This window comes from Erythrolamprus reginae, chromosome 3, assembly GCF_031021105.1.
Source record: "Erythrolamprus reginae isolate rEryReg1 chromosome 3, rEryReg1.hap1, whole genome shotgun sequence".
Classification (NCBI taxonomy): domain Eukaryota; kingdom Metazoa; phylum Chordata; class Lepidosauria; order Squamata; family Dipsadidae; genus Erythrolamprus; species Erythrolamprus reginae.
In genome coordinates this window covers 47,764,743-48,053,100 of record NC_091952.1, presented here as the reverse complement: position 1 = coordinate 48,053,100, position 288,358 = coordinate 47,764,743, and the positions used below count along the sequence as shown (strand labels likewise).

Sequence of the window (288,358 nt, the reverse complement as noted above, 5' to 3'; positions counted from 1 at the left end):
AATTCAACGTAAAACACTTAATAGTTTACTACCCCTTTAATAAAACAGTCAGTGCCTCAGCCACTTTTTTTTTTTTAAAAAAATTGGCTTTCAATACCATCTTAAGCAACAATTTTGTGACACCACTCTTCTATGAAGTCAGTTGCCATGGCAGTACTGCATCCTTATTTGGTTGCCTGTCAGTTCCTCCCGAATCCTGCTGGGTAAAACAATGTTGATAAAAGGGGCACATTTCTTTTTTGTTTTTCAAGGAGCCTTCACTGCGCAGCTTTATTCTCTTAGCAAAGAAGTGAAGATGCTGAAAGTGAGATAGGGATCAAGGAAATGAGGGCAACCTAAAAAGAAAAGAGGCGAGAGAGCAATTGAGGGCGTCTGTCAAATGGTCTTCAAAGAAAGGAATATGAATTGCTGCTGTCTGGCTGATGAAGTAGGAAAATACTAGAGCCTTGAGTGCTTCTAAACATTCCTGAAACTGCTTTCACAAAAGTGATCGCTATCTAGGGAACCTCCGGATTTCATATTGTTCCTAAAACTTTGCCCCACAATAATGGGCCGAAGACAAAAAACTCACTTGGAAGTTTCAACTGTTCCATAATGCAGCAGCAGAGGCAGTGAGGGCCTTTCTCGGTATGCACTACTCTTTCACGAGTTGCACAGGTCTCCTATTTGCTTCTGAGTGTGATTCAGAGTGCTGGTCATTATTGATAAAGTTGACCATGGCTTTGGGCAGTGATGGCGAACCTATGGCACAGGTGCTACAGGTGGTGTGCAGAGCCATATCTGCTGGCACACAAGACATTGCCCTAGCTCAGCTCCAACGTGCATGTATGTATCAGCCAGCTGATTGTTTACTCACACAGAGGCTCTGGGAGGGCGTTTTGGGCTTACAGAGAGCCTCCGGGGGAATGGGGGAGATCATTTTTGCCCTATCCAGGCTCCAGGGAAGCCTCTAGAGCAGTGATGGCGAACCCATGGCATGGGTGTCACAGGTGGCACACAGAGCCTTATCTGCTGGCACGCGAGCTGTTGACCTAGCTCAGCTCCAACATGCATGTGTGTGCTGGCCAATGATTTTTGGCTCACACAGAGGCTTTGGTGGACATTTTTGGCAGAGAGCCTCCAGGGGGGTGGGGGAAGCCTTTGGAGCCTGGGAATGGCAAAACATGAGCCTATTGCAGTGTTTTCCAACCTTGGCAACTTGAAGATATTTGGACTTCAACTCCCAGAATTCCCCAGCCAGCGCTGGCTGGGGAATTCTGGGAGTTGAAGTCCAATTATATTCAAGTTGCTAAGTTTGGGAAACACTGGCGTATTGGGCCCACCAGAAGTTGGGAAAGAGGCCATTTCTGGCCCCCAGTTGGTAACCGGGGGGGGGGAATCCTCCCCAGGCATTGAATTATGGGTGTGGGAATTCACACATGTGCAATAGCACACATCTACACTCTTTCAGCACCCGAGGGGAAAAAGGTTCACCATCACTGCTTGAGAGCCTGGGGAGAGCAAAAAACGGACCTACAGGGTCCACCAGAATTTGGGAAATGGGTCTACCAGGCAAACCAGAAGTTGTAAAATGGGCCATTTTTGGCCTCCAGAGGGAGCGGGAGGCCATCTTCACCCTCCCCAGGCATTGAATTATGGGTGAGGGCACAACAGCACATGCGCACACACTTTCAGCACCCATGGGAAAAAAGGTTCACCATCACTGGCTTAGGGCCTGATTACTTGTGGTACTGGCAGTCTCTCATATTATCTGCCTGGACAATTTGACCCAGAAGAGGTGGTGTGCTCTGGATTCTTTCAAATGAACAGTATCATCTATTGCAGTGTTTCCCAACCTTGGGAACTTGAAGATATTTGGACTTCAACTCCCAGATGCTGGCTGGGGAATTCTGGGAGTTGAAGTCCAGATATCTTCAAGTTCCCAAGGTTGGGAAAAAGTGATCTATTGGGACTTTAAGTGTGGCAATGCCTTCCCTCCAGAATGAGATTAAGCTGCCTTTTGGCTGTGTGCACTTTGTCTTTTGACATATCTGGGTTTTGTCATCCATGTCATCTTGTATTCTTTCATTTTTGTCTCTCATTGTATTCTTTTTTAAAAAAAATGCATTTATGTGTAGGTTGCCCAAAGTTGGAAATCAGGCAACATAGAATGGCAATAGTCAGTAAATGTAATAAAAACAATACAAAATGTGGGCTAAAGAATTGGAATTTTTAATAATGCCACACCATGTCCCAAAAATGTTAATTATGAAATTCAAAGAACATCCCAGAAAAAAAATGCACGCTTCATTATTGTTACCATCTGTCTGATGGCAAGCTTGATTTGAAGGAGACTACAAAATAGGAGCAGAGAAACAACTGGGCCCTGAATTACTAGAAAGACCATCTTCTTACCCTCAGCTGGACATAAAGAGAATTGTTTCCCTATTGCTAACCATAAAAAAGATCAGGTCAAAATTGACTTTTTGTATATAGAAATTAAGTTACTACATTAGATAGAAAATAACAATAGTACTTAGACTTATAGGCTTCATGGTACTTTAGAATAGAATAGAATAGAATAGAATAGAATTCTTTATTGGCCAAGTGTGATTGGACACACTATGAATTTGTCTTTGGTGCATATGCTCTCAGTGTACATAAAAGAAAATATACATTTTGCAGATCTCTTTAAATGGTTTTACAGTCAGCATATTGCCCCCAACAATCTGGGTCCACATTTTACCGACCTCGGAAGGATAGAAGGCAGAATCAACCTTGAGCCAGTCAGAAACAAACTGCTGACAGTTGCCAGAATTAGCCTGCAATACTGCATTCTAACCACTGCGTCACCATAGCTCAACATGCACTGACAAAAATACCAAGCTGAACCAATTTATGAGAAAGGGAGAACCTACACAATGGAGGCTACAAAGTTTAATTAATGAGTCACATTAATCATTTAAAAGTTAATGAAGTACTTTGTTTCACTGATAGCAGATTAAAATTGGTTTTCTTTTCCTTTATAAAACCACACTCATCATGCTGATTGGGGACAACAGAATTTATACTCTAATCCATCTGTAGTTTGGAAATGCTGCCTTAGTTCATGGCTATAAGATTGAATCAGCCAGAGATAAGCAGCACCAAAACATCTATCGTAGTTTGTCTAAATGCTATGATTTTCTCAAAGAGACTAAACAAAGCAAGCATTTCAGATGCAGACAAAAAAGTATATGTGAATACTCTTTTTGAGCTTTCTTGAAAGCTCAAGTAAAGGTCAAACCCTCAAAGTTTGAATGTGATGGCATGGACACAAGACCTTGGTCCATTCCTCTTAAACCTGGTGTCCTCTACTCTAGAACTTCGACTCCTGTAATTCTAATTACTCTGTTATCCATCTCCAAATGGTTAACAAGCCTATGATTTTTATTTTTATTTTTTGCTTTCAAGCTGGAATTTATCTACCTGCCACTGCATATTATCTAACCCATAAATCACACATGATTCCTCTTATTTCCTGTAAAAATATTTTCCTTGTGGTGTACAATCCCTCTGCCCCTTTCCAAAGACAATACTTTCTGACATTTAAGAAACCTCCCAATTTAACTATTATTGGTGCTGCATCGCATCAGCCATGGAGGCAGATGTGGCACAGTAGATTTTCCAGGATAAAAGTTAGTCCTTTTGGTGCCCCAAAGCCCCTCTTCCCCTCCTTCCCTATGCTGCTCCTGAGTCTGAGGAATAGGGCAACATAGAAATCTAATAAATAAATAAATAAAAGTTGGGGTGAGAAGTGGGAGAGAGCAGTTGCTGGTTCTCTGATCCATGATGGTAAGAGAACTGTCAACAGAGGATCAACATCTCCCTCATCTTTTAAACCAGGGGTCTCCAAACTCGGTCACTTTTAGACTTGTAGACTTCCACTTCCCTAATTCCAGTCCACAAGTCTTAAAAGTGGGTGAGTTTGGAGATCCCTGTTTTAAACATTTCCTAGGGATTTTGGGCTACAACAATGCAATAAGGGTTGGTCTCAGTAATGGGCAGCCAAAATTTTTACTGCCGCACTGTGGGTGTGGCTTATTTTGTGGGTGTGGCTTAATGGTCATGTGACTGGGTAGGAGTGGCTTGCTGGCCATGTAACCAGGTGGGAGTGGCTTGAACGATCATCCTCGTTCAAGTGAACTGTTAAGTCCTCGACTTACAATCTTACCAGTGTCGCTCGCTGGAGTGACAATTTGCTTTGCGTTTCTCACGTTCTCCTTCCTGGGTCGCCCCCCTCGCTTCAGGCTTGATAGCTAGGCGAACAGGTGCTGCCAGAAGCATAAATGCTGCCAGCACCACTTCCACCCACACCTTCTGCTTGCATCTCAGGCAGGAGATGGCCATGTGAGGCTGGAGGGGAGCCAGGCAGGAGAAAGGGAAGCTCGTCGAGGCCAGAAAGGAAGAAAGAGGAAAAAAGCAAAGATCGCAGACACAGCAGTAGCAGCAGTAGCAGCAGGGGAAAAAAGGAGACTATAGTTCCTAACATCATGGGAAATTTGTCTTCTCACATGGTCTTAGGCAACCCCTGTGAAACAGCGGTTTGACTCCCAAAGGTGTCCCGACCCCCAGGTTAAGAATCACTGTATTAATTAATGGTAATACTGTATACACTGCTCAAAAAAAATAAAGGGAACACTTAAACAACACAATATAACTCCAAGAAAATCAAAGGTCTGTGAAATCAAACTGTCCATTTAGGAAGCAACACTGATTGACAATCAATTTCACATGTTGTCAGCACATTCAACTTTGTACAGAACAAAGTATTCAAGGAGAATATTTCATTCCTTCAGATCTGAGCATTCCGTTTAGTTTTTTGAGCAGTGTAGACATATCACTATAGCAAATAAGAAATGGGACTGCCACCCCTCGTCCAATATTTTTATCATGTATTGTTTATGTTTATGTGTTTATAATAAAATAAAAATAAAAATTAAGAACAACAACAACAACAACAACAACAACAATAATAATAATAATAATAATAATAATAATAATAATTTATTAGATTTGCATGCTGCCCCTCTCCAAAGACTTGGGGCAGCTCACAACAATACGTTTTGTATATATATAAAAAGATTTAAATAAGTGGCTTCATTAGGTACAAGACAAGCCACCCGTTTTGCCCTTAAAATCTCCCGCCCGCCCAAAAAAATGTCCCAGTGTTTTAGTCCCATCAGGGAGCAAAGGACCACTTTGCTCCTGATGTTAAGCTTGGAGAAGGATTGCCTTTGCCTCAGTCCTTGCCCACAATACTTGTGTGACCTTTCCCGCTGTTTTTTCCTCTTTGAAAGGCGACGTCAGGAAACCCTCAGCTCGGGTCGCCCTCCCCCTTTCGGCTCTCTTGACAGCTTCCCCCCCCCAACCTCCTCCCCACCCTCCACCCCGCGCCGCCCCATTCAGCCTGGTGGTTCTTTGCACCCCATTTTTTATTATTTATTTATTTATTATCTCTGTGACCGGAGTGACGGGGCGTAATTGCTGGTTGGAGACGCCGCGGCAGCTGCAGAAAACGCGCGTCCTCCCCTCAGCCGAGCCTGGCTGCCGCGCTTTTCCCTCCCTCTCTCCCTCCCCCCGCCCCGCCTCAGCTGCTTCTCGGCGCTCTCTTTTGACAGCTTTCCTCACAGCTCCGTGGGTGCCTCCCCGCTGTGGGAAGGACGGCACCGTCTCCTCTGACACGGATTTCCCGGCAGCTGCGCGGAGCGGCCGAGGCAAAGGGGTTGGGGGTGGGGTGGGGGGAGCGAAGAGCCGCTTTCTCCTCTCGGTGATTTCTTTCCCCCCTCTCTGCCCCTGCCCTCAGGAGTGACGGAGACTAAGTGACTGGGGGAGAGGAGGGTGTAATGTGGCGTGAAGGGGAGAGCTCTGCTTGCTTAATATTCATGTATATAAATAGTATTATATCTTTGTATACCACCAATACGTACGTGACAAAACAAATAAATAAACAAATATAGATGGATGGATGGATGGATGGATGGATGGATGGATGGATGGATGGATGGATGGATGGATGGATGGATGGATGGATGGATAGATAGATAGATAGATAGATAGATAGATGATGGATGGATGATAGATGGATGGACGGACGGATGGACGGACGGACGGACGGACAGACAGACAGACAGACAGCTGCAAATGCAGAGCCCAGGCTGGTTCATACCTGCCCTGGACCCCACACCTTCTCCCTGCCTTCCCATATGGAAGCTCGTCCGGTTCATTTCTATTATTTCCAGTAGAGATGCAGAAGCAGTGATGGCAGCAGCAGCTCTGGTCTATTTTATCAGAGCTTTTGACAGCAATTGATCTGATGGACAGGCACATGGTTGTCTTCACCTGTCATTGATGTCTCATATTGCGGCTGTGCCCCCCCCCCTTCTGAATTCGACAGAAGGCTCAGTAGATTTGAGCTGCTCCCCCATTCATGAGGTCTTGATAAGGCCCCACTTGGAAAATTGCATTCAGTTTTCGTTGCCACAATGCAAAAAAGAATGTTGAGACTCTAGAAAAAGTGTAGAGAAGAGCGACAAAGATGATTCAGGGACTGGAGGCTGAAACCTATGAAGAATGTTTGCAGGAACTGGGCATGGCTAGTTTGATGAAGAGAAGGATCAGGAGGGACATGACAGCAGCCTTCCAATATCTCAGGGGTTGCCACAAAGATGAAGGAGTCAGCCTTTTCTCCAAAGCACCTGAGGGTAGAACAAGAAGCAGTGGGTGGAAACTAAACAAGGAGAGAAACAACTTAGAACTAAGGAGAAATTTCCTGACAGTCAGAACAAGTTGATCAGCGGAACAGCTTGCCTCCAGAAGTTGTGAATGCTCCAACACTCCAAGTTTTTAAGAAGATGTTGGATAACCATCTGTCTGAAGTAGTGTAGGGTTTCCTGCCTAAGCAGGGGGTTGGACTAGAAGACCTCCAAGGTCCCTCCCAACTCTGTTGTTGTCATTGTTATGTTTTTAGAGAAGGAGCAGACCTATCCCTTTCAGAACATACTGGAATTTCAATTTAAAAAAAACATAAAACCAAACCACCACAACTTAAATTTGAAATTGTTCAGGTTGGGAAACATTACCTTAAAGCAGTGATGACAAACCTTCCCCCCCCCTTGAGTGCAGAAAGGGTGTGTGCTCATGTGATAGCACATGCATGTGTGCCTATAATGCAATGCCCTCCCCCTGCACAGGCCTCTCCCCATGCACGCACACAGGGATATGGGGAGGTTATTTTCACCTTCCCAAACTTCAGTAAAGCCTCCGGAGCCTGTGGATGATGTTAAACAGACCCAACAGCCCAATGGGATGTTTGTTTCTGAACTTCCAGTTGGCCATTGGGTTCATTTTTTTGCCATCCACAGGTTCCAGAGTCTTTCCTAAAGCCTGGGGAAGGCTAAAATGACCTCCCCTGCCTTCTGGAAGCCCAAAAATCAGCTGGCCAGCACACATGTGTGTGGAGCTGACATTGGGCAACACCTTGTGTGCCTTCACATATGGCTCCATGTGCCACCTGTGGCACACACACCATAGGTTTGCCATAGAAACATAGAAACATAGAAGTCTGACGGCAGAGAAAGACCTCATGGTCCATCTAGTCTGCCCTTATACTATTTTCTGTATTTTATCTTAGGATGGATATATGTTTATCCCAGGCATGTTTAAATTCAGCTACTATGGATTTATCTACCACCTCTGCTGGAAGTTTGTTCCAAGGATCTACTACTCTTTCAGTAAAATAATATTTTCTCACGTTGCTTTTGATCTTTCCCCCAACTAACTTCAGATTGTGTCCCCTTGTTCTTGTGTTCACTTTCCTATTAAAAACACTTCCCTCCTGGACCTTATTTAACCCTTTAACATATTTAAATGTTTCGATCATGTCCCCCCTTTTCCTTCTGTCCTCCAGACTATACAGATTGAGTTCATGAAGTCTTTCCTGATACGTTTTATGCTTAAGACCTTCCACCATTCTTGTAGCCCGTCTTTGGACCCGTTCAATTTTGTCAATATCTTTTTGTAGGTGAAGTCACCATCATGGCCTTAAAGTGTTTTTTCTCTCTCATAAATATTGAGCTGCCTTCTCAAGGGTATACATTATAATACACAATTGAAACAGAAGAAAAATCTGTCTTGTTATTCTTCCTTCTTTCTGCTTGTGGTCAGAAACTGCACAAAGCAAGTCTTTCTCAATTTAGCAAATCTGTGGATCTCAGGGCTAGCTGGAGAATTCTGGGAGTTGGAAGTTCATATATTTTAGAGTTGCTAAATTGGGAAGGAGAGTTATCTTCCAACCATCTTTCCTTAACTTGAAAGGTGCATCTTTCCCATTATAGTTTGCATTTTTTAAATTCCCTGGATAATTCTTGTTTTCTAACCACTTGTCTGCAGTCTGAAAAAAAGATATCCAGCTACCTCATCCATTCTTCCCTGTCTGCAGAGGTTTATGTAGGCAGGATCCATACATTTTGAGATGCTAAAATGTTAATGGCTTGTTAAACCACACTGGTTGCAGTGACAAATTATGCCATAACATGTGGCATACAAAACAAAGTGGCTGAAATAAAGACTGAACTAAGCCAGATACTATATTATGGCTTAGCATGCTAGGTTCTGTTGTGATTCAGTCTGAGGCTCCTCAGGGAACGGCTGGAACTCTGCCGGCTCCATGCTCAGAGGGGGAGGACGAGGAACAGGAGGAGGAGGAGGACCAGGCAGACGGGGAAGAGGAATGTCAGGACGAGGAGGAGGGAGAACAGCCTGAGACCCCCGGGGGGGAGCTCTCCCCAGCGAGTAGCCTGGAGTCATTAGATGAGAACGCACAAGCCATCATAGATATGAGGCAGAGAAGGGCAGCACAAAGAAGGGGACAATTAGCCAGGTATTTCCATCCCTAATAGGCAACAGCTGGGTTTGGGTGTGGTTCTCCTCAGAAAGGTTGAAAAGGCAGGCCCGCCCTTCCTGTATTGTGGAGAGTTATCGTTTGGGAGTCCTGTGACCTTGTTTCGATCCTTTGCGTCTTTGATTCTGGCTTGTGGCCTCGAAGGCTGAAAACTTGGGGGAGGCGTGGGCTTTATTATCTACAGTGGTGTGTGTGCCAGCAAGAAGCCTGTTGTATTGTCTGGCCATCGTGACTCTTCTGTGAAGCTTCATAGCATTCCAGTTTGTAAGAACAGTTTTTGTTATCTGTGTTTGTTTTCAAAGATATAAAATGACTTTGCTTTTTACCAGCGTGTCTGGCTACTCTTTTTAGTTGGTGTTGACGTCTGGGGGAACCCAGACAGAACAGGTTCTTAGCTTCATTTTAGTCAAATCGTGCCTTTTCAGAATTGTTATGACTAAGTCAACTTTGGAGAGCCAGTTTGGTAAAACACTGGGTAGAAACCACGAGATTGTAAGTTTTAGTGCCACCTTGGGCACAAAGCCGGCTAGATGACTTTAGATTAGTCATACCTTCTCAGATCTAGGAAGAAGACTTAGAATAGGCTTAGAATAACTTTATTGTCAGTATGAATGTACAGTAATCGGCATACATTAAAATGAAATTCCATTGCATATAGCTCATTTTATTATTAATTGGATTTCTATGCCACCCCTCTCCGAAGACTCATTGCTAAGGCAATAGCAATAGATCTTATCAAGAAAATTTAAGGGAATAATCCATGGATTTCCAATGATTCCAGCAATGATTCTAAGGCACCGACAGATATACACAAACAAGGTATCACACCTTTACTCTTTTAGTGACTGTAACAGAATTTTAGTCTTTACTAATACAAAAACACATCCTAGAAGAACACATGGAAAATAATTTTCTTAGTGTTGGCAAGAAGCCACATTTTTCATAAGTCCCCAGTAGTATGACTCCAAGGAGATTTGCTTTCATCCCTCCCTCCCAAAAATGCCCACTTAAAGAACCAAAATGTTTGGAGATAAATGAGACATTTATTTGCATCCACAATTACAGTAATCTGCAGGCTCCTAGACAAAAGAATGCAAAAGAGCTCCAAAGGAAAGTTACAGATTGTATATACTATCCAAATATTGCAAGCACTGATAAAAAATAATAGCATAAACCATATTTTGCCCTTTACATCTAGAATGTAGCTGATTGGGGTGACTACTATGGCTATCCAAGTGCCTCTACATTTTTCTCTAGTAACTGAGCTCTACATTCACCCTAATTTCAAAAAAAAAAAGACAGGTTGAGCTTAAACATTTGGAGGGGTCCCATTGGCACAATGTCCATTTTCATGCCTACCTATTCAAATAAAACATAGGTTGCATGCCATTTCTGCAGTATAAATTTCATCCCAATTATTATTATTATTATTATTATTATTATTATTATTATTATTATTTATTAGATTTGTGTGCCGCCCCTCTCTGAAGACTCAGGGCAGCGCACAACAATAATAGAAACAATATAACAGTGAAACAAATCTAATATTAAAAAATAAAACATATCTAAAACCCCAGCAATTAAAACCATACAACACATACATACCAAACATAAAATATAGAAGCCTGGGGGAGGATGTCTCAATTCCCCCATGCCTGGCGGTAAAGGTGGGTCTTGAGTAATTTGCGAAATTAGATTCATTTGTGATAAAGCAGCAAAGTCCATACTCAAATAAGTCGAAACATATTCAAATGTAGGTTCCATGTCTCCTAGAACTATAATCGGTTTAGCAAAAACTTTAAAAATATTGGCATTTAAATTTGCTTCTTTTTCTCTTCTCTTCTTCCCCTTTCCTTCTCTGTTGTTTTGAACAATTGTATACCATTCTTTCTCTAGTGATGACAAAATGTATCACGACTAACAGCACAATATAAAAAATACCCATAAATATTTAAATAGTACAATGAAAACATTTGTGCTAATCAAAAGCTTTCTTGTTTAGTTAGTTGATAACTGACAGATTAATTAGATCTATCTTCTTTGTCTCTTTACAAAAAATCTAAAATATTTTGCAGAATGCTACAAGCAGCATAAAATACTTTCCTACATAGATTTCTATTCCCCCTTTCCCCCTCCATGATCTCAAGCGTGAAGGAATTTGTTGTAAAAGCAAATTAGATTCCAGGAAAGATCTAATTAATTGTGTATTCAGTGTAAATATCTGCAAGTTTGGGCTTTGCTGTTAGGTTGTAACACTTTCTCTTCCTCTTGTTACCCTGCTAATTGAACTTAGAGCTGGAAAAAAATTCCCATTCTTGCAGCCTCTGAAACCACTTTATAGCAAGAGTAGGTAAATTCCATCCTTCCACTGTTGCCCTTAAATCCTCGGTCCACTGTCAAAGGAGAGTGATCCCAATATTACCTTTACCAATTAGCAAAATCAGCAGCCAGGCACAATCCTCAATACAGCCATATACAGCAATATTTGCTCTGCGGAATATTTCCATCCTGCTGAGCATCTGAATTTCAAAGCTATGAAATTCAGTATGAAGGCCAGTTAGTGTAATCCCAGGAGAAAAGAGGAAAATCTTGAAGAAAAATCATAAGTGCTAAGCTAGTAGTTACTTCTATAAGATTTTGGGTTCTTGAAATCAAGACTTTGATAACAGAGCCAGGCCTTTCTGCTTGAAAGAACAGAATCAGCTATATTTTATCTGTGATACTGTATCATAACTCCACATGGTTCCTGGCCGGCAGGGATTAAGTAATACAAGGGGATTTTCTAACTTCATAAAATGTATTTTTGTAAGTTGCTCACATACTGTACAAGATGAGTGTTTTTCTTAGATTATCTCTTGTGCTGTGTCATTGAGAGAAAATATAAAAAATATAGATGGAACTGCAATGTGGATTTTGTGACGTGCACTGAATTCTTCACAGGTTTTTACACATCAGCTTCCCAAAATGATGTATAATACATGCCTCTTCCCCCACTTTGATTTGTGAAATGGTACAAGATCACTCTGTTGCACATAGGATTTGCCAGACCAATCCTTGAATACAGTTCATCTGTCTGGAACCCATACCACATCTCGGACAACATCCTAGAAAATGTCCAAAGATACTTCACCAGAAGAGCCCTTCACTCCTCCACTCAAAACAGAATATCCTGTCAATCCTAGGTCTAGAAAGATTAGAACTACGACGCCTAAAACACGATCTAAGTATTGCCCACAAAATCATATGCTGCAACGTCCTGCCTGTCAATGACTACTTCAGCTTCAACTGCAACAACACAAGAGCACGCAACAAATTCAAACTTAATCGCTCCAAGCTTGACTTAAAAATATGACTTTAGCAATCGAGTTGTTGAAGCGTGGAACTCATTACCAGACTCAGTAGTGTCAGCCCCTAACCCCCAACATTTCTCCCTTAGACTATCCACGATTGACCTCTACAGATTCCTAAGAGGTCAGTAAGGGGCGTACATAAGTGCACTAGCCTGCCTTTCGTCCCCTGCCCAATTGTTTCTCCTTATCCCATATATCATATATCTTTTCCTCCTTCCATATATCTTCTCCTCTACTTTTATATCTTTTCTTTATATATAATACTTCATGTCTATCCTCTTCAATATGTATTGTGTATTGGACTAAATAAACAAACAAACAAACAAATAAACAAACCAATAAATAAATAAATAAATAAATTCTGCACCTTCTTTGGAGTCTTTTACATATTGATATTTAATATATTGAAAGGCCAACTACATCAAGGAACCAAATTATTGTCACTCTTCTCTTCCCATCGATACTGCTATGGGTACCCGGAGTAAATTTGCCAACTGCTTATAAGCAACTCAGAATACTACATTGTTGGTTAAATTGCTGATGTTAATCTCGCTCCTCATACTGCTTATTGTTGCATGTTTTTAAATAGAAATAAACCCCTTTTAAGTTTATATATGGTTGATATTTCTATACTTTCTAATGAGAAATTCTAGGTGGTTTTTAAGAAGTTAAAAATATACATTAAAGTACATCAGATAAAAATATACTACTCAAAAAAAAAATAAAGGGAATACTCAAATAACACATCCTAGATCTGAATGAATGAAATATTCTCATTGAATACTTATTCTGTTATTTAAGTGTTCCCTTTATTTTTTTTGAGCAGTGTATTTTAAAACTGCCATCTGATTAAAACCTTCCCCTCTGAAAACTCTCTTCTCCTGTTTCCAAAATGTCAAAAGTGTAGAGAAGACCTGAGTTCAAGATGCATGCTGTTCCACAGAGATGGGATTACTGTTGAGAAGGTGAATTCCAATCCTCTTGATCCTTGTAGGATGGACATCCAGGACAACCTCTGTTAGAACTTATGGGGCAGGTAGCTTTGGTTTGAAAGAAACAATCTCTTAGCAACAGCTCAAGCTGTATAGGGCCTCATGACACTTGATTTAGATCTCCAACCTATTGACAACCAATGCAGAACTAGCAAAATGTGGGTCAACGGGCGATAGCGACATTCTGTACCAGCTGCAGCTTCTGAGTCATCTTCAAGGGCAACGCCATGCAAAGCAAATTATAGTAATTTAACAGAGATAACAAATGGAAATGTCAGTGTCTTCATTGGCTCCTCATCCAGGAAAGGGCACAACTGGAGGGACCTTCCTAAGCTAACCAATGGCTATCCTGTGTATGGCTTCTACAAGTGCACTAGAGTGCCTTCCATCCCCTGTCCTATTGCTCTCCTATATCTCCTATACCTTTCTTCTATTCCTATATCTCTTCTATTCTTTCACTGATATGTTCTATTACTATACCTTCTTCTCTATTATTTCTTAGATATATTTTACTGTGAGTATCTCCTCTATAGCCTTCATCATGTATTTTACTATGTGTATATAGATATATATCCACTAAAACCCTTATTGTGTATTGGACAAAATAAATAAATAAATAAAAATAAAATTTCAGTAGGAGATATGAAAAAGAGTTCTACCAAGAGTAATTCCTCAGGCAGCAATTAGGGACTTCCACTGTATAGTAGCATAGCACCAGGATTCTGTTTCTCTCTTATCATTTATTGTTGTATCTTTTTAATGGAAGGAACAGAATCTGTACAGGTGAAAATCAAAAAATTAGAATATCCTGCAAAAGTTCATTTATTTCAGTAATGCAATTTAAAAGGTGAAACGTAATATATGAGAGAGACCTATTACATGCAAGGCAAGGTAGTTCAAGCCACGATTTCTCATAATTGTGAAGATTATGGGGTACAGCTCATGAAAACCCCAAATCCACCATCTCAGAAAATTAGAATATTACATGCGATCAATAAAACAAGGATTGTGCATAGAACAATACCAGATCTCTGAAAAGTACAAGCATGCCTATGTACTCAGTACAGTGATACCTTGTCTTACAAACTTAATTGGTTCCGGGATGAGGTTCTTAAGGTGAAAGGTTTGTAAGATGAAACAATGTTTCCCATAGGAATCAATGGAAAAGCGATTAATGCGTGCAAGCCCAAAATTCACCCCTTTTGCCAGCCCAAGCGCCCGTTTTTGTGCTGCTGTGATTCCCCTGAGGCTCTCCTCCATGGGAAACCCCACCTCCAGAATTCCGTTGCCAGCGAAGCACCCGTTTTTGCACTGCTGGGATTCCCCTGCTGGGAATTCCCCTGCAGCATCACAAAAACACGGATGTCCGGAGGTGGGGTTTCCCATGGAGGGGAGCCTCAGGGGAATCCCAGCAGCACAAAAACAGGCGCTTCACTGGCAATGGAAGTCCGGAGGCAGGGCATCCCAGCGGCGGCGGTGGGTTTGCAAGGTGAAAATAGTTTGTAAGAAGAGGCAAAAAAATCTTAAACCCCGGGTTTGTATCTCGAAAAGTTTGTATGACGAGGCGTTTGTAAGACGAGGTATCACTGTACATGGTTTGGGCCCCTTTTGTAGCAATTACTGTCTCAATGTGGCATATTCTATATGCAATATTCTAATTTTTCGAGTTTCATCTATATAACAGAATTACTTAGAGATCATAGGAAAGATAACATATAACCTAATGTTTCTATTTTCAGGATGTCCTTTTGGCAATGCAAGTTATTCCCTGGGTTGCTTCATAAGAAAAGGACAGGTGAATTGGCTCTTGTTATGTATGTGCAATTTCTCTGGTTTCCATACCAATATTCGATTTATATGGAATGTTGAGGGTTACTTTCCAAAAGTGGTTGGGAGTTGTAGCAATTGAAATGAGTGTCTTAAACCCCAATCCAATAAAATATTTTAAAAGTCCAAATTTTTGGAAGTGCTGCCTACCATTTTTCTTTGGCAGTTTATTAAAGACCAGACCAGCTCCAGATAAACTGTATAACATATATGAAACTTACAGATAAATATACTAAAACGTTTATGAATATGCTAATATAAGGAGATAGATTATAGAGTGCACAATACAGGGACTGGTTCGTAAACCAACAAATCTAGTAGATGTGAAAATAAATCGTGGTGTTCCTGAATCCCATCTGCTTGATTTCCAATATCATCCGTCTTGGTGACTCCTTGATTCAAACAATAGCTATTTCTAGATAACTCATCAGCTGCATTTCATCAAAACTCAAACTATGATTTAAGAATTAAGGATTGCATTTGAAGTAAACAGAAAAATAATCAAATTCTATGATTGAGATGCATTACCGACCTCTAGTGGCTACATGGTCAGAAGGAGGCATAACTTGGCTATCCAAAAGGTACTTTTTCAAGACACAACTGAACTTTCTGGTTTTTCTTTGAATATCTTTTGCTTCTCATCCAAGAAAATTCTTCAACTCTGACTGGATGGTGGGTAATAGGAGGATTAATACTGCTTGCAGACAGCTGGTTATTTCCATTCTTTTAGATAGTTGTTAGGGCCACCTGGAGGTTTATCTATGATTCTATGTAGTCAGGGTCACCTGAGTATTCAAATTGGTGTGGAGCCTTCTTGGAACTGTTGAAAAGACTGTGTTGTAGATTGGAGATAGATGATGTCATATTCCTCCCCCTCTGTTAAGAGGGGGCTGTGCAATTTTGACATAAATGGCCTATTTTAATCCTGTTTCAAACCCGCAGTCCTTTCCATGACCTGGATGATTAAGAATCTCCATAGACACATAACGTGGCTAGAATCTAGAATAAGATAAAAAATAATTAATGGAGGATGTGTTGGGAACTTTAGCTTGTCATTGATTTTACATTAAGAAAACTTTCAGAAAATATATGTAGTTTCTTCCCTAAGCAATTGCACTTCCAGCTTTCTATTGAGAATCAACTGCAGATAATTTCTGGTTTGTAACAATAATCTTCATGCTATTTCAGAAAGTTGGCTATGACTTCATATTTCCTCATTCCCTTCTGGAAGATACAGAGCGAATGGTCCATTCTCTCTGATAGTTTAATTGCTTTTTCAGACAAAATGTTGCAACAATGAAAGAAAGGGTGCAGACAGACCCTGTTAGATAGGACACTAGCCCAACACTTGCTTTAACCCTGCTGCTCAGTTAAAAAAAAACTCCTTATGTTCCCGGGTCTATTTGACCCAGACTGCAAATTGATCATTTTAGGTACTTATATTTGGTCTTTTTGAAAGCTTTTTTCACCTGGAAACAAGTTTGAACATTTCTGCACACAATGGAATGAAAATTGAATTGAAGAAATTAATTCTTATTGGTTTATTTTGCACATAAATGTGCCTCCCCCCCATGTTTGTGGATTTTTTTTAGGTTTATAAGGCGGGGGGGGGGCTTTTTGTGGCAAAAATAAACCGATAAGAATCATTTTTTTCAGTTCGTTTCTATTTTTCTTATGTTCAGGATTGTTCGATTTAGTATATCAAAACTTTTGGGGCAATATTCCTTAGAGATTTGTAGCCTAAAAAAAGTATAAATTGAAACACAATTCAGAAAACATGGGAGGAGGGGCTTTTTGATAGAAATAAAAATATAAGCCTCAATTTTTTCAGTTCAATTTTCATATCATTATGTTCATACATGTGCAAACTAGTTTTCCAGTTGAAAAAGTTTTCAAAAAGATCAAATTCAAGTACCTAAAAAAATTCTTTTTGGTCCGGTCATATACGAACAGAAACAGACTCGAAGTGATGATTTTTTTTTGCTCAGAAAAGAATTAGCCACCACCCCAAAATATTGTTTTGATGATCAGCAATGTTAAATTGAGTAAATGAATGCATAAGATATTAAAAATATCTTAATTAAAAAAGAAAGAAGTCTGGAAGAAATAAGAGCAAAGAATTGTGTGGAATAATTTTGATTTTTTCCCCCCTGAAGCATGCATTCTCTCTTGGCCATCCAAATTAAGGAACAACTTTAGATGGAAAGCTATAAAGGGCAAGTTAAAGATGTTGCTGTGGGTTGTGTGACTGCTAAGATGTCCCTGCTAATTGTGACTGACTTTAATTTCCGTGATCATGTGGTGGCATGATATCATTCTGCATCACAGACCATATGGTGGAATATGAAACACTGTAACCTTCCCACATGTTTATATGTGGTACCTTTTCATCTACTTGCATTCTGGCTAGGGAATTCTGAGAGTGGAAGTCCACGCATCTTAAAGTTGGCAAGTTTGGAAAAAAAAAACTGGCTTAGCACAATGTGTGAAGCATAATGACGTATTTAACAAACTATGCTTAAAACAAACAAAAATAAAGCAATATGTGTATTTAGCCGATCCAGGATTCAGTCTGGTTTTTCAAGAAACAGTTCATTTTTTCAGATCCAGTTAAAAACTTGCTTACACATTATACTAAATCAAAGTTTACTTAACCACGACTAATTGAATAAATCACAGTTGGTTGGAGGTGCTCCTATTTAATATACTAAGTTACAGAACTATCTGATTCGAAATTGTTTTTCACAGCTTGTTATTTAGTATGGGTGAAAGAGTGGAAACTTTTGGGAATAGAATTTCATTGGATTTGGAAAGAGATGATTCAACATTTGTCTGGTATGGCTATTTGTGGTGCAGTAGAGTTAGGGCTAATGTAGATGAAAAAAAATCATTATATGTGCCATATTGAAAATTTGAACTACGTTTAATGCAAGACTGTATCCTAAAATACTTTTTATGATTGTCACCCATTTTTTAAAAGCAAAATGATATTCAAACAAAAATGGTTAAGTTATTCTGATGCATTGACCTTTTCCCCAAGGATAATTTACCAGTAACTTAAAAACAAGACCTGGAATTAAAAGGTTACAATATATATGTCACTGGTTCTCCTATGCTGAGCTAACAGAAAGATTTAAATATATTAAGATATTCATGAGCTGAGAGAACCAATGGTAACAAAGTCAGCTAATGAATAGGCATACCAACTAAATCAGCTTAACTAAGTGGGAGTTAACCACATCTGAGTCTGTGCAGAGAATCAAAACTGGAAACTTAAGGGTGGCCCACTCTGCACTCTCTGTTCTTGTCTGCTGCTGAAATGAAACTAATTGTTCTCTGCTACCCGTAACTAACTGCTTCAAGACTAATCTACATTGGTATTGTAAAATTTACTTCATTTATATTATTATGTTTATAACAAAATTAATGAATTCAGCTGAATCAGTTATCTGTGTGTGCTTCTGGTTTTGATGTTTGCAACAAACACTAACAAAATATTATAAGAAGAATTATGACTTTGGAAATGAAAAGATTGAATTTGATGTAAAAGTGTGCACTATTGATGAGCATTATTGCTAAGATGTACAAAGCTTTACTGAAAATGGAAATAGATTGAACAAGTTAAGAGGCTGGGATAAAATGGGCAAAAATATAATACACAGTTGAATCAATGGGAAAATATGTAAAATAAAAGGTTGATATTTTTTCTAAATTGTAATTTTAAGGAAAACTTTTTATAAAATAATGTATTACTAGTACTATTTGGCACTAGATAAATTATCAAGAATGTATAATGGAATTTCAAATCCTGGTGGAAATGTAATCAGGCCGAGGGTATATCTTTTCATCTGGGGCAGACAGGTAAGAAAGCTTGGGATTAAATATGTGCTTGATTCAGAAGATTTTAAAAGTGAATATACAACTGAAATCAGAGATTTCTATTTTGGAATTAGAGAACAGATTGAAAGATTTTATGGAATTTTGTTTTGTAGGTGAAAGAATGGTGAAAGTTTTATATGGAAAAGATGGAAGAATTTACAACTATCTACCATGGAAGAATGGATGGTGAAGCTGGTAGAATTGGTGGAGATGTTGAAATTGACATGTTTGATTAAAGAAAATACTCTGACCATTTTTATTTTTACTTGATAACCACTCTTGGATTTCTTATGAGAAACTGAAGGAAATGAAGTTTTGATTTTGGGATTTGAAGCCGGGGTGGCGCAGCAGGTAGAGTGCTGTACTGCAGGTCACTGAAGCTGACTGTAGATCTGAAGGTCAGCGGTTCAAATCTCATCACCGGCTCAAGGTTGACTCAGCCTTCCATCCTTCCAAGATGGGTAAAATGAGGACCCGGATTGTGGGGGCAACATACTGGCTCTGTTAAAAAGTGCTATTGCTAACATGTTGTAAGCCGCCCTGAGTCTAAGGAGAAGGGCGGCATAAAAATCAAATAAATAAATAAATAGATAGATAGATAGATAGATAGATAGATAGATAGATAAATAAATAAATAAATAAATTTGATGATAATATTGGATTATAGAAAGAATGTTAATTTATTCTTAATTTTAGAATAAGACTTTAATTTTTAAATCTATATTTGTATCAAAAAAGTCATTCTCTAATACTTTTTTGTATTTTATTTTTTCTGACTTTACCTTTATTTGCTTATCTTTGATTCTTTTTTAAAAATTCAGTCAAATTACATACAGAGGGAAGGGGGAAAGAGAGAGAGAGAGAGAGAGAGAGAGAGATTATAGTTCCCAAAGTAATTTTAATGCAGAGCTTCATAGGTTGGCTCCAATAGGCATTCTTGTTTCTAAATTGTACATTCTTATTCTAATTTTCTCATTATTTTCTTTTTGTTCATGTGTCGGCTACACTGTGAATAAGGGGAAAACCCCCTTTTAGAACTGTAGAGCTGTACACTGAAACACTCTCGTGATTCTAATTGTAATGCTGGCTTTATGTGATTCATATCTGCTCTTTGCAATGTTTAAAATGCAGGGATAGATGTTTGTTCATGGTATTTGGCTGTGCACAGATAGAGCTCTGTGTACACCCTTGGCACCTGGAAAACGGGGGAATCTTTGGCCTTTGCTAGGCAGGCTCCCTCACTGAGAGATAGACTGCCTCCAGGGCTTCAACAATAGCTGGAGAGGCAGCGGTAGGCAGGAAGGCGAGGAGAAGGGAGGTGATATCTGGTTATAGGAGGGGAGCTGCTTTTTCACCATAGCACTGCCAGCTCAATCTCTCTGGCTCTGCTGAGTGTTAATCAAACACCAGCTGCTCCAGCAAATTGCAGCCCTGGCAGGCGGTGAACCGCTCCTGGCACAGAGTGGTGCTGGCAGGCGTGCTGAGGATCAGCCATGATTGGGGATTAAGACAGGAGAGAAAAACAGAGAGGAAAAGAAAGTACATGGCTCTCCTCTTCAGAGAACCAAAACAGGGCAAAATGTTTCAGGAGCAAAGCGGCTTCTGATGGGTTTTATGGTTGGTTGTGCAGTTAGAGAGAGACGGTCCATAGTTACTAATTTATTTATTTGTTTAATTGGATTTATATTTATTTTATTTATTTTATTTTTATTTATTTATTGGATTTGTATGCCGCCCCTCTCCGTAGACTCGGGGCGGCTAAAAACAGTAATAAAAAACAGCATGTAAATCCAATGCTAAAACAACTAAAAAACCCTTATTGTAAAACCAAACATACATACATACAAACAAACATACCATGCATAAATAAAGGCCTAGGGGGAAAGAATATCTCAGTTCCCCCATGCCTGACGGCAGAGGTGGGTTTTAAGGTGCTTACGAAAGGCAAGGAGGGTGGGGGCAATTCTAATCTCCGGGTGGAGTTGGTCCCAGAGGGCCGGGGCCACCTCAGAGAAGGCTCTTCCCCTGGGCCCTGCTTAACGACATTGCTTTGTTGACAGGACCCGGAGAAGGCCCACTCTGTGGGACCTAACCGGTCGCTGGGATTCATGCGGCAGAAGGCGGTCTCGTAGATACCCTGGTGCGGTGCCATGAAGGGCTTTATAGGTGATGACCAACACTTTGAATTGTGACTGGAGACTGATCGGCAACCAATGCAGACTGCGGAGTGTTGGTGTTACATGGGCATTTTTGGGAAAGCCCATGATTGCTCTCGCAGCTGCATTCTGCACGACCTGAAGTTTCCGAACACTTTTCAAAGGTAGCCCCATGTAGAGAACATTACAGTAGTCAAGCCTCGAGGTGATGAGGGCAAGAGTGACTGTGAGCAGAGAGTCCCGCTCCAAATAGGGCCTCAACTGGTGCACTAGGCGAACGTGGGCAAACGCCCCCTTATATGCCGCCCCTCTCCGAAGACTAGGGGCAGCTTACAACACATTAAAAAAAGAACAATACAATATAATAATCTAAATCCAATTAATTTAAAACTAAGTGTACTAATCTATAAAACCCAGTACAGTGGTACCTCTACCTACAAACGCCTTTACTTACGAACTTTTCTAGATAAGAACCGGGTGTTCAAGATTTGTTTGCCTCTTCTCAAGAACCATTTTCCACTTTCAAACCCGACCCTCCGAAACTGCAACCGAAAAGGCAGGGAGAAGCCTCTGCGGAACCTCTCTAGGAATCTGGGAGGAAATAGGGCTGGAAAGGGCGGGGAGAAGCCTCTGCGGGGCCTCTCTAGAAATCTGGGAGGAAACAGCGCTGGAAAGGGCGGGGAGAAGCCTCTGTGGGGCCTGTCTAGGAATCTTCTGGTAGGAAACAGGGCCTCCATGCTCCTTGTGGTTTCCCCAATTGCACACATTATTTGCTTTTACATTGATTCCTTTGGGAAAAATTGCTTCTTCTTACAAACTTTTCTACTTAAGAACCTGGTCATGGAACGAATTAAGTTCGTAAGTAGAGGTACCACTGTATTATTAAAAAAACAATCATACCCACTCAAACAACAATCATGTGTAGCATTCATTGACCAGGGGGCTAGGGTCTAATTGCCCCAAGCCTGGCGGCATAGATGAGCCTTAAGAGTCTTGTAGAAGGTGAGGAGGGTGGGGGCAGTGTGAATCTCTGGGGGGAGCTGATTCCAGAGGGCCGGAGCCCCCACAGAGAAGGCTCTTCCCCTAGGCCCCTCCAAACAACATTGTCTGGTTGACGGAACCTGTGGCCGACTCTGTGGGACCTCACCGGTCACTGGGATTCATGCGGCAGAAGGTGCCATTAAATGTAACAAAGAAAAGAATTTATAGTCTTCATGGGACAAATCAATACAGGTAGTCTTCGAATTATGACCATTTAGCAACCAATCAAAATTATGATGTCATTGGAAAAAGTTACCAATGACCAGTCCCTGCATTTAACAATCATTGCAATGTCCCCGTGGTCAGCTCGCATTTACAATAGTTGCAGCACCTTAGGGTCAAATGATCACCATTTGTGACCTGGCTTCCAATGAGCGAAGTCAATGAGGAATTTGAATAAAACTAAAAATAGAGAATGAAATTAAAGTGAGGAAATTTGTATAGGCGTGACAATGATATGTTGAATTGAAAGTAATGCTATGCAGTTTATTTACATTTTTGTCTGATTTTTAATCCCACCTTTATTATTGTTTTTTAAATAACTCAAGATGACCAATGTACTTAATATTCCTCCTTCCTTCTGTTTTCCCCACAAGAGCCCTGCGAGGTGGGTTAGGCGGAGAAAGGATGCCTCGCCCAAATTTAGTCTGCTGGTTCTTTATGCATAAGATGGGACTAGAACTCACATTCTCCTGGTTTCTAGCTTGATGCCTTAACCATTAGACCAAACGGCTTCTAAATCCTGATATCCAGAAATAAATTATGTAAAGCTGTAACTGCAGATGGTGTAACTGGTTATAACATCAAAATAAAACATCAAAATAAAATTGTAGTTTTCTTATGGAGTAAGTACGCAACTTAAATGTGTGTATATGTCAACTCCACTAGATGGACCAGACCAGGAAATAAAGTTAAAAATCTGGGTTTTTAAAAAATTGAGGTTGGCTATATTTTATTTTATTTTATTTATTTATTTTGTCAAAACCTGTACAAGATTGAAGGTATTGGTATAAACATTAACATAAACAAAGTAAATACAGATAAATGAGGACAGTAGGGCAGGGACGGTAGGCACACTGATGTGCTTATGCACGCCCCTTACAGACCTCTTAGGAATGGGGTGAGGTCTACAGTAGACAGTCTAAAGTTAAATAATAACAGTATGTTGCAAATCTGTTTGCATTGTACAGTACTTTCTCTTCCTTTTTATAGTTCAATGAACTGGGAGGCATCTGTCTGATCCCCTTTTGAATGTTATCTGCTATTTTGGACTTAAAAATGCTTTGGCATCTTTTGGCCAGAGTCCTTGTATATCTCTGTACTTATTCTCCTCTACATTATCAAGACTGTATCTGTATCTAATGCAGAATGCTATTGTTGTTTTCCTAAATTCAAGGAAGAATAGCTGGAATGAATGGAAGCATAAGTGGATTAATTTGATAAATTTGCGTGGGAAGGTATTTATCGGGACTCTGACTGAAAAGGTTTAGAGATGACTGTGAGCAAAATATGAGACATGCTGTTCAGTTTAATCTTGAGTGGGTGAATTTTTTGCTCTTCGGTGGGTCACTGAGAAATGTATGAATGGAAGAAAGTTTATTGTAAATATACTGATTTAGGGGAAACATAAAAAAGCAAATAAGATTGATTTGTTAAAGTTTTATATGAAGATGACTTTTTTGTAATTTTTTTTAGTTTCCCCTCCACAATTTCCATTTTTATATCAACACATATACCTTAAAATGTCAATACTATGCATATTTATACATTTTTGTTCAAACAATAAAAAATCAATGTCCTATTTTGCTTCTATTTTTATCCTATTCACCAGTCTGTTTTCCTTCATTCTATTACGCTCCCCTCCTTCTATCTCCATCTTACTCCTATTTCCCTGCACTCCTTCCTCTCCCCCTTCACCTTTCTACTTCCTCTTTCTCCCCTTTTACCTTCTAAGAGCTTCTAATTCTAATTCATCTCATATTTAACAGACTGATGACCTATGCCCAGTGATGGGCTACCAAAAATTTTGCTACTACACTGTGGGCGTGGCTTATGCATTTTGTTTCAACATCTTTCAGTGCAAATAGTAATTGGGTGCTCTGGGGTGGAGCTCCAAATTTTGCTACCAGAACTACGTTCCTGACTGTTCCCATAGGAGCCCTTCACTGCATATGCTGTATATTTTTATAACTAGAGGTGCCTCTACATGAAGACGGCCTTGACTATTCATTGTTGAATGCAGGGGTGGGCTGCTGCCCAGATGGGTGGGAAACGCAGTGGGGTAGCGAAAATGGAGCTCCACCCCAGAGCACCCAATTTGTTCTGAAAGAGGTTGAAAGAAAATCCAGGGCATCCTGCATAAGCCACGCCCACAGGGTGGTAGTAAAAATGTTGGTAGCCCTTCACTGGTTGAATCTTCAGTAACCATTTCAAAGTTATCACAGTACTGAACGAGGGGTACTCATACAGCACCCCTGTCATGTGATCATGATTTTGGCTCTCAGCAATCTGTTTGCAGTTATGACATCATGATGTCCTGTGGTCACATTTGCAATTTTCCCTGACAACTTCCCACAAGCAAAGCCAATTGGGAAGTTAGCAGGAGATTGCAAGTGGAGATTGCATGATTGCAGGACAGTGTGATTGTGTGAAATTCACCTAACAATGTATCAGAGTTTGTTGCAGATAATTAATTTCCAGAAGCACACACACACCAATGACTGATTCAGCTGGGATTGGATACTGTAGCCTAGAGGATAATTCTCTGCCTTACAAGGCAAAGGTTGCAGGTTCAAGTCCCAGTGGGTATGGCTAGCTGATGAGGCCAAAATAAGGCCGAAATAGATCTATCCTAGTCTCCCTTAATTTTCAAATTCAGCTTAAACATGTGACACATACAGATAGAATTGTCGGCTATCAATAAAATTAACTGCCTTGGAAATGGCCCTGGGTTGGGCTGAGAGGCAAAAAAGGAGCTGTGATGTTCCTTCAATATACCAGGGTGATTCGACACAAAATGTAACCCTTCCCTGGTACAGAGCTGAAGGGATTGGATACTGTAGCCTAGAGGATAATTCTCTGCCTTACAAGGCAAAGGTTGCAGGTTCAAGTCCCAGTGGGTATGGCTAGCTGATGAGGCCAAAATAAGGCCGAAATAGATCTATCCTAGTCTCCCTTAATTTTCAAATTCAGCTTAAACATGTGACACACACACACACACACACACACACACACATATATATATGTCACATGTTTTTTTTCTGAATTTGAAAATTAAGGGAGACTAGGATAGATCTAGTTTGGCTTTATTTTGGCCTCATCATCTAGCCATACCCACTGCTCAAAAAAATAAATGGAACACTTAAACAACACAATATAACTCCAAGTATTATCTACGGTTGACCTATCCCGATTCCTAAGAGGTCAGTAAGTGCCTTCCGTCCCCTGTCCTATTACTCTCCTATATCTCCAATACCTTTCTTCTATTCCTATATCTCTTCTTCTATTCTTTCATTGATATGTTCTATTCCTATATCTTCTTTTCTATTCTTTCTTAGATATATTTTACTATGAGTATCTCCTCTATAACCTTCATCATATATTTTACTCTGTGTGTGTGTGTGTGTGTGTGTGTGTATATATATATATATATATATATATATATATATATATATATATATATATATATATATATATACACACACACACACACACACACATTAAAACCCTAATTGTGCATTGGACAAAATAAATAAATAAATAAAAAGTAAATCAAACTTCTGTGAAATCAAACTGTCACTTAGGATGCAACATTGATTGACAATCAATTTCACATGCTGTTTGTGCACATTCCATTTTGTACAGAATGAAGTATTCAATGAGAATATTTCATTCATTCATATCTAGAATGTGTTATTTGAGTGTTCCCTTTATTTTTTTTTGAGCAGTATATATACACATATACACACAATACCACTAGTAAATTATTTCTTCAATGTAGCAACAGTTAGAAACAGTTTCATTTCCAGCAGCAGACAAGCTTTCAGTTCAGAGTGGACCAGAAAACAGAGTGGGCTGAGCCACGCCCAGCCTTAAGCTTCTTAAGTTTTCAGTTTTGATTCTCTGCACAGACTTAGAAATGTCCAAGCTCTCATTGGCTGATTTAGTTTCTATGCCTATTCATTAGTTGATCTTGTTAACAGTTCATGAATATCTTAACATAATGGCAGCTATTTCTGCTGGAACTGCCCTTGTGAGTTGGTGTGGTGATGTGATGTTGCATCCACAACCACATCGATTAGTGACAGAATTTCTGGTCCCTATTACCATTGATAAGTGGGACCACTTATATGATGGAAACAAATTGTGTTTCAGCACTGAAAAAGGAACAAGATAATGTGTTTAAACTACTCTTTAGGTAGTTTAATGCCTGCCTTTAGAAATGTAGATATGCTTGAGATGGCATTAGGAAGGAAAAAAAATAGCAATGTCCAAATGAAAGTAACAAGACCCTATGATAATGTGGTGATGTCTATAAAAGGATCCTGGTAGGTTGAAATAGTTTGGTCACATAGAGAAATAAATGAAGAAAGATGACTAGCCTGATTAGGTGGCTCAGTAGCTAAGACACTGAGATTGTCATTCAGTTTAGTTTAGTTTAGTTTATTTAGATTTTATGCCGCCCCTCTCCGAAGACTCGGGGCGGCTAACAACAATAAAAAAACAATGTAACAAATCTAATATTAAAAAAGTAATCTTAAAAAAAAACCAATTTAAGAGACCAATCATACCAACAAACATACCATGTATAAATTCTATAAGCCTAGGGGGGAGGGAGAAAAAATTTGTCAATTCCCCCATGCCTGATGACAGAGGTGGGTTTTAAGGAGCGTGCGAAAGGCAAGGAGGGTGGGGGCAACTCTGATATCTGGGGGAGCTGGTTCCAGAGGGTCGGGGCCGCCACAGAGAAGGCTCTTCTCCTGGGTCCCACCAAACGACATTATTTAGTCGACGGGACCCGGAGAAGGCCAACTCTGTGGGACCTAACTGGTCGCTGGGATTCGTGCGGCAGAAGGCGGTCTCGGAGATATTCTGGTCCGATGCCATGAAGGGCTTTATAGGTCATTCAGAAAGGTCAGCAGTTTGGGGGTTCAAATCCCTAGTATAGGTCTGCATGAGCAGGGGGTTGGACTAGATGACCTCCAAGGTCCCTTCCAACTCTGTTACAGTTACTGGATTATACAAAGGAAGAATGAATAGGTTGAGGAAAGAGAAGATGTGGATTTAATGAGTTTCAAAAAAGGATGTAATAAAGACAAGAACAGGTTACAAAAATAAATAGGTATCAAGAGGTATAGTGAATGATGTTAATGTAAATTAGATTTAACTGTATTTCCTTTTATTATCTCATGCCTTTACTCCTTTTCCATATAATGTTGCTTACCCTGAAGTGCGAAGGGTATGTTGTATATATGGGTACTTTGTGCTATTCCTAGGGTAAATAATTACATATGCAAGCCTATTCAAAGGAGGAACCACAATAACAATGCCATCCCACACTTGCCTTCTCAGAAATAAATCCTGCTGGGTTTCGTGGGCTTTAATCCCAAGTGGAGCACCTCCCAACAAATAGGATAGCAAAAATGTTCCGTAAAACCTACCCATTATGTTGGAAATGTAAGAAGGAAATAGGGTCCTATTATCATCAATGGTGGACGTGTAGTAAAGTTAAGCTTTACTGGAAAATGATAGAAAGAATAATAAAAGAAATAGTAAAACAGGAGATAGAAATAACCCCAGAATTTTATTTACTGGGCATAACTAATCAGAAATATAAGAAAGAAATTTTACACCTAGTTATTCATATTTTGACCGCAGCCAGGATAATATACGCGCAAAATTGGAAAGGGGAAAATATCCCCAAAGAAGAGGAAGTTATTAAGAAAATATTAGACTGCGCTGAAATGGATATGATGACAAGACGGTTAAAAGATCAAGAAGAAACAGAATTTTATGAGATATGGAACAAAGTGTATATATGGATAAACAAGAAGAAATATTAAAAGTAAACAAACAAATAAATAAATAAGAGAATTGTATTAGCAGGGATATGATTTAAGAGTTATGCTAGAATTAGTTTATGTATGAAGATTTATTACATAAGGTAAAACAAATTTCTTCTTTTCATTTAAAGTAATAAGTTGATTTTAAGTATTTTTTGAATGTATTCTTTTTTCTGTATTGAAATTTTACTTCTAGAATAAGCAGGGAAGATACAACCCCATTTCTATGTTAAATGTATGTTTGTCAGTTTTGTCCATTTTAAGAAAATTAATAAAATATATTGGGGAAAAAAATCCCAAGTGGAGCACAGTTTCATCCTGAACTAAGACATCTCCCCCGGGCATATACAATTTATAAATGGTATGTGTGTATGTATGTGTGTTTAGAAAATGGGTTTTTTAAAAAATGTTTTTAGTAGAAATTTAGATTTGTTGTAAATTGTTTTTCACTTTGCTGTGAGCCGCCCTGAGTCTGTGGAGAGGGGCGGCATACAAATCTAAATAAACATAAACATAAACATGAGAAAAGTTTAGGAGCAAAAGATGATGTTTGTTCATATCATCTCCCTAGTAACTTGAATTGCATCCCTAGTCAGATTTCTAATAAATCAAAGCTTCCCCATTATGGCTTTACCCTGAAATCAGCCAGGGTTTCCCCAAATGAGTTTCATAGCTCAGTTTTGGTATTTATATACTAATAATATCAACTTGGCTCTGACTCAACAGTGCTTGGATTACATTTTATTTTTAAAAAATTAGCCAAGATCTAACTAGGCTTCAGTTGGTTGCAAGGCTATATATAGATACCGGGAGGAACAATGTGTTGATAAGGGAAACTGATATAGACCTCATTTATGCTATGATTTTCCAGGAGGACTAAATGGCAGATAATATATAGGAGCAATTTACTTAACATTTACTTTCCTATAAATAAATTCCACTGAGAGGCTGTAGGTGCAGGCTTTGTAAACTACAGCAATGCTGCCCCCATGTGGCTTGGTGAATTAACTGCAAGTCAAGAAATCTCAAAAAAACCAACGGTGCAAGTCTTTGGAAAGCTATGCCCCACTTCTCCATCCATCTCCTCCATCCTTGCAGTCTACGTCATAATATATCAAATTCTCATCCAGAGACTCAGAAGTGGGTTCTAACTTACCTCATTGCTGGTTTGCTTCCTCCTGTGCCGTGCAGTGATTAAAAAAATCCAAAACAATTTTTAATAAAAGCTGAAAATAAGATGGTGACACATGCGCAGTGCCAGAAACTCAGCTTCTGTGCATGTGCAGAAGGAAAAAAAATAGAAAAAAAATCCCAAAACAAAAAATCCCCCATCCCAAAAAAATATCCATTTAAAAAAAAAAAAGATGGTGGTCTCCATGGACCACCACTGACCAAACTGTTTTTGTGACATCATTGTGACGTTCCCAGCGGGTTGCTTCTGGAATGGACACTACAATCTTTTCTTCTTTGAATCCAAATCTAAATAATGGTTCTGCCCTCATTTGCACTTTAGCTGGTGTATCACAAAGCACCATATTCCTTCCTCGGCCAAACAATATTGCCTTCAATAGTTCTGACGACTTTAAGACTTCATTAGCTGCACTGGTATCTGTTGTGGTTAGCTCTGGCCCAGCTCCTGCCCCAAAGACTGTGGATGTGGGGGAGAGATCCACATGCTGCAGGCCTGTTTTGCCCCCCCCCGGTGGAATCTGCTGATGAAGGCTCCTCTGACCAAGAAGACATGAGTGACAGGGAGGAGGAGAGTGGGGCAGACAGCTCAGAAGGAGATCAATTATCTAGCTCCTCCTTGGATTCAGAACAAGAGTTAATGATACAGCCAAGCATGGGGAGAGTGATGCACAACTGAGAGATTATTATCAAAGAAAATGAGGCCACCTGTGGTTGGGTGGGGCTGTGGTAATTAGTGAGGCTGCTATAAATAGCAGCCTGTGGATTTGGCCATTGTGGAGGATTATGTGATCATTGTGTTTCGTGACTGCTTTACTGACTTTGACCTTTTGTGTGCTGATTTCCCCCCGCTTTGAAACTAAACCAGGGCAAAGTGTGTTTCACTTTGTGAAAGAAGAAGGACTGTGAATTGCCTCACAGCTGCAAGCTAAGTATCACAGAACTGATAAGGGACTTGTACAAATTACCAGTTTGTTTGGAGACGAGTGCTCTTTTCTATACCAAAAGTAGGCTTGGTTTAAGTGAATTTTCATTTTAAAGAACATTGTTTTGAATTTTCAAACGTGTGTGTGTCTGAAATTTGTACCTGTGAATTTTTGGGAGGATTCTACCAGAGAGCTCGACAGAACAGTATCAAAGCAGTAGTTTTATTTTCATTTGGACACTAAACCATGACGCCTGCAAGATATGTAAAGCTTGCTATGTCCTATCACTCTTTGCCCCAGTCGTGAAACCAATAGTGTTGTGAGTGCTCCTTGTCCACCTCAGGCCATGTCAGATTCTGAGGAGGATGAGTCAGGCCAGTGGGGTTGGCAGATGAATCAGAGAGTGAAAGTGAGGCAGAAAGTGACTTGAGTGAACCCGAGCAACCACTAGAGGGGGCTGATGTGACAATGGATGAGTGGTCCCAGTCAGAGAGTGAGGAAGACACGAGAGTGGAAAGTCATTGGATTGGTCCTTGCTATAGAGCAGTGATGGTGAACCTTTTCCCCCCTCCGGTGCTGAAAGAGCATGCGTGAGTGCCCACACCCATAATTAAATGCCTGGGGAGGGCAAAAACAGCTTCCCCCACCCCCTGGAGGTCCTCTGGAGGATTGGAAGTGGCCTGTTTCCGAACTCCTGGTGGACCCAGTAGACTCGTGTTTCACCACCCCAGGCTCCAAAGGCTTCCCTGGAGCCGGAGGAGGGTAAAAACACCCTCCCCCGTCCCTTTGGAGGCTCTCTGGAAGACAAAAACACCCTCCCAGGGCCACTGTGCGAGCCAAAAATCAGATGGCCGGCACACACATGCACCCTGGAAGCTAAACTAGGGCAACGGCTTGCATGCCAGCAGATATGGCTCTGCGTGCCACCTGTGGAACCCGTGACATAGGTTCGCCATCACTGCTATAGAAGATTGCTCCTAATGTGAGAGGAGTTACAGAGTAAAAGATATTAGCTTACAGCCTTAGCCTCTTTGAAGTGTGATGTGACTTCCAGGAAGTATAAAGGAAAAGGATTGTGGGAAATGGGGTGTGGAGAATCAACGTTGTTCAATGAAAGAGACGTGAGACTGGGAGGTATGATTGAAGAAGGCTTAAAAGTCATGATTTCTGCTTCAGTAAGGGACATTCTTTGTTGTTATGGTGTGCTGGGCAGCTTTCGGTGAGCAAAAGCATATATTTAAGTAATGAATGGACTTTATCTAAGGAATGCAGATAAGACCAAGTTTCTGTCGCTCTTCCCGGACATAGATTACAGCCAGCTCTAAAGAAAAAAGTAATTTATTCTGTGCCATTTTAAAACCTTGCATTTCATTATACTGTATATGCTTGTGTTCAAATAAAGAGTGGGTTTTATAATAAAATAAGTGATTTTTGAGTTGGAGTTTGCTCCGAGGGCCTATGCACAGAATAAATAGCGGGTGTGATAAGAAGAGGTGTATTTTTGGGAGGAGCTCTCTTCCAGTCACTAATTACAAGAAAGGAAGGAAGGGAAATTTTACATAAAAGTTCTGCTTATGATTTCCCTTCAAGATTCTGATTTTGTATTTTTAAACTTGATCAAGCTTAGGTTATAGCAGAATGGGATCTAGGAGATGGAAGTCTTAGAAATAGTGAAAAGTTTTAAAAGTGACTCATTCTATACATTGCTGCTGCCATATACTAACTGACAGGTTCCCCCCTTCCCCGGCTACTGATTCTATTATATTAAATTATTAGAGTTGGAAGGGGCCTTGGAAGGGTGGGTGGATGGATGGATGGATTAGATAGAGATAGATAGATAGATAGATAGATAGATAGATAGATAGATAGATGGATGGATTAGAGATAGATAGATGGATGGATGGATGGATTAGATAGAGATAGATAGATAGATAGATAGATAGATAGATAGATAGATAGATGGATGGATTAGATAGAGATAGATCGATAGATCGATAGATCGATAGATCGATAGATCGATAGATCGATAGATCGATAGATCGATAGATAGATAGATTGATGGATGGATGGATAGATAGATAGATAGATAGGTAGGGATGGAGGGATGGAGGGATGGAGAATGGGTGGGTGGGTGGATGTACAGACAGACAGAGGAGAGAGAATAAAAACAGTGAAAAAACAGACCCAGCTTCCATGCCGGCTCCTAGTATTCCAGGCAAACCCAGTATATGGTTCCCCCTTTTACAAAGAGAGTGTGTGGTAGTGAGAAATAGGATGCAGTGTCGTTCCCGCTACACTGGACCTGCCAATTAACAGCCCCATTCTTCAGCTGCTTCTGCCTTGCTTGCAATGGCCTGAGCTTGCAGATTCTGCTGGGGGTAAACGTCTGCTGTGTTGTTACAAGATGAATCCCCCTCTCCCTGCTGTTCCTCCCCCTTCCCCCAGAAGAGATCAAAGATAGCAGGCATATCAAAGCAGCAAATAAGAGGCGTGGGGCATGTTGCCAAGTAGTGCTATTAATGGCCAGAACCGGCCTTATTGCCACGAGATGTATTCAGCAGTTGCCTTGGAAACAACAGATGTTAAGTGCTAGGAGACCCTCCACAAGTAAAAAAGATCCGTCATTCATTTGCTCCTACAGAATGCTGCAAATGACTCATCCTGTGAGAGAGAGAGCTTTGGGAATTCCCACAAAGACCATAACTCTGAGCCCAGGCTGCCCCAATTTTGGATGCATCAGGGTTCACATGACTGATTCTCCCTCCCATTAAACCAATGCCATAAATGCTACCCAAAATCTTAGCTTGCCTGGGAAGCATGTCTCCTTAGTCAAGTACAGTGGTACCTCTACTACTTACGAACTTAATTTGTTCCATGACCAGGTTCTTAATTAGAAAAGTTTGTAAGAAGAAGCAATTTTTTCCCATAGGAATCAATGTAAAAGCAAATAATGTGTGCGATTGGGGAAACCACAGGGAGGGTGGAGGCGTTGTTTCCTCCCAGGAGATTCCTAGAGAGGACCCACGGAGGCTTCTCCCTGCCTTTTCCGGCCCTGTTTCTTCCCAGGAGATTCCTTAAGGTCCCGTTGACCAAACAATGTCGGCTGGCGGGACCTAGAGGAAGAGCCTTCTCTGTGGGGGCCCAGGTCCTCTGGAATCAGCTCCCCCTGAAGATTCGCACTGCCCCCACCCACTTTGCCTTCCGAAAGAGCTTAAAAACTCATCTTTGCCGTCAGGCCTGGGGGTTTCTAGATCTTCCTCCGACCAATGAATGTTTTTTAGTATGATTGTCAAATGAATGGTTAATGGAAGTTTTTTAAATTAGAATTTTTAGAATTGTTTTTTTTTAATGTACAGTGATCCCCCGATCATTGCGAGGGTTCCGTTCCAGGACCCCTAGCAATGATCGGGTTTTCGCGAAGTAGCGCTGCGGAAGTAAAAACACCATCTGCGCATGCGCAGATTGTGTTTTTACTTCCGCAGCGCTAGCGAGGAGCCGAAGATTGGGGTTCCTGGGAAGGGGACTCAGCTGGGAAGCGGCGCTGGGGTTTCCCCACCACCCACGCAAACTCCTCGCTGCCGCTCGCCCGCCCTTCGCCCGCCCACGCTGCTCGCTCGTGCTGCTTCCCAGCTGAGTCCTGAAGCCAATTCGCTTCAGGACTCAGCTGGGAAGCGGCGCGAGCGAACGGCGTGGGCGGGCGAAGGGCGGGCGAGCCGCGGGCGCACGGGCAGGCAGGCTGCGGACAAGCCGCTTGCTCACGGCGCGAGCGAACAGCGTGGGCGGGCGAAGGGCGGGCGAGCGGCGGGTGCGTGGGCAGGCAGGCGGCGGACAAGCCGTTCGCTCGTGCCGTTCGCTCGCGCCGCTCGCTCGCGCCGCTTCCCAGCTGAGTCCTGAAGCCAATTCGCTTCAGGACTCAGCTGGGAAGCGGCGCGAGCGAACGGCGTGGGCGGGCGAAGGGCGGGCGAGCGGTGGGCGCGCGGGCAGGCAGGCGGCGGACAAGACAAGCGGCGGGCGTGGCAGCAGCGAGGAGTTTGCGTGGGCGGTGGGGAAACTCCTCGCTGATGCCCGCCACTCGCCCTCCCGCCAGCAAGAGGGGGAAGACCCAGGGAAGCCGCCCAGCAGCTGATCTGCCCGGCGCCATCTACGCATGCGTGCCCATAGAAAAAAGGGCGCGCATGCGCAGATGGTGTTTTTACTTCCGGGTTCAAAAATCGCCATATAGCCGTTTCGCAATGATCAGGATCGCAATACACGGGGGATCACTGGTATTATCAATTGGATTGCTTATTATTGTTTCTTGTATATGCTGTGAGTCACCCCGAGTCCTCGGAGAGGGGTGGCATACTAATCCAATTAAGTAAGCAAGCAAGCAAGCAAGCAAGCAAGCAAGCAAGCAAGCAAGCAAGCAAGCAAGCAAGCAAGCAAGCAAGCAAGCAAGCAAACAAACAAACAAACAAACAAACAAATAGTGTGGAGAAAGGTTTTGCAGTTCAGCAAGAAATAGATCATTGATCATTCTTCCTGGAATCGTCTTCCTGATTCTATCATTAAGCAGATCCTTTTTTTTCTTAGACTGCGGCAAAGTACTGGCCCTTATGTATTCATGATGTCAATAAAGTCTTGGATGATGAATATCCAAAAGGGCCGGTGAGGTCCCACAGAGCTGGCTTTCTCCAGGTCCCATCAACTAGGCAATGCTATTCGGTGGGGCCTAGGGGAAGAGCCTTCTCTGTGGCGGCCCCAGCCCTTTGGAATTAACTCCCTCCAGAGATTTTCACTGCCCCCACCCTCCCAATCTTTTGTAAGGCCTTAAAAATACCTTTTTGCTGGCAGGAATGGAGCCATTAAATTTTAACAGCTTATGTGAATGTGAACGAATGGTTCCAAATACCCTGTTTCCCTGAAAATAAGTCACCCTCGAAAGTAAGACATAGGAGAGGTTTCATAGAATTGCCTAATATAAGGCATCCCCCGAAAGTAAGACGTAGGAGATGTTTTGTTGCGCAGCATTCCCGAACAGAACATACATAACATATATTTGAAGAAAGTATAATTGTTGTACATGGAAATAATGGTATGGTAGTAGTAAGAAATTCTTGATAGGATTCACAGTTTGTCTGGTTATGCTGGTTTGTGATGACAACTACTGTACAGTATACTGTATAATAAATGTTCATTTTTTTTGTTCAGCAATAAATGTGAATTCTTCTTCAGTGAAAAAAATTAAGACATCCCCTGAAAATAAGACATAGCACATCTTTGGGAGCAAAAATTAATATAAGACACTGCCTTATTTTCGGGGAAACAGGATATATTGGGGCTTTAGAATTTAAATTACACGTTTTTAGCATTGTAGTTTTTAATGTTTTAATATTTGATTTCTCTGATGTTTTCTATTTATATGTTGTGAGTCGCCCTGAATCTCAGGTGAAGGGCGGCATTGAAATCTAATAAACAAACAACCAAGCAAATAAATTTCCAATGATATGAAAACACTGAAATGAGGCTGCTGCTGAATTTTAAAGAACAAATGTATACAGAAGCCACTGGGTTTTCTTCTTCATTCTTCTCTCTTTATTTCCCCAAACCAAGATAAATTGTAAAGGACTGCGTTTCTCAGGGGCAAACTGCCTCAGTTATAGGATGATTTCTTTGAGAACCTCTTTCTACGTTTTCTTAGAAACAGAGCTTGTATATAACTCTGTATATCTTTAATCTGTCTGCAGTTCCCACCAAGAGAATTTGAGAAAGCTGCACTACACACAGCTTTTAAAGAACTTTAAGTGTATTATATCTTTGTTAGCCTAATTAAACTGTGGATGGCTTTCCCTGAACAATCTTAAAAAATAAAACTTTGTTAGGAGTCCATCTATTCTCTGCAGTGCCTGGAGTTTCTTGGGAGTAACTCTTGGTTTTAAATGGATTCAAACTCTTTTACCTGTAATCAGTGAAGGGCCGCTATTTCCTGGTGCTACCGGAATGCTTGGGAGTGCACGCGCGCACATACATGCATACTCCCAGCATGAGATTTGGCTTCTGCGCATGTGCAGAAGCTGAGTTTTCAGTAATGTGCATGCGGTCGCCATCTTGTTTTCAGAGTCTTTTTGGATTTATTTTTATTTTTTGCCCATGCAGCGTGGGAGGAAGCAAAAGGACAGTGACGTAAGTTAGAACCCACCCCTGATAGTAGATGTCACTATAACTTCCCCAAGCAGTGGTGGGCTCCTACGGGTACGGTCAGGCACGCAGTACCAGTAGCAAAATTTTTATTTATTTTTTCTTTTTTTCCCTTCTGGGCTCTGGGTATGTTTTTCCTATCGCAGCAAATAAGGTTGAATGTGTATAATTTTAGAAGGGCTGTGCGTGCATGTGTGTTCATACACTTTATATCAGAGGTCTTCAAACTTGGCAACTTTAAGACTTGTGGATGTCATCTCTACATGGGGCTACCATTGAAGAGTGTTCGGAAACTTCAGATCGTGCAGAATGCAGAATGCTGCGAGAACAATCATGGGCTTTCCTAAATATGCCCATGTTACTCCAACACTGCGCAGTCTGCATTGGTTGCCGATCAGTTTCCAGTCACAATTCAAAGTGTTGGTCATCACCTATAAAGCCCTTCATGGCACCGGACCAGGGTATCTACGAGGCCGCCTTCTGCCGCACGAATCCCAGTGATCGGTTAGGTCCCACAGAGTTGGTCTTCAACTAAACAATGTCATTTGGCGGGACCCAGAGGAAGAGCCTTCTCTGTGGTGGCTCCGACCCTCTGGAATCAGCTCCCTCCAGAGATTAGAACTGCCCCCACCCTCCTTTCCTTTCGTAAACTCCTTAAAACCCACCTCTGTCGTCAAGCGTGGGGGAACTGAAACATCTCCCCCTGCCTATGTAGTTTTCTGTGTATGATATGACTGTATGTATGTTTCTTGTTTTTTAGACTTTTTAAATGTATTATTGTTATTTTAGAGTTTAACTATTAGATTTGGCATTATATATTGTTTTTATCATTGCTGTGAGCCGCCCCGAGTCTACGGAGAGGGGCGGCATACAAATCTAATAAATAATAATAATAATAATAATAATAATAATAATAATAATCTCCCAGAAATCTCCAGCCAGCATAGCAACTTTAAGACTTGTGCACTTCATCTCCCAGAAATCTCCAGCCAGGATAGCTGGCTGGAGAGTTCTGGGAGTTGAAGTTCACAAGTCTTAAAGTTGCCAAGTTTGAGGATCCCTGCTTTATATATAGGGGTGGGCTACTGCCCAGATGGAGGGGAACACAGTGGGCTAGCGAAAATGGAGCTCCACCCCAGAACACCCAATTTCCACTGAAAGATATTGAAAGAAAATGCATAAGCCACACCCACAGTGTGGTAGTAAAAATTTTGGTAGCCTATCACTGGCAAAAAACAGACCTAGTGCTCTATATCTTTTGGGACAGGTCTATAGTTGTCATTGGGACTAGGAGCTCCCCTGGACTTACCAAGCAACAAGTCCTATGAGGCTGTGATTCTTTCATCTCCACTATTTATCTTTGCCAGTAGCATGGACACATGCAGCCAGTCCAGTGAAGGGCAGCAAAAAAACAATTACTACCACAGCTTCAACCACAACAACACAAGAGCACACAACAGATACAAGCTTAATATTAACCGCTCCAAATTGGATTGTAAAAAATACGACTTTAGTAATCGAGTTGTCGAAGCATGGAACTCATTACCGGACTCCATAGTATCTTACCCTAACCCCCAACATTTTACCCTTAGACAATCCATGGTTGACCTGTCCAGATTCCTAAGAGGTCAGTAAGGGGCATGCATAAGTGCACTAGCGTACCTCCCGTCCCCTGTCCTATTGCCTCTCCTATATCTCCTATATCGTATCTACTGTCCCTATATCTTTTCTTCTGTTCTCTCATTGATATATTTTATTCCTATATTTTCACTTCTATTCTTTCTCTAATATATTTTACTCGAGTATATCCTCTATAACCCTCATTGTGTATTATTGTACATTGGACAAAATAAATAAATAAATAAAAAATAAAAATAAATAAACTGTGGCTGTGGTTTATTGTGTGGGTGTGGCTTGATGGTCACGTGACCGGGTAGGAGTGGCTTGCTGGCCATGTGACCAGGTGGGAGTAGCTTGACAATCATGTAACCAGGGTGGTGATGGCTTAAAGATCATGTGACTGGGTGGGAGTGGCTTACTGAGCAATATAAGTTTTCAAATAGGTGCTTGGACTCTTTTTCAGTTGATTAAGTTCCATTATTTGAAAAGCCACAAAAAGGACAAATGATAGACAGCCTTATTTGTTGAGGAGCACAGTAACATTTTAAGGTTTTGTACTGAACCGACAACGTTCAGTATGATAACAGATTAGGCAAGTAGCTCAATTTTCTTTTATTGCTATAAAAATTCAGTTCTAGATCATGATTAAAATGATTAAAGCGTATATGGATAAAAATATACTATTTAATTATTTCCTATTTTAAAAGTAATTGAGAATCAGATCTAACTTACTGGAGAAGGAAGGACAATGAAAAAACTATTAAGTATTCAATAAATAGTGCATAAACGTATTACCCCCACTGTGTCCCCATGGGGGCAGCAGCCCATTACTGAGCCATTCTCAAGATCACAAATAGTGCAAATCACATAACTTTGTGCTTGTGTACTGAAAACATGACCCGTGTGAGGTCCTCAGCTCTCCAGGTATTTCTCTGTGTTCATGTTCAGCCAATGTGCCAGACTAGGGGTAGGCAAAGTTGGCTCTTCTATGACTTGTGGACTTCAACTCCCTGAATTCCTGAGCCAATCATGCCAGCTCAGGAATTCTGGAAGTTGAAGTCCACATGTCACAGAAGGGCCAACTTTGCCTACCCCTGTGCCAGACTGAAAAAATATGTCTACCGGGTCATAGCCCTGTGTTCATTCTTTCCTATATTTATTCTGTTCTTTCACTGATATATTTTATTCCTATTTCTTCTCTTCTTTCTTAGATATATTTTACTATGAGTATATCCTCTATAACCTTCATTATATATTTACTATATGTATACCCAACATAACTCTCACTGTGCAATGGAAAAAATACAAAATCAATCTATCAATCAATCAATCAATCAATTCTCTGAAATGAAACTGGGTTTTATTAAAAGGCTTTGAAAGTTTGTTATGCTGTGAGCCGCCCCGTGTCTTCGGAGAGGGACGGCATACAAATCTAATAAACTATAAACTATAAACTATAACTATAAAGCATCAATGAAAAATTCTTTCAATGGAGGTGAAGATTCTCCATGTGCCCCACAAGTACAGTGGTACCTCATCATAAGAACTTAATTGGTTCCAGGAGGAGGTTCGTAAGGTGAAAAGTTCGTAAGATGAAACAATGTTTCCCATAGGAATCAATGTAAAAGCAAATAATGCGTGCAAATCCTTCAGGAAAATCCCAAACTTTAGAAGGGAGGTGAACAGAGGGCAGGGAGGAGCAGCTAAAGGGGACGGGTGGAAGAAGCAAGGCTAGGCTAAAGGGTGAGTGGGAAGGAAGGAAGGCAAGGGGGGCGCCCCTCCCTTTTCTTTCTTCAAAAGACACCGTTTCAGTGCCTTTGCAAGCACGTTGTTCTCTGCAAAAAATTTCCTCCCCCAAGCTGCCCCTCCCTCCTCCCTTTTCTTTCTTAAAAAGACACCCTTTCAGTGGCTTTGCAAGAACGTTGTTCTCTGCAAAATCTTTCCTCCAAGCTGCCCCTCCCTTTTCTTTCTTAAAAAGACACCGTTTCAGTGCCTTTGCAAGCACGTTGTTCTCTGCAAAAAATTTTCCTCCCCCAAGCTGCCCCTCCCTCCTCCCTTTTCTTTCTTAAAAAGACACCCTTTCAGTTCCTTTGCAAGCACGTTGTTCTCTGCAAAATCTTTCCTCCAAGCTGCCCCTCCCTTTTCTTTCTTAAAAAGACACCGTTTCAGTGCCTTTGCAAGCACGTTGTTCTCTGCAAAATTTTTCCTCCCCCAAGCTGCCCCTCCCTCCTCCCTTTTCTTTCTTAAAAAGACACCCTTTCAGTGCCTTTGCAAGCACATTGTTCTCTGCAAAATCTTTCCTCCCCCAAGCAGCCCCTCCCTCCTCCCTTTTCTTTCTTAAAAAGACACCCTTTCAGTGCCTTTGCAAGCACGTTGTTCTCTGCAAAATCTTTCCTACTCCAAGCAGCCCCTCCCTTTTCTTTCTTCAAAAAAGGGGAAAAAAAGAAACCCCTTCATCCCAGCAGCAGCTGCTTGGGTTTGTAAGGTGAAAATAGTTCGGAAGAAGAGGCAAAAAAATCTTAAACACCGGGTTCGCATCTTGAAAAGTTCGTTAGAAGAGGCGTTCGTAAGATGAGGTACCACTGTACTCTGAATTTCCCTTGGAACTTGCTTTCCATCTCCTTGTTTAGTTCCCCAATATCAGCCTTCCCTATGCTTTTGTCCAGATGCCTTTGAATAAATTGGTTCCTAGTTGCATTACAAAAGCTGACAGCTTTTGTTTGACTTTGTTTGGTGTGGAAACACATTTCAATAGCTAAGTGCAACTCTGCATGAAGTGGCTACAAGGTAAAAAAAGACAATACACGTTTGACAATAAAGCTACACAGTGGCTGTCCAAAGTAGCTGTCTTCATTTTGAGTGTCTCTCAAAAACCTGACCACAAGTTAAAAATACTTGTTGGCATGGGTGTCAAGATAAAGGAGTGTTTATGCATATGCTTTGGGAATGCCCAGTAGTGCAGAACTTTTGGCAAAAAGTGCAAGAGGATATTAATAGGATGTTAAATATGTTAAATCAGAAGCTGCTGATAAGGGGCAGGAGTCGTTGGCTTGAAATGGCTCATGAGCTTTGCTTGAAGCGTTGACCACGCTACACTCTCGATCGATTCTTGATCCATGAGTGTGGTTGCCAAATTGTAAATCGCCGGACCGCAGTAATATAGGAATATGGCTCATTTTCTGTCGTCCGATGTGTCGTTTAAGTTGCTTGCCTGGAGAAAGATGCGGAACCTGGACATGTAAGCTGTCCACATATCTTCGTCTGGGTTGAAAAAGGGCAATGCATGAGGCATTGCTGAAGCCATCTCTGGAACGCGGAGGCTCGAGCCCCTCGTCGCCACTGTTAAATCAGAAGCTGGAGGCCGAGGAAGGTTAACAGCTCTTTATTGGCAATCAGGAACAGTTGAAGTGACCAGCTCGCAGGTAGGAAGTGACCAGCTCGCAGGTAGGAAGTGACTGCGAGCTACCGGCTAAAGCCGCACCTAATATACCTTGCTGGAGCAGGGAAAACAGCCGTGAGTTCCTCTTTTTTAAACTTTCGCGCCAAGGTTTCCCTTGGCCACGACTTAAGCCAATCAGCGATCACCTTTATTTAAAGTACAAACAAAACAAAATATACGACGGACAATTACAAAGGAAATAGCGGTATTAGTTAAAAGCAATGCGACGGGAGAATTTAGAGAAATAAAACAAGCAGAGATAGAAAGCGCTCAGGCGGTAATTGTCTTGGGTTGGAAGGATGCGACAAAATGCACAATGCAAAATTGGTACCGGTACATGGTGGATCACATTCAATTTGAGATTATGGGCAAAAGGATGAATTCGGTTAATGAAACTGATTTGCAACAACTGATGGGACGATGGGACAAGGTAAGACGATATATGGTTAGTAGAATCCGAGACTAAGCGACAAGGAATAAATTGGAATCACTTCATAATATGTAAATAGATATATTGCTCTTGAGTTAAAATGGTATATATAAGAAACACCCCCAATTTGGTGGTGGGGTGTGAATGTTTGTCTGGTGATGGGCACCAATCACTGAGCACTCGTTGTATGTTTTGTGTGTGTGTTTTATATTTTATATTTTAAAATCAATTAAAAAAATTAATTAAAAAAATCCAAAACCTTGTAATAGCAACGAATGATTCAATTTTATTCAGTTTATTCAGTTTTTCATATCATTCAAGTAGTTACCTGGATAAATTTAGTCAACAACATGTATTGCCATACATATAAACAAGTGCAAAGCTTGGAGTAGAAGGAATGACATCATCAAATTGGCTGCCTCTGTCTCAAAGACATCCTCAACCAGAGTATTCTGGAAGATACAACAGTGTGTGTGTGTGTGTGTATGTGCGTGTGTGTCCATATGGTGTGTGGTGATTTTACATACTCTTCTACATGTGTACAGGCAGTCCTGGACTTACAACAATTTATAGTGACCGTTCAAAGTTACAATGGCACTGAAAAAAGTGACTTTCATAGTTTTGCCAATTGTAGCATCTGGAGCCACCACTGTGAAGGCCGTTCCCGGTGGCCGTGCCAGTTGACATTGGTTGATAGGACCCTGAGTAGGCCAACCCTGTGGGATCTAATCAGTCACTGGGACATGTGAAGCAGAAGATGATCCCATTAAGCAATCTGGTCCTAAGCCATATATGGCTTTATAAGTGATAGCCAACACCTTAAATTGCGTTCGGAGACCGATCGGAAGCCAGTGCAGCTATCTCTGCCTTCTAATTTTGAACAAAACAAATAGTTTGTGGAAGCACCTAGTTTCACATATTTTTCTTATGGACTACCCATGAAGATACAGAGATAGAGATTAACATAGGATCCGCATGGGATACACAACCAGTTTCCTGTGTTAATTGCTATGTCCCCTTTGTTGGAGCACTTCTCATGCATTGCAATACCTGTCAAAGTGCTTTTTGGATCGGATCTAATATCAAAGTCCTTGAGGGTAGAAACACTTACGAACTTAATTTGTTCCGTGACCAGGTTCTTAAGTAGAAAAGTTTGTAAGAAGAAACAATTTTCCCCAAAGGAATCAATGTAAAAGCAAATAATGTGTGTGATTGGGGAAACCACAGGGAGGGTGGAGGCCCTGTTTCCTCCCAGGAGATTCCTAGAGAGGCCCCATGGAGGCTTCTCCCCGCCTTTTCAAGCCCTGTTTCCTCCAAGGAGATTCCTAGAGAGGCCCCACAGAGGCTTCTCCCTGCCTTTTCTGGCCCTGTTTCCTCCCAGGAGATTCCTAGAGAGGCCCCGCAGAGGCTTCTCCCTGACTTTTCTGGCCCTGTTTCCTCCCAGGAGATTCCTAGAGAGGCCCCACGGAGGCTTCTCCCTGCCTTTTCCGGTTACAGTTTCAGAGGCTCGGGTTTGTAAGTAGAAAATGGTTCTTGAGAATAGGCAAAAAAAAATCTTGAACACCCGGTTCTTATCTAGAAAAGTTCATAAGTAGAGGCGTTCTTAGGTAGAGGTACCACTGTAGTCTGATTCAAAGGATGCCATTCAACTGGGCAATTAACAAGGTGCTAAACACCAGTACGTCAGCCTTATGGTGCAACTCTGTCCTACTTTCAAGACGGTGTGACGGTGCTGAGCTCTGCTGCCCTCCGCAATGAGGGTGAGAGAAAACCGGGGGCAGCCGTGTGAGCAATATCTGCACAGGGGAATATCTGCCCCCAAAGGAGGATTCCCAAACCAGGGAGAACCCTCTCTTTTTACCCATCAGAGGTTTTCCTCGTTATTGCTCTGTCTTGCCTTGTCTTTTCCTCATTAATATCCATGCTATAACTAGCTTTCTGGTCTTTTCCACAGCAGTGGAAACGGTTCATCTGAGGTCTAATCTAAACCGAAGGATTTATTTTTGGGTCCTTGTAACCTAGCAATAGGTCCACGTGACCACTAGTGGCTGCGCCATGAATATGCATTGTGTCTTCTCCGGGCTGAGCTCCTCGGTTAACCAAGGCTCTCTTGAGAGGGATAAAAGATCGGAAGGCATTCAGCCCGACTTCAACAGAGTCAGCAGCTGCTAAATGTCTAACAATGTGCAAAGCTATGGCGGATGAGAGGCTGAAAACACAGCTTTCAAGGACTGGCTATTGCTGTGGGAAATTGGCAGCCTCTCCTGCCTGCTACTATTTTTGTCAGCCCCGCAATGAAAGTAGATGATGCAGGAGAAAAGAAGGCACAGATAAAAATAAACAGCCGCTCACTTCCCTAAATAGCAGCATATATGCCCAAGGGAGGGGCTAATAGCTTAGCGGCAGAAGCCTATTTTGCATGGAAAAGATCCATTTCTTGCCAGCACTTTGGAGAGGAAAGCATCTTTCAGCCAAAATGCATAAAACAAATACCAGAGAAGGGCAGAAAACATGGTTGTATTTGGCACAGAATTTATCCTCCAGAGAAACACGATTTCCACTAAAACTCAAACAAAAAACAGGTTGTCAGCCTTTGCGTGGCTGTAAAAACTAGATTTGTAGGCGTATCGGCAATGCAGAGGTGGGTTCCTCCCAGTTTGGACTGATTCTATAGAACCGGTAGTAACTTGGTGGCCTGGGTTGCTAGAACCGGCAGAGACCCAGGCATACCATGCCTCCGAATTGGTTCTCTCAGTGGCGTCTAGGGTGCCGCCCTCTTGTTTTTTGCTTCTGCGCAGTACTTTTAAAATAGTACTGTATATGCGCAGGGGGGCATTTTTGGGAAGTGATGTGCTTGCAAAATGTGCACTTTCCTCACGATGCAAATCGGTGGGGAAGGTAAGTAGAACCCAGCCCTGAGAATAGTTTAGAACAAGGGCAATGATTGGGAAGGATTGTTAGGGGACAGGAGCAAAACTCCCATCATAAACTTTCATTCTTGTCTATTTTATGTAATCAAGTCCTCCTGAAAGCCTCACACTTTCAGATTAGAAACTTTGGGGTTTCTAATCTGAAAGCAAGACAAATAAGGCATTTTCCAAATGAATCTTTACTTTGAGGCACATTGGGTAATAATGTAAAATCAAAGACTTCACTGTCAAGAATGCAAGTACAAAATGCAGAATTTAAATCTCATGTGGGGGTATATGTGCACATGTCAGGAGTGCGCAACTGTGCACGGATCCCAAAAGTCACTACCGGAACGTATCAGCTTACCGTTCTGGTAGCAGGCCATCGCTGCTACTCACCCCCTGCACCGTGATATGGGGCCTTTTCGCCCTCCCCAGGCTTCAGAGCAGTGTTGTTCAACCTTTTTTCTTCAGGGGAACCCTTTGGTGTCATCAGATTTCTGGGGGAACCCGTACCGTGTACCGGTATTGTTTATGTCCCTTCAAGGAGGGAATTGACTAGGGGTAGTGATTTCTGACAATCTCAAAATGGGTGAACAGTGCAGTCAGGCGGTAGGAAAAGCAAGTAGGATGCTTTGCTGCATAGCTAGAGGTATAACAAGCAGGAAGAGGGAGATTGTGAACCCCTTAGATAGAGCACTGGTGAGACCACATTTGGAATACTGTGTTCAGTTCTGGAGACCTCACCTACAAAAAGATATTGACAAAATTGAACGGGTCCAAAGACGGGCTACAAGAATGGTGGAAGGTCTTAAGCATAAAGCGTATCAGGAAAGACTTAATGAACTCAATCTGTATAGTCTGGAGGACAGAAGGAAAAGGGGGGACATGATCAAAACATTTAAATATGTCAAAGGGTTAAATAAGGTTCAGGAGGGAAGTGTTTTTAATAGGAAAGTGAACACAAGAACAAGGGGGCACAATCTGAAGTTAGTTGGGGAAAAGATCAAAAGCAACGTGAGAAAATATTATTTTACTGAAAGAGTAGTAGATGTTTGCAACAAACTTCCAGCAGACGTGGTTGGTAAATCCACAGTAACCGAATTTAAACATGCCTGGGATAAACATATATCCATTGTAAGATAAAATACAGGAAATAGTATAAGGGCAGACTAGATGGACCATGAGGTCTTTTTCTGCCGTCAGTCTTCTATGTTTCTATGTTTCTAATTTTGAATAATTCAGAGAATTGATAGTAGAAATTTTGAGTAGTTCAGAGAACTGGCAAATTCCACCTCTGGCTGGCCCCAGAGTGGGGTGGGAATGGAGATTTTGCAGTACTGTATTTTCCCCTTCCACCACCACAGCCACCAAGCCACACCATGCCCACCAAGCAATGTCCACAGAACCAGAAGTTTAAAAAAATTGGATTTTACCACTGCTAGAAACCGCTGTGAGGAATATTGGGATCTACTTCTTTATGTCTCTATATCTTTCTTTATATGTACTTTTATTTTTCTATTTTATTATTTTCTTTTTTGGCTCTTCTCTGTTATTTCCTTATTTCCCCTTCTCTGTTTTAATTTGTTGTAATTTTTATTACTATTTTTATATGTTGCAATTAAAATTATTAAAAAATAAGAAAAGTGAAGCAAGCTAAAGCAGGAGCTTTTATAAATAGTAAAGTGAACCTCCATGAAGTGATATTATTTTAAATAAAAGACTAGTGTTACTGGAAACTTAGTGGCTTCACAGAGAATTAAATGACTGCTGCCTAGTTCTTGAGCGGAACTATTTTTAACCTTCTACCGGTATATCTTAATCCACTCGAATCTATTGCAGCACCCAAATTAAATCCGGTAATTCTCCAGATTTTCCTACACTACAAGCAACGAGAAAGATATTCTCTAATGCTGAGGGCGGTTGCAAAATACATTGAGGGAAAACAAATGAGATATCAGCTGCTTCATAACCTGTGGAGAGATGAAACCAGTGGGTCTGTAGTGGCACAATAGTTAGAATGTAGTATTGCAGGTTAACTCTGCTGATGGTTAGCAGTTCGATTCTGACTAGCTCAAAGTTGTCTTAGCTTTCCATCCTCCCGAGAAGAGCAAAATTGATTTTGGGGGGCAATATGCTGACTCTGTTTTTTTTTTTAAAGTTTTTATTTACATATAAACAATAAATAATAAAAAACAGACAATTACTCTACAACAAAACAATATACAATACAAACAAGCAATTGAAGACAAGCATGTAATATACATCCCCTCCCCTCCTGTGGCTGACTCATCAACAGCCTCCTTTTATATTCTTAGCGGTATAGTAACCATTGGTTTTAACTATAGGATACAGTTTATAGTTTGTGATACTAGATTTAAATTATTGTTATATAACTTATAAAATATAGTATATTAAGAAAGACAAAAAGAAAAGAAAAGAGAAAAAAGGAATTATATTTAATTCTTTAACTGGTTTTGCTTTAACGCAGCGCTACTGGTGATTGTTTTTTATGTTTTTTTTTAATTCAGCCATGTGTAAAAGTCATTCCAAATCTGGTAATATTTTGAGTTATCTTGCTCTTTTAGCTCCAATGTTAGTTTGTCTGCTTCTGCGCAGTCCAATATTTTTTTAATTAAATTCCGTTCGTTCGGTATTGCTTCATTTTTCCAAAATTGGGCTATAGTTATTCTTGTTGCTGTTATTAGATGTTGAATCAAATACTGTAGTATTGTTCCTTTTTCATCTTTTTTTCAATAATACCAAGCAAAAATATTTCCGGTTTCATTTCTAATTTAATGTCAATTATTTCTTGTATCCATTTTTGAAGCTTGTGCCAAATTCCCTTAATTTGTGTACAGGTCCATCACCAGTGTTCCCTCTAAATTTTTTGGGGGGTGGGCGGAAAAGTATAGTGTCTGAGCGGCAATCCCTTCGGGACTGGGCGGCACAGAAATATTAAATAAATAGATTGATAGATAGATAGATAGATAGATAGATAGATAGATAGATAGATAGATAGATAGAGAGACAGACAGACAGACAGACAGAGAGACAAACAAACAAACAAATAAAAAACCCACCCTGTTTTGCCTCAGAGAATTTCAAAATAAAATACTGTACTGTGTGTCTATAACAGTGAGCTCATAATAGGGCAACTCTATCAATATCAAAATGCCACTTAAATAGTTGACCTAGTTTCAAACTAGATTTTGATTTTCTTTCTCTCTTCCTTACTCCCATTCTTTTTCTTTCTCTTTTTTCTTCCTCTCTTTTTTCTATCTGTTTCTCTCTCTTCCTCTCTTCCTCTCTCTCTCCTTCCCTCTCACTCTTTCCCTCTCGGCTTCTGGGCAGGTTTGAAAAACTCTGAGTTGATGATGATTTTTAAGTGAGCGATTGCTCACTGCTCAGCTTAGAGGGAACTATGTCCATCACATGTGAAAATAAGAACCATATGCTGACTCTGTAAACTGCTTAGAGAGGTCTACAAAGCACCGTGAAGTGGTATATAAGTCTAAGTGCTATTGCTATCTATAGTTGAAAGAAATGTTCCTACTTTTAAATTTTTGCTCCCTCAACTACTTTTCAGACAGCAGCTGGAGTTGTCTTTCACGTTTAACAGATATTTTGGCCCCCATTTTCAGCATGCCAAGATATTAGAAATCACAATCACTGCATTCAGGAGCTTCCAAGTTATTTTATGGATTTACATAATCGGGCATTAGGCCATGAGTTTGATGGAATTATAGACCAGTCATTGCAGGATGATAAGATATCTGACTGCCTTCGCAGTGTATATTGCTTTTATATGGTTTTCCAAGCAAAAGATAACAAAGAGCGGCAGTATTTTTATTGGTGAATTCTCCTGGCCAATCCTTAAGAACATTTATTTATTTATTTATTTATTTGTCTGTCTGTCTGTCTGTCTGTCTGTCTGTCTGTCTGTCTGTCTATCTATCTATCTATCTATCTATCTATCTATCTATCTATCTATCTATCTATCTATCTATCTATCTATCTATCTATCTGTTGTGGTTCCATCTGAGGCCCCTCAGGGAACGGCTGATCTTCTGTCGGTTTCCAGCTCAGAGGGAGAGGATGAGGAACAGGAGGTGCAGGCAGACGAGGAGGAGGAATCCCAGGCTGAAGAAGAGGGAGGACAGCCAGAGTCCCCCCAGAGGGAGCTCTCCCCAGCAAGCAGCCTGGATTCCTTAGAGGAAAATGCACAAGCCATAATTGATCTGCGACAGAGAAGAGCTACACAGCGAAGGGACCAATTGACTAGGTACTTTCAGCAGTAAAGAGGCAACAGCTGGGTTTGGGTGTGGTGCTCTTTGGAAAGGCTAAAAGGCAGACCCACCCTTCCTGGCTTGTGGAGTTTTATCTTTGAGAGTCTTGGGACCTAGCTGTGAACTTTGGCGTCTTGGAATCCTGGTTTGTGCCTTTGACTACTGAAACCTTGGGGTGGGTGTGCCAGCAAGAAGCTTGCTGTATTGTCTGGACATCAGGACTCTGCTGTAAAGTATTATAGCCTGTCTGTTGGGAAGAACAGGTTTTCCTCTGTGTTTATTTTTTCCAGCTATAAAGTACTTTTGCTTTTACCAGAGTGTCTGGCTGTTTTTTCCAGTTGGTGTTGAGGTCTGGGGGAACCCAGACAGAACACTATCTATCTATCTATTTTTTAGATTTGTATGCCGCACCTCTCTGCAGACTCGGGGTGGCTAACAACAATAAAAAGACAACGTAAACAAATCTAATATTAAAAAAACTAAAAATCCCAATTTAAGAGATCAGTCATACATACAGTCATACCATACATACATTTTATAAGCCTAGGGGAAGGGAATATTTCAATTCCCCCATTCCTGACGACAGAGGTGGGTTTTTAAGAGCTTATGAAAGGCAAGGAGGGTGGGGGCAACTCTGATATCTGGGGGGAGTTGGTTCCATAGGGTCGGAGCCGCCACAGAGAAGTCTCTTCCCCTGGGTCCCGCCAAATGACATTGTTTAGTCGACGGGACCTGGAGAAGGCCAACTCTGTGGGACCTAACTGGTCGCTGGGATTCGTGCGGCAGAAGGCGGTCCCGGAGATATTCTGATCCGATGCCATGAAGGGCTTTATAGGTCATAACCAACACTTTGAATTGTGACCGGAAACCGATCGGCAACCAGTGCAGACTGCGGAGTGTTGGAGTAACATGGGCATATTTAGGAAAGCCCATGATAGCTCTCGCAGCTGCATTCTGCATGATCTGGAGTTTCCGAACACTTTTCAAAGGTAGCCCCATGTAGAGAGCGTTACAGTATCCTGACACAACTTAGATGAGTTCACGTACCAGCCAGGGATAATGTCCTACATCATCCTGGAGATGTGAACTGGGTGAAATCATGTTGTGTGGTCTGCTTAGGGTAGGCAGTTTGCTGCATAAAACCTCTACACGACCTCTAGTTCTGTTCTGTCTAGATGAGCCACCGATGAAATTAAAAGTCACACACACTCAAGGGATAGTAAATAAGAAGCTATAATGATTACAAAAAGTTCTGATATAAAATGGTTAATAGTCCAATATATAATTGGTCCATTCTGGCGGTGTTCCCAGGCTAAATATCTCTGAGATAAGCATGAATCTGGGCTGGAAGACAAAGACTCACTAGGTAATTCCTTGGAAGTTTTTAAATAACACTAATACGGTACTCTTATGTAGATCAGAATGAAATAATTAGTCTTTCCAAAGCCGAAGACGATGGGGCAATAGCTGCAGCCATCTGGAGCTCAGAGCTACTAGACAGGTGACCTAAATCTTAGCTGCTGCTAGACAGGTGGCTGAAGCCAAGATCTGCTACCAAGGCATTATCCATGGCCTTTTAAACAATGCCATGGGGCTGATTCTTTAAAGCAGTACAAATGGTGAATAGGACTGCAGCTTCTGGATGAAACGTCGCATGAGTCTGCAGAGACAGGGAACATAATATGGAAGTATCACACTGTATTATGATACATTATCTGCCTATAAATGAATACTGAAAGGTGTTTAACATGAATTTTCCTTTGAAAGCATTGGAAACCTTTGGTGAATTCCGTATGGAGCGACCACAGTCATTATTAATATTATGCATTGGAATCATATTTTGTCAGATGCATTTTCAGCTTTATTAGCTACCCCTCAATTTCCATAATAGGTTCACCATTCTTCTTGAACACATTAACGCTTACTATCTATCTTTAATAAAAGAAACTATTCATAATATATCACCTACTTCCTAAAATAAAATTCTATATGTTTAATAATAATAATAATAACAACAACAACAATGACAACAACAACAACAACAACAACAACAACAACAATAATAATAATAATAATAATTTATTAGATTTGTATGCCGCCCCTCTCTGAAGACTCGGCGAACCTTTTTTGATTTGCATGCCAAAAGTGTGTGTGTTTGTGTGTCTATGTGTGTTTGTGTTAGCATGCGTGCACGTGCCCACACCCCTTCCCTCTCCATGCATACGCAGCCCCCCCGAACATGTGCACAGGCCTTTCTGAAGCCTGCTACATAAAAAAAATGCCCAGATAGGCAAACCGGAAGTTTGGGGAAACGCACTTCCGATTTGCCCATTGTGCTGTTTTTCGCATTCCGGGGCTTCAGGAAGCTTCCCTGAACCCTCCGGAGTGCAAAAAACAGCACAACGGCAAATTGGAAGTGTGTTTTTTCCCCAAAACTTCCCATTTGCCTATTTGGGCATTTTTAAAAAAATGAAAAGTGGGATTTGCTACACTTGCAGGCTGACAACAACCATAGTAATAAGCCCTTTTCCTTGCTTTCTTTCTTTCTCAGTTGTAAGGAATCAAGAGATCAGAAGGAGGATGGGTTATTCCATATCAATTCAGGTATCAATTGCTCTCTCCATATACAGCTAACCATGACACAAAGATCCCTTGGCTACATTTCTGCAAGGCCCACTATCCCCAACTTGTGATATCCTTAGCTATAGTGATGTCAAATGCAGCGTTTCTCACAGTATTCTGTCATGGGCAGCTCAAAGATGGATAAAATCTGAGATACTATAGCCCACACGTGCAGCAGCGGCTAAAAAAGCCAACACAATCATAAGCTGCATGAACAGGGGGATACACTCCAAGACCAGAGAGGTAATAATACCACTCTATAAGGCCCTGGTCAGACCGTACCTGGAGTATTGCATCTAGTTCTGGTCACCACACTTCAAAAAAGATATAGAGACTCTAGAGAGGGTGCAGAAAAGAGCAACTAAAATGATAAAGGGACTAGAGACCAGGTCATACAAGGAAAGGTTGCTGGAACTGGGCATGGATAGTCTAGTAAAAAGAAGGGCTAGGGGGGGACATGATAGCTGTATACAGGTACTTAAGGGGTTGCCACGGAGAGGAGGGGGACACACTGTTTTCCAGGGCACCAGAGGGCCGGACGAGGAACAACGGTTGGAAACTGACCAAGGAAAGATTCAACCTGGAGATAAGAAAGAATTTCCTGACAGTGAGAGCAATCAACCAATGGAACGGCCTGCCAGCGGAGGTTGTGGACTCCCCAACTTTGGACACTTTCAAGAGGAGATTGGACTGCCATTTGGCTGGGGTGCTGTAGGATTTCCTGCTCAGGCAGGGGGTTGAACTTGATGACTTGTAAGGTCCCTTTCAACTCTAATGATAAATAAAAATGAAAAACATGAATAGATTGCAGTGACTGGGAACAGTGGTTGTAAAGTGTGAGGTAGAGATGGACGATAAGGACAACTTGAGAGCAATTCAACTCAGCGCTAGGAAAAGGCCCATAACATTCCACTATCATTGTCTTTCTCCCAGTCCCCAGAATGGTTAAAATCAAAACGGATGGGACCTGGTCACCTACCCTATTTCTCCATCAGCAAACCAGCAAACTAAGAAATAAGAAAGCAATACGTTGTAATTACGCTGGATATGCTGGAAGGGAATCCAGCCCAGGATGGATCTCTTGGGAGTGTGACAATAGCAATAGCACTTAGATTTATATACCGCTTCACAGCGTTTGCAGCCCTCTCTAAGCAGTTTACAAAATCAACCTATTGCCCCCAACAATTTGGGTCCTCATTTTACCTACCTCGGAAGGATGGAAGTCTGAGTCAACCTTGAACCTGGTGAGATTTGATCTGCCAACTGCTGGCAGCCGGTGATCAGTAGAAGTAGCCTGCAGTACTGCACTCTAACCACTGTGCCACTGCAGATATTGAGCACAAGTGAGGCTTGATCTGTTCTGTCCTATTTTGTGGATGTGACTTATTTATGTTGCCATTAGTAGGCAATACAATGTCTGTGCTTTCATGACATATTGAGAGAAAACCCTTAGGAAGAAAAGAGACTCGTGTTCCATACTAAGTAACTCATTCAATCCCATGTTTTAGACTCATTGTGAGTTCTTGCAGAACCTTGAGAAACAAGGCCTAGATATCTGGAATACTAATCATATGAATTGATTAGTATTGAATGCATATATATACTGTACATACACATACACATACACACACACCGTATTTTTGAGAGTATAAGATGCACCAGAATATAAGGCACACCTTAGTTTTTGAGGACAAAAATAAGGAAAAGAATCTGCTTACCAGGTATTCATCCGGCTACCATCCTTAGTGTTCTGCCGGGCTCTCTGGTATGAGCCTCCCAAAAATTCAAGGGTACAAATTTCAGATACACACACGTTTGAAAATTCAAAACAATGTCCTTTATCACAAAATTCAAAATAAACTAAGCACTCTTTTTGTATGGCACAAAGCACTCGTCCCAAAACAACCTGGTAGTCTGTACAATCCCCTTTATCAGTCCTTAAGTACTTAGCTTGCAGCTGTGAAGAAACGTCACAGTCCTCCTTCTTCCACGAAGTGAAACACACACACACTTTGCTCTGCTTTGGTTTCAAAGTCGTGAAAAATCAACAAAGTCCGGAGACAGCACGGCACAGTCCTGAAGAACAACGATCAGATAATCTTCCACAACGGCCAAACCCACACGCTGCTATTTATATCAGCAGCTCTAATTACTGGAGCCCCACCCAAACACAGGTGGCCTCTCTTATCTCCTGTAATATTTCTGCAATTGGTCTCTTCTATGCATAATTCTGCGTATGTGTGGGTCTAAGTCTTCCTCATCCGAAGCAACCGAAGATAATGGAGATTGGCTTCCTGGGCTGTGTGCCAAGCCCCCCTCTTCCAAGTCACCCACACCTTCTTCTTCGTCCGAGGAAACTGCACTACCTGCCTCTGTCGGCAATAAAACAGGCCTATGACATGTTGAAGTTTCCCCTGCATCCACCTCCACATTCCCTGGGGCAGGAGCTGGACCAGAGCCAACCACAACACTTAGTCTGGTCAGCTTCAGCACATTATTTTATCTCCTGGTTGGGGCTTTAAAAAAACTTTATTTGGAGAGAGTAACAATGGAACAGCTTGCAAGACAGAAAGAGCTGGGAACATCATTAGCATCTGGAAAGAAACATTCGGAGCAAGTAGAGCAATGGAAAAAACCCTGCAAAGACTTAGGGCTTGGAAAACATTCTTCACAGAGCGAAACAATGAAAGAGCCTGCAAGGCAAGGACTGGGAAGTTTGTTAGCAGCTAGTTAGGGCTGATAAAAAAGCTACATTCATAGTATAAGACACACCCTAATTATCAGTCTCTTTTAGGAAGGAAAAAGGTGCGTCTTATACTCCGAAAAATATGGTGTGTGTATGTGTATACATACATACATGCATACACGCATACACGCATACATACATACATAGCCAAATTATAGCTTCCAAAGAAGTCATGAGATTTGTGTGAAAAACAAAGCTATATTAATCACACAGTATTGTGAGTACTGTATTGTCTAGGAAAGTCTGCTGATCCTAAGTAAAGTGTTTCCTGCTCTGAAAGCTTTACATTGTAATCCTATACAGTGGTACCTTTACCTAAGAATGCCTCTACTTAAGAACTTTTCTAGATAAGAACCGGGTGTTTTTGCCTCTTCTTAAGAACCATTTTCCACTTAAGAATCCGAGCCTGGAAAAAATTCCCAGAAAATTTGAGAGTGGCACGAAGGTCCGGCCAGTTTCCTGCCATCCCCCCTCTAATCCCGGCCATCTCGGGCTTTTCTGGGCTGCCACAGGAGCCTTTTGGTGGTGCTTAAGGAGGCTTTGACAGCCCAGAGTGAATGGAGCGTTTTCCTTTCTCTGGGCGCTTGGAGAGGGAATAAACCACTTTGCTGTGGTGACTCCCTCACGCTGCCCCCCATACACCCGGCCTCAAAAAATTGCCTCCTGGAGCGTCTGGGCATGGAAAGGCAAAATGGGGTGCTTCACCTCGGCCAGATCAACTCGGCTTCAGCCAAACCGAGAGTCACCACAGTGAAGGAAAGGCGCCGGCTACAAAGTGAGCGAGTGAGAGGAGAGGGGTGTCCTTCAGCATGGGAAGGAAGAGGAAGCCACAGCTCACATTAGAAAAACCCCTCTCGCCTGCCTGGCACAGTGTATGGGAGGCAGCCTCACGCCGGGTATATGGGAGGCACGTGCTCCTCCTTGCCACCTCAGAGTCCTTCTTTTTTTTAAGTCTTAAAGTTTTGGACTTTTTTGATTCCCCTCACCTTAACTTCTTCCTTCAGCAGCGACTGTCCTCCTCTTCTTCTTCCTCCTCCTCCTCCCACCCAAATTCCGAGCTTTTATTTCTTTCCTAATGGGTTTGCACGCATTATTTGCTTTTACATTGATTCCTATGGAAAAAAATTGCTTCTACTTACAAACTTTTCTACTTAAGAACCTGGTCATGGAACAAGTTAAGTTCTTAAGTAGAGGTACCACTGTACATGCTTATTGAACATTTATGCCATTAAGCCCTTACCTGTAGATAAACAGGCTAGATCATACTGCCGTACATTTCTTTCTAATATTAGTGTTTCTGAGGTTGAGCTCTTTCTATATATTGCACCAATTGCTTTGGCTGTTAGGTCAAGTGATGCTTTTAAGATACAAAAGTGCAATTACTTTTCAAGCATTCAGAGCTATTCTCATTTTACATTGTGTATTTTAAGGCACAAGTCTTGCAGGAGAAAACTAAGTCTCCATGACCTGAGAGATTGTTCTGTTCCTTCTACCTTCTGCTTCTACGCATCTATGTGAAAGTCTGCTAACCCAGAGGTCCTCTAGAAGCCACACATCACATCCTTCTCCACATATGCAGGGTGAGTTTTTGTTATGAACTGACATAATTACAATTTAATTACTTAAGAAAATTCTGGTGGCTGCCCAACTGACTCTCAACAATTCTGGATGGCTTACAGAGATAAACCCCCAACATAAATAGAATAAAAAGCAATAACCTCACCCCATTCCCTGGGCGACAACAATTAAGTCAATTAAATGAGCCACTACTTAATGGGCTCCATCCCACTATAGGTTTTCCAGGGCTGTTGGCAAAACCAGGCCTTTAGGCAGTGATGGGCTAGTAAGTTTATGCACTATTTATTGAATACTTAATAGTTTTTTTTATTGTCCTTCCTTCTCTACTATCTTTGTATGATCCTTAATTACTTTTAAAATAGGAAATAATTAAATAGTATGTTTTTACCCATAAATGCTTTAATCATTTTAATCCGTTTTAATCATCCATCATCCAAGGACATGGGGTGAGGTATCATCAATATGCCGATGATACCCAGCTTTACATCTCCACCCCATGTCCAGTCAACGAAGCGGTGGAAGTGATGTGCCGGTGCCTGAAGGCTGTTGGGGCCTGGATGGGTGTCAACAGACTCAAACTCAACCCGGATAAGACGGAGTGGCTGTGGGTTCTGCCTCCCAAGGACAATCCCATCTGTCCGTCCATCACCCTGGGGGGGGAATTATTGACCCCCTCAGAGAGGGTCCGCAACTTGGGCGTCCTCCTCGATCCACAGCTCACATTAGAAAACCATCTCTCAGCTGTGGTGAGGGGGGCGTTTGCCCAGGTTCACCTGGTGCACCAGTTGCGGCCCTATTTGGACCGGGACTCACTGCTCACAGTCACTCATGCCCTCATCACCTTGAGGTTCGACTACTGTAATGCTCTCTACATGGGGCTACCCTTGAAAAGTGTTCGGAAACTCCAGATCGTGCAGAATGCAGCTGCGAGAGCAGTCATGGGCTTACCTAGGTATGCCCATGTTTCACCATCACTCCGCAGTCTGCATTGGCTGCCGATCAATTTCTGGTCACAATTCAAAGTGTTGGTTATGACCTTTAAAGCCCTTCATGGCATCGGACCAGAATATCTCCGAGACCACCTCCTGCCGCACGAATCCCAGCGACCGATTAGGTCCCACAGAGTGGGCCTTCTCCGGGTCCCGTCAACTAAACAATGTCGGTTGGCGGGTCCCAGGGGAAGAGCCTTCTCTGTGGCGGCACTGGCTCTCTGGAACCAACTCCCCCCGGAGATTAGAACTGCCCCTACTCTTCCTGCCTTCCGTAAACTCCTTAAGACCCACCTTTGCCGTCAGGCATGGGGAAATTAAACATCTCCCCTGGGCACGTTTAACTTATACATGGTATGCTTGTGTGTGTGTCTGTTATTACATGGGGTTTTTCTTAAATCTTTAAATATTTTAATTAATTGGATTTTGTGACTGTTTCACTTGTTGTGAGCCGCCCCGAGTCTTCGGAGAGGGGCGGCATACAAGTCCAAATAATAAACAAACAAACAAACAAACAAACAAATAAATAAATCTAGAACTGAACTTTTATAGCAATTAAAGAAAATTGAGCTACTTGCCTAATCTATTACAGTATTATACTGAACCTTGTAGGTTCGGTGCAAAACCTTAAAATGTTTCTGTGCTCCTCAACAAATAATGCTGTCTATCATTTGTCCTTTTTGTGGCTATTCAAATAATGTCACTTAATCAACTGAAAAAGCCTCCAAGCACCTGTTTGAAAACTTATCCTGATCAATAAGCCACTCCCACCTGGTCACATGGCCAGCAAGCCACTCTTACCCACTCACATGACCATCAAGCCACACCCACACAATAAGCCATGCACACAGTGTGGTAGTGAAAATTTTTGCAGCCCTTCACTGCCTTCAAGGCTTTGTGAAAGAAGGTCGAAGTGTGGGCAATTATGAGAAGGATGGGATTTGTGTCAGTTGATGATGCAATAATGCAAATTAGGAGATTAGGATTGCCCCCACCCTCCTTGCCTTTCGTAAGCTCCTTAAGACCCACCTCTGTCATCAGGCATGGGAAAATTGAGACATCTTCCCTAGGCCTATATAATTTATGTATGGTATGTTGTGTGTATGTTTTTTTAAAATTATGGGTTTTTAGCTCTTTGAAATACAGTGATCTCTCGGTTAGCGCGGGGGTTACGTTCCAAGACCTCCCGCGCTAACCGATTTCCGCGTTATACTGGATGCGGAAGTAAAAACCACCATCTGCGCATGTGCGCCATTTTTTTCATGGCCGCACATGCGCAGATGGTGGAGTTTGCGTGTGGGCGGCGGGGAAGACCAAGGGAAGGTTCCTTCAGCCGCCCAACAGCTGATCTGCTCCGCAGCGCGGAAGCAGCGAGGAGCCGAAGATGGGGTAAAGGCAAAGGGGAAACCCCATCTTCGGCTCCTCGCTGCTGCCGCGCTGCGGAGCGGATCAGGTGTTGGGCGGCTGAAGGAACCTTCCCTTGGTCTTCCCGCCGCCCAGGCAAAGGGGAATCCCCAAGATCGCTTGCCGCTTGCCGCTTTGCAGCTTGGAGCCTTGCTTCGCCTCCTTCGCTGCAATAGGCAAGCGGCAAGCGATCTTGAGAAAGAGAGAGAAAGGAGGGCGACTTGCCAGTCCACGCCCCCCTGGATGAACAGCCTCGTATGGCCCCAGCGCCGGGCTCCGCTGTTGCCTCCGCCCCCATTCGGCTCTGCAGCTGAGAGGCCTTCCCGGCAGAGCCCTCCCCAACAGCTCCCGCCGCCAGCGCAAAAAAGAAAAGAAAAAAAAATCCCCAAAAGAGGCAGGCACAAAGCGGGGGCACAAGGGGAGCTGCCCGGCAGAGGTTGCTTTTTTTCTTCTCGTGGGCAAGTGGAGGGGGGGAGAGAGAAGGGAGGAAGAGAGTGTGAGAGAGGAAGAAAGAGAGAGAGAAATGATAGAAAAAAGGGGAGAAAAAAGAGAAATGAGAAAATGATTGAAGCATAGTGACAGGAAAGAAAGAGAAAGAGACAGAGAAGTGACTCTTGGTGATGACGTATGACGTCATCGGGTGGGAAAAACCGTGGTATAGCAAAAAAACCGTGGAGTATTTTTTAATTAATATTTTGTGAAAAACCGTGTTGTAGCGTTTCACACTAATCGAGACCGTGCTAATCGAGGGATCACTGTATTAGATTTGTATTTTACATTGCTCTTTGTCATTGCTGTGAGCCGCCCCGAGTCTACGGAGAGGGGCGGCATACTGAATGAATGAATGAATGAATGAATGAATGAATGAATGAATGAATGAATGAATGAATAAATAAATAAATAAATACATTTGATCACTTGCCCTACCCTACAGCTCCCAGGTCTGTTATAATAATATGCATTGCACCCTGCACTTGTTTCATGACCCAGCAATGTCTTGTCCCTTAACTAATATGGTAGACTCTGTATTACAAGGTGTCTTGTGCTATGCTCAAGTCATGGAAGGAGGCCATATTGCTTTACATTTCCAAAATAGAAAGTTTCATGAGCATTGATTCTAGTATGAGTCAGGAACCAAACCTGTCCTATAAATATGTGGTTAGTTGTATATCTGAACAGCCACACTGCTCTGTTGCAAACAATTACAAATTACTTCAATCAATGTTATTAACCTGCACTGGATTAAAAAAACCAGTCATTGATAGAATAATATTACACTTTAAATAAGTTAATGATTCATATTTGGATTGAATTAATTAAAACTCATGTAATTTCTGGTCATGTAACACCTGAGCAACTTCTCTGCTTTCAACTGAAATAAAAGTAGACAACGGTCATTTCATTTTTATTACATTTTTATTTTAGAAGCAACTGTGCCTCAGGCCAGCCCTGAAAAGAAGCCAAGTTCTTCAAGCTGGTCCTTCAGGTGTCTAGGATTTCAATTTCTATGATTTATTTATTTATTGGCCTTCTAGATTATCCGAAACAACTCCCAGCAGCCTCCTACAGTTAAAATGCATTACATCTACTTACGAACTTAATTCGTTCTGTGACCAGATTCTTAAGTAGAAAAGTTTATAAGAAGAAGCAATTTTTCCCATAGGAATCAAATGTAAAAGCAAATAATGATTGCGACTGGGGAAACCACCTTTTCTGGCCTTGTTTCCTCCCAAGAGATTTCTAGACAGGCCCCACGGAGGCTTCTCCCCATCTTTTCTGGCCTTGTTTCCTCCCAGGAGATTCCTAGAGAGGCCCCACAGAGGCTTCTCCCTGCTTTTTTTGGCCCTGTTTCCTCCCAGGAGATTCCTAGAAAGGCCCCACGGAGGCTTCTCCTTGCCTTTTCCGGCCCTGTTTCCTCCCAGGAGATTCCTAGAGAGGCCCCACGGAGGCTTCTCCCTGCCTTTCCCAGTTACAGTTTCGGAGTCTTGGGTTTGTAAGTGGAAAAGTCTGCGGAGAGGGGCGGCATACAAGTCTAATAAATAATAATAATAATAATAATAATAATAATAATAATAATAATAATAATAAAATGGTTCTTGAGAAGAGGCAAAAAAATCTTGAACACCCGGCTGTTATGTAGAAAAGTTCGTAAGTAGAGGCGTTTGTAGGCAGAGGTACCACTGTATATAAAAACGATGGCCATCTTTCTGCATCATCCCCCAACTTAATGGGCACACCCAAATATCCTAACCCAAGATAGGGGGGGCAGAACTCTAGGTTTATAAAGATTGCTTGAAATTGTGAACTATGAGAACTGGCAGAGACTATGGAAGCCAGCTGAACTGGAAGCAGGTAGCCTTTGCAATCCAGACTTTCAAGCATACAGTCTATGAGATGATTGAAGTTGTTGCCCTATCTCACCGTGAAAGAAATACAGAAAAGGAAAATAAGAGAGGGGGGAGAGAGATCAGTTCAGCAGTTAGTTGCTCTTGTTTCGGCCCAGTTCTGTGAACTGGTAATGGTTGCAGAATGTCCTGCCCACCCTCTTAGGACGCTTCTACACATGCACGCCCAAACTGGTAAAAAACAGGTATTAGAACCCACTATTGACCCAGTCGTGACTGGAAAAAACGTGGCCACTTAAAGGCAATTAACTATTGACCTGGTTTGGCTCGATGCAGGGCTGTACGTGTGTGAACTGTTGCCAGGAAATAGCAGCTGCAACCTAGAAGGGGCTACCAATTGCATGTTTATTTCATACGGAGATACGGGAGGCTGGAGCCCCTCTGCGGAGCAGAAAGAGAAGACGGAACCAGTCTTGCTCATTATGGCAGGATAACAGTCAAAAACAAAACCAGCTCCAGCTAGATCCCATATCTGGAAAACCTTGGGTTTTATAGAGCAGTGTTTCCCAACCTCGGCAACTTGAAGATATTTGGACTTCAACTCCCAGAATTCCCCAGCCATCGGATGCTGGCTGGGGAATTCTGGGAGTTGAAGTCCAGATATCTTCAAGTGGCCAAGGTTGGGAAACACTGTAATCTAGAGCATGCTATTTTTTAAGTTTTTTGCCTTTTTTGTGGGCTGTGGGTGTATGTGTGTTATGCTAGTCTTTTCAAAGAAGGCGGCAAAGCAGGATTCTGAAACCTGGAAGAAGGAAAATAATAATAATAATAACAATAACAACAACAACAACAACAACAACAACAATAATAATAATAATAATTTATTAGATTTGTATGCCGCCCCTCTGAAATGGAGGTAAACTTCACAGAAGTCTTTATAATCTATATTCTCTTTATTTAATCCCGGATTTTTTAGGGCTGGAGCAGTCTGGTTTAGCCATCCTGAACACGTCTTTATTTTAAGGGCTGACAATTTTTATTTATTTTTTGGTCCTATCCCCTTGTAGCGTTCCAGGCTGTGCACAGGAGAAATGTAGAGGACCGAAGTGGAAACCAGGAGGCATCTAGGACCCAGAAGCTGAGATTCTCCCCAAGCTCCTGGCTGCCTCTCACCCTTCACTGCAGTGGATCTGTGCATCAGTTACAGTGGAAGAGAAGCAGGAGATATCCAGTATGCTGGAAGTCTACCTAGGGAAGGTATGAACTGGAGCTGGGAGCAGAGAGGAGGGTCACTTGGGGCCAGGGAGAGCAACTTGCATGCATCTGGGGTAGTATATTGTTAGTGCCTCCCCATCATCCAGGTGTAGCCGGTCCCTTCTCCCAAAGATGCTGAGACAGAGATAAGTACAGGACCACAGAGAGAGCAATGAGTGCATAAGCTATTTGGGGAGGATCCTTTTTTGCATGTGATGCTGGGAGCAGATCTCTCCTGCAGGAGAGCGAAGAGATGAGCAAGACCAACCTCTCCTATTCCTTTCTCTGTTCAAGATTCTTCTCTGTCTCCCTTCTGGCATAAGCCGAGGCCTGCTTCTTTACTGCTGGTCTTCAAGTACTACACCGGTGGCAGCAGGAGTAAGGTTTCTTGATCAGGAACAACGGACAGGAGTGATGGCATTTCAGCCAGGTTAGGACATGTCCATTCATTTCAGATGGAAAGGAGCAGAAGAAAAAATTGGAAGTCCAGCTTTTTGGGTGGGTGGGTGGGGGTGCTCTTGGTCTCACAAGGCTGGACGCAGGACAGTGGAGGAAATCCACGTGAGCAGGATTTGAGCTCGTGTGTGTGTGAGTGGGTGTTTCTTGAAGACTGTATTTACCTTACATGTACTTTACATGCTGGCAGATGAGGAGAGTTGCCAGTAGGAATTTCAGCAGTTTGGAATTGGGAAGCTATAGTAACTGAACCATCCAGTGAAGTCTTAATAGTGGCGTGTCCATCTGAAAAGAGACGGGTGGCGTGTCTTCTCTCTCATGGCATCTTTCCGCTGGAATAGCTGGACCTGGACAATTTGAGTTGCCCCAATCCTGTTCTTCTTTCATTGGCTTTGAAGACATGGATTTTTCTTCAGGTTAGGGAGGAACTATGGGGAATTTGTATTTATAGAAACATAGAAGAGTGACGGCAGAAAAAGACCTCATGGTCCATCTAGTCTGCCCTTATACTATTTTTTGTATTTTATCTTAGGATGGATATATGTTTATCCCAGGCATGTTTAAATTCAGTTACTGTGGATTTACCAACCACGTCTGCTGGAAATTTGTTCCAAGGATCTACTACTCTTTCAGTAAAATAATATTTTCTCATGTTGCTTTTGATCTTTCCCCCAACTAACTTCAGATTGTGTCCCCTTGTTCTTGTGCTCACTTTCCTATTAAAAACACTTCCCTCCTGGACCTTATTTAACCCTTTGACATATTTAAATGTTTCGATCATGTCCCCCCTTTTCCTTCTGTCCTCCAGACTATACAGATTGAGTTCATTAAGTCTTTCCTGATTTATATGTGTGGTATCTTCATTCCTGGTTACACCTTCTTCTGGTTTGGATCACTTTTAACCATATGCCTTGTTATAGATGGGATGGGCTATATAGCTTTGATTTATAGATATAGAATCCTTTATTGGCCAAGTGTGATTGGACACACAAGGAATTTGTCTTTGGTGCATATGCTCTCAGTGTAATCTTAATAAGTGTATCTTACGATTCTTGACAAATGTATCTTTTTGTTTACATAATTTGCAAGTAAATAAATAATCAAGGACCATATGTTTGTTTGTGAGGAATTATGAAGTCTGGGGAATGAGGGGAAGCTTTCCTTTTCAGAGAAGAGGTGAATACTTCTGGGTGGGTGGGTGTTCATTTCTTTTGAAGGAACACTAAGTGAAATAAGTCATCTTTGTCTGGAAAGATGAGGGAGAAGTTGGAGATGATGAGGGTGTCCCTGCTTCCATCCCGGTCTATGGAAAGAGTTTTGGGTAAAGAGATAGAGGAAGGAAGAAGGTATACAGTATTGGGAAAATATCTAAATAAGTGCTCCAACAGTGACTTCTGGGAAGTCCCCACAGAATGCCAGGTATGTCCCAGTAGAGTGTCAGAGAGTCCAACTACAACAGGGGTCTCCACCTTAGCAACTTTAAGACTTGTGGACTTCAATTCCCAGAATTCCTCAGCTAGCTTTGCTCTGAAACAGACAACTGAAGACGACAGCTTTGCTGGCTGAGGAATTCTGGGAGTTGAAGTCCACAAGTCTTAAAGTTGCCAAGGTTGGAGACCCCTGAACTAGGATTTCTGCTCCATTCAGGGATACTGCTGGATCTGACCACGTTTTGGCCATTGAGCTGGAAGAAATGGGGTGGAGCCAAATAAGACTGAATAAACTAATGTTATCAAGGGCCAAGTTGAAGTTGTAAATAGACACACTTTGCTTTTATTTGGTTTTGTTTTACTCTCCATCAGTGCCGTGCTCCAAACCTATTTGTTGAACCGAAGTGCAAAGGGATATTTTCAGGACAGCAGCATGGACCTTCTTGAAAGCAAGATGACCGGTCAGCAGTTGCCTTCTTCAGAGCAACTCAAATGGGTAAGTTGTGCCCTTTGCAGATCCTTCATGTTTGATATGGGTCATAAGTAACCGAAATGCATGGGAGATTCAAGTAGAAAAGAAAATCCTCATTATCTCATGCAGCCACGCTCTCTATTCTTGTAAGAGGTGTTGTTTTGCCTTCTAGTTGTGCTAAGTTGCATAGTCTCACTACTGTGCTTGGGAACTAAAATGACAGAGCAGGAATGCCGCGAATAGGTGAGGCCAGAAAAATTGGCCCATTTTTGTATTGGAGGATTGGAGAATAATAATAATAATAATAATAATAATAATAATAATAATAATAATTATTATTATTATTATTATTATTTATTAGATTTGTAGGCCGCCCCTCTCCGAAGACAATAATTAAGAAGCAAAATTAGAACCTTAAGCCTTACTGGAATTTAAGTTACCTATTTTATACCTTGAATCTCTAGATTAGATTAGATTTATTGGATTTATATGCCACCCCTCTCTGCAGACTCGGGGCGGCTCACAACAATGGTGAAGAACAGTACATAGTAACAAATCTAATATTTAAAAATCTAGATTACAGTTTTAGATTAAAAAGTCCAAAAAAGAAACCCCAACAACACACAATCGAATCATACACAAAAACAACATGGGCAAGGGGGAGATGTTTCAATTCCCCCATGCCTGACGGTAGAGGTGGGTTTTAAGAAGTTTACAAAAGGCAAGGAGGGTGGGGGCAATCCTGATCTCTGGGGGGAGCTGGTTCCAGAGGGTCGGAGCCACCACAGAGAAGGCTCTTCCCCTGGGTCCCGCCAGACAACATTGTTTAGGCAACAGGATCCGGAGAAGGCCAATCCTGTGGGACCTAACCGGTTGCTGGGATACCCCCTCAACATGGTCTAGGTCAGTGATGGTAAACCTTTTTTTTGGTTTGCGTGCCAAAAGGGTGTGTGCATGTGTGCTAGCACAATTCCCTCCCCCCACGCATGCGCACCCCTATGGTGCCCCTGCACATATGCACAATCCCACCATCACCGCACATGAGCATAGGCCACACTGAAGCCTTGGATGGTGAAAACAAGGGCATATGGGCAAAGTGGAAGTTCAGAAAATGGACTTTCAGTTTGCCCATTGTGCTGATTTTTGAACTCTAGGCCTTCAGGGGAGCTTCCTGAAACCCTGGAGTGTGAAAAACAGCACAATGGGCAAACCGGAAGTCTGTTTTCTAAGTTCTGGATTGTCCGTTGGACTGTTTTCTGCATTTTACTGAAATATTATACACAAAACCCTTTAACTGGTTTGTCCTTCTCACAATTGCAAAGGTACATTAAGAAAATATTTACAACAGAGAAAAAATAATTCATCCTTCCATAACAGTCTGAAAGAAAGAAAAAATTGCTGAAGGAAATTCTGAAAGAAGTTTGAAGTTTCTAAATCAACACTTTCAGCACGAAACTATTGCATTTTTAGCAGCCACTTATAGCGGACTACCAACTTACATAGATGCAGTTAAAAGGGGGAAGATTTTACTTTTTTGACGGCTAAATTCTTACATGATCACTTGGCAATAGATAATGAGTTAGGAACTGTCTCTGACCCAATCCCTCCAAGACCAAGTTTGGATCGTCCAGGTCTGGACATATTCTGCTCTTGTCCTTGGATGTGGTAGCAAATCCCCATTCAAGGATGGTGCACCATTTGGGGATATGGAGCTTGTTTTTTATATATTGGGGTTTCTTTTTTGGACTTTTAAATCTAAAACTGTAATTTAGATTTCTATATACTGTATTAGATTTGTTACTATGTACTGTTTTTACCATTGTTGTGAGCTGCCCCGAGTCTGCGGAGAAGGGCGGCATATAAATCCAATAAATCTAATCAAATCTAATCTAATCCTCCTGAAAATACAGTTCTTACTAATGAGCAGTTGGTAGCAATAACCAGGAAGATTTTTGGCCAGCTTCTTTCCTTTCCTAGATTGTGGGAGCCCTTCACACTCATCGCCTCTTGCAATGCATTTAGCAGAGATGGGTGAGGAGATAGGCCTCATTAAGTTCTTGTGAAGGGCCAGCAGGTGCCTAGGCTGGGCACACCTCATCAGTAGAAGTGGGAAGATGATGGCAGAAGAAGTCAGCTGAAGACAGTGGGGGAGGCAGGGGCAGAAGGCGTGGCCGAGTGCAGGGCAACAACAGGGCAGCAGGGGCACTAGTATGCAGAGATAGGTAGGGTAGATAGGTGTGGTGGGAGTTGAGGCCACGGAGTTGAGGCCATGGTCATAAATGTGACTAGGCTGCCAAGCACCAAATTTTGGTATGTATATATATATGTATGTATGTTTGTATGTATGTATGTATTGATTGATTGATTGATTGATTGATTGTATTTGTATGAGGCCCCTCTCTGAGGATTCGGAGTGGCTCGCAGCATATCAAAACAATAAACAAAATCCAATTAATATAGCTAAAAAAACTTTAAAAACTCTAATAACATTTAAAATATTCATTCCCATTCACACAACAAGATGTACTACACTCATCAGCCAGGGGGCTAGGATCTAAAGGCACAGATATGTCTTTAAACTTTTAGAGAAAGCAAGGAAGGTGAGAGTAGTGCAAATCTCTGGGGGGAGCTGATTCCAGAGGGCTGAGGTCCCTGCAGAGAAGGCTCTTCCCCTAGGTCCTGCCAAGCGACATTGTCTAGTTGACGGGACCCGGAGAAGGCCGACACTGTGGGACCTAACCGGTCGCTGGGATTTGTGCGGCAGAAGGCGGTCCCGGAGGTTATCTGGTCCGATGCATCGTAGGGCTTTATAGGTCATAACCAACATGATCATATGATCATGGATCTGCTCTGAGTCCATGAGGAGAAGGGCGGCCTGTACATTTAACTAATAAATAAATAAATACATAATAAAGTCACACTGCAAAGACTATAATTTTGAGGACCAGTCATAACTACCATTTGTTCAGCACCATTGTAATTTTGAACAGCCACTGAATGAATGGTTATGGAGCAAGTACTACCGGTCCTATCATCTGAAACTGAACAGGGCAAATTGTGAAGTATAATAACCCCACCCCCTCACACTTTTCCTAAAAATTCCATGGTGGAGCAGGAAACTGCCAATCAACTAAACTGGGAATTTTATGGAAATTATTCTAGGGAAACTAGTATTGAAAGCATTGCTATTTAAAACAAACCCATGTCCCCAGGGCCTTTGCTGAAATTACACATATTGGAAAAAACATAACGGGCGGGGGGGTTGGTTTGGTTTAAGGCAATGTGTAAATATTGTGGCTTATGTACGAAGGCTTATTTCCTAATGTTATGTTTAAAGATAGCGAGCATATTTTAATGCAATAGTGCTTAACGTACTTTAATTTGAACTCAAACAGATCGTTAAGATATAAATATTTGCAATTACAATATTGCTAGTGTACTTTTATAGTATTCAGCTTTCTGCATAATTATCTTCAAAAGTGGTTTCCAAATGAAGAAAAAATGTCACCGTGCACAATAAATTAAAACAATATAAATCACATTAATTAAAAGGGGAAAAGGAACCGACCAATTTTCCTATAACGTTGGCTCAGTGACTGTTTGGGTGAAAAGATCTCAGTGATATAGCTGCTGGTGCCTTATGGGTTTCAGTGAGGAAGTTATGCAGAGATCAAATCGAAGTAGAACATTGTAAAGTAGGCTCACCTCAATCTATCATGGAAAAGCTTCTCTTAGGATGTTATATGTAGAATTAAAACACTGAATCTAGATTGGGAGCTAACTGAGAGCCCAGTTGGTCTAGTGCAGGGCTGTCAAAACTCAATTTCATTGAGGGCTGCGTCAGGGTTGTGTTGTGCCTCAGGGGGGCAGGGTGGGTGTGGCCAGAGTAGGCGTGGCCTGCTCAATGTCATTCATGTTCAGGGGTGCTTGTGGTGGGCTGAGTGCTCTGCCAGCAAAAATGGGCTCCTGAGCTTAATTTCTGGCAGTGACAACCTCCTGCAATCCTCTGCCAGCGAAAATGGAGCTTGGGAGGGCTGTATGTTTTCGCTGGCAGAGGGTTGCAGGAGGCCATCACAGACAGAAATGGAGCTCAGGAGCTCATTTTCACTGGCAGAAGCACCACAGGCTGGTCCTTCACTGTTTCCAGGGTGGCCCTGTTGGCTAGATCTAAGCTCCCCACAGCCAAGATTTGGCCCGCGGGCCTTGAGTTTGACATCCCTGATCTAGTGATTAAGGTTAATCCAAAAATCAGGAAAGCAATAGAGTGTGAGTTCAAGTCGTTCGTTAGCTATGAAAACCAACTGAGTAACCTTGGACTTGTCACTCTCAGCCCAACTCACCTCGCAAGGTTATTGTTGTGGGGAAAATAGGAAGAGGAAGATGTGCTGGACATGTCCGCCATTTTGTGTTATTTCTAAAAAGAATACAGTAGAGTAGAGTAGAGTAGAGTAGAATAGAATAGAATAGAATAGAATAAAACAGAACAGAACAGAACAGAATAGAATAGAACAGAACAGAATTTAATTGGCTAAGTGTGATGGGATATAAAGATAAATAAAGATGGGATATAAATAAAAATAAATTTAATAAATAAACAACAACTTAATAGCCACCCTAGAACACTCTAATTAAAAAGTACACACAACTAGGCACTTTATAAATACAACATGTACATATTCTGATGAAAGAGAAGTCCCCTGATGATGGGCTCCAGGATGAGCCCCAAAACATGAAAGAGTAAATCTTTGGGTTCTAGTGACCGACTCAGATTGGATCCTGCAGTAAATAACTAATTAAGCAGCCAGCCCAACTGCTTTAACAGAGATATAATACATGAATATCTACAGCCCACCTTCAATGACATGGCCATTATATTTGGCGCATGTATAATTTTTATTAAAAACATTTAAAAACATCAAAGTTTTGAAATAAAAAAGGAAAGGAAAGGAATGTAATTTCAAAAAATAGAAAGAAATAAATAGAAAAAGGAAAGGTTATAAACAAACACCTTCCAATCTTCACAATAGCAGTTACAAGTACATTTGCATTTTACCCTCTCGCTCTAAGGTTACAACATAATTTCCTATTGCCACTGTATTTTGCATCAGCTACGGCTTTTGGATGAAATATAGTTACAGTAACCTACACTTGACACAGGGGTGAAATACTCCTGGTTCACTCGTGCCTGTCAGTTGTCAGAGAGCCGATCGCGAAGGGAGCATGAGATTCGGCCCACCCACCCAGATGCCACCATCCTCTGAGAATGCACAGAACGCTTTGGGCATGCTCACAGAGTAAAAAGAACCCAAATAGTGGCATCCGGGCAGGTGGATAGAGCCTCAAGCTGATTGATTGATTGATTGATGATTGATTCCAATACACAATAATACACAATGAAGGTTATATTTTTCTTAATTCTTTGTAAACTGTTTCAGCCGTTCTTTCTGAGAGGAATTTAATTACTATGTCTCATTGGTTTGCTTCTCTTCTTGCTCCAAAAACCCAGTGTGCTCTTTCTATTTCATGATCCAACACTTCAATTTTATTCTCCTTAAACCATTGCTGGATATTTTGGATCATGTGCTATCAGCAAAATCAGCTTTAAAACCCCTCAGATGTAAATTTGCTCTTCTTAATCTATCTTCTAACATATTTATACGCTGACATTCCTGTTCTCTTTCTTCTTCCAGTTTTGAAACCCTGTTACCCTGGGCTTGTTGTTCTATTTTCACTGTTTGTAGCTCAGTTGTGGTCTTAGTAACCACATCTTTCATTTCCTTTAACTGCTGACCAACCACAACAAAGGTTTTCATCAAGGCATCCATTCTCTCTGTGAGCTCCTCCCCAACTTTCTCCGCCATCTCTCCTCTTAACTTATTGTTTACTCACAGTTCTGAGTGGAAAGCAGACTGTTTCCAAGTTGTTTCTCTCTCCTTCAATAAGCCCAGGGTATCTCCGGATTCAAAATTTATAGCTTTATTACTTAGTTCAGTTTATTTGAGACTTTGGGTGGTTCGACAGGGTTTAAAATCCAATGTTTACTTTCTCATTTGAAGAGCGTTCAGCAGAGTGTCTACACTCTCCGACGCATGCGCAAAACCCCCCCAATGAAGGTTATAGAGGATATAATAGAGAAGAAATACGAGATATAGGAGAGACTATAGGACAGGGGACAGAAGGCACTCTAGTGCGCTTATGTATGCCCCTTACTGACCTCTTAGGAATCTGGAGAGGTCCACCGTGGATAGTCTAATGTTGGGGGTTAGGAGATGATACTACGGAGTCCGGTAATGAGTTCCACGCCTCAACAACCCAATTACTAAAGTCATATTTTTTACAGTCAAGTTTGGAGCGGTTAATGTTAAGCTTGAATCTGTTGTGTGCTCTTGTGTTGTTGTGGTTGAAGCTGAAGTAGTCTTTGACAGGCAGGACATTGCAACAGATGATCTTGTGGACAATATTTAGATCAGGTTTAAGGCGTCGTAGAGAGCCTTCGCGACCAGCTCTCTGACAATTGACAGGCACAAGTGAAACAGGAGCATTTCACCCCTGACTTGAAGTGACCAGTAAATGAACAATAGATATTGTCTTTCCCTATCTAGGAATACTAGACATGACACCCAATTTAGGAAAGGAAGATGATCCACTACCAGGCATAATTTTCCTGGATGGTTTCTGACTTGCCTGTTGGCCTTCAACCCTCTCATCATTTTGCCCCAATACTAATTCAAAACGTGTCCTCTATTATTCAGATGGTTTATATTAGGGCTCTATGTACTTTGGAAGAAGCACTTTGAATCACTTCCTTGTTACTTTTTTCAACTTGAAAGAGAAGGATGCTGTTATTTTAAAGAACCCACTCATTAAACTTAATGCTACTCTTTCAGCAATCCCACCTGTTTTTCAAGCTCAGATGGATACCTGAAAAAAGTGGGGTTCCTTCAATGAAAGCTAATAAAGTTCTTCGCTTCTGCCAAGTTGAAAAAAAAAACAGATCTGAAAAACATTTTGAAACTAAATAGAATTGAGTATCCACAGCATATCGATCACTCGATGTTTCAAAATATGTTAATGGTAATTACTATTTTGGACAAAATGAAGCCTCAAGGCAGCACATACAGTAGCTGGTTTCTGAGATCAACACTAAAAATAGGAGATGAACCACTATAATACAGCATTCCCAGCTCAGGGCCATAATCCTGATCAATGAGATTGAAACTACACACTGAAAAACAAAGCAGGATCAATCAGCCACATTCCCTCTGTCTTTCTTTTGCAGGAAATCATCTGCCAAGGTCACATAGGCTGATTCTGGCCTCAACCATGCCTAAACTCAGTTTAAAAGAGTCAATGTAATCAATTGCTTTTAAGAACACAAAAAAGGAGCATAGACATCAGCATCTCAAGCATATTGCTTTAGCAAAGGACAATGTGTAGGAGCATCCTTGGAGGGCTTATTTAGGAAAGGATAGGCAACCAGCTGTTATCGCTCATCACACAAAGACATGTTCACCATTCTATGGATCCACTTAGTCATCCTTCCTTGGAGTTTTAGGAAAACTCAGGAGAGGCAGGATTCAAGATGATGCATATTAGCATTTTGTCCATGTTTTCTGCCTCAGATAGTGAAAATGGTTCCATATGATTAAGCCATGAGCTTTATACTGCAATATTAAAATCATGTTAAAATTGGCAGGAAGATAAATGACACCATCAAACTGCCTTTACAGGTGTGCCACAGCAGATTTTGGAGATCTCTAACATGTTTTATAGGATATATAACTCTTTAATCACTCTATAGTTATAGTTATAGTTTATTAGATTTGTATGCCGCCCCTCTCCGAAGACTCGGGGCGGCTCACAGCATAGCAATAATACAATATATTACAAATCTAACAATAAAAAATTAGATCCATTTAAAAGACATTAATAACATAATAAAACCCCTAGCTATGCAGTCACACACATTCAACCTAATCTATCATGCAGTAAGTCCAAAAATATAATAAAAAGGGGAAAGATGGTAATTATCCCCACGCCTGGTGACAAAAGTGGGTCTTGAGCATTTTACGGAAGGCGAGGAGGGTGGGGGCTATTCAAATCTCTGGAGGGAGTTGATTCCAGATGGCTGGGGCCACCACAGAGAAGGCTCTTCCCCTGGGTCCCGCCAGCCGACATTGTTTGGTCGACGGGACCCGGAGAAGGCCCATTCTGTGGGACCTAATCGGCCGCTGGGATTCGTGCGGCAGGAGGCAGTCTCGGAGATATTCTGGTCCGATGCCATGTAAAAAGTTATCTTGGGTGGCTACTTGAGGATGCAATGGACAGCAAAATTATGTACATGAATGTCTTTCTGATCAATTAATGGCAAGCTAACATTGACCTCCTAGCAATCTCTCAGATAGTATTATTACCCAGTCTATCCCAGAAAACTTTTCCCGGGAACACTAGAGAGGGATCTTAAGAATAATCTTCTCTGTGGTCCATTTTATTTCAATGCTACATAGAACAACAAAGGCCTTGACAGGATCATCACTCAAGACGTTCCAGAGTCTGTGGAGACCAACCATCTTTGTAAAGATTCTTTTTCTATAAAAAGACAATAATTATATTGAGAACTGACCCTCAACATTCATCACCAGGTTATGGCTGTATTATGACAGCGAGCAACTGCTAACTCTTGCTTTGCAGTATCTTAACTTGTTGCCCTACATGCAAAGAAAAATAACTTAAGTCAAGGATATACCCTGAATTATGTCTTTGCTTGACAAACCAATGCAGCTGCGAGAGCAATCATGGGCTTCCCCAAATATGCCCATGTTACACCAACACTCCACAGTCTGCATTGGTTGCCAATCAGTTTCTGGTCACAATTCAAAGTGTTGGTTATGACCTATAAAGCCCTTCATGGCACTGGACCAGATTATCTCCGGGACCGCCTTCTGCCGCACGAATCCCAGTGACCAGTTAGGTCCCACAGAGTGGGCCTTCTCCGAGTCCCGTCAACTAAACAATGTCGTTTGGCAGGACCCAGGGGAAGAGCCTTCTCTGTGGCGGCCCCGGCCCTTTGGAACCAGCTCCCCCCAGAGATTAGAATTGCCCCCACCCTCCTCACCTTTCGTAAGTTCCTTAAAACCCACCTCTGCCATCAGGCATGGGGAACTGAGATATTCCTTCCCCCTAGGCCTTTACAATTTATGCATGGTATGTCTGTATGTATGTTTGGTTTTATAATAAGGGGTTTTTTTTAGTTGTTTTAGTATTGGATTGTTACATGCTGTTTTTATCATTGTTGTCAGCCACCCCAAGTCTATGGAGAGGGGCGGCATACAAATCCAATAAATAATAATAATAATAATAATAATAATAATAATAATAATAATAAACCAAACCTATCACATGAAATTCAAAGCCTCTTAAATAAGGGCAGTCCCAACATACATTTTAAAAACCTGCTCTCAAGAATCAACCCTCAATAAGCTCAGAATCCCACTCTCTTTTATTGGGAGCACCCAGTATTAGGTCCCCGGAAACAGACTATACTCATTATTGTCTGGAAAATTCAAAGGGCTTGACTTTCACAGCAACCATCCAAGTGGTTCCCCTGAAAAGGGCAATCATCTTTAAAGGCAAAACCGCCCATTTCAGTAAGCTCCAAATGTAGCTCTGCCAGTGGAACAGTTTTGGTTGACACAGTGTTTAATCTGTAAATATATCTCTATTTCTTTCAGGTGAAAACATTTTCCCCAGAAACAGCATGTTGGAAGATGCAGTAAAGCCTTATCTACTTAGCAAGGAAGGGACTGTTCTTCAGGTCCCACCAACTTTCTACTCTGCCATGCTATTATATCCTATGACAAAGAGTCAAGATGAAACAGATTTGGTGAATTAAGCAGAGCCCCTGATTATAATGGCTCACGAAACTGCACAGTACTGGGAAGTATAAGTAGCCCAAAGACCTGCTGGACGCTGAATGTTAGCAAACGATATGGCTAGTGGCTGCTTGCCCTCCATCGTCTCTCTTGATTCTCTGTGATTACTTTCTGGGGACCCAGAATAGGATGGGTGATGGACTTGTAAAGGGAGGTGCCAATCTCCATGGAGCCTTCTCCTCCCACCCCGTGGGTATGGAATCCGGCCAGGGTCAGGCGACTGCTCCAGACGCCCCAAAGTTCTATGCTTCTCAATTCTAGCCTAGACACCAAGCCCAGAGACGTGGCCTCCGAGTCTGTGGGCCTCTTCTTCATGCTTTTGATCGACCTGACAGCCATTGTGGGCAACGTAGCGATTATGACGGTCATTATCAAAACCCCAGCCCTGAGGAAGTTCGTCTTCGTGTTCCACCTCTGCTTGGTGGACCTTTTGGCTGCTGTTACTCTCCTGCCTCTAGCCATGCTGTCCAGCTCGACTTTCTTTGATGGCACGGTCTTCGAGGACGCCATATGCCACACCTATCTCTTCCTGAGCGTCTGCTTCATCACCATGTGCATCCTTTCAATCTCCGCGATTAACGTAGAGCGCTACTACTACGTGGTGCACCCCCTGCGCTACGAGGTCAAAATGACTGTAAGCCTGGTGGTCTGTGTCCTGGTTGGTGTCTGGGTCAAGGCAGTCGTTATGTCCATCCTCCCCATCCTGGGATGGCTGTCCCAAGACCACGTCAATAGATCCCTGGCCTACAGTGGACAGACCTGCTCCTTGCAGTGGAGCCGAAGTGCCTACTGCAAGTTTTTTGTGATTTTCTTCGCTGTTTTCTACTTCCTCCTGCCGGTCTCCATTATTTTGGTGGTCTACTGTAATATGTTTAAAGTGGCCAGGGTAGCTGCCATGCACCATGGCCCACTCCCCACGTGGATGGATACCCCACGGCAAAGGTCAGAATCTCTTAGTAGCAGGTCCACCATGGTGACTAGTTCAGGAGCCCCTCGGACGACCCCCCAGAGGACGTTTGGGGGTGGGAAGGCTGTCATCATCCTTCTGGCGGTGGGGGGACAATTTCTCTTCTGCTGGTTGCCCTATTTCTCCTTCCACCTCTACTCGGTGCTGAGCTCCCATTTCCCTGGCCAGCAGACGGAGAATGTGGTCACTTGGATGGGTTATTTTTGCTTCACGTCCAATCCGTTCTTCTATGGATGCCTCAACCGGCAGATCCGAGGGGAGCTCAGCAAGCACCTCACCTGCTTCTTCAAGCAACCCCCCGAGGAGGACCTCAGGTTACCCAGCAGGGAAGGCTCCATCGAGGAGAACTTCTTGCAGTTCCTGCAAGGGACAGGTTGCCACGCCGAGGCCAGGAACGCCCTTACCCAGCCTAGCCCCAAAAGGGACCAAGCGACCATCGATTTCCGGATCCCGGGACAAATTGCAGAAGAGACCTCAGAGTTCCTGGAGCAGCACATGAACAGCGATATCACTGCCTCCGACAACTACATCACAGCTGCACGTTCACCAAAGCCTGAGCTGTAGCTAGGTTTCTTCTCCTCCTCCTTTTTTTTTCTTTTTTGCACTTGACAATCTTGATTTATCGATGTGTGAAATGCAGAATATAGCAGCTGAGGAAGAATGTGTACGTTTGTATATGGGGGAGTATTTAATAAATACACCATGGCAATTGGAACCCTTTCTCTCCGATGTGCTGCTCAACTAAACCCACACACAAAATCAGCTGCTATTAGTATCCAGTTAATTTCATTTAATTTTGACTAATACAGATGGTAATTGCTTACCCACCCCATCAACTCATTCTTAACCTTTGTAGTTGGGAACATCACTATTCTGAATATTTTCTTTCTTTCTTTCTTTCTTTCTTTCTTTCTTTCTTTCCTTCCTTCCCTCCTTCCTTCCCTCCCTCTTTCTTTCTTTCTTTCTTTCCTTTTTTCGTTCCCTCCCTCTTTCTTTCTCTCTCTCTCCCTCCCTTTCTTTCTTTTTCTTTCATTTGTCTGTTTATTTCTTCATTTCTTCCCTCCCTCCTCTAGTAATTGTTATCTTCTGCTTTAGACTCCTTCCATCCACCTTCTAATCAAGGCTGCCTTTGACTTGTAGGATTATAAATGAGAGGGCTGGCTGTTATTTGGGCTAGGCATGATTGCGCTACAAAAAGGCCCAGGGATAGATAGGAGCAATAACTGGATGAACAACTGACCTTTAGATTGTAGGAACATATTTTCCAGCTCCGCATTCTCCTGTTCTGAAGGGTTACACTGTCTTAGCTGTAAAAGATGTCAAGAAATTTAAGGAAGACAAAGGAAGCTTTCTCTGCAGTTAAAAGTACGGTAAACAAGACATGGATGTTCTCAGTGTCGGTATTCTTTTATTACGCTAAGCCCAAAAAATAAATAAACCACTTAGTTTAATGCAGATGAAACCTGGCCAATGTCAGAAATACATTAGAACCATGACTTTAATTTCAATGAGTTTATATTGCATTAGTAAAATGAAGCCTATGATGTGGCTCACACATTGCTTTTAAGCCAGGGGTTCCCAAACTTGGCAACTTTAAGACTTGTGGTCTTCAACTCCCAGAATTCTCCATCTAGCTATGCTGGCTGGATAATTCTGGGAGTTAAAGTCCACAAGTCTTGCCAAGGAGTTAAAGTCCACAAGTTGCCAAGTTTGAAGACTTCTGCTTTAAGCTGTTACATATAGGTAGTCCTCCACTTACAACCAAAATCGAGCCCAACATTTCCATTATTAAGCAAGACAATTGTTAAATGTTTTGGCCCATTTTATGACCTTTCTTGCCATCATTAAGTGAATAATCACAGTTGCTAAGTTAGCAATGTCTTCCCCATTGACTTTGCTCTTCAGAAGATCTCAAAAACTCCCTCCGTGGGACATCTTGTTTTAATTTATGCTGTCTATGTATGGAGGGCCCTGAAACTATACCCATCTGTAGAAAGCTACAGTTCAAAAGCATTTGGGTGACTTCCTCATGCAAGTTAGTGTGTCCTTTTGACCCGGAGTGATTTTACTATAAAGAATTGCCGGCACTTCAGAAATACCGGTAATCACCTTTCCCTACTTCCTTCTTCAAATTTAAGTGGTAGGTTGAAACGACATTAATTCAATTGCCTCTTTTTTTCTTGGTAAATTGTTGTTGATCTCGTAGGAGTCCTGATGGAACAAAAGAAGGAAACAAATATTATTTTTGCTGTATTTTTGAGCTGCAAACATTTTATTTTCAATAGCGATTACTTTGGGTTCAGATCCTCTGGATACAGTAGCCGAAGAATTAAAAAAGAAACAAGCCTTCCAATAACCTGGTATCCTTCATCTATGTAAGAAAATAGACTCCCAGCATTCCCTGCCAGCAATGGTTATTCCCGGCCATGGTTATTGAGAATTCTCTCTACATTGAGAGGGTGCCAAATGGAGATATTAAAACTAAATGGTGTGCCTAATATAGTAACAACCCTTAAGAAAGCAAAACTGGTTAGTTCAGAGAGTGTAGAAAATGGACAAGTACACCAGGAATTTGCAATGCAATGATCCCTCATTTTTTGCAGGGGATGCGTTCCAAGACCACCCGTGAAAAACAAATTTCCATGAAGTAGAGGAAATATATTTTTTAATGTTTTTATTGAGTATTTGGACTTTTAAAACCCACCCTTTGCATTAAACAGTCATTCTATAATGTTTCTCACCTGGAACTACATGTGATAACCTACCAGTTTCTTTAATAGTTTACAGTAGTACTGTACAAGAATTTTATGAATAATGGATTTAAAATTTCAATGGATTTAATGGATTTAAGCCCCTTTGAAAACCCGTGAAGTAGCGAATCCGCGAAAGATGAACCGCAAAGTGGTGAGGGATTAGTGTACTGTACTCCCTAACTCCCATAAAGGGGGTGGGTTCTAACTAATAATAATAATAATAATAATAATAATAATAATAATAATAATAATAATAATTTATTAGACTTGTATCTCATTGCTGGTTCACTTCCTCCCATACCATGTGTTATGCTGGGCTTCACGTTATGAGCCCCAATTAAGTCCAAAGTGTAAATTCAAACACACACTGTTGTAAAGTAAACAAAGAATTGGTTTATCAACAGAAATATATTGTACACACGCACTTTATATCAGCCAAAGTGCTCTCCCACAAACCATGAGCCTGGAATGTTGTGAAAAGCAAAAACAAAAGCAGAGCAGATAAAGGCAGCTGTGAAGACGTCACAGCCACCCCCCTTCAAGAGTCCTCAAGCTGTACTTAACTGTGAAATGTTCAAAAAAGTCCTTGTAAATCCTGAAGCAGTTCAAAAGCAAACAGCACTCCTCTCTCACTAAATGGATAATTTCCCACGCACGGTCTCAGCCACGCTGGCAATTTATCAGCAGCCCCATTAGCCTAATTGCCCCAGCCGCAGGTGTTCTCTCTTATCTTCTATAATACTTGCGCAGTTGTTCCCTCTTTGTCATAAACCTGTGCCTGCGAGCATCTCTGAATCCCTCTTCCTCTGAGTCTAATGACGATGATGACTCACTAATGGGGTAATTAGCTAATGGTCTACCTGTAACTAGCTCATCATCCGATCCTGCTTCACTCTCAGAATCTTCCCTTGACACAGACGCTTCACTGTCTGAAGCTGTTGGACAGTAAAACCGGTCTCTGATAACGTGAGGATTCTCCCAAACCAACCCCCACAGTCCTCTGAGCAGGAGCTGGCCCAGAGCCAACCACAATACTGTGTGGCCATGCCTCGTGGCTGTGCACACACTTGGCACTTCGCATGCGCAGTGCCAAAAAGTAAGAAAAAACTCAACCTCCCCACCTGAAAACAAGATTTTAAAAAAAAAATTATTAATTTTTAATAATAACAAAGACAGTGCACAGTGATGCATGATCCCACCACCCAACATCATTCATTCAGACCCCTCCACCGAAATGAGGGTGTACTGATTTATATTATTTTAAACCAAGAACATTACCATGTTTACAAATTATACAGTGATTCCAGTTTATTCTTTTTAACTTGGTCTCGAATTCTACTAACCATAAAACCTCTTAACCCTGTCCCATCAGTTTTTTCATTTTATTTTCATTAATCATATTCATCTTTGTATCCATAATTTCAAACTGAATGTGTTCCACCATGTACCCACATTGTCAGAAACTCGGCTTCTGCTCATGCACAGAAGAAAAAAATGCCAGATCCTCCCCCCCAAAAAAATTTAATAATTTTTTTAAAAAAAGATAGCAGTGCCTATGGATTGGCATCGACCGAACTAGATCCATGATGTCATTGTAATGTCACCAGTGGTTTGCTACCGATTTAGGAACCCACCTCTGCTCCCATATAATAGTTCAACCCGGAGCTCTTATCTACCAGAAGTAACTTTTTATGCCATAAAAATGCTCTCCAGTGATGTGTATGTCTTGAGAGCTGTTTCCGCCTCCCAATGCCTCTCAGTATTTATTGGTGGTTCGGAACAGATGCTGTTTCAACACTGCCTAATTTCAAATAGAAAAGATGTATTGGCTTCATTTTTGAGTGACAGTGCATAGTTTTAGTCAAGAGAACATTATTTTCTCTCTCTGTTAGTGATTATTTATTTGTTTTCAGGTTCCTGGATCCATTTTAATGAATGCCCTTGGGGATTAAGAGAAGTGGGGTTCAGAGGCACTCCAGTTTTTCTTGCCCATTAACTTTTTAAAGTTAAAGTTATATAACCAGCTTTGCTGAACAAAGAGTATGAAATCCAGATGTTCGGAAGTGGTTCTAACAAAAGGCAGATCTGAGTTATTCAGACAGGGGAGAGGGATATTAAAATCCATATTAAAATTTGCAGATTGCACTTGGGGCTGCGAGATGACTGTAAAGAATCCTGCTGCTGTTAATGACTACCTAAATGTTTACAGGCTGGACATGGACTCATATACAAACTAAACTCGTTAGCCACACTGGCATTCATTAGAGTCTGAATGTCATAGAAGAATTCAGATGTTCGGTTAAATGCTTTCCAAACACATTAAGTGGCAAACACTGACATAAAACCTAACTCTTTCTCGTCCTGTGATATTAGTGGGGTGGGATTGAAAATTTTTAGCAGCCAGCTCTCTGCCTGGTTGCTACCGTGTTTCACGTCTTATTTTCGGGGGGTGCCTTATATTTCTCAAATAAGACAAATTCACAGGAAGAAAATCTGACACCCCCAAAGAAAGTGTACCGTACGGTACACTGATTACGGTACGGTACCTGATTACGGTACGGTACCTGTCAGTATGGCACCCACACACCCACGACGGCACTTATATGGTACAACAGTACACTCCCGCTATTGCAGCTTCCGGCCACCAGAGGAACTACAGTCTACGCACTGTAGTGGAGACTGTAATGGCGGTGAGACAGCAGCAGACTGTGTCTGCTGTACTGGATGGTACAAAGCAATGGAAGGGGCCAGCAGGGGACGCCACATTATTACGGTACCGCTATGAACAGCCTTGAATGGTACCGTATGTTTTTCCACCGTACCGTATGTAAACTTGACTACGCCTTATTTTCAGGGGGTGCCTTATATTAGCAAATTCTGCAAAACCTCTGACATGCCTTACTTTCGGGGTATGTCTTATTTTCGGGGAAACAGGGTATATAGCCATTAGACTTATGTGAATGAGTCCTGACTGGAGAAAAAACAGGAAAATCTGAGAGGATATGATTTCAGTCAAAGGCAAAATCTATCTTTATTCGAATTTTGTGAAATGCAAATACAGTGATACCTTGTCTTATGAACTTAATTGGTTCCAGGTTTGTAAGGTTAAAAGTTTGTAAGACGAAACAGGGTAGGTGGGAATGGCCATGGGGGCCTACTCAGCCTCCTGCACTATGGTGGGCATTTTTACTCTCCTGAGGTTCTGGAGCCTTGAGCTTCCAGGAGAGGAAAAAGGCCCAGCCGGGCTCCAGAAGCCCTCCGGAGGCTGGAAGCGGGTCTCTTTCCAGACTTGCGGTAGGCCCGGTTTTTTGCCCTCTCCAGGCTATGGAGGATTTCCTTGAGCCTCTGGGAGGATGAAAATGCTCCCCAGACTGGGAGGCCTTCCAGAGGCCAGAAACATGCCCATTTCTGGACTTCCAGTTCTTCCAGTAGGCCCATTTTTTTTTGCCCTCCCAGAGCCTTCTCAGAACTTCCGTGTGGGCCCTGCACTTACCTTGCATGAAAAATGGGCCACATGGAGACTCCTGGGAGGCACGGAGTGGGCAGAGTCAGCAACTACCAGTTTGGCAAACTGGATATAAAATTAACATCTGGTTTGTCTGAACCAATCTGAACCAGCTGAATCCCACCCTGGTAACACTGAATGTTGTCTGTCTGTCTGTCTGTCTGTCTGTCTGTCTGTCTGTCTGTCTCTCAAAATGGGATTTCACATACTGAAGACAGCCAAAATACCAAACTGACTGTTGATTCTTCTCTCTATATTTGGTATCCCTTTATTTAAGGGCTATTGGAAACTGATGAGGTCCAAGAGGAAAGGTTTGTAAGGGTGACTAGTTTTTTCTCCCACCTCTTCAACTGACAAATATATAACCTTTATCCTTTTTCTTTATTCAGCCGAGTGGCATTGCAATTTTATTGATCTGCTTTTGAAAGCGCTTAAGAACATAAGAACATAAGAAGAGCCATGCTGAATCAGGCCAAAGCCCATCGAGCCCAGCATTCTGGGTCACCCAGTGGCCCACCAATTGTACATGGGGATCTTGAGCAGAAAGAGAAGGCAAAACCCTCACCTAGAGAAGCCATTGTCTCAAAATGTAAGAAGATTTGTAAAACAACTATGCAAGATTAATATTGCAAAGTGCAAGTTTTTAGAGATCAACACGAGAGGAAACCCCATATCCATCTGTGTTCTGTCTGGGTTCCCCCAGACCTCAACACCAACTGGAAAAAACAGCCAGACACTCTGGTAAAAGCCAAAAGTATTTTATAACTGGAAAAAATAAGCACAGAGGAAAACCTGTTCTTCCCAACAGACAGGATATAATACGGTACAGCAGGGTCCTGATGTCCAGACAATACAGCAAGCTTCTTGCTGGCACCCCCCCCCCAAGGTTTCAATAGTCAAAGGCACAAACCAGGATTCCAAGACACCAAAGTTCACAGTCAGGTCCCACGACTCTCAAAGATAAAACTCCACAAGCCAGGAAGGGTGGGTCTGCCTTTTAGCCTTTCCCAAGAGCACCACACCCAAACCCAGCTGCTGCCACTTTAATGCTGAAAGTATTTAGCCAATTGATTCCGTCTCTGATTAGCTCTTCGTTGTCGCAGATCAATTATGGCTTGTGCACTTTCCTCTAAGGAATCCAGGCTGCTTGCTGAGGAGAGCTCCCCCTGGTGGGACTCTGGCTGTCCTCCCTCTTCTTCAGCCTGGGATTCCTCCTCGTCTGTCTGCACCTCCTGTTCCTCAGCCTCTCCCTCTGAGCTGGAAACCGACAGAAGGTCAGCCGTTCCCGGAGGGGCCTCAGACGGAACCACAACAATCTGTAGTTCTGTTCAAATTTCTTTACTGACTGTTAGTAGGGAGTCCCAAACAAAAGACTTTGTTGAAGCGTTTAAACCAGAGATGGGCTCAGGACTCTTGATCTTCCCAAACGCCTGCTTTACTTTCATTCAGGTTCAAATATCAAATAGGAATAAACTTTATGAATATCTACTGTACCCCTTAAATCCATCTGTTCAAAAGTGACAGGAGATTGTTTAGGTCCAGGAGGAGGAGGAAATAAGGTGGCAACTGGACCTGTGTGATTAAAGTCTTGCCCTTAATGACATGTATACAGTGAAGGGCTACCAAAATCTTTACTACCTCACTGTGGGCGTGGCTTATGCAGGGCACCCTGTATTTTATTTCAACATCTTTCAGTGCAAATTGGGTGCTCTGGGGTGGAGCTCCATTTTCACTACCCCACTGCGTTCCCCCGCATCTGGGCAGTAGTCCACCCCCGCATGTATCATAGGTTCAACATAGGGGCAGGATTTCTATCACATGAGTGACATTGCCATCTTTACTTTTCTTTTTTGACAGTCCAAATGCCGCTAAGAATTTTCTACAATTAGTGATGTTTGTGGCAGGGATGTCTTTTTCTCAAATTAGTTCCCAGGTCAGGGCAGCCCTTCTTCCTAAAAACCACAGCAGCAAATACTGTATTTTTCAGAGTATAAGATGCACCTTTTTCCTCCCTAAAAGAGGCTGAAAATTCAGGTGCATCTTGTACTCTGAATGTAGCTTTTTTCAAAGCTTTTCCCCACCCCCCAGCCCTATATAGGTGCTAATGATCTTCCCAGGTCTTACCTTGCAGGTTCTTTCATTGTTACTCTTTGCGAAGAATGTTTTCCAAGCCCTAAGTCTTTGCAGGTTTTTGTAATTGCTTTACTTGCTCCGAATGTTTCTTTCCAGCCCTAACCAGGTAGTAACAATGTTCCCAGCTCTTACCGGCTTGCAAGCTCTTTCATTGTTACTCTCTCTGAATAAGATTTTTTTAAAGCTCTAACCAGGGGATAAAATAATGTGCTGAAAATGACCAGATCAAGGATGCTAGCCAGATGAATATCTGGTAAGCAGATTCTTTTCTATATTCCCCCCCAAAAAAGTAAGGTGAGTCTTATACTCTGAAAAATATGGTAAATACACAGCCTCTTTGTACAGCCCTGAAGGAGGAGCTGTGAACATAATCAAGAAGAATTCTGCTTTTTCTTCAGCATACACAATATAGATAGGAGGTTACTGTATAGGTAATCGTTGACCTATGACCACAATTGAGGCCCGAATTTTAATTGTTACAGAAGGCAATTGTCAAGTGTGATTTTGTCACCTTTCATGCCACAGTTGTGCAGTGAATCACTGCAGTCATTAAATTGGGTAGTTGTTAAGTGAATCTGAATTCCCCATTGATTTTCCTTGTAGGATGCCAGCTGTGAAGATCACAAATGCTGATCCTGGAATGCTGCAACCATCATGAATACATCCAGGTTGCCAAGTGTTCAAATTCTGATCACATGACCGTGGGGATGTTGTAACAGTTGTAATTGCTAGATTCGGTTATAAGTCACTTTTTTCAGTGCTATTGTAATTTTGGATGGTCCCTAATAAATAGTTGTAAATCAAGGATTACATTCATAAAATATAATTTACTAAAGATAGCTTGTGTCCTTATACAGTGGTACCTCTACTTAAGAACTTAATTCGTTCCGTGACCAGGTTCTTAAGTAGAAAAGTTTGTAAGTAGAAGCACTTTTTCCCCATAGGAATCAATGTAAAAGCAAATAATGCGTGCAAACCCATTAGGAAAGAAATAAAAGCTCGGAATTTGGGTGGGAGGAGGAGAAGGAAGAAGAGGAGGAGGAGAGTCGCTGCCAAAGGAAGAAGGTGAGGTGAGGGGAATAAAAAAAAATCCAAAACTTTAAGGCTTAAAAAAAAAAGAGGGACTCTGAGGAGGAGCACGTGCCTCCCATACACCCGGCGCGAGGCTGCCTCCCATACACTGCGCCAGAGAAAGAAACTTAGGGGGAATGGCAGGAAACTGGCCGGGCTTTCGTGCTGCTCTCAAATTTCCTGGGTAATGGTTCTTAAGAAGAGAAACAAAAAAAATCTTGAACACCCTTTTATGTAGAAAAGTTCTTAAGTAGAGGCGTTCTTAAGTAGAGGTATCACTGTACAGTGTTCCCTCGATTTTCGCGGGTTCAAACTTCGCGAAAAGTCTATACCACGGTTTTTCAAAAATATTAATTAAAAAATACTTTGCGGGTTTTTTCCCTATACCACGGTTTTTCCCGGCTGATGATGTCATATGTCATCGCCAAACTTTCGTCTGCCTTTAATAAATATTTTTTTTTAATAAACTTTAATAAATAAACATGGTGTGTAATAATCTGAATGGTTGCTAAGGAAATGGAAAATTGCAATTTAGGGTTTAAAGTGTTAAGGGAAGGCTTGGGATACTGTTCATAGCCAAAAATAGTGTATTTACTTCCGCATCTCTACTTCGCGGAGATTCGACTTTTGCGGGTGGTCTTGGAATGCATCCCCCGCGAAAAGCGAGGGAACACTGTACTCAGAACTGGGTTCCAGTCAGTTAGGACCGGTTCACCCGAACCAGTAGTGACCCGCCGATGACATCATGAAACCAGTTCAGTCGGTGCTGCATGGGCGCTGCCATATCTTTTTTTGATTTTTTTTGAATATTTTTAAAAAAGTTTTCCTTCTGAGCATGCACAAAAGCAGTGCTTCTGGCACTGTGCCCCGAGTTTTCGGAGAAGGGCAGCATACAAATCTAATTAATAATAATAATAATAATAATAATAATAATAATAATAATAATGTGTTGCCATCTTGTTTTTGACCCCCCTCCCTGGAGTTTTTGCCACTGTGCATGTGCCCATGCGCCCATGCACCCTGCCCACGGGGCACACACATGCAGCGCAGAAGGAAGCGAACCGGCAGCAAGGTAAGTTCGAACACACTTATACTGTAGATGTTTCAAAATTTCCATTCCATGCATATGTAATACACAGAGATGGAAACACAGTCCTTGTTATACCTCTCTCGAGTGCTTAAAATGGTTGAAATATTTTTTTGCCTTTAAGCCAACTTAACGTCAACATATTTCCATTCACTTTTAACAAAGAAATCATCCGATAATAAATAATTTCTGCAGAGTTTTTTCCCCCTGGACTTCAATATTAGAGAAATAAATACTTTATTAAAGGAAGTAGGACATATTCTGCATCTTATTTCTTGTCAATCAAATACACCTATATTCGATATTTCAGAAATACATCATAGAGGACGCTAGAGGGCAACATTTGTATAGATAACTTCCTTAACTTGAAACGAAATTGTGAAATGGCTGTAACAAACGTTATTTCCTTTGTGAATTGCTCTTGAAATCTGTGCAAGAAATGTCCTTTTGAAAAAGAAAAAAGAATAATTTCCATGAATAGAAATAATAAGCAAATAATAAGCAGACATTAGTATCTCTAATCCTAACATTTAGAAGATCAGCACTCTTCATGTTTTTGACTTTTTTTTTTTTTTTTTGCAAAAATTAGCACTGTACTTTTCAGATTGGAAAACTGTCCAGCTAAAAAAATTGGGAACCTGTGTATATAGGGTTTCCCCCCTGAAAAATGTTAATTTTTTTGTGACTAGGCCAGGAGGCAGAAAGCACAAACTCTTATGTATTAGCAGAATTTAAATTTCAGACTTCAGAATCACCGGCTGTTGGGTGGCATGTACATTTTAATAAAGTTATTAATATTAGGATTGCGAGCTTATAGCTGCCATATGTAGGCTGAAAATACCCAAACAATCACTAGATTATCACCAAGAGATATCCAAATCTTTAAACCCTTTGACAACTTCTAGTGGACATTCAGATTTTTGCAATCTAGATATGTTTTTGTAAAATACTTTTAAAATTTCAAGATGATGCAGTCTATAATATTCATTGTGTATGAGTTTAGGACTGCATTTATACATTAACTACAGATTCTTAGCAATAACAAATGTTTAATAAAATCCTTGCTTTGCTTCTCTGACTTTGGATCAGGGTACAAAAGATTTGTAGGAGAAAGGAATAATAGTCTATGGTGTCAAAAAAAAATCAGGAGCCTAATAGCATCTTTTTCAGGTAACCATTTTTAAAAAGCATAAATTTTTGGTGAGCTCCAATTTACTTAGCCATTGTATGCACCTGTTGTTAGATGCACTGCAACTCATGAAAATTTGATGCCTTTTAATAACATTGATTAGTTGGATGTCTATGAAGTTTCTTAGTCATCCAGGTCATAGTTGTCCCAAAGATACTTTTTCATCTTCTCATCCAAGTAGCTTCTTCAGAGTTGAAGAAACTTCTTTGATGAGAAGCAAAACGTCTTGAAACAAAATCAGAAAGTCCAGCTGCCTCTTGAAAAAGCAGCTTTGGGATACTTATTTATTTTTATTTATTTATTTATCAAAACATGTACAAGATAGCAGGTGTTGGTATAAACATAAACAAAAGCAAAGTAGGTACAGGTGAATTTGGACAATGGGACAGTAAGACAAGGACAGTAGACAGGATGGTGCACATATTATATACTGATTGTCAGAAAAGGTATTGCTAAACTCCTGGGTTTTGGGTGGGGAGTGTTTGGAACAGGTGTAATGTTTTGTAGCTCATCTGTTTGGAACCCATACCTATCGGACATAAATACCTACAAAGTGTCCAGAGATACTTTACTAGAATCCCTCCACTCCTCTACTCGCAACAGAGTATCTTACACAACCTTGAAATCCTGGCCTTAGAAAGCTTAGAACTTCGTCGCCTTTGGGACAACCTAAGCATTGCTCATAAAATTATCTGCTACAACGTCTAAACCCTCAACAACTACTTCAGCTTCAACAACAATACATGAGCACACAACAGGTACAAACTCAAAGTGATACCGCCCCAAACTTGCCTTCATAAAATACAACTATAGCAACAGAGTGGTTAATGCCTGGAACTCACTATCTGATGGTGGTTTCTTCCCCAAACCCCCAAAACGTTACCCTTAGTGTCCATTGTTGACCTCACCCGATTCCTAAGAGGTCAGTAAGGGGCGTGCATAAGCGCACCAGCATGCCTATTGTCCCTGTCCAATTGTTCCCTCTAATCAGTACTCATCTTATGTATATAAATAATGTTTATTTTTAATTTATTTTATTTATTTGTCAAACACGTATAGGATAGTAGTAGTTTGTATAAATATAAGTAAAATGTAACAATAAAAGAGGACAATAGGACAGTAGGACAGGGACGGTAGGCACAGTGGTGCACTTATGCAGGCCCCTTACAGACCTCTTAGAAACGGGGAGAGGTCAACTGTGGACAGTCTAAGGTTAAAGTTTTTGGGGTTTGAGGAAGAAACCATAGAGACAAATAGTGCATTCCAGACATTGATCACTCTATTTCTGAAGTCCTATTTTCTGCAGTCAAGTTTGGAGCAGTTTACATTGAGCTTGAATCTGTTACGTGCTCATGTATTGCTGCTGTTGAAGGTGAAGTAGTCATTAACAGGAAGGGCATTTTGGTATATGATTTTATGAACTATATTTAGATCTTTATATCTATGTAATCTATCTATCTATCTATCTATCTATCTATCTATCTATCTATCTATCTATCTATCTATCTATCTATTATATATATATTACATAAATCTATCCTAGTCTCCCTTAATTTTCAAATTCAGCAAAAACATATGTAATATATACTGTATGTGTATATACTGTATATATATATATAAATTTATAAAGGGATTGGATACTGTAGCCTAGAGGTTAACTCTCTGCCTTACAAGGCCAAGATTACAAGTTCAAGTCCCAGTGACGGTATGGCTAACTGATGAGGCTAAAATAAGGCCGAAATAGATCTATCCTAGTCTCCCTTAATTTTCAAATTCAGCAAAAACATGTGACATATATGTACATGTATATAAATAAAATTTTATCTATATCTATATACCCTGCTCAAAAAATAAATAAAGGGAACACTTAAACAACACAATATAACTCCAAGTAAATCAAACTCTTGTGAAATCAAACTGTCCACTTAGGAAGCAACACTGATTGACAATCGATTTCACATGCTGTTGTGCACATTCAACTTTGTACAGAACAAAGTTCCTCAATGAGAATATTTCATTCATTCAGATCTAGGATGTGTTATTTGAGTGTTCCCTTTATTTTTATTTTTTTGCGCAGTATCTATTACAAATACGTACTTGACAAAAAATAAACAAATAAAAATAAAATAAATAAAGTCAGGTATTGTTTACAATTCGTGGGGCTACAGCTCCCACTATGCCCTGCGCCTGCGCCCCACGTGGCGGGTGTCCAGAAAGTCACCCCTTTTCCAGCGCTCGGCGCTGAGGCCAGCCCCGCGCTTTTGACTACACTTCCCAGAGGACCATTCGCTTCTTGGTCGGGCTGTGATTTTTTTTTTCCGAAAGGAGGAAGTAGGCAGGTTTCCGGTGGCGCTTCTCTTTCCTCCCCCGCCCCCCCCTCCACAACCCCAGCCCAGCCCTCTCCAGCTTCCTCCCCCTCCCGACTTCTTCTGCGGCCGTTGAAGGAGCGCGCAGGGCTGCCCAGCCGCCCGCCTCGCCCGTCCCGTCGCCGCGATGGGCTGCACGCTGAGCGCCGAAGATAAAGCGGCGGCCGAGCGGAGTCGGATGATCGACCGCAACCTTCGCGAGGACGGCGAGAAGGCCTCCAAGGAGGTGAAGCTGCTTCTGCTCGGTAAGGAGGGTGGGGCCCGGGCCTGCCCCGCTCAGCCTCGCCCGGGCAGAGCGAAGGGGAAGGCGGCGGAGGCTGGCGGGGGGGGGGGGACGACACCCCGGTGGGCTCTCCGCACCGCGCGGCCTGGTGGCTTGTAGCGTGTTTTTTTGTTCTTTGCGCGTCCCCCGTCCCCGTCCTCCCCCCTCGGGCTGCTCCTCGGCGGCCCGGGCAGGCGGAGTGGGAGTTGCGCGACTGATGGGTGTTCCATTGGCCCCGGGCAGGCACGGAGGAAGTGAATCCGACCCGATCCAGGCGTCTCCTCGGGATCCGCGCTGGCCTCGAAGCGGGCGCGTTTGTGTGTGAAGGGTGGGTGGGTGTTGTTTGCTTGAAAGGCGTTGTCTGAAGTTCAGACTCAGAACGGCTTTAGGGAAGGAAGTCTTGAGAGATCTCGGGGCCTTCCGCGTTGGCTTCGGTTTGGTTAGGCAGGTCGGATCTGAAGTTTGATGATGAGAAGACGAGCGAGACTGGACGGTCCTTTGCCTGAAAAGGGTAGAGGGTTTCCTGTCTGATCAGGGGTTGGACTAGAAGACCTCCAAGGGCCCTTCCGACTAGGTTCTGTTCTGATCTGTTCCAGCCCTCTCCCTCTCTGTATTCTGTTCTGTTCTTTCTGTACTCTACACTCTATTCTATCCTATATTCTCTATTCTTATTCTATTCTATTGTACTCTACACTCTGTTCTACATTCTCTATTCTTCTATCCTATCCTATCCTATTTTATATTATCTATTCTTCTTCTTCTATTCTATCCTGTTCTATTCTATTCTATGGTTCTGTTCTTGTCTAATCTAGTTTAGTCGAGTCTTCTATTTTATTCTACTGTACTCTACACTCTATTCTATTCTCTGTTCTTACTCCTATTCTACTCTTATATTCCATTCCATTCCACTCTACTTTACATTCTATTCTATATTCTCCATTCTTCTTCTATTCTGTTCTATTCTATTCTATTTTGTTCTATTCTATTCTACTGTTCTGTTTTAGTCTAATCTAGTCTAGTCTACTATTCTATTCTATTCTATTCTACTGTACTCTACACTCTATCCTATTCTCTATTCTTCTATTTTTATTCCTATTCTACTCTACTCTTATATTCCATTCCACTCTACTCTACAGTCTATTCTATTCTATATTCTCTATTCTTCTATTCTATTCTATTTACTGTTCTGTTCTAGTCTAATCTAATCTAGTCTAATCTACCACACTCTACACTCTATTGTATTCTCTATTATTCTATTCTACTCTATTCTATTCTACTGTTATATTCTATTGCACTCCACTCCTACTCTTCTCTACTCTACTCCCTTTTGTATTCTACATTCTCTATTCTTCTTCTATTCTTCTGTTCTATTCTTTTCTATTCTATTCTAAAGTGCTGTACCTCATGATTCTTGACAAATGTATCTTTTTCTTTTATGTAGACTGACAGCATACACACCAAAGACAAATTCCTTGTGTGTGCAATCACACATGGCCAATAAAGAATTCTAACATTCTATCATCTATTCTACTGTTCTAGTCTAGTCTACTATTCTATTCTATTCTACTCTATTCTATTCTACTGTACACTCTATTATATTCTATATTCTCTACTTCCATTCTATTCTGTTCTGTTCTATTCTATTCTACTGTTCTGTTCTATTCTGTTTTACACTCTGTTCGCTATTCTTGATTCTTATATTCTAAATCTATTCTAATTCTATTCTATTTTCTGTCTTCTACACTTCTCTATACGCCATATGCTATTCTAATCTATTCTGCATTCTACTGAATTCTATAGTTTCTATTCACATTTCCCTTTGAAAAAAAGAGTTACTACATAAACAGTTAATATGCAAGCACCTCTCTACATGGATGTTTGAAAGATATTTTACTATTTGATTTCTACAACTATGTATCTTTAAAAAAAAACTAAGATAAAGGAGACAGGATGAGTTTTCCGATTACTCACCAGAGATACTGACCCTAGCACCCTGGACAGCAGAGGGAGGGTTGTCATTTTATTTCCTGTGTAACAGTCTAATAAAGTCCATTTATAGGTAAAATAGTCCTTGACTTCTTCTTGTGCCATATCTGTCATTGGATGATGAAGATCCTATTTTTATCACAGCCGCATGAAAAGTGCTATTGTGTTTTGTCAAAATTAGTCCTTAGATTTTGAAGCCAAGATGTTCTTCTTCTACCTGGACTTCATTTGCTTTCGATCTTTCTTTGAAGGATTAAGTGAAGTATGTTGAATTTTTCTGGCTGTCGCATCCCATGTCTAAAGTCCATTGACATATGACCATAAAGGAGCCATCATATGTCATAATAGTTATAAAATGGATTGGTCATGTGGCCAATCCAATTTTATGACTGTTTTTTGTGGCAGTCATTATACAAATCAATGGTTTGCTATGGGCACATTTTTGCCAAAAAGAGAAACAAGCTGGTTTCTGGCAAAATTGTTGTAAAACATGGCTATGTGGCCAAGGGACTCTACAAATAGAGTCTGCCATAAATGCATCTGCTTTACCAAGCATTCAAAGTTTGGTCATGAGACCAGAGAGGGAAACCAACTGTCAGGACTTTGAAATTGGATCATAAATCCTGTTTTTTGGATCAGCCATAAGTTCTAATGGTAACCAAGCAATCAGTCATAAGTTGAGGACTAGGTGTACTTTTTTGAGGAGTACATTATTTTATTGTCAACTATTTAAATGGAAAAAGAACTAAAGAAAAAGGTTATGTCAAGATATGCGTTTAAGTGATTGTTTTTTGCTGTCTGGGATCATGCGAGAAGTGTTAACTTCTAGAAGTGGTGAATTCCAATTGTAGTAGATAAGAACATGAGAAGACCCATGCTGAATCAGGCATGGGCCCATTGAGTCCAACATTCTGTGTCACACAGTGGCTCCACCAATTGTACGTGGGGATCTTGAGCAGAAAGAGAAGGCAAAACCCTCCCTTTCCCCTGACTCCCAACAAATGGTACTCAAGGGAATCCTGCCTGCCTCAACCAACACAATTTTTTTAAAAAAATTGCAGCTGTTCTATGTTCAAAATAAGCTGGTTCAAAATGGTTCAGAACCATTTTCAGAATATTGTTAAAGCTTTTGTTGCTAAATCAATTTCTAAACTATGGGTTTATGCACACAGGTCTAACAATGTAATTCACAATGTAGAATCAATGCTGAAAATGGGGAAAAAACAACTTTGGGGAATTTCTAAAATATCTGTTGAACTTTATATATTTATTTTTTTATTTATTTGGTCGGATTTCTATGCTGCCGTTCTCTGCAGACTCAGGGAGGCTTACAACAAAGGAATACAATGCAGTACAATAAAATGAGTGAATCCCAACCTAAAACTAATAGTTAAAACCCCAATAGTATAAAAAGCATTCATTCAACAACCATTAGACAATCACATCCATGACTGGAGCAAGATGTAAAGCTCAACGGCCCCAAACCTGCCGACAGAGATAAGTTTTTAAAACTTTGCGAAAGGCCAGGAGGATATGGGTGGTATGGATCTCTGGAGGGAGTTGATTCTAGAGGGCTGGGGCAGCCACAGAGAAGGCCCTTCCTCTAGGCCCACCAGCCAGCATTGCTTAGCTGATGGGACCTAGAGAAGGCCAACTCTGTGGGACCTGACCGGCCACTGGGATACGTGAGGCAGAAGTTATAATTTAAGAATTCTGTGTTGCTCTTTTCTAATTCAACAGCATGCCACTCTCAAAAAAATACATTCTAGAGTTAAAAAAAGAGGAAAAGAACAATGCAGATACAAATTCACTTTCATATGGAAACTGCAGTTTAATGTTTACAAATGTAAAATAATGCACTTGGGGAAAAGGAATCCTCAATCTGAGTATTGTATTGGCAGTTCTGTGTCAGCAAAAACTTCAGAAGAGAAGGATTTAGGGGTAGTGATTTCTGACAGTCTCAAAATGGATGAGCAGTGTGGTCGGGCGGTAGGAAAAGCAAGTAGGATGCTTGGCTGCATAGTTAGAGGAATAACAAGCAGCAAGAGGGAGATTGTGATCCTGCTATATAGAGCGCTGGTGAGACCACATTTGGAATACTGTGTTCAGTTCTGGAGACCTCACCTACAAAAAGATATTGACAAAATTGAACGGGTCCAAAGATGGGCTGCAAGAATGGTGGAAGGTCTTAAGCATAAAACGTATCAGGAAAGACTTAATGAACTCAATCTGTATAGTCTGGAGGACAGAAGGAAAAGGGGGGACATGATCGAAACATTTAAATATGTCAAAGGCTTAAATAAGGTTCAGGAGGGAAGTGTTTTTAATAGGAAAGTGAACACAAGAACAAGGGGACACAATCTGAAGTTAGTTGGGGGAAAGATCAAAAGCAACCTGAGAAAATATTATTTTACTGAAAGAGTAGTAGATGTTTGCAACAAACTTCCAGCAGATGTGGTTGGTAAATCTAAAATAACTGAATTTAAACATGCCTGGGATAAACATATATTCACTGTAAGATAAAATACAGGAAATAGTATAAGGGCAGACTAGATGGACCATGAGGTCTTTTTCTGCCGTCAGTCTTCTATGTTTCTATATGAAGTATTAAGCATAATTAAATAAGCAGTGACTCTATACAATTGTTCAAAATTACTTTTGGCCCAGGCAATCAAAATGATTGATTAGAGGTTCAGAACAGAAATGCTGTATTCATTCCCTTGGCCTGATCTTTGATAGGTAGTGCTACGATCCTCATAGTGCTATGAAAAATCATTAAGTATATTTTGTTTTTCCAATATTAAAAGGCTTATCTCAGAGAAGCCAAAGTGGAGGTGCTTCTGTTAAAAATGATTAACCATGGATTGTATGAGGATAATGCTTTGGTCTCATTTATATTCAACCGAATAAAAAAACCACTCTTGTTAGTTTGAATGTAAATCAATGATTATTAGCAGACGTAGATACAGAATTCTGTATTCCTTGGTAGTTATTTTGCTTACTTTATGATATAACAACAGTGATACTTATCAACATTATGCCCCAAGAATATTTAACTAGTTACGGTTGAAATAAAACAATGGACCAAGCAAGCCTTCTACTTCATTTAGATCTGTGATGATAAAGCCAAAGCTTGTATGCCACCTGGGGCACGTGGAGCCATATCTGAGGGCACGTGAGGCATTGCCCTATGTCGGCTCCAGTGTGGATGCACGTGCAAGTCGGCTGATTTTTGGCATTCTGTAGGACGGAGGGAGGCCGTTTTCACCCTCCCCAGGCTTCAGGAAATCCCATGGATCTGTGGGTGGTGAAAAAAAGGACCCAATGGGCCTACTGGAAGTTCAAAAACAAACTCCCGGTTGGGCCATGGGTCCGTTTTTCACTCTCCTCAGGCTTTAGAAAAGCCTCCTGATTCCTGGGCAGGGCGAAAAATGGGCCAATGGGCCTCACGGAAGTCTGGAGGCTTCGGTGAGGTCTGTGCACAAGCGCGGGGGATCATTACCAGGGGGGCTTGTTGTGTGTGCATGTGTCTGGGAAGGACATTGCATTATGGGTGTTGGCATCCGAGCAAAAAAAAAGGTTCGTCATCACTGATTTAGAGTTCTTTCAAGATTTCATTAGGTTAGAGAAAACAATAAAAGAAAAAAGTTAGGATATAAAGGCGCAAGCAACCAATATATATAAGCTGTTAGTGCAATCAGACGGGGACACGATTCAAGGATTGACTAAATGGTGGCAAAATGAGATAAAAGTAGAGGTACAAGGGATGCAAGATATAGTAGAAAATATAAGGAAAATTAAGACTACAAGAATTAGGGAAATGAGAAGGAAAATATTACATAAGTGGTATTATACTCCCGTTCAACTCACACACTTTCAGCAGAAGGTTAGGGGTAATTGTTGGCAGGGCTGTCGAGATAAAGGAGTGTTTATGCATATGATTTGGGAATGCCCCACAGTGCAGAAATTTTGGCAAAAAAGTGCAAGAGGACATAAATAGAATGTTAAATATACAATGGACAATCACTAAGGAAATGGCAGTATTAGTTAAAAGCGATGCGATGGGAGAATTTAGAGAAATAAAACAAGCAACAATAGAAAGCGCTCAGGCGGTAATAGTTTTGGGTTGGAAGGATGTGACAAAATGGACAATGCAAAATTGGTACAGGTATATGGTGGACCATATTCAATTTGAAATGATGGATAAAAGGATAAATTTGGATAATGAAACTGAATTGAAACAACTGATGGGACAAAGTAAGAAGATATATGACGAGTAGAATCCAAGACCAAGCTACAAGAAATAAATTGGAATCACTCTATAATATGTAAATAGATAACTTGCTCTTGGCTTACCGTGGGTTATATAAGAAACACCCCCGATATGGTGGTGGGGTATGTGTGTGTGTTGGGGTGGTGGGCATTTTTCACCATGCACTGTTTTATGTTGTGTGTATATTAAACTTGTTAAAAATCAATAAAAATAGATTTAAAAAATAGATTTCATTAAGAGAGGTTTGTTTATATACTGTACAGTGTTAAATTAGTAAAAGTGAAGCATTTTTGTGATTCAAGGTTGCTTCGAGGCAAGCTCTTACATACTGGGGCTTAGGAATTCCCATTTGTGAGGTTTTCCCTCCTTTTCTCCACTTTTTAGTATAGGGTGCATTCCAAAAGTAATGCAATTTTTTTAAAAAGTAATTTATTGAACAGATTTGCACAAACACTTAAAATTCTTCAAAGCACTGTCTTTGGGCCTCTGTATAGTTTTTCCAGCGACTCTGCCATGACCGGTACGCGCCCTGGAAGGCATCTTCGGGGACCTCCTGCAAGGTCTTCGTCACAGCTGATTGGATCTCTTTTACAGATGAAAAATATGCCTTGCTACAACACGCTACGAGTCCGCGAATTCCTGGCCAAACACCAGGTGCCAACACTGCCCCCTATAGTCCTGATGTTGCCCCAACACATTTCTTTTTGTTCACAGCCCTGAAAGGAACCTGTTTTTCGTCCATAGAAGAGATCCAATAAGCCGTGACGAAGACCTTGCGAGAGGTCCCCGAAGACGCCTTCCAGGGCGCGTACCGGTCGTGGCAGAGTCGCTGGAAAAAATGTGTAGAGGCCCAAGGACAGTACTTTGAATAATTTTAAGTGTTTGTGCAAATGTGTTCAATAAATTACTTTTTAAAAGAAAATTGCATTATTTTTGGAACGCACCCTGTATATTAAAGCAACTAGATTTGGTTAAGGAATCCTATAAGCATGATATAAATTAAAAATAATATTTTATTTAATGTTCAGAGGACATCTGATTTTGGAAAAAAAACAGTAAATAGAGAAAAACAGTAATGGGTTTGGGAGAGGAAGAGCTCTGCAGTCTGGTCTGAGCAAGAGAAATCCTAGTCCAAAGGAAGGATGGGGGTGGAGAAAGTCCTTCAAAAGGGTTCTCTGGAAGGGGTGGGAAAAAGCGCTTTAAGACATGTAAGATTCAGTTCCCATAGCCCTGCAGTGAAGGGCTCATCAGTACTCATGGTTTTGGTTTCCTGTCTGGATTCCCTCCAGGAGCTGGCACAGATGTGCAATCCTGTTTGCAATTATTTATTCACAGATTCAGCTAAATTCATTAACTTCTTGGTAAATATAGCTAGCCAAGTATAAACGATGTGACATCTGAGCTCATAATAACTGAGCTCATCAATGATATTATTTCTTTATTAATTATTCTTGCCTATTGAGTCACCTCGAGAAGGACGGCATAGAAATCTAATTAATAATAATAGTTATAGTTAGTTATAGTTTATTAGATTTGTATGCCGCCCCTCTCCGAAGACTAATAATAATAATAATAATTCCATATTTTCTATAAGGATTCCTAATATACTATTAATATAAAGGTTCAGCCATGCCTTTAATGCAGAAAGGTTGTGCAGAGTGATACCACTGGTTCTCAACCTGGGGGTCGGGACCCTTTTGGGGGGTTGAACGACCATTTCACAGGGGTTCGCCTAAGACTTTGAGAAAAGACAAATTTCCTATGGGGTTAGGAAGTAAAGCTTTTATTCAGGCACCTTGGAACATATTTTTATAAACCAACCAATCAGGTGATTACAGTGGAGGTGTCCCTCTGACCTTCTTGCCAATCAGCTTAAAGCTTTGTTGGGAGAATTGGTGCTAGACTTATGGTTGGGGGTCACCACAATATGAGGAACTGCATTAAGGGGTCACGGCATTAAAAAGGTTGAGAACCAATGCTTTATGCATTAATGTACGGTTTATGATTGGTAAGAATTCACTAACACATTAAAGTGTAGGAGAGATCTAAAGTGTTTAAAAGTTTGTATTTTACTTGCAAACAAATTCCCATATCTCTATTATGTTTTCCAGGCACTAGCTACAGTATTTTCTTCCTAAATACAGCTGTACTTTGGTTTTTGATATTGCTGGCAGTGGAATTTCTGTCACTATGTAATTCTATGTAAAGTGTAATTGCATTGCTTAGGAACAGCAATCAAATTATTGCTGGCAGTTGCCAATTGTGGCTGTCAACTAAATGCTGTCATTAGCTGAAGACTCATCCCATGACTCTGGGGTAGTTTGCCTGGTTGTGGTTCAGGGGTTTCTTGGCACAGCACAGCAGGGTTCTGGAACTGCAAGAAGCTCCTAACCCTTGGCCCAGCAGTGTGGCATGGCTTGAAGTTGCAGCCACCCCGGAAGCCTCAGTCACCCCTATTTGGGAAGCCTCAGCTGTCCCTGCATAGTCTCAACTGCAGTTGCCCTCACTACTCTGTGTCCCACTTAACATAGAAACATAGAAGATTGACGGCAGTAAAAGATCTCATGGTCCATGTAGTCTGCCCTTATACTATTTCCTGTATTTTATCTTAGGGTGGATATATGTTTATCCCAGGCATGTTTAAATTCAGTTACTGTGGATTTACCAACCACGTCTGCTGGAAGTTTGTTCCAAGCATCTACTACTCTTTAGTAAAATAATATTTTCTCACGTTACTTCTAATCTTTCCCCCAACTAACCTCAGATTGTGATCCCTTGTTCTTGTGTTCACTTTCCTATAAAAAACTCTTTCCTTGCTCTTCCTGCTGATTTATTTATTTATTTAGGGTAGGGCACGTGTTAGCCAGGTGGCTGCCTGCCTCTGTGAAAGGAATTTTTTTCCATCTGTGTTGTCCTTACCCACAGGATGCCTTGAATGTGATGGGCTAATAGGGGAGGCTCCTTTCTTATCCCCAGGAATCGAGCCGAGTTTTCGACCTCAGCGGCATGCAAGCCCAGCGTCTTACCACGTAAGCCACCACAGCCCACGTGGTAAGGTTTGGCCTGCCCTTGGCCACTCATTCAAGATGCAGTTGCTGACCAAGTTTTTTAAAAAAATTATTTAATTCGATTTCTACGTCGCCCAATCTCTAAGGACTCAGGGCGGCTTACAATAAACGATATAATATAAATATAAAGTTAGAAAATGAAATAGAATAAAACATAGATAGACTGTAAGGAACAAGGTTCAGTAGAATAGCTGGCATATATGTTAATTGTTAGATCAATGTTTCTGAACTTTGGTAGTTGGAAGATGCGTGGACTTCAACTCCCAGAATTCCCCAGCCAGCAACGCTGGCTGGGGAATTCTGGTAGTTGAAGTCCATGCATCTTCCAACTACCAAGGTTCAGAAACACTGTGTTAGATGCTTAAGTTCTGATACCAAAGTAACCTACCGGTATATATTATATAGTTGTATGCTTTTGTATGTTATGTTTTTGTTTGTATGATTTTTTTGTCTTTGTTTCTGTTGTTTTAAATGTAAATATTCAATAAGGATACTTTAAAAAAACAATATAAATACAATACAATAAAAAAGAAATCGAATATAAAATCTAAAACAATAAAACCCTCATTAAAAAACCCATGATAGAACAGTGACGACAACATGCATATGTACCGATTTGGCCATGGTGGTTGTTAGTTTATGGCCCCCAGGCCTGCCGGCAAAGCCAGGTCTTCGTGGCCTTACGGAAGGCCAGTAAGACCATCTTCCACAGGTCTTGTGAGAACCTCATAGATTACTACTTCGTGTAGATTACATAAAGCCCTGTGCTTCCAGAAGCTGCCTCATGTAGACTTGCTGGACTTGCTTGGTTATCAGCGAAAGCAAGAAGACTGCAGCTAGGGTTGGAGGGGTCACAGAGTATCCAAATGGAAAGGGCATGCACAGCTGGGGGGCGATGGACAAATAGGTGGAGTCGGAGTTCCCCTGCAGTCATAAGTGTGGGTGGGCTGCCTTGAACCTCAATTTTGATCCCTTGATCGCAGGGGTGCTGAAATGGATGTAACTTCAGGAGCCAGTCATATGTCAGTGCAACCATAACTTTGAATAGATGTCTTCAAACTTGGTAACTTTAAGACTTGTGGACTTCAACTTCCAGAATTCTCCAACCAGCTATGTTGGCTGGAGAATTCTGTCAGCTGACGTCCCCAAGTCTTAAAGTTTTGGGACCCCTGACTTTGAACAATCAGTGAACCAAATGGTTGTAAGTCAAGATCTACCTGTTCTTATTTTTGGAAAACAAAATATATCATGTCTGTTTACGTACACATGATCCTTTTAAAAAAAAAATTAAAGTTAATTTAAGTAAAATTAAATCATTTAAATTAATTTTAATTTAATTTTAAATATATTATGTCTGTTTACATACACATAATGCTTATTAAATAAAGTTAATTTAAATGATTTAAATTACTTTTGAATTATTTAATTTACACAAAATTAAATTTTAATATTTTTTAAATGAAAAGGTCAGTTTGGGGAAAGTTCCCATTTAAATGATCAGAAGAAGAACTTACCATAGGTGGCTATGCTATTTATATACCAGCATGTGATCATTGGTAAAACCTTTATTTGAGGATCCATACCTAATGTTAAATTAACATTGGCACGTGCTCAAGGGAAGGGTTTTCCTGGTGAGACCTTTTCAGTGGACTTTTAAAAACTATCCAAATTGTATAGTAAATTGATTCATATACACTTTTGCAAGCTAAGGCAGGTGTTTCCTATAGCTTGCAAGGTCAAGGGACAGCCTTTATTTCTGTATTGTCATGCATATGACTGTTTTGTATTGTTTTTATATGTTTCTAAAATTCTCGTTGTCATGACTTTTACCTGGGTGAAATGGTGACAATTTTTGAAATAAGTTCTCTCAAATGGACTAATTTACAGCATGTGTCCAGAATCTGAGACCCATGATTTAGAAGGGAATGAAAATTGGGAAAACTGTGGCTGCTTCAATGCTACCAATCTCCAGCAGCCGCGCAGCATAGCAGCAGCTGTGCTCATGTGAGCATCCTTTTCAATGTTCTGTGACAGTTTTTAAGCCAGTCTCACAGTCCCTTGCTCCCTCTCCCACACAGCAACAAGGAATTGAGTCATCATTATGGTTTTTAAAGGTGCATGATGAAAGGCCTGGATATATTTATTGCTTTATGCCTCTTCTCTGCCACATAAACATGCACATGTATCTACATCTCTCTTTGTTCAAGAACTCAGGGCGCATACATAGTGCTGCATCCTCCTGTATTTCTTTAGAACAATCTATGAAGTAGGTTGAGCTGAAAATCATCAAGTGACTGCTGCGGTAGCAAATAAAATATAAACTGGACCTCTCTGGTGTCAGTCAAATACATTAGCCATTATACTTTGGTTCTTATTCATCCTGATTCTTTTCTTTTCTTTTGATTTCTTCGATTCTGAAATTGAGTGTAACCTAGCTCCATCTTCGACTGTCAGAGATCAGATAGAGCAGATCCACCCTGGCCCTCAGGAAGTCACAGGATCCTTTAAAAACAATGAGTCTAACAGTTTCTTACAACACACTGAAGATGCTATCAGGAATTCTAAACTCTTCTGTGGCTAGAACAGCAACTTGCCACATTGTGGCTTTAAAAAGTACATTAAAATAGCATATTGTTAGCATAATTATTCCATGTGCACAGAGAGAGAGAGGGTATCATGATCAAGAGAGGGCACCAAATATCTGTGGGATACAATAAGGAAGAGGAGAGATAAAGGAATGGAGGAAGGAAAGGGTTGCACCCCTCCAGAATCACAAGGAAAGGTACAGAATAAGAAGTTAAGAAAAAATGAAGGAGGAAAGAGAAAAGCAGCTGGAGAATATGCAGTAAATGATAATTAGTGTAAGAGGTCCTCAGCATGACAATACTGTTAAGATATTCATGAACTGGGAGAGCCAATGGTAACAAGGTCAGCCAATGAATAGGCATAGCAACTACGAGAGTGGCCCAGAACATAATGCACCACACTTTTTTTTTCTCAGCCTATAGTAATGGTACAAATGTGAAACTTTAGATATACAGTGGTACCTCGTCTTACGAACGCCTCTTCTAACGAACCTTTTGAGATACGAATCCAGTATTTAATATTTTTTTGCCTCTTCTTATGAACTATTTTCACCTTACGAACCCAAGCCGCTGCTGCTGGGATGCCCCGCCTCCCAACTTCCGTTGCAAGCCGAAGTGCCCGTTCTTGTGCTGCTGGGATTCCCCTGAGGCTCCCCTCGCTGGGAAACCCCACCTCAGGACTTCCGTTGCCAGGGTTTGTGTGAAGGAAGAAGGCGAACGGAGTGCTTGGAGAGGCAATGAAAGGGTGTGTTTGAAGAAAGAAAAGGGAGGGGTAGCCCCCCTTGCCTTTCTTCCTTCCCACGCACCCTTTAGCTGCCTCTCCAAGCACCCCGCTAGCCTTGCTTTCTCCACCCACCCCCTTTCGCTGCTCCTCCCCACCCTCTGTTCGCCTCCCTTCCAAAGTTTAGGATTTTCCTGATGGATTTGCACGCATTATTCGCTTTTACATTGATTCCTATGGGAAACATTGTTTCATCTTACGAACTTTTCTACTTACAAACCTCGTCACGGAACGAATTAAGTTCATAAGACGAGGTGCCACTGTACATTATTTGAATTGGCAGGAGAGCATGTGTACATTTTGCGTTTCTTCAGACAGATAGCGTAGCTGCAGCTGTGTTTCGAAATGGGGTCTAAGTGATGTATGTTACAAGGGTCGCCCAGAAAGTAATGCACCACACTTTTTCTTCAACAATTATTTATTGAACGCAATGAAACTTACACACAAGAAAGAATGATGTTTCTTCTACACGCCTTATTTTTCCACGTAATCTCTGTCCCATTCTATGGCCTCCAGCGAGACACAAGGGCGTATATGCCCTGTCAGTACCACTCCTTGTTCTGGTCACGAAGCCATTTCTGCACTGTGCGAATCATCTTTTCGTCATTCTCCAAATGTCTTCCATGAATGGCATCCTTTAATGGCCCAAGCATCAGCTGCATCTTGTCAGATGTGACAGCCGTGGCTGGCTGCCCCGAACCCTGCAAATCTTGGAGCTCTGCTAATGGCCTCACCCTCTGTGCCCAGCGACTAACCGTACTTTTGTCGACTGCAGATTCTCCATAAACTCTGCACAAATGTTTGTGAATGTTCCCAACAGTTTCTTTCTCTGCAGTGAGAAATTCAATGAGGACATGCTGTTTGTAACATACATCACTTAGAGATTCCATTTTGAAACACTGCTGCGGCTATGCTATTTGTCTGAAGAAATGCAAAATTTACACATACACTCCTGACAATTCAAATAATGTATATCTAAAGTTTCGCATTTGTACCATTACTGTAGGCTGAGAAAAAAAATGTGCATTACATTCTGGGCAACCCTCGTAAGTCAGCCAATGGGAGCTAACCACTTCTGAGTCTGTGCAGAGAATCAAAACTGGAATTTAAGATTAAGGCTGGGTGTGGCTCCAGATCCACTCTGCATGCTCTGAATTGGAAGCTGCTTGTGTTTACTTGTAACTACATTGAAGAACTCTGCTAATGGTATTGTACATTTTGTCTATGTTTATAAAGAAGTTATTGAATCCAGCTGAATCAATCATCTGTGTGTGTTTCTGATTTTGATTTCTCAACAAACTCTAACAAATACTATCCTCCTTCAACAGCAAGACCTCCTCAGAGAAAAAGTGAGGCAAAATTCATGGCTTGCCTAATGTAATGTTTGGGATAATGTTGGTGCCAATATCTGCCCTCAGTGTGCTCCTATTTCCTGGAGAAACTGACAATTTTTGCCTTATGGAGGGACCAGGATAGACAGTTTACAACCTCTGGATAGTTGTTATTGCTGTAGTATCTATTATTGCAGCAACATTGATGGCTGGTGGTAGGACAGCACATTCATCATACTCCACAAAGTGAATGGAACTGCCCTTTTTAACATTGGGGGAAAAAGTCAAATACTGCAGATTTGCTTTAACATGTGAGACTTTTGTCTGGGATGAGAGCCCCATGGTTTGGATGGAGAACTTTGAAACCATGGACTGGTCTCTTCACAATATATGTGGCAAGAATTAGGCCTTCGGGTTCACTTTTAACAAATTGCTGCAGTGATTTCCACCAGTTGTGAAAAGAGGAAATGATGCTGATGTGGTGAATTCATGCATTAAAAAAATTCATACCTTGTCAAATTTCAATTGAAGAAAAATATGTGCTGGAGAACAACTATATTCTAAATTTATATTGGATTTGGGGGAAGACAAAAATCAAAACGATGAAATACCGGTAATCTTTGGCTTGCACTTGGTTGCTTAGCAACCTTTTGAATTTATGAAGGACGGTCCCAAGGTTACTTAACAATCCGTTTTTGAGTATACAGCAGCCATTCTTCCATTGTGGTCATTTTGAATGCTTGGCAACTGGCTCACCTGTATAGCAATTTGTAGCCTCCTGTTATGTGGCCATGATTTGTAACATTTTTTTTGCCAGTTTCAGGCATTTATTTCTGGTTTCTAGAAAAAAAAACGCCTTCTTTCAAAAAATGAATTTGCTTAATGACCATTGCAAAAAATGGTGAAATGTTGAAAAATCAGATCCAGTCATATGATACCTCAACATATGTCCTGGATGACTTACAACCATAATTTCAGGCTCAATTGAGTTGCAAGTTGAAGATTACCTGTAGAATTACCTGAAGATAAGATTCTACCCAACTTTTTGACAAACCTGTAGAACTGTTCTCAAAGAACTCTGCCTTGGTCCTCTTAATGAAATTAATACTTCCCTGGAATGTTGAAAGAATATTGTTTCTTTAAGGCTGTCAATGAAGGAGCTAATGCTACTCATTTTTCAGCAGAATTCCTTGATACAATTGAGCTCCTACCATATAAACAGGAATTGGAGATAGGCTCTCCCATCATTTTAATAAGGAACTTTTTCTTAATATTAGATTTGTGCCTATATATATTGTTTTATCGTTTATTGTGAGCCGCCCCGAGTCTTCGGAGAAGGGCGGCATACAAATCTAATAAATTATTATTATTAATAATTATAACTTGGGTCTTCCAAGGTTTTGCAATGGAATCTGGATGATCATGAAATAATTTCATAAGTATCATGTTATAGCAAAGGTAAACATCAGTGCACTCAAGAATGACACTGTTATGATTCCAAGAATTATGCTTAATTTATCAGAAGGTGAGGATGCCATCCTTCAGCGATGCTTTGCTCTCACTATACATACAATGTATGGAGAATGAAGTTTTCTTCTTTAATTTTAAGCCAAAACAATAGCAATCCACTCATAGTTAGTTTCTCTGTTTGTTTATTTATTTATTTATTTATTTGTTTGTTTATTTATTTATTTATTAATTAGTTGGACTTGTATGCCGCCCCTCTCCGAAGACTCGTAAGGAGTCTTTAGTTTAGTAAGGAACTACAGCTCAAAGGATGACCCAATGGGTTACGCATTGTCTAGTATGCCACTAAATCTGCTAAGGACTCTTGATGGTTTATAAGAATGCAACTAATTAAGCATCAGTAGTAATACAGCAATGTAAGCCTATTAAACCACTGAAAACATAATCCTCAGAAATAATAATAATGATCTGTTGGAGCCATCATCAAAATGTAATCCAATAAGAATAACTACAGCAGATGATAATAATAGCAATAGCAACTTATGGCAAGTTAAGTAGTTACCAGTGGTCCTCCAGAAGTACTCAGTCCTGCATCTATCAGAATCCTGTTAAAGAAGTAGCAATTCTAATTTTGTGGTAGAGGGTAACATTTATAAATCAGGGCTACAATCAAACAGTGCTTCTAGGCCTACTCCATTTCAGAATCAATATCTGTCTCCTAGGAGAGGTTATTTCCAGTTGGAGAAGGTAATCTTGTATGTATCTTGTAGAAAATGGGGGGCGAATAATTTGAGGGTGTCAGGTTTTCTATCCTATTCTAGGTACTGGATTTAAGGTTGACAAAAATAAAGCAAATGTTTCAATATATGTTACAGTTTTGAAGCTGTCTTTTAAGGTTGTTACACAATACCAAATGTAGCTTACTTTATAGTTATAAATTTCAGACAATATAAAATGGCTGATTGATGTAATTCTCAATACAGCTTTTATTATTTGGCTGATAGCTTCACTGGATAATGATCACTGCTGCTTTCTATGTTATGAAAATAGCTTGACAGAATTTTTAAGAAATATATAATTGAAAAAATCAATCTTCCTGGAGTAACCAAGAAAAATATTAAAAGTGATATTAGTAAACAGAAATACAATGCTCCCTTCACTAGAAAAATGTGTTTGGGAATATTTTATGATTATACAGTACTGCTGTCACAGTCTTTGTTCTGTATGTTGGTTGCAGAATTGTTCTCCCCAGAAATACTGTAGAGAGAAAATAAACTTCTCAATGCATACTTTGATCACTTGGTGCTTTTTGTTGTGAAGGTTATTCTGGAAGAAATTACATCAGTTCATCTTTTAACTCATATAAAGACAACATATTTCCCCACAAACAATAACCCTGCCCATATTACACTGACAACTACTAAATGTAAAATTAACTTTGTCCTTGGGTGCGTTTAAATGAATGGCTTCCATTTGGTGTAATGAATAGCTTTAAAAACTGTGGCACTTCATTAACATTGGCTAATATAAAAGCCAATGTTCACTCTTTTGATGTAGGCCTTGGAATCTTGTCAATTTTCCTGACAAAGTGAGAAAACACTGCACGTCAGCTAACTAGAATGGTTCTCCGCAACAGTGTTTTTCCTGGAAGGCTGCAATAATGGAACAAAAGAACAATAGACATGTTGTCCAATGCAGAGAAGAACATACTGAGGAGAAGAATAGAGGAAGGGCAACCGTAACATTCCCTGGATTTTTTTGTTTTGTGATTTTCCTATTACATAAAGTGCCCGGATATCTGAGATCAGTTGTTTTGATCTACCTCCTTCACTGAATGTTTGTAATATTTAAGTTCTCTCTCTTGTTGACTATACTTTGAAGAAACCCTACAATCCATTGACCAGTTGAGCCAGAGTATTTTTCAGTCAAAATAAATTCCAGTCAAAATAAATCTGCCCATTTCTGTTTTTCTGTCTGAATTTTGCAAGTGACAATATAATATATAATATGGTATGTTGTGTGTATGTTTTTTAATTATGGGTTTTTTAGTTTTTTAAATATTAGATTTGTATTTACATTGCGTTCACTATTGTTGTGAGCCGCCCCGAGTCTACGGAGAGGGGCGGCATACAAATATAATTAATTAATTAATAAACAAACAAACAAACAAACAAACAAACAAACAAACAAACATGTATCTTGTAGAAAATGGGGGCCAAATAATTTGAGGGTGTCAGGTTTTCCATCCTATTCTAGGTACTGGATTTAAGGTTGACAAAAATAAAGCAAATGTTTCAGTTTTGATGCTGTCTTTTAAGGTTGTTACACAATACCAAATGTAGCTTACTTTATAGTTATAAATTTCAAACACTATAAAACGGCTGATTGATGTAATTCTCAATACAGCTTTTATTATTTGGCTGATAGCTTCACTGGATAATGATCACTGCAGCTTTCTATGTTATGAAAATAGCTTGACAGAATTTTTAAGAAATATATAATTGAAAAAATCAATCTTACTGGAGTAACCAAGAAAAATATTAAAAGTGATATTAGTAAACAGAAATACAATGCTCCCTTCGCTAGAAAAATGTGTTTGGGAATATTTTATGATTATACAAACTAAGAACAACTGCAACACTTAAATACACATAGGACTAATATATAATATTAACAAGCGACAATAATATTATATATATCACAACAAGCAACAATAGTTTGTTTGTTTGTTTGTTTATTTATTTATTTATTATATTTGTATGCCGCCCCTCTTATTGTCGCTTGTTGTGATATATATAATATTATTGTCGCTTGTTAATATTATATATTAGTCCTATGTGTATTTAAGTGTTGCAGTTGTTCTTAGTTTGTCAGTTTGTTCATCAGCAAGATAACTTTCCTAAAAACAAAACTGAGCAGGACCAAATTTAGTGTAGTAAGAGAAGCCAGCAAAAGTAAGTTTGAACTTAATTAATTGAGCTGGAGCCTGCATAGAAACGCCATTTCCCCAGTCCACCTTATGGGAGAGGCAGTTGGCAACAATGTCAAATACTGCTGTCTATTCCATTCTAAGCTCCCATCCTATCCTAGTAGTGTGGTCTAGATTAGAATATTCAACCTGCCCTATGCTTCTTCTATGCAGAAACTCACACATATATGCACAAAGGAATTGCATGTACACCTGCCTTTTACATACACATATGCACTCCACACCTGGGCAACATTTATACACGCAGCTTGATTAGTCCCTGTAAAAAAAACACGTCCAATCAGGTATGTAGGATTTGTAAAGAAGCCAGAAGCTTTGCACTGTACACGTTGCCTACCTTGTTTTTCTCTCCAAGCCAACATAATATTGGAAACAAATTCTATAAAGGGGCTCAGAATCTGACAGAATATTAATTAATCAGAAGCTGAACAAATTTGATACCCAGAAGAAGAGGAAAGGTTGAGTTCAAAGCTGGCCCAGATCCATCTGAAATGAACATTTGCTGCTCATTGAGAGATAATTTATTCCTTTTCTTTTTGCAGTGGAACTTAACACAGTGTTTCCCAACCTTGGCAACTTGAAGATATTTGGCCTTCAACTCCCAGAATTCCCCAGCCAGCATTTGCTGGCTGGGGAATTCTGGGAGTTGAAGTCCAAATATCGCCAAGGTTGGGAAACGCTGACTTAACAAACAGTACAAGAACTGCATATTTTAAGTTCATCTGGAGTGATGTAACTTTAGCTGCTATAGTATTTCAGTAAGAGAGTGGAAAAGTGGCAGCTTGAGATAAATAATTTAACTTTTTCCCTGTCCGCTGTTTTTTCTCTGTTTTATTTTCCCCATGTAACGTCCTGGTTTCATTCTGGAAAATTGCATTGGAAAATTTGAATGGTTGAAGGACTTTTGTTAGTTGTGCCCTGTTTCTTTGATGCAGGGAGTCCAGTCCTACCATCTTCAAATTCTGTATGGCACAAGAGTGGTGCTTGCTTGCATCTTTTTTCATCTGACAATGCTTTATATAGATAATTCCTTACTTAGACCACAAAATTTTAGCCCAAAATTTCCATTGCTAAGCCAGACAGTTTTACGTGAATTTTGCCCCATTTTATGAGCGAGCTCGCCACAGTTATTAAATGAATCACTGCCATTGTTAAGTTAGTAATAGGATAATTCTTTGTCAAGTGGACCAGGTGAAATCAAAGCCTTATTTGAAAAGAAACCATCCCAAAAACAACATATATGATAGAAAAAAATGTGCTCTTTATAATGAAGATGATTGAAGATGATGAAACAGAGCTCTCGTTTTCTCACTTTCAATCAGCTTCATTTTTATTTCATTAGAAAGAGCATGTTTTTTCTATCATATGTTTATTATTTATTTATTTATTTATTATTTGGATTTGTATGCCGCCCCTCTCTGAAGACTCGTTGTTTTTGTGATGGTTTCTTTTCAAATAAGGCTGCAAAAATCAGCCTTAGTTAAATGGACACCTGGTCCACTTGACAAAGAATGACCCAATTTACAGTTATTAAGTGAATCTGTTTCCCCATTTGCTTGTCAGAAGATCACAAAAGGTGACCCTGAAATACTGCAAATGTTATAAATACATGCCAGTTGCTAAGCATCTGAATTTTGATCACGTGGTTATGGGGATGCTGCAGTGGTCTTACGTATGGAAAATAGTCATAAATCACTTTTTTTCAGTGCCATTGTAACTTCAAACAGACCCTGAATAAATGGCTGTAAGTAAGGACTACCTCTGTGTACAGATAGTCCTTGACTTAATGACCATTCATTTAATGATGGCCCAGAATTATAACAGCCTTGGAATGGCTGTCACAAATTGATATACCACCAACCCATTAACACATGATAGCAATCTGGATGCTTGGCAGTCTGTTCACATGAATGGTTGCCACAATCCTGTGATCGCCATTGGCAGCCGTCTCTGCTGCCTCCTGCAATGAAGATTCCCTTCTGGTAGGCAGCCCTTTGTGTCGACTTGGCATGGAGCCCTTTGAGAGTGAAAGGCTGCCTGCTGGAAGACAAGAACTCCTCCAGCAGGCTGCAGAAATGATGGACAGATGATGAAGATCTCAGCTCTGTTCCTGCAACCCTTCAGAGGGATTCCCTTCCACATGCAGAGGTGAGCTGGTCAGCAAGTGGCTCCTTTGCTCTGTCGGTTTAATAGAACAGTGTTTCCCAACCTTGGCAACTTGAAGATATTTGGACTTCAACTCCCAGAAATCCCCAGCCAGCATTTGCTGGCTGGGGAATTCTGGGAATTGAAGTTCAAATATCTTCAAGTTGCCAAGGTTGGGAAACACTGTAATAGAACATGAAGCAGCTAAAGTGGTCTGGGATTCTAGAATTAAAACAGAGAAGCCCCTGCTGCGTAACGCACCAGACCTAACAATTATCAGTTATAAAGAGTCTGGATGGTGGACCTGGAGACATCAGAATAGAAGGAAGAAATTGGAGAAGATAACAAAATATAAAGACTCACAAATAAAAATAGAACGACCAGTAAAAGTAAGTAAAGTTCATCCCAATAGTCACAGACGCCTTGGGAGCCACCACAAAACAACTATAATACCATTTGAACACCATCGGTATCACTCCATTCCAAAAGTGTTACTTGGAGCAGCTTGTATCCTACAGTGATTCCTCTAACACTGGAACATCTGCCTCGCTATCCCATGTCATTGGGAAAGGCTCCATAGGTGGATAAAAATGCCAAATGCGATCTGAATAGCTGCATCACTGAATTAGAATAATATTTTAACATGACTCTGTTAACATGATTAATTTCCCATAGTGTACTTCATTGATAATAACTTTAAGTTAAAATTAGTTTTTATTTTAATTTATCTATCATTTCTTGATGATGTACTACTTCCAGCACAGGTAAAACTGTTCAGAAAAAGTTCTATTATTCTTATAATTAATTGAAGACCTCACATTTGAGGTATTTTTAGTTGGCTTATGCTGTCCATGGCTTTTGAATTTAATTGTGATATTGATAGCTTAGTATTTTTTATTGTTCTTAACTGATTATGTGGCAACACAATTTCCTGGTAAATATACTCTGTTTTGCTTTTGATTTCAGTCTGCTACTTACTATTTTAAGCAGTATATTATTCCCGCTTAGAAGTTCAGAAGCATCACAGCTGATAATCTATCCCAAAACAAAAGATTATAATGATGAAATACATGCAAACTCTAATCCCCCCCCCCCCCCCCAGTCCAGGACTGGCTTTACATGGTTTGTATAACACACTTAGAGACAACCTTTTTTTCCCCTCTGGGAAAATGTAATTGATAGATTATAACTCCCAGGAGATTCTAATGTATGTAAACAAGTAGCAATATTTGGTTAAAATACTGCATAGCATGCATTCAGTATTGCATATTTTCAGAATTAATATCTTCATGTGTTTTATATTGCATATAATTCCTTCTTTTACATCAGTATATTGAGTTTAAAGTTTATATTTTAAACTTACAATTCAAGATGCACAATTTACATCAGTATATGCAGATTTGGGTGGGTGGGTACGGGTACACTATAATGATCTCTCCCTTTGCTCAAATAGTAGGGTGTTAGGAACCCTGCTGCAGTGGGAAGAATTGCATAATAAGATAACACAAGAGCTAGAAAGCTAAGCTACTCTATACTTTCTGCTTCATTCCGCTTCTAGTTCATAGCTGTAATAAATGCAATCCTGTGCAATAATAATAACTTCGAGAACTTATACGCTGCATGACACTTTGTTCATCCTCTTATTTGGGAATTGAAGAGGGGGAGACGACTATTTCTGAATAGACATGTATAGGATTGTCCTGTGAGGGTTTTGAGGGAAGCCTACTTTGCAAAGCTGTGCATTCATAATTCAGTATATTAAATGTGTGTGTGTGTGTGTGTGTGTGTGTTATATATGAAACATATATCGGTCATTCTTTGTCAAGTAGACCAGGTGAAATTGAAGCCTTATTTGAAAAGAAACCATCATAAAAACAACATATATGGACTATATGACGTATTAGAACATAAGACATGCCTAGATTTCGAAGAGGAAAAGAAGAAATAATAATTTTGGGCCTCTATCTGTCCTGTTTTTGCAAAAAAAAAAAACCCAGGCCCAGTTTTGGCCTCCTAAACCCTTCATGCATTCCATTGGCAAAAACGGGATGCACTGGAGGGGGGATCAGGAGTCCAAAAACAGGACCATATTCAGTTTATAAGATGCACAGGCATTTCCACCCATTGAGGGGGGGGGGGTGAATCTTATAGTCCGAAAAGTACGGTAGAGAAAGTAAATAATGAATCTAGCTACAAGTAGTCCTCAGATTATGATGACAGTTGAACTGGGATTGCCATCACTAAGTGATCTGGCCATAGAACAATGTCACTTGATTGCATTGGTTAGTAATAGCATCCCAGACAGTCCTGATTGATAATCCGAAGACTCGTGGAAGAAGTTGAAGTGGAAAAGGTGGGAGTCCCAAGTAAGGGTATAGTCATCAGTCATACTGATTATCAAGGTAGATGTCAGACAAGGTACAAATTACTGGATAAAGGGGTTGAATCAATTTCTAATACAGTCATACCTCGTCCTACAAACGCCTCGTCATACAAACTTTTTGAGATACAAACCCGGGGTTTAAGATTTTTTGCCTCTTCTTACAAACTATTTTCACCTTACAAACCCTCGCCGCCTCTGGGATGCCCTGTCTCTGGACTTCCGTTGCCAGCGAAGCATTCATTTTTTGCACTGCTGGGATTCCCCTGAGGCTCCCCTCCATGGGAAACCTCACCTCCAGACTTCCGTGTTTTTGTGATGCTGCAGGGGAATCCCAGCAGCGCAAAAACGTGAGCTTCGCTGGCAATGGAAGTCCAGATGTGGGGTTTCCCAGCAAGGGGAGCCTCAGTGAAATTGCAGCATCGCAAAAACACAGAGGTCTGGAGGTGGGGTTTTGAGGACTTCGGTGTTTTTGGGATGCTGCGATTTCATTGATGCTTCCTTGGCTGGGAAACCCCATCTCTGGACTTCCGTTGCCAGTGAAGCGCTCGTTTTTGCGATGCTGGGATTCCCCTGCAGGATCGCAAAAACACAGAAGTCCGGAGGTGTGGTTTCCCATGGAGGAGAGCCTCAGGGGAATCCCAGCAGCGCAAAAACAGGCGCTTCGGCTGGCAAAAGGGTGAATTTTGGGCTTGCACGCGTTAATCGCTTTTCCATTGATTCCTATGGGAAACATTGTTTCGTCTTACAAACTTTTCACCTTAAGAACCTCATCCCAGAACCAATTAAGTTTGTAAGACAAGGTATCACTGTATTTGAAATTTATATAGATACATAGTGTAGACTCCAGTTAGAAAGTTAAATAGATCTTTGTGATAAGTTTTATCCCAGGTGAATTTACTCTGTGAATATTGCAATAGCAATAGAATTTAGATTTATATACCGCTTCACAGTGCTTTACAGCCCTTTCTAAGCAGTTTATGGAGAGTAAGCATCTTGCCCCCAACAATTTGGGTCCTCATTTTAGCAACCTTGGAAGGATGGAAGACTGAGTCAACCTTGCTTAAACCTTGCATATCCCCTTCTTAAGTCAAACTTGCATTAAAAAAAGTCTAGTTACAAAGATGTATATTGTTATGTGTGTATACACTCTGGTACTTGGAACACATCCGCTCATAAATACGCAATGTAAAAAATACATGGTGGTACAATTTAAGTACAAGTTATGAAAGTTTATGAGTATACACGTACAGCATATATATACTTAGGTATATAAGTATATTTAAGTAAATCTAAGAGGAAGTAGAGAAAGTGATCAACAACAGAAGTATCGTCAGTTGCAGAATAGAAGGTGATTTTTCTTCTGTTGATTCAGATCAGAAGTAAATTATCCCCCACCACTTATTTGCGTTTCATACGTGTGTTATACAGCTTGAGAGTCTGAAAACCCACAGCTAATTTGACACATAAAGAACTTAATGTAAGAAATAATTGTTAGATCTGACAACTTATTTAGGGATTTGGATCTCCAGTTCTCTCTCTTTGGCAGTGAGATATGCAAACTGTTTGGCAGTTTTTTTATTTAAACTTGATTTAAAACATGATTATTCCAGTAGAAAATGCTAACATTTTGTGTGTGTATATGATGAATTACGTAGCTATTAGGGTTGTACAAAACTTAAATGAGGCTTCATTCCATGAAGATTTGATCACATCATTCCAGATTCACAAATCAAAGTGGAGACCCACTTTAATGATGAATTGTGTCAGGTGATTATAAAGTGCTTTGCAAATTTTATTACTGTATTCTTCTTCTGCATTGGTACAGACCATATTAGGTGGTGCAATTTCACTTCCATATATTAGCAGTGTTTTGTTATATATATAAAGTGATACCTCATCTTACGAATCCTTTGTCATGTGAACTTTTTGAGATACGAACCCGGGGTTTAAGATTTTTTTGCCTCTTCTTCCAAAGTATTTTCACCTTATGAACCCGCTGCCGCCGCTGGGATGCCCCAACTCCGAACTTTCGTTGCCAGCCGAAGCGCCCGTTTTCATGCTGGTGGGATTCCCCTGAGGCTCCCCTCCATGGAAAACCCCACCTCCGGACTTCCATTGCCAGCCGAAGCGCCCGTTTTCGCACTGGTGGGATTCCCCTGCAGCATCGCAAAATCCGGAGGTGGGGTTTCCAATGGAGGGGAGCCTCAGGGGAATCCCACCAGCGCAAAAATGGGTGCTTTGGCTGGCAAAAGGGATGAATTTTGGGCTCGCATTAATAGCTTTTCCATTGATTCCTATGGGAAACATTGTTCACATTTACTTTTTCACCTTACAAACCTCGTCCTGGAACCAATTAAGTTCATAAGACAAGGTATCACTGTATTTGCATTTCACAAAATTTGAATAAAAATAGATTTTGCCTTTGACTGAAATCATATCCTCTCAGATTTTCCTGTTTTTATCTAGTCTTAAGCATAAAACGTATCAGGAAAGACTTAATGAACTCAATCTGTATAGTCTGGAAGACAGAAGGAAAAGAGGGGACATGATCGAAACATTTAAATATATTAAAGGGTTAAATAAGGTCCAGGAGGGAAGTGTTTTTAATAGGAAAGTGAACACAAGGACAAGGGGACACAATCTGAAGTTAGTTGGGGGAAAGATCAAAAGCAACATGAGAAAATATTATTTTACTGAAAGAGTAGTAGATCCTTGGAACAAACTTCCAGCAGACGTGGTAGATAAATCCACAGTAACTGAATTTAAACATGCCTGGGATAAACATATATCCATCCTAAGATAAAATACAGAAAATAGTATAAGGGCAGACTAGATGGACCATGAGGTCTTTTTCTGCCGTCAGACTTCTATGTTTCTATGTTTCTATGTTTCTAGTCAGGACTCATTCACATAAGTCTAATGACTATATAGTAGGAAAATAAGTAGAACTCTTCAGCTTAAACTCTCAGTAGATTACTTATGATTGTTCCTTAAGGGGCGTGGTTGCTTAAATTATGTCTAGTGCTTTGGTGCTTCTAGCTCCATTGACTAGTAGGACAAAAATTATTTTTGCTCAAAATAATCCTAGTTTTTCTTTGTCCTTTTAGGTGCTGGAGAATCTGGTAAAAGTACCATAGTGAAGCAGATGAAGTAAGTAAAATATGCAATATATTATATTGAAACAATTCATTTGAATTGAAGCACAGTGCCTACATATGAAAGAACCAATTTTTCCATTATGTGCACCTGAACTATTAGGAATACAGTATAAAAAATGCCTATTGGGATCTCACTGGATTGGGTGAGAAAACAAAAGGTACTTCACTATTGCATAGCATGTACCAGATAATTCTAGTTGGCTCATGGCCTTAATCTTTCAGACGTCATATGAATTGAATCAGAAAAAAGCTACCCTAACTAAAATCAAACTATTTTATTTTGTATTTATTTGCATGCCGCCCCTCTCCGAGGACTCGGGGAGGCTCACAGCATGTACAGAAAAACAAAAACCAATAATAGCAATCCAATTAATACATTTAAAAAACAGTCTTTAAAATTCTAATTAAAAAAATGTATTGCATTTATTTGTAAGACTTATATATCGGACTCCCAATGATTTTGTGCTGTTCACAGGCGGAGAGAGGGAGGGAGGGACGGAAGGAAAGAAGGAAGGAAAAGAAGCATAAGAACAGACAATAATAAAGGAGAAAATATTGCAAATATAACTAGAGCGGGACAGAAATGAAAAAGAAACAGATCCACACAACCTAAGTGGGCTTATCCTCACCAAAGGCTTGTGTGAAAAGCCAGATCTTCAAGACCTTTCAAAATACAAGAGTGTAATAATTGGGGGTGGGGATGGAGGTCAGATGCTATAGAGAAGATATATTTCAGGGGTCCTGATAAATGGTATTATATCAAAAGAACTTGAATTGCGCTAAGCCTTTGATCAAATGGGCTGGGCAGATACTATAGTAGATAGACAGTCCCTCATACTCTACCATGTAATGCAAAGGTTTAAATGTCATTATTTTATTTGACCATGCTCCAAGAAGCCTATGAGAGATCTAGAGGGTTATTGTGGATGCTGTTAAAGTCCCTGATGAAGACGATGTCTTCAGAGGGGCTAAGAGCAACCCAGCCGTGTGGGATCACTCACGAACGCGAATCCTAGAAAGAAGACTTGGACACATTCTCTCTCTGGGTGAAGTGACACAGTATAGAGTTGTGTACTTCTTTTTATTTGGGAGCATGAGCAAAATGGGGATAATTACACGTACATGTCAAGTGATACACAAACATCCAATAGCATAACTTCAAACATGACATATCTTTGAGTTCTTCCTTTCCCACAAACCAATTTCCTAGAAACTTTTCCTTTGAGTAAATGTTTCTCACACCTAATTTCTCTGAAGCCTTCTGCCTTATCACAACCAATCTCCTTAATCACCCTCTCGTCCTGTGTTTGCTTCAGGCAATGTAAATCTCCCCCTTTGATCGTATAACGTCCTGTCTGGAGTGATGTAAACTTGTTTATCAGTGAGATGTTTATTGAGCCCTTTTGTTTCCCTGTTGTAATTTACCAGGAATACAGACTAGGCAAGTTAGTACCATCCTATCCTGGCTTATAATAGAATCAGCGTAAGCAGAGCATTTTTATGCTATAGGTCCAGATATATATAATATGATATAATCCTATTCTAACATTTTTATGCTATACTGCAACAGGTTATTTCCTCTTACATATCCATATAACAATCTTCTCCAACCTGGTATTCTTGTTGTCATTTCTAGGCAGCATGCTAGTAAGGGTAGTTGAAACTGCATGGTCAAAAACACATGCCATATGGCTATCCCATGAGATGTAGATTAAGATCTTCAAAAATGACTGTCATAATCACTTTCATGGCGAATTCATGGCGAAATGGACGTTTCCTAGAGATAGTCTTCAGCTTAGAACCACAATTGAATCTGGAGTTTTAGTTGTAAGCCATTGTGGCCATAAATTGAGTCACTTCATGATTGGATTCAATTCAGTGCCTGTTTTTATAATGGCCATTGCAAGTCACCATAGTAATTAAGCAAATCAAGTGATGGTAAGTGAATCATTGCTTCCTCTGGTTTTTATATGTTATAATTGTTCTTATTTACATGCTTTATCATGTTTTAAGCCACTCACTGCCACCTCAACATCAAGAGGTGAGTGGCATATAAGATAGACAGACAGACAGACAGACAGATTCAATCAATCAATCAATCAATCAATCAATCACAGGATCATAAGTCTAAATCCAATTTATCCAATTGCCAAGCATCCAAAATGCAAATCAAATGACTACAGGGATGGTCATTACTTTGAGAATTGTGATAAGTAGATTGTTTTGGGTACATCATAACTTTTAACATTTATTAAATGTCAAGTCATAAGTCAAGGACTATCTGTACTCCATGCTTACTTCCCTGTCTTTCTGTAGAATCATTCATGAGGATGGCTACTCAGAGGAAGAATGCAAGCAGTATAAAGTAGTTGTCTACAGCAATACAATTCAATCGATCATTGCAATAATAAGAGCAATGGGAAGACTAAAGATTGACTTTGGAGAAGTTGCCAGAGCTGTGAGTATAGATAAAAACCAAAAAAAATCCACCCCAGTTTTGGCAGGCACTTGACACACAGAAATTGAGGATAATATGCTTGGAAAATTTAGTTGCAGTTATTATAATTTTCTTGGGAGAAATGAGGATATTGTACAATGTGATTATGCACCATGAAATTTTTGACAAGTGTTGAAAGGAAATAAGACCTTTTCATTATTGTCCCCATGTAATGAATGTTTTATGCTTGGAAACTTAATACCTACTTTCTTGTAGGTGTTAGGTAAATTTTTAATTTCTTTGCATATTTTAAATTAACTTTTTAATGTATTCTGTTGTGTTTCTTAATCTACTGTTTTAATTGTCCATATATTACTATGTTATATAAGCTACTTATAATATTAGTTATATAATTTCTGGCAATTTGCCTTTCTGCACATTGGCAAGAAAACACACTCCAGAAATATTGAATCAGTTTTCGTAAAAGTCAGGTTTTCTTTTTGAGGTTTTACGACACTGATACGTTGTGACAATTTTGTTCTTACTAGTAACTTGAATGACATTGCTTGCCAGGAGTTGGATAAAACTATAGTTCAGAGATCTTCAAACTTGGCCACTTTAAGACTTGTGGACTTCAACTCCCAGAATTCAACGAAGTCCACAAGTCTTAAAGTTGCCAAGTTTGGGGACCCCTGTCCAGTTAAACCATTTTTCTTGGTGGTTCAAATCCTGTTATATAAAATTTATGCCTCGAATAGTGAGTTCTCCAGTATTGCTTGGTTATTCCCATGGGAAGTTTTACGAGAATAAGGGAAATAAATACAGTGTTCCCTCGATTTTCGCGGGTTCGAACTTCGCGAAACGTCTATACCACGGTTTTTCAAAAATATTAATTAAAAAATACTTCGTGGTTTTTTCCTCTATACCACGGTTTTTCCCGCCCGATGACGTCATATGTCATTGCCAAACTTTAGTCTGCCTTTAAAAAACATTTTTTAAAATAAACTTTAATAAATAAACATGGTGAGTAATAATCTAAATGGTTGCTAAGGGAATGGGAAATTGTAATTTAGGGGTTTAAAGTGTTAAGGGAAGGCTTGTGACACTGCTCATAGCCAAAAATAGTGTATTTACTTCCGCATCTCTACTTCGTGGAAATTCGACTTTCGCGGGCGGTCTCGGAACGCATCCCCCGTGAAAATCGAGGGAACACTGTAAAGGGAAAGAAATAAAAATCATTTTTGTTAGATAGTAGGTAATATTTCCAATAATTTTATATTTTTCCTAAAAAGTCCTTCTGATGCTGGTAGTTCCGCAACGTATTATGCCATTGAATATCAGCATTTAAGCTGTTTTCTTTTGCAGGATGATGCCCGCCAGTTGTTTGTACTGGCTGGAAGTGCAGAGGAAGGAGTTATGACTCCTGAGTTAGCAGGAGTGATTAAACGGCTATGGCGAGATCCTGGAGTTCAAGCATGTTTCACCAGATCAAGAGAATACCAGCTTAATGATTCCGCATCCTAGTAAGAACACCTTCTAATCGATTTTAAGTAGCTGAATTCATCGCCTCATGCTCTTAATATATTACAAATATTTTTTTATAATCTGAAAACTACTATTTATTTTGCAGAATTACCATGACATGAAGGAATACCTCTAAAGAATTGTTGTGGTATTTCTCGACAGGCTATGGGAAATCTCTCTATGTGAGGATATAAAAATGCATTTGAGGAAAATGGTTTAATAAATGGAGTGGATGGAGGCTTGGCTTTGAAGATCCTCTGGATTGTGTTTAGTTGACCAAAGCAAGTTCTGTGGGTCACATGAAGGGGCTGAACGGTCAAGTCTAACAACATTCACTCTTAACGTCTGCTATAAAGGACATTGGGAAATCTGCTCTTTAATTGCAATTTTGGAATCTTTCTGTTGGAACTGAAATGCACAAGAGAACAAAGTGATACTCATTCTTCCCTCTTCCTCATGCTAAACTTGTCATCTTCCATACTGCCCATCATCCTATTGTCTTGACCGAAATGGGGGAAATCCACAGTAAGGTACCATGTTTACATAGGAGAAGTGTTTATGTTTACGCCATGATAATTGTATTGCTAAGATACCCGAAGGCAATTTTAATTATTTTGTCATTGGAGAAGCATTTCTAAGCAACGGTTTAAAATTCATAAAAATCAGAGTTGGGTTCCTTCCGGTTCGGAATGGCTCACCCAAACCCGGTGATGTCACGATGACATCATGGAACTGATTCAGTCAGTGCCAGTCTGTGGATACCGCCATCTTTTTTGGGGGGGGGTGTTCTGGTTTTTTTTCCCCTTCTGCACATGCACAGAAGCTAAATTTCCCGCACTGTGCATGTAGCTGCCATTTTCTTTTTGGCTTTTGGGAGGAGGGGGGGATTTTTTTGCTACCGTGCATGCGTGTGCAATGCGCATACACCCACGAGGCGAGGGGGAAGCGAACCAGCAGTGAGGTAAGTTAAACCCCACCTCTGATAAAAATAGAACAAGAATAAGAAGCTATGTTAAAAAATGAACCAAGCTAACATAGTTGGTGGTTAAAGATTATTGTGAACTGCCCAAAATTCCCTCCCCCAGTGGATGAAAACATTCCCCCTCCCTCTTTAATTTCCAAGGGATCCTTTTGATGGAGGGAAAGGGCTGGAAGAAAGGAGGAATCCATCAAGCTTAAAAGATCTTCTATTTGTATCTAACTATAATCCTGCAGTATCGCTACCTCTTTTATTTATTCATTTATTTATTCATTCATTTAGTTAGAAGAGAGAACTCCTATGAAGTGGTATGGAACTGATTAGGATCATTAGGAATCTTTTGAGTTTCACAATGCTGTACAGTATTCCTTTTTGAAGTTGCTGAAGTTGATCTAGGCCAGGGGTGGGCAAAGTTGGCTCTTCTGTGACATGTGGACAAGTTACTGTCAAACAGTTATAAGTGGGAGGAGATGGGTGATAGGAACAATGAGAAGACGAATAGTAATGTAGCCTTAGTGAATATTTTGACAGTGGTAAGGGAATTATTTGTTCGGCGTTCAGGAAAAAAACTGTTCTGATGTCTAGTTGTCTTGGTGTGCAATGCTCTATAGTGTTCTTTTGAGGGTAGGAGTTGAAACAGTTTATGTCCAGGATGCGAGGGGTCAGTAAAGTCTGTATCGGTCTTGTTGGGTTGCAGAACCAAACCAGACAGTTATAGAGATGCAGATACAGACTCAGTAATTCCTCTGTAATTCCTCTGTAGAACTGTATCAGCAGCTCCTTGGGCAGTTTGAGCTTCCTGATCTGGTGCAGAAAGAACAATATTTGTTGTACTTTTTTGATGATGTTTTTTATGTTAGGTGACCATTTTAGATCTTGAGATAGGATAGAACCTAGAAATTTGAAGGTCTCTACTGTTGATACTGTGTTGTCTAATATTGTAAGATGGTTTCTCCTAAAGTCTATAACCATTTCTATGGTTTTTAGTGTTTTCAATTCCAGATTGTTCCAGTCGCTCCACGAGGCTAGTTATTCAACCTCCCATCTTCATGCGGTTTCATGGTTGTCTCGAATAAGACCAGTCACTGTTGTATCATTTGCAAACTTCAGTAGTTTAAGATTGCAAATTGAAAGTTTAACATAAAGATTTCCAAACTTTGCAGGACCGTAGTAATCAATTATAATGTACAACTTCCGTCATGAATGAAACCAATAATTACACTGATATTATTGACTTAGATTTTATTAATACAAGTCACCAAGTGGGTCATCATTTGTTTGCGGTGATCATCAAGCAAATCACTTGGTTATTAAGCAAATCCATTGAATTTTAACAATTGAAGATCTATGATCTCTGGTCAGGCAGAGATCTGTTCATTATTTAAGGCATCTTTGGAATGATCTGTAAACTTTGGAGTCTTTGTAAATGATCCTTATATTACTACCCAATGCTCATATATCTGATATTTACACTGTTTTTATTTTACATTTTCTAAGAAATTCATATGTCAAATACAATCCTAAAAGTTAGGAATATAACTGTAATACTGGCTATGATTTGGGTCATGTTCGAGACTTCTTAAAACTTCCTAAATAAATTGTGGTTTTGTGAGGTTTTAAGAAAGGATTTTTTTTTCATCTTTTGTGTTGTTAAACACTGCATTGCACCCAACTCTTGATTTCTCTCAAATGTCTTTCATCAACTCAACTCAGGCAGTGGTACTTAATTCAAGCTGTGTATAGTGTTAATAGTAGGAGATTGGCAGGATTGCATTTTCAGTTTGTGCCTGTTCCTTCTTCCCTTTGCTCGCTCAGATAAAAGTAACAGTCCATTCTTTCTGCACTACATTTCTTATATAACTTGTATCTATTTGTGGATAAATGAATAAAGATTCACCATCTCATATGTACGAATTTAAGAAAAATAGAACCAGAAGAGAAAGTAGGAAAAAACTGAAAAAACATCACAAGGGTAAACTGGAAGCATATCAACAATATAGAGGAACATACTGAACATTTAGATAGAAAAGAATACTATTCTTATGTACTGTTTGTTACAACAAAGACTTTCCCACTGAACATTGGAGTGGCTCTTTTTGTAAGTTAATATGGGGACAGTTAAACAACAGGAAAAAGTATACTACAGTGGAACCCCGACATAAGAGCTGCTCTACTTAAGAGCAACTCGAGATAAGAGCTGGGAGGGGAGAGATATTTTTGTTCTACTTACAAGCCCAAATTCGAGGTACAAGCGCCAAGGAGCTGTCTCCTGAAGTCAAACGCTAACTTCCGCGTTCGGCTTCAGGAGACAGCTGCGAAGCGGCGCGCGTGTTTTAAAAGGTTGCAGCCGGCCTGGGGGGCTCGGGGGGGGGTGCTTGCAGCTTTCTTTCTTGCTCTTTTTCTTTCTCTCTTTTACCTTCCCTTCCTCTATTTCTTCTTTTCTTTCTCCTTCCCACCTTCTTCCCTCCCTCCCTCCCTTCACTCATTCCTCTCTTACTCTCCCCTTTCATAAGTTTCCTTGCTTCCTTCCTCTGTTCCTGTCCCTTCCCTCTTTCCTTCCTTCCTTCCCACCCTCCGTCCATTCATTCACCCATTCCTCTCTTGATCGCTTAAAGCCGGTCCCTGGTGCAAAAAGGGTTGGGGACCTCTGTCCTACAGGATTGGGTGGCAGAGAAGTTGAACATATGTAAATTTAAAAGTTTAAGAAAGTTTACAAGTTAAGTGAAAGAAACTTCATTATTCATTTATATGTACATGTACATTTCTTCATTAAAAACATGTCTTTCTGCATAATTTAGACTAACTTTATGAGTTTTTTGAGGGCTGGAACCAATTAAAATTATTTACATTAATTCCTATGGGGAAAAGTCGTTCGAGATAAGAGCTGCTCGACTTAAGAGCCCAGGTCCGGAACGAATTAAACTCGTATCTCGAGGTACCACTGTACTATAATTGTTTTTTGTATGGCGTCATGAATGTAGAAACATAGAAACATAGAAGATTGACGGCAGAAAAAGACCTCATGGTCCATCTAGTCTGCCCTTATACTATTTCCTGTATTTTATCTTAGGATGGATATATGTTTATCCCAGGCATGTTTAAATTCAGTTACTGTGGATTTACCAACCACATCTACTGGAAGTTTGTTCCAAGCATCTACTACTCTTTCAGTAAAATAATATTTTCTCACGTTACCGTTAATGTACCTGTTTTAAAAAGTAGAAAGATTTTTTTTTTGTATTTAACTTATAAATAGGCAACCAACAGGCATAGAAATCCTGTTACACTACAACTCCCATTGCCCATGTTGCTTGGAGTAATGAGAGTTGGAATCCAACAACAGCTAGAGCTAACTGATTCTCTCTGATCTAAATAATAATAAAATTGATACAAGGAGTACTAGACCCTAATTTCTTTAAAAATAGAGAACTATAGTATGGCATCTGGGAAATATTGGATTAGAAATTGTTGAGAATATTCGTAGCTTAGATTGTAGGTTTTTGGCAGTCTTTGGAGAGGGGCAGCATACAAATCTAATAAATAATAATAATAATAATAATAATAATAATAATAATAATAATAATAATAATAATAATTATTATTATTATTATTATTATTATTATTATTATTATTATTATTATTATTATTATTATCTGTTCTCCAAGCTTGCTGTTTAGCTCCTGGACATTTCATTATCAAACTAGCTATCATCTTCAGTAGGGTTTTATTGGGTGAAGTATTGGAAGTATTGGACTCCCGATTTATAAAGCAGTTCTCAGTAAGAACCTAAAATATGACCATTGATTCTAGACCATTTGAACTAAGCTATAGCTTAACATAGAATTGAAGAACGTATTCTGTATTGCACCAGCTACAATTTCAGTACTCAATTAGAGGATCAGTTTGCAAAATGTTCCTGAATATTTTCTTCCTTTTTTTGGTCCCCTCCTTATTCCCATTCTTCTTTAGCTACCTAAATGATTTGGACAGAATATCCCAGCAGAGCTATATTCCAACCCAGCAAGATGTTCTACGAACCAGAGTGAAAACAACAGGCATTGTAGAAACGCATTTCACCTTCAAGGACTTGTACTTCAAGTAAGTGGCATTAAGAGCTGCAGGCTGCCATGTTGTGTATACTCTTAAATCACAATTTCTTGATGTAAAACTTAGCACTCTTCACTTCTGGTACAGTTTTTGACTTTGGCTCACATGATGTAGTGTCTTTCCGATTCTTTTGCTAGTGATTCTTGATACAGTCCACTTTTTTATTTTCATTGTTTCATTCCTTTCAGCTGCTTTTATGTTGGGATCACAAACACAGGTACCGAATCCTTGCTTTACAGGAGCATGTATACTAATGGTATACCAGCTTCTGTTTTATATTGTTGATTGGAAGTGTAAAATATAAAAGCCCCACATAGAGACTTTATAATTTGCCATGCCTTTATTTTCTGGTGTTGCAGTGGGAGTTGAAATTAACATGGCTCTCTGAACAATGCATGGCTTTCTCAGCAAAACAACAGACATAGCATTAACCAGTCAATAGTACAGAACATTGGCAAGGAGCATGCATAATTGTTTAAATGCTTATCATTAATAGCGCTTGATGTAGAATGGGGCTGTGTTATTTTCCACTGTGATATACCTAATTATGTCATGACTGGATGACATATTAACCATTTACCTCCATGTAGTTTGCCACCTCGTCTCCTGATTGATCCCTATAGGACTTGTGTTGTTCTCTTTTCGTATACTTTCAAACATCTTGGCTCTGCTACTACTGTATCTGATTTGTAAACAACAGCAAAATGCAGAATGAATGAGAACAGCCAGAAATTCAGATTATTCCTGGTGCACAATGCCATCATGCTTCATGATGGGAATAGAAACCTTTGCTTGCACAGTTTCATGGCGCTCTAAAGTGTTATATGTAGTCTATGAATCAAATAATGAAACTGTAAGGCACACTCACTTGTTAGTGTTATTTAGTTAGACCTTTCCCACCATCATCTTTTCATGCCAGCTTAAAGTTATATTGAAAGAGTTCTCCATCATTCACTACATTTACCTTACTGATTATAATTTTAAAGCTGTAATAAAGTCTAAGTAAACCGAAAGAAATTACGTTTGGGAAAGATAGCTTTTGGGCTATTGGAAATTGTATAGGAAGTCCTTGGCTTATAACCATTTCTTTAACGACTGTTTGAATTATGGCAGCACTGAAAAAAGTGACTTATCGTCACATGACCATTGCAACATCCCTACAGTTATGTCATCCAAATTTGGTTGCTTGGCTACTGGCACTATTTACAATGGTTCCAGTGTCTCAGTTCCATTGACGACATTCCCAGGGGGGCTTCGGACAAGCAAAGTCAATGGGAGAAGCTGGGTTCACTTAATAACTGCACGCTTCACTTAACAACAGTGGCAAAAAAAAAGATGGTAAAAATGGGCTTGGCTGAGTTAACAACTGCATCACTCCGCAGTGGTGCCAGCTGTGATCGTAAGTCAAGGACTCCCTGTACATAAGTCAGTGGTGGAAAAATCACTGTTGGCTGAGCCTCTGCTACCCTTGTGTACCCCTTGTGTATAATGAGATAATAATCTTGAACGAGACAGAGTTAATGTAATAAAGGAACTGAAAACAACATAAATACAGCATAATGTGTGTACTGCGTAATCTCTTCAGCCTGTTCCACTGAAAAAATACCAACGCCCTTAGGTTATATATTTTTTCTCTTTTTCTAATGAGGGGCAATTTCTTTTGGCATAATCTATCTCAGGTGAAAGCCCCCTGTGTGGTTTTTTTCCTAGTTATTTCACAGTGTCCAGCTCTGCAATGTCAAATGGTAAAGAAATGCAAGTCAGTATTGTTTTTTTGCTACTAGCTGTTTGCTGGTTCTGCCCCCAACACATATTACAAAAGCCTGAGCCTAGAGCAAAAAGGGCCTAAAGGGGTACGGTTTGTATCAGAGCTTTTTAGAATGACATAATTATGTTATTTCCTTCATCCTATTTTTATATCATAGCTCCCTCCCTTTATAGCACTTTAAAAAAAAATACTGATTCATCATTTGATGATAAATCTCAGCCTTGGGGTTGTTGTTTCTTTTTTGCTAGGTGCCCCAAACATATAACTCTGGATAGTATACCACAAAGTATAAACACAGCAAAAATAGCATCAAAATAAGCAATGCTTACAAGTAATGCTTACAAGTAATGCATACAAACAGATTCAGACAGAAGTTATTAAAAGCTGTAAAATAATATTACAGCGGTGGATATTTTAATGAACTTTAGCATCTAGATCTCAGGGCTGGCAAAGTCATTTACAGCTTATTAAAGAATCCCTTGTTGTGCATGTGTATCTGTGTGATAACTAAACAGATGGATTTAGTTTTCGTTTTGCTAAAATGAATCTTCAAGTCCTTATTTTTCTGCCAGGATGTTTGACGTTGGTGGTCAGCGTTCAGAACGTAAGAAATGGATCCATTGCTTTGAAGGAGTAACAGCAATTATATTCTGTGTAGCTCTCAGCGATTATGACCTTGTCCTTGCTGAGGATGAAGAAATGGTATGTTGCTGTGGTTTTAACATTCTAAATAATGTGGACTGCGACAGACATTCACCTTAAACTTTGCATAATATAGTTTAATCAAATGTTTTACTATTATTATTCCTTGAACATTACAAATAGTAACATTTCAGTAGAGATTAGGGGTAAGCTTTTCTTGTCTGCATTCTCACAATTTGTGCGTATTAGAAATTGGGAGGTTATGGAGAGTAAAATTGCCTCCTCTTTATAATTGAGTGTGAACATTTAAATTTGCACACATGATTTGAAATGGGGAAAATGGTTTCTGAAGAAAACTGCCAAAAATGTGATATTCCAGAGGTTTTTGTATCATTTGCAAAAATGATAGAAACATAGAAGACTGACGGCAGAAAAAGACCTCATGGTCCATCTAGTCTGCCCTTATACTATTTCCTGTATTTTATCTTACGATGGATATATGTTTACCCCAGGCATGTTTAAATTCAGTTACTGTGGATTTACCAACCACGTCTGCTGGAAGTTTGTTCCAAGGATCTACTACTCTTTCAGTGAAATAATATTTTCTCACGTTGCTTTTGATCTTTCCCCCAACTAACTTCAGATTGTGTCCCCTTGTTCTTGTGTTCAGTTTCCTATTAAAAACACTTTCCTATTAAAAACATGATGGTTGAAGGGATGGTTGTACTTTTAATGTTGGGATTATTTTTTGACAACATTTCCACTAGTAATTTGGTTGAAGTTGTAATTATATGAAGTGTCAATGCTGTCTTTCATTAGTGGTGTTTTTTTTTTAATTCAGAATCGCATGCATGAGAGCATGAAACTCTTTGACAGCATTTGTAACAACAAGTGGTTCACTGATACATCGATCATTCTTTTCCTGAACAAGAAGGATTTGTTTGAAGAAAAGATACGGAGGAGTCCACTAACAATTTGCTATCCGGAGTATCCAGGTAAGATTTTTCTTAAGACAGAACAGATGTGTCATAACAGATGTGTGCGTGTATTATAGTAATTTCATTAAAGATGATCATTATAAGAATAAAAATCAATATAAATTAAAAGATGAAAGAATAGAAAGAGTAAAAGATGTGGAAAAGAAAAAAGAAAGAAAAGTAAGAATACAGATAGTTCCTGACTTACAACCGTTCATTTAATGATGTTTTAGCACTGAAAAAGAGTTATTGTGGGGGAGGGGAAATCAATAAAAGTGGTGAAAGACTTCCACATTAATCATGATGGTGGATTCCTCTGAATATCAGCTCTGGGAAATAACATAGAAGATTGACGGCAGAAAAAGACCTCATAGTATTTTATCTTATGGATGGATATATGTTTATCCCAGGCATATTTAAATTCAGTTACTGTGGATTTACCAACCACGTTTGCTGGAAGTTTGTTCCAAGCATCTACTACTCTTTCAGTTAAAATAATATTTTCTCACGTTGCTTCTGATCTTTCCCCCAACTAACAGCAGCAGAGTTAGTCCTTATGCATCTTACTTTCCAGAATAAAGTAGCTGGACACTGTAGGAAGTAAGGTGATGGACTAGATAAGATTTTGATGCAATTCATTAGAGCTGCTCTTATGTTCGGTATCCTTTTCCTAGGTTCTAATACGTATGAAGAAGCCGCTGCCTACATTCAGTGCCAGTTTGAAGACCTGAACCGAAGAAAAGACACCAAGGAAATTTATACTCATTTCACCTGTGCCACCGACACCAAGAATGTGCAGTTTGTGTTTGATGCTGTTACAGATGTCATAATTAAAAACAATCTGAAGGAATGTGGACTTTACTAAAAGGAAAGAAACAGAGAAAGGTGAATTGTGAACTGTAGCATTGCACAAATGTATTGCCAGGCTGTCTTGTGAACGTGTCCTAATTTTGTGAATTTTCCTTTTTTAGATTTCAGGATGTGGACTGTTTCTTTGCTGCCTTGTGAGACAGCTGCAAGCATGAACAGGACTGAGGAATGAAAACAGCATGCAAAACCTTTGCATTCTTTAGCACAATCTTCTATATTAGGGATATTTTACTGATATGGATGCTGAAGTTAGATTCCAAAAAAAATGGAACAATTGTTAAGTGTGATTTTTTTTTTATCATCCAGGCATCACCTGGATTGCATAATTTGAAATATGTACAGCTGTTATGAAGTTTTCATCCCAGAACTTCAATATGTAGCTTTCTTTAATAAGTCGTCATTGCTCTATTTTTAAAGGTTTTCCATCAAACTATATATTGATTAAATTTTATTTTCTTTGCAATGAATCTTACATTTTAAAAGCAAACAAACAAACAAAAAAAACACTTAACTATGCACATAATGTGACCAGATCATGCAGAAAGTATTCCTCTTAGCAGGAACCTTTTTGTTTTTAAAACTTGGTATGGTCAGAACTTGCTAGTATTGCAACTACTTTAAAAGGGCCTTAGAATTCTTATGGTTAAAGCTGTGGCTTTCTTCTAATATATACTACGTCAACATTCTGCTACATATACTGTAAGGCTTTCCCCTTCCTTAAAGGTAGATTTCCTGTAGCAGGTTTAACAAACTATGTGTGGCTTATAGGTTGGGAGGATTTAGCCTGGTTAATGCTGAGTACCAATTTGCTGAGTATGCAGCTGGTGGAGCAAGTAAAAATCTGATTCTTATATGGAGATTTCTGAACTGGGTACCAGTTAGCAAAGTGATTTGTAAAATTCCAAGCTTGGGGGAGGATGGGAGGAAAGTATATGCTGCTACAGGGCTACTCTATCAACCACTTAATTGTTGTGTATGTGTTTGGTCTTAAAGCAGTGGGGAGTTTTGTAGGCAGTGGAATTTGTTCTGCATTTACCAGGGCCTTTTATCCTTAAGAGATTTTGGAAATGTACCAACAGCATGTAAATGTGGTGCCAAGTTCCTGTTTGCCATTGTTTTTCTTGTAATGAAAATTAAGCAGAGTCAGGGCATTTCTTTGCTTAACCATTACACTGAGACTCTTTCCCAATTTTCATGTACAGTTTCAACCTGATGATGTAGTTATTGGCAATATTAAAATGGTGAGTTAAAAAACTTAAAAGTTCCTAACTTTATTGGTGCCATTTCTACAAATCCTTGTTAGTTTCTTACTTGCATTTCTGACTTTTGCAAATAAAAATGTTAGTTAGTCTGATTAATGATTTGCTATTGCTAAACTTTTATATAAATAACTTGTAGGGTTATATTTTGTCAAAAGTTCATTGGGCTGCACCAAATACATTCCCTCACTGGACAGGCCTTTCTTTCTTTCTTTCTTTCTTTCTTCTCTCTCTCTCTCTCTTTCCTTCCTTCCTTCTTTTCTTCCTTCCTTCCATCCTTCCTTCCTTTCTGTTTCTTTCTCTCTCTCTCTCTCTCTTTCCTTCCTTCCTTCCTTCTATTCTTCCTTCCTTCCTTTCTGTTTCTTTCTCTCTCTCTTTCCTTCCTTCCTTCCTTCCTTCTTTTCTTCCTTCCTTCCTTCTTTCCTTCCTTCCTTCCTTCTTTTCTTCTTTTCTTCCTTCCATCCTTCCTTCCTTTCTGTTTCTTTCTCTCTCTTTCCTTCCTTCCTTCCTTCCTTTCTGTTTCTCTCTCTCTCTCTTTCCTTCCTTCCTTCTTTTCTTCCTTCCTTCCTTCCTTCCTTTCTGTTTCTTTCTCTTTTTTCTTCCTTTCTTTTGTTTTGACTGCACAGCCTGTGTGTGTTCCCTAAGGACAGAGTTAAGGTATTGCAAAACAATGGGTCAAATCCAGCTACTAGTAAAATTGATATTGCTGACAGGACAGAACCAATTTAATACCATTTTATTGGTACTAATAACCTTTACAAAGAGTAATAATAACATCTGAGAATGGTGGCAAGTCATATGTCAGGCTTTACCATTTGTCACATCAACCAAGGTACTGTATTACAATGGCTATTTTAAAATGACACATTGTGACTATTTATTTATATCCTTTATTATTTTGGTAAATAACTCAAGGCAACAAATATATCTAATATCCTTTCTCCTCCTATTTCCCCCACAATAACAACCTTGGCCCAAAGTCCCTCTGTCGGCTTTCATGCCTAAGGCATGGCTAGAACTCACAGTCTCTCAGTTTCCCATCCGGATGCCTTAACTCCTACACCAAAGGGGGTCTCTTGCTACTATTAAAAGTATTTTATGAAAAGATGTGGTAATGTTCTACTCATAAATAAGATGCTATAAATAAATACCTTACTTTGTTTCTGAGTATACACGTGGGAGAACATACTTCATAAATGCGTGAATCTAATAATCATCTAAGATGACATATACTGTACATTTAAAAAAAAAAATGGGAGCATATTACAGGTTACTTAAGACTGATTTTGCACAAGCATGAACATGCATTCCAATCGGAAATATATTGTATAAATTAATAATGTATTGCGTCACCACGTCAGTTCCTATAAACGGCCTATGAATCACAGCAGATATTTTTGAAAAGAAAATGTGAAGAGAGATGTCTTTGGAGAGAAGGAACCATGAAAAGGAATGGAAGAAATTACTTTTCAACCATGCACCTGTGCTTTTTAATGCAAATTTATTTTTCACGCTTACATTTATTTGAAACTGCATGAGGAATTGCTTGCAGTGCATCTCAATGCAAGTGGTATCTTGTCTAACAATACAACTTGTTTACAAATGTTGAGAAACAATACAGCTCTAAATAGGATGAAACGCCTGGTACAGCTGTTTTATTTTTGTATCCCTCTGTGGGTGTGGAGAAGTTCTCTGCTCCTGTGATGTCAGTGGGTTGAAGCTGGATGTGTATGTTCATTACCACAGGATTAGTAAGACAAGTAGACAAGCTGTCTCCACAGCAGATAGTAAAGCACTGCTATATTCTATGAGTATTGGGGAAGAGACCCATTCTAGATTCACTGAATTAGATACTAGAAAACTTTTTTTTAAGACACTGGGTTCTAATTGCACCAGTTTCAGACAACTGCAAATAGATTGTCTATTTGGTCTATTTTTAATAGATTAAAATCTGTAAAATGCCTCATTTCTATATACAATATACAGTTTTTGGACTTGGATATTCAGACCATTGGTTTTAAAATGAACAGTGCTGTTAAGTAAGACCCCAAAGCACTGATTGGGTTTCTCCTGTGAAAGAATTATGGCTTATTTATAAATCGTTAAATGCGGAGAATCAGTGTTTGACATAAATTCATCGTTTGTAAACCAGTTTGTCTTCGCTGTTGCCCGTGTTACAATTTCCACTTTCATAGATAGTAGAGTACCTCAGAAAGGAAACTTATTAAAAAAATATATTCAGAAATTGGAGACTTTTTTGGTTCCATTTGCTTTTTTGATGGCATGTTCTTGATATAATTGTTTGTCTTGGGTGAAAACTGATATCTTGTTAGAATTGTTTATCTTCTATGGAGAAATATAGGTTCCTGAATGACTGTTGGCTCCATTGGCTCTGCTTAGCAGAATGGTGAAACTCACAGGAAGCCCTCGCTCCTGATAGATGAAGATGAGATAATATTTGGAATAATGAAATCAAATCACATTTAAACTTGAAGTTGTCAAGAGAATGACAAAGATGTAGAGATAGGTTTTATGTATATACATGTATACTTTCAATGTTTTTCAGCTTCAATCCTAACAACTAAACATCCACCAATTGCGAGAGCTATCATGGGCTTTCCTAAATATGCCCATGTTACTCCAACACTCCGCAGTCTGCATTGGTTGCCGATCAGTTTCCGGTCACAATTCAAAGTGTTGGTTATGACCTATAAAGCCCTTCATGGCATTGGACCAGAATATCTCCGGGACCGCCTTCTGCTGCACGAATCCCAGCGACGAGTTAGGTCCCACAGAGTTGCCCTTCTCCGGGTCCCATCGACTAAACAATGTTGTTTGGCGGGACCCAGGGGAATAGCCTTCTCTGTGGCGGCCCCGACCCTATGGAACCAACTCCCCCCAGATATCAGAGTTGCCCCCACCCTCCTTGCCTTTTGTAAGCTCTTAAAAACCCACCTCTGTCGTCAGGCATGGGGGAATTGAAATATTCCCTTCCCCATGGCTTATAAAATTTTTGTATGGTATGACTGTATATATGACTGATCTCTTAAATTGGGGTTTTTAGATTTTTTAATATTAGATTTGTTTACGTTGTCTTTTTACTGTTGTTAGCCGCCCCGAGTCTGCGGAGAGGGGCAGCATACAAATCTAATAATTAATTAATTAATTAATTGTGTTCAATGGTCATGACGTGAAGTCTGGCAACATCAAAAGATGTTTTAGAATATCTCATCTTTACACATTGGCTGTGGTGGCTACTAAGAAATCCCAGGTATATTGAATAGCAAAAAAAAAAAAAAAAAATCCTGAAAGAAGACAAGGGTTGACCACTTCCTCATTTTTAATCTTGCTTCTTCCCAACCATGGATGTGATCATGTAGTCACTAGGAGTTGATTCAAGAGAGACTACTTACCTTTAAAAACTCCCCAAGTCCTGTACTGAGCACCAACTTTGATTTTGTTTAAACAACATGAGGTTCTTTTGTAATCACCTCATTACCTGTGATTTCCTTAAAATTCCTCTTCTGTTGCACTACCGTGTTTCCCTGAAAATAAGACCCTATTTTTGAACCCTGAAATAAGTGCTTGGCCTTATTGCCATGCACTCAAAAGCCCGATTGGGCTTATTATCAGGGGATGACTTATTTTGGGGGAAGTATCTTCAAACTTGGTTTGGAAATAATTGCTAAGCAAAGAATTTGGCAATGGTGTTAACTCTTCCTGCAAGTTATTGCAATAGTTATTGCATAATAATTATTGCAAATTATTATGGCAGAAGAACTGAAATAGCAGAGTACTTGTATAGTTTTAATGCAAGCATCCTGCTGCAGTTTTAACTGCTGCTTCCTGTTACACATGTAGCCCATCTGACTTGGCTACTGTTTGCATTTAGCTATTATGCACATTTGACTTTAAAGCACTACTGTTCAGAAGTAAGTATAGTTGCAAGCATAAGTAAGGAAATGCTAAAGTATACTTACTGCCTAATTCCTACTTTAGGAACAGATAATTGAATGTAATTACCTTTTCTTTTAAAAAGCTGTAATCTTAGAAGAGACCACAGTCCTTTAGGTTCTCTTTGATGATTACGTCTGTTACTGCATCAAATACAAATTTGACGTTCTGTGTATCTGTGGCACAAGTCATGTGACTATAAATTTCTTTCGCATCTTTTCTCATGTTTAGATCAAGAAACTGAAGCTTGATGTAATTGCCAGCATCTTCAAATGTATTGGGGCCTGTTGGGAATAGGGAACCAGAGAACATAAACTAAACAAGTATTTAAAAATATCACTTATTGTTTGGATCAGGAGTTACTCATTTACAAGGAGAGCCTTAAATCCAACAACATTTTCTCCTGGTGGAAATGAAAAAGAAGTAGTACAGTATGTTGCTTTGAGTTCCTAATGGAAAGGCTTACTCCTTCATATTGTTGCCTACATTGTTCTCAACCTTTGATTAGATATTGAAGGGGCAGATAACATCACTAACAGATTTCTTGCACCAATGCAAATATCCCACACATCTTTTCAGTCCAGGTGTATGAATTTCCATCTGCATCTTGGAACATGATTTTTTAAATCTGGTATTAGGATTACATTACTTTGGTGGTGTCAATCCACAACTTATTTTGTACTGTTACAAACAGTTCTTGAACAGAAAGAGCCCAATAAAATGCTCATGTTCCCAGTTTCTTTCATAATAATAATATACAGCAGGGACCTCCAACATTGGCAACTTTAAGACTCGTGGACTTCAACTCCCAGCTTTGCTGGCTGAGGAATTCTGGGAGCTGAAGTCCACGAGTCTTAAAGTTGCCAAGGTTGGAAACCTCTGTTATACAGCATAGAAAGTAACTCAACAAACCTTTAGAATGTAACTACAGTAACTTTTAAAGCCTACATTTCTTAAGTGTAAAACCTTTATTGTGTTATTTTATAGAACAATTTTTAAATCAGTTGAATAAGTTGTATGTGAATTTCTTACTGAATTGATATTTTTCCATTTCAATAGTAAATTAAATTCAAACCTAGCACTTCGCTCATCAATGTATAAAGTATCATTTGCTTATTATGAAATTTATTTGCCGCCCATTTCATAGTCAACAACTCTGGGCATTAATTGTGTTCTTAACAGATTTTCTTCAATCGGATCCTCCCCAAATGTATTGAGCTGCTATAACTGTTGACAAACCTATGGCACGTTTTCTACAGGTAGCACACAGAGCCATATCGGAGGGCACGCAAGACTTTGCCCTGTATCAGCGCTGATTTTCAGCCTTGGGAAAGGCTATTTCGTCCTCTTGATGCTTCAGGGAAGATTCCCTGAAGCCCCCGAGGCAAAAATACGTTGCTCAACGGACACCTGGAAGTTCGGAAAACCCACTTCCGGTTTGCCGTTGTGCTGTTTTTTGCATTCCAGAAGGTTCAGGGAAGCTTCCTCCAGCCCCAGAGTGCAAAAAAAACAGCACAATGGGCAAATCAAGTGCATTTTCTGAACTTCCAGTTTGCCCGTTGTGCTGTTTTTTGCACTCTGGAAAGTTCAGGGAAAGTTCCCTGAACTTTCCAGAGTGCAAAAAAAACAGCACAGTGGCAAACTGGAAGTGAGTTTTCCTGAACTTCCTGTTTTCCCATTTGGGATTTCCCCCCCCCCCCCATTTACCAGGTTTCTGTAAGTTCTGTGCAGCAAGGGGAAGCGCATGCATGGGGAGGAGGGAAGGTGTGTAGGCATGTGCAGGCATGCTAGCACACCCACACACTCCATTTTGGCACTGTGATGTAACTTCAAGGCAGTGAAACTGCTGGACATGCTATATGGGAATATTGATAATGAATCCATTCCATCTGTGAAGGTTACTTAGTCGGGGAAACTGCCCCAGCCAACTGTACAATGGTGTAAGAAGAAAGCCTTTTTCTCCTTTAGCTCTTTTAGGAAATTGGAGGAAATGTTCTAACTCACCATCATAGTCAGGGAAGCAAATGCTGAGATGTACTTTCTTGATTTTTTCCTCAAAGAGGTCCTTCTTGTTCAAGAAAAGAATTATGGAAGTGGCAGCAAAGAACTTGTGATTACATATACTGTTGAAGAGATGCAAAGATTCATGCATGCGGTTCTAAAGAGAAGAACTTTAAAAAGTTAAGTTTAAAAGGAACAGTGGTATTAAGTAGTCTGTGAATTTAAGCCAAAATAGACATTTCAATAAATATGTAAAACAAATGGTTTGCAATCAACAGTGATGGGAAGCAGTGATTAAAGTCAAATTCCTAGATATGGTTTTCTAAAAGTTAAATAGTTTATTTGTAGAATATTAATATTTCACACTGAAAAGTGTAAAAAAAACCTGCCCAGAAATGAACAGCATCATATATAATTGCTAACATTAAAACAGCATTTCAGCAGAACTTGCAAGAACTGGATTGGATCCAGACAAAATGTGTTTCAAGGGAACAGCCCCTGCCTTTCCCTTTGCTGATCTAAATGCTGTATCTCTTCCGCCCCACACACACACGTAAATGCACTTTGGTTTTGGATTAAAAAATAATACCAATCTCACAAATTGATTTTATATCTTCTTAGCAACCTAGTGCATTTAAGCAATGGTTTGAAACTAATTAAGGAGAGAAGCAACTTAGAATTAAGGACAAATTTCCTGATAGAGCAATTGGTGGAGCAGTTTGCATCCAGACATTATGAATGGTCCTACACTGGAAGTTTTAAGAAGATTTTGGATAACCATTCGTCTGAAGTGGTGTAGGGTTTCCAGCCCAAGTAGGGGATTGGACTAGAAGACCTCCAAGGTCCCTTTCAACTCTGTTATTCTGTTCTATTCTATAATAAAATGAGCTGTATTTTTGTGGCTTTGTCACTCCTAATTCCAGTGCAGGAAAGGAAATGCTCCATTCTTCAATAATCTCAAAGGCTAAGCAACTTCAGATGTTTAGAAAACACTGAGATGATAAGCTCATGCTATCTTAAAATGGCTGCCCTGTGGGGCATATTCACAAATATTTGTTCCAGTGGATAAAACAAAGTGGGTACTTGGTCTAGACTCTAGATCAGAGGTCTCCAAACTTGACAACTTTAAGATTTATGGACTTCAACTCCTAGAATTCTCCAGCCAGCATAGCTGGCTGAAGAATTCTGGGAATTGAAGTCCACAAGTCTTAAAGTTGTCTAGTTTGGGGACCCCTGCTCTAGATCAAGTGTCAGCAACCCACAGCTCTGGAGCCACATGTGGCTCTTTCATCCTTCTGTGATTCCGTTGCTCAAAATATGTGTCACAACTGCCAACATGTGATACTCGCTGGCACACAATTTATTGAGCTTTTTGAGCCCCAGTAGGCCAGTCATGGATAAATCCAAGAAAATAAAAGTTTCAGAAGAAAACATAACATCTAATTCAACTACATATGCTAGTTCTGTGGCCGCTCAGGAAATTGGCACGGGAAGGGTTTTGTGGCTTCCAGTATTTTCTGTGGGACAATGGTCCAAATGGCTATTTGAATGTTTAAGTTTGCTGACCCCTGCTCTAGATCATCGTCTAGTCCAGGGGTAGGCAAAGTTGGCTCTTCTATGACATGTGGACTTCAACTCCCAGAATTCCTGAGCTAGAATAATTGGCTCAGGAATTATGGGAGTTGAAGTCCACAAGTCATAGAAGAGCCGACTTTGCCTACCCTTGATCTAGTTCATCAATATTTTTTTAAATGACAAAATACTTTGTGAAACTGGACAAAATTGATCCCACTTTGATCTGCAGCAGCTCCTTAAGCAAAAGTAGGAATGGAATTCTTATTCCAGATTGTTTTGTTACTTGGTCTTGAATGGGAGCAGTACAATTTAAAAACAACAACACCTGACAGGCTACCTTTAATATTCCTTTAATTTTCCCTTCTCTGATTGTAATCAGGCAATTGCAAAGTTCTGGCATTCTTTATGAGCGTGGAATAGAAAGGGTGACCGAACTAATTTTGTCTTTATGCGGCTGATGAATTTCAAAGCAGAACTATATTTGGAACTGTCGTCATATACAGTCTGAGCTAGCAAACATACCATGTCATCGTCTTCTACCAAGACCATGTCATATGCACTAAGAGCGCCACAAAAGATGATGCAGGTCACCCCTTCAAAGCAGTGGATCCACTTTTTGCGCTCTGATCTCTGCCCACCTACGTCAAACATTCTGGAGAAAGAAGAAACGTACATGTGACAATGACATTGGAACATTCGAAAACAGGTGAAAATCTTCCCAAACCCACGTAGTTTCAATGAACTTTCCAGATGCCTGGAACTTTAGAACAAAGTATATTTGCAGTCTATCACACTGGTTAAAGATGCATGTGGCATCAACTATTCAGCCTCTCACAATTTGCATGTGTGTAGCCTTTCAATTCATAGTTTCCAAAATTCCTGGATTTTGGGAGATTATGAGACTGAACTAGAAGATTCAAATTTGGGGAAATCTACTTAGACAAAGATGTGAAGATTGCAATATAATTCAGAAAAGAACTTCCCATTTTTCAGTCAAATGTTTAATAAAAAGACCCTGAAACAATAGATATCAAACTAGAAACAGAAACACCTTGAAAAGTTAAGCTTTTGCTAGGGGTGCAATGAGGCATCGCAAAAAGACTTCTAGGCAAGAGGAGGAAAGGCAAAATAGATTTATACATCCTGAAAACTGGTTGTAGAAAATGGAAATAAAAAGTTACATTTTCAGAGCAAGGAAAATATTATTCAGGTATTGCTCACCTGAAATTAAGATCCTTGACAGAGAACTTTGTCTCTATGATACCTGTAGTCTTAACTCGGGATCTCAATACATCCTGTTCATTGGGAAGATAGTTAGGGGCAGTGATCCTGTCCAGCTGATTAAGATAACTACAAAAGAATGAGATACAATATAATTTCTTAGCATGGTGTAGGATTATATAATAGCATGTACCATATGCCATCTAAATTTTAATTTGATAGAACTGTGTCAAAATTTTCCTAAAGCTTTAATGGCCTGAGCAGGATTTTGAACCTATATCTTCCAGAAATATCAAACTGAAGTTACTACGATTTAATCTCAACATATTCTGCTTTCCTTTGTATACAAGAAAAGAAAAAGTGCTATAAGCATTGATTAACACCTGGCTAATGTAGGATACAATGTCGTTTGGTGGGGCCCAGGGTAAGAGCTTTCTCTGTGGCGGCCCTGGCCCTCTGGAACCAATTCCCCCCAGAGATTAGAATTGCCTCCACCCTCCTCGCCTTTCGTAAGCTCCTTAAAACCCACCTTTGCCGTCAGGCATGGGGCAACTGAGTTATTCTTTCCCTCTAGGCCTTTACAATTTATGCATGGTATGTTTGTTTGTATGTATGTTTGGTTTTACAATAAGGGTTTTTTAGTTGTTTTAGTATTGGATTTACATGCTGTTTTTTATTACTGTTGTTAGCCGCCCCGAGTCTGCGAAGAGGGGCGGCATACAAATCCAATAAACAAACAAACAAACAAATAAATAAATAAAGTAAAAATAAATATGATCAGCCTTATCCATGTTACTGGAGTCGTCTGTAGTTGCTAGTTATATTTCACTTTTTACAGTATTGTAAATTGAACAATTAGTAAACTATAGCATAGACAGTAGATTAAACAGAATAAAATAGGATTGTCTTCATGTGGAGTTAGAGAGTTCAGCCTGACACAACACAAGAGGGGATGGGAGGGGTAGTGAGTAGTCAGAGGGGAAAGTTACTAGACACAACCAAAGATTCCTTTCTCCAAGCCAAGGCCACCGAAGAGGAAGTTGATAAACCCCTGCACACAGACTGGCTCTTGTGATGAACTTGTGGGTGTGGGGGATGTAAGATGAACCTTAACCTAGGTGGGATTGTGGGAAGGACTCAGAATCGGAATGACAATGGCGTAGCTAACATGGTTCTGTTAATAAATCAAGCTCTGATTGAGAGAATTGGACTGGGACTGTGTTTATTTCTCAGATGCTATTTAGAACACTGACAAGGATATTCATTTAAAAACATGAGAGTGTGAAGGGAAAAAGAACATCAAACACAACATTCACAGAAGGCGTGGGCATATAGAGCAGTCACTCATGCCCTCATCACCTCAAGGCTCGACTACTGTAATGCTCTCTACATGGGGCTACCTTTGAAAAGTGTTTGGAAACTCCAGATCGTGCAGAATGCAGCTACGAGAGCAATCATGGGCTTTCCTAAATATGCCCATGTTACTCCAACACTCCGCAGTCTGCATTGGTTTCCGATCGGTTTCCGGTCACAATTCAAAGTATTGGTTATGACCTATAAAGCCCTTCATGGAATCGGACCAGAATATCTCCAGGACCACCTTCTGCCGCACAAATCCCAGCGACCAGTTAGGTTCCACAGAGTTGGCCTTCTCCGGGTCCTGTCAACTAAACAATGTCATTTGGTGGGACAGAGGGAAGAGCCTTCTCTGTGGCGGCCCCGACCCTATGGAACCAACTCCCCCCAGATATCAGAGTTGCCCCCACCCTCCTTGCCTTTCGTAAGCTCTTAAAAACCCACCTCTGTCGTCAGGCATGGGGGAATTGAAATATTCCCTTCCTCTAGGCTTATAAAATTTATGTATGGTATGACTGTATGTATGACTGATCTCTTAAATTGGGGTTTTTAGATTTTTAATATTAGATTTGTTTACGTTGTCTTTTTACTGTTGTTAGCCGCCCCAAGTCTGCGGAGAGAGGTGGCATACAAATCTAATTAATAAATAAATATTTACAAGTTGGTATATCAATCAATCTGCTAATATTTGTTTTTGGCCATAGCAATCCCTTGTGGATCCCGTAGCAATGATGACTCCAGGAACACCCAAAACTAGGCATCCATTCTTTCTCAGGAAGTACCTTCATAATCACAACTGATAGACTCCCTAATTCTTCAACCTTATCTTCTTGATTCCCATCCATAGCACCCCAATTTCCACATCTCTTGACTCTGGCATAATAGGAGAACATTAAAGTGATCAGCAAAAAATGCTAATTGGGATTAATGCAAAAGTTGCTATTATGCCACAAAAAAGCTGTCCAGGAACTGAAACACACTCTAGGACCATCGCTATAAATAGGAGTGGAATTGCTTTACTACAGCATATTGTTTCTGCCCCAAACTCTCCCCCTGCCAAACTTATGGAAGATGGCTCAGGAGAATATGGGGACTGGCGGCTAAGAGTTCCGTCTCTTTGTTTCTAAACTAGGTTAGACTGAAAAGGGTTTTTTTGGTGTGTATGGGTGTGGTGTCTTTGAGTCACTATGGACTCCTGAATACTGTCTGGACAAGTTTTTGCAAAATTCTTGGCAGGATTTAAGAAACACAGATCCATTTAACTACTTTTAAAAAGACACTGATCTACCGTATTTTTCCACATGTTCTGAATCACTTCTCCAAATCATTTTTAAGCATGTACAAGACAACTGGTTTTATTTCCCAAAAAACAACAAACTATACAAGGAGAAATTCCCATGATCAAGTTGCATATTATCAAGTTGCAATCAAATGATCACAAAGGGTTGCACCAATACCGTTGCACCAATTGATTGCACCGATACCATTGCAAAGTGATTGCGCCAATGCCAGTGGTTCTCAACTTGGGGGTCAAATGACCGTTTCACAGGGGGTGCCTAAGACCATGGGAAAAGACAAATTCCCCCTGGGGTTAGGAACAAAAGCTTCTATTCTGGCGCCTTGGAACTTATTTTTACAATCCGACCAATCAGGCGTTTACAGTGGGGGTATCCCTCTGACCTTACTGCCAATCAGCTTAAAGCTCTGTTGGGAGAATTGGCGCTAGACTTATGGTTGGGGGTCACCACAACATGAGCTGTATTAAGGGGTCACGGCATTAGAAAGGTTGAGAACCACTGCCATATGCTGGTATGTTATTAATACCATGATCAGAATCCTTTGAGAGGGCATAATTGCCTTCCCAATAAGGTTATATTTCATATTCGCAATAGTCGGCTCAGACTTACTATGCAGCAGAATCATTGAGCTGATATTCAGCTGCTCGCTCAAAGCAGGCTTGAACTCCTGCGTCAACCCATAGTTTCTTTATACAAGTTGTCAATTCTGGGGGCATGGTGCCCTCTTCAACCGAATCAGCCAAACTGTACAGCTGCCGTTGTTCATCCTATTAAGAAACAGAATCCATAAGCACAATCTTGCTAACAACAATGAAAAGCAACTATTCTATTCTATTCTATTCTATTCTATTCTACTCTACTCTACTCTACTCTACTCTACTCTACTCTACTCTACTATATTATATTCCATTCCAGTCCAGTCCATTCTATTCCATTCCATTCTTTATTGTATTCTCAAATTACAGTGCTTTGCTACAGAATTTGTATCAGGTTTTTCTAGGGCTGAATACTACATGACTGAAGGCAGACTAGAAAACACCAAAACAGATTAGCAGGTAGTAGGAAGAACACTGAGCCCCAGTGCTGCAGTATTGCAGGCTGCTTACTCTGCCCACTGCCTGGAGTTTGATCTGGGGTTGGGGGGAACCCAAGGTTGACTCAACCTTCCATCCTTGCAAGATTGGTAAAATGAGGATCCAGATTGTTGGGGCAATGTGACGACATTTTAAATCACGCAGGGAGTGCTGTAAAGCACCATGGGATGGTATATAATTCTAAGTGCTATTACTATTTGTACTGGGAGGAAAAAAATAGAAGTAATAACTCCAAGTGACAATATATCAGCTTCTTTCTTCATGGGAGAACTTTGGTTGGTCCTGGCGTGTCCATCAAAAATATTTCCACTAATGAAATGCTTTTGTGTATTGCCATTCTGGCACAACTGTAATAGCTTCCACCAAAATGGCATTTTTTTCAGAACCAAATGGTTGATTAGTTGATGCCTTATGCATTTTCAGCACTATCTCTCCCCCTCCTTTTAAAGTACACTGCTCAACAAAAATAAAGGGAACACTTAAACAACACAATATAACTCAAAGTAAATCAAACTTCTGTGAAATCAAACTGTCCACTTAGGAAGCAACACTGATTGACAATCAATTTCCCATGCTGTTTGTGCACATTCAACTTTGCACAGAATAAAGTATTCAATGAAGATATTTCATTCATTCAGATCTAGGATGTGTTATTTGAGTGTTCGCTTTATTTTTTTGAGCAGTATACATTCCTTCTGGTATGAATTGTAAGAGGTGAGACTGTTTTGAGAATAACTCAGGTCAGTCAGTGCGGGCGTAATTGTTCTATGAATCAGCTCTTGCACATTGATGGATAGGAAACAAACAGTGCTCTCCAAAGCTTTTCTGTAATCGCCAGATGGCGCTAGGCACAGCTATTTAAATTCTGTAGCAAAAAAAAAGAAAAGTGACCCACTGTGTTTGTACAACATACTTACCCATGGTTACTGAATCATGGTTTAAACTGTTCATCAAGTGTCTGGAATATTGAACCATAAGCAAACCGCATTGTCTAAATTCATATTAGTCTACACCACTAGTTCCCAACCTTTTTTTGGCCATGCCTCACCTAAGCATCTCTAAAATTCTGAGGCCTCCCCCCTCACCCATGACATATAATTCTTAATATTCAAAAAGTGAACTACTTGTGCGGAGGAAGCCTAAAAGGCCATTAACTAGGTTTAAACAAGATTCCAATTGCCCCCATTAAAAATGAAATTGTCCCCCTGAAGGGCGTAGGCCCCACGTTGGGAACCAGCGGACTACACATTTCACACTCCATTATATTAAAATGCAGTGTTGATTTTTCTTATGGTATGTTCCAGGCAAAGAGATTTTTGTGTGGCATAAACTGTTGGACACTGGTTGTCCTGGTACCAAAAGGCAGTTTTGAGTGTGGTTGTTTTCCACAAACCATCTGTACTTGATGTATGTTATCACTATTTGCACACTAAATATCCCTGTTCTGAAACTCTCTCTCTCTCTCTCTTTCTCGCTATAATAATAATAATAATAATAATAATAATAATAATAATAATAATGATAATTTGAAAACCATTGGAATGACAAAATCTCAATCTATCAATTGCAAAACGCCGCTTTACTGGGATCAGCAAATATAATTCGCCGCTACATCACACAGTCCTAGGTGCTTGGGAAGCACCCGACTGGTGATGAAATACAGCATAGTGATCTCGTTTGCTGTGTTGTATTGACATAATAATAAACATAATAAACATAATAAACATAATAAACATAATAAACATAATAAACATAATAAACATAATAATAAAAATAAAAATCAAGACTTCAATTATGCCATAGTGGCCACCTTTTCACTTTTCAACACCTCCAACCAGCCTTCTTGTATTGCATTCTGATTTTTAGCCATTGCCATTGATTTCTGGAGAATATATGTAACAAGTACAGAGTGCTAGGGAACACTCACCGCTCGGGCTGAATCAGCAAAATCTATGCCGAGAGTAGTCATGGCCCTGATGATTGATAAGATGGATTGAAGGATATTGCTATATATGATTGCTTTGAACTCCAGACATTCTTCTTCTGTGTAGCCATCTTGATGAATAATTCTGTAGCACAAAGAGAGAGAAAAAAATCCAGGTCCTGAGTCTGAAATAGCAATAGCATTTAGACTTATATACCACTTCATAGAGCTTTTACAGCCCTCTCTGAGCGGTCTACAGAATCAGCCTATTGCCCCCCAACAATCTGGGTCCTCATTTTATCCACCTCGGAAGGATGAAAGGCTGAGTCAACCTTGAGCTGGTGGTGAGATTTGAACTGATGAATTACAGCTAGCAGTTAGCTGATGTAGCCTGCAATAACTGCTTGCCAATCAATTCTGGTTTTGGTCTCAAAGTCCAATAAATAAATAAAATAAACTGTGGTTGTAAATGAAGGACTAGTTTTGTAGTCTGCAAAACTAGTTCTTCATGTACTGCATTTACTGCACTGTAACCACTGCACCACCCCGACTCTATGAAATGCCGTCATAGATTTATTCCAAAGCTTTAATACTAGTTTGTTCTTTGATTTTACCCACTCCACCTGCCAAGGTGTCTGTACATTTCAACAAGGATTGCAGACAAATCTTGAGTATTGTTACTCATTCACTACATGAAATGTCAACATCTGGTGGAACCTGTTGTGTCTAAACTCTGGTCTCAGCTATTCCTCCCTAACATTCCCAACCCCATAGCTCCCATTATCAACTCCTCTCTCTCTCTTCTCCCCACTTCTGCTTTTTAGGGCAACTCATCTAGCAGGGAATTTGAGTACAGTGATCCCTCTATTATCGCGAGGGTTGCGTTCCAAGACCCCTCGCGATAATCGATTTTTCGCGATGTAGGGTTGCGGAAGTAAAAACACCATCTGCGCATGCGCACCCTTTTTTCTATGGCCGCGCATGCGTAGATGGTGGAGTTTGCGTTCCCCGCCGCCCACGCAAAGGGGAAACCCCGATTTGGCTCCTCGCTGCTGCTGCGCTACCGAGCAGATCAGCTGCTGGGCGGCCGAAGGAACCTTCCCTGGGTCTTCCCCCTCTTGCTGGCGGGCGGGCGAGCGGCGGGCATCAGCGAGGAGCCGGGGTTTCCCCTTTGCGTGGGCGGCCGGGAAGACCCAGGTTGGGGGTTCGGGAGGGTGCTGGGAAGCCCCCCAGGCCGTCTGCGACCTTTTAAAACAGCAGCGCTGCTTCCCAGCTGAGTCCTGAAGCCAAACGTGGAAGTTCGCCTTTGGCGTTTGGCTTCAGGACTCAGCTGGGAAGCGGCGCGGCTGTTTTAAAAGGTCGCAGCCGGCCTGGGGGGCTTCCCAGCACCCCCCCGAACCCGGGTTGGGGGTTCGGGGGGGTGCTGGGAAGCCCCCCAGGCCGGCTGCGACCTTTTAAAACAGCCGCGCCACTTCCCAGCTGACTCCCGAAGCCAAACCCGTAAGTGGTTTTTTAAAAAATTAATATTTTTTTTAAAATCGCGATATAGCGTTCCGCAAAGATCGAGATCGCGAAACTCGAGGGATCACTGTACTTAGATTTGTTCCAAGCTATGAGTACTACTGTTAGTTTGGGTAATCCAAACATCAGGTTGGCCCATCAGTTTTCTGCTGTAGAAGTTTCAGTAGAACTTCTTGCATGAATGGGAAGATACTACTTGTCTGCAATAGGTAAGAGCAGATATACCTTTCCCCAATAAGTTGTTATTGATAAGTCCAGGTTTGTTTATTTATTTATTTACTTATTTACTTATTTACTTATTTACTTAGTTACTTAGTTACTTACTTACTTACTTACTTACTTACTTACTTACTTACTTACTTACTTACTTATTGGATTTCTATGCTGCCCCTCTCGGAGGACTCAGGGTGGCTCACAATATATAAAATATACAATACACAATATCTTCACCCAATCAACTAATTAAAAATCTAGAAAACTCCCCAGAAACCATAACAAATGTTCTTGCCCCTCAGCACTTTGAAGCACTTTTTGGAATTTAAATGCCAAGTGCTATAGCACCATAATTTTGAAACTCAGTTGATGAGTCTTGTAGCAATAATTAATGCTTGCTGTGGATAATTGTGCACTGTATCTTCAGCGCAGCTTGCGCTCTGGTCTTAAGCTTCATTTAGTTCCTACAACGTTCATTTAAAAAGACCAAGTAAAAGCCATGCTAAAGGAAGAGCTACCCAAATGCACATGGCCTTAAATGGTCATTTCCATCAACTAGCCTAAAAAAAGGACATCCAAACTTATGAGAGTTTTTTTAAACCATATATGCAAGCAAGCAGTTATTGATGTGCTGTTGTATGAAAAAGTATTTCCTCTTGATCCTTCTCAGAATCAATTTATGAAGCAAGCAGTTGCCACTTGTTGTCCTCAGTTGGTTTAACCACATGCTATTTTTATGTGGCCTAAGCCTTCCATAATCAGTTTAAGTTATTTGCCTCAGCCTGGTCCTGCTGCCAACAACCTGAAAAGTATCTATAAATGTGAACCAATGTGGAACAACATCTAATTAAAAATGACACAGCTAACTTTTGAGCCACTGATCGTGAAGCAAATACTCACTTCATCTGTTTGACAATTGTACTCTTCCCTGACTCACCAGCACCTGGAATGAAAAAAAGCTTAAGGTCAGAACTGCTTTGCAGAAGACATTCTGAGTTAACTATGTATTGCTTTTCCACTGTAGTTACTGTGAGATCACCATTAGAAATATATTCAACTAAGTATATTGATGAATTTGCTCTTGTAGATCAGTCACTCTATTAGGATACAGTTGGTTGATTTGCTAAGTCAACCATAATGTCCTTGTTCATACACAATAGAATAGAATAGAATAGAATTCTTTATTGGCCAAGTGTGATTGGACACAAGGAATTTGTCTTGGTGCATATGCTCTCAGTGTACATAAAAGGAAAAGATACATTTGTCAAAAAATCATGTGGTGCAACACTTAATGATTGTCATAGGGGTAAAATAAGCAATGAAAAAACAGTCAATATGAATAAAAATCTTTTGTTACAAGAAATAAATGTTACAAGAAATAAATTACAGTCATACAGTCCTAAGTGGGAGGAAAAAGGTGATAGGAATGATGAGAAAAAACTAGTAGAAATAGAAGTGCAGACTTAGTAAAAGGTTTGATGGAGTTGAAGGAATTATTTGATGGCGTTCAGGAAAAAACTGTTCCTTAGTAAAACCTTAGTAAAAGGTTTGACGGAGTTGAAGGAATTATTTGATGGCGTTCAGGGAAAAACTGTTCTTGTGTCTAGTTGTCTTGGTGTGCAGTGCTCTGTAGCGATGTTTTGAGGGTAGGTATTGAAACAGTTTGTGTCCAGGATGCGAGGGCTCAGTAAATATTTTCACCGCCCTCTTTTTGACTCATGGAGAATACAGGTCTTCAATGGAAGGCAGGCTGGCAGCAATTGTTTTTTCTGCAGTTTTTCTGCAAGTCTCAATAAGCATGACTTATTGGTCTCATTCAGATAGTCTCTTTTGCACCAATTTTATAATGGCTTGCCATTTCTTTTTCAAGAATAGTTTTCAACTTCTCAGTCTTACTGAAGTTTGGAGGTTTTCTTCTGATCTCTCATTCAAGTTCTAAATATGCTTCTAGCATCCTAGTATCCTAGCATCCTCCTAGCATCCATGCAGAGATAACAGGCATTAGAACTAGACATGGTTAGACTCCTGCCTTGCGACAAAGCAAAGTAAAATAAAATCACATGATAGCTTAATGTAACTGCAGTATGAAAAATTAGCCATTATGACTGGCCTACTATCATAAAGGCAACATCATGAGGAACATAGATTTTTTTGTGAAGGATAATAATAATAATAATCAGCAATCTCAGAAGATTCTTCTCTGATGCTCATGTTTATATGTGAAATCTTATTACAGGAGAGCAACTTTCAACTTTCAACCATTTGTTTAGCCACTGTTCAAACGTACAATGACATCAGAAAAAGTGAATCAGAACCAGTCACAGCATTCACATGTCTTGTGTTCAAAATTTGACTGCTTGCCAATCAATTCTGGTTTTGGTCTCAAAGTCCTATATATATATATATACATATATATATATATATATATATATGTATGTATGTATGTATGTATGTATGTATGTATGTATGTATGTATGTATGGATGGATGGATGGATGGATGGATGGATGGATTAATGGATGGATTAATGGATGGATAAATAAATAAAATAAAATAAAATAAAATAAAATAAATTGCTCAGCAATTTATTAAAACAAACCATTGCTTAGTAGGATGTATCCCCTGAGCCTAAAAAAACCTCACTGGTCTAAAATGGTAAATAAAAGGGAGCCTGCCCTTTAATTCCCCAGACTATGGAAAAAGCAGCCTTCATTTTCCCATCCCCATACATGGAAGGCCTCTCTTCCCTGGGCCAAATATTTTTAAAACTGCTCTCTTTTAGGCAAGGCCCAGTCTGAACAAATAACAGATAGACATTAAATATGCATTGGTTATTTCTATGCCACCCAGAGTTATGTCAACACTAAAGCTGTGCATGGTAAAGATACAGTGAAGGCACTTTAGGATTGTTTTTCTCTGGGAAGACCTCCAGATCCACCCAAGCATGACTGATGTGTTCTTCACTCTCTGTAAATTTGTGATGACCTTATGAAGCCATGAACCAAGTCATACCTGTATGTTTACAAGCCTAGAGCTTTCTTGGCCCAATTCAGAGAAGTATCTGCCAATCAGTGTTCAGTTGTTTTTTTCCCAAGATGAGCAAGAACCAGGCATCTTATTATGCCTGCAGAGGTCCCTCCTGATTTATGATCTCTCTTCATAGAATAAAAGAGAATGGCTAGTAACACACACAGGTCCTCCATTATTATTTCACATTTATTTCTGTCCATTTATTCCTTGTTTTGCCCAAAATCCAAAAGTGTGAAAAGACCAACTGTAGAAAATGGTAAACAAAGCAACGAAAGCCCTCAAAAACTTCTCAGACACCCAAAACAAGAACTTCACTGCATAGTAAGTCTGTGACCAAAACTTGAAATGGGGCTATTGCAACATTCTGCATTTGGGTACCTTTTCCAACAACTATGATGATGCTAGCCTGTGCTATGTCCAGAGGATTGGATGGTAAACCAAGAACAGTTTTTCCCGAATGCCATTACTCTGCTAAACAAATAATTCCCTCACCACTGTCAAACTATTCACTAAGGCTGCATTACTATTACTCTATCACCCATCTCCTCCCATTAATAACTGTATGACTGTAACTTGTCGCTTGTATCCTTACAATTTATATTAATATTGTTTCCTGATTGCTTATTTGTCCCCTATGACAATTATTAAGTGATTCTTGACAAATGTATCTTTCCTTTTATGTACACTGAGAGCATATGCACCAAAGGCAAATTCCTTGTATATCCAATCACACTTGGCCAATACAGAATTCTATTCTATTCTATTCTACTCTATTCTATTCCATTCCAAACACAAGGAGAGAGAAGCTATCTGCAGATGCCCTGAAATTTCTAGGAATAAGGTGATGAATCTTCTTACAGAAGTGGGTTAATATGACTGCCTTATTCTAAACAACTGTAAGATGTGTGAACTATAAATCCCAGAATTCCTCATCAGCAGTGGCTGGAACATTTTGGGAATTCCACAGATATGCTAGTCCACATGTCTTAAAGTTGTTAAGTTTCAAAAATATTGTTCTAGAAGATGGTCTTCTGGAATGGAATATTTTAAATGTACTTACAAAAGGCAAAGGATTATACTTTAACAGCATGAAATGCCAGAAAGGAAAATCAAAATGGTTGTGGGAGTTACTGTGACACACAATCCTTTAGGAAAAAAAACCCAACAGTCACACAATAATTATTAAGTAGGAAATCACCATGGAAATAAAATCAGATGTGGGACACCTCACTGTGAGCAGTTTCCTTATGCAACCTCTTTGCCTTTCCTCTGTAACTCTTTGTGGTAAAATTTGCAAGTGCTTTTTCAGTCTTCCCAGATGTGGGCATCAGCTGGAAAAAGAGGGAATTCAGACTTCTTCAATTGGGACCAATTTATGTGGAAGCTAGCATGAATATGGTTAAGATATAAACATTCAAATGTCTTTTTTAAAATCTTGTACCTGGAAGTGCTCAGCTAGATTGATAATATATAGGTCAATGTTTTCCACAGCTTTTCAAATGATTTCTAGTGATTTCTTCATTTGTAACAATGAATTATTCACACAGCTTGCAAGCAAGAATCTTTACTGTAATGTAAAACAAGTTTTTTCCTATGAAATGTGAAGTGTATCTGGATGAAACATTTGCATATATCTGTCTCCATAAAAAACAATCAGTGATGATAAAAAGTCCTATGGATTAATTGCTAGAGTTTTCTGTACTAATTTTTTCATTACATGGGAACACTTGCCTTTTGGTGACCAATAATAACTGGATACACACTTGGTTTGTATAAAAAATACCAAACTTAATGAGTTTTATTTCTACATATACAGTATATAGGATTGCACTGTAAATGTTTTTCTCTGTGTCTTTGACTATACCTACAACTACAGTTCCAGTTTTAGTGAGGAATAATAACCTTAAACGGATAGAACATTGTTTTAGGTTGGATTAATTAAACATTTTATCAAGTTACTAGAATTCAGTCATATGCACACAGATAGATTTTCAGAAATGTATTTGCTTAAAACACAGTGACTCCTAGCTGCAAGACTAATTCATAAGCTATTTTCACAAGCGCTGGCTCATATTTTTACTCGGAATCATTAGATATATGCTTTCCAGAAGCACCAGCTTAGAATGTGTCTTCCTAAAAACATATTCCTTTTTTGTTTGGCCTTAGTAAAAGGTTTCTTCCGTTGCTCTTCACTAACCATTGTACCATTTCTTGATCTCATCACATTAAGCTGCTTGTTTAGTTCAAACCAGGAAGCTGCTTAGAATTAGAGGTTAAGCACCTTAATTCCAGTTTCCCTACTGTTGCTGTGATGAGTCCGTGTTGCCAGGAGGCACATAAGAACCGATTACTCCGGCTTGCCTCCACCAGCGGCACTGCCGATCTATGTGACTTCTACACTTGTTTCTACAGCAATGTTATCTCATGAAGCCATGCAGCAGAAGTCAAGATGCAATATTTATTTATTTATTTATTTATTTATATTTATATTTATTTATTTATTTATTTATTTATTTATTTATTTATTTATTTAGTATTTATTTATTTATTTATTTTGTTTATTTATTTATTTATTAGATTTGTATGCCGCCTCTCTCCGTAGACTCGGGGCGGCTAACAACAGTAAAAAGACAATATGAACAAATCTAATATTAAAAGTAATGTAAAAAACCCCAATTTAAGAAACCAATCATACATATTGACATGCCATGCATACATTTTATAAGCCTAGGGGGAAGGGAATATCTCAGTTCCCCCATGCCTGACGACAGAGGTGGGTTTTAAGGAGCTTACGAAAGGCAAGGAGGGTGGGGGCAACTCTGATATCTGAAAGTAGTTGGTTCCAGAGGGTTGGGGCCTCCACAGAGAAGGCTCTTCCCCTGGGTCCTGCCAAATGACATTGTTTAGTCGACGGGACCCGGAGAAGGCCAACTCTGTGGGACCTAACTGGTCGCTGGGATTCGTACGGCAGAAGACGTTCCCAGAGATGGTCCGATGTCAATATTTTTCATTCTACCTACAGGAAGATACCTCACCCGATCCCCATCTCCTCATTATTGCAATTTCCAATTCAAGTTTTAGAGTGGGCTGAGGTAACAATAGCAACAGCAAACAGCAACAATAGCAACAAAGTAGGCCATGCCTGCCTTCATTGTGACCACCAAATTTCCAGGAATTAAACAGAGCACCGATTATTACCTCAGCCATGGTGGCATCTCTTTTCATCCATTCCCTACTAGTACTATAGCCTTCCTCAAACTGGTGCCCTCCAGGTACATAAGAACATAAGAATAACCATGCTGAATTGAGCCAAAGCCCATCAAGCCCAGCATTCTGTGTCACACAGTGGCCCACCAATTATCCATGGGGATCTTGAGCAGAAGGAGAAGGCAAAACCCTCCCTTTCCCTTGACCCCCAACAAATGGTACCCAAGGGAATTCTGCCTGTCTCAACCAACCTAGAAGCAGCACTTAGACATCCATTTCAATAACCACTGATATATTTGGCATCCATTGAATGCATTGTACATTGAATTAGAAGTTAAAGTGTAACCAGCTGCTGAGCAAGATGACTAGAGACGATGGGGAATATAGTTCAATCATAAAGAAACATTAGATCAGGCAAGACTTCCTTCAATCTTACACATAAGCCTTTCCTTGATCTAATCATAAAAAATATCCCCTGCTGCTCACATTTGTTTCTCAGTTGCTGCTAATGTGGATGTTAAACTGCTAAAAACTCACACAACTGATTTGAACACACCTCTTAGCCAACAGTAGCCATGCTTTAAGTATCTTTTTTTGTCTACATTTTAAATAAATAAATTTTACTGGCAGTTTTCTTTCACCAAATTCACTTTCTCGATGCATTTATGGAATCTGAGCTTTTGATTATGAGCTGCAACTGCATAACATCTGACTGGATTCATATATGTGGCAATCAAGAACTCAGAAATATGTGTGTCAAAGAATTCTGCATAATACTGCTAATACTCAGATAGTTTCCATAAACAAGTCCATTTCATGGAAGCAGAAAAATGTGGTTGGTTGTCGCTGACATCACATTTAAAAAATAAAAGTTTGGGTTAAGTCCAGATTTCATAATATTCAGAAAAATCCTAACATTGTCACTACTAACATGAACTCTCCCTGACTATAATGAGTAACAGTATTCTAAACATTTGAATCCACATTTATATTTTCCCAGAAAAATGGTAATGTCACGTTAGCCATGAAACTTGCTGTTAAAACACTATTGTGTTTTAAGTCGTCAATTAATGGATTAAAGGGAATGCCAAATGGAATAATACAACATGCACAAAAAAGTAATAAGACATGGTGGCTCATGCACAAAAGAAAACAGAAACATCTGTGTCCCAGATGTTTTGTTCCAGACCTAGATAAAAATACCATTACTTTGTGAAAAGAAGTGTTTGAGTTTCACTGTGCCTTAGTTATCATTTAGATTGTCTTCTGTCTTTCAACTGGGGACTTATCTTTTGAATTCTCTCTGTGGGTTAGTAAACAAAGGAGACTTGTTGCTACTGGCTTATATAGGCAGCATTCTACTTATCAATGTAATGGAGCCTGCCCTTCATGGTCATAAGTTGTGATGGTTATAAGATCAGTTAGTCATGTGACTGGCCTGATTTTCCCCTCCCCTCCCAGTGGTTAAATTGCAGCAGTTGTAAAGCAGCTGCCATTGTTGTTAGTGAAGTCATTGGTTAAATGAATCAACGGCTTTGCCAAAATAAGAAGTAAATGCTGTTTTTTGGCAACATCATTTTTAAATGCACATGACCGCGGGATGCTGCAGAACACTGTAGCATTCCCTGGTTGCCAAACACCCAAAGTTCAGCCATATGCCCAGGGGTGGCCTGCTGCCCGGACTGGGGGGGAGGGGGGACACAGTGGGGTAGTGAAAATGGAGCTCCACCCCAGAGCACCCAATTTGCACTGAAAGATGTTGAAAGAAAATGAAAGTAAACATTTTGGTAGCCTTTCACTGCATGTGCCCATGGATCGGAGCCCAACCATTGGCATTTCCAATTCAAATGCTGACTAGCCTCCAGGTCTGTCGTAACTTTGAACTGGTCATAAGCTGAGGACTTCCTGTACTTGTTAGAAGGAAGAGATGATCTGAGTTTAGGAGTGAAAGAGGCCATTCGACAGATAGAACAGTTCTAGATCCAGTGATGGGCTCCTACGGGAACGGTTCCGGTAGCAAAATTTGGAGCTCCACCCCAGCGCACCCAATTTACACTGAAAGATGTTGAAACAAAATGCATAAGCCACGCCCACAGTGTGGTAGTAAAATTTTTGGTAGCCCATCACTAGATCTAACTGGCCATGTGAAAGAACGGAGACCAAATTACAGGGGAAGAAATCGAAGTGAGTCCTGTATTGGTTGCTTCTGTTGCAATGACTAATTACCGTATATTTCGGGGTATAATATGCATCTTCCACACACCCCGAAAGAGGCTAAAAATTTGGATGCATCTTATACTCCAAATGTTGCTTTTACTAAGCTTTTTTTTAGCCCCAATGAAGAGCTAATGCGATCTTCTGTGTTTTGCTAGCTAAGCTCTCTTCTCTTTGCCTGCTTCTTTCATTGCTGCTCCCTCCGACAATCAGCTGAGCCTTTTTTCAGCCCTAATGAGGTGCTAACAGTGAAGCCATCTCCTGTGCTTTGCTAACAAGTGATCTTCCTGCCTTTTTTTAGTCCTAACAAGATGCTAATGAGTGAAGAGATCTTCTGTCCTTTGCTAGTGAAGCAATTGTCCGTTTGCTGATCTTCTCATTGTTTCTCTCTGAAGAGAGACAGAAGTGAAGTGTTTTAGAAACTGTTTTTTATCCCCAACCAGGGGATAAAAAAAATTAGTTTGCTGGTCAAAACCACCAAACTAAGGTGCTGAAGCTGACCAGACTAAGAACTAGCCAGATGAATACCTGGTAGGCAGATTATTTCCCCCCTATTTTCCTCCCTCAAAACTAAGGTATACTCTTATACTCTGAAAAATATGGTATATTTAATAATATCTCGCTCTACATCCCCAATGTCATTTTAGTTTACTAATACTTTTACTACCAGTTTTGATTTGGTATAGTTGGGTGGATGGTGAGTTGTCTTAGATAAAAAATGAGAAGGGAATACCAACCTTCCATCCATTCCATTGCACTAACTTTTATCTATCTATCTATCTATCTATCTATCTATCTATCTATCTATCTATCTATCTATCTATCTACCTACCTACCTACCTACCTATCATCTATCTATCTATCTATCTATCTATCTATCTACCTACCTACCTACCTACCTACCTATCATCTATCTATCTATCTATCGATCTACCTACCTACCTACCTACCTACCTATCTATCTATCTATCTATCTATCTATCTATCTATCTATCTATCTATCTATCTATCTATCTATCTATTAGATTTTTATGCCGCCCCTCTGTAGACTCGGGGCGGCTAACAACAATAATAAAGATAAATCCACAGTAACTGAATTTAAACATGCCTGGGATAAACATATATCCATCCTAAGATAAAATACAGAAAATAGTATAAGGGCAGTCTAGATAGACCAGGAGGTCTTTTTCTGCCGTCAGATATTTATGTTTCTATGTTTCTATAAAAAAACAGCATATAACAAATCTAATATTAAAATAACTAAAAACCCTTATTAAAAACCAAACATATACAGAAACATATCATGCATAAATTGTATAGGCCTAGGGGGAAGGAATATCTCAATTCCCCCATGCCTGATGACAGAGGTGGGTTTTAAGGAGCTTACGAAAGGTGAGGAGGGTGTGGGCAATTCTGATCTCTGGGGGGAGCTGGTTCCAGAGGGCCGGGGCCGCCACAGAGAAGGCTCTTCCCCTGGGTCCCGCCAAATGTTTCTGCCTCAGCCCGGGTTCCCTTCACTACCGAGATGCGGGCTTGGAGCCGCTACCGGCGAGGAGTGCAGCACGGGCATTGGCCATGTTTGTCGGGCAGGCAACAAATATTAGCTTCCTCATAGCAATAGCAATAGCAATAGCATTTAGACTTATATATCATTTCATAGTGCTTTTACAGCCCTCTCTAAGCAGTTTACAGAATCAGCCTATCGCCCCCAACAATCTGGGTCCTCATTTTTCCCACCTCAGAAGGATGGAAGGCTGAGTCAACCTTGAGCTGGTGGTGAGATTTGAATTGCTGAACTACAGCTAGCAGTTAGCTGAAATAGCCTGCACTGCTGCACTCTAACCACTGTGCCACCCCGGCTCTTGCAGTGACCGTTTGATGTTACAATGGTGCTAAAAAAAACCAACTTTTTGGATCAATCCTTGCATTTACAATGGCCACAGTTACGCGATTGCCATTTGTGTACATCACAACTGTCTTGTGACAAGTAGAATTAATACAAAAGGTGCTTTTTTTTTTTGCTTAGAACCTGCGGTTTAACAAGTAAGATTATAAACCCTTTGTGATCATGTGATTTTCCATTTAAGACAGTGGCTCTTAGTGAACAAGTTGCTGATCCCAGTTATGGTTGCTAAGTGAGGACTATTTTAAAATCAAATCTTTTTTTATTTTTCCAATAATATTTCTGTTTCTAGCTCTCTGTTAAAGCCTACTTCCTTGGGGAAGCCAATCCTTCCAGATATCTCTCTCTCTCTGTATATAGATATGGGTTCCCTGACTTTCCTAAGGTTCAGGAGTTATATAGACTAAGGGAGCCATCCCTACTGGAATTAGAGCCTATAGCACACAATGATGATGATAATAATAATAATAATAATAATAATAATAATAATAATAATAATAATAATATAACAACAACAATAACAATAACAATAACAATAATAATTTATTGGATTTGTATGCCGCCCCTCTCGGCAGACTCGGGGCGGCTAACAACAATAATAAACACAACATGTACAATCCAATAATAAAAAACAAAAAAAAATTATAAAACCAAACATTATAAAACCAAACATACACACAAACATACCATGCATAACTTGTAATGGCCTAGGGGGAAGAGCTATCTCAAGTCCCCCTTGCCTGGCGGTATAAATGAGTCTTGAGTAGTTTCCGAAAGACAGGGAGGGTGGGGGCAGTTTTAATCTCCGGGGGGAGTTGGTTCCAGAGGACCGGGGCCGCCACAGAGAAGGCTCTTCCCCTGGGGCCCGCCAAACGACATTGTTTAGTCGACGGGACCCGGAGAAGGCCAACTCTGTGGGACCTTATCAGTCGCTGGGATTCATTCAGTAGCAGGCGGTTCCGGAGGTAATCTGGTCCAATTCCATGTAGGGCTTTAAAGGTCATGACCAACACTTTGAATTGTGACCGGAAACGGATTGGCAGCCAATGCAAGCCACGGAGTGTTGAAGAAACATGGGCGAATCTTGGAAGCCCCATGATGGCTCTCGCGGCTGCGTTCTGCATGATCTGAAGTTTCCGAACACTTTTCAGAGGTAGCCCCATGTAGAGAGCGTGCTTCTCACATACCATGTTATTAACAAGAGAAAACATGGAATAGTTAAATAATGACAGACTACTGTATAACTAAATATGAATGTGTATTATTATTATAAATATGTAAGTTGGTAGAATGTAATACTATGATTAATTCTATTACTTTTATTTGTATTAGAATATATGACACCCAGATGCCACACTGTTCACACTGTTCACACATTTATATATATATATATATATATATATATATATATATATATATATATATATATATATGTAAAACAAAATTTAAGAAACTTGAAACAACAACAAAAGAAATTGTCTTCAGCTATTGCAAGGCAAAAGTCAGCAGAGGGAAGACCACCAAGCATTCTTCAAGTTTAAACACCTGTTTAGGTATCATCTAGGTGTCCTTTTCACTCTCAGCAGCATTATAATCCTGGGTTGCTTACCAGAATCCTTACACACTGATTGAAGCAGCCATCAGGTGGAAAGGATGGTCCAATGACATTATGTATTATAGCCATTCAGAATGAGAGACAATGATGGATTCTGGTTACTCCTAGCTACCATATCCATTCCAGGAAATAGATTAATGATAAAACAGGAAGTAAAATCCAACATGTTGTAAACTCCCCAAATAGCTGGTAGTCAGAGTTGTAGTTGCAGTTGTTATTCTCACCTCACCTCTGACATACGTTTCAGTCAATTTGAGTGAACATTTATTACATGTCTTTCATTGTGCACCAGTAGAGATGGATGGTACTGAGGGTATGTCTGATGTTATGGCCATAGCGCTTCCAATTATGTTACAATCTGAGGTTAGTTGGGGGAAAGATCAGAAGCAACATGAGAAAATATTATTTTACTGAATGAGTAGTAGATGCTTGGAACAAACTTCCAGCAGACGTGGTTGGTAAATCCACAATAACTGAATTTAAACATGCCTGGGATAAACATATATCCATCCTAAGATAAAATACAGGAAATAGTATAAGGGTAGACTAGATGGACCATTGATCTTTTTCCGCCGTCAATCTTCTATGTTTCTACATTATGCAAAGTTGCTGGATGCGGTTCACAATGAGATGAGTACAGCCAGGAAGGCACAATTAAAAGCTGGCTACCTGGGCAGCCAAATCTTAAAACGTGATGAAGATTGTTGAGAAGATAGTCAGCCTGCAGCTGATGACAAAATGGATAGCATTTCAGTCAGGTCCCAGACTGGCATTTAGTACCGAGACAGCTTCAGTTGCATTTGTTGATGAACAGTGGCAGAACTGGGATGGTCATAGTGCATCCATCTTTGTGCTCCTTAAATCTCTCGATGGTTTTCATTAAGCATAGAATCCTTTTAAGCGACTTCTAGTTTGGGGCACTGTTTTACAGTGGTCCTCTTCCTTTCTCCTGGGCTGGTTGCACTTGCTGTTGGTGGACAGGGAGAAATCATCCCCTAAGTTCTTCATTTGTGGGGTGCTGCATACTCCCCTCCACTCCTTTTCAACATTTATGTGAGGTCATCCAGTGATTTAGGGATCAGTATCATTAGTATGCCAATGACATCCAGTTAGGAGTTTCTGGACCAGCTAAGTGAAGCTGTCGTGATTTTGTTCCAGTATCTGAAGGCTGCGTAGATCTGGATTGGAAGAAACCGTCTCCAACTCAACCCTTCCCAGGCCAAGAAACTGTGGCATGTTTGGACCGCCCACATCTTGAGATATTCCAACTTTGGAGGGGTGACACACTTTGGGTTTCTTCCTGGACTCACAACTTCTGCTCAGTGAGCAGGTGACAACTACGGTCAGAAAGGCTTGTGTCCAACTTTATCTAGTGGGCCAGTTGTTTCCTTTCCAAGATCAGTGGGCCCTTCAGACAACCACTTATGCTCAGGTTACCTTATAGCTTGATCCCTGCAACATGCTCTTGGCCAGGGGTCTCCAACCTTGGCAAGTTTAAGACTTGTGGACTTCAAATCCCAGAGTTCTCTGGGAGTTGAAATCCACAAGTCTTAAAGTTGTCAAGGTTGGAAACACCTACTCTAGGCCATCTGTAAGTTTCACCTGACCCAGAACCCAGTAATATAGGCAGTAACTTGGTGTGGTTGTGGAACACCTCTGCTCCACTGTACCAGTTTACTTCCATGTGCAATTCAAGGTTTCACACTTATAAAAGCCCTTTATGGCATAGGTTACCTGCGGTGGGGAGAGTCTCTTTGCCTCCCATAGTACCTATCTGGTCAGTTTGATTTAAAAGGATGTGTGCACTCTGAATTCTATTAATTAATTCTATTAATTACAGAACCTTGGTGGCGCAGTGGTTAGAGTGCAGTACTGCAAGCTACTGATCACCGGCTGCCAGCAGTTTGTCAGATGGAATCTCATAGGCTCAAGGTTGATTCAGCCTTCCATCTTTCCAAGGTCTGTAAAATGAGGACCTAGATTATTGGGGCAATATGCTGACTCTCTGTAAAGTGCTTCGAGAGGGCTGTAAAGCACTGTGAAACAGTATATAAGTCTAAATCCTATATCTCCTACTCTTTTCTTCTATTCCTATATCTCTTCTTCTATTCTTTCATTGATATGTTATATTACTATATCTTCTTTTCTATTCTTTCTTAGATATATTTTACTATGAGTATCTTATAACTTTCATCATGTATTTTACTATGTGTATATAGATATATACCCACTAAAACCCTCATTGTATATTGGACTAACTAACTAACTAACTAACTAACTAACTAACTAAATAAATAAATAAATAAATAAATAAATAAATAAATAAATGCTATTGCTAAATAAAGCCATTTATCTGAACTCTGAAGTATATCTTCTCTGTAGCAGAGCCTGCCTTCTGGAATAAGCTTCCTCAAAATTCAAATGGGATCCACCCTACTGGTATTTTGTAGAGTGCTAAGGACCTGGCTCTTTCATCAGGCCTGGTGCTTCTTTCTTGCTTTCCATTTCCCTCTGGCTTGTTTTCTTTGCCGCTATTGTTTTTCTGTTTTGTCCTGCTGGAAACTCTGCAACCTGAATTTCTAGCAGTTGGGCAGCCTATACACTTAATAAATCATTTATAATTTATAATAAATTGATTACAAATAAATAATCTAAAATAAATTGATCAATGTATAATGAATTGATTAAATTGATGGCTAAAATATTTGAAGAACAGTTGCAAGAACCGGGCATGTCTAGTTTAATGAAAAGAAGGACCAGGGGAGACATGATAGCAGTGTTCCAATATCTCAGGGGTTGCCACAAAGAAGAAGGAGTCAACCTATTCTCCAAAGCACCTGAGGGTAGGACAAGAAGCAATGGGTGGAAACTAAACAAGGAGAGAAGCAACTTAGAACTAAGGAGAAATTTCCTGACAGTTCATCAGTAGAACAGCTTGCCTCCAGAAGTTGTGAATGCTCCAACACTGGAAGTTTTTAAGCAGGTGTTGGATAACCATCTGTCTGAAGTAGTGTAGGGTTTCCTGCTTAAGCAGGGGGTTGGACTAGAAGACCTCTGAAGTCCCTTACAACTCTATTGTTATTATTATTAAATCACGTATTATTATATTTAATGCCAATGCACTTTCAATGCTCTGTGCTTATGGATTTCTGGTAAAATTAGTGTGTGTGTGTGTGTCGGTGTGCCTTTTAATACATTTTTGACTCCTAATGACTGCCTGGTCAAGGTCCTTCAGTTTTCTTGGCAATTTTTTTTGGGGGGGGGGGAGTGGGTTGCCAATGCCTCCTTCATATGGCAAAAAATTAAGTTTAACAATGGTTACATAGAAATTTCATCACACATTTGAGAAGAGCCAATTGTATAGAAAAGTACTTCAGATTTCCTTCCTTCCTTCCTTTCATCAATTCTTCCTTCCTTCCATCAATTCTTCCTTCCTTCCTTCCTTCCTTCCTTCCATCAATTCTTCCTTCCTTCCTTCCATCAATTCTTCCTTCCTTCCTTCCATCAATTCTTCCTTCCTTCCTTCCATCAATTCTTCCTTCCATCAATTCTTCCTTCCTTCCTTCCTTCCTTCCTTCCATCAATCCTTCCTTCCTTCCCAAAGATTTTTGGGAAGTTGACTAAAATTTACCATTATTTTCAATCATGGAAAATATTTCAGCCCCAGGAAGAATTTTACTGATTTTGAAACAAGCTATATCTTTTCTCACTTCTGTGCACTCCATTATCCTTCTTGGAAATACATAATCTTTTCTAATAGCCACAGTACCACTGAACCTGTGTGAAAGGATCCGTGTGACCTCTCATTGCAACAAAACGACTGCAGTTATTTGTCCCATTGTTCTATCTTCTGCCATTGATACAAATTTGCCTCAGGAAACAGAAAAATCAAAGTTTCTAATTTTTGGAATTTCTTGTTTATACCGGAATCGCCCCAAACCTCAGTTCTACTGGGGTCATCTAACCCCAATTAAATATTTTCCCATCTGTTCTGCTGTTGCTGATACTGAGCAATTGGTACGGTTCTGCACAGGGGTGGGCTACTGCCCGGATTGGGGTGGGGGGACGCAGTGAGATAGCAAAAATGCAGCTCCACCCTACAGCACCCAATTTGCACTGAAAGATGTTGAAAGAAAATACATAAGCCCACAGCGTGGTAGTAAAAATTTTGGTAGCCCTTCACTGGTTCTGCAGAACACTTTGTGGACAGCATTTGAGAAAATGGGCCAGAAGAGTAGTTCCACACTCCCTTGTTGATCCCATCCAAGGTTAGGATGCTAGTATCCACAAAAAACGAAGAAGGCAATGGCCTTCTTGCATTACACTTACCTAACAGGAGTAGCTTAACTGTCTTTGCCTCCTTATCTCCATCTTCTTGTAGCTTCTTCTCCAACTCCTTTGACCTCTTAGCAAGTTCCTTGTCTTCAGCGCTGGCTCCACTACCCATATCACTTTCTTCTTCTACTTCGCCTGGACCCTCCAATTCCTCTGTTTTCTCCAGGTCTTCAGATTGTCGGTCTCATCTATTTCTATCTCCAGAGTGATAAAGAAGATGCTTCTTAGATGTGCCGTGCTTAGAAGCGGTAGGCTGACAGATTATTGGTTCAAGACTGTTAAGAAGGTAGCATCAAGTCAAAGCATTTGTCTGCCTTTTCCCCTCTCCTTCTCCCTCCCACTTCAAGGGTAACCCAGTTTCGTTGCAATAGGCTCTGAGGACTTTTTATCTCGTCACATGTCCAGCAAAATCCAATTATAAAAATCCAAGATGTCCAAGATTAATGCGGGGGAGAACTTAGACTGACATGGAGGAGTTGTGCAGTATGGAATAGAGAGTTATATAATGTAAGAATTTGTTAGCAGACCCCTTCCTTTTCATGCAAACTGTCAACCATAAAACTTTATCGGATACACCACTTTGACACTGAAGAATTACTTTGGGGGTTTTCAAATGCCTACTTTGGGGTGGGTTCGCTAATCAGATGGTCAACATTAAACCTGCTCAATGCTAAATAGTTAAACACTAGTTTCCCCTTTCTCCCACCCATATAAGTCACTCTGTTCAATTAAGTATAAGTCATTTGTTTTGAAAACAGTTCTTTTCCTTGTCGGACACCTGCAGCAGTGGCCTTGTTGGGTTCTTGCCTCACATAGTCTATTCTTGGACTGTCTGCATTCTTCCTCCCCCTTCCCTCCCCACAGTTTACTGGCAAGTTGAATAGTGATAAATGTTCAAAGGGATCAGAAGTGGTTCAAACCCGATGCTACCATTCCTGGTTGTCTTAAATAAAGGACTATTAAGGTATATTTCTAATACCTTAATAATAAATAATAAATATTGTCTCTCCTATATCTCATATATCGTATCTACTATTCTTCTATTCTATTTTTCCTATACTGCTCTCATAATATCCTTTTATTCTCTAATTGATATATTCTATTCCTAAATTTTCACTTCTATTCTTTCTCTAATATATTTTACTCGAGTATAACCTCTATAACCTTCATTGTGTATTATTGCGCATTGGAATAAATAAGTAAGTAAGTAAGTAAGTAAGTAAGTAAGTAAGTAAGTAAGTAAGTAAGTAAAGAAAGAAAGAAAGAAAGAAAGAAAGAAAGAAAGAAAGAAAGAAAGAAAGAAAATTAGTTTGTGGCAAAATTATACAGAAATATCCCCATGCAATCTTATAGAACTGAAGAGCAGTTATCCCCAGCGATGGTAAATACATGGTAAATTCTGTAGACCGCATCAGTGAAAGCATGTGTAATTGGATGCAGTTATCCACATTCTGTTGCTGATCTCTCCCACATAGTCAGGAAGTGTACCATGTTCTGACAGCATCTCTTACTCTCCATTAAATAGAGTCTCCTCCACCTCCTGCTGGAATAAGGATAGTAGCAGGAACATCTTCAGGGGGAAGGTTGACATTGGAAACTTTTCAACAGACTGGCTCAAGGATCCATTTTTGTCACCCTGACGTGGGTGAAAAAAAGATGACCTCACCCAAAGATTCTGACACGAATATAGAAGTGATAGGCAGTGATATAAGGATGGGGGCTTGGTTTCCATTTGCTTTGTCCTTTGCATAGGAATGGAATATGACCATGAATCCTAGAAACATTGGACTTTGAATGGGGATGAATCTGTCTTGCATTTCAATGGTTCCAATTGTAACAGCTGGCTGCCTAGGCTGAGATAATGGGTGGGATTCCCCCCTTCTTCAAAGGAACATATTTTCCTCGATTTCTTCCTTGCAACATTCTTCTCTATGAGAAACAAAATAATTCAAAAGATGTGTAATATGTGTGAGTTTAATCCTTAAAGGCTGGCAAGAAGAATTGCCCGGGCTTATTACATTTTCTCTCCATCCTGCCACTTAAGCTCTTTAAAGTGTTATCTTTGTTCAGGAAATCCTCTCACCCGCCAACCAATTCTTACATTTTGCCACTACAAATTCTTAAATTGTGGGGAGGGATCGGTGATTCTCTGGATCAGAGCAGGGTCTCCTAGAGGAGGCCTTCCTGAATTTCTCAGCAGGTTGTGTGAGACATTATCCTCTGCTAGTAGGTAATATCAGCAGATATTTTAAAAAAGCATTTAGTGCATTTATCTGATTAGTTTTCACATGAGTTATCACCTGAGTCAGTTGAGAAGGGCAGCATAGGAATGTAAACAAACAAACAAGCAAATAAATAAATAAATAAATAAATGAAAAGGTGTTTGCCTTATACAGTGATACCTTGTCTTACAAACTTAATTGGTTCTGGGACGAGATTCTTAAGGTGAAACGTTTGTAAAACGAAACAATGTTTCCCATAGGAATCGATGGAAAAGCAATTAATGTGTGCAAGCCCAAAATTCACCCCTTTTGCCAGCCAAAGCGCCCGTTTTTGCACTGCTGGGATTCCCCTGAGGCTCCCTTCCATGGGAAACCCCACCTCCAGACTTCTGTGTTTTTGCGATGCTGCGATTTCACTGAGGCTCCCCTCGCTGGGAAACCCGTTGCCAGCGAAGCGCTCGTTTTTGTGATGCTAGGATTCCCCTGCAGCATCGCAAAAACACAGAAGTCTGGAGGTGAGGTTTCCCATGGAGGGGATCCTCAGGGGAATCCCACAGAGCAAAAATGGGTGCTTCGCTGACAATGGAAGTCCGGAGGCAGGGCATCCCAACGGTGGCGGTGGGTTTGTAAGGTAAAAATAGTTTGTAAGAAGAGGCAAAAAAATCTTAAACCCCGGGTTTGTATCTCGAAAAGTTTGTATGACGAGGCGTTTGTAAGACGAGGTATCACTGTATTTATATTTTCTTGGAGATAATGGTAACACTCAAAAATGTATGGGTATTGGAAACTACAGATACAATGCAATTGCAACCAGCCTGCTTTCCTTCAAGGATCTGTATATCACCTGAACCAGAAACAGGGCTGAGAAAGTATCTACAGATCCCTCACATAAAATGTTTCAACTTCTTCCTTCGGGACACCCTCAAGTACAGATATATTTCTCTTCGATGCCCACAGTTTGACATTATGTTATTGGTACAATACATGGCATTGCTGAAATCCTTCCTCACAAAAAAAAAATCAGCCAACTCATGCTTTCTTTTAAGTTTTTTTTAAAAAAAGACCAGGAAATAATTTTATGTTATTTATGGGCCCAAACAAAACATGATGGTATAAATGTCTTTATAGTTTTGTTAAAATTGATGGGCACTGGCTGCTCTCCACATGCACTTGGATATGTTAAGGACCTTGAACTTATACTGCACGAAAATCTCCCATGCCAATTGCTAAAGAAAGGTTTCCCCAAGAATCATAGAGTCACAGGTTGAGGAAAGGTTTATATTTTCTTTTCAAGTTCTAGATCTAATTTAGCCTTAAGCCATTCTAGCTGCCACGTCATTTCCATATAAGGCATTCCTCACTGTAGCAATATTATCTCAGTAGTAGTTGTTTTCCACAGTCACTTGTTTGCTACAAGGAATCTGGGTTTTCAATGAGTTCTGCAGATGCCTTGGAAGTGGATCACAGATGTCTGGTTGAGATCATCATCCTATCATAATCTCATCAAATGACACAAATGATAGAATTTGTACTCCAGATTCTTTAGCGGTCAGTAAGGGGTGAGTATAAGTGCACTAGTGTGCCTTCCGTCCCCTGTGAAATTGTCTCTCCTATATTTTATATATCTTTTCTCCCATCCATGTTTCCTTCCTCTACTCTTCATTGATGTATTCTATTCTCATATCTCTTCTTCTATCCCTTCCCTGATATTTACTACTACATGTTTTTATTGTCTTTAACTTTCATTTGTATTGAACAAAATAAATAAATAAAATAAACAACGCACATTGTACTAGTCATCTACATGAAGTTGTGATATGCATGATATCACTTGCTCCTCTTGTTTTCCCTACATAGAGTTCTGCGCAGTAATGGGTTATAAAACCTGTCGCTCACACGCATGTACAATATTTCTGTGTGTGCGCAGAGGTGTCCCGGGCGGGTGGGCGGAGACTCCCACCGCCACCACTATTGGTTTGCAGAACTGGTCCAAACTGGGAGCAATCCACTGCTGGTTCAGTGCCTTGCTACCATTTTGCTGTCCCAGATAACCTTTGTCTAATTAAGTCTGAAGATATGGTGACAACAGACTTGCCTGATATAAATAAAATGCTTGTTTTGTGTCGCTATTAAACCTTAGCTGCAGCAGTTATAAGCTAGTCCATCTCTATGGAAACTTTGGTTTAATTTGTTGATGTGCTGAAAGTTTGACTGCACAGATATTTCTTTACTGCCCTACATAGGGCAGAATACATACTGCTATAGCTCCTACTTTATTCTTAATGCCTTTGTTCCATGACCAAAGAAATGATTAATTCGCTCTTGAGGCAAGCTTGATTCCCAGTGTTCTTATCAGCACATATCTGCAGTTCCTTAGGCCAGTGTTTCCCAACCTTGGCAACTTGAAGCTATTTGGACTTCAACTCCCAGAATTCCCCAGCCAGCGGATGCTGGCTGGGGAATTCTGGGAGTTGAAGTCCAAATAGCTTCAAGTTGCCAAGGTTGGGAAACACTGCCTTAGGCAATAATAATCCAGGATTGGTGGATCCTGGTTCTTTTGAGATCCTTTTAAAACTTTCCAGCTAGCCAACATCCTTGGAATTCCCTGGTGGTCTCTGATTCAAGCCCTAACCAGGTCTGACTAAGCCAAATGCAACCCTCTGCTGAGCCTCTCCCATAACTAAGCCTTGATCGAATTAGTTCCAGGCAGCCTTCCTAAACAATGGAAATGATCGTTTTAGCTTTTCTCAAAGGACAACAAAAGTAGCCAACAGTTGGTTTCATACCACACAGTAAGCAATAATGTGGTTTGTTTGTGTTGCTACATATGGAATGAACCCCACCAGTTACTGTTTATTCAATGGACTACTGATTGTCATACCATGGTATTGTGAAGGATAAACAACGCCCAAGTTGGGAATTGCTGCCTCATGGCACTTTGGTCTTTGGTCTTGATGAAAGCCATGAATCAGATATAACAAGAATAAGAAATACCATCCCCCTCCATCACTCACATACACAAACAATCGCCCAAGAAGACATTTTGGAAGTTACCAGAATTAGACCTGAGCACAAGTATAACGATGGCTCAATAGCCCCCTGCTTCTGCAAAGTAATATGCAAAAATGAACAAATAAAACAGCAAATCATCAAGACCATTAACCACATTGCCAGAAATAACAAGACCTTCAACAAACCTATCCAGATTTCTAAGAGGTCAGTAAGGGGCGAGTACAAGTCCACTAGAGTGCCTTCTGTCCCCTGTCCTATTGCTCTCCTATATCTCTTATACCTTTCTTCTATTCCTATATCTCTTCTTCTATTCTTTCATTGATATGTTCTATTACTATACCTTCTTTTCTATTATTTCTTAGATATATTTTACTATGACTATCTCCTCTATAACCTTCATCATGTATTTTACTATGTGTATATAGATATATACCCACTAAAACCCTCATTGTGTATTGGACTACATAAATAAATAAATAAATAAATAAATAAATAAATAAATAAATAAATAAATAAATAAATAAATAAATAAATAAATAAATAAATAAACAAACAAACAAACAAACAAACAAACAAACAAACAAACAAATAAATAAATAAGGTCCGAGAATGAGAACAGATGAGCCAACAACATCAGGGTTTTCCTGAGAAGGAAAAAATATTTTTGCTTGTGAAGCACTGGAAGATAAAGATGGAACAATGAAAATGAAAAAATAATAAAGATAAATAAAAAATAATAAATGATAAAGATGGAACAATGAAAATGAAAAAATGAAAAAAAGGCTGCCTATAGGAGGTATAAAGAGTCTGGAAGTATAGCTGATAGGGAGGTGTATAAAATGAGACAGAAGGAGGCGAAATAGATAATATATGCTGCTAAAGCCTCAAAAGAGGAAGAAATTGCCAAATCTGTAAAGAAGGGGGATAAAACCTTCTTCAGATATATTAGTGATAAGAAGAAGAAAAACTGCGGCATCACGAAGCTTAGTACCGGGAATAATACATGCATTAATGGGAATAAGGAGATCGCTGACCATTTCAATAGCTACTTCTGTTCAGTTTTCTCAAAAGACACCTTACAAAATAATACTATATAGAGGGATATAGCATTGCTTCCAGCTGTACGGATTCAGCACCAGTGATCTTAGAAGCCGATGTCTTAGAAGAACTTGAACAATTAAAGATAAATAAGGCAATGGGTCCAGATGGCATCCACCCCAGAGTTCTTAAAGAACTCAGATCTGTCATTGCTACCCCCCTGACTGATTTGTTTAACCAATCCTTGTTAACAGGAGAAGTTCCTGAGGATTGGAGAATGGCCAGTGTTGTGCCTATTCACAAGAAGGGCAGTAGAGAAGAAGCTGGTAACTACAGGCCAGTTAGCTTGACATCAGTTGTAGTTAAAATGATGGAGACTCTACTCAAAAAGAGGATAAATCAGCACCTAAAAAACAATAACTTATTGGACCCAAATCAGCATGGCTTTACTGAAGACAAATCATGTCAGACTAATCTCATTGATTTCTTTGACTATGTCACAAAGGTGTTGGATGAAGGTGGTGCCGTGGATATTGCCTACCTGGACTTCAGCAAAGCCTTTGATACTGTTCCACATAAAGAGCTGATAGATAAATTAGTGAAGATTGGACTTAATCCCTGGATAGTTCAATGGATTTGCAGCTGGCTGAAGCGTAGACATCAGAGAGTTATTGTTAATGGCGAGTATTCTGAGCAGAGTCAGGTTACAAGCGGTGTGCCACAAGGGTCTGTTCTGGGTCCTATTCTTTTTAATATGTTTGTGAGTGACATAGGGGAAGGTTTGGTAGGGAAGGTTTGCCTATTTGCCGATGACTCTAAAGTGTGCAATAGGGTTGATATTCCTGGAGGGGTCTGTAATATGGTAAATGATTTAGCTTTACTAGATAAATGGTCAAAGAAATGGAAACTGCAGTTTAATATTTCCAAATGTAAAATAATGCACTTGGGGAAAAGGAATCCTCAATCTGAGTATTGTATTGGCAGTTCTGTGTTAGCAAATACTTCAAAGGAAAAGGATTTAGGGGTAGTGATTTCTGACAGTCTCAAAATGGGTGAACAGTGCAGTCAGGCGGTAGGGAAAGCAAGTAGGATGCTTGGCTGCATAGTTAGAGGTATAACAAGCAGGAAGAGGGAGATTATGATCCCGCTATATAGAATGCTGGTGAGACCACATTTGGAATACTGTGTTCAGTTCTGGAGACCTCACCTACAAAAAGATATTGACAAAATTGAACGGGTCCAAAGACGGGCTACAAGAATGGTGGAAGGTCTTAAGCATAAAACGTATCAGGAAAGACTTAATGAACTCAATCTGTATAGTCTGGAGGACAGAAGGAAAAGGGGGGACATGATCGAAACATTTAAATATATTAAAGGGTTAAATAAGGTCCAGGAGGGAAGTGTTTTTAATAGGAAAGTGAACACAAGAACAAGGGGACACAATCTGAAGTTAGTTGGGGGAAAGATCAAAAGCAACATGAGAAAATATTATTTTACTGAAAGAGTAGTAGATCCTTGGAACAAACTTCCAGCAGACGTGGTAGATAAATCCACAGTAACTGAATTTAAACATGCCTGGGATAAACATATATCCATCCTAAGATAAAATACAGAAAATAGTATAAGGGCAGACTAGATGGACCATGAGGTCTTTTTCTGCCGTCAGACTTCTATGTTTCTATGTTTCTATGTAACATAAGAACATAAGAAGAGCCATGCTGAATCAGGCCAAAGCCCATCGAATCCAGCACTCTGTGTCACATAGTGGCCCACCAATTGTACATGGGGATCTTGAGCAGAAAGAGAAGGCAAGACCTTCCCTTTCCCTTGACCTTCAACAAATGGTACTCAAGGGAATCCTGCCTGTCTCAACCAACATAGAGGCGGCACATGGACATCCGTTTCAATAACCACCAATACACTTGGCATCCATGAATCTGTCTAATCCTGCCTTGAAGCTATCAAGGTTGACAGCTGTCACAACCTCTTCTGGAAGTGAGTTCCATAAATCAACGACCCTCTGGGTGAAGAAATATTTCCCTTTATTTGTCCTTGCTTTCTTACCTATGAGCTTTAGGGAGTGCCCCCTCGTCCTAGTATTGTGTGATAGAGAAAAGAATTTTTCGCCGCTCCGAGTCTACGGAGAGGGGAAGCATACAAATCTAATAAATTATTATTATTTTCTCTACCCACCTTTTGTATCCCATGCATGATTTTATACAATTAGATCAAGTCACCCCTTACACGCCGTCTTTCAAGGTTGAAGAGACCAAGGCGTTGCAACCTGGTTTCATAAGGGAGGTGCTCCATTGCCTTGATCGATGGAAGCTCTGCAAACGCTGGGCCTCTGATTGTTGCAAGGATAAGAGAAACCACACCTGTAGTTTTGTTTTCCATCTTCCAAAGGAAGAATCTTCCTTTTACATGGGATAGTGGTTAGCACATGGAGCATTGTTCCACACTACACCGATTCTCCGCAGACTGCAGTGGCTCCCGATTGGTCTCTGGGTGGAATTCACCCAAGGTGTTGGCCGTTACCTTTAAAGCCCTATGTGGCTTAGGGCCAGAAAATCTTCGACACCGCCTTCTGCCATATAGCCCTCAGCAACCGATAAGGGCCCACAGAGTCGGCCTTCTCCGGGTCCCGTCAGCTAAGCAATATCGGCTGGCAGACCCATGGGACAGGGCCTTCTCTGTGGCTGCTCTGACTCTTTGGAACCAGCTGCCTCTGAAATCCAGAGTACTCCAGCCTACTGGCCTTCTGGAAAACTGTAAAGACCTGTCTTTTCTGGTAAGCTTGGGGCCATTGATCTGATGGTACACCATCGGGATCCGGCCATTAATGATACACATGGTTTTTAACTGTTTTAACTGTTTTTAATGAGAAACATAGAAACATAGAAGACTGACGGCAGAAAAAGACCTCATGGTCCATCTAGTCTGCCCTTATACTATTTTCTGTATTTTATCTTAGGATGGATATATGTTTACCCCAGGCATGTTTAAATTCAGTTACTGTGGATTTACCAACCACGTCTGCTGGAAGTTTCTTCCAAGGATCTACTACTCTTTCAGTAAAATAATATTTTCTCATGTTGCTTTTGATCTTTCAATTTTTAACAATTTTAAATTGTTGATTTAAAATGGTTTTAGATTGTTTTCATATTACATTGTATGTTTGTTTTTGTTTTTTTCGTTATGAGCTGCCCAGAGTCCTTCGGGAGTTGGGTAGCATACAAATTCGAATAAATAAATTCTAAATAAATAAATCAGGAATGGGTAAGAAATTCATCCCATTCAAATTTGTATATGAACACACACACACAGACGCACTTACTTCCCAGATTTGCAACTGGAATGACCTGCACAACTTTTGTTATTCAAATTTTGACATATAGCAGGTCATAATGATGACAAATGAAAGAAGATTTTGCTCCATTAACTCCGTGTCAACTCTTAGCAAACACAGGATAAGCTTTCTTCAAGATCAAGACTGAGCTCCCTGAAGCAGTTTCTAATGCTGGGAAAGTAGGTGACTAGCAGCAGAATGGATGGACTCAGAGTTGTGATTAAGTGGGAAAACCTGAATGATCGTTTTAAGGATAGATTGTCATGGAGAAAATCTATATGGCTGCTGAGAATTGACATCATCTTCATTGCACCTAATCAAACAACCAACCAATGGGGACAAGAAAGGAAGAATTTCTCAAGCTCTTTTGCACCAACAATATTTTGCACAGAATTGTGGTTCTCCTACGGTCTTTTAATATGGCTTCCCTCAAATTGTACTTTTGCTACACAATTGTATTCTGAGTGCATACTGCAGTTGTATGGGACAATGCAGCATTTCCAGCATTGTTGTCTTTCATTGTTTAAATATACTGGCAATGTTTGTGACATTCCCAACATCACTTTGTGAATCTTTATAAAAAAATTGCTGAAGTATTTAAAATGCTTTCCTGGCAATGTAAGAATCTCTGCTGGGCTGGAATGTTCATACACAGAAAAGCAATGGGACTAATTTACCCTCCCCTGACTTCCCTAAGACTATCTGTTGTGACATTTCATGTGGTAGCAATGTGGAAGACCATTGTTTATTCTTTTTTGAATTTAACTTTTAATTGATTTTTGTAATACCAATATATCAATGAAACATGCACACAACATATAACAATGTGCTCAGTGTTCAAATGCCTGCCATCAGACAACATTCATACCAAAATGGGGGCATATTTTCTGTACAGAATATCATTTTAACTCAAGAGCAATATATCTATTTACATATCATAAAGTACTTTATCATAAAGTAGTTTATTCTTTATAGCTTGGTCTCGAATTCTACTGACCACATATCCTCTTACCTTGTTCCATCGTCCCATCAGTTCCCGCAGATCAGTTTCATTGGCCGAATTCATCCTCTTATCCATAATCTCAAACTGAATATGATCCACCATGTACCGATACCAATTTCATATTGTCCATTTTGTCGCATCCTTCCAGCCTAGGACTATTACCGCCTGAGCGCTTTCTATCACTGCTTCTTTTATTTCTCTAAATTCTCCCATCTCGTTCCTTTTGACTTGTACCCCCATTTAAAGCCCTACATGGCATTGGACCAGATTACCTCCGGAACTGCCTGCTACTGCATGAATCCCAGCGACCGATAAGGTCCCACAGAGTTGGCCTTCTCCGAGTCCCGTCGACTAAACAATGTCATTTGGCGGGCCCCAGGGGAAGAACCTTCTCTGTGGCAGCCCCGGCCCTCTGGAACCAACTCCCCCCGGAGATTAGAACTGCCCCCACCATCCCTGTCTTTCGTAAACTACTCAAGACTCACTTATACCGCCAGCCATGGGGGAGTTGAGATATTCCTTCCCCCTAGGCCATTACAAGTTATGCATGGTATGTTTGTGTGTATGTTTGGTTTTATAATAGGGGTTTTTAGTTGTTTTATTATTGGATTGTTACATGTTGTTTTATCATTGTTGTTAGCCGCCCTGAGTCTACGGAGAGGGGCGGCATACAAATCCAATAAATAATAATAATAATGATAATAATAATAATAATAATAATAATTTATTTCCTTTGTAATTGTCCATCGTATGTTTAATATCCTATTAGTGTCTTCTTGCACTTCTTTCCAAAAGTTCTGCACTACCGGACATTCCCAAAACATATGCATAAACACCCCCTTATCTTGACACTCATGCCAACAAGTGAAGACCATTGTTTATTCCAAGGAGCAAATGCCATATTTTGATTTCTCTTTCCTATTCTCTCTTGTTTTATTGTTTCCTGATTGCTTATTTGACCCCTATGACAATCATTAAGTGTTGTGCCTCATGATTCTTGACAAGTGTATCTTTTTCTTTTATGTACACTGAGAGCATATGCACCAAAGACAAATTCCTTGTGTGTCCAATCACACTTGGCCAATAAAATTCTTATTCTATTCTATTCTTCCTTCTACTCCTACCTATTAAGAAATGTCTACCAGTTTAAATCTCATTCTGAACCTATTGTTTTTTTTAACTCTTGTTTACTAAATAAAAAAGAAAGAGGTGAGCATCGGGGGTCAGATAACTGTAGTATACGAAAAATCTCAGACTTTTGGTTCCCATCCCCAGAGTCATGTGCCATCCAGTCAAGATCAGGTTTTATGGTCTCATGATCATAACAGGGCCATGAAGTCATGGTGCCAAGTTTCGATGCAAAAATGTGTTGTTGTTATTTGTTGGAAGCTTCTGCACAAAACCCAGCACCGGCTACTGTGGAAATTGGCCACCCTTAGGGTATCTCTGCTGTCTTCATTAAGGAGCTCTTGGCAATTTGTAAGAGATTTGGGCATCACCTTGATTGGTATGTATGCCTTTTATGTGATGCTCTTAAATCTGTTTGCTTGAATTAATAATAAAGCTTAAAGTTTCTTTATTCGTGCTCATTGCCTCTGGAGCCAAAAGAACCAATTGCCTGGGCACCTGATCACTACCCTGACACTTGGCTATACAAGCAGTAGCTGAGTTTGTCCTCAGTTGTTGGGTAGAGCTGCTGGCACCTGCCAGCCAAGATTTATAAATTGCTGGATGATGGAGAGAGACGTGGGATATCCAGGGGATATTATGGCAGCCTTATTTACATGTTTTGCATTCAGAATAGGATTTTTATGTAATGTAGATTAATTTACCAAGTGTAAGCAAACAAAAACTATGTAGAATTTCTCAGAGGATCACGGGTATTACTATAAAAGGCTAAACCAGTTAATAAATAATTCAATATCTCAGCACTCAAGGCAGCTCTAATCCCATTGTGGCAATCTGAGATAACTTGATTCAGAGTCCATTTCAACTACAAGCCACAAAATGGGTTTGGGAATATTAATACTTCAATACCAAAGCCTTTAAAATGCGAGCAACAGTTTACCTCATCTGTTATGTTCGTTTAAAAGAAATACAGTGGAACCCCGACATAAGAGCTGCTCTACTTAAGAGCAACTCGAGATAAGAGCTGGGAGGGGAGAGATATTTTTGTTCTACTTACAAGCCCAAATTCGAGATACAAGCGCCAAGGAGCTGTCTCCTGAAGCCAAACGCTAACTTCCGCGTTCGGCTTCAGGAGACAGCTGCGAAGCGGCGCGCGTGTTTTAAAAGGTTGCAGCCGGCCTGGGGGGCTCGGGGGGGTGCTTGCAGCTTTCTTTCTTGCTCTTTTTCTTTCTCTCTTTTACCTTCCCTTCCTCTATTTCTTCTTTTCTTTCTCCTTCCCACCTTCTTCCCTCCCTCCCTCCCTTCACTCATTCCTCTCTTACTCTCCCCTTTCATAAGTTTCCTTGCTTCCTTCCTCTGTTCCTGTCCCTTCCCCCTTTCTTTCTTTCTTTCTTTCTTTCTCTTTTTCTTTCTCTCTTTTACCTTCCCTTCCTCTATTTCTTCTTTTCTTTCTCCTTCCCACCTTCTTCCCTCCCTCCCTCCCTCCCTTCACTCATTCCTCTCTTACTCTCCCCTTTCATAAGTTTCCTTGCTTCCTTCCTCTGTTCCTGTCCCTTCCCTCTTTCCTTCCTTCCTTCCCACCCTCCGTCCATTCATTCACCCATTCCTCTCTTGATCGCTTAAAGCCGGTCCCTGGTGCAAAAAGGGTTGGGGACCTCTGTCCTACAGGATTGGGTGGCAGAGAAGTTGAACATATGTAAATTTAAAAGTTTAAGAAAGTTTACAAGTTAAGTGAAAGAAACTTCATTATTCATTTATATGTACATGTACATTTCTTCATTAAAAACATGTCTTTCTGCATAATTTAGACTAACTTTGTGAGTTTTTTGAGGGCTGGAACCAATTAAAATTATTTACATTAATTCCTATGGGGAAAAGTCATTCGAGATAAGAGCTGCTCGACTTAAGAGCCCAGGTCCGGAACGAATTAAACTCGTATCTCGAGGTACCACTGTAAAGGGAAAATCACTGATTTTCACTAAGACGCGGCTGGGTTTAGATTGCTGCCAAAAATAAACGGTTGTCAAGAAAAAATTCCCGCGTTAAGAAAAAGTATAAATAGGGCAACGGATTTGTTGTATCCTGGAATGGCTACCTTGTAACGCTGTAAATAGTTTGTTCCTCTTTTCCAGCGCTGTCTGAGCCCAAGCAGGAAGTCGCTCCTGATTGGCTCAGACGCGGCCGGCTCTCGCTTTGGCGGGAACCGCAAAAGTATAAAAGAAGCGGTTTCTCCCTGCAGAGCCAGTCGGTACTCGCTGAACTGTCACTTTACCTTGCTGAGCTGTCACTTGTTCTCTGAGCTGAATAAAAGTACCGATTGCTCAAAACCCTGTCTCTGGGTCTACTTCACTGGCGACGAACGAACGGAAGAACTTCGCGTGCAACATGGACAAAATCCAGATCGGCCAGGCTCCAGAACTCTTCGATTCCGAGAAAATGACATGGGACGAGTACATGGCCACCTTCGAGATATTCCTCGAGGCGGCGGGAATGCAGGACGCCGGAGCCGATCGCAGACGGGCTATTTTTCTCAACTACTGCGGCGCAGAGATCCGTAGACTTGCCCAAACTCTCACCGAGCCAGAACAAGCAAGAGCCACAGCGTGGGACGTCCTTCAACAGAAACTAGCGAGCCATTTTAAACCAACCAGACCAGCCATGGTTTACCGGCATCAATTTCACATGATGGCTCAGAGAGAAACCGAGTCAATCAGCCAATTCACAACGCGGCTTCGAACGGTACTTGCTCAATGCAAGTTTCAAGACCCGGAAGCTCGCCTTACCGACGCCTTGGTTTTCGGCATGAAGAGCAACTCGGTGAGAAACAAACTCCTCACCGAAGAAGAGCCGACGCTACAAACCGTAATTAAATTAGCACAAACCGCGGAAGCAGCCGACGCAGCGGCAAGAGAATTAAAGGAGCACGGAAGGCGAGAAATCATTGCCAAAATCAACGCCGAGTCTCCCAGCGCCGAGGGAACAGACGACCTCAGCCAGCCGACTAGAAACGGGGACAACTGCCTCCTCCTGCAAGACCAGCCGAGACATCCTAGAGCTACTCACCCAGCCCCCTGCGCGGGCTGCCGGGGAAATCACCAGCGCCATCGATGCCCCTTCCGAGACGCTACTTGCCACCGTTGCAACCGGAGAGGCCACATCGCCATCGCATGCAGAGCAACGGCACCAGAAGAAACGTTTGCCACACAACAATACCAGCGACCTCAAAACCAACCCCCCCAATCGCGAGAAAGGAGACCGTTCCGCAGCTCGGGTCAAAGGAACTACTCAAGCGCTAACCGCGACTACAATAGAGGTAACTCTAAATTTTCCGTGAATAACACGGCAACCAAAAAGGGGGCTAAAATTGTTATCTCATTGTTACTAAATAACCAGCCTTGCTCAATGGAGCTGGATACGGGCTCGAGATATACCATCATGCCCTGGGAAAAATTTAAACTTTACATGCCTAATGTGTCTAAGGCTGACTTAACTCAAACCTCATTGGTGATCAGAGACTTCCAAGGGGGGGTAATCTCGGTCCTGGGAACAGCAAATGTACCTATTGCCTTTAAGAATGTGAAATGTACCCTTCCCATGCTTATTGTGACGGGGGCCAAACACTCCCTGCTGGGTCTAGCGTGGATGGAACCGTTGGGGATCGAAATTTCGGGTGTGTGTAATGTAAACTGTGATAATATGCCTAACTTTGTGAAAGAGTTCCCTGAAGTGTTCAGCCCCACCTTGGGATTGTATAAGGGACCCCCTATATCTTTCTCTATCGACCCCAAGGTCCCACCGGTCAGACTGAAACCTCGCAGGGTTCCCCTTCCGCTTCTCCCCAAGCTGGACATGCAGCTGGACAAACTCATTAGTCAAGGTATTTTGGTCCCTGTGGAACAGGGGCCATGGGAAACTCCCATAGTGACACCATTGAAGCCAGATGGCTCTTTAAGAGTTTGCGCTGATTACAAATCAACCTTGAATAAGGCACTCCAACACCACCCCTACCCCATCCCGGTCGTGCAACAACTCTTACACTCCCTGGGGGAGGGAAAAAGGTTCGCAAAGATCGACCTGGCCCAGGCTTACCAGCAGCTTCCGGTCGATGAACAAACAGCAAACGCCCAAACGATTGTAACACACAGGGGGGCTTTCAAATGCACGAGGTTACAGTTTGGGGTAAGCATAGCCCCAGGAATATTCCAGAGCATCATGGAACGCCTATTGTCAGGGGTAAATGGGGCAATTCCATATTTTGATGACATCTTAATTGCAGGGGAAAACCAGGGACAAGTGAACAAAAGAATAAGGGAAGTACTTAAGAGGCTACAGGACAAAGGGTTACGAATCAAGCCTGATAAATGTGTCTGGGGAACTGACAGTGTTGAATTCCTTGGGTATAAGATAGATAAGGAAGGTATCCACCCCACAACAGAGAAGCTGAGAGCAATTAGAGAAGCCCCAGAGCCACAAGATAAGAATGAGTTGCAGGCATTTTTGGGCCTCCTTAATTTTTATTCCGTTTTTTTAAAGCAGAAGGCAACAGTAGCAGAGCCTCTCCATCGTTTACTCCAGAAGGAAGCCCGCTGGACATGGGGGAAAACTGAACGTGAAGCTTTTTCTCAAATAAAAAATTTAATAACTTCTAAAAGTGTAGTAGTCCAATATAGTGCTTCACTACCCATTAGGCTCACGTGCGACGCTTCGCCGTACGGCATAGGAGGAGTCTTAGCTCACGTTCTACCGAATAAGACAGAGGCCCCAATAGCATTCTTTTCAAGAACCATGACCAGCACAGAGAGGAATTATAGCCAGTTAGACAAGGAGGCTCTAGCATTAGTGGCAGGGGTAAAGAAGTTTCACAATTACATTTTTGGGAGAAGCTTTGAGCTAGTCACTGACCACAAACCCCTACTAGGCCTGCTAGCCCCCAACAAGCCCACTCCACCTTTTATGTCTCCAAGACTAATCAGATGGGCCCTTTTCCTCTCAGGGTATCAGTATGAGCTCACCCACAAGGGGGGGAAGGAAATCAATCATGCAGACGGCCTCAGCAGATGCCCCATAGCAGACTTGGTAGAAGACCCTGTTCCTGCCACAGATGTGCTAATGATAGAACTCGAGGAAAACCCACTAACCACAGCAAAAGAGGTAGCTGCACACACGCAGCAAGACCAAATCCTTAAACAAGTGGTGAACTGTGTTCTAAAGGGATGGCAAAATGATATTGTTAAACCTGAATTGTGTGATTTTAAGAACAAAAGGCTTGAATTATCATATGTAAAAGGTTGTTTGCTGTGGGGGGATAGAGTGATCATCCCCAAACGCCTAAGGGAAAAGGTACTCAAAATGTTACACGTGGGCCATCCTGGGATTGTCAGGATGAAGAGCCTAGCAAGGGGGCATTTATGGTGGCCAGGGCTTGATGCTGATATTGAAAGTTGGGTTTCAAAGTGTGACCCGTGCCAAGAGTCTAGGCCCAGTCCCCCCAAAACAACTCCGGCTGAGTGGGAACAGCCTGCTGGCCCTTGGTCTAGGATCCACATTGATTTTGCTGGCCCAGTGGGGTCTCAGTACTTCCTAATAGTGGTTGATGCTTTCTCCAAATGGTTGGAAATAATAGCAATGAACAACATAACCACAAGTGCCACTATCAAGGTATTGAGCAGACTGTTTGCATCCCATGGTTGCCCTGATCTATTAGTGTCTGACAATGGACCACAACTAACAGCCAGGCAATTCGAATTATTCCTAGATGGCCTAGGGGTCAGACATGCCCTCATCTCGCCTTACTCGCCCTGGGCTAACGGGTTGGCAGAACGTTACGTAAGGGTGGCAAAGGAGGCATTGCACAGGTCAGGCCCTGGAGATGTGCAACAGAACTTGGACCAATTCTTATTAACCCAGCACATTACCCCTAACTCGCACACACATGTAAGCCCTGCAGAGTTATTGATGGGGAGAAAGTTGAGGTCACCATTAGACAGGTTAAACCCAAGGTTCTGTGTGAATAATAACCAAATGTGCATGAAACCAGAAAGAGAAATGTATTTGGGTCAAAATGTATATGTAAAATGCTTTGATGGAAATGTAAACTGGATGAAGGGAATTATTGTTAAGCAAAACGCACCCAAGACTTATATTGTTAAACTGGAGGATGGTCGTTTGTGGAAACGACACATAGACCACATTCGGAAACGAACTGAAAACCAATTGCAACAACCCGCTGACTCGGACTCTCCCCCTTCAACAGACTTTTGTACATTGCCCGAACTAAGAAACACGCAAAGAGACTTATCGGGCCAGGGGGAACCATCCAGCGACGCCGAGCCATCCTCGTCCTCCGAGGCCTTCGTTGGGCCCGCCAGGCCAAGTCCGCCGCACCGGGAGAGCAGCGGCGAGCCATCCTCCACAGTCAGTGGCGAAGGAGAAAATGGACTGCGCAGGTCAGCGCGAGAGCCTCGAAGGCCTCACCGATTGGACGACTTCGTCACGTGGCTTTCTTGATGGATGAGTCCAACTATGAGGGGAGGGGTGTTGTATCCTGGAATGGCTACCTTGTAACGCTGTAAATAGTTTGTTCCTCTTTTCCAGCGCTGTCTGAGCCCAAGCAGGAAGTCGCTCCTGATTGGCTCAGACGCGGCCGGCTCTCGCTTTGGCGGGAACCGCAAAAGTATAAAAGAAGCGGTTTCTCCCTGCAGAGCCAGTCGGTACTCGCTGAACTGTCACTTTACCTTGCTGAGCTGTCACTTGTTCTCTGAGCTGAATAAAAGTACCGATTGCTCAAAACCCTGTCTCTGGGTCTACTTCAGGATTAGCCATTGCCCTTGTTGGGAGTTGATTGTTGGAGAGAACTAGTCTACGTTATGTCTTCCAAAATAAATGAGTAAATCCAGAAGCAGTCTCCGGTGTAGTGATTTAACAGTGGCGACGAGGAGGTCGAACTCCCGCTGAACAACCATGAGCTCGGTCATGGCTCAACCACCGGCTTTCTACAACCCGGACACAGAACCAGATTGCTAAAGACAGAAATAAGGCAGCAAATGTGAACTGGAAGAATGTGTTAAGCTATGAGATACATGGTATGAATTAATAATCAGAGAGAAAGCAGAATGAGTGATGGTCAGATTCATAACAGAATTATTTGTGTCATTGTGTAAGTAATACAGTATTCTCTCTTGGCAAAAATAGAGGTGACTCATCTCTGCAAAACTGTCCCCTACCTACTATGCAAAAACACTGGATTAAAGGTTGAGTAATGTTGTCAGGTGAGGGATCTAGAATAGCATTGCTTGGCTGTGTGGTGGCCTATAAAACAAAGTTTTCCAAATAAGGCTACTTCTGTGATACAGTTTCAAGCATGTGAGTTGTATCCAAGATTCTCTTCCGCCCAGTCCCTTCCTGGGCAACCAATGTTTCCCTATTTTAAAAAAACAATAGATAAATATCCCAGTTACTATAAATATATCAATATGGGCTTCTGTGGCTTCTTCTTTCACTATGGAGGTATCGTGCCATCATGCTTTCAAAAGGGCTACAAGAGGGCGTATCTGACATTCTCTATGCTCAGCTTTCTAAAAATACTCCATTCTCTGGCCAAGGATTAAAGCGATTTTGCAAAGCAATTGCCCAGAATATATTTTTAATCCTTACAATGAAACTTGACAGCTCATGGAGCTTCCCTAGCAGCTACTGATTTCGGTAATGCTTCCATCATGGACTAAGGACAGAATTGAGGGAGGGAAGTGAATGGGGAACAATCTGGAGCAACAACAATTTCACAAATAAAAGAACAGCGATGTGAACAATAAGAGAGTCCATATGCCTTCCGAAAAGCCGTAAAGACCTGGCTTTTCTGGCAGGCCTGGGGTTGCTGACCCAATAGCACGCCATCAAGATCTGACCAGGAAAGATGTGCATGGGCTTCTTGGCTGTTTGGGGTGTTCATCATGGGTTTTAAATTGTTTTGTACTATTTTTTATTGGATTTTATATTGTATTTTATGTCTATTAATCTGTGAGCTGTCCTGAGTCCTCTGGGAGTAGGGCGGCATATAAACCAAATAGATAGATAGATGATAGATAGATAGATAAATAAATAAATAGATAGAAGATAGATAGATAGATAGATAGATAGATAGAAAGAAAGAAAGAAAGAAAGATAGAGAGATAGAAAGATAGATAGAAAGAAGTTAGAAAGATAGATAGATAGAAAGAAGATAGATAGATAGATAGATAGAAAAATAGATAGAAAGATAGAGAGAAGTTAGAAAGATAGATAGATAAAAGATAGATAGATAGATAATAGATAGAAAGAAGATAAAAAGATAGAAAAAGATAGAAAGATAGGTAGGTAGATAGATAGATAGGTAGGTAGATAGGTAGGTAGGTAGATAGAAAGATAGAAGATAGAAAAAAGATAGATAGATAGGTAGGTAGGTAGGTAGGTAGATAGATAGATAGATAGATAGAAAGAAAAATAGAAAGATAGAAAGATAGATAGAAGATAGATAGATAGATAGATAGATAGATAGATAGATAGATAGATAGAAAGAAGATAGCTAGAAAGATAGCTAGATAGCTAGATAAAGTAAATAAATAACCTTTGAAAAATAACCTCCAGAAGACTCATTGGAAGTTGCAATTGGTTAAATGTGGCCTATAAATATAAAAAGTCAAAAACATTTAACTTTCTCAGTAAAAATTGCAAGCATTTTTAAGAACAAGCCTGCGTTGAACACAAATTCTGCACTGAACACAACTATAAAGTCTTCAATAGAACTCAGGTTCAACTGAAGAGTTTTACTTCACGCTGCACAGTATTGGTGATCAATGGAATGTTTATTGATAAGCTACAAGTATCTTTGGCAGGCCTAAAGCAGATGGCAGCCTCTTAGGATGCTAAGCAAGGTCTCATCCTGTTAAATGCTTAAAGATTACTAGAAAATATTAGAGCCATAGCAAAATTTGGAAATAAAAATATCCAGGAGGACGAGATAAGCCCCTTCTATACTGTTGCTGAGAACACTGTCCAGAAATCATGGAAACGTCCTGATTGTGATCTTCTAGGATACAGATGTAATAAAAGTAATTACTATCCTATACTTTCCCCATTTCAGACCAATTTTCCAACCTTACTATTGCAATAAATCCTGATATATGTGAATATTGCCATCAGGGCAGTGATGGGCTACCAACATTTTTACTACCACAGTGTGGGCGTGGCTTATGTATTTTATTTCAATATTTTTCAATGCAAATTGGGTGCTCTGGGGTGGAGCTCCAAATTTTGCTACTGGAACTGCGTTCCTGACCATTCCCGTAGGAGCCTATCACTGCATCAGGGAGTGGAGATCAGGATCTGATTGGGATTAAACAAAACTGAGTCCTTCGGGATTGGGCGGCATAGAAGTCAAATAAATAAATAAGTAAGTAAGTAAGTAAGTAAATAAATAAATAAATCTACAGTGCTTTATCTTTTCATTCAACCTTGTAAGACAAAAATAAGCAGTTAGAATATCAGCCAAACCTTATCAAAGTAAACAAGCACTTTAACTTTTTAGCTTCAACATGACTAGTTCTTTTGCTTCAAGATCGCTAGCGAACAATTTTCCACTTCCCAACTGATAGCCTAGCACACTCTAAAGTAAAAAAAAAAATCACATTTTGTCTGGACCTGTTTCAAATGCCTCAAAAACTTTCTAAGCAATTTTTAACACAATATGATGTATATGATTTAATTTGGATACATTCCTAACACATATATGAGCACAGCCTGTTATTTGTAATCTGAGTCTCTTGTTGTTGTTTTTTTTGGTTTTGCATGTATTTACCACTCTAGGTCTAAGAAAAGAGCTTATATAAGTCATTGGCAGTGTACCATCCACTCTCAGGTTGAAGAGATAATAGGTGACAGGCTCTTTAATTCTTTGGCAGGTAAATCTTTGATCTTCTTATCCCAGCTATATGGTCATCCTCTTCAGCAGGACTTTTATCCAGGGCATGCCCTCAATTGCTTCAGTGAATCTTGTCCCAGTCTCATCAGAACTCTATTAATTGCTTGGTCCATTTAAGGTTTACAAGCCAACCTTTATTTTGGATGTAAACCAACAATTCAGTATTTGATCTTCAATAGCCATTAGCACTGCCTATTTAAATTTTGCTAGGGTAGCTCTTCAACTGTCAGCCAGCATCTGCATTACTCAGGTTCTTCCCCCCCACAATCCTCTCTGATCTTAATGTGGACCCCGGGACATTTCTAAGCCTTCCTATTTTCAGAACGTATCAGCGAGCAAAGCACAATGCTGGAAGAAAAGAGTTTGAGTCCTCCCACTCTAGAATTCACAAGCTGAAGGAGTCCGTGACTAATCAGCAGCTAACCATGGCTAATGTTTGGCTTGTCAAAGTTACTATCTTTGGGTTGGGCTGAATTTGGTATCAGCTGGATGCAATGACTGAGTTTATAGATCCACATAAACAACATTTTCAAATCACAATTTTAAAGCCAGGATCTGAGGACTATCTATGGTCATGAACTGCATTCATTTTTTTTGAATGGTGTAATGGGATAATATGTCAAAAAAAAAATCATACAGCAATAGCAATATTATATACCATTTCACAGTGCTTTACAGCCCTCTCTAAGCAGTTTACAGAGAGTAAGCAGTCGGTGATCAGCAGAAATAGCTTGCAGTACTGCACTCTAACCACTACACCACCGAGGCTCCAAGGCTTTACTATGACATAGTAAAGCTGGCCAATGAACATTATCAAGTAAAGTAAACAAACTTCCAGCAGACGTGGTTGGTAAATCCACAGTAACTGAATTTAAACATGCCTGGGATAAACAAATATCCATCCTAAGATAAAATACAGAAAATGGTATAAGAGCAGACTAGATGGATCAAGAGGTCTTTTTCAGTATTCTATGTTTCTATGTTAAGTTCATCCTGATATTAAAGTAAAGGACAAGGTAAGTTTTCTTCCCTAAAGGTCAGGTTGCTTTTTAAAATGCAGGTAAAAAGTCTTGTAAGAAGACCAAAACGTCAAAGAGCCTTATTTAGACCCCTTCCATTGTGGATTTAGTCTTGGTCATAATATCAAGACTGCTTTGGTTTCGCTTGTTGATGATCAATGGACAGTACAGTATGGAGGTTGTATGTTAATTTGAGTCCTCCTTGATTTCTCAGTGGGGTGGGGATGGACTTACCCAGAAAATGGAAGTTTCTATTTTTGGTTTGAGGAAATGTCTCCTCAGACTTGGCATGCAGTTTGGAGTTCCTTTTCATGGTTTCATGGTTCCTGTTGAAAAGCTGTTGGCAGCTGCAGCCATGAAGTCCTTTGCAAAACTCCATCTGATCACCAGTATTTCCTGTTCCTGCACCTGGTGGAAACCACTGTTCTTTGTTAGTCATCACACCTCTCAGTGGACTACAGCAATGCACTCTACTTGGGGCTGCCTTTGAAGACCACCCAGAAAGAAATACCTTTGCAATTCTTTAATATTAAAATGAGAAGAGATCTGGGCATAACTACAAAGTACAATCTATTCCAACTTCATCCCCACAAGCTTTGCTTGGTTACATATGTAGTTTAAGTTTTAAGTTTTATTAGATTTGTATGCCGCCCCTCTCCGAAGACTCGGGGCGGCTCACAACAACAGCAATACAATATACAAAGTGCAAATCCAATATAAGTTCAAAGCAATTTAAAACTCATAAATATTAAAAAAACAATCATTACTACACAATCACACCATTCTCATATATTACAGTCAGAAAAAGGTGGTGCTGGGGGGACAAGATAGTTATTTCCCCCATGCCTGGCAACATAGATAGGTCTTCAACATCTTGCGGAAGGTGGGAAGAGTAGGGGCAATTAGAATCTCCGGGGGGAGTTGATTCCAGAGGGCTGGGGCCGCCACAGAAAAGGCTCTTCCCCTGGGTCCTGCCAAACGGCATTGTTTAGTCGACGGGACCCGGAGAAGGCCAACTCTGTGGGACCTGATTGGCCACTAGGATTCGTGTGGCAGAAGGCGGTCCTGGAGGTATTCTGGTCTGATGCCATGTAGGGCTTTATAGGTCATTACCAGCACTTTGAATTGTGACCGGAAACTGATCGGCAACCAGTGCAGGCCACGGAGTGTTGCCGAAACGTGGGCAGATCTTGGAAGCCCCACGATAGCTCTCGCGGCTGCATTCTGCACGATCTGAAGTTTCCGAACACTCTTCAAAGGTAGCCCCATGTAGTACTATATAGCTATTTCCACAGGGCAGTTGTAGAATGGAAACACCACCACCCCCAACCAGGAACCAAAGGTTAATCCTGATAAGATCATCAATCCTATGAGTTGGAAAACTACTGATGTGGCTCGAACTAAACAAGCAATCTCTGAATTATTGCCAAGATAATATTTATACAGGGCTGCTTCCTGATTAAAAATAAAATGAATAATTTATTGCCATCAGGATCCAACAACTATTCTTTCTCAGTTGCTGTGCAACATCTTAACATTAATTTACATTTTTAAACCAGCCATAATGTATTTGCAGTGCCATTTCACTGCAGCTAATTATTCTAAGGACCACTTTTCGTCATTCTTCTGGTGTGATGTAGGTTTTTTGGCTCAAAGGTCATTCTCCTATGTCTTAAATGTACTGGGCCTTCAAAGACATCACAGTGATCTTATCCTCACTCCTATCCCACTGATTTGTATTTAGGATTGAAAAGAAAGGGTTTCTTTCTTTCTTTCTTTCTTTCTTTCTTTCTTTCTTTCTTTCATATACAATATAGCAGGTATTGGTATATGCATGTTTTACTTGTTTGTTTTATTTCTGGTTGTGACCACCGAGTGTCCCTTGGGAGTTAGGCGGCATACAAATGGAATAAATAAAATAATATTGGAAAAATAATAACCATTAGTTATAGTTATAGATAAAACATAGAACACAGTTATACATAAAATTTATACATGTACAGAAGTGGATAGGCTGTCCATAGAGATCAAGGGATTAAACAACTAAGAATATTATGAACCTTGGAACAAGTGGTATAATTGGATGGAGAATAAAATAAAAACAATGTGACATAATATGAAGGATCGTATGAAAAATGAAAATATGCAAATGTAATAAACAATATATGTAAATATATTGTAAATATAAACAACAATAGTAGATTATAGAACTGACATAATATAAGACATCGTGCATTGATCGTGTGATGTTTTTTAAAATGAAGAAACGAATAAATAAAGCATTAAAAAAAATAAAAAATACAGATTGAGGGCAGTAGGACAGGGAGGCAAAGCACGCTAGTGCACTCCTTACGCGTCTTCTTTCTCCAAACTTTTATGCACATCTTAACCCTGCTGTTCTGTTTAAGAAAAGTAACAAATCTTCTGTTCCCGGGTCACCCTGACCCGGACCGAAAACTCTTCATTTGCAGTGCTTATGTTTGGTCTTTTTGAAAGCTTTTTTCACTTGGAAAGTAGTCTGAACATTTCTGCACACAATGATATGAAAATTGAAATGAAAAAAGTAAATCTTATTGGTTTATTTTGCGGATATAATGCACGCCCCCCCCATTTTTGTGAAATTTTTTTCAATTTATGGATAGTTTTGCTTGCAAAATGCATTCTATTTTACTAAAGTTGGTATGGGATTGGTAGCTTGAACATTTCTGAACATAATGATATGAAAATTGAACTTGAAAAATTGATGCATATTGGTTTATTTTGTTGATGAAATGCATGCCCCCCCGTTTTTTTTAAATAGTCTTCACTTTATGGATAGTTTTGCTAGCAAAATACATTCTATTTTACTAAAGTTTGTGTGGGATTGGTAGCTTGAACATTTCTGAACATAATGATATGAAAATTGAACTGGAAAAATTGATGCATATTGGTTTATTTTGCACATAAATGTATGCCTCCCCCCGTGTTCAATTATTTCAATTTATATAAAAATTATGCTGTTAATTTCAAACTTACATACTTTTTTTTAGTAAAATGGATTTGTTTCATAAAATTAGTCCTCTGGCTACAATGTGGTTGATTTTCAAAAGGATATTCCAAATATTTCTAGACAAATATGTATAAACAGTGACAATAATGGCACATAGCAAGGCCGGGGGTGGGGGGTGGCCTTTTTGTGGCAAAAATAAACCAATAAGAACCATTTTTTTCAGTTCATTTATATTTTTCTTATATTCAGAAATGTTCAATTTAGTATATCAAACCTTTTGGGGGGAAATTCCTTAGGGATTTGTAGCCTTAAAAAAATAGAAATTGACACGGAATTAAAAAAGGATGGGGGGGGAGGGGCTTTTTGATCAAAATAAAAATATAAGTCTCAATTTTTCCAGTTCAATTTTCATATCATTATGTTCATAAATGTTCAAACTAGTTTTCCAGTTGAAAAAGTTTTCAAAAAGATCAAATTCAAGTACCTAAAAAAATTATTTTTGGTCCGGTCATATACGAACAGAAACAGACTCGAAGTTATGATTTTTTTTTGCCCAGAAAACAATTAGCCACCACCCCAAAAATATTTTTTGATGATCAGCATTGTTAAATTGAGTAAATGAATGCCTAAGATTTTAAAGAATATTTCGGATTTGGAGGATAAAAAAATAAAAAGTGAAAATGGTTGCAAGCAGCCGAGGGGGGGGGGAGGCCTTATTTCTGATATTAAAAAACCAATAAGAATCATTTTTTTCAGTTCCTTTATATTTTTCTTATATTCAGAAATGTTCAAGCTACCAATCCCACACCAACTTTAGTAAAATAGAATGCATTTTGCAAGCAAAACTATCCATAAATTGAAAAAAAAATCACAAAAACGGGGGGGCGTGCATTATATCCGCAAAATAAACCAATAAGATTTACTTTTTTCATTTCAATTTTCATATCATTGTGTGCAGAAATGTTCAGACTACTTTCCAAGTGAAAAAAGTTTTCAAATTGACCAAACATAAGCACTTCAAATGAAGAGTTTTCGGTCCGGGTCGTATGTGACCCGAACAGAAGATTTGTAACTTTTTTTGCCCAGCAAAAACTAAGCCCCCCACCCCCCAAAAAAAATTCTCATAGAGAGAACCCCTGAAATGATGAAAAGTCATGAAATTTCAAGTTTCAGATATGCAGGGAAAATTTTTTTACAGGGACTCAAACTTGGCTTCGGGTCGCATACGACCCGAACAGAACAGCAGGGTTAAATATTACAAGCATCTGTCATCAGGGCAGGTCCTCAAGAGAAGGAGGGCAAAACAATTTCCCCCCATAATCTGTCGAGCACGGCCGGAGGTTTCTTTTTCTTCTCCTTTTCGTTTAATTACTAAGCATTTCCCATTTTTGCCGCATGATGGGGCTGCGCTTCGGCCAAACCTTCCCGGCTTGACCCGATTCGCTTCCACCTCCGCACCGAGGCTCTTGAACTCCCAGCCTGACCCCACCGCGATTTAATTTCGCCGGGCGGCCCGAGCCGAAGACCGGCTTCCTCTCTCTTGTTTGTTTGTTTGTTTCCAGCCCAGCGGTCAGCACGGGCTATTCCGGACCCAGCTAGGAGGAGGAGGAGAAGAGGACGGCCCATCAGTGCTGCTAACAGAGCAGCCCGGGTTGCGGGATCGCATCTTTCCAGCCCAAAAACAACAACACCCACCCAGCTGTTGCTTGGACCCTTGGACCGGGAAGCGCTTGTGCAACCCTCCACCCCCGGCTCAGCCTCGCCTGGCGCCGGAGGGCCGCTGCCCTCTGCCCGATTTTCCCTGCTTTGCTGGGGCCTTCACTTTACTGGACCTCTCAGGATGGCTTCAGGTAGGGAAGAGCCTTCGCTGTTTTGAAGCAAAAGTAAGTTCCGGATTAAGCTCTTTTCTTTCTCTCCCCCCCCCCTCCCCGTCGCCTTCCTCCAGCTTTACTACCTCGATCTGGGTTTCTTTCCACCTTCTTTCCAAGCTCTCCTTTAATTGCCGCTCGGAGTATTGACGATTATAAAAACCCCTCGGGAGGTAGCAGTCTCATCTCTCTTTTTTTTTTGGAGCCACGCTTGGGCGCATCCCCGGCTGGAAAGTTCTCAGCTCCCTTCTCTTAGCTGGTGAGGAGGAATCCACCGTCCTCCTCGGGAGTTTCCGAGGCACGAACGACGCCGGCGAGGTTGCTCTTTAAAGCCGGTGAAAGGTCTCCAACCTGGGCAACTTTTAAGACTTGTGGACTTCAACTCCCAGAGTTCCTCGGCCAGCTTTGCTCTGAAGGAGTCAGCTTTGCTGGCTGAGGCACTCTGGGAGTTGAAGTCCACAAGTCTTAAAAGTTGCCCAGGTTGGAGACCCTCTACTCTAGGCCGTCTGTAAGCTTCAGCTGACCCAGAATCCAGTAATGTAGGCAGGGACAGACCTGCCTTGGTATTATTTGTTATTATTATGTATTAGATTTGTATGCCGCCCCTCTCTGAAGACTCGGAGCGGTATGCCTGTGGAATACCTCTGCTCCACTGCACCAGTTTACTCGCATGTGCTATTCAAGGTACCGGTTGCCACTTATAAAAAGCTTTGCTGGCTGAGGAACTCCGCGAATTGAAGTCCACGAGTCTTAAAAGTTTACCGAGGTTGGAGACCTCCTGGTTTAGGAAGTCGTTCGCCGCCCTGAGTCGCGGTGAGAAGGGCGGCCTAGAAATCTAATTAATAAAATAAAAATAAATAAGGCGGAAAGCGGCGATGTGTGGAAATTTGGACGCAGCCAGCAAAAAATGGACTTTATTTCTGGGTCATTCCCCCCCCCCCCAACCCCGCCGTCCCGGAATCCTCGTAAGCGTAGCTCGCTTGAAAGACAGTACTGATGACGTTACCTAGTTTGGCAATGAAACGTCTGCAAGAAAAACAAACCCAAAGGCCCCCTCAGGTCAACTACAAAGATTCTCCTTTTATTGGTAGCTCAGGTTTTTTTAAAACTTAAAGCCGGGAGAGCCGCGTTAGGAAAAAAAAATCATTTATTTAAGAGTCAGGACTAGTATTTTAAACGGTCCCGGTTTGCGGAGAGTGTTTGTGTGTGTGAAACAAATATTGACTTGGAAGCCCCACGCAAGCGATAGCAGCAGCCTCTCTGGGCGCCATTTCCCAATTATAAACGGCCTTCCTGCCCCGCCCCGGAGGGAGAGATACTTTTCTTCCCTGAGGCGACACATTATTTTCTCGGGGTGCGGCGACCGCCCTGCCAACGAGTCCCCCGGAGGAGGCTCGGCTTGGATCCGCACCCCGCTTGCAAAAGTCTCCGCCTCCTTTCCTTGCCCCGTAGGCGGAGCGTCTGCGCGCCGGGCCTCTCGGCGTTGGGAAACCGGGAAGAACCGGCCTTTTCGAATTCCGCTCCAATGTCCGACGCCGGCCTACGGTGCCTCCCCCGCCCTCCGGGCGCTTTCCCGCTAGGGAGACGAAGCCTCGGCCGGAGGAAGCCCCTTTTTTCGACCTGTTCTCCGCCTACCCTCAAGCGCTGGCCTTGACTCCCAGGCTGCTAGCGCGTCACCAAAGTAGGCCGCTTCCGGTTGAAAAAGAAAGGCTTCAAACAAGCTGATTGGGGTCAAAGCGCAACTTTTGCATTTAAAAGCCACTTTAAAAAATTATACTTGCCATTAAACTGTCATGCACACCTTTTTAACGTCATGGAGGCAACCGAAGTGTAAATTTTGAACCGTTCCCGCTTTCTTTCAAATGGGGAGACGCCTTTTAAACCGGGTTGCTTAGCCCTCATTGCATCGAATGAAAGGGGTGGATTTGTGGCTTTTAATGTTTGAAAGCGATTAAATGAGCAAGAAATTGCTTCGAATTGATTTGGAGAGGGGTGTCTCACCCAACAGGGCAACTAAACTAGTCCACTAGTGAACGGAATTGTAGAAACCCAGCCAACTTGGTTAATGATTATTGTTCTCCACATTCAACATACAACAGAGTTGAGGGTGGCTTATAAATTGCAATAATAAATAAAATATTAAATATTAAATAAACTTCATAAACCTTCAATATATCTTGATATACAGTACCTATATCATCATTCAAATACTGTACTATAAACTAGATCCCGTTCCAGACTTGGTTAATGAGTATCTGCGGTATGAAGAAGGTTTAAACAAGCCAGGCTCTTATTTGTCCTGTAAAGCTTGGCTGCTTCCATCATTCCATTGATTGTTGGCTGCCACCCTGATGTGCCAAAGGTGTCAAGAACAGCTCCCCCCTTTTATTTTTAGGTGCTGGATTGTTGACATCCAGAGTTCAAGGGTTTGGCAGAGGCTCTTTTGGCGCCCTCTCAGATTTACAAGCATCTTGCCTGTGGTACCTAAGCAAAAATGGGAGGGGAGATATTAATGAAAGAAGTTAGGGGGACTAGGATTGGCTTTTATATATCTATATATTTATATTTATTTGATTTGTATGCTGCCCATTCCTCTAGGGACTCTAGGCGGCAAATAAATCAAATTATAGAGTCCCAAGGCCGAAATAGTATCCTAGTCTCCCTTAATTTTAAAATTCACCTCTACTTAAGAACTTTTCTAAATAAGAACCAGGTGTTCAAGATTTTTTTTGCCTCTTCTCAAGAACCATTTTCTACTTAAGAATCGGAGCCTGGAAAAATTTCCCAGGAAATTTGAGAGCTGCACGAAGGCCCAGACAGTTTCCTGCCATTCCCCCTTTAATCCCAGCCATCTCGGGCTTTTCTGGGCTGTCAGAGGAGCCTTTCGGTGGCGGTTAAGGAGACTTTGCCAGTCCAGAGCAAACGGAGCATTTTCCTTTCTCTGGGCGCTTCGAGAGGGAATAAACCACTTTGCTGTGGTGACTCCCTCGCGCTGCCTCCCATACACCTGGCGCGAGGTTGCCTCCCGGAGCGTCTGGGCATGGAAAGGCAAAAGGGGGCGCTTCGCCCTGGCTGGATCAACTCGGCTTCAGCCAAACCAAGGAGTCACCACAGTGAAAGAAAGGTGCTGACTACAAAGTGAGCAAGCAAGAGGGGAGGGGAGCCCTTCAGCATGGGAAGGAAGAGGAAGCAGGCAGCTTTCAATCATAAGAGCGTGAGGTTCTCCCTTCTCGCCTGCCTGGATTTCTCTCTAGTGCAGTGTATGGGAGGCAGCCTTGTGCGGGGTGTATGGAAGGCGCGTGCTCCTGCACGCCCCCTCAGAGTCCCTCTTTTTTTTAAGCTTTAAAGTTTTGGATTTTTAAAAATTCCCCTCACCTCCTTCCTTCGGCAGCGACTGTCCTCTTCTTCCTCCTCCTCTCACCAAAATTCTGAGCTTTTATTTCTTTCCTAATGGGTTTGCACGCATTATTTGCTTTTACATTTATTCCTATGGGGAAAAATGCTTCTACTTACAAACTTTTCTACTTAAGAACCTGGTCATAGAACGAATTAAGTTCTTAACTAGAGGTACCACTGTATATATATATATATAGTATATATATATATATGTATGTATGTATAATTTGTATTTATATGCCGCTCACTCCAAAAAGGACTGATATTATATGATATTACTGTTAATATCATACAATATTACTGTTAATATCATAAATTATTATATATTAACAGTAAGATGATATTGCTGTTTTTGTATGCCGCCTAGAGTTCCTAGAAAATAATATATATACGAGGGTAACCCAGAAAGTAATGCACCACATTACTAATGCACATTACTGGATGGATGGATAGATGATATATTTATATGCCGCTCACTCATAGGTGCTAACAGTAACCATAAATACAACGACAATAAAAAATATAGCAAAACAACAACAATAAAACAATAATATCCTAAAAAACCGTACATGGATTGCAGTCATTTCATATACTGTATATGTTATGATCTTATTAGTATTTGTCCCATGTCCCTCCCTCCCTTAAATGACTGCAGTATCACGCTCTTCTTCAGCTGCAGGCAGCAGCGGAAGGTGGGAGGGTTTTACAAAGCCTACCCACCGCAAGCCCCGCCGAGCGACGCCATCCATGCATTGAAAAGCTCTCTCGCCCTGTTTAAACACATAAGGAACGTCAACCAGCGTAATTGGGAGGAGGGGAGGGGGAGGTGTGTGGAAAGAAAGAGAGAGAGAGAAAGACCCGCCCCGATCCATCCCCGGGGGATCTGCGTGGCTTTTCTTATGTCTTTCCCACGCGCCTCCATCCATCAATCAATAGCAAGGGGAGGGGCGAAGCCCTCACTCGTCTCCGCCTTCTTTTGGAGCGCGGCGGCTGCAGCAACGCCGGCTGCAAGACTTCTTGCTGAGCACCGGGAGCGAGCAAAATGTCCTCGGGTGTCGGTCCCCCCAAGAGCGGCTCCCCACTGAGGAAGCGGGCCAGCCTTCAGGCTCCCAGCCCAGGAGGTGAGCATCTCTCTGGCTTGCTTCTCCGGCTTTCTGTTAGGTGTTGGAGAAAAGGGGAGATAAACGCATTCGTCACGAAATTAACTGCAATTGCTTCTTTCCTTATATTCACGTTCTCTTTTTAAGGGGAGGAGGAGAAATAGAGAAATAATAATAGTAATAATAATAATAATAATAATAGCAATAATAATAATAGTAATAATAATAATAATAGTATTATTATTATTATTATTATTATTATTATTATTATTATTATTGGCAATCAGGATACTTTTTATTCGTATCCCTTCAGCGTTTGTGTGTGGGTTTTTTTTTTTTTAATGATGCGATTATTCAAACAGGAGAGATGGTTGCTTCCTTGCCGGATGCTTAAGGGCACTTCTCAATTTTTAAAAATTCAGGAATAAGTTTTCCTGGGTTGGATCTCGTACCCCCAATAACTGTGTGGCATGGCAGCCCTGGGAAGAAGGAAAAGGGAAGGGATTTCTTGTTTGCAGCTGGAGGTGTGTAGGTAATGTGGCGTGGTGGGTTGTGTCCTCCCTTTAATACACATGCGCCATTCTCTTTGTGCATACCGGCAGCTTTGATGAACCTGGAGAGCTCCAGATCTGGTGGGATTTCCTACTTATCCTTAAGCTAGTTGGAATTTCTGGGAATTTGCTGTAACGGGTGCAGTGGAGGGATGCAAAGAGGGCCCTTAAATTTGGGAGAAAGACCTGGCAAATTTTGTGCCGTCCTATTGCTCTCCTATTATTCCTATATCTCTTCTTCTATTCTTTCATTGATATATTTTATTCCTATATCTTCTATTCTTTCTTAGATATATTTTGCTATGAGTATATGCTCTATAACCTTCGTTATGTATTTTACTATGTGTATACCTACTAAAACCCTCATTGTGCAATGGACAAAATAAATAAATAAATAAAATAATAAAATCCTAACGGCAGCTGTTTGTTTTATGCAAGGAATCTTTCCATAAAACACTTGAGACTAAAGCTTCTGTGTTGTTTCTTTTATGCCTACTTGGGCCAATTGCAGAAAAATTACAGGAGGTGCCAAAACATTTGATGCCACAATTGCTTCATACACTCTTGACTTGCTCCCTGGGGAAGCTATTAGAAGGGCTGGTTGAAGGAAGGATGCTCACAATTGTTTATTTAAATTTAATAACCTGAACAGAAATCCTGTTCAATAGATCCAGAGTGTTAGTTAAGTGAGACCTGTCCAGAATAAAAGGTAAGACCATGTTTTACGGTACAGGTTAAGCTCACCGAGATAGTGTGAAATTGCAGGTACTGTCATTTTTGTATGCGTGTGAATAAGCAGTGGTAGCTAACTTGTATAAATTAACTGTATTCTAATGTCACAATGATCTACAGCAGTGTTTCCCAACCTTGGCATTTTGAAGAGATTCTCTGGCTGGGGAATTCTGGGAGTTGAAGTCCAGATCTCTTCAAGATGCCAAGGTTGGGAAACACTGATCTACAGTGACCGTAAGGTGCCCATGTTTTCTTTTCCCCAGATTGTGTTAGCAAAGAAGGCACGGTTCACAATTTGTTTTAAGCATACTGGAGGATCTGCAAGGTGCTTCTTACTGCAGCATTTCTTAAATTCTAGGCAATTATGAATCACTAAAGAAATATTCAGAAAATGCAGGAACCACCCAATTAGATTTTTTAAAAATCCATTTTTTTATTTTTAACAGCATGAAAGTTTATATTAAACAGCTAGTAGTCAGGGGATTTTTTACTCAATGAAGGAACCCCCCCACCATTACTGTATTGTATTTTCTATTGGCTTTTTCTTGGATTGTTTATGTGAGAACATAATTCCACTTATCACATTACATATAGATTCATAGTCAGTATCTATACTCGGTACTTGTTTACTTTTGCCGGTGTTCTTCGTTTTATTACTCACCTTGCTGCCAGCATTATTGCTTCAGAGGTAGAGATTTTGACCATTGATCCATTTTTGTGAAGCAGCTCACAGCCACTGAATGCAGAAGATGGGAAGGAGTAAATGTGATTCTTGTGTGACCAGTTGACAAATTACTGTGGCAAGACTGGTAGACTATGTGGTGGGCCTTCATGGGCCATTGATGATCCATAAATCACTATTCTAATACTGTAGTACTAACAGCTCCATAAGAAAACAGCCTGGAAATATCACTGAGTAGAGGCAACATAGTAGACATTTTTTAAAAAGTGATTTGTTGTTTCCTAGCTAGGAGAAGGAGAAAATGTGCTACAACTCTTAAGTAAATGCTGGCTTAGCCAGTAAAGGGACAGTGAGTGAGAACGAAACTAAAAATTTCCCTGCCTGGATTTTTTGCTATTCGAATGGAGGTGCGGGGGGGGGGGGGGCAGGGGAGAGAGAGAGAATATCAATATTTCTATTTCTATTTCTAGTTATTAAATTTGTATGTCGCCCCTCTTCATAGACTCGGGGCGGCTCACAGCAGTGATAGAAACAATGTACAATACAAATCTAATAATATGAAGTTAAAAACCCATAATTTAAAAAACATGCACACAACACACCATACATAAATTATATAGGTCTGGGGAAGATATTTCAATTCCCCCATGCCTGACGGAAGAGGTGGCTTTTCACTTATGTTTCACTTATCACCCACCTCCTCCCATTAATTACTGTATGACTATAACTGTTGCTTGTGTCCTTATGATTTATATTGACTGGTTCCTAATACGATTTGTTTTATTTTATTATTTTATTATTTTATTTTATTTATTTTATTTTATTATTTTATTATTAATTGGATTTATATGCCGCCCCTCTCCGAGGACTCGGGGTGGCTTACAACATATTTGATTGTTTATTTGTATCCTGACTATCGTTAAGTGTTGTACCTTATGATTCTTGACAAAGGTATCTTTTCTTTTATGTACACTGAGAGCATATGCACCAAGACAAATTCCTTGTGTGTCCAATCACACTTGGTCAATAAAAATTCTGTTCTATTCTATTCCATTCCATTCCATTCCACTCCACCTCACTCCACTCTAAGATTATGTCACTATATCCTTTAACACTAAAGTTTGGTTTTTATATATTAAGGGGTTTTAATTTGCTTTTAGTATTGGATTTTATTGTACATTGTTTATGATTGTTGTTAGCCACCCCGAGTTTTCGGAGAGGGGCGGCATATAAATCCAATAAAACTTGAAACTTGAAACGTAAGATTCTAGTAATTCTTGTATTTATTTCTTCTGGTCTATACGCTTCATCATTTGGAAAGAGAAGTTAGTAGGGTGTAAGGCACACTCCCCAATATGATTGTGGCAAAAGATACACCTGAGCATGCCACCTAAAGTCACTTGAGTAGGTGAATCAAACTTTTTTTTCCTGTTTTGAGCTTTTGTATTGCGGCTTCATTTAAGGCGTGATAGAAGAAGTAGTACCTGCAGTGCTTTAGATAAGAAGAGTGGAAGTGATATTTCCAAATATGCAAGTCTTGTAAATTGGGATATTTTGTCTTTAAAAAAAAAGAAAAGCAAATAGGGTCATCTTTAAAAAGCCTCCATGGACATGACACAACCAGTCTTCATGTGCAAGTACTTCTGCAGCGTGGGGGTCTCTGGTTAACACAAGATGTTATATTTGCTTCTACTAACTGTTGTTCCATCTGGCTTCTTTTTATGTTGCCTTAGCAAGATCCAGTTTTTCTTTCCTTGGAGTAATAAGTCTCCACCATACAATTGATTATTAAAGTTCTTCTAACTCAGTTTTTCTCAAATAGTGGGGTGGGGCCCCTGCGGTCACAGAGTGATGGGGGGGGGGACCCTGGGGAATGTGCCTTTTTTGCTACAGGGAGTAGGGTTTTTTTTTGCAGTGACCAATAGCACACGGCATAGAGAGGGAGCTATGAAGTACATATAACAAACCTTAAGAGACTCAATGGAAAAAATACTTAACAGGGATGAAAAGAAAGGAGGAGAGAGACGGAGATAATGAGACAAATGTAAGTCTCCCGAAAGCTAAGATGAAGAAATATGATAAAGTGTATGTAGTGCTTGCCTTCACTGGGACTGCTGTAGGTAAACATACCGGAGGAAAGATGGTATGTTTACTGTGTCTAAAAATATTGGCAGCGGACAGCATGAAGCCAAATAAATTAAGGTATCACTTAAATACATTACACCCCAATCACGCTGATAAGCCGATTGAGTTTTTTCAGTGAAAACGTGCTGTATATTGCAAACAATCGTCCCGGGGAATGTGAAGTATTTACTTCTTCGGGGAGGGGGGTATAGCAGAAAATAATTGAGAAACACTGCTCTAACTACTTTGGATGGCTTATATATTTGGAGATGTGTCTGTTCTGAAAAGGATCAGGCAGCAATTGATCAAGTCAGTGTAAAAGAGGTCAGAAAACATGTAGTGCGCTGATGAATATGAGACTCTTTTAATCTGTTGCTTTTTCTGTTTTCATATATTTCAGGATTTTAAAATGTCTGCTTTCAGGTTTGAGCTAGATGCCTAGATGCCATAAATAAATAAAAAAACTAGACAGTGGGTTTATTGTAACTTCTTGTGACATTTATTTTCATCCTGGATGGAGAAGCTTGTCCTGAATGAGGTTTACCCTAAAAGTACTCAGTGTATAATGACATTTTCTACCACAAAGATAATAATGTTGCAATCCAAAGGAGAGGTTCTATTTTAGCCTAGCATAAAAAGACTATTAAAAAGGAACTTCAAAAACAGCAGTAAGTCTTTAAAAAGTACTAGACTGCCCTTGACCTGTTGGATCATCATTTTACAGATATTTCCTTACCTACCGCATTTTTCAGAGTATAAGATGCACCTTTTTCGTTCCTAAAAGAGGTTGATAATTTGAATAATCTGAATGTAGCTTTTTCCCTCCAGCCCTAACTAGCTGCTAACGATGTTCCCAGCTCTTATCGGCTTGCAAGCTCTTTCATTGTTTCTCTCTGCAAAGAATGTTTTCCAAGCCCTAAGTCTTTGCAGGTTTTTTTTACATTGGTCAAACTTGCTCCAAATGTTTCTTTTCAGCCCTAACCAGCTGCTAACAATGTTTCCACTGGCTTGCAAGCTCTTTCATTGTTACTCTCTTCGAATAAGCTTTTTTTTAAAAAACCCTCACCAGGGGATAAAATAATGTGCTGAAGCTGATCAGACTAAGGACACTAGCCAGATGAATATCTGGTAAGCAGATTCTTTTCCCTATTTCCCCCCCCCCAACCCCCCCCCCCAAGGTGCAGCTTATACTTCCAAAAATACAGTAAATAGGGAAATAGAATGGCCATGGGTAGACAAAAAAGCAGTGGAAATGACAGTGACTTCTGACTTCCTGCTGATTTCCCCATTTATTTTTCTTGTGGGAACCTGGCAGAAAGTGTTGAAAATTATAATCATGTGACTGCTGATGACCAGGGCAATGGGGCATTGTAGTAGCCACAATTTTGTCAAATCTCAATTATGGGAGTAATAAGACCCACATATGGATGCATTCTTTAAGTTAGCTCATTTGAGGTAACTACTTCAAAAAATTTGTACTGATGTTATACCGTTCCACCTAACTGAAGGTTACAAATAGAGTTTTAGTAATACATAAATAGGAGCTATTAGAGAAAATGATAAAAAGTTGCAAGCACAATCTTTTTCCTGCAAGCGAGGAACATGAATAACAAGTGAAATACATGAATGGTAATTTGCGAGGTACATTTAGTTTGATACAGTAATAAAAACTAGGGAAAAATACAGGAAATGTTCAAACCGTAATCTCCAAATCCTTTGAGTTAACTTTCCCTGGCAGCCAGAATATTTTTTCTGAGAACTTCTCTATTTTTAAAACTTAAAAACAATATTGACTAGATTTCTCAGAACATTTCTGGAACATAAGCATATTTACTCGTTTTAAACTCAGGAGACGAAATCCTGCAGCTCAGAATGATCACACTGTGTGGCCTAAAAAGTCTTTCTCATCTGGGAGTTTTATAGCAAGACAACAATTTTAGGGTGTTCCTTCAGTCCCAGTTGGAGCTCGACCACCACCACAGGTTAGGAAATCGCTTCTTATTTATAAATGTGGCAGAGGATCCCTGGGGGTCCCACAAGACTCTTTCAGAGGTCTGTGAAGTCACAATTATTCTGCAGATATTGGAGATATTTGCAAAAATTAAATTAATATATTTATTATTTCTATTATTTTTTTATGAAAAGCATTTTATGTTAATATCTAATTGGTTTAATGTTATTTTACATGATTCAATAAATAGTCAGTCTAAATTTGTTAGGGTAGCAAGTTGATAAATAAACATTGGTTTTCTATATTTTTTTAAAAGGGATGTGGTGGCTCAGTCGCTAAGACGCTGAGCTTGTCGATCATAAAAGGCTGGCAGTTTGGCAGTTTGAATCCCTAATGCCACTTAACAGAGTGAACCCCCGTTACTTGTACCAACTTCTGCCAGTCTAGCAATTCGAAAGCATGTAAAAATGCAGGTAGAAAAATACGGACCGCTTTTGATGGGAAGGTAACAGCGTTCTGTCTCCCTTCGGTGTTTAGTTATGCTGGCCACGTGGCTACAGAGATGTCTTCAGACAGTGCTGGCTCTTCAGCTTTGAAATGGAGATGAGTACTGTCCCCTAGAGTCTGGAACAACTAGCACATGTGTGCTAGGGCAGTGATGGTGAACCTTTTTTTCCTTGGGTGCCGAAAGAGCTCACCCATTTTTTCCTCTATAACAATTTTATTGAGGGCTGCATGAGGGTTATGTTGGACCTTGATGTGTGTGTGCTGGGATGGAAGTGGCCAGGTCAATGTCACTTGTGTCAGCACCTACGGTGGCTTGAGTGCTTCGCCAGTGAAAATAATTCAATGGCTGGGGAGGGTGAAAACAACTCCCCCCACCCTCGGAGGCCCTCTGGAGGCTGGAAACGGCCTGTTTCCCAGCTTCTGGTAGGCCCAGTACGGTTGTGTTTTGCCCTCCCCAAGCTCCAAAGGCTTCCCTGGAGCCAGGGGAGGGTAAAACGCCCTCCCCATTCCCCTGGAGGCTCTCTGGAAGCCAAAAATGCCCTCCCAGAGTCTCCATGTGAGACAAAAATCAGTTGACTAGCTGAGCTAGGGCAACAGCTCACGTGCCAGCAGATATGGTTCCATGTGCCACCTGTGGCACCCGTGCCATAGCTTCACCATCACTGTGCTAGGGGAATCTTTACCTTTTACTAAAATTTAAGAAACATTGCGTTAGACAGATGATAGGTGTTGGAGATGAAATGTGGAGGTGAGAGTTATATTTCTCTAGGCCAGTGTTTCCCAACCCTGGCAACTTGAAGATATCTGGACTTCAACTCCCAGAATTCCCCAGCCAGCAAATGCTGGCTGGGGAATTCTGGGAATTGAAGTCCAAATATCTTCAAGTTGCCAAGGTTGGGAAACATTGCTCTAGGCTATGAATGGTAGAAGTACCGATTGGGAAAGATAAATTGAGCTCTGGAATTAGGGTGCTGTATAGGATTAGGACAGTGGTTGACGTCTTTTTGGAGGTACATTTAACATTTTGTGCCTCTGATTTGCAGTATGGTTGGGGGTCACATGACTCCCACAGGGAGAAACACATATTCATGGTTTTCGTTTTTGCAGTAGACCTGCTTTGGACTTACACCACAATTTTCATCTGTTTCCCAACCATGTTGTCAGTTTACCAGAGTAGGAGTCAACTAGAATAGGAATCTTATAAAATAAACAACTATTACAGCTATTTGCAGAGCTAGTCCATTGGTGTTGACTTTAGAACTATTAAACCCAGTTCTGCTTTGAATAGGATATCTCACAACTGGTCATACTTGTTGAGGCTGTTGCGGATTCTGCTTGAGCAACATCTAGGCAATTATTCTCCCATTGTCAGTTTAATGGAAACATCTCTCTTGTTTAACAATGCTCATTTCTTTTCTCATTTGTTGTCTGTGTGTGTGCAAGACAGAAATAAAATGAACTTTGTAATATTTCCTTCCCCGCTCTCTTAATTTGCATGCAGCCTTGTTTTCTTTTTGTTATGGCTCCAGGTAGTTTACAGTAAACAAAACATATTGGAAAAACACAAGGAAATACAGAACAGCAGGCCATCTGAAAACAACAACAACAAATTTGGATTGCCCAATGTAAAGCAAGTCCAAAAGTGTATTATTTTACACCCTTCATTTATAAGCAGAAGCAAGATTAGGAAATACCTCTGGGGAGGTATTCTTTCACAGCCCTGCAGCAACTGGTTCAAAAGTCCTGGTTTAAATGTTGCAATCGCTGTTTCCTGTGATAGACAGACACAAAAATGGACCTAATGGGAGAGTCAAATGCTTTGGTGTAAGTTTCCTTTGTTCTGTCTTCCCTCCAAAAAATTCAAGGTGGTCCATCAGTACGGTATCTTCCACTCACCCGTTATTTCCTCTATAACATGGATGCCTTCTGCCGCACGAACCCCAGCGGCCGATTAGGTCCCACAGAGTTGGCCTTCTCTGGGTCCCGTCGACTAAACAATGTCATCTGGCGGGACCTTCTCTGTGGCGGCCCTGCCCCTCTGGAACCAACTGCCCCCAGAGATTAGGACTGCCCCCACCCTCCTCGCCTTTCGTAAGTTATTAAAAACTCATCTTTGTCTCCAGGCATGGGGAAACTAACACACACCCCAATTGTCAAGGGTGATGTATGGTTTGATTGGTTGTGTGATTATTTTATTATAAGGGTATTAAATTGCATTTTAAAATTGGATTTGTACACTGTTTATGTTGTTGTGAGCTGCCCCGAATCCTCAGAGAGGGGCGGCATACAAATCTAATAAATAATAATAATAATAATAATAATTATTATTATTATTATTATTATTATTATTATTATTATTATTATTACATGGATGTCAAAATCAATTTTATTGAGGGCTGCATCAGGGTTGTGTTTGACCTCGGGTTGAGGGGGCGCTGGGATGGAAGTGGCCAGCTCATTGTCACTTGTGTCAGCACCTATGGTGCTTGAGTGCTCCGCCAGTGAAAATGGGCTCCCAAGCTCCATTTTTGGTTGCCATGGCCTCTTGCAACCCTCTGCCCGTATAAAAGGAGCTTGTGAAGGCTGTTGCACACGGCCCGCCTGAGCTCTGTTTTCACTGGCAGAGAGTTGCAGGAGGCCATGACAACCGAAAAGGTAGCTTGTGAGCCCACTTTTGCTTTCAGAAACACCACGGGCCAGTCTGTTTACAGGGTGGCCATGTGGGCAGATCTAAGTACCCCGCGGGCCGGCTCTGGCTCCCAGGCCTTGCATTTGACAGTCCTGCTCTATAGCAATCCTGTTATGTGAGTGGCTAGGTGTCTAACATTTCTGCTCACAATGAAAATAAGAAGAACCTGTTTAATGAAGCAAACTTTGCCATTGATACTCGTCTTGGAAAGATGAAGGCCTCTGCATGATTTATTTTGCATCGTAGGAAATGTTTTTCATTTGCCATTGGTATCTCTCAGATCCAGCAGAATGACGGAGGAGATTACTCTGTGTTTCTGAGTTCAGCTGCAGCTTCGATTCCTTCTGATGCCGGATACTGTGTTTCTAAAATGAGAATGGCATCTGCCACACAGAAAGTTAGAATTTCTGAATTTGGGTTGGAATTGAAGGCAGAGAGATCTGGTGCAATGCAGAATATGTGGGTAGGATATTTTTTTTTTTACTTGGATAAATGCTGGGGTGGTGGTGGTGGTGGTAGAACTGAAATTAGCTTGAAGGCTCGCTGCTTCTCTTTCTGATAGCTTCTTTCCTTCTTCACTGCAGAAGAAGGGACCAATCCGCTTGTCAGAGGTCTGAACAAATGGGCAGTTGTGGAATTCTTGGTCCTCTCTGAAGTTGGTTGGCTGAAGATGTTTCATTATCTGCCTACCGTAACATCTTCAATGCAAATGGACAATTGCAGAGAATTTTCAAAGCTTCTGGGTGTTGGTGGGGCTCAGTTACTTGGTCTGTGAACAAAACTGGTTTTAACAGTATCATGTTGATGTAACATGTTGACCCAGGCACTATATGCACCAAGACAAATTCCTTGTGTGTCCAATCACACTTGGCCAATAAAATTCTATTCTATTCTACAGCCATTATCCGTGGAGATTATAACTGCAGTGATGTCTAGTTTTAAACTAAAGTCTTTCTGTGAACAAAAGGATTCGTAACAGGAAGAAGTGCTGCTATATATAGCTTAATATTTTCTGACTTTTCCCAACCGTTAGAGTAAGGCTTCAGAAGTGAGGCATAACCAACCGTTTGCTGTTTTCTGTTTTACCCCAAGAAAAAAACAAATGTAAATACGGTATAGCAAAGCCTTCCCCATAATTTCTTCATCCCTGGAAGGAGGGAAAAAAGTCATGTGCAGAAACTCGGTCAGGAATTGACAGAATAACAAAATGCATTTGCTTGGCTAAACTGGGATATCTGTGAAATGGGCCTCTTTTATTAACTGTTCTCGGCTATAGCTTTCCCCACTTACAGTCTTTAGCAATAGCAATAGCATTTAGACTTACGGTGTATACCGCTTCATAGTACTTTTACAGAATCCGAATACAGAATAAACATATTGCCCCCAACAATCTGGGTCCTCATTTTACCCACCTCGGAAGGATGGAAGGCTGAGTCAACCATGAGCTGGTGGTGAGATTTTATTTTATTTATTTATTTATTGGATTTGTATGCTGCCCCTCTCCGTAGACTCGGGGCGGCTAACAACAGTGATAAAAACAGCATATAAAAATCCAATATTAAAACAGTTAAAACCCTTATTATAAAACCAAACATACAGACATACAGACATACCATGCATAAAATTGTAAAGGCCCAGGGGGAAAGAGTATCTCTTTTTGAACTGCTGAACTACAGTTAGCTGAAGTAGCCTGCCATGGTGCACTCTAACCACTGGCTCTTTCTTGTGGTTGCATTGAGTAGAGGTGCTGTAGACACAGCGAGTGAAGGGCAGACTGTCCTAACGTGTCCTTGAACTGTGCACAATCCAGCAAACTTTTCAGAGAGAATTGCTGGATTGATTTCCCAGAAAAAACACGAGCAGTTGCCACAATGGGTGGGTATACTTTCATCAGTTCTGTAATTTAAGACAATTTTTCTAGAGCACGACATTTTTAAGATGGGGGGAAGGTTGCTATATGCATGTGATTAAGGGTTTAGGCTGCCCACTTTCCTATGGAGACTCTTTCAACCCCTCTTATTTCCTTAGCCACAGCTACAAGCTGACTCAGACTCTGTGTATTACAAATAGTCCTTGACTTAACAACCAGTCATTTAGTGGTCATTCAAAGTTGCAAAGACACTGAACAAAAGTGACCTATAATCGGTTTTCGCGCTAAACAGCATCCCTGCAGTCATGTGATCAAAATTTAAAGTCTTGGCAACTGGCATGTATTTATACAGTTGCAGTATCCCGAGGTCATGGGATCACCTTTTGTGACTTTCTGATAAGGAAAGCCAGATTCACTTAACTCCCATGTTACTAAGTTAGCAGTTCAATGCTTCACTTAACAACTGTTGAGAAAATGTTGAGTGAATGAAATGGCTGGATTTTTATGGTTTTGGGGATTTTTAGACTTTTAAATTAATTAATTGGATATTGTATATTGTTCATTATATGTTGTAAGCCGCCCTGAGACCTCAGAGAGGGGGCGGCATAAAAGTCGAATGAATGAATGAATAAACAAATAAACAAACTGGTAAATAAAGGTGGTGAAATGGGGCAAAATCCACTTAGCTGTCTTACTTAGCAGTGGAGACTTGAGCACTATTTGCATTTGCAAACAGTTGTCTTCTAAGTTAACATATTGTAAATCTTTCATTTTCATCTCTGGTACATTTCTTTGGGCAGTACAACATTCTTTTATGACATGCTGCAACATAAAGGCAATATGTGATGACCCAGGGCATAGCACAGAGATAATATTAAGAGCTGGCAGTTCAAACCGGCCCTTTTATTGCTCCAAATCTCCCCAGACAAACCTCAAACAGCCTCTGGTCACAGTTAGTCCAGCCCAGTGCTTTCTGCACACCAATAAACCCCAAATTTATCTAGCAAAACACGAACAAAGCAAGGGGTTCAAGAGGCATCAGTGCAAGAACTCAGCATTTGTTCCTGACAAATGCCCCTCCCCACAGCATCTCCTTAAATCTCATTCCCCAGATGTGTCTGGTGAAGCTGGGTGGCGCACTCTCCTTGTGAGTAGCCTCCTCCATCTGAAGTGATCCCACCTCCTCTGCACTCTCCAAGCCTTTGCATCGGAAGGGTTCATGCTCCTTGGCTGAGCTTTGTTCCTCCTTGTCTGCAGGCCTTGCTAATTCCGAACAGCCTGACCTCTGCCCTTCCCCAGTTTCCTGCAAGACCAAGGGAGCTGCCCTCTCACTAGCTGTCAGTTCTTGTTCCAGCTCATCTTCCCCCTAAGAGTCAGACAATGGGCATGGCACAATATAAAAGACAGAACTCCTATCTCCTTTGCAGATCTGTTGTGGGATACTTCAGTCAATGACCAATCATTCCTGCCTTTCAGCTGTCGTATTCCTATCTGGCAAACAAGTGTTCTACATAGAATATAGAAAAGACCTCATGGTCCATCTAGTCTGCCCTGATACTATTTTTTGTATTTTATCTTAGGATGGATCTGTGTTTATCCCAGGCATGTTTAAATTCAGTTACTGTGGATTTACCAACCACGCCTGCTGGAAGTTTGTTCCAAGGATCTACTACACTTTCAGTAAAATAATATTTTCTCATGTTGCTTTTGATCTTTCCCCCAACTAACTTCAGATTGTGCCCCCTTGTTCTTGTGTTCACTTTCCTATTAAAAACACTTCCCTCCTGAACCTTATTTAACCCTTTGACATATTTAAATGTTTCGATCATGTCCCCCCTTTTCCTTCTGTCCTCCAGACCAGCGTTTCCCAACCGGTGTGCCACGGCACACTGGTGTGCCGCGAGACATGGCCAGGTGTGCCACCAAGCTTCAGCTGGGCGGGGCGCTGCCGGTACTTCCGTCCTGGGGCTCCCGCTCGCAGCTGTCTCCTGCTCGATGCCGCGGTTTTCGGCGCTCTCCTGCTGGGCCCCAAAGAAGGAAGGCAGGAAGAAGGAGAGCTCCATTCTTCGCACCTTTTTCCCGCCTTCTTTCTTTGGGGCCCAGCAGGAGAGCGCCGAAAACCGCGGCATCGAGCAGGAGGCGGGGGACAGCTGCGAGCGGGAGCCCCAGGACGGAAGTACCGGCAGCGCCCCGCCCAGCTGGAGCTCCTCTTTCGTCGACGGCAAGTGTCCGATGGGAGCGGGGGGGGGTGGGTGGCCGCAGCGGCCGCAGGCAGTCAGGGGAGATGGCGGCGGCGAGAGGGATCGCTCTCTCTCTCTCTCTCAGCTGACTGCAAGTGGGAGCCCTGACGGTGGCGGTTGGACGTTCTGCTGGACGTCGTACATGCAGGCGCTGCGTGCCTGGCATATACGGTGTCCAGCACCACGTCCAGCTGCCGCCGTCAGGGCTCCCGCTTGCAGTCAGCTGAGAGAGAGAGAGAAAGAGAGACATATAAGAGGCAGAGAGAGAGAGAAAGAGAGACATAGCAAGAGAGGCAGAGAAAGAGAGACAGAGCAAGAAAGAGAGACAGCAAGAGAGGCAGAGAAAGAGAGATAGAGAAAGAGAGAGAGAAAGAGAGACATAGCAAGAGAGAAAAAGAAAGAGAGACATAGCAAGAGAAAAAGAGAGACTTAGCAAGAGAGGCACAGAGAGAGAGAGAAAGAGAAAGAAAGAGAGACATAGCAAGAGAGACAGAGAGAGAAAGAGAGATAGCAAGAGAGGCAAAGAGAAAGAAAGAGACATATAGCAAGACAGTGAAAGAGAGAGAGAGAGCAAGAGAGAGAGAAAAAAGCAAGAAAGAGATAGCAAGAGAGACAGAGAGAGAGAGAGCAAGGGAGAGAGAAAGACATAGAGGAAGGGAAGGAGGGAGAGAGAAAGAGAGCAAAAAAGAGAGGAAGAAAGAAAGAAAGAAAGAAGGATGGAGAGAGAGAATGAAGGGAAGGAAGGAAAAGAGAGAAAGAGGGAGAAATAGAGCGAAAGGGAGGAAGAGAGAGGGTTTTTTTGTCCAAACTTTTCTTTAGCCCCCCCCCCCTTTCAGTGTTCCCCAGGATTTTGAAAATACGAATAATGTGCCGCGGCTCAAAAAAGGTTGGGAAACACTGCTCCAGACTATACAGATTGAGTTCATTAAGTCTTTCCTGATATGTTTTATGCTTAAGACCTTCCACCATTCTTGCAGCCTGTCTTATTTCTGAGAACATAAGCCTGTACCATCCAAACATGCAGAAGTATTTTGTTTGCGTATTAGTAAAGACTCTATACAAATGGATATCTTAGTGTTGTTTGGATTTTATTCCTGATCTTTGCAAGGCCAGTTCACTAAAAATATTTTTTAGTGTTTCTCTTTTAAGCTGTCAAGAGCAGGCAATAACCTTGTGGCCGAAAGCTTTTGACATATAATTTTGCAGCAGGCTGGTTGACTATGTTAAACTTACTCCTGAATTTTTAAACAAACTTGAGATTTCTTTAATGGTGTTAAACTGACGGTTTTCATATGTGAGGCTTACATTTACTACATTTGCTTGGTTGTTCTGTATGAGGAACGCAGAGGTTTAATTGAAACAATTTCTTTTGTTGCTGCAACATCAACAATAATTATTTGCTCCAGAGGCACTATAAGTGTTATTCAAACTTGCTTTTTAGTTTTATGGTAATTAACTTGCTGCTTAGTGCCTTGTACAATTACATGTTTGGAAAATGTTCAGCATGTCCACTCTAAAATGTTGACCATTTCCCAGTAATTGTGAAGCAATATTTATTTTTTAGGGGAATTGTATAAGCAAAAGACCCATTTTTACAGTACTTGAACTAAAATAAGCAAGCAAAATGATTGTATATTTAGTTTGGAAAGTAGGCAAGTTTATGATGGATGCTATGTTCAGAACTATTTGTAATATTCTGTTCATTCCATAGTCCCAAAGATATATTACAGTTCCCCAATTTCAGAATGTTGAGATGATTGGATGTTATTTCCCCAATCCTGGGGCAATAATTCGTTAGTAGGTAAATTATGGCAGTTGTTATCCAGCATATCTGGAAGGTATCATGTGGAGTATGGATTTTTCAAAATCCATATAAAAATATCACTTTTATAACTTTTTACATCATTCCCTTGCTCTGCTTATAAACAGATCCTAAAACTGATGTGTCATATGTCACGAGCTGTTGTGGGTGGACTGCACTGGCTTCCGATTAGTCTCCGACTGCAAATCAAGGTGATGGTCATTACCTTTAAAGCCCTACATGGGCCAGATTATCTTTGAGACCACATAGCTCCCAGCAACTAATAAGGGCCACAGGATTGGCCTTCTCAGATCCTGTCAACAGTGTTAGTTGGGGGGGGGGGGGGCGTGTGGTAGGACCTTCTCTGTGGCTGCTCCAACTCTCTGGAACCAGCTACCTCTTAAGATCCAGAATGTCCCCACCCTACTGGCCTTCTGGAAGGCTGTAAAAGCCTGGCTTTTCTGGCAGGCCTGGGGCCATTGACCTGATAATGTACCATCGAAATCCAGCCATAAATGGAATGCATGGTTTTTAACTGTTGGTTTTAAATAATTTTTAAATTGCTTTTAGAGATTTTAATATTATTGTATGTTTTATTGGTTGTGAGCCACTTAGAATCCTTAGGGAGTAGGGCAGCATATAAATTGGATGATGGATGGAGAGAGAGAAGGAAGGAAGGAAGGAAGAAAGAAAGAAAGAAAGAAAGAAAGAAAGAAAACAAAAGTGGAAACATGAAAAGTGTAATATATTTCAAATAATTTTCTAGCAAATCAATATAAAACATTGGTCCTTACTACAGGTAGGAGGTGAAGATTATTGCAAAGGATCCATTGGGAATTGGAGCATAGCTTCTTCTTTTTTTTAGCAATGAATTTAATTTCTGTCCAGATTGCTGAGAAAACAGCTTCTCTATGTAGGCAGCTTTACATCTTGCACTAAAGTAATGTATTGTGTGAACTCAGCTATGAGATCTGCAAATGCCCAGATGTTTATGAGGTGGCAGCAAATGGTTGGGAGGTTCTGTATCTGTTTGTTGCCTTCTCGTGGCACGATCTGAATGTTTGCAGCCCCTGCATGAAGCCGTCCTAAATGATGGACTGTGAATCTAGCCTTGTGTGCCCTTTCATCAGGGCATTCCTGTAAGCTTCCAGATAGAATTTGCTTGAGAAGGTTTTCATCTCTGCTGCTTGGCTGCCTTTGAAGACCAGGGAGGGAGATGAGATACTTGTCGCTCCAGGCCTTTTATATCTGGGAAAGAGACTTCCATGACATGCAGAGGGGTGGGAGGAAACAGCAGCTCTTTGGAGGTCATTGTTGATAAATATTCAGTGACTACATCTCTTGGAAATAAAGCTTGCCCTGCTTCCACCCTCAATCTGCCTCTATTCTCTGCACACACACACAGCATATAAAAGCAAACCAATTTCAGTTCCCAGTTGGCTTCACATATTTGTAAGATTATGGTAGCTGGAATAAATTAGATAAGGCAGTATACCTTGGGAAGTAACAACGCCTGATGATTAGAAGTGGCTTGTTGGAATGTTTTTGTGGTTGCTTTAAGCTTTTGGATTCTAGCTGGGATGGGTTTAGGAGGTAGGACTGAATATCCTGCAGCTGAAAAGTGAAAATTACGCAGCCAAGACTATATTAGATTGCTTTTAACAAACCTCAAGGAAAAGAAAGCACATTTGTTTATTTATTTTAGTGGCCCGTGTGTGCCACTAAAATAAATGTGCTTAAAGACAGAACAGGGTAAATTCTTTTTGTGGCTCACCTTTTTCTTACTACCCCCAAATGACCGGTATGTGGTGCTATGTGCTTTTACTTTTGGAAATCCCGGTGGATTGGCATTCCACGGTAGAGTGAAAGAGAAGAATGCCTGAAAGAGAGCCACAATCCTCTCTCCTACTTCAAGGGTTAATTCTTCCTTACTTTGAGATTAGGAATTAGCTTGGCTGGCTGACCATTGGTGGCTTCTCTCAGTTGCTCTGCTTGTCTCTTGGCGGTGGCTGCAGTTTTGGGACTGTCTCCTCCCTCTCCCCCTACGTAGCAGTGATTGGTACAGCCCAAGCCGGTTCCAAGGCTGGAATCCTATGGGATTGTAGCTCAGACGGAGAAACTATGAAATCCTGGTGACTTCCTCCTGTATCGCTCCAGGTATATCCTGGAGATCTCTTGGTCCATGATTGGATAGAAGACCATGGGATGTCCCTTCTTTAATTTGTCAGCTTCTTGATTTCCAAGTGGAAAGCACTGTCCAGTGTGGTCTTGATATTGCCAGGTCTGTAAATGCTTTTCCCCCCCTTCCCTTTTTTTCTTAGGGAGACTAAATGCCTTGAGCGTTGAAACTTTTTATTGGTATGGAGTTAAGAGATGCTTGACAAGTCAGTCTCTTGTAAAATTGATCACTGTGCTGCGTGGAGGGGTGGGGAAGGCGCCTTGTAAGGCTTTTGACAACACAGGAAAAAAGAACTTGTTCATATTGCTGCTGGAAGTGAATGCCTGATGGTTATTGCAAGGATGGGTAAGGTCTTTGTCTGCTATTTAGATATGTTGGAGTTTATGCTGAGAAGGGGAATGTGTTTCAAAGGAGTGGGAGGAGAGATTTTGGTAAAGAAGAACCCAGGTTAGCAGTTCTACAAATTCATCATTCAAGGTAGTTCCATTTACCAACCTAGTTTGGACAGATTTATTCATCTCTTTCTGGAGAAGATATGTGGAAGGAGCTCAAAACACGACTCTTAGAGTTGACCATAACTATCCATGCATTTTGGTACCGAATATATTTTCTTTCCCTTTTCCATGCAGAAACCCCAATGTAATTGACAAACCAGTGGGGTCTTCCTTGGTTTCTGAATTAGACTTAGACATCATCTCTTCCAAAAAGGGCACTTGTTGATAACTGTATCAGTGCCTTGTTTTGTGCTTAATTTTTCTTAGGGTTGATTCTTTTTGCAAGTTAATTGCAATATTCTGAGTAAACTTTATGATGATGGCTTTTCTTGACTTTCCTACTGCAACACAGCTAGGGAGAAAATGTCTGTTTGATTTTCTAATCAATTGCAAACTTGTCCTCTGTTTTTCCCCCACCTAATTTTTATAGCCAAAGCCACTTATCTCCCCACTCTTAAAAAATGATTTTGAGCCATTGTTCCAAAAGCAAGAAGAGTAGGGTACTAATGTTAAGATAATCTGTCATTTTTGTCTTTTAAAAAATAAAGAAAGATTGCTTTGTTCTTGTACAGTTTAAGAATGTCTCATCTTTGGAATAGTGACATTTTTATTACAATAAAATTGTACGGATAATACATAAATTGAAGTATTAAGAAAATAATGGCTTATAGCTAGACATAACATTTGCTTGCACTGAAATGGAAGTGGGTGTGTTCATTGGGAATACTACCTTTTTAACTCAAGTTGAGTTAGAGCAGTTTTTCCAAGTCTTGGCAACTTGAAGATGTCTGGACTTCAACTCCCAGAATTCCCCAGCCAGCATTTGTTCAGGTATCTTCAAATGGCCAAGATTGGGAAACACTGAGTTAGAGAATGGACCTGCTCTATACAGCGCAGAATGGTACTGTAACCTGAGCTAATACGAACTTAACTTCGTATTATTAGATTTGTATTGTACATTGTTTCTATCACTGCTGTGAGCCGCTCTGAGTCTACGGAGAGGGGCGGCATACAAATTTAATAAATAAATAAATAAATAAATAAACAAATGGCAACTCACAGAAAAAGATGCTTCCAAACAGCTAAATCATTTTGTATTTTCAGCATTTTTATACCAGTGGAATAATTGCTGTCTTGCACTTCTTAGTGGATTATTTTTCAGTGAAATGAAAAAGTTACAATATTAGGAAAACGTAATCCTACCATACAGCAGTGGTCTGGAAAAGTATTTGAGAATTCTGTGTTCTGTAAATGAGACAGCATAGCTGTCAAGAAAGGTTTATCTGGAAACAACCTTGTTTCTTATCTTATTATCAGTTGGGTTATAAGAACAATGTCTGGTGCTGGAGAGAAATGAAAGTTCATAAGGAATGAGATGCTCCTTGTTCAGGTCCTAAATGGAAGGGGGGAAATGTAAAAATAACCACCATCAGAACACTCCCTTGATTTTATATGCTTTCAGAAAGAATTGTCAACCACATTTAAATCCACGTTTCTTTGTATATTTAAGGCATACAATTTTAAAAATAGCAGAATTTTTTTTTCAGAATTAATCTCTTTAATAAAATCTCAGATTAAGATCAAAATATTGTCGAAGAAATTATAGTCTCTAAACCAGTGGTTCTCAACCATTCTAATACCACGACCCCTTAATACATTTCCTCATGTTGTGGCGACCCCCAGCCATAAGTCTAGCGCCAATTCTCCCAACAGAACTTTAAGATGATTGGCAGGATGGTCAGAGGGACACCCCCTCTATAAATGCCTGATTGGTTGGATTGTAAAAATATGTTCCAAGGTGCCAGAATAGAAGCCTTAGTTCCTAACACCATGGGAAATTTGTTTTTTCCCAGGGTCTCTTAGGTGACCCCTGTTGACCCCCAAAGGGCTCAGGTTGAGAACCACTGCTCTAAACTGACAGAATGTCCCCCTTTTCCCAGAGAGGCCAAAATAGCGTTCTTTAGTAGAAGAGTGGGAGAATATTATGCTTTTTGACTTGACAAAAAAGCCTTTTAATTTTTTTAGGAAACACAACTCCTCTGATTTGTGTGTGGAGGGGGAAATTGGGACAGCATGGTTATCTTGCATAAAGCAAGAAGTGCTACGTCTGATTTAAGTGTGGGATAACACTCAAATAAGATGTAGTATCTCTCTGACAGTTGTCAAAAAGGTGTCACAATAATTTCATAACACACCTCTTGAGAAACCTCACGTTTGGCATTTATCTCTATTAGCTACCAGGATTTTCAAAAGAGTGCCAAGAAAAGTAATGCAAGATGAATATAATATTGATCTAGTATCTGTAGCTTGAAACTTGGTAAAGGCATTTCTTCATAAAACAGGAAGTGAACATGGTACAACTTGGCCAGCCTTCTCCAGTTTAGTTCCTTCCACATGGATTAGGATGGGTTTCAAACTTGAGATGTCACATGATGTATTCACTAAACCTGGCCTGGGTGTGGTCATCACATGATGCATCAGGGCTGCAGGCCATGTGTATGAAACCCTGTATTAGGACTACAGCTTCCAGAATTTTTAGCTAATGTGAATTTAAGATGGTTATTTCCCAAACTGGTGTCTTCTACATACAGTATATTGGGGGTACAGATCCCTGAATTCCCAGTCAGCATAATTATCTAGAACAATTTTTCTTAACCTTGGCAACTTTAAAATGGGCAGAATTCCTGAAATTGAAGTCCATCCATTTAAAAATTGCCAAGGTTGAGAAATACAGTGGTACCTCTATTTACGAACTTAATTCATTCCATGACCAGGTTCTTAAGTTGAAAAGTTTGTAAGAAGAAGCATTTTTCCCCATAGGAATCAATGTAAAAGCAAATAATGTGTGTGATTGGGGAAACCACGGGGAGGGTGGAGGCCCTGTTTCCTCCCAGGTAATTCTTAGAGAGGCCCCACGGAGGTGTCTCCCCGCCTTTTGCAGCCCTGTTTCCTCCCAGGAGATTCCTAGAGAGGCCTCATGGAGGCTTCTCCCCCCCTTTTCCAGCCCTGTTTCCTCCCAGGAGATTCCTAGAGAGGCCCCACAGAGGCGTCTCCCTCCCTCTCCCAGCCCTGTTCCCTTCCAGGAGATTCCTAGAGAGGCCCCACGGAGGCTTCTCCCCTCCTTTTCCAGCCCTGTTTCCTCCCAGGAGATTCCTAGAGAGGCCCCACAGAGGCTTCTCCCTGTCCCCCTTTTCCAGCCCTGCTTCCTCCCAGGAGATTCCTAGAGAGGCCCCACAGAGGCATCTCCCTCCCTCTCCCAGCCCTGTTCCCTTCCAGGAGATTCCTAGAGAGGCCCCACGGAGGCTTCTCCCCTCCTTTTCCAGCCCTGTTTCCTCCCAGGAGATTCCTAGAGAGGCCCCATGGAGGTTTCTCCCCCTCCCCCTTTTCCAACCCTGTTTCCTCCCAGGAGATTTACAGAGAGGCCCCACAGAGGCTTCTCCCTGCCTTTTCTGGTTACAATTTTGGAGGCTCGGGTTTGTAAGTGGAAAATGGTTCTTGAAAAGAGACAAAAAAATCTTGAACATCCGGTTCTTATCTAGAAAAGTTCATAAGTAGAGGCGTTTGTAGGTAGAGGTACCACTGTACTGGTCTAGAGCACGGGTCCCCAACCTTGACAACTTTGAGACTTGTGGACTGCAACTCCCAGAATTCGAGGAATCCTTGGAGTTGGAGTCCACAAGTCTTAAAGTTGCCAAGGTTGGAGACCCCTGCTCTAGAGGGCACCAGGAAGAGGCAGCCTGGAATTGATCATGCTGTGGATAGGGCAGGAAGTAAAATATGAAAGTTTTGTCTTCATTTCTCTAAGCTTTTTGAGGGCAAATATGTAGAACAACGTTTAACACACACCCTTCCCCATTTTTGCTGCAAAATTATAAGGGTGTAGCTCTGTTGGCCGTCTGGGCTTAGCATCCGTGCCTTTTCAACTGTGACTGACTGCTCGGCCAATGTGAAGCCCTATCCTGAAGCTGCTGTGAATGGGGGCAGAATGGGAGTGGTGGGAAATCTGTGTTGCTCAGGCTGTCCTTGAAGCTCCCAGGACCCGCTGTACTCGACTGGGCCCCTCATGAGATCCAGACAGATGCTGGCTTTGATAGAGGTTGCCAAGCTTTATCCTGCTAATTGGCACAGCCCTTCCTCAGCCCTGCTGGTTTCTCTTAATGAACTGGCTGTTTGCAGTGTACACAGAGATCACATTAGGGAGACATGTGATGGTCATTAATAAAGCATGATGGAGTTTATCTGAACTTACCCTGTGCTCGGATCAAGAGTTAGAGAGAGGCGGGTTGGTCCCTGCGAGAAACATTTCAACTTCAGATCGTGCAGAACGCAGCCGCGAGATTCTCCCTCTAGTTTTAAATATTCCGGAGGTAACAACGAAATCCTTTTTGTGAAGTTGTCACATGCCTGATCCATTTCTTCTTGACCATGATTACAAATCCTTGCATCGCCATTGCTATCTACCTAAGGTAGGGGCAGAGTCCAAAAGAGGAAATGCCAGAGACTACGCTTTCCTGATGTTTTGGAATGTCTAAGGAAAAAGGCAGGATTTATGGGCTGGGATGTGGAGTCTTTGGAAAAATGAGAGAGCCTCCAAGCCCCCCTTTCCAGGTCCAGTATATTTGTCCAGGACAATTAAAGGGAAATATTTCTTCACCCAGAGGGTCGTTGGTTTATGGAATTCACTTCCAAAAGAGGTCGTGACAGCTGTCAGCCTGGATAGCTTCAAGGCAGGATTAGACAGATTCGTGGATGCCAAGTGTATCGGTGATTATTAAAATGAATGTCCATGTGCCGCCTCTATTATTATTATTATTATTATTATTATTATTATTATTATTATTATTATTATTATTAATTAGATTTGTATGCAGCCCCTCTCCGAAGACTTGGGGCGGCTCACAACAACAATAAAAAACAGTATAGATAATGGAACAAATCTAATAATAAGAATTATATAAAAAAAACCAACTGTTAAAAAAAAACACACACCATACAAAACATACATACCAAACATAGAATATAAGAGAGCCTGGGGGAAATGTCTTAGTTGGTTGAAGTGGGCAAGGTTCCCTTGAGTACCATTTGTTGGGGGTCAAGGGAAAGGGAGGGTCTTGCCTTCTCTTTCTGCTCATGTACATTTGGTGGGCCACTGTGTGACACAGAATGCTGGACCTGATGGTCTTTGGCCTGATTCAGCATGTTCTTATGTTCTTATGGCCATGGATGCATGGCCTGATGCTCTCCTGTGATCACCCAGCCTGATGTTAGGCTTGTACAGACTCATCAAATTCTCCCGTGTCTTTAGTGGACCTGGAGAGGTATGAGCTCAGAGGCCAAGCTAATTGTCCCTGCATTGCCCCACTGTTCTGTCTGAGTGTTCTGCGCTAGCCAAACCTGTTCTGTGGTTTGTAACAGAGTAGGAATGGGGTTACTTGAAGCTCTGAGGAATAGGCTACTAATAGCAGTAAGGTTTACGCCATTTTTGCGCCTGGAAAACCTGCCCGCTCAAAAATGACCTCATCAGCCACCGCTCTGCAGCTCTTTCTAGGGCGCAGTCAAAACTGCCTAGTCCTATTTATTTGTTTTGTTCGTTTGTTTATTCTGTCGTATTTATATAACCACCTATCTCACATAAAAGTGACTGGGTGACCTATAACACTTTATCAAAAAAAGAAAAGGAAAATCAACACACAAGAACAGTCGCAATGAAAACATAATTATAAAAAGACACACAAACAAGAGAAGGTGATATTGGCCACAGTAGGAGAGCCATTGCGAAATCTTCCTGGTCTGCTGGGACCCCCAGGCATGATAACAGAGCCCAGTCTTGAGGGACGTGTGAAATGTAGAGAGGGATGGAGCTGACCTCAATTGTTGGGGGTAGGGGTGGGTGGATAGGAAAGGGAGGGGGAAGGAAAGGGCAGCTGGCTGAGACACCAAGGTAAGAATGCTAGTTAGTGCAGCTATGATTGCCCAAAAGAGAGTAACTTTATCTCATCTTCCAAGAAAACAATGGTGTAGAGCAGCGGTCCCCAAACTACGGCCCGTGGGCCGCATGCGGCCCGCTGAGGCCATTTATCCGGCCCGCCAGTGATTGACACGAGGACAGGGAAAAGAGAGCAAGAAAGAAAGAAAAGGGAAAGAGAGGGAGGGAAAGAGAAGTGGGGAGGAATGAATGAATGAATGAATGAATGAATGAATGAAGGAAGGAAGGAAGGAAGGAAGGAAGGAAGGAAGGAAGGAAGGAAGGAAGGAAGGAGGGACCGAGGAAGGAAGGACTGTTTTGGGGGGGGGGGGTAATTTTTTTAAATTTTTCTCTTAACATACATTCAAACAATACAGTGTACCATCTAATTTTCCATGAATAAAATGCGGTATTTTCTTAGTAACTAATATCAATCATCAAAAAAGTTGCAGAAGTTTTTTTTCTAATTTTGTCATCCAGTTACATTTATTTTTTAAATTAAATTCCCTCCTCAATGTTCTTTCAAAAAGTACAACACCAATTATTTTTCTAACTTATTAACCATTATGCCAAAGTGCTTCCTTCTTTCTTTATACATTTTTCTATAAGCCAGGAAAATCTTGTATAGCCAATCAGATGTTAACAAAAGAAAATTAAAAACAAAACATAAACATATATGAATTTCAGACTTCTTCCCCCCATCTAAATAGTACATTCCCATTTTGTTTTTTACTTTAAAACAAGGTATGTGCAGTGTGCATAGGGATTTGTTCATAGTTTATTTTATAGTCTGGCCCTCCAACAGTCCAAGGGACAGTGAACTGGCCCCCTGTATAAAAAGTTTGGAGACCCCTGGTGTAGAGTCTCCTGCTTGAGTGGGGGTGTGAGGTTGGGCTAGATGACCTATAAGGTCTCTTCCAACTCTGTATAAGTCCCAGGATCACAGATATTCTGGAAGGACATTCATTTCAAATTGGGGGTCGGCATTACATTTTGTACATTACTCTTTCCCCAAAAGTTTCAGGGCTAGGACAAAAACATAATTAAATCTACAGAAAAATTAGAAAAAAAGTTATTTGAACAGTAAAGTTCTTTGAATATAATCACTCCACATGTGCTTAATAATTTTCCTTTCTGCTACATTAAAAATAACAATTGACCATAGTACTTGGTGGGGATTTGGAATTATAACCAAGGCTCTGGGGAGTGGGGGTGGGGGCACATACAATTCTGGCATGGCTGGTCATTCATATTAGTAAGCCAATAGTAAATTAGGCTGAAGGTAACTTCTGTCAAACTGCTTTTGACTAAAAGCTTCATTTCTATGTAGATTAATTAATGCTTCCCTGTGGTTTAAGTAAATTGCATTTGGTATTGATTTTTGAGAGATTTATAGAGGTAACTTCAAGAGATAAATTGTTCTGTGCTGCAACAATCATGTACCCACCCTCCTTTTTTAACCTTGACCTTACTTCTCCTTCTCCCATAACTACTTGATGCAATTTCAAACCTTTCAGGCCACTAATGAACTTCCTTGAATGTTTTACATATTATTACTAATGACTAATACATGTTTAGAATAATATATTTGGGTGATGACCAAAAAGGGTGTGAAAAGGAAATGAACATTTGGAGAATATCTGTCTTGGGTGGATCAGGGCCAGCACTACAGGGAGTAATTGCTTTGATCAATCACTATTATTTATTTATTATTATTATTATTTATTTATTTATTTATTTGATTTTTATGCCACCCTTCTCCTTAGACTCAGGGCAGCTTACAACATGTTAGCAATAGCACTTTTTAACAGAGCCAGCATCTTGTCTGAGGCTAGTCCATTTTTTTCAATTGACTTGCCTCCGACCCAAAGGTCTCTATTGAACAGGTGAGGCTTGTACATTTTGTGCTACAACGTTTCCCCGAAAATAAGACCCTGGCTTATATTTTTTTGAAGCCTGAAATAAGTGCTTGGCTTTATTGCCATGCACTCAAAAGCCTGATTGGGCTTATTATCATGGATGTCTTATTTTGCGGGGAAACAGGATATCTACAAAAATAGTGCATGATCATATGATGAAAGAAACGAGGTTCTTTCACATGGAAGAATTATGCGGAAGGCTGTTCTCATTATTAGCAGGGGGATTGCCAGCTTACATAAAATGCAAAGGTTAGAAATCCGTAGCTTTCTCTCTGCTATCTGAGTGCTGCTGCAGCCAACAGAAGAAGTAGGTTATTAAGATGGTTTTCAAATGATGATAGGTTCGTGGAGAGAGAGAGAGATACTGTATACTCATTGTTGTGGTTAGCTCTGGTCCAGCTCCTGCCCCAAGGACTGTGGATGTGGGGGAGACATCCACATGCTGCAGGCCTGTTTTGCCCTGGTGGAATCTGCTGATGAAGGCTCCTCTGACCAAGAAGACATGAGTGACAGGGAAGAGGAGAGTATGGCAGACAGCTCAGAAGGAGATCAATTATCTAGCTCCTCCTTGGATTCAGAACAAGAGTTAATGATACAGCCACGCATGAGGAGATCGATGCATAGGCAACAACAACTGAGAGATTATTATCAAAGAAAATGAGGCCACCTGTGGTTGGGCGGGGCTGTGGTAATTAGTGAGGCTGCTATAAATAGCAGCCTGTGGGTTTGGCCATTGTGGAGGATTATCTGATCGTTGTGTTTCTTGACTGCTTTGCTGCGTTTGACCTTTTGTGTGCTGATTTTCCCCCGCTTTGAAACTAAACCAGAGCAAAGTGTGTTTCACTTTGTGAAAGAAGAAGGACTGTGAATTGCCTCACAGCTGCAAGCTAAGTATCACAGAACTGATAAGGGACTTGTACAAATTACCAGTTTGTTTGGAGACCAGTGCTCTTTGCTATACCAAAAGAGGGCTTAATTTAAGTGAATTTTCATTATAAAGAACATTGTTTTGAATTTTCAAACGTGTGTGTGTCTGAAATTTGTACCTGTGAATTTTCGGGAGGAGTCTACCAGAGAGCCCGACAGAACACTCATTGACAGCTGTCATTTGATTCTGGAGCTCATTTTATTTCTAATGATGGCTCCTTAAGGGCAGATGGACAGATCTGATCTGGATACAGATAGCACTTCTTTTTTAAAAAAATCTTTATTGAAGAAAGAACAACATCACAATATGTACATGTGTCTACATGTACAAATCACAAAAGAGAAACTTGAGCATGAGGAATATAAAAACAAGAACAAATATATAGTTTTTGCATTGAACATATATCATAATATGTAGTTAATGTCTTAATTGAATAGAAAGGAGAGAACAGCACAACACATTAACAAAAAAAAAAGTAAAGAGGAAGAGTTAAAGAAGAGAAGAGGAAAGAGAAGAAGAAGAAAAGAGAAAGAAGAAAGAAAAAGAGAAAGAAACTATACATATATACAACAGAGATGAGTCAATCTCTTTGTTGACTATCATGTCTCACAGCCTTTATAGACTTGTTACATTTCTGCTAATTACTGGTATTTTTGTGGTCAAGAATTTTGATTTCTGAAACTGAAGTTTTATCCCCTTGTTGATATCTGGTGAGTCACTTCTTTTGGGACCAATAGAATGGAATATATGTGTTTTGCCGGGCTCTATGGTATGAGTCTCCCGAAAATTCAAGGGTACAAATTTCAGACACACACACACTTGAAAGTTCAAAAACAATGTTCTTTATCACAAAAATTCAAAAGAAACAAAGCACCCTTTTTGTATTGCAAAGAGCACTCGTCCCAAAACAACCTGGTAGTTTGTACAATCCCCTTAATCAGTCCTTAAGTACTTAGCTAGGAGCTGTGAAGGAACGTCACAGCCCTCCTTCTTCCACGAAGTGAAACACACACACTTTGCTCTGCTTTGGTTTCAAAGTCGTGAAAAATCAACAAACAGCAAGGCACAGTCCTGAAGAACAACGATCAGATAATCTTCCACAACGGCCCAAGCCAGCACGCTGCTATTTATATCAGCAGCTCTAATTACTGGAGCCCCACCCAAACACAGGTGGCCTCTCTTATCTCCTATAATATTTCCTCAATTGGTCTCTTCTATGCATACGTCTGCGCCTGCGTGGGTCTAACACTTCTTCATCCGAATCAATCGAAGATAATGGAGATTGGCTTCCTGGGCTGTGTGCCAAGCCCCCCTCTTCCAAGTAACCCCCACCTTCTTCGTCCAAGGAAACTGCACTACCTGACTCTGTTGGCAATAAAACAGGCCTATGACATGTTGATGTTTCCCCTGCATCCACCTCCACATTCCTTGGGGCAGGAGTTGGGCCAGAGCCAACCACAACAATATTGTGCTCTCTGAATTTGGTTGTTTATTTAATTGTCTTCATAAAATCAAAGTGCCTTTAGAAAATACAGTGCCTCTGCACAAAAGTGCCTTTAGAAAATATAATGCATCCAGAAAAATCAAAGACCTAAACATTGATGAAGACGAAATTATGGTTTCATTCGGAGTCACAGCACTCTTTATGTCCAATACATCCCAAAACTAGTGGAAAAAATCCATAGCAACAGTACTAGACATTATACCCGACCTAGCCAGCACATTAAGATTCAAATACTAAAAGTCATGGTTCTATCAACCTCTGCCTCAGTGCTTTCAATTTGATGGGCAAATATTATCAACAAATTAGAAGAACATCTGTGGGTTCTCGTGACTCATAGCAAAGAGAGTAACGCAGTATCTAGAAACTATAACACTGCCATTCATACAACCAGAAGTATAAATCCAGAATGTAGTTTAGCATCATGATAAAGATGGAAGGATTAAAGAAGACACATGAAGACACATGAAAACAAGTATCTTCAAAGGAATAAAAATCAGGAGGGAAAAAAGAACTAATCATCATCTAATCATCATAAAAAATGATAGCAAGTTAGAAACACAAATCTATTGGAAAACAACCCACACTAACCAAGAGCTCCTTTACCAAAGTAGTAACTCAATCTTTCAGAAGAGAGGCTGTAAGTACTTTAAAAAAAACGAATACAGTGATACCACGTCTTACACACTTAATTGGTTCTGGGACGAGGTTCTTAAGGTGAAAAATTTGTAAGATGAAACAATGTTTCCCATAGGAATCAATGAAAAAGCAATTAATGCGTGCAAGCCCCAAATTCACCCCTTTTGCCAGCTGAAGCGCCCGTTTTTGTGCTGCTGGGATTCCCCTGAGGCTCCCCTCCATGGGAAACCCCACCTCCAGACTTCTGTGTTTTTACAATGCTGCAGGGAAATCCCAGCAGGAGAATCCCAGCATCGCAAAAACAAGCGCTTCGCTGGCAACGGAAGTCCGGAGGTGGGGTTTCCCAGTGAAGGGAGCATCAGTGAAATCGCAGCATCGCAAAAACACCGAAGTCCTCGAAACCCCACCTCCGGTCTTCTGTGTTTTTGCGATGCTGCGATCTCATTGAGGCTTCCCTTGCTGGGAAACCCCACCTCTGGACTTCCATTGCCAGCAAAGCGCCTGTTTTTGCGCTGCTGAGATTCCCTTGCAGCATCACAAAAACAGGAAGTCCAGAGGTGGGGTTTCCCATGGAGGGGAGCCTCAGGGGAATCCCAGCAGCGCAAAAACGGGTGCTGGCAACAGAAGTCCGGAGGCGGGGCATCCCAGCGGCGGCGGTGGGTTTGTAAGGTGAAAATAGTTTGTAAGAAGAGGCAAAAAAATCTTAAACCCTGGGTTTGTATCTCGAAAAGTTTGTATGACGAGGCCTTTGTAAGACGAGGTATCACTGTATACCGTAAATGAATAGTGGCAATCCAGAATGCCAGAAAATGAAAACAGGCTGCCAACAATCGTAAGCTCCTTAAAACCCACCTCTGCCATCAGGCATGGGGGAACTGAGATATTCTTCCCCCCTAGGCTTCTACAATTTATGCATGGTATGTTGGTATGTATGGTTGGTTTTATAACAAGGGTTTTTAGCTGTTTTAGTATTGGATTGTTACATGCTGTTTTTATCACTGTTGTTAGCCGCCCCGAGTCCACGGAGAGGGGCGGCATACAAATTCAATAAATAAATAAATAATAATAATCAAGAAGTGCCTGATCACTTAACTCATTAAAACATCACCACTCAGGCTATGTAAAGGACAATACTACCACGTATCAAAAGCATCTCAGAAACAACCAACAGATTATTACAACACATGGCATCACCATAATACACAAACCAATAAAAGCCCTCCAAAGCAAGTTAAGTATACCATAAGACCCCAAGAAGAAAAAACAGAGGTCATCCACAATATGCAGAGTAAGAACTCAGTATATAGCTCAGGAAGTGTGTATAATCAAGACTATGGTTTTCCCAGTTGCAATATATAGCTGTGAAAGTTGGACCATAAGAAAGGCTGAGCCCCAAAGAATTGAGGCCTTTGAACTATGGTGCTGGAGAAGACTCCTGCGAGTTCCTTGGACTGCAAGGTGGACAAACCAATCAGTTTTAGAGGAAATCAACACTGACTGCTCTTTAGAAGACCAAGTCCTGAAGATGAAACTGAAATACTTTGGGCACCTAAGGAAGGAAGGAAGGAAGGAAGGAAGGAAGGAAGGAAGGAAGGAAGGAAGGAAGGAAGGAAGGACTCACTGAGGGAGAGCCTAATGCTGGGAACGATTGAGAGCAATAGAAGGGGATGGTAGAGAATTAGGTGGCTGGATACACCTGCAGCAGTAGGTGAGAACTTAAATGGACTCCAGAGGATGGTAGAGGACAGGAAGGCCTAGAGGAACATTGTCCATGGGGTCACGGTGGGTCAGACCACATCTCGGACATCAACACCCTTGAAAATGTCCAAAGATACTTCACCAGAAGAGCCCTTCACTCCTCCACTTGAAACAGAATACCCTACGAAAGCAGACTATCAATCCTTGGTCTTGAAAGCTTAGAACTACGTTGCCTAAAACACGATCTAAGTATTGCCCACAAGATCATATGCTACAACGTTCTACCTGTCAATGACTACTTCAGCTTCAATCGCAACACCACAAGAGCACGCAACAGATTCAAAGTTAATATTAACCGCTCCAAACTTGACTGTAAAAAATATGACTTCAGCAACCGAGTTGTTGAAGTGTGGAACTCATTACCTGACTCAGTAGTGTCAACCCCTAACCCCCAACATTTTTCCCTTAGACTATCCACGATTGACCTCTCCAGCTTCCTTAGAGGTCAGTAAGGGGCGTGCATAAGTGCAACAGGGTGCCTTCCGTCCCCTGTCCAATTGTTTCTCCTTATCTCATTTATCTTTTCTTCCTTTCAAATTTGTTCACCTATACAGTAGTACCTCTAGCTACAAGCTGCTCCACATGCGAGTATTCCAAGTTACGAGCCGAGACGCGAGCAAAATTTCTGTTCGACACCCGAGGTCAAATTCGGGATACGAGCCGAGCTTCCACTAGGTGACGCAAGAATCTCCTTGCTTCCAGTTATCTCGGCGCGAAAAACAAAGTCTAAAGGCATTCGTTCGAGATGCGAGTTGATCAACTTACAAGCTCGGGTCTGGAACGAATTAAACTCGTATGTCGAGGTACCACTGTACTTTTATATCTTTTCTTCTATTTGTTTCTTTAGTTATATTACTAAATATCTATTCTCTTCAATGTGTATTATGTATTGGACTAAATAAATAAATAAAATAAAAACTTACAACAACAAAGACCAAGCTAAATGCAAAATGTTAAGGAATTCCTGGAAACCTGGCATTCAGACAAATCAACCATCAGTAGACACATAGTCCATTAAAATATAAGAAGGAAACACAAAGAGCCAAACACATTATCTCCAGGAGCATATGCAAGGATTAAAATCAGACAATCAAACAGAAAACAATACCCAACTGAAGAAACTTCCAAACAGACGACCATACCACCACCAACACTGGCAGGGCAAACTAATCTATATAAACAGGGAGCAAATTCCATGAGTACCACTGATGATGCTCTTGAGTCACGTGATGAAACATTTGCAAGCAAACAATTAAGCTCAGAGGACATCAAGGACTCTACTGTTGTTTTTAGGAAACTATTTCTTCCTTGTAATGTGGACTCAATATGTAACAAGCAAACTTGGCATGGGTTCCTGCATTGAGCAATATGAAGCCAGAAATGAAAATAAAACCAAGCATGCTTCACACAGATGTTCATATTTGTTTTAATATCTATTTGTTACTAGACACAAGATACCTCCTAACCATTTTGAATACTTAAATTGTGTTTAGGATCAGACCTCTGTCAGATCTGGGACATGAATCCTAAGTATATTTTTTAAAACATGAAAATATAAATAGTTTTTGGAAATTGTTTATCCATAACAAGCCTGCTTCTCTCTTAAGGAGGAGGAGCTGAAGGAACTAATGTTGGACTTTTCTAAAATACATTATGGAATGCGTTCACACCCTGGTTGGCATAGTCAGCAGTTCTGAACTGATTTCTAAGGCTATTATGGGAGAACATTGAATTGGTGAACAGAAGGGGATGTGTGATACAACTTCAGCAAGCTATCCCTTAAATATGCCAACTGGACTGGGGTGGTATTATGAAAAAGCTAATTGTCTTGCAGTAACATTAATTCAGTGAAAATCTGCTGACTTCCACAATCTGCAGGTGAGTCTGAGTAAACTGAGGTCTAGTACTGCAAATTTATGTATGATCTAAGGAGAAAGAGGGTGTTATTAATATCTCTCTCATTCCTCCTGCTTCTCAGATCTGGTAGCTTTTCCTGTCTGCCTGATTACTGTCTCCCTTGCATCTACAGAGATTCACGGAGGGCCGAGGTCCCGGCAATTGCAGCCGGCACGTTCTCTCCCTGGACCTTCCCATTGCCTGAAGCATTTTCCTGTTGACCTCCGGACCTCCATGGATGGCAAGTACAAAGAGCTTGCTGAGGTAGATCTGCTTATTCCCTCACTAGATGTTTACCTGTAGAAAAGGCTGTGAAAATGAATATGTAAAAGTCTTGTTTTTTTCCCCTTGGGTTGTTTTTCTTAATATTAAAAAGAAAGACAGTGTGTAAATTCTATTTTGAGAAAATTGCTTTGAATCTGTGTGATTCTCTAAGCATTTATAGGAGAGAAGAGCTGACTGGAGAAAATAGATTTAAATTAAAGGATTGCTCTTGAAGCAACATACCGTATTTTTCGGAGTATAAGACGCACCTGAGTATAAGACGCACCTTAGTTTTTGGAGTGGAAAATATGGAAAAGAATCTGCTTACCAGGTATTCATCTGGCTAACATCCTTAGTCTGGTCAGCTTCAGCACATTATTTTATCCCCTGGATAAAATTACGGTTAGGGCTTTAAAAAAACGTTATTCGGAGAGAGTAACAATGAAAGAGCTTGCAAGCCAGTAAGAGCTGGGAACATCATTAGCACCTGGAAAGAAACATTCGGAGCAAGTAGAGCAGTGGAAAAAACCCTGCAAAGACTTAGGGCTTGGAAAACATTATTTGCAGAGAGTAACAGTGAAAGAGCTTGCAAGCCGGTAAGAGCTGGGAATAAGTTTCACCTGTTAGCACCTGGTTAGTGCTGGGAAGAAAAATTTGAAGCAAATAGAGAATGGAAAAAACTCTACGAAGACTTAGGGCTTGGAAAACATTCTTCACAGAAAGTAACAATGAAAGATCTTACAAGCAAGTAAGAGCTGGGAACATCGTTAGCACCTAGTTAAGGCTGGAAAGAAACTTATTTGGAGCAAGTTAGAACAATGAAAAAAACCCCTGCAAAGACTTAGGCCTTGAAAAACATTATTTGCAGAGAGAAACAATGAAAGAGCCTGCAAGGTGAGAGCTGGGAAGATCATTAGCAGTTAGTTAGGGCTGGGAGGGGGTGGGGAAGCTACATTCAGAGTATAAGAAGCACCCAAATAATCAGCCTCTTTTAGGGAGGAAAAAGATGTGTCCTATATACCGAAAAATACACTATTTTTGGATCCCGGAAATAAAAGCAGAACAGTGATTTTTGCCCATTCATTGTTTACTCTGAACTCTCCAAAATATGCACTGGTCACCAGCCACTGGAGGTGGTAGGATTGTAATCTAAAACAGGTGGTCCTCATTTAATAACCACTCATTCAATAAATTGATGCTGAATGAATGGTAGTTAAGACTGGTCCTTGTAGTTACGGCTATCACCTGGCTCACAGTTACAAAAATCTCAGCATCCCACAGTCACGTGATTGCAATTTGTGAACTTCCCTGCTGGCTTTGGCCTCGTCCAGTGAGCTGTGCCGTCATCGCTGCCGGAACTGCCCATCACTAAACAGCCTGGTCATGTGGGGGTTTTTTGTAGTGTAGTGTTTCTCAGGCTTGGTGTAGAGATGGAAGTGTTAGCAGATGCTGGCTGGAGAATTCTGGGAATTGAAGTCCACGTACCTTTTAAGTTGTGAAGACTGAGAAACTGTGTTAGGCTATGCTTCTGTTTTAGTTTCACAGGAAGCAAGTAAGAGCTTGTTTACTTGGCAATGGCAGTTCTTGTTGTTGACAGATCGGCGTGTCTACTCTAATGCATACTGGAGGAGGCATGCTCCTGGGTGTGTCCTTGAGTTTATTAATCATTGATGTGTTCTTTGATGACCTGGACAATGAGAAGCAGCAGTTACAAGATTCATGCAACGGCTGTCACTGGAACAGTTTTAAATTACCACCGCAGTTATGACTTCAATGTAAATTGCTATCAAGAGTACATCGTGTTATAGTTTTCCAATCCACTGAGCAACGACACTTTCACTGATGTCGGTATGAGATTCTAGCCCTGGCAGATTGTCCCAGAACAATTTTTAATGGAGTCTTCCGGTTGTTGCTTCTTATGGATAAATAAGATAATCTCTTATTTATTTTAAATATTTACTGTATTTTTCAGAGTACAGTGTTCCCTCGATTTTTGCGGGTTCGAACTTCGCGAAACGTCTATACCACGGTTTTTCAAAAATATTAATTAAAAAATACTTTGCGGTTTTCCCCCCTATACCACGGTTTTTCCTGCCCGATGACTTCATATGTCATTGCCAAACTTTCGTCTGCCTTTAAAAAACATTTTTTAAAATAAACTTTAATAAATAAACATGGTGAGTAATAATCTAAAAGGTTGCTAAGGGAATGGGAAATTGTAATTTAGGGGTTTAAAGTGTTAAGGGAAGGCTTGGGATACTGTTCATAACCAAAAATAGTGTATTTACTTCCGCATCTCTACTTCGCGGAAATTCGACTTTCGCGGGCGGTCTCGGAACGCATCCCCCGCGAAAATCGAGGGAACACTGTACAGTATAAGACACTCCTTCGCCCCCCAAAAGTGGGTGGAAATGTCAGTGCATCTTATATACCGAATACAGCCATTTTCGGCCTCCTGAAAATTGGGCCCATTTTTTTTGTAAAAATTGGGTGTACAGAGGGTTTGGAAGACCTGCAGGGTGCTCCTGAGGACTGGGGGACGGCAAAAACACCCAATTTTTGCAAAAAAAAACCCCTGGCCCATTTTTTACCCATTTTTTGCAGTAACTTTTTTACCTTACCTCTTTGAAATCTTTGTGTGTCTTCTACACTAATGTGTCTTATAGCCTGAAAAACACAGTATATACAGGTACTCCTTGACCTACGACTGATTGCCTAATAACTGTTCAAAGTTACGACAACTCCCCCCAAAGTTACTTATGACCCAAATTTGAAATTCCAACCACTCTCTTCAGTCATGTGACTGTACTGTTGGCACCCAGGAAATGGTTTAAACTTCCTGTAGACACATGACTGCATTTTATAACCATTTTGCGAAAAACTAGCATTTACTTCTAGGTTTTGGCAAAACTGGTTTATATCAAATCATTGCCTAATTTAACAACTATGGCATTTGCTTAACATATACTGCAAAAAAAGATCATAAAATCAAGTCAGTCACTTATTCAAATTCATCCTGACTTATTCAGATTCAAATTCAAACCATTATTGTCAGAGTACAACATGTATACAATGAGATTGGCTGAGGCTCCCTTAACAACTGTAACGAACAAGTTCCATTGTGGTCATAACTCAAGGACTACATGTGTCTGCCCATCTCATACCAAATTCTGAGTAGCTCCAAACCAAGAATTAAAAACACATAAAAACCATAGTAAAACTCTTAAAATCAGAGGTCTTTAAACTTGGCAACTTTTAGACTTATGCTGGCTGGAGAATTCTGGGAGTTGAAGTCCACCAGTCTTAAAGTCCACCCGTCTTAAAGTCCACAAGTCTTAAAGCATAGCTTGCTGGAGAATTCTGGGAGTTGAAGTCCACCAGTCTTAAAATCTACCAGTCTTAAAGTCCACCAGTCTTAAAACATAGCTGGCTGGAGATTTTTGGGAGTTGAAGTTCACCAGTCTTAAAGTCCACCAGTCTTAAAGCATAGCTGGCTGGAGAATTCTGGGAGTTGAAGTCCACAAGTCCTAAAAGTTGCCAAGTTTGAAGACCTCTGCTTAAAATCATAAATACCAAGTCAAGCGTCTAACTTGCCGTCACTTGCTTGCTTCTAATTTGCCGTCACCTCATCCTACCCCAGCACATGAGGTGCAAAGCCAGGACTTCAGTGCTTGTTGGGAGGCTAAGAGAATAGAGGCCTGCTGAGCTTTGGGGAGGGAGGAATGGGGCTGCCCCAGAAAAGGCCCACTTTTTGGTTCCCATAAGGTGACAATGTTTAAGGGAAGGGACGAGGAGCATGTCCGTCCTATCTAACTTCATAGAATGATTGAGACCTTCATTGAAGTTGCACGCAAACACTTGCATGGATATCCCAGTAGCACCGTGCTTCTATGCTTGCAGGAGTTGTTTTGTCACTCATTGGCCGAGAGTGAAATGCGCAGTGCTCCCTACGAATTCCCAGAAGACAGCCCCATCGAACAGTTAGAAGAGAGGCGCCAACGGTTGGAGCGGCAGATAAGCCAGGATGTGAAGTAAGTTGCCAACAATTTTTGAACTTTTCCTAGCTTCTCCTAACTCCTTTGGATATTTCAAAGGCAGGATGGAACATTTCACTGGAGTCTTGGGAGAAAAAACAGCATAAGAGTTGTTCTGTCGGGCTGTCTGGTAGACTTCTCCCAAAAATTCACAGGTACAAAATTCAGACACACACATGTTTGAAAATTCAAAACAATGTTCTTTATAATGAAAAGTCACTTAAACTAAGCCCTCTTTTGGTATAGCAAAGAGCACTTGTCTCCAAACAAACTGGTAATTTGTACAAGTCCCTTATCAGTTCTGTGATACTTAGCTTGCAGCTGTGAGGCAATTCACAATCCTTCTTCTTTCATAAAGTGAAACACACTTTTGTCTGGTTTAGTTTCAAAACGGGGAAAAATCAGCACACAAAAGGTCAAAGTCAGTAAAGCAGTCACGAAACACAACGATCAGATAATCCTCCACAATGGCCAAACCCACAGGCTGCTATTTATAGCAGCCTCACTAATTACCACAGCCCCACCCAACCACAGGTGGCCTCATTTTCTTTGATAATAATCTCTCAGTTGTTGTTGCCTATGCATCGCTCTCCGCATGCGTGGCTGTATCATTAACGCTTGTTCTGAATCCAAGGAGGAGCTAGATAATCGATCTCCTTCTGAGCTGTCTGCCCCACTCTCCTCCTCCCTGTCACTCATGTCTTCTTGGTCAGAGGAGCCTTCATCATCAGATTCCACCGGGGGGCAAAACAGGCCTGCAGCATGTGGATGTCTCCCCCACATCCACAGTCCTTGGGGCAGGAGCTGGGCCAGAGCTAACCACAACAAGAGTATTTGAAACTGGGAAAGATGGGAAGGAATCAAAGCTTTTAGTTACACTCTAGAAAAAGCGTGATAGAGAGACTTTGGAAAAAATCCAGGAATGTCATTTCATTGCTTCTATTTCTACAGTGATAGTAACCATCGTGTCACAAGAAGCATCCATACAGTCATCTGTCTATGTGCATAAATGTGTGTGGCTGATATTTTTTACACTTTTCTTGTCCTGCACACAGTTTTCTTACTGTTACATAATTGTCAGTGGCAAGATTCCTTTGCAATCAGCAGCTTTACATCAGGTAGAAAATGTCTGGGGTTTATCTATCCCCATCTTGCTGTTCTTCTCTATTGTCCTTTATTTATTTTATTTATTTAATCGATTTTTACGCCACCCAACTCCCTGGGGACTTATAACCAAAAATATAACATCCGAATAATACTAAAAACCTATAAAACTGTTTCAAAACAATTAAAATAAAACAGTGAAATCCATGCATATAATTCATGGCCGGATCTCAATGGTTATCATCATCAGATCAACGCCCCCTGGCCTGCCTGAAATGTCAGATCTTTACAGCTTTCTGGAAGGCCAGTAGGGTGAGGCTAGTCTGGATCTCAGGAGGTAAATGGTTCCAGAGAGTTGGAGCAGCCACAGAGAAGGCCCTCCCCCACAGGCCCGCCAGCCAACACTGTTTATTTATTTTATTTATTCAATTTTTAAGCCGCCCTTCTCCTTAGACTCAGGGCGGCTTAACACTTGTTAGCAATAGCATTTTTTAACAGATCTACAGTCAGCTTCAGTGGCCGGCAGTGCAGCACTCTACCTACTGCGTCACCCGGGCTCCCCTAAAAGTTTAGCTGATAAGACCTGGACAAGACCAACCTTGTGGGCCTTTGTTGGTCGCTGGGAGCTATGTGGTAGAAGGCGACATTTAGGAGACCAGAACAGGGAAAAGAAACAGCATGGTGGAATCATGGCCATTAGGATTCTGCAAATGTTTGCTCCTAACCAGAAACCTCACTTGGGAAGGGCTGCGAAGTCTCAGAGTTATTTCTTCCGTGGTTCAAGCCAGGGCATCGACATGAGGGGGACGGTGCTTAGGCAGAAGGAATGGAAGCCACCTGTGGCCTATTTACCTACCTGGTGCCTGGCAACCGATGATGCACTTGTGCTGCTCTGAAGAAGGGAGAGGGGGTGGCAGAAGTGAGACAGAATAAGGAAAGATCCATTGGAATGGAAAACGTAGGGAAAAGGAAGACAAGAAGACAATAGGCATAGTGCTCAAACCTGGCAACTTTAAGACTGGTGGACTTCAACTCCCAGAATTCTCTAGCTGGCTGGGCAGAGAATTCTGGGAATTGAAGTCCACCAGTCTTAAAGATGCCAAGTTTGAAGACCTCTGAGATAAGAGGCAAGTCTATTCAGGGGAGGGGGGGGCTTCATTTCCACTCTTATTTAGAAGCCCAATTTTCCCACTCCAAAATGTTGTGTCACTCCAGGAAAAGTAGGTTCCTGGAAGAGAAGCACAAATAGAGATTGATTGATTGATTGATTGATTGATTGGATTTGTATGCCGCCCCTCTCTGGAGACTCGGGCCGGCTAACAGCAATAATAAGACAGTGTACAATAACAATCCGGGAAAATAACTTCTAAAGGAGAGTATAGGACTTTCTTTTATCAGAGCAACATTGAAGATAAAAGATTCCTTCTCTTCCAGTGAAAATATCCCCACAGCCCCAAAAGTCTTTGAACTTCAGTGGGAAAGAGGCATTATATTGGCCATACATATATAATGAGATTTGACCCCATGAAGAGAAAGTAGTTGAGCTATTTATCTCTTAAGTCAGAACTTGTGAAAGGGGTTTGGGTAGCTTAGTCTAGGCCAGCGGTTCTCAACCTTTCTAATGCCGTGACCCCTTAATACAGTTCCTCATGTTGTGGTGACCCCCCAACCATAAGTTTAGTGCAAATTCTCCCAACAGAGCTTTAAGCTGATTGGCAGGAAGGTCAGAGGGACACTCCCACTGTAAACGCCTGATTGGTCAGATTATAAAAATATGTTCCAAGGCGCCAGAATAGACGCTTTAGTTCCTAACACCATGGGAAATTTGTCTTTTCCCATGGTCTTAGGCGGCCCCTGTGAAACGGTCATCTGACCCCCAGAGAGGTCCCAACCCCCAGATTGAGAACCACTGGGTTTAGTAAGTGGCTGTTGGTAGTCGAGCAGGTGGAAAGGAGGGAAGGAAATTCAAACAAAAGAAAAATACAACGTGGGAACCAGCTGTGCTTTCCCAATAATAGGCACACTATAGCTCAGTCATGGTATCTTACATGGACCTCTTACATTCATTCTCTTTTTTTGGATCCCATTTCTAGTATATTGCTGTATAGTGTCTGCCATGTCTGATATTGGTTTCTGCATTAATGCCAGTGTTTTTCTTTTTCTCCTCATCTTCTGTACCATTTCCTCTTCCTCTTTCTTTCTCCTGTCTCTGACTGTTTGTCCCTTTCTTGGCCTTCGCCTCCACTTCCCATTTGTCCTCAGACTAGAACCTGAAATTTTACTCAGAGCCAAACAGGACTTCCTGAAAATTGACAGTGATGCCGACCTACAGTGAGTGCCTGGCCTTAATTCTCTCTCTGCCCTTGACTCAGGGGTGGGTGCAGGATTATTTTTTTATTTATTTATTTATTTATTTTATTTATTTATTTATGCATTTATTTATGCATTTATTCATTCATGCATGCATTCATGCATTCATTCATGCATTCATTCATGCATGCATTCATTCATTCATTCATTCATTTATTTATTTGTTAGATTTGTATGCCGCCCCTCTCCGTAGACTCGGGGCGGCTCACAACAGAATAAAACAGTTCATAACAAATCTAATAATTTACAATTTAAAATATTTTTTAAAACCCCATTATTAAGCAGACATATGTACAAACATACCATACATAAATTGTATAGGCCCGGGGGAGATATCTCAGTTCCCCCATGCCTGATGGCAAAGGTGGGTTTTGAGGGGTTTACGAAAGGCAAGGAGGGTGGAGGCAGTTCTAATCTCTGGGGGGAGTTGGTTCCAGAGAGTCGGGGCTGCCACAGAGAAGGCTCTTCCCCGGGGCCCGCCAACTGACATTGTTTAGTTGACGGGACCCGGAGAAGGCCAACTCTGTGGGACCTAATCGGTCGCTGGGATTCATGCAGCAGAAGGCGGTCTCGGAGATATTCTGGTCCGATGCCATGAAGGGCTTTATAGGTCATAACCAACACTTTGAATTGTGACCGGTAATTGATCAGCAACCAATGCAGACTGCGGAGTGTTGGTGTAACATGGGCATACTTTGGGAAGCCCATGACTGCTCTCGCAGCTGCATTCTGCATGATCTGAAGTTTCCGAACACTTTTCAAAGGTAACCCCATGTAGTACCTTATCCTGCAGGCTGACTCTTCTCCTTATTCCCACCTTGACTCATCCAGAGTGAGTGACATTCTCTTTTGCCAAGTTCTGATCCCCTGCTCACATCGTGTCCCACATGCAATTGTACCACTGCTGGGGGTGTTGCCGTTAAAATTAATTTCACAGACTGCGAAGGAAACCTTAATCCACATTAAATCAAGGCATTTCCCCCCCGCCCCCAACATGTTGTTCTCCTGCTGTTTTGGGTGGATGATGGAATACCTAACGGGGAGCAGGCTGGAGAAAGGCTGAGTAACAACATTGGGAGATTTCCGAATGGTCACATAGAACCAGAGTTTAGAATGGAAATGGAGTTACAATGTTCCCTTGATTTTCGCAGATTCAAACTTCGCGGAAAGTCTATACCACGTTTTTTCAAAAATATTAATTAAAAAATACTTCGTGGGTTTTCCCCGCCCGATGACGTCATATGTCATCGCCAAACTTTCGTCTGCCTTTAATAAGTATTTTTTTTAATAAACTTTAATAAATAAACATGGTGAGTAATAATCTGAATGGGTGCTAAGGGAATGGAAAATTGCAATTTAAGGGAAGGCTTGTGATACTGTTCATAGCCAAAAATAGTGTATTTACTTCTGCATCTCTACTTCGCGGAAATTCGACTTTCACGGGCGGTCTCAGAACGCACCCCCCGTGAAAAGCGAGGGAACACTGTATAGTAGAACCCCGACTTACGAGATAATTGGTTCCGGAAGGAGGCTCGTAAGTCGGAACGCTCGTATGACGAAACATTGTTTCCCATAGGAAACAATGTAAAGTCAATTAATCCGTGCAACAACAAAAAAAAACCGCTGCCGCCGAACGCGGAAGTTAGCGTTCGGCTTCAGGAGACAGCTGCGAAGCGGCGCGCGTGTTTTAAAACGTGGCAGCCGGCCTGGGGGGCTTGCCAGCACCCCTCCGAGCCCCCCAGGCCGGCTGCAACCTTTTAAAACACGCGGAATACGAGCGCCAAGGAGCTGTCTCCTGAAGCCGAACACGGAAGTTAGCGTTCGGCTTCAGGAGACAGCTCCTTGGCGCTCGTATCCCGAATGTGAGCTCGGGAGGCGAACAAAAATGTCGCTCCCCTCCCAGCTCTTATCTCGAGTAGCTCGTAAGTAGAGCTGCTCATATGTCGAGGTTCCACTGTACTCCCAAAAGGGAATTTGTCCTCTGAGAAAAGAGGTGGGCTGCTAAGGTGTCCGCGTGCGATTTCACTACCTGCCCAGGTGCAGTAGCATAACTGCGCTGGACTCTGCTAGCACTCAGAGCCATGGGGGCGAGCACACGTCACTGTTCCACCTTAGCAGCCCACCTCTGAACAAAGGCACCGCTGGAAAGGAAAGGCTAAAACCAGTTGCCTTACTGATACGCTTATCTCGGTGTATGTCACTTAAAGCAAATTCCCATGAGGGGAAAAAAAACTTATCTAAGGTTGAAAAATAATAGAATAGAATTTTATTGGCCAAGTGTGATTGGACACGCAAGGAATTTGTCTTAGTGCATATGCTCTCAGCACACATAAAAGTAAAAGATACATTTGCCAAGAATCATGTGGGGTAGAACACTTAATGATTGTTGTAGGGGTCAAATAAGCAATGAAGAAACAATCAATATTAATACAAATCTTAGGATACAAGCAACAAGTTACAGTCATACAGTCCTAAGTGGGAGGAAAAGGATGATAGGAATAATGAGAAAAACTAGTAGAAATAGAATAGTAGAAATAGTAAAAACTAGTAGAAAATAGGGGAACCATTTTATTTTGGACCAGACCAAATATTATTGGGCTAAACCAAACCTTGTTTTTATTTATTTTTTTTGCATCATCCAGTCCCATAAATCTCAACACCGGTGAGTGGGGGGGATTCCTCACTCCATACTATTGGTTGCTTTCCCTTGTTCCTTTTTCTGAGATCTGTTTCCCTCCTGTCCTTCTTAAAGCGATTATTTTTAAGGCAGGCATAGTGGATAGAGCAGTTTGTCTCTGTTTTAGATTTGCCTTCTACCCGGTCCCTCTTTCATTGTGCATCGGTTGACGGAGCAACTTGGATCCTAGTGAACCCAGAAGCTCAGCCAAGTAGAATGTTTCTCATTGTTTTAGGCAGACGAGCAGCTCCTGCAGTTTTGCCAGGACAAGCCATTGCCCTGGGAAATCTATTCTTCTGATACTCTAGAGCAGTGTTTCCCAACCTTGGCAACGTGAAGATATTTGGACTTCAACTCCCAGAATTCCCCAGCCAGAGAATGCTGTCTGGGGAATTCTGGGAGTTGAAGTCCAAATATCTTCAAGTTGCCAAGGTTGGGAAACACTGCTCTAGAACAGGTTTTTTTTTTCAAACTGTTTGGTGGAATCATGAAGAAAAAGAAAAGGAGAGAAGGGAAGGGGAGGGAAGGAAGAAATAAAGAAAGAAAGAAAGAACTATTCTAGCGGAGTCCATTTTTTTAATCTCTGGAGGTTTGCCTCCTTATTGTGGGTTCTAGGATTTTTAATCTAAGAATTTTTGTAGCCCGCAAAAGTTTGAAAACCCCCATTTAACCCAAATGTTTGATTGTTCAGTATAGAAATGAGGAGTCAAGCGTGTGGTAAATTTGGGGCTCAGGAACATTTTCCTACTAGTTCTGCTGTGTGTATTTGTTGCCCACTGCTGTTCCTCACCCCTTTCCATAGTTCGTAGTGCTGCCATTGGAGGATATTCCTGAAAGTCCCTGTGTTGCCCGTGCTTTTGTGTGTTCGATTTTGTGTCTTCACACGCCTGCTGGAAATGGGGACTCCTGTAGACTGACAGAATTGATCAGAGACTGTTCCTCATGGTGGATCCTTCATTCCCACTCTTTTCCCCTTTCTTCTCCCCCCAGATTATTTAATGAACAGGGTGAAGACCTAGTAGATCACCTTCCCAAAGGTCGAGATGTGTTTTTGGACCGAGAGTTCCAGAGGGTCGCCATCTCTGGAGAAGAGACGTGTGGGGTAAGTCTGTTTGATTTAGGTTGTTCTCATTTCCCCCCAACTTGTACACATTGATTCTCTTATTTATTTTATTTTATTTATTTATTCATTTGTCCAATACATAAATACATAGGAAGAAAAATAGACATGTAGTAATATAAATAAGGGTAAAAGTGAACTTATAGGAGAGGATATATGAAAGGAAGAAAATATATATGAAAAGTGAGAGAAAGGAAAGACAATTGGACAGGGGATGAAAGGCACACCAGTGCACTTATGTACGCCCCTTACTGGCCTCTTAGGAACCTGGCGAGGTCAATCGTGGATAGTCTAAGGGAGAAATGTTGGGGGTTAGGGGTTGAGACGATTGAGTCCGGCAATGAGTTCCATGCTTCGATAACTCGATTGTTGAAATCATATTTTTTACAGTCAAGTTTGGAGTGGTTCGTATTAAGTTTGAATCTGTTGCGTGCTCTTGTGTTGTTGCTGTTGAAGCTGAAGTAGTCATTGACCGGTAGGACGTTGCAGCATATGATCTTGTGGGCAATACTCAAGTCATGTTTTAGGCGCCCCAGTTCTAGGCTATCTAGGCCCAGGATTGTTAGTCTATTTTTCATAGGATGTTCTGAGTGGAGGAGTGAAGGGCTCTTCTGGTGAAATATCTTTGGACATTTTCAAGGGTGTTGATATCTGAGATGTGGTATGGGTTCCAGACAGATGAGCAGTAGTCTAGGATGGGTCTGGCAAAAGTTTTGTAGGCTCTTGTGAGTAGTGTGAGATTGCCTGAGTAGAAGCTGCGTAGGATCAGGTTAACAACTCTGGAAGCTTTTTTGGCGATATTGTTGCAGTGGGCTTTGGCACTTAGATCATTTGATATTAGTATTCCAAGGTCTTTCACAAACTCTCACACGAAGGACAGAAGAGAACTCTTTATTGGCCAAGGGTGATTAGACACATAATCACATAAAAGCATAAGCTCTCAGTGTACATAAAAGAAAAGATGCATTTGTCAAGAATCATGAAGAACAACACTTAATGATTGCCATTGGGTACAAATAAGCAATCGGGAAACAATATTAATATAAATTGTAATGATACATGTAACACGTTATAGTCATACAATCATAAGTGGGAGGACATGGGTGATAGGAACGATGAGAAGACCAGTAATAGTAATAGTAATAGTATTTATTTATTTTATTTTATTTATTTATTTTGTCCAATACACAATGAGGGTTTTAGTGGGTATATATCTATATACACATAGTAAAATACATGATGAAGGTTATAGAGGAGATACTCATAGTAAAATATATCTAAGAAATAATAGAAAAGAAGGTATAGTAATAGAACATATCAATGAAAGAATAGAAGAAGAGATATAGGAATAGAAGAAAGGTATAGGAGATATAGGAGAGCAATAGGACAGGGGACGGAAGGCACTCTAGTGCACTTGTACTCGCCCCTTACTGACCTCTTAGGAATCTGGATAGGTCAACCGTAGATAATCTAAGGGTAAAGTGTTGGGGGTTTGGGGATGACACTATGGAGTCCGGTAATGAGTTCCACGCTTCGACAACTCGGTTACTGAAGTCCTATTTTTTACAGTCAAGTTTGGAGCGGTTAATATTAAGTTTAAATCTGTTGTGTGCTCTTGTGTTGTTGTGGTTGAAGCTGAAGTAGTCGCCGACAGGCAGGAGTAATGCAGGCTTAATGAATAGTTTGACAGTAGTGACAGAATTATTTGTTTAGCAGCTAACTTTGATTGCAAGCCCCAAAGCTCTGATTACCATAATCAACAATCTGATCATTGTGGGTGAAAACATCTGAAAGATACTTAGTGGCCTATTCCTGCTACAGAACAAGCTGAACTAATGCCCTTGTTTTGAGTTAGGGAGAAAACATAGGTTGGAGATAATGGACGTGGATTGCAAGCAACAGACTTCTTTGGTTAAAGGTCCCTATAATGGAGTGTTTAATAGGGTAAGGTAGTAAATTAGTAAATACGCTAATCACATTGCAGAAAGCTTTCTACATTTCCAAAATAATATATACATTCCTTGAAAATGACAGAATTCAAAGAGTTTCAGACCAGCTAGCTACTGTGTGAGGAGTTCAGTCCTACAACTTAATTTCCTTGACAATTGCTGGAATTACTTGAATGCCCCAGGCAGAGAGCCTACTACGGCATCTGCTTGAAGCCAATTTTTTGTGAGTTTTTTTTAAAATGTGGGCTGTGGAGTAGCAAGTGGGCTGCATGGGATCAGGTTCTGTTTAACAGCTTCTCTGTTCTGCTAAAATCTGACAAACCTAACCCCACAGTATGATTTTCTGCTTTTAAAAAAGAAAACTAGCAGCACAATGAGAAGAAGGACCAGGGGAGACATGACAACAGTGTTCTAATATCTCGGGGGCTGCCACAAAGAAGGAGTCAAACTATTCTCCAAAGCATCTGAGGGTAGAACAAGAAGCAACGGGTGGAAACTAATCAAGGAGAGAAGCAACTTAGAACTAAGGAGAAATTTCCTGGCAGTTAGTACAATTAATCAGTGGAACAGCTTGTCTCCAGAAGTTGTGAATGCTCCAACACTGGGGTTTTTAAAGAAGATGTTGGATAACCATTGGTTTGAAGTGGTGTAGGGTTTCTTGTCCAAGCAGGGGGTTGGACTAGAAGACCTTCAAGGTCCCTTCCAACTCTGTTGTTATTACAGTAGTAGATACGAGCTGCTCTATATACGAGCATTTCAAGATACGAGCTAGGAGGGGAGAGATACTTCTGTTCTACTTACGAGCTCAAATTCGGGATACGAGCCGAGGCCAAGTCTCGCTCCGGGCTGTGCCCCCTCCGAGTGCTCACCGCCTGTCCCTGTCAGCGGCCCAGCCACCTTCACCCGCCCGGACAACCGCCAGAGGGGCTCTTCTGGAGGGGCTCCTCCAGAGGGGCGCACGAGGAAGGGCTTGAGCTGCCGCCTTCTCCTTTCCCCATGGGAGTGCTGCACCTCTTGTCTGCCCGGCCCGAGAAACACGAAACCGGTGCTCATGCCGGGCGGCCCGCCTGGAACGCCAGCAATGCCGCCGGGCCGATTGCCGAGCGGGGGCGGGGCACGGAAGGAGGCGGAGGCGCCGCCGCACTGACCCCCTCAGGCCGCTCTGCCCGGGATGGGGCTCCTCTGGAGCCCCTGTGCGTCCCTCTGGAGGAGCCCCATCCCGGACGAAGCACCCTGAGGGGGCCGGTGCGGCGCTGCCTCCGCCTCCTTCCGCGCCCTGTCCCTGCTCGGCAATCAGCCCAGCGGCATTGCTGGCGTTCCAGGCGGGGCGCCCGGCATGAGCACTGGTTTCGTGCCTGTCGGGCCGGGCAGACAAGAGGTGCGGCACTCCCACGGGGAAAGGAGAAGGCGGCGTCTCAAGCCCTTCCCCATGCGCCCCTCTGGAGGAGCCCCTCCAGAAGAACCCCTCTGGCGGTTGTCCGGGCAGGTGAAGGTGGCTGGGCCGCTGACAGGGACAGGCGGTGAGCGCTCAGAGGGGGCACAGCCCGGAGCGAGGCTTGGCGTCTGCCGCGGCTGCTGCCCGTCTGCTGCTCTCTCCCTCCTTCCCCACGGGGGGAGCGGGGGGAGCCGCCTGGCAGACCGCCTTTGTGTTTTTGGCTGGGGGGGGAGCAGGATGACCTTCCTGACTGCATGTCATCCTGCATGCAGGACGACATGCATGGCAAAGGGGCGGGGAGGATCGGGAGGCTCAAGCCTCCTTCGGTGGTGGCGGCCGGTTTCTGATTTTTGGGCTTGCACGCATTAATCGCTTTTCCATTGATTCCTATGGGAAACAATGTTTCGTCACACGAGCTTTTCAACTTACGAGCCTCCTTCCCGCACCAATTAAATTCATAAGTCGAGGTATTACTGTATTATATTAAAATATCTATAGAGATTCTCGATCGTCACTGGATTTCTGATTGTCAGAAATTGACAAACAGTGACAGTTCTGAATTTCTTCAGAACTGAAGAAGCTTCTTGAAGCAAAATATCTTCAAGGGAAAAAACCCAATCCACTTGCCTTTTGGAAAAGCACTTTTGGGACAGGCAGTAAAATAGAAAAATTAAGCTCTGTTATTTTCGAGTACCTTAAAAAATAACCAACTACTGTATGTTCTGCTCTTCCCCTTCACAAAAAGACTTCAAATTTTCTCATTTTAGAGACCTTGGTGATTTAAAAAAAACATTTTAAAGGGGGTGGAATCCCTTCAAATTTCTTGTCCACCCTTGTTTTAAAGGAACATTCAACTGGCTCCTAATTGTTTTTCCTAGTGTTTTCTCAGAAGCTGAATTTGAAGAAAGAAAGAAAAAAATAAAATTTAAAAAACCCACAAACTGCTTCTTCCTCAAAAGCATGTGGTTTTTGTTTTGTATATTCTTCCATGCTGATTTGGGTTGACTTCCAGGGCAATGCGGAGGAAAACTGCTGTTTCTGGGAACAGGAATGTTTGTTTTTACCAAAAACTCAAGGCCTTGCAGGGTTCTGGGAAATAAGTTCCCCGGGAACCTCAAGAAAAAGAGCCACTCTGCCAACTGAGCCGCCCTTCAGCCAAGTTCAAGTCAGGATGTGTTCTTGGAGGTGCTACATCAGCCAGAGATCTGGGATACAGCACACCAAGAGGGGGCATTCCTAGGACTCCAGCTGGGCAAGTCTCCCTCTGTTGAGCTGAGGCTGGGACCAAACCTTTGAGCTTTCCGGGGATCAGTTTAGCTATTTAGCTGTGCTTGGGTTGTGCTGCTCTGGAATTGTTGCCCAATGTTTCAGAGCTTGGGGTGGAGGGAGAATAAAAGTTTGACAGAATTGTCATCTTGGCCCATTATTTTTTAAAAAACTCATTGTTCCTTATTTTTCACGAATGCAGTCCAGTTTGAATAATTTTGTTGATGGAAAGAAGAGAGAGAAATTTAAATTAACAAACAAATAGATAACTAAAGCAAAAAAGAGAGGGAAGCCAGTGAATCTAGTAAGAGAAACCCCAACCCTGGAGCCAGCCACAAATATTGTTGTAATTTCCGTATCCTTCCCTCTCACAGTTACACTGGAGCACAGTTTACACTGATGCTATTAGTGAAGAGCCAGTGTCCACGCCTAGAGAAAGCTTCCTAAACCCTCCCTTTGGAGACTCAAGTCAACTTGCCATAAATCCCTGAGGAAATATGTATGCGTGAATGAGGGTTTTGCTGAACGACCAAATTGACTTGGCTTTTTGCAGTCCTGCCAGATGTAAGGTTGGCTGCATCATAACCTTTGTCTGTTGATTATTGAGATGTTGTAATAGCTTCAGTTGACTGAAATGGTATGCATTTGAGATAAAACACGGATTAAGCCTCCTGTGATCTCCAAATGCTGTTTCCTGCAAAGAAAAAAAATAGACCACAGAGAAAATATTAGAAAGCATTTTGGCATTGTTCCTTAACTGTGGCTTTTTTTTTGACAATCACTCTAGTACAGAGATCTTCAAACTTGGCAACTTTAAGACTTGTGGACTTTAACTTCCAGAATTCTCCAGCCAGCATAACCAATGGTTATCCAACATCTTCTTAAAAAATTCTGGAAGTTGAAGTCCACAAGTCTTCAAATTGCCAAGTTTGAAGACCTCTGCTCTTAAAGTTACCAAGTCTGAAGACCTCTGCAAAACCTTTGCTTTCTACCTTCAAGTATTCGAAGTACTTCCTCCGATGACTTCTGTTTTATAGCGTGTGAAACTTTCCACAGTGAGGCTCTGGCAACCCACTCAGTTGAATAAACTGCTTTTTTTCTGCCATATACAGGTGCCCTTCACAGACCTATTGGACGCCGCTAAAAGTGTGGTCAAGGCATTATTCATCCGGGAGAAGTACATGGGGCTTTCTCTGCAAAGCTTCTGTAAAACCACCGCACTCTTCCTGCAGGACCTTTCAGAAAAACCCTTAGCTCCCAGGACGTATGAGGAGATACCTGAGACTCCTGTGGCTGCAGGTAAGGAGTAGTTTTCCAAACTACTCAAAACGTCTGTCAGAACCTGCTGAGACCCACCTCTGGTTTAAAGCCAACTAGAAATTTACTTCTAAAATTAAAAGAGAAAAAGGAAAGGGCATATTTCTCAGGAATAACAAAGGAATTTTACATGTAGACGAAATTTTGAACTGGGCATGGATTGGAAAATAAAAAAGCATTTCCCTAATTCTAGTGACACAGAGATGGCTAAGATGATAGTTAGAAAAAGAGACTTTAATAGGATTTTTAGATTGTTTGTTTAAACTATTTGAAACTGGCAAATAGTTTGGAAGGAGAAGACCTTGAGGCACAACAACGTCTTTCACAATCGGTGACAGTTGCAATAACAAATCCTGCATTATCTGCTACTGGGGTAGACTAGACTGGATAGCTGAAGGAACTCCACTCTTATCTCTCCATGCTTACACATTCCACAAGGTTTCTGTAAACTACAGATATTTTTGTTTTATGAGGGGTCCACCAGAGAGATTTTAAAAAGCATGAAGGAAATTCTAGCTCTGTGCTAAATCTTGCATTCGCTTATTTGGTATCTACCGTGTTCTGTATTTTCTATTTGGATTTTGCTAATAAAGGAGAAGGCAAAGAAGTGAAGGAGGGAGAGGATCTTTGTTAGCTCTCCCAGGAGTTTCCAATGCATCTTAAGCCAGTGTTTTTCAACCAGTGTGCCGCCGCACACTAGTGTGCCGTGAGACATGGCCAGGTATGCCGTGGGGAAATTAAACATGGGTCCCCAAACTACGACCCGTGTGCAGGATACGGCCCGTGGAGGCCATTTATCTGGCCCGCCGCCTCCATCCGAACATAAACATTCCCCTCACAATCCCTCCAGCTATCAGCGACAGGAAGAGTGGAGGTACAGGCAACGCTCACTGACCAATCACCTTCTAGGGTTCATCCTGACCCGTAGCGATGAACCAATAGCAGGCCGCCTCTCATCCACACCCAGGAAGGTCCCCGCTTGGGCTGCCGCGCGCTTGTCATTGTGCGGCCACAGTGAGTAGTTGAAGCTGCTACTCCTCCCCATGGTCCCAATTTCTAATCCTGGTCAGGACTGGAGGTAAATGTTGCCACCACTAGATGAAGCCTCAGCCTCAGCTATACTGTGTTAGAGTGTCATTTTGTATCATTTTGGTTGGTGGTGTGCCCCAGGATTTTGTAAATGGTAAAAAATGTGCCGCGGCGCAAAAAAGGTTGAAAATCACTGTCTTAAGCTATGTCTAAAGCAGTGGTGGGTTTCAATTTATTTTTTTTTACTACCAGTTCTGTGGGTGTGAATTGGTGGGCATAGCAGGGGATGGATTCTGTGCAATCTCCATTCCCTCCCCACTCCAGGGGAAGGTCACTGCAAAATCCCCATTTATTTCCACCTGATCAGCTGAGACTCCGAAGGCAGAGAATAGATGGGGGCGGGACCAGTCAGAGGTGGTATTGACTGGTTTTCCGAACTGCTCAAAATTTCTATCAGAACCTGCTAAAACCCACCTCTGCTCTAAAGCCAAATAGAAATTTACTTCTAAAATTAAAGAGAAAAAGGAAAGGGCAGATTTCTCCAGGAATAACAAAGGAATTTTACATGTAGACGAAATTTTAGACTACTGTACATCCAAAGCTGCGCGTTCTCTGTATTTCCATAGAAACATGCAATCTAAACAGATTCTGAGGTAAATGGGAAGGGTGTAAAATAATTAGGCTTCCTTAACATTGTGCTCTTTTTTTAATAAGTTTTTTATTTTTTCTCCACAGTTTCCATATATACATCTATGCATATACCTTAAAAGGTATCAGTAACAAACATAGTTCTACATTTTTATCCAATCAGTCATGAATCAACATCTATTTTACACCTATTTTATGCTGTGGCATACAAGTCAAATAAATGAATAAATGAAAGAAAATACACAAATAAATAAATAGATAGATAGATAGATAGATAGATAGATAAATGAATAGATAGATAGATAGATAGATAGATAGATAGATAGATAGATAGATAGATAGATAGATAGATAGATAATCTTATATTAACAGACTGGTTATATATTCCCATATATCTTTAAACTGTTTGTGTCTCTTTTAAATCATTATTTTTATATCGTTTCTATACATGTAACTCTTTATTCTAGGTATATACTGTTAATCTAATCATGCCTCCTCAGAATCTAATTTTGTCAACTGGGTCTACCACCATCAACTTCAGGCTGGTGCTTTTGTCCTTGTGCTAGGTCGAACACAAGGACAAAGCACCAGCCTGAAGATGATGAGTGGGACCTCGTCGAAACATCACCAGAAATCTCTGAAACTTACACGGGAAGAAACTCAAATATGCCAAGACCTTCATACCTATACCCATGAAAATCTACAAATATATTGTAGATTTTCACGGGTACACACCAAGGTGATTCGACACAAAAATATGTAACCCTTCCCTGGTGCAGAGCTGAAGGGATTGGATACTGTAGCCTAGAGGATAATTCTCCGCCTTACAAGGCAAAGGTTGCAGGTTCAAGTCCCAGTGGGTATGGCTAGCTGATGAAGCCAAAATAAGGCCTAAATAGATCTATCCTAGTCTCCCTTAATTTTCAAATTCAGCAAAAAAACTTGTGACACACACACACACACACATATAAATCAGTTACAGATAAACACAAGCAGGAGAGTTAGTTTCATTTCAGCAGAGCAGACAAGCACAGAGAGTAGGCAGAGAGCAAAGTGGGCAGAGCCAAATCCATCCTTAATCTTTAAGTTTCAATTTCGATTCTCTGCACAGACTCAGAAGTGTTCAAGCTCCCATTGGCTGTGACTTAGTTGCTATGCCTATTCATTGGCTGATTGGTTACCACTGGCTCTCTCATTCATACATATTCTAACAAATGCCCACTTACTTCCCTGATAGCCTGAGATTTCCTGCCGGCTTCTCCACTGACTTTGGTTGTGGATACTGGCAGGACTTTGCCTTGCTTAATAGCCATGGGATTTGATTAACAATGGCCGGGGCTGCAGAGATTGTTATCCCTAAGTGACACAGTCACACTTTGTAACCACATCATTTAGCAATGGAAATTCCAATCCTAATTGCCATCCTAGGACTAGCTGGACTTGTTCAACCTTTGCATAACTGATTTACTGGGTTTGTGCCCATGCACTCTTAGAGGAAGAGGATGGGAACGCAACAACCCCCAAAATGGGAGGGGAATTGTGATATGGGCCAGGGTGAATTAGCATTTGATTTCTCTTTTAGCATTCCAATAAACTCTTAACTGCAACAGCCAAGATCAGATGGGTGGTTTCTCGCAAGCATTTTTCCTCTGTTGCAGATGCTCCAGTGCACCCTCCATTTGGAAACCAGCATCCTTATGAGAAATGTGATCCTGGATCAATGCCTGGAGATCTTGGGTTTGGCCTCAGGATGGTCAATGGAGTAGTTCATGTGTACACCAAGCAGGACATCACTGACAAGTAAGTAGGTGGCTGAAGACATGAGAACAACCTGGTTGTTAGGGAAAATCTGGGAGAGAAATAACATTGGGGGCAATTATCTATGTTATCTATGAATCATGTCCAGCTGTACACGATTTCTGATCCTCCTTTTTCTCTGCAGCTATCGTGTTTCCCCGAAAATAAGACACTGTCTTATATTAATTTTTGCTCCAAAAGTTGTGCTACGTCTTATTTTCTGGGGGTGCCTAATATTTCTCAAATAAGACAAATTCACAGGCGGAAAAGCTGATACCCCCAAAGAAAGTGTACTGTACGGTACACTGATTACGTACCTGTCAGTATGGCACTCACACACACAAACGATGGCACTTATATGGTACAACAGTATACTCCCGCTATTGCAGCTTCTGGCCACCAGAGGAACTACAGTCTACGCACTGTAGTGGAGACTGTAATGGCGGTGAGACAGCAGCAGACTGTGTCTGCTGTACTGGACGGTACAAAGCAATTAAAGGGACCAGCAGGGGACGCCACATAATTACGGTACCGCTATGAACAGCTTTGAATGGTACCGTATGTTTTTCCACCGTACCGTATGTAAACTTGACTAGGCCTTATTTTCAGGGGGTGCCTTATATTAGCAAATTCTGCAAAAACTCTGACATGCCTTACTTTCGGGGTACGTCTTATTTTCGGGGAAACAGGGTAGGAATCATAAATGCTTCTGTCTTTTTTTATTTTTTATTTTAACACAAAAATATAACATAACATACAAACATATATTGTTAGGAAACTTAGTTCATGTCATTGTTACAGTTGCAGATTGCAGGTATTTGATGTGTATTTGATAAAAATATATTGATCTAATTACATATTGTACACATGCGTGCCCCCATTGCTTGCACAACCTGGAACCATCCACTCTTCCCTTCTCATTGTCACTGCCACTGTTGTCACCACCGGTCTACAAAGGTGGAAAAATTGGGGGCCACTGCTCTAAACCATCTGTTACAGCAGTTGCATGCTGTATTTTTTGGATTATTAGATGCACCGGAGTATAAGATGCAACTTAGTTTTGGGAGAGGAAAATCTGCCTACTGGGTATCCACTTGGTTAGCATTCTTAGTCTGTTCAGCTTCCGCACATTATTTTATCCCCCCCGTTAAAGCTGAAAAAAACATTCTTCGGAGGGAGCAGCAATGAAAAAAAGCCTGAAAAGACTTAGGGTTGGAACAAACGTTCTTCGGGAAGATTGTTAGCGCCTTGATAGGGCTGGGGAAAAAAACTTAGGAAAAGCTACACTTGGAGTATAAGATGCACCCAAATTTTCAGCCTCTCTTAGGGGGGGGAAGTGTGTCTTATACTCCGAAGGTACAGTATATTTTGCATTCTTCATTTGCTCTCTGCCTAATGTAGGAAATCAGTAGTTATTCTTTACTAATCGTGGAGCAAATGGTTTGACAATTCAAATTTAAAGCAATGGTTTAGTCTACTTCAAGGCTGACAAATCATTCAGATCATCTTGTTTCTCTATTTTTTTCTCGTAAAATACCGATTTTTCAAAGTACTAGTGACAATAATATAGGTTTTTTCCCCTAGATTATTGGTGAGGCTATTCTTGGTTTGACAGATTTGTATCTATTGGCTTACTCAAAAAACTATCCTCTATGCACACCTAGACAGTGATGGTGGTTCTTTCCTTGCTTTCTTTTAATGATGCGACTTTGCTCATATCTTTGGGGTCTGTTCTTTATTGCCTTTTTTAAAAGGACCACTGAACTGGACTTGCCGTATCCTGACCTGCAGGAGTTTGTGGCTGACATGAATGTTCTGATGGCTCTGATCATCAATGGCCCCATGTAAGTTGATCTATGCATGCAAAATCAAGGTGTCAAAACTCCTCTCCAAATAACCGTTCTACAAGTGTGGCTTACCTACTTTATGATCCTAGAATCTATTATGTAAAACACCTTGTCGTCATAAAACTATATGGGACACATATTTTTTTGTCAATTTTACCTAGTTCATACGTTGATTGTTTTCTGGGATAATCGAAGGGTATTCTTCAGGTTGAAAGAAAGTTTATTGGACTTCTTTGAAAGTAGATAGTGTCCACCAAGTTATAATAAGAGCCTTCTCTGTGGGGGCCCCAGCCCTCTGGAATCAACTCCCCCCCGGAGATTCGTATTGCCCCTACCCTCCTTGCCTTCCACAAGAGTCTTAAGACTCATTTGTGCTGCCAGGCTTTGGGCCATTACATTCTTGCCCCCTGGCCAATGAATGTGTTGAGAGAAAGTTGGTTGAATGGGAATGACTGTTTTTTATGGCTTTTGGTTTCTAGTTTTTATATTTAATTAATTGGATCCAAAATGTTATACGTTTTCAGAGAGTGGTGGCATAAAAGTCGAATAAATAAATAAATAATAATAATAATAATAATAATAATAATAATAATTTATTAGATTTGTATGCCGCCCCTCTCTGAAGACTGGGAAAACAATTTTGAGTTCCAGGAGCCAAAAACGGCTCCTTTGCTTTTCAATTTCTTAGTATTTTTGTAAATAGGCAGCAGCTACTGTAGACTCACCATTAGGCTGACATGGCATAGGCTCAATTTTATGCTATCTTTAATAATTCCCATATTCTATTTCTGAGAAAGAAGGACCTAGCTCCTCCACCCACATAAAACTTTCTGGAAATTGTTCTTATTTCAATTTATTGTGCTGAGACGGCTTCTGGGATAATAATAAAATTAGATATCAAATGGAAAATGTTCTAATCAGGGTGTGCAAATGGGAAATTGTTTTCTTTTCACCTTTGGACAGAAAATCCTTCTGCTATAGAAGACTTCAATACTTAAGTTCAAAGTTCCAGATGCATGTCCTCTTGAATGAGATGAAAGAACTGGCAGCTCAGAAAAAGGTGCCACATCGTGACTTCTACAATATCCGGAAGGTAGAAGCATTATATAATTTGAAAATATATGCTGTAGTTAGAGCTACAGACTATGTCAGTGTCACAGATTGTTGAACCTAGAAAGATCAGGAGTTAGTGTACAAAGCTTCCCCAGTACAGCTCTTTACCTCTTCGTACTGGTAAGAGAACACTAGCAGATCCTTCTTTAAGTTGGTAGCAGAAATGCTGAGTTTTGTATTGAGATTTGCATCCATTGGTCCATTTTGGATTGGTATATATGGATTGCCTTTTTTTAAAAACAAAATCCAAATAATTATGTTAATGAATATAACAATCTTGGAAAAAAACATTATTATTTCCATTTAGAATAGAATAGAATCGAATTTTATTGGCCAAGCGTGATTGGACACGCAAGGAATTTGTCTTGGTGCATATGCTCTCAGCATACATAAAATAAAGTATACATTTGTCAAGAATCATGTGGTACAACACTAAATGATTGTCAGAGGGGTCAAATAAGCAATGAAGAAGCAATATTAATAAAGTTACAGTCATACAGTCAATATGGGAGGAAATGGGTGATAGGAATGATGAGAAAAACTAGTAGAATAGAAGTGCAGATTTAGTAGAAAGTCTGACAGTGTTGAGGGAATTATTTGTTTAGTAGAGTGATGGCGTTCGGAAAAAAACTGTTCTTGTGTCTAGTTGTCTTGGTGTGCAGTGCTCTGTAGTGACGTTTTGAGGGTAGGAGTTGAAACAGTTTGTGTCCAGGATGTGAGGGGTCAGTAAATATTTTCCCCGCCCTCTTTTTGACTCGTGCAGTATACAGGTCCTCAATGGAAGGCAGGTTGGCAGCAATTGCTTTTTCTGCAGTTCTGATTGTCCTCTGAAGTCTGTGTCGATCCTGTTGTGTTGCAGCACCAAAACAGACAGTTATAGAGGTGCAGATGACAGACTCAATGATTCCTCTGTAGAACTGTATCAGCAGCTCCTTGGGCAGTTTGAGCTTCCTGAGCTGGCGCAAAAAGAACATTCTTTGTTGTACTTTTTTGATGATGTTTTTGATGTTAGGTGACCATTTTAGGTCTTGAGATATGATAGAACCTAGAAATTTGAAGGTCTCTACTGTTAGAGTTCAATCTTAGAATAACTTATTTCTTGTCTGATGTCTAAGATAACATTTGAGCTTGCCTCTTCCTAGCTTGTATACTTATCCGCTAATCCTTTGATCAGGTGGACACCCACATCCATGCCTCATCCTGCATGAATCAGAAGCATCTGCTACGCTTTATCAAACGGGCTATGAAGAAACACCTGGAGGAAATCGTTCATGTGGAAAAGGGCAAGGAGCAAACCCTCAAAGAGGTCTTTGAGACCATGAATCTCACAGCATACGATCTGAGTGTGGACACCCTCGATGTCCATGCGGTATGTCCAGATGCCTTCATCAAAGAGGGTAGCTTTCCTGTGACTTATAAAGAGAATTAGAAACTGATTTTCCTAATGGATTAATTAGCGATCTTAACTTTGGACACCAGCCTGGACAAAACGTTCTTATTCTTTCCAGTAGAACAGGTCTCACGTGCAGAATGGTAGTTCCTGACTATTTCAGGTCTATTGGAACCCAGCTCTAAACTTGCCTTAATTATAAGCAATAGAGAACCTGATCTTAATTAACTACAACAAATAATTTGGTAGTATTTATCAAAGAGAAGAAAGTGCTCATTAAAAGAGATATCGTATTTTTCGAAGTATAAGATGCACTGAAGTATAAGTTTTGGGGGAGGGAAACAAGGAAAAAACGCCTCTGCCTCCCAGCAATTTGCCTAACAGCAAACAGCACAGATGATATACACTGTTTGCTGTGAAAAGGAAAACAATCACAAAATCACAATTTGCCTCCTTGCACCTAGTTTCACTTTCAGTTTAGCACTGGCCTCAAATCCGCTGGGGAAGCTGATAATGAGTTGCTTGGCTTAACAGACTCTGTTCTGTTTGCTGCAAGGAGGTAAATTGCTGAGATAAAAAGGTGTGTCTTATACTCCAAAAATATGGTGCGTAGCATCTTTTGATCTTAGAAGGCACTGGTTTCCAATCAAAAGGGGATGATGGAGGGAATTCTGATTAAAGAAATATATCTTTATCAGTAGTGCTAAGTGAGGTTTACTATGATTGATCTTGGCATTCTCTCTATTAACAGGATCGTAACACCTTTCATCGATTTGATAAGTTCAATGCCAAATACAACCCCATAGGAGAGTCTGTTCTGCGGGAGATTTTCATTAAAACAGACAACCAAGTCTCTGGAAAATACTTTGCTCACATCATTAAGGTGAGGGCTGCTGTAATGGTATGTGGCAGTGTCCTTGAGAGGCAGGGAATTGGCACAGCCAGGGGAAGAGTTGGACAAGAGTCAGCCTGCAGAAGGAATGTGGGCATGGCAGATGTCTCAAAAGGGGCCCTCCCTAGATTTTTAGGCTGCAAAGCCAGTGGGGGAGAAATGGATATTCAAGACTTGCAAGATTCTGTTAATGTAACTTTATAATAAAGTAGGATTAATCCATCTGGTTGTGCCTCACATCTGGACTACCTTGTAAGTTGGCCTCATTTGTTTGTTTGTTTATTTATTTATTTATTTATTCATTCATTTATTCATTTATTGTTTGTTTGTTTGTTTGTTTGGACTTATATGCCGCCCCTCTCCGAGGACTCGGGGCGGCTCACAGCATGTACAGAAAAACAGGAAACAATAATAACAATCCAATTATACCTTAAAAAACAATCTTAAAATTCTAATTAAAAACTATCAATATCATTCATTCAGCAGTCAAACTAAGCATTCATCGGTCAGGGGAGAAGGTCTAAGGAACCCCAGGCCTGGCAGCAAAGATGAGTTTTTAAACTTTTTCGGAAGGCAAGGATACATACTATCTTAAAGACAGTGGGGGCTGAACAAAGTTATGCAGACTTAAATATAGCTATTTTTTGGGGCTTTGAAGCTTTTGAGAATCAAGCAGGTTGGTTTTGGAGAAGTAATAGAAGTAATATGTTAAGTCAGGGGTATCAAACCCGTGTCATCATGGCAGTGTCACATGACATATTGCAACTCCCCCCCCTTTGCTAAATTGGGCCAACACATGACACATCTGGCCTGCAGGCAGTGGGTTTGACAGCCCTGCGGTACGTAATAAAGTCATACGGGGTGGGTGGAGCAGGAAAAAGGGGTGGTGGGTGTATAATGGTTATTTCTTGATTACTAAATGCCCAGTAATGGCCATAACTCACTTCTGAACATTAGACGCCCACTCTTAAATGTTTATACATTTGTCCCTCAATTATCAGAAGTTGAAGCCAATATATTTGTGTCACACCATGCTACAATACTTACCTAGTCATTATAGTTGGAAACTAGGGTATGCCTAGCCTGTTCTGTGGGCTAATTTTGGGTTTAGGATTATGCATAAAGGAGGCTTTGCGGCCAGGTGTGTTTTATGAACCTAAGAAACCTTATGGCTAATATAACAAAGGTGGATGAAGCAATCTGCAGTCAGTTTCTCTATTTAACTGTCTAATTTGTTGAATGAATTTCAACCAACCTCTTTGTCACTCAACCTGGCTCATGGGACTGTTGTTTGGGAAGAAAATGAGGTGGAGAGCCCCATCTAAGTCACCCAGACTTTTCAGACAAAAGACAGGGTATAAGAACATGTATTTCTATTGTTTTTTAAAGAAAGAGTTTCTATTCTTAAAGTGCTAACAAGTTTTAAGTTTAAGTTTAATTGGATTTATATGCCGCCCCTCTCCAAGGACTCAGGGCGGCTTACAACATATAAAAAAGACAATATACATTGAAATCCAATTAATTAATTAAAAGTTACATCTAAAAACCAAAGAACCAATTAAAGCACGGACATATCCATTCAGTCAACAAACCCACTATTCATTCATCAACCAGGGGACAGAATCTAATGACGCCAAGCTTGGCAGTATAGGTGAGTCTTTAGACTCTTACGAAAGGCGAGAAGGGTTGGGGCAGTACGAATCTTCAGAGGACTGGGGCCCCCACAGAGAAGGCTCTTCCCTTAGGTCCAACCAATTTCAGAGCATTCATGTTTAGGATCAGTGAGATCACTCTGCTTTAGTCCTCGGGAAGGGGCGGCATACAAATTAATAAATTATTACTATTATTATTATTATTATTATTATTATTATTATTATTATTATTATTATTATTTATATATCTGGGTATCCAGGGGGGAAATTGTTCTACTGCTTTATAGAGGACTCTTTGTACTACAGCTACAAAGGTACACTAACAAACCCATTCCGTCCTGGTAGGAAGTAATGTTTGACCTAGAAGAGAGCAAATATCAGAATGCAGAATTGCGACTGTCGATCTACGGCCGAGCACGGGATGAGTGGGATAAATTAGCCAAGTGGGCTGTTACCCACCGAGTGCATTCCAATAACATACGCTGGCTGGTGCAGGTGCCTCGGCTATTGTAAGTACCTCTCTCTTGGTTTTGCAGTTTCAAAAGCATGCAGAGACTCGCAGAATCACAGAGGGCTTTGCATACATTAGTTGCTGTATTATTAATGCTCAGCAGCTGCTTCTCTCTACTAAAAAGTGGGCACAGGACTTTCTCTCTGTCTCTTTATCTATCTATCTATCTATCTATCTATCTATCTATCTATCTATCTATCTACCTACCTACCTACCTACCTACCTACCTAAGATAGTGATGGATACTTTTTCCCCTTGGGTGCCAAAAGAGCATGCACATGGGCTATCGTGCATGCACAAGTGCCCCCAGCCATAATTCAATGCCTGGGGAGGGTGAAAACTGCTTCCCACACTCCCTGGAGGCCCTCTGGAGGATAGAAATGGCCTTTTTCCCAACTCTGATGGGCCCAGTAGGCTCGTGCCCTCCCTCATCCTCCCGGAGGCTCTCTGGATGCCAGAAACGCCCCCCCAGAGCTTCTGTGTGAGCCAAAAATAGGCTGGCCGGCACACATGCATGCTAGAGCTGAGCTAGGGCAACAGCTCGTGTGCCAGCAGATATGACTCCGCGTACCAACTGTGGCACCCGTGCCATAGCTTCACCATCACTGATATATTTCTAGCACCAAGATCACACCCTAAAGAAGATAAATGTTGCCCTTCCATTCTTTTTTTTAAAGAAGACTTAACAGAAACCATGTTGTTTGAACAGGTATAATTAAGGTTAAACCTTAGAGCAGGGGTCCTTAAACCTGGCAACTTTAAGACTTGATGACTTCCAACTCCCCAAATTCCACAAGTCTTAAAGTTGCTAAGTTTCAAGACTTCTGCCTTAGAGGCTGCAGTCCTGAAACCAATTTCAGAGCGTTCATGTTTAGGATCAGTGAGATTGCTGTGCCTTATTATAAATCTGGGTATCCTTGGTGGAAATTGTACTACCAATTTACAGAGGGCTTTTTATACTCCACTGTATTTTTTGACTGTCACGGAGACCAACTATCTTGATAAGAAATATGGAGGGTTCTTATTAACGTTTGTTGCAAAAATCAAAATCAGAAGCACACACAGATGACTGATTCATCTGGATTCATAAACTTCTTTATAAACATAACAACAGATGAATTTACAATACAATTAGCAAATTATTTATTCAGGTAAACACAAGCAGACATTAGTTTCATTTTAGCAGTGGACAGAGAGCAGACAGGACTGCAGCCACACCCAGCCTTAAGATTCAGTTTCAGTTTTGATTCTCTGCACAGACTCAGAAATGGTTAGCTCCCATTGGCTGACTTAGTTGCTATGCCTGTTTATTGGCTGGCCTTGTTAATGTTCTGTCGATCTCTCTGGTAGAATCCTCCCAAAAATGCACAGATATAATTTCAGACACACACACATGTTTGAAAATTCAAAACAATGTTCTTTATACCGAAAATGCAAATAAACTAAGCACTCTTTTTGTATAGCAAAGAGCACTTGTCTCCAAACAAATTGGTAATTTGCACAAGTTCCTTATCAGTTCTGTGATACTTAGATTGCAGCTGTGAGGCAATTCACAGTCCTTCTTCTTTCACAAAGTGAAACACACTTTGCTCTGGTTTAGTTTCAAAGCGGGGGAAAATCAGCACACAAAGATCAAAGTCAGTAAAGCAGTCACGAAACACAACGATCAGATAATCCTCCACAATGGCCAAACCCACAGGCTGCTATTTATAGCAGCCTCACTAATTACCACAGCCCCACCCAACCACAGGTGGCCTCATTTTCTTTGATAATAATCTCTCCGTTTTTGTTGCCTATGCATCGCTCTCTGCATGCGTGGCTGTATCATTAACTCTTGTTCTGAATCCAAGGAGGAGCTAGATAATTGATCTCCTTCTGAGCTGTCTGCCGCACTCTCCTCCTCCCTGTCACTCATGTCTTATTGGTCAGAGGAGCCTTCATCAGCAGATTCCACTGGGGGGGGGGGAAACAGGCCTGCAGCATGTGGATGTCTCCCCCACATCCACAGTCCTTGGGGCAGGAGCAGGGCCAGAGCTAACCACAACAGTTAAACATGGCTCTCCTAGTTCATGAATATCTTAACCATTCTATAGTTTTCTGTGGTTGGGTCTCAGTTTTGATTTCCAGTTGTAATCCCAGTTAGTGGCAAATCACCCTTTGGACGCAGCTGCTGTACAATATCAACTTATAAGCTAAAGTGGTAAGACTTGCACTAATGATGTTACAGTATCTAGTTGAGTAATGAACTCTGAGCTGGAAAGGATTGCAACAGATTTCTGTCTACCATGCATGAACAAAACACCCCTCTGTTGGTGGCGTCAGGGGAGGATGGGGTTAGACCTGTTCCCCACAACAGAAGCACCAGGGCTAAAGTTACTTTGAAAGTATTTGATATATGGTCATAAAACTTGCACGTTTTCCCCAAAACGCGTCCTCTCTTAATAAACTACTGCGTTAGATAAGTTATCTGTGGAGATTCTCTATCTCAGGGACCGCCTTCTGCTGCACGAATCCCAGTGACCAATTAGGTCCCACAGAGTGGGTCTTCTCCGGGTCCCGTCAATTAAACAATGTTGCTTGGCGGGACCCAAGGGAAGAGCCTTCTCTGTGGCGGCCCCAGCCCTCTGGAACCAACTTATAAAATTTATGCATGGTACGCTAGTGTGTATGATTGGTTTTAACTTGTGGTGGTTTTTTAAATTAATTTAAATATTGGATTTGTCTTACATTGTATTGCTATTGCTGTGAGCCGCCCCGAGTCTGCGGAGAGGGGCGGCATACAAATCTGCTTAAACTTAAACTCCCCCCGAGATTAGAATTGCCCCCACCCTCCTTGCCTTTCGTAAGCTGCTTAAAACCCACCTCTGCCACCAGGCATGGGGGAATTGAGATACTCGTTCCCCCTAGGCATTTACAATTTTATGCATGGTATATCTGTATGTATGTTTGGTTTTTATAATAATGGGTTTTTAACTGTTTTTAGTATTGGATTATTATTATATGCTGTTTTATTACTGTTGTTAGCCGCCCCGAGTCTGCGGAGAGGGGCGGCATACAAATCCAATAAATACAAATACAATACAAATACAAATACAAATATCATCCGGTTCATGGTTGTCCCAAAGGTGCTTTTTCCAAAAGGCAATGGGGCTTTCTTAGTTTTTTCCTTGAAAACATTTTGCTTCTCATCTATGAAGCTTCTTCATTTCAGGACTGAATAAGCTTTTAGGATGAGAAACATAACTTTTGCATATCTTTTTTTTTTGGGGGGGGAGCACCTTTGAGTATAAGATCCAAGATCCAATTTCTACCCTCAAAACGTCTCTACAGAGCACTGCACCCCAAGACAACTAAACACAAGAACAGTTTTTTTCCTGAATGCCATCACTCTGCTAAACACATGATTCCCTCAACATTGTCAAACTATTCACTAAGGCTGAATTACTATCGCTGCTAGTTTTTCTCATCATTCCTATCACCCGTCTCCTGCCACTTAGGACTGTGTGACTGCAATTTGTTGCTTCTATCCTTACAATTTATATTTATATTGATTGTTCCCTGATTGCTTATTTGTACCCCATGACAATCATTAAGTGTTGTACCTCATGATTCTTGACAAATGTATCTTTCATTTTTTTGGAAAAATATTTTAATTGAATTTATGTACATTTAAAAAGACGTTACATAACCCATAACTTCCAGTCATAACCATAGTGACATAATAGCATTCAGTATGTCTAAACTGAAAAACTTTCATTTTGTGTACACTGAGAGCATATGCTCCAAAGGCAAATTCCTTGTGTGTCCAATCACACTTGGCCAATAAAGAATTCAATTCTATTCCATTCCATTCCATTCTGATGGTTATTTCTTCCAACTATCTCTGCTGTATGATACCTGCAATGAAGACTGTTGGGAATTGGATTGATGAAACAGTTGGGTTACTTAAGTGATCTGACTCTCATTCCCAGAAGCTGTGCAAGCCTTAACCACAAAGCAGCTTATTTCAAGGCACACTTAGGTGCTTGTTCATAATTTCTGTGTTAACTTTAATGTCAGGGGAGGCGGAGATATGGGAAGAAGTGTTTGCAGGTTTCTGGGACCAGAGGAAAATCAATTTGACTGGGCAACATATTTATTTCTTAAAATTATTTATTTTTAATAAATATTTTTATGCCACCCATCTTCTATATAAGGTGACTCTGGGCAGCTTGAGATTTTTTTTCTGCCCAGAGAACAGGGAATTGGGTACCACCTTGTACATTGACTAAGGAAGGGGAAAAAATGAATTGGGAAATATGCTAAATACGCCACTCTTTTTCAAAGGATGTGAGTATGTGGAGTGGTGTCACACCACCCAAGTGTTAATTACAACACTCACTTCAGAGCAAAGTTTGAGGAACTTTGATTGGTCATGATTTGATTGGTATGTATGAGTGTATTGTCTAGTCTAGGAGCTTTATTGTTATTAATATGTGTGCGCTGAAATTTTATGAAAAAGTTCACACGAGACGTTTGGACAAAGAGAACAGAAATGTTTATTCTCTCTGGGTATATCAAAAACGGTTTGCAAAGCGGGTACTCTTCCCAAGGGAAGAGACACTTGTACAGAAGCTAAAGAGCAGGTTATATAGGTTTTTACAAATCACAAAGGTACATAGAATTCCTCAACTTATCATAAACAGCAAACATTTATCTTATTAAACAGCAAACATTTATCTTGTTAAAAACAGATCCCAAAGTGACAGTCACAAGATAAGGAAAAACAGGAAATCCTAATCTTGTTAACTACAGACAGACAGCAAATACTGATATTCTTAAAATAAAACTTAAATTATTTTATACACAATGGATTCTTCCTTCAATTCCTTCATTTCTCTTCTTTGTTTTAATACAAAGCTTTTTAAGATTTTGTTTTATTTCTAACAACTTGCTTTTTTCTTCATTATTCATTTTCTCTTCCTGAATAGTTTGCTGTTCATTCTCCAGTAATTTCAACTCGTCCCCAATCTTTTTCATTACCATTATAGTTTTAATTGATTATTGACCGGATACAATACTTTCAATGGAACTCTGGACAAAACTTCTAATTAAGGAAATAAGACATGGTAACATCATTAGTCCATAGATTATTCTCAGGCATGGTAATATTCTCAGGCACAGTCTTATTGGTTCGAGCAGTAATATTTAAAACTATCATTATTTCACAAGGGACATATCCAATATTAGGGGCATGGAGATTTATTCTATTTACACACCATCTAATCACAATCGGATTTTGTAGCATCCATTAACTTTCTGCTCATATGCTATGCTTATATTCCATTCTACTGCTTCTAAGGGCCATTGGTCCCCTACATTTGTTCCCCCACACACATAACAATTGGACACATTTAATGTCTGAGCAATAATTTTGGCAAATTTCTGGCTCCCTCTGGTACTTAAAAGGTTTCTCAATCTTTTCCCAAAAGTCTGAGAAGAAGGTCTTACTTAATGGGTTTCCTTCTTCTACTAACTTACTAATTTTTAAATAAAATAAACCTCCAGTGTCAATCCCAGATCCATATATTCTTATTCCATGTTGGCTTCCCCATTTACTTATAAACTCTTGTGGATTATTTATGGTAAAATTAACAAAATTACACTTATTGTTCTCACAATTACTTTGCACATTTACTTTGGTAAGGTATCCACTGGCTCCAGGGTTAGTATTCCATGTGGCCCAACCTACACAATTCCAATAAGGACAGTATTTTTCATCCGTATTAAAACACTGTTCTTTAGTCTCCTCCCATTTTTGAGGACAGATATATTTGTCATTATATATATATATATGTTCTTTGCCAATCCATATTCCCATATCCAGTGGGTACCTTGGCCAACTGGCAAGCTTCTAAAAGTTTTATTAGTAGGATTTCTTATTCACACTTTAGAATGAAGCTTTCCGTGATCATTTCCCTCCTTTACTTCTAACCAATATTGAACTGGGTTTTCCTTTGGATCATAACATGTCATTTTGCCTTGTTGCTTTCATACATGATATGCTATAACCCTAAACTGACACTGCAAAGCTTTTCCTGTACACTCATATTTGCTTTGGTAAACCAAAGTTTGCCCTATCTTGCTCCCTGCTTGTACTCTTTTATGCACTTCTAGCAATCATTTCCCTTCTCCCTTATGTCTATTTTCCCTCTTATTATTATTTTGCACCTTCTTTTCATCAGTCATCCAAAAACTCCCTGTTTTTAATATTCTGGTTGATTTTGTTATTTTAGTGTCCAAGGCACACCGGCCTGTCCATCCCATAGGTAAATCTGAATACAACTGATTTCCACATTTTATATTGACTGGAATCTTGTGAATAAAGGTGAATGGGATAGTCTTATTCCACCATCCACACATTGCCCATTTTTGTAATTCTGCATTCACCTTACATAATGGATCCTCAGCTCCAATTATAACATAACACTGAAATTCCTGAAATTCCTCCCAGAGACCACCCCAATGGCAAGGATGTGTCTCATCTTTGGGCCATTCAGTTACCATTTCATTAAACACATAAGTACATTTCTCTCAGGGCTCCCATCCCATTTCTCTCCCCTGTCCACCTTTTGCACTTATACAAATCCGATAACCCTCTGCTTTTCTCATTATCAACCCTAGCCATAATAGCATTACCCATCCTTCATTTCTCTTCTTGTGGGTGTACAGGCATCCAGGCTGAAAGGGAAAAATAAGCATTTTATTTTCTGGTTATCCGCAGCTTCAAGGGTCCGACAGGTTGACTTGTCCATGTATTGGGAGCACTGCTTTTCTTCACATGAGTATAATGAGTCCAGCCTCGTTCTGCAGTTCTAACAGTGGTATCTGTAGTCAGCAGCACCTGGAACGGGCCTTCCCACATAGGTTGGAGTTTCTTGAGCTTCCACCGTTTTATCAGAATCCAATCACCAATTTCTTTACTTTAAAACTCAGGACAGATGTTTGCAACAACAGGCTAGTTAATCTGGAATATTCAAAAGACTAGGACAATGATTGCAAATATTGTATCAGATCTTTATATGGAAATCTCCTGTTTTTAATCCACTCCCCCCTTAAAGACATTCCAAACAACATTTCATAAAACGTTAACCCAGTGTCTCTTTGAGGCTGAATTCTAATTCTCAACAGAGCTATAGATAATCCTTTGATCCAAATTAGCCCAGTCTCCATGTATAACTTAGTTAAACAATGCTTTATTTTACCATTCATATTTTCAGCCTTCCCAGAAAGGTGCAAGGGCTGTGTAAATCCCAATAAATTCCCAAACCGTTTCATAGTTCCCTGCACAATTCTCCCAATAAAGTGTCTACCTTAATCTGAAACAATTTATTGTGCTGACCCGTACCTAGGTATAACTTGTTCTAGCAGTAATCTTGTTCTGTTTCATCTACACATGGAAAAGTCTCCACCCATCCTATCAACTGACCCACTATTACCAGTAAACATTTAAATCTTCCCACTTGTGACATTTCTATAAAATCTATTTGTACATTCTGAAAGGGATATAATACAAGTGATCTTCCTTCTCATTGTCATTGTCTTACATAGTTCTTGTTTACCTTTTGGCTTACACATTTATTCACCACCTATTGTGCTGTAGTATATATTTTTATCCCAGTAAATGTTTTCAATACTGTGTCTATCAATCCTTGAGTTCCCCAATGACTCCCTTCATGTAATCTTTCCATTATTCTCCTAAAATAAGGTTGGTTTAATACTTGTCTTCCATCTGGGAGGAATCATTTCTCATCCTTCCCCTCCTGCCCTCCTATCTGCTTTAGTTTTTCCTGTTTACCTTCACTAAATAGAATTTCTTCAGGATCTAATACTTGAGGAATCAGAACAAACACTCCTTCCTCCTCCTTCTGGCCCACTGCTTGAGCTTCTCTATCCGCTAATCTGTTTCCTTTCTTATCTTCTTCTTCCCCCTTTTGATGTGCTCGAATATGAATCACAGCAATTTCTTGTGGCCCTTTTAAGGCTTCTAAAACCTGATGTATTAACTCAAAATGTATTATTATTTTTTTCTTGACTTGTCACATATCCCCTTTCCTTCTAAATTTTTCCAAAGGTGAGTACAACTCCAAAAACATATTTTGAATCAATGTAAAAATATTTACTATCCTTTCTCTACTTAATTCTAGAGCTCTCAATAAAACATATAATTCGGTCACTTGTGCAGATCAGTGATTGGGTAACTTCTTCTTCTTCTTCTTCTTCTTCTTCTTCTTTTAATCACTGACCAAGTTTTCCTCTAATAAATGACTTTGATCATTTAGCTGAATGGTGTAACAACTGGCAACTTCAAATCTCAACCAACAAATGCTCTGTCTTACAGAATCAAAATACTAAATACATACTTGGAAATAATGAACTCATAGCTAACCCTCACCCTGTCAAAGACCTTGGAGTACTCATATCCAATGACCTATCTGCCAGAGCTCACTGTAACAACATTGCTTAAAAAAAAGGCATTAAGAGTTACAAACCTAACTTTACATAGCTTCTTCTCCAGAAACACTGAACTATTAACCAGAGCTTACAAAACATTCATCAGACCAATACACGAATATAGCTCACCTGTATGGAATCCACATTGCATAACTGATATTGACACAATTGAGACAGTCCAGAAATACAGTACTTCACAAGAAGAGTCCTTCACTCCTCCTCTCGAAACAAACTACCTTACTCCTCCAAACTTCAAATACTACGCTTAGACAATCTACAACTACGTCTCCTCCGAACAACTGATTTAACTGTTGTTCATAAGATCATACACCATAACGTCCTTCCTATTAGTGACTTCACCTTCAACAACAACAACAACACAATAATAGATACAAACTAAATGTAAATCACTCCAAACTTGATTGCAGAAAATATGACTTCAGCAACAGAGTGATCAATGCCTGGAGCTCACTACCTGACTCTGTTGTTTCTTCCCCTAACCCCAAAATCTTCAACCTTAAATTATCTACTGTTGATATCTCCCCTTTTCTAAGAGATCTGTAAGGGGCATGCAAAAGCACACTATTGTGCCTACCATCCCTGTTCTTCTCTCATATTATCATATTATCCTAATAATGGCATATCCATTGCAACAATGTCCTTCCACTAATCTTGAAGATCCATCTATCACATTCCAAGCATCCTTTCTCCTTGTCCACTTCCAAATCCCCATCTTCTATCTTGGTCCCTGCCTCTGCCTCTGTCCCTGCCTCGGGAAGCAAAACCTCTCCTTTCTCTTCCACTAAACTTCAGAATCCTTCTTTACTGTTTAAATCATCCTCTGCCCCGTCTCTTACATTCCAACATCTTTCTAATTGGCTTAAACAAAACCTCTCCTTCTCTTCCTTTTCTCAAGGACACATCCATCAAGTCAGATCTAACTCTGGTCTGTAATTTAATTACTTCATCTCATTAATTTTATTTGCTTCTTCTTCTAAATCTCCTCTTAAAAACTAAGCTGGATTCAAGTTAACATCAGTTGCTAACACTAATCATTTGCTCCATAAGTATTCTCTCATATTTCAAACTCTTTCAATCCATATTTCAAACTCTTTCAATCCCTCTACTGGCTTTTTGGTTCAAGACCAAAAAGAGAGGTGCTAACTACCACAGCTCCTCCAACAATTAATTTTATGCTTTCTTTCAGTAACACTGAAAATATTTAAATCAGTTCTGTAACAATTTCTGAAGGGCAACAACTTGTGCTGTTAACAAAAAAAAAAAAAAGCCCTAAAGTGGAGCACCCTGTCTTCTAATATTATTATTATTATTATTATTATTATTATTATTATTATTATTATTATTATTAATCAATGTGTCCCACACAGAGACATAAATGCTCTGAAATATATTTGGGGCAAACTTTAGAATCAATGCTTTGCTTTTAGTAAAATGAATCAGATTCAACTTCCATTCAAATGGAAGCAAATTCTCATAGATTAAAACATCAAAATCTTTTCAAAATCTTTTCCATATTTATATGTGTGTGTGTGTGTGTGTGTGTGTGTGTGTGTTTGTTTAATTAAAATTCTTTTAAAAACCTCAAATTATCTTTAAAAAAAGAATCAAATCCAAACAGTGAAAGGCTTTATGAATAAGCTGCCCATTGACCCCTCCTTTCTCAAGCAAGGAGAAGGGGGAGTGAGGGGGGGAAACTGTTAAAAGCGAGCAGCTACACTGAAAGGGGGGGCTATCCTTTCTCTCTCTTACTCCTTCAAGGCAAAAGAATCCTTGACAAGGAAAATGTTACATATACTGTATATATATTTATACAGAAATGTAATACTTTTCTCCACTCATCATTCTCTCAACAATTTTTTTTTCCTCCTTCTAGCTTTAGAAAATAACATACCGGTACATTTAGTTACAGCTTACTGTTTTAAATAATCAAAAATGCATTCACACCAACTTTTTCTTACTGCTTGTATACATCATTTTCATATCAAAATTCCATTTCATACAAATAAATCTACAATTATTCCAGGGAGCTTTTTCATAAGCTAATGAGTTCCATTCTACACACAAACACACACATCATTCATTTGCCGGCCAGTCAAACATATCACAATCAATCCAATTCTACACATCCTTATTATGTTAAATCCCCTATTAATCACTCAGCCTCTTTTCTTACTTGGAGTAAACTTCATGTTTTGGGGAATTTCCATTCTCCTGAAATCTGCATAGTAGTTGGAGGGTCTAAATCAATTTCCAGGCATTTTCAAAATCTAACTTTCCTCCTTTTGTTACTACACAGCTCTTTAACTCTTTAACTCTGGGCTATCTGCCCCTTTAACTCTTTTACTTCCTTAAATAAAAGTTTTAACAACTCTTTCTCTTCAGGTTCAGAGTCTGAACCAGGCTCTTTTCTCTCTCTCTCTCTCTTTTTCTCTTTATGTCTGCAGACTCTTTATTTCCCATTATTTTCTTTACTTCTTGATCTTGGATTTTTAAGGCAGTTTTCCCACTAGGAGATTGAAGTCTCTTTTAGTCTCCAAGCTACCTAGCCCACCCGAGGCAGTTTTACCACTAGGAGATTGGAGTACTTTTAGTCTCCAAGCTACCTAGCCCACCTTTCCAAGAATTATCTCGCCCTTGGACGTTAATGGTAGTTTTCCCACTAGGATTTCCCTGTTGGAGTTTTGCACTATTGAGACTTTCAATTCACACTTCACCAACTTTCGTGCCTCCTTTTCTGGCCAATTCCCTCGCGGGAGGATGGAACCGCAAATCAGGAGTCAACTCTCACATCGTCCTGCAGATCCTCTAATAGGACCCCTCAAAAGGACGTCTCACCACACACACTCAATAGTCTCCAAACAACCTAGCCTACCCGCCCAATAACCGTCTGAGTAAGTAGTCCCTTAGTTGTAAAATGCCATAGCAAATTACAGGTACTTACCAGACCTGTGCACAGGGTTGCCCGGTCCTCGAGGGGCCTTCTATTATTTCTCTTTATCTCTTTGTCTCTTCCTCTTTCTGTCTCCTTGTCCTAGTGATCTCGTTTAGCCAATTTTACGGGTCTACCAGAGCCAATTGCCTATCCATGGAGGTTCGTCTTCTGTCCAAATGGGACAGGGTGCACCTAAAGACGTTCCTCCCTGGACAGTCAACAAGATGGAATCCCGGGAGAGCCCCCAAGTTGTGCGCTGAAATTTTATGAAAAAGTTCACACGAGACGTTTGGACAAAGAGAACAGAAATGTTTATTCTCTCTGGGTATATCAAAAACGGTTTGCAAAGCGGGTACTCTTCCCAAGGGAAGAGACACTTGTACAGAAGCTAAAGAGCAGGTTATATAGGTTTTTACAAATCACAAAGGTACATAGAATTCCTCAACTTATCATAAACAGCAAACATTTATCTTATTAAACAGCAAACATTTATCTTGTTAAAAACAGATCCCAAAGTGACAGTCACAAGATAAGGAAAAACAGGAAATCCTAATCTTGTTAACTACAGACAGACAGCAAATACTGATATTCTTAAAATAAAACTTAAATTATTTTATACACAATGGATTCTTCCTTCAATATGGATTGACTAGCTTAATGGGGTTTTATTGCTTAATATTTGACTTAATATTATTGCTTAATATTTGCTTAATATTTGACTTAATATTGCTTAATATTTGACTTAATTTTTTTGTATTGCTTTATTGTTGTAAGCCGCCCTGAGTCCCACGGGATTTGCTAGTATATAAGTCAAATAGATAAAATAAAATAAATAAACATGATTGTCAACTGTCCCAAATGAAGAGATTTATGTTTGATGAAGCACATTTTGTTTTTTGACTTTTAACAGCGACGTATACAAAACAAAGAAACAGTTGGCCAACTTTCAGGAAATGTTGGAGAACATTTTCTTACCTCTCTTTGAAGCCACCATCAATCCTGCTAGCCACCCAGAATTGCATCTCTTCCTGGAGCATGTAAGTAGGGATTTTGGGGTGGGAAAAACCAGCCCTAATTTCTGGTACTTGTTAAAGGGATACCTAAAAGTAGCTCTGCATTTGGGGCAGAGTGAAGGACCAATGTTATATATGTGATTCTTGTATGTGCTCGATCTGGAAGACCATTTAGTTAGCATATTGCAGAATGGTTGATATATGTCAGTCTTTTTAAAAAAATATACTTTATTAGATTATCAAAAAACGAAAACGGAAAAGGGGGATGGGAATACAAAAAAGAGAAGTGGGAGGGGGTTGGGGTAAACAGTATTTTTATACAGCAACTTATATATATTATTGTATATACATTCCAAATATTTGTCTATATGTAGGTATTTTGTATTCAATATTCTTATTTGGATAATCTTATAGCTGTAGTATTTAATGGTCCAAGAATAGCGTAGAAAGAAGAGATGGTTGGAGGTGGGATAGAAAAGGAAAGAGAATGGAAAGAAAGGAAGAAGATAGAGAGGAGAAAGAAGAAAAAGGGGAGGGGTGGTACCTGCAAACTAGCAGGTATTTGGATTGTGACGACTTAGTTTGATTATATTTATTATTTTTGTTAGTGAGAAGTAATTGTAGGTTGCAATATTAGTAGATTTCTAATAATTATCAAATGGATTATTATTCAAATACTAACGGCCGCCAGATTAACATATGCACAGCACTGGAAAAAAGAAGACACACTGACAAATTTAACCATCATTAGTAAAATTATGGAATGTGCCGACCTATCAAAATTAACAATGGAAACTCAAAACAAAAATGATTCAGAGTTCTACAAGGCTTGGGAGAAATGGTTCAGATGGCTATCCAACTTTAAGGACAATAAAACAAAGACCTATTAAAATCTCTTAATATAAATCAAAATAAAGATATACACAATAGAAATTTGGACCAAAATCAATACAACCCCTCTCTGGGTTCAATCCGTTTGATATATGTCAGTCTTAAATAATTGTCATGATCACTGGCTGATTTGCATAAAATGAACGAAGATGCAAGAGGCTTCAAAAATCCCCAGGCATATTTTCATCCACTCCCTTTCTGTCTTCTGGTTTCTGAATGGGTAGGTGGATGGTTTCGATAGCGTAGACGATGAGTCCAAGCCAGAACACCATATCTTCAACTTGGACAGTCCCTTACCTGGCAATTGGATGGAAGAAGATAACCCTCCGTATTCCTATTACCTTTATTATACCTATGCTAATATGGCAGTGTTGAATCATCTCCGTAGGTAGGTGGTCTGCTTCTTATCTCCCTCCTCAACCACCTTTTCTGAATTTGAGTCTCCCCCAGAATAATTTTTTTAAGGCTTTGAACACCCTTTTCTCACTTTTCTGGTAATAATAGTAACATATTACATATCCCAGCGGCTGGTCAGGTCCCACAGAGTCGGCCTTCTTCGGGTCCTGTCAGCCAGACAATGCCATCTGGCAGGGCCTAGGAGAAGAGCCTTCTCTGTGGCGGCCCCGGCTCTAGGGAATGAGCTCCCCTCAAAGATCTGTACTGTCCCCACTCTCCCTGCCTTCCGTAAACAACTAAAGACCCACCTCTGCCAACAGGCCTGGGGCCCTTTGAAATTTTATCACCTTGTCTCACCCAATGAATGAATGTGTGATGGATGATGGATGAATGTGTTGTTAACTTTTAATTATGAGGATTTTAATATGTAATGTTAGATTTCTACATGCTGTGAGCTTCCCTGAGTCCCAGGAGAAGGGCGAAATAGAAATCAAATTGAATGAATGAATGAATGAATGATATATATATACATATATACACTGCTCAAAAAAATAAAGGGAGCGCTTAAAAAACAAAATATAACTTCAAGTAAATCAAACTTCTGTGAAATCAAACTGTCCACTTAGGAAGCAACATTGATTGACAATCAATTTCTCATGCCATTGTGCAAATGGAATAGTTGTGCAAATATTTCATTTGCACAACTATTCCATTTGCACAACTATTCCATTTCATCAGCTTCATATCTTTGATGCTATAAGTTGGGTGTTCATTCCTGCTCCCCTTTCCATCTTACCGGCATTTTGACTTCTCCTTTTCCAAATGCCATTCACTTGATTGACTGAGCTGTATATTCTGTTTTCCTTTTTTTTTTCCTAGGAAGAGGGGCTTCCACACCTTCGTGCTGCGACCTCACTGTGGGGAGGCAGGACCCATCCATCACCTGGTGTCGGGTTTTATGCTATCAGAGAACATATCTCACGGCCTCCTTCTTCGTAAGGTAAGGGAATGCGAATGAGTTGATGCCACATCTAGAAACATGGACTTGGGGACGGGTCTGTGTATGTGATGAAGCAGAAACATTGCTTAGAAGCAAAGTTGCTGCTTAAACCACCACATACCCTTTGGTGTTGTGATAAAGGCTACTGCTGTGGTAAACAGGCTGTGCGGGAAGCTAGGCAGAAGGCAAAACAAAAATCACATTGCATTCATGTTGGAAGCACCAAGGCACTTCCGGGTTGAAAGGATTAGCCCAGGGGTAGGCCAAGTTGGCTCTTCTATGACATGTGGACTTCAATTCCCAGAATTCCTGAGTTAGCGTGATTAGCTCAGTAATTCTGGGAGTTGAAGTCCACAAGTCATAGAAGAGCCAACTTGGCCTACCCCTGGATTAGCCAGTGACATCACCATTCTCTGGGGGACGCCCAGTTGGGGACTCCTCTCATATCCCTCTTAACATGCTCACCAAAGTGATACCTGTCTAGCTACTTTGAATGCATGCTTTCGAAATGCTAGGCCAGCAGGAACTGGAGCAAGTGACGGGGGCTCATCCTGTCCCATGGCAGCATTCGGGTTTCAAACTTGCTGCTTGTCAACCCAGTGCCCTAACTACGTGAGCCACCATGCTCCTAAAAATAAAATGTGAATAGATCATTACTGGGCCTGCATCCTGGTGATAACTTGCAGTCTCTGGAAAGAGTTTCTATTTGTGATTCTTTCCAAATGGATTGAAGGAAGGGGGAACCCATGTATATTTATCCAGAAGCAAGCATTAAGCGGGGCTCAGTGTTTGCTTGAGATTTATTAATTAGATTTAGAGATACCCCGTGCCTTAAAATTGAGTTTCTCTCTAGGCACCGGTGCTGCAGTATCTCTACTACCTGGCTCAGATTGGCATTGCTATGTCTCCACTAAGCAACAACAGCCTGTTCTTAAGCTACCATCGTAATCCGCTACCCGAGTACCTGTCGCGGGGCCTCATGGTCTCCCTGTCCACAGATGACCCCCTGCAGTTCCACTTCACTAAGGTGAGTGTCATGTAGCAGGTGTCACCCAAAGGAATGAAAGATGGCACAGGAGCGGAAACTCTTTTTTTAGCTGATAAAATATGGCAAAATACTAGAAAGAAAACCCTAGCTGTATAAGCTTTTCCTCTGCCTGTTGTTAATTGCAAAGTTTTGTCCGACCCACCGCGACCCCATGGACAATGTTCCTCCAGGCCTTCCTGTTCTCTACCATCCTCCAGAATCCATTTAAGCTTTAGGGACACCATCCAGCCATCTAATTCTCTGTCGTCCCCTTCTTCTTTTGCCCTCAATCTTTCCCAGCATTAGGCTCTTCTCCAGTGAATCCTTCCTTCTCCTTTGGTGGCCAAAGTACAGTGATACCTCGTCTTATGAACCCCTCTTCATACGAACTTTTTGTGGTATGAACCCAGTGTTTAAGATTGTTTTGCCTCTTCTTCCGAACTATTTTCACCTTACGAACCCGAGCCGCCACCGCTGTGATGTCCCGCCTCCAAACTTCCATTGCCAGCCAAAGTGCTGGGATTTCCCTGAGCCTCCCCTCGCTGGGATTCCCTTCATTTTTGCTGATGCTGCTTTGAATCCCAGTGAGGGGAGGCTCAGGGAAATCCCAGCAATGCAAGAATGGACACTTCGGCTGTCAACGGAAGTACGGAAGTGGGGTTTCCCAGTGAAGGGCAGCTCAGGGAAATCCCAGCGCAACGGAAGTCCGGAGGTGGAGTTTCCCAGCGCCGTAAGACAAAAGGGGTGACTTTTGGGATGGGATTGCATGCATTATTTGCTTTTACATTGATTCCTATGGGGAAAATTGCTTCGTCTTACGAACTTTTCTAATAATGAACTTGGTCACAGAACGAATTAAGTTCGTAAGACGAGGTATCACTGTATTTGAGTTTCATCTTCAGGATCTGGCCTCCTAAAGAGCAGCCAGGATTGATCTCCTCTAGGACTGACTGGTTTGATCGCCTTGCAGTCCAAGGGACTCATAGGAGTCTTTCCAGCACCATAGTTGAAAGGCCTCAATTCTTTGGCGCTCAGCCTTTCTTATGGTCCAACTTTTACAGCCACCTGGGAACACCATAGCCTTGACTATATGCACTTTTGTGGGCAGGGTGTTTATTTGCATAATGTTTCATTTCAGGCAGCAGAACCATCACTTTTAGATCTCTGCAGATGTTCCTGTTGTATACTGCTCAAAAAAAATAAAGGGAACACTTAAAACAACACAATATAACTCCAAGTAATTCAAAGTTCTGTTAAATCAAACTGTTCACTTAGGAAGCAACACTGATTGACAATCAATTTCATTCTGTAGTCAGCACATTCCACTTTGTACAGAACAAAGCATTCAATGAGAATATTCCATTCATTCAGATCTAGGATGTGTTATTTGAGTGTTTCCTTAATTTTTTTTTGAGCAGTGTACAGTGATACCTTGTTTTACGAACTTAATTGGTTCCGGAAGGTGGTTCATAAGGTGAAATGTTCGTAAGACGAAACAATGTTTCCCATATGAATCAATGGAAAACTGATTAATGCGTGCAAGCCCAAAATTTTCCCCTTTTTCAAACCAAAGCGACTGTTTTTGTGCTGGTGGGATTCCCCTGAGGCTCCCCTGCATGGGAAACCCCACCTCCGGACTTCCGCGTTTTGCGGTGCTGTAGGGAAATCCCAGGAGGGGAATCCCAGGATCGCAAAAATGGGCGCTCCGCTGGCAACGGAAGTCCGGAGGTGGGGTTTCCCAGCGAGGGAAACCTCAGCGAAATCGCACCATCACAAAAACACGGAAGTCCTCAAAACCTCCGGACTTCCGTTAAATTCCAAGTTATTTTTGTGATTAGCAGCCAAACATCTATATGAGATACAGGGGAAAGTGTTAGGAAGCAAAACCTTCATTGTCCAGTGTAATTGTAATGTCTCCACCTAGTGGCTCAAAGATCAAACTTTGGCCACAAGGACCAAAGTAAAAATGGGGTAAATAGAACATGCTGTCTTTGGTTCAGTCTGTAGAAATATTTGTGGCAGCTCGGGACAGACATCCCACCAACTGTTTTTGGAAAAGTAAGATGTTGTTTTAGCAGTTTACAAGTAGTGTGTCAAGGTTCCAGGCAGCATCCACACTAAATCAGAGTCCAAGTCAAAGTACTCCTCAAAGTACCAATTTATTGCCAGAGCCATCCTGGCACCTACACTGGGAAACCTGAATGAGTTTCCCACCCAGTTGAAAGTTCACATCCCTTGTATCCACCTCCCCAAACTTGTAACATTGCCCACTCAGATTGTGCCAGCGTGGCAAGTCCTCCTTCTGCTTCCGCCTGGTGGATAGGCACAGGATGGCCTTGAACCACTCGAAAGAATGCTTTGTGGCTGCATCTGTTCCTTTATGAAAATCACCCCTCCAAAGTTCCCATCAACATCAGGCCTTGTAGATAGCGTGGCAAGCCGCTCATTTATCGCCAACTTCTGCACCGGTTTGACATAGTGCTGGACTTACAACAGTTCATTTCATGACTGTTCAGAGTTACAATAGAACTGAAAAAGTGACTGATGACCATTGTTCAGTTTTATGACTTTTCTATCAGCCCAATGATCACCTGATCTCCTTTTACAGCTTTCTGACAAACCAAGTCAACGGGTAAGCCAGATAGCAACACTTATCACCTGCAGTGATTCACCTAACAGTTGCAGCAAGAAAGGTCTTAAAATGGTGCAAAACTCACTTAAAAAACATCTCATTTAACAATAGAAAATTTGGCTTCAATTGTGGTCATAAGTCAAGGACTACCCGTATATCTTTCACTTATTCCAGGCACACACTGTTCTCCAATTTATCTATCAGAGATAAAATAATGTTTTCTGCTCAAGTTGTTATTAAAAGGGAACTTGCTCCATTCCTTACCAATGTTGGGTTTTTGTCCTGACGTGGAAGTGGTTGACTGTGATAATTCTTCACTTTTCAATCTAGTTTATAGCTCTGGACTTCTCAGTTGCTGCCCACTGCATACAGTTTGCATTTGTGCACAACTAATTTGATAGGTATTAACATTGCTGAAGCCAGTCCTGTATCCTATTTTGCTGCTTGGTAATGTTCCATTTACACGTATCTGGCTCTGACTGACAGTGTTGCTTCCAGGAACCCTTGATGGAAGAGTACAGCATTGCCACACAGGTTTGGAAGCTCAGCTCCTGTGATATGTGTGAACTTGCACGGAACAGTGTGCTGATGAGTGGCTTCTCCCACAAGGTAATGTAGGATCTTCTCTGACTCCAGGCTATGTCCTCCCAAAGTCATGCTCTGAGGTTCAAGGAGAGGGGATTTACAGAGACTTATTCATCTGAACCAGCCTGTTTGGTGTAGAAGACTTAACACCTACATGCAGCCTCCTCTTCAACCATGTCCATAGTCAAGGGAAGGAGATCCCTTGAGGACTAATGTTGAAGAAAGCATCTCCAACGCCCCTCTTCCCTTGATCCCATCTGCAGGAAAAGAGTAGCCTTTATTCTGACAGCGTCATGGCAGTTCTGGGAAATTAGCCATAGCACTTTAATAATAATAATAATAATAATAATAATTAATAATAATTAATAATAATTAATAATAATTAATAATTATTATTAACAACAACAACAATAATAATAATAAAAAAGACTGACGGCAGAAAAAGACCTCCTGGTCCATCTAGTCTGCCCTTATACTATTTTTTGTATTTTATCTTAGGATAGATATATGTTTGTCCCAGGCATGTTTAAATTCAGTTACTGTGGATTTACCAACCACGTCTGTTGGAAGTTTGTTCCAAGGATCTACTACTCTTTCAGTAAAATAATATTTTCTCATGTTGCTTTTGATCTTTCCCCCAACTAACTTCAGATTGTGTCCACTTGTTCTTGTGCTCACTTTCCTATTAAAAACACTTCCCTCCTGGACCTTATTTAACCCTTTAACATATTAATTAATTAATAATAATAATAATATATCATTATATTATTATATCATCATCATCATCATCATTTATTAGATTTGTATGCTGTTCCTCTCTGAAGACTCAGGGCGGCTCACGGCATACAATATAAAATAGTGAATACAAAAACAAATCTAATTAATTAAAAAACTACGTAAGCTAAAACCCCCAATACAGTGTTCCCTCGATTTTCGTGGGTTTGAACTTCGCGAAAAGTCTACACCACGGTTTTTCAAAAATATTAATTAAAAAATACTTTGCGGGTTTTTCCCCTATACCACGGTTTTTCCCGCACGATGACGTCTTGTGTCATCGCCAAACTTTCATCCAACTTTAATAAATATTTTTTAAATAAACTTTAATAAATAAACATGGTGAGTAATGATGTAAATGATTGCTAATGGAATGGGAAATTGCATTTTAGGGGTTTAAAGTGTTAAGGGAAGGCTTGTGATACTGTTCATAGCCAAAAATAGTGTATTTACTTCCGCATCTCTACTTTGCGGAAATTCGACTTTCGCTGGTGGTCTCGGAACGCATCCCCCGTGAAAATCGAGGGAACAGTGTATATTAAAATCAATCAAACAATTCAATCACAGCCATAAATCACATTTATTGGCCAGAGGTCTAGATTTAATTGCCCTAAGCCTGGCGACATAAGTGAGTCTTGGATATTTCAGGCCTTTTCTCTGACAGTTTTAACCACTCCAAATGAGCAAAAAGCAGAAATACCTATCCCACAATTTTTATCTTTGCCATTGTAGTGTCATTGTGCCTCTACTAAGGTGTCTCATGGACTGAATGGGGTGAGGGATTCTATTGAGCCATTAAGGTGTTGGTCATCACCTATAAAGCCCTACATGACTTAGGACAAGCTACTTATGGGACTGTCTTCTGCCTCACACTTCCCAGCCCCTGATTAGGGCCTGGTTGTCCAAACAATGTCGACTGGTGGGGCCATGTGGGAGGGCCTTCTCTGTGGTGGCGCCGTTTCTCTGGAATCAGCTACCTCCAGAGATTTGCACCGCCCCCACCCTCCTGGCCTTCCGGAAATTGGTGAAAACCTGGCTCTACCTGCAGGCCTGGGGCCATTGAGTAACACCATCTAACTCAGGCCTAGACGTAACGAATATTTTTGTTTTGGGGGTTTTAAGTTCCTTTTTATACTATTTTTATTTGTTGCACGCCACCCAGAGCCTGCAATTAAATATTTAATTATTTAATTAAATAATTAAATTTAATTATAATTTAATAATTAAATTATTAAATTAAATTAAATTAAATTAAATTAAAAAATTAAAAAATTAAATTAAATTAAATTAAATTAAAAAATTAAATTAAATTATTAAATTAAATTAAATTAAATTATTAAATTAAATTAAATTAAATTAAAAAATTAAATTAAATTAAATTAAATTATTAAATTAAATTAAATTAAATTAAATTAAAAAATTAAATTAAATTAAATTAAATTAAATTAAATTAATTAATGCAATACTTTGCTAGGCAAAAGTCCAGAGAAGCACTAAAGTGGAACATAAGTGAATGAGCAAATATTTTAGTTTACATGTGTGTGTGTGGGTGAGAGAGAGAGAGAAAGAAAGAGGGAGGTATAGTCGGTGGTAGCTCTTGTTTATTTATTAAATTTAGACTGCCCATTTCACTCCCAGAGTGGCGATGAATTATACCGTATCCTTCATTAATGTTTTTGTCCTTGAATGTCCAGCTGGAACCTTTGGCCTAACCCTGGGTCGATTTCTGCCTTTGTTCCCCCAGGTGAAGAGCTACTGGCTTGGGCCCAACTACCTGAAGGAGGGGTCGGAGGGCAATGACATCCGCCGTACCAACGTGCCAGATATCCGGGTAGCCTATCGCTATGAGACCCTTTCCCAGGAGCTGACTCTCATCACCCAGGCTGTGCAGACTGAGATGCTGGAGACCATCCAGGAAGAAGACGACCACCTGACTATGAGCTCAATCCGGGATACTTGCTGAAAGAGACTGCTTCGGGATCGGTCTCCCTTTCGGCCCCACACTGGCTCGACAAGCTGGGTCTGTTACGTGAGCGCAAAGAGAGCCTGACCATCCACCTCCCTCAACCCAGAGACTTTTCTACTTTCCTGTTGTGTGTGTGTGTGTTGCGTGCGCGTCTTTCCATCGGTATCTCTTGGAAACGTTTCCACGATTCCTTTGCACTTGGATGGTTCATCACCTGGAAGATGAATAGTTAGAAGCCTGGTCTCCAGGGTGCAGGTCCAGGAACCAAGGGAAGCATCTGTGAATGGGAAGGCTGGTCAGACCGTTTGAGAGCCAAAGAGGTAGAAAGAAACATATTGCCAGTTCAGTGCAGAATAAATTCTGGAAGTCTTGCCATGTGAATATACATTTTGCCCGGTGGCAAAAAGAAACACCAGCATGTCTACATATATCCAGAGCAACATCTGCCAGGGCTAAAGCCTTCTGGGGGTGCTTTGCACTACCTCGCTTTTGTTCTGCAGGGTTCCCATAGGCTGGTCAAGCATCCCTGAGAGGCTGGAACCAATTCTGCCTTTTGCCCTCTGGGCAGAACGTTGTTGTCAATCTCACTAGGCAAGAGATTCCATTTTTCAGGGTTAAGCTCTAGCACAGTGTGGTAGACTTTACAAAGTCTGGACTTTTAACTCCCAGAATTCCCCAGCCAATATTACATCTTAAAGTCATGACATCTTAATGTTGTCAAGGTTGAGAAACACTCTCTAGTCTTGAAGTGGGGCAAGGAACAGATTTCATTTCCTTTCAAAGCCCAATAATGTTTGTCTTTTTTGGCTCAGGGAAAGCACTAATCTTTGATTCCCTCCATGCTTTAAAGTTGAACAACTGTGGACTTCAGATAATAGAGGCATTGTTGTTAGCATGCCAAATACTGGGTTTTTTTAAAACTTGTCCTGTATCTTTTGTGTGAAACTCTTGCTCTCCCTCTACAACCAAGTATTATAAAGAGGTTTCATGGAGTTATTAATGTAGCAAGGGGATTGAAGACAATTCTGGCACTGAAAATATAAAGTGACTCCTGGAAGGCTTGAAGCCAAGACACCTGCCTAGCATGGAAGGAGTTTAGGAGAAATTATTATGATTGTTATTAATTATAGATCAGGTTCAAAGTGGAGGTGATAAAGGACATCTTAAGATCAGTTGTTTTTAAAGCAAACTTTTAAATAATTGTGATTGGATCAGTGACACTCGTCAGCAATTGGTGTGGAACGATACATGGAGTTGCATTAAGCCATTTATTGGGTCTAACCTACTTTCCCAAAGTTGCTACTAGCTCAGGAATGATCGCATTTTGTTCCCTACAGAGTTAATGGTGCAGTTACAGGAGGAAGGAATTTTAGAGCAGAATCATTATCCGTGGGAGAATAGTTTATGTATTCTGGCAGTGTTGTTCCAGTTTTTGGACTGCTTCTTCCTTCAGCTGTTTTAAAGTTTTGGGGTTTTTTTGGGTGGGTTCCCCATGTTGGCGGATCGTTCCCACCATGCCCGGCAGCCATGTTTGACATCTGATGCAGAAGCTCTTGGGAGATGAACATTGTTTTGGACTGGTTAGAATGCAGCAGATTCAAACTGCTTGTTAAACTTGACCTCCCCACTCATTTCTCTCTCCCTCCCTCTGTCTGTCTCTTTCTCTTTCTGACAGCTTTTGATGTGCTACTTTTAATACTAGCAGGCTATTGTCATCCTATTAATGGTTGTTGTGCCATCAGTCATAATTTGGACGTCGCTTGTGGGCCTCTCCGAGGTAGGAAACCCAAGTTCAGACTCTGCTCATTCTCTGCAGGTTCTTGGGCAAATGTTATGCAGTCTGTTTAAAAGTCAGTCTTGTTCCCTAGTTCTTGCCCGCAGTTGCAGCCAATAACGGGTGATCTTACTATTGCAATCCGATCCAGTACAAAGGGAAATACATTTGTTAAACTTGAGGTGAGTAGATAGCAAGGAACGCATCTAAAGTGAACCCGGAAGCTTGTGATGCCCTCCTTCTAAATTTCACTACCTCAACTTGCCTTTCCCCAGGCACGTTGGACTAAAGCTCACATCATCCTCAAGTTGTGCTCCAGCACTGTTAAGAAGTGAACACTGCTCTAGGTGGCTGTGGCTAAAATCTGAGAGTCATAACCAATGTCTGCTTAAAGATATGCACCAAGACTAAATAGGTTGCTTTTTTTTCATGTTGTTTCTGGAAGAAGCTATTTGTTTATAGCTTGTGTCATTATTTTGAGGGTCATACATCCAAGAAAAAGGAGCCGTTTTTTTAAAGCCTGTCTAGTTGGCACTTCACCTACTACTAGCATGGTAATTTCCTTCCATTTCCCCCCACAGTGCTCTCTCCCAAGCTGTTTTGCAATAGGGCTGTTTTGCATTTGTTTGGATGCCTTGTTAATCGAAGGGTTTGGTCCAATGCATGGTTCCAGGAAGAAATGGTATAATCCGTTGAACTGAAGGGGAAACATAAGCTCCCTCCCTGCTTCATCTTTCATTTTCTTCCTTTCTCCTTGCCATTAATTTGCCTATGGGATACATCATGTTAGTTTTTGCTTTGGTGTCAGAATTGAAGCTGGTATTCCTTTAGCAATCATGTGTATCGTCCTCTCACTTGGCTGTTTTATGTACCTTGGATGAAACTCTATGCTTGTCTGTGCTGTTAGAAATCTTCTGCAAATAGAAGCATGATCCACCATTAAAGATTATTTAAGTAAACCGAGTCTTTGTACTTCTGATTAAAACAATTTCCCCTCCTTCCGGGCAGATAATAAAATTGTTTTTTTCTCCAAGGGTGGATTTTGAAGAAGGAGCGTTCTTCCTCTAGGAAGCAGTTATCTCGAGAGGCCAAAATTGTTGTTTTTTCTTTTAAATAAGCTTGAGTTTAATAGCTCCTCCACACCTCTTCTCTTGGAGAGGATGATTAACATAAAGAGAGTGTTCTAGGGTGTTTCCACACAGGGTGGGCTGCTGGGAGATTGCAGGGGTTCAGCAGAACCTCCAGCTATAATTCTGAGCAGTTTGGAGAATCCCCAAATCTCATTCCTGGCTGGCCCCGCCCCTCCCATGAGTCCCCACTCGGCCTGTTTTCGATACAGGTAAGTGCAGGGCCCGTGTGGAGGCTCAGGAGGGTAAAAAATGGGCCTACCAGAAGTTCAGGAAGGGCCTCCAGAGCCTAGGGAGGCCGTTTCTGCCGGCCTGGAGGCTTGAGAAAAGCTTCCGGAACCCAGGGAGGACAAAAAAACACACACCCCTGCCACTGTGGTGCAGGAGGCTGACTAGGCCACGCCCACCATGGCCGCACCCACCCAACAAATGAACAGAGAACTCCTTGCTAAAATTTTTGAAGCCCAGCCCTGGTAAGTTATCCAAGCTATCAACGTTGCATGCACTGAATATAGGGGATGAGGCTAATTTAATTAGAATCATTAAAATATTAAATAGTAAAGGGGTAATGAGAATGGAACAGCTATATGAGAAAGATGGAAGAGTTAGTAGAACTAGATTGGAATGGCTGATCGGTAAACAGCAATGGTTGCAGATTAATGCAATATGTACATGTTTAAATAAAAGGGAGAATAAAGAAACCTTTTTACGAGAAGAAAATAACTTGGAAAAAATAATAAGGGTAAAGATAAATGAAAGTAAAGGACAAGCCAGTAACATATATAGAATGCTATTGCAGAGGCAAGAAGAGGTAGTTAAAAGTCTAACAAGATGTTGGCAGGATGACTTAAAAATAGACGAAAGAGAAATGGAAGAAATAATAGTAAATATATATAAGATTAAAAATACGAGAGTTAAAGAGATGAGAAGAAAAATCTTACATAAGTGGTATTATACACCTGCACAACTTGCACATTACCAGGGGAAAGAGAAAGGTAAATGCTGGCATGGATGCCAGAAAAAAGGAATTTTTATGCACATGATCTGGGAATGTATAGAAATACAGAAATTCTGGAAGCTAATCCAGAATGAAATTAATAAAATGTTAAATATTAATTGGATAATTACAAAAGAAACAGCAATCTTAATTAAATATAGGGAACTAGGAGAATCTAAAGAAATTAAAACTGTAGCATTGGAAAGTGCTCAAGCGGTGATAGTATTAGGATGGAAAGACTACAAAATGGACACTACAGAATTGGTATTGGTACATGGTGGATTACATACACTTTGAAATTATGGAAATAAGATTAAATAATTTTGATGAGAATAAACTAGAGAAGCTGATGGTGCGATGGAACAAGGTAAAAGATTATATGTTAAGTAGAATCTGTGATGTAAATACGAAAAATAAACTACAATCACTCTTTTAGTAAAAAAAAGCGTTCAAGATAGAGCCAAGGATTAATAGAGAGACAAATAATTCAAAAGTCTTTGAATCCTTCTATAGGGGTGGTGGGGGTGATGGGGGGTGTGTGTTGTTTGGTGATGGGCACATGCACTGTGCACTGTTATACGTTTGTTTTTTGTAAACTTATAAAATCAATAAAATTTATTAAAAAAAAAAAAAAAAGCCCAGCCCTGGTGAAGATATGCAGTTTTCCTTAATCCCGTGATGACAAACCTGTGGCACAAGGCTTTGCCCTATGTCAGCTCCAGCGCACATTTACATTTTGGCAGGCTAGGGCTGCCAAATTTTTTACTGCCACACTGGGCATAGCTTATTTTGTGGGTGTGGCTTGCTGGTCATGTGACCAGGGGATGGCTTAAAGCAGTGTTTCCCAACCTAGGCAACTTGAAGATATTTGGACTTCAACTCCCAGAATTCCCCAGCCAGCATTCGCTGGCTGGGGAATGCTGGGAGTTGAAGTCCAAATATCTTCAAGTTGCCAAGGTTGGGAAACACTGGCTTAAAGGTCATGTGACTGGGTAGGAATGGCTTACATACCATGTGACTGGGTGGGAGTAGCTTGCCGGCCATGTGACCAGATGTTATGTGACCAGATGGGAATGGCTTGAAGGTCATGTGACCAGGTGGCTTGCAAGTCATGTGACTGATTACTGTTGGGGCAGAATAGTATAAGGTGCCTTTGGTGAGGTTGCCCTTCTGCCTCTTTGCTCTTCTAAGCATACTGCTGAGAAAAAATGATACTCTACATCCTTTTCTGCTGCCTGGATGTATTTAGTCCTCATTCATGAGTCTGTATGCCAAATATCCTCTGAAATGCTGCAAAACATGCAGACTTTCACGTGGATGCCCCTAATGAATACCTACACACAAAGGTATTGCATTCACACAAAGACAGCACAAAGGGAGCTACATTCAGAGTATAAGAAGCACCCAAATTATCAGCCTCTTTTAGGGAGGAAAAAGGTGCATCTTATACTCCGAAAAATACAGTATATACTTACTACATTATATTATTTTGCAAACAGAACCTTGGAGTTAAAGTGCTGATGTTGAGTTCAAACCAGTTGTGGTATTGCAGACTCGTGCAAGTTGCTTAGAGCTTACTCTTCATACTCCCAACTATTTATGAAAAAAGTTTCATAAATAGTAAAAGGGAGACAAAGTTTTTTGGGGGGGGGGATAATGGCAAAATTCTGTACCAATAATGACCAGAAGATGGAGTTACAGCGATGAAATAAAATATCATGGTTTGAAATGAAGCAGGTATGATTTGCAGTTGAGTTTTGAAACAAACTGAAATCTGAAAATTAAACCTAAAACTTCATGACCTATTCAGAGATATAGAACTTGACCTATGAGAAATTAGAAACATAAAATCATGGTTCTCTTCCCAATCTGATTCTAATGAGAAAAAATTGTACCATTTACAGTAATGCTATTAAAAATAGAAAATTTCAGGAAATGGTTGCTTGAATGAAAATAGATGCATTTTTAAAAGCAGTTTTTCAAAGTAGTTTTGCTCACTGATAATGTAAACCTGGAAGATTTTTAGGTAAGTCACTATTGCATAGTTTACACAGTTTGAAGCCACAATTATTTTGATTGTACATTACACTAAAATATGATACCCTAAACACTATCTGATCAGTCACAAGCCATGTTTATAAACTTCAGAGGTGGGGATCACCCAATAAACTATCCCAATATTACCTAATTCATAAGTTACAATTTCTTAACTAGTTTATAAAATAAATCAGTTTGCTGAATTTGCAAAACACAGTTGGCCACAAACAGTTTTATAAATCAGAGCAGTTGTGTCCAGACAATATGACTGCCCCAGCCAAGCATACCACCTGGTGACTCTGCAAACTGACCCAATTTCTAAAGAATGCTCAAAGTTGAGAGAATAATTTGAGGATCTCTAAGCTACATAGAGGATTCGACTAGGTCCTGAATTTTGTGAGCATTTTATGCAATAAGTGATCGATGATTTAAAGTCACTGTACAACCCATTGCCAGCTATTTCCAAGCTATTCATATGTGGATCTTTGGGGCATTGAACCACAAACAAACAGGAGCCAGATCAAATATAAAGTTGATGAAAGTAACAAGATGAGCACAATTGACTGCTACAGTACACAAGACAGAAGTAAAATACGACAATTGCTGCTAAACTTTACTGGGTCATGGTGATGTAAAATTGGGTAATGCCAACACTTTAGTGGCATTTAACTCCAAAGTTTATTTATTTATTTATTATTTAGATTTGTATGCCGCCCCTCCCCAGAGGATTTGTGTTGATGTTAAATAGCATAGGACAGTGATGGCAAACTTTTTTGCTCAGGTGCCAAAAGGGCACATGTGTGATAGCCCCACACCAATAATGCAAGGCTCTCTCCCCTGTTCATGCGTGCACAACACCCACTGGCCCCCTGCGCCTGCCTGGAGGCCTCACTTAAGCCTCTGGACTTCCAGTAAGCCCATTGGGCCATTTTTTGCCCTCCCCAGGTTTCAGTAAAGCCTCCAGAGCCCAGGTGTTGTGTCCAGAGGACAGTTAGGCCCTGTACCTGCCCCATATTCCTTGGGCGGGAAAATACTGCCAGGTGATTGGTTGGCTCAGCCTGGCAGCCCGGGATATATATAGCTGCCAGGCACGGCCATGTTGTTGTTGTCTTGTTTCCATTCTGTGAACCATTACCTTCTGCTCTAATAAAAAAGAACCGTTACTTACTCAGAGAGTCTGCAGTTGATTCTTGTAAGGATTTAACATCTGGCGACGAGGAAACGTCACCACGAGAGATAAGGTAACCAGGGACTCCCCTCAGCCACCGCTGCTGCCTCGGGTTCCCCTCAACCACCGTTAAACCCCCAGCACGCTGAACCTTTGATTCACGGCACTGAGGCCAAGCCACACAGAAACCAAGGGAACCCTCCGAGCCACCAGATTTCCCTCCACCGCCCACGTTGGTGCCGCGCTGCCGCCGAGCTTCTGAGCTGCTCGGCGGCCGAGGGAACCCCCCCTGCATCATCACTGCTGAGCTTCCCAGAAAAACGGCCCCAACAGACCTATCGGAATTTCATCCATTTGGAGAGGATGAAAACATCTCCCCATGCCCTCCAGAAGGCCGAAAATCAGCTGGCCAGCACATGCATGCAGGCTGGAGCTGATATATAGCCAGAATTTCCCCAAGGCAGTGTTCTAGGACCTACTCTCTTTATACTCTACATCAGACCTGGGCAAAGGTTGGAAGGAAGGAAGGAGAAATGGAGGGAGGAAGGAAGGAAAGAAGGAGAAATGGAGGGAGGAAAGAAGGAATGAAAGAAGGAGGGAGGGAGGGAGGAGAAATGGAGGGAGGAAGGAAGGAGAAATTCTCTTTCCATGCACTTTTGCAAAAGTCCAATAAATGCTCATTTTTAAATTGTTCATTGGTTTCATTGGCATTTCCAAGAAATTTAAAGCAAACCCCTCCCACCTCTCAGGGGAAAAAGTGGGGGGAAGAGGAACAAAAGGAAGCCAAAGCTACTTTAAGGCAAAGTCTCCACTATGTTTTCTCAACTGACAATGTAGGTCAGTTGAAGAGAGGCACCGGAAAGGAATATTTTGAAAGAGAAGTAAAGAACTGCCCAAAAGCAGAAATAAAAGGCAGAGAAAATCAGAGAGACAGAAGCTTCTCTCCATCTGGGGAAGGAAGGAAGGAAGGAAGGAAGGAAGGAAGGAAGGAAGGAAGGAAGGAAGGAAGGGGTGGGCAATTAATTTATAATTATAATAGTATAGTATAGTATAGTATAATATATAATTATAATTTATAATTATAATATAATTAACTCAGTTCTACCCAATATACAGTATTGGGTAGAACTGAGTTAATTATATTAATCCGGCCCTCTAAAACCATCCCAATTTCTCATGTGGCCCCATGGCAAAATTAATTGCCCACCCCTGCTCTACATAAACAATCTCTGTGACAATATTACAAGCAATTGTGTTCTCTTTGCTGATGATGTTAAGCTATTTAATACCTCCAATAATACTTCTACCCTTCAGAAAGACCTTGACCATGTAGCTGAATGGTCTAACAACTGGCAACTGCAAATCTCATCCAACAAATGCTCTGTCCTACACATTGGTAAAAAGAATCCGAATACTAAATACACACTTGGACAAACTGAACTCGCAGAAGACCCTCACTCAGTCAAAGATCTTGGAGTACTCATTTCCAATAATCTAAGTGCCAGAGCCCACTGCAACAACATTGCCAAAAAAGCCCTAAGAGTCACAAACTTAATTTTATGCAGCTTCTTCTCTAGAAGCATCGATCTACTAACCAGAGCATACAAAACATTTGTCAGACCAATTCTTGAATGCAGCTCACCTGTATGGAATTCACACTGCATAACAGACAATAATATAATTGAAGGAGTCCAGAAATACTTCACAAGAAGAGTCCTCCACTCCTCCTCACGCAACAAATTACCTTACTCCTCCAGACTTCAATTGCTATGTTTAGAAAATTTACAGCTACGCCACCTCTGAACTGATATAACTGTTGTTCATAAAATCATACATCACAATGTACTCCCTGTTAGCAACTACTTCACCTTTAACAACAACAACATAAGAGCATGCAATAGATAGAAACTAAATGTAAATCATTTCAAACTAGACTGCAGAAAATATGATTTCAGCAATAGAGTGGTCAACGCTTGGAATTCTCTACCGGACTCTGTTGTTTCTTCCCCCAATCCCAAAATCTTCAACCTTACGTTATCTACAATAGGCCTCTCCCCTTTTCTAAGAAGTCTGTAAGGGGGGTGCATAAGTGCACCTTTGTGCCTACCGTTCCTATCCAAATGTCTTTTTTTTATCTTTTCTATCTCTACTTAATACTTATATTATGTTAAACATACTACAATACAATACTATATCTGTATGACAAATAAAATAAATAAATAAATTCTGAGTGTTGAAATCCTCCAGACATAAAGTAGTCAAGGTTGGAGACCTCTGATCTAGGTCATAGTTGTCTCAAGTCATTAAGTTGAGGAAAGAGCAGGCCTAGAAATCAGAAGGTTAAGATTTCATAGCAACTTTCTGGAAACTAGTCAGTATGTAAATTACACTTTAAAAAAAAAAACCAGGAGAGAAACAGACACTTGAATATCTGGATTTAATCATATTCTCAATTTTTGGAGAACAGCTATGAGTGACCAAAGAGAATCCATGACATCTGACACCTTTTATTGTTGCATTTAAATATTTTTTATATTATTAATTTCACTTATTTTTTTCATTGCATAAGATTTCTTGGCTCAGCACCAGATGTTTCAGCTGAATCAGCTACTATGGTTTATTCTTCCCCAAATAAATATTTTTGTTGAGTCAGTCAAGAGCCTGAAGGCCATATTTGCTTCTAGTCATCAAAGATTTTTTTAAAAAAGAGTTTTTTAAATCATCAAAGTATTTGTGTGTGTGTATAATACTTTGATGATTTAAAAAACTCTTTTTTAAAAAAATCTTTGATGACTAGAAGCAAATATGGCCTTCAGGCTCTTGACTGATTCAACAAAAATATTTATTTGGGGAAGAATAAACCATATTAGCTGATCCAGCTGAAACATCTGGTTATACACACATATACATATGCACATTGCTATACACACATATACATATGCCTATTGTTAAATCAGAGGCTGGAGACCACGGGTTGGTAACAGCTCTTTTATTGGAGTAGAATAACCAGCAGTGCTCTAGCTCCAAAGACAAGCTTCAACCGAGGCAGCGGCGAAAGCCGTGCCTATTTATACTCTTTTAAAACACGGTAACTTTTGACAGCCATTTGTTTTTGGCTGCAATCCTATTTTGACTTGCCGCGTCTGAACCAATCAGCGTTTAGCTTTCAGCCAGCTCAAGCCGGACATAACACCTATCATATTGTGCACTGAATTTTGACAAGGGAATTCACACGAGACATTTGGGCGAAGAAAACAGAAAAGTTTTATTCTCTCTGAGTTAAAAGCGATTGGCTAAGCGTGGTACCTCCCCTGCAAGGAAGAGACACTTTAAAAAAGCTAAGTGCAGGTTAATACAGTATACCTAATGAAACACCTCCCATTCCTACATCAGCTATTGCGATGAGGAGGGTTACAGCCAGTGAAGGGCTACCAAAATTTTTATTATCACGCTGTGGGCGTGGCTTATGCAGGATGCCCTCCATTTTCTTTCAACATCTTTCAGTGCAAATTGGGTGCTCTGGGGTGGAGCTCCATTTTCGCTACCCTATTGTGTTCTCCCCCGTTCGGTCCACCCCTAATATGATACTATTTCCTTACTTTTCCATTGCTAATTCTAATATTCCCTTGTCTGGCATACAATAGATGATT

At 40.7% G+C, this 288,358-nt stretch overlaps 4 protein-coding genes across 10 annotated transcripts; 3 read left to right on the top strand and 1 right to left on the bottom strand.

Moving 5' to 3' along the window:
• The first annotated feature begins 74,599 nt into the window (after positions 1–74,599).
• On the top strand, positions 74,600–75,982 carry GPR61 (G protein-coupled receptor 61). Its single transcript, XM_070748859.1, has one exon. It carries the CDS (start codon positions 74,600–74,602, stop codon positions 75,962–75,964), a length of 1,365 nt encoding a protein of 454 aa, XP_070604960.1. The 3' UTR covers positions 75,965–75,982.
• A 13,352-nt stretch (positions 75,983–89,334) lies between these two features.
• Positions 89,335–130,497, top strand: GNAI3 (G protein subunit alpha i3). The gene is made up of 9 exons (XM_070745124.1): positions 89,335–89,749; positions 115,882–115,924; positions 118,249–118,390; positions 119,735–119,892; positions 124,842–124,970; positions 127,320–127,449; positions 128,231–128,384; positions 129,041–129,251; positions 129,338–130,497. Exons 1-8 carry the CDS (start codon positions 89,632–89,634, stop codon positions 129,229–129,231), a joined length of 1,065 nt encoding a protein of 354 aa, XP_070601225.1. The 5' UTR covers positions 89,335–89,631; the 3' UTR covers positions 129,232–129,251; positions 129,338–130,497.
• Positions 130,498–130,694: 197 nt separating this feature from the next.
• On the bottom strand, positions 130,695–190,825 carry GNAT2 (G protein subunit alpha transducin 2). Of its 4 annotated transcripts, none has more exons than XM_070745122.1 (10): positions 185,916–185,998; positions 162,950–163,149; positions 147,553–147,595; positions 144,922–145,063; positions 142,510–142,667; positions 139,247–139,375; positions 138,548–138,677; positions 136,454–136,607; positions 134,519–134,733; positions 130,695–132,928 (listed from the first exon to the last, which is right to left on the bottom strand). In XM_070745122.1, exons 2-9 carry the CDS (start codon positions 163,065–163,067, stop codon positions 134,543–134,545), a joined length of 1,065 nt encoding a protein of 354 aa, XP_070601223.1. In that variant the 5' UTR covers positions 163,068–163,149; positions 185,916–185,998; the 3' UTR covers positions 130,695–132,928; positions 134,519–134,542. The 4 variants fall into 4 exon arrangements, with proteins under 4 accessions (XP_070601223.1, XP_070601222.1, XP_070601224.1 ...); XM_070745121.1 differs by having other exon boundaries at positions 162,950–163,153; positions 185,916–185,988; XM_070745123.1 differs by lacking the exons at positions 162,950–163,149; positions 185,916–185,998 and adding an exon at positions 190,625–190,825.
• AMPD2 (adenosine monophosphate deaminase 2) lies at positions 190,107–280,338 on the top strand. Of its 4 annotated transcripts, none has more exons than XM_070745117.1 (18): positions 190,107–190,520; positions 227,594–227,724; positions 231,625–231,755; positions 235,125–235,193; positions 238,900–239,011; positions 244,792–244,978; positions 248,332–248,473; positions 250,225–250,314; positions 251,281–251,410; positions 252,605–252,799; positions 253,572–253,703; positions 255,710–255,873; positions 268,232–268,358; positions 269,450–269,613; positions 270,501–270,621; positions 271,475–271,648; positions 274,779–274,889; positions 277,384–280,338. In XM_070745117.1, exons 1-18 carry the CDS (start codon positions 190,511–190,513, stop codon positions 277,600–277,602), a joined length of 2,409 nt encoding a protein of 802 aa, XP_070601218.1. In that variant the 5' UTR covers positions 190,107–190,510; the 3' UTR covers positions 277,603–280,338. The 4 variants fall into 4 exon arrangements, with proteins under 4 accessions (XP_070601218.1, XP_070601220.1, XP_070601217.1 ...); XM_070745119.1 differs by having other exon boundaries at positions 190,107–190,553; XM_070745116.1 differs by lacking the exon at positions 190,107–190,520 and adding an exon at positions 194,882–195,055.
• The last annotated feature ends 8,020 nt before the right edge of the window (positions 280,339–288,358 follow it).

What these genes read in the sequence shown, in the direction of transcription:
- GNAI3 (XM_070745124.1), top strand. Translation starts at nt 89,632, where the DNA reads ATGGGCTGCACGCTGAGCGCCGAAGATAAAGCGGCGGCCGAGCGGAGT. An exon ending in ACCATAGTGAAGCAGATGAA is followed by an intron (nt 115,925 to 118,248) that starts GTAAGTAAAATA and finishes GTCTTTCTGTAG; the next exon opens with AATCATTCATGAGGATGGCT. An exon ending in TTCAAGGACTTGTACTTCAA is followed by an intron (nt 124,971 to 127,319) that starts GTAAGTGGCATT and finishes TTTTTCTGCCAG; the next exon opens with GATGTTTGACGTTGGTGGTC.
- GNAT2 (XM_070745120.1), bottom strand. Translation starts at nt 186,060, where the DNA reads ATGGAGTTTTGCAAAGGACTTCATGGCTGCAGCTGCCAACAGCTTTTC. An exon ending in TTGCTGATTCAGCCCGAGCG is followed by an intron (nt 142,668 to 144,921) that starts GTGAGTGTTCCC and finishes GTTTCTTAATAG; the next exon opens with GATGAACAACGGCAGCTGTA. An exon ending in CTCAATGATTCTGCTGCATA is followed by an intron (nt 139,376 to 142,509) that starts GTAAGTCTGAGC and finishes ATTCTTTTGTAG; the next exon opens with TTATCTTAATCAGCTGGACA.
- GPR61 (XM_070748859.1), top strand. Translation starts at nt 74,600, where the DNA reads ATGGAGCCTTCTCCTCCCACCCCGTGGGTATGGAATCCGGCCAGGGTC.
- AMPD2 (XM_070745116.1), top strand. Translation starts at nt 194,977, where the DNA reads ATGTCCTCGGGTGTCGGTCCCCCCAAGAGCGGCTCCCCACTGAGGAAG. An exon ending in AAGCAGGACATCACTGACAA is followed by an intron (nt 248,474 to 250,224) that starts GTAAGTAGGTGG and finishes CTTTTTTAAAAG; the next exon opens with GACCACTGAACTGGACTTGC. An exon ending in TGAGTGGCTTCTCCCACAAG is followed by an intron (nt 274,890 to 277,383) that starts GTAATGTAGGAT and finishes TTGTTCCCCCAG; the next exon opens with GTGAAGAGCTACTGGCTTGG.